The sequence below is a fragment of the Mercurialis annua genome, linkage group LG8 (genome assembly GCF_937616625.2).
Source record: "Mercurialis annua linkage group LG8, ddMerAnnu1.2, whole genome shotgun sequence".
Classification (NCBI taxonomy): Eukaryota; Viridiplantae; Streptophyta; class Magnoliopsida; order Malpighiales; family Euphorbiaceae; genus Mercurialis; species Mercurialis annua.
In genome coordinates, this window is record NC_065577.1 from 5,696,217 (window position 1) to 5,984,574 (window position 288,358).

Sequence of the window (288,358 nt, forward strand, 5' to 3'; positions counted from 1 at the left end):
TACATCAATCAGTTCAGTTTAGTTCGGTTTAAGATCAATCAGAATCGATCAAATGAAGTTTTTTGTTTAAATAAACCAAATCAGACTATAAGGAGAAAATTTACATATTTTTCTATAAGAATATTTGTAATTTTTACGGAAAACTTAAAAAAAATACATCACGTTTTTTTTTATATTTATATTTTTACTCTCCGTGCTTCAAAGTTAATGATTTACGCAGTTATCATAACATTATCGTAATCTTATGATAATATTATCATAGTGTTATTATGCAACATTATTTTACGTACTTTATCAATAATTTTATCAGTATTATATCTTATCATAATTTTATCAATATTATATTTTATCATAATTTTATCATACGATTGTCATTAACCTTATCATAATTTTTACATAATTTATTTTACATAATTTATGCACAACTAGGTAAACATTTTCATATCAATATCATAATTTTATCATAATCTTACTATACAAAGTTGTTTTATACGTACTTTATCATAATATTATCATATAACCGTATAATGTAAAATTATTTTACATACATTATCGTAACTTTATCATAACTAATGGAATGCTATAAAATTCCACATCGGCAAGAAACGTAAGGACTCACGTAATTGCCTATAAAAGCATAACAATTGCCACTCAAAAGGGTATGTATAATTTTCACCTAATTTATCTTTGAATTACCTATTATACTCTTACTAATTTTACCATCAGAGTGGACTTGGGGCCAGAGGCCCAAGATCCATCTCCTCTATCGCATTTTAGGTACTTCCATACATATGGATACATCCAGATCTACAACCTACATCCTCAGATCCATCATTTGTCACTGTCTATGGGAACTGAGTTTCTAAAATAACAAAATGCTATTGATCGAACCGAAGGATGACCGACAAACCCGAAAGTCAAAACCCCACATGTCAAAAAGTCAGTACCATTGACTGCTAAAAAGAAGAAAGAGATGGAAGCACTGTCACAACCGCCGATCATATAAACAAGGAGAACCCAAGACAAAAGACCCTGAGAAGAAAGTGACGTAACAATAACAAAACGGTATAAATGAAGCCAATAAACCACTCTGGTAACCGTGTACTGTATAGACACAAAACATGAAACGACAGCTAGAGAGGATGCGTTAGTGATCGAGGCGGAAGTACATTGATAACGAGTATAAAGAATATCCACAAACTAGGGAAGCGCGGTGAACGTAGTTACGTGGTCCGCGTACCAAAGCATATAAGGAAGCCATGGAAGCAAAACTACATTCAATGGGAACTACCAACATCCAGTTTCAGCTAGGAAATACAGAAGGGGAAAATAAGGCAACCATGAACTCCTTTCACATGGTCGATAGCAAACTCCCTTACAACATGATACTCGGGTGTGTGTTCTTGATGGATCCGAAAAGACGATAGGGTCGGTCTACTGCTGGGTATGGATGACCTGCACAAGGTAAATATAAGAAAGGGGAACTTGGGCTTTGGGCCCCAACTTCGATGCTTAAATTTCTAAGGGTATTAGTTATATGTAATAAATGAGTGTAAGAAAAAAAAGGAAAGGAATAAACTATTATCCTTTTAATAGACTTCTCAACATTATTTTTCTTTTCTTGGCGATGTGAAACTTTATTGTGTTCCATCATTAATCCCTCCAAAGAGTTTGTATCAGCTAGATATTTGTGTTTAAATTTCCACTTGATACAGTCTGGTTTGAGAAATTGTAGCGTATCTGATTAGGGTTTTGTAAGTTTTCCAAATTTTGGATAACCTGTGGGAGGAGCCTATGCTTTCTTCGTTCTTCGCTACTCCCGCTCTCTCGAGCCTCAAAGAGCAACAAAACCACATTGAATCAATAACAAACATATAGTCCACTCTGGTGATCCTAAACATCGATAATCAAAAGAATGCAATTATTCTATCAATTCTGGGGTCAGCTATTCTCTAATCCGCTCTCGTGGCGCCAAATACTAGGCTCCTAATCTCGTAGATCCATTCAATTAGCCATCTCTCAATGTACTGATTAGACTATAATCAAACCTAGGGTAGCTAATCCTGAACATAATTAAGTACCAAGATTAGCACAAATTAAACTACCCAAAACATGCATATCATATTAACACAATATTTAATCTTTCATTCCAACCCCCAAACTAGGGGGCTTAGCCAATCATGGCTAAGTTCACAACACAACTAATTAAGAGATAGCTAAACATTAAAGAATAGAAACTAGTTATCTTTGTAGAAAATCCAAGAGTATGCATTCAATGTAAGAATAACATCAACAATAAATGAAACTCAATCTTCAAATAAAACTTAAAAACATTCAACAATGGAGGAATTAATAGCTTGAAGATGATGGCACAAAACCCTATGAAAATTCTCTACACAAGGAATATTTATCTAGCTAAAATGCCGTGTCTAAAATTATTACAGCATAACCCTAAAAAGAGATAAAATGCCTTATATAGGCTAGACAAAAAGGAAACAAAACACCTAGTACAAGAGTTATGTTGGGCTAAATTCGGAAGTGGGCCTTGAGCTTATCTTGTCTTGAATTCAAATTTCTGAGCCTTTTCGTTCTGTGGCTCGATCGAGCTCCCCACTTAAAAGGGAGGGCTCGATCGAGCCCTTGCTCCCAAGGAGCTGCTGGATTCATTTCTTCACGAGCTCCTCTTCATAAGTGGAGGGCTCAATTGAGCCCTTCCTTCTTTTACTCATTCTTTGCTCGTTTCTTCGCTTTAAGACTCCGCTTCTTTCCAGATACTTGAATCTTTCCTTCTTTATGCCCAAAACACTTTGTATTGCTCAGTTCTTCTTGAAATGCTAACACACACAAATAAGCACAGAAACACACACACACACACACATACATACACATATAAATATATAGCATATCAAAACGCAAAAAAAAAAAAGCATACGAAAATGACTGTAAAACATAGGTGTATTTTGTACCTATCAATTCTCAACAAAGCATATGAACAAATAGGATTGCAAATACAATGAAGAATTGGCCTTAAGCTACCTAGTTCATCATATATCATTTTCAAATGAGTAAAATACCCTGTTACAGATAGATTGTTCTGCTTAAAAGAATATATTTCTTCTTGCAAGTTTGAGATTCCCACAAAATATATTTGAGGAAACCTTTCTCTCAAATCTTCTCAAACATCAATTGCATAATCAATACATAATATACTTTCAGATATGAAATTACTTACAGCTTTTGTAATCCATGAACACACTATCATATTGCATCTCTCCCATGCTGGAAATGAGGGATCATTCCTGTAAGGAATTGCTATACTTCCATCTATAAACTTCAGTTTGTTCTTGGAAATTAAAGCCTTTATCATAGCTCGACACCATGAGTGATAATTGCTCTCTATGAGCAAGTTTGTGACTAAAAGAAGTGATGGATTCTCACTGGATGAACATAATAAGAATTTGAAGGAACATCTTCTAGTCTTGTGAAATTATCTGCCATTACTAACAAATTAATGAAGAGCAAATGATGTTTGTTCCTGAGAAAATATCTGTTTGGCAAATGAGAAAATGAAAAAAATCAGAGAGTAAAATGCTCTGATACCATATTAGAATTTGGAGGGAAAATATATTTTTCTCATTAATTGGAAAAAGATTAGTTGGATAAGACGCATGCGTATTGGTGAACAATTGAATCTGCATCACCTTCATATTTAGTTGTCTTCGACATGTTTGCAACTGTGGCATCCTAATACCTCCTTTTAATTAATGGTCAATGAAGCTTTCTCTGCTGCTTCAATGGCGAAGCTTCTACATCCGATTTCCAGCAGCACAAGACCGATTCTGCAGCAGCTCATTTGGCTCATATGGAATATAATAATTTTTCCACGAGTCTGGTTTGTAATTTGTAGCATTTTGAGGCTTTTTATCATCCACTAATATGTAGTTGTGCTTAATCTAACATTTATAAAATGAAATATAGTTTACTAGTAATAAAAGTTAACTAGACATTCATTCACATTAGATTATACCAATTGTTTTTTATAGTGAGTTGGTATATAAATGTAGAAATTTATTAAAATTATTTATTTCTATATAATAAATAATAAATTAATAAAATTTAAATTCACTAATCATATAATATTACAAGCAATACACACATACTTTCACAAAAAAAAGAAAAACAACAATCCAACTATTATTGTTATCCACCAACTTATTTACGCTAATAAACGATCCATAAACATGCAACAACATCAACTCAGCGGAGGACTATCCGATGAGCGGCATCTCCATCAGAAGTGCACAATCATAAACTTACCGTCCTCCAGAAGTCCGGCGACTTCCGTACACTTCTCCTCCATGTTTTTGCTAAGCAGCAATTTTTCCTTTGTTTTGTTCCTTTGGCTAACGCCTTCATATTGGTCGAGCAAGTCTCTGAGCTCTGCCTGAATCTCCTCCGCCCGAGTTTTCCAGATCTTGAAACTGCTACTCTTCTTACTCTCCGTCTTTATCACAAGTACCATATCACTGGCCAGTCCCCTGAGTTTCTGCAAATTCATGTCTAACATTTTAAAGTTCTTCTCCAGATTGTTTATGCACTCTTTTTTCATTTGACGTTTATCATGTATATCTTTTCCGATTTGGTAGCCCAGTGCAGCAACCAAAGCGCCGGCGAGAGTAACGGAAAGTGGATCAGCCATGATCAGAGCAGGAAAGTTTGACAAGTCGAAGATAATTAAATTTGTGTAAAATGTTTGAGAATTTATAGAGCTGGTTTTTTGTTGTTTTTTCTATGCATGCATGGAAAAAATTTCATTTCGTTGGTTTCATACTTCTTGAATTGCCTCGAAGCTCATACTACAAGTCTCTCTTCATCTTGACTTTTTAGATGCATCAAAAAAACTTTCATTGTTGAGTTCTCAACTGAGTCTAATTCGAATTAATTGTAGTTTTTGATGTTCTTTTAATTGTCATTTTCTTTTAAATTGTACTTATTTTATTTCAATTAAATTTAGAAGTTTCACTTCATTTACGTAAAAACTAAGAATTAATTTTTTATTATTATCAATACCCTTATTAATGGTTTATGAGTTTCCCATACAATATTTTACAAGACGATTAGAATTAAAAAGGGTGAAAAGCATGGTTGTCAAACCCGAACCGGACCGGCCGGTTCGACCGGAAAACCCTCGAACCGGTCATATCAACATCCCAAAAAATAAAAATAAGATTTATTAAAATAAGACGAAGTAAATACTAATTATAAAAATCATTAAACAAAAGTGGTTTTATATATAAATATTAATTTTTTTTATGAATTAAAAATATATTAAACGTTAATATGTGAGTAACTATACTCTTCTACTCCATCAATTGAAATAAAAAGATAACGATATAACATATATTAGAATTTATTATAAAAATTTAAAATGAATAATTATTTTACAATAAATAAAATTAAAAAAAAATAAAAGAAATGTGAAGACTAAATGGATAGAGGGTAGTTAAATAAAAAATGTATTCTTCGGTTAGTATAATTTATAAATCTTCAAACAATAGAGGCTATTCAAAAGTATTTTTCTTATTAAATTGTATTTAAAAAAGTTAAATTTGTTAGAAATTTGAAAAAAAATTGAAAATCAAATTCGAGAATCTAATATGGAACATATATATTGTACAAACAAGTAATGTAGTCATCGAGCAATCTTTTTAATCACTTAATGAATTTTTGATATCAGAAACTACAGTCATGACATTCAATTCAATCACCATCCGACAAACCCTTCCTAAAAAAGAAAATACAAATTTTTCACAAAAAAAAACACAATAAAACTCTCAAAAAATAAAGAGAAAAAAATATAATATTATGAAAATAATATGCTAATTTTTTTATTTTTATTGTTGAGAGGTCTTAAATCTATCTCTGATTCTTGATTTGTTTAAGGGATAGAGAATTTAATACAAAAAATTTAGAGTGGTTCGCATTACAAATCGATCCTACTCCACTATTCAAACAAAACTTGAGATTTAGAATCCACTAAAATGAGATTCACAACGAGTTTTTTAAGCTAACTTCAAAATTGTTGCTTTATATAGCTAAACACCAATTATGAGATTTTTCAAAGTTAATTTCTAACTTATAAGGGTTGAATTTTCTTAAAACTAAACTCTAACTTTCAATCATTAGGAGTTTATAAGTTTACTCCAAAACTACAAAAAAACTAATATAATTTAAAGTTGTGTGTTTGTTGTTTCAAAATTTGTAAATTATTAATCTTAAAACATTACAAATAGGTTTATATTTATACCCAAAGCAATTCAAAGCAATCCGTCCTTTTATCTTTATTATTATTATATATATATATATATATATATATATATATATATATATATATATATATATATAGTTATACTATGCACATCCAAAGAAAAGGACGGAAAATGGCAATAAAAAATCCAAAAGCTCCATAAAAAAAAAAATCCAACGGCTTACAAAGAAATCAACATTACAAATAGGTTTATATTTATACCCAAAGCAATTCAAAGCAATCCGTCCTTTTATCTTTATTATTATATATATATATATATATATATATATATATATATATATATATATATATATATATATATATATATATATATATATATATATAGTTATACTATGCACATCCAAAGAAAAGGACGGAAAATGGCAATAAAAAATCCAAAAGCTCCATAAAAAAAAAAATCCAACGGCTTACAAAGAAATCAACATTACAAATGTCTAAAACTAATTCAAAATTTCCATAGACGTCAATTCAGATGTAGGAGAGCCTTGGATTATGAACTATGAAGAATAGAACTGCCCTATTAAGGGCATCTCCAATAGTGGGAGTCAAAATAATGTAAACTTTACACTAAAATTTCACTGCTACAATATTTCATCTCTAATAGTCGACTCTATTTTTTACACTAAAAGAATATTTTCAATATATTCCTATCTCTATTATAATGTACCTCATTTTTTATTCTATTTTCATTTCCAATAATGCTCTATTTTAACGCACACTATTATAGAGTGACTCTATATATAGAGTAAAAAAAATAAAGGACACTATAATAGAGTTGAATATAGAGTACTATTGGAGAGAATTTTTACTCTATAGTGGTAATATAGTGGACTATTGAAGATGGCCTAATGCATTAATATCTGTATTTTCATAAGAAAAAAAAATTAGCTAAACTTAATCCTCCACATAGAATTATAAACTATTTATAAATAATATATCACGAAGCGTAAGTACAACAAATAATTCAATCATTCATTAACATATCATTGTAATTAATGAATATTTAAATTTAATTTTAAATGCAATAAATAGTATATTAATAGATGATTAGATTATTTATTACTATACTTATACCACATGACACGTGAATTATAGATGGTTCATAGTTTTATACGATGAATTAGATTTATCTAAGAATTTTTCGTACTTTTATGGAAAATTTGTTGTTGTTACTTGCTATCAAAATTTCTCAAACACCAAAATACCAAATTGTTAGGTATAGTTATTATAATGTCTTAATATAAATATAATTTTATTAAACAGGAATTAAGATAACCTAAGTATTATTTAGTCTATTTTTATTTGATAAACAAATAATTCATAACATTGAAAGTGAAACAGCCACTTTTAACTTGTTTGGGAAAAAATGGAAAAAAAAAGCATACACACACTTTACAAATTCAAACTCAGATCTAAAGGATCTGACTGACTTTGACCACACAAGAGCAAGAAGACACAGTGGCGGAAGAAGCAGAAGCGGTGACAATTACCGGAAAACTGTCCTCCGATGAGCGGAGTCTCCATCAAAAGTGCGCAATCATAAATTTCCCGTCCTCCAAAAATCCGGCGACCTCCATACATTTCTCCTCCATATTTTTACTGAGCAAGAATTTTGTCTTCTTCTTCCTACATTGGCTAACGCCTTCATATTGGTCGAGCAAATCTTTAAGCTCAACCTGAATTTCCGCCGCCCGAGTTTTCCAAATCTTGAAAGTGTTACTATTCTTACTCTCCGCTTTCATCACCACCGCCTTTTCCATATCATTCGCCAGTCCGGCGAGTTTCTGTAAACTCATGTCTACCATTTTATAGTACTTCTCCAGATTTTCTATGTATTCTTTTTTCTTTTGACGTTTAGCACGGATATCTTTTCCGATTTGGTAGCCCAAATTTGCCGTCGCGATTGTTCCGGCGACAGCTGCAGCGGTTAATGTACAAGTGCCGGCTACTACGGCACCGACTAGAGAAGCTGTAATTGGATCAGCCATGATATGAAACCACAAATTAACAAAGAGAAGCAAAGATAATTGAGTGGCTGGTTTGTGTGTTTAATGATGGGAGAGTGAAGTAAAATGTTGAGAGAATTTATAGAGCTAGTTCTATGCATGCATGGAACTATTATGTGCACGTACGAACCACGCGTACAAAAGTGTTTGACTAGGCAATTGATAATTATGTAATTTATTTTTATAAAAATAATTTAAAATTAATATTTTTATGCTATTCATTTACTTGTGGTTGTGCTTATAGTGACGGAGCCAGAATTTCAACATAAAAAGGGCCAAATTATAATATGTAATATATAAAATAGACAATCTTAAAAATTAGGGGGGGCTAAATTGTCAAAAATAAAAAAATTGGTGCTAATTTTAATAATTTTAAAATTTTAGAGGGGGTTATGACACTCTTATTGCTTGCATACCATTATTTATTCAAAATAAAAAAAATTTAAAATTTATATGAATAGTAGTTTTAAATAGATAAATTTATGAGTAACTAATCTCCTGGATATCCAAATCATTATCTTTTTCATTTTGATGATCAAATTTAACTTTTTACCCTTTAATTAGCAAATCAAAATTTTATTTCAAATAATTTTTTTGATTAAAACACATATGTAGCATCCGGATTTTGACAATCAATTTTACTTATTTTATTTTGAAAAACTTATTATATATATATATATATATATATAATTTTATTTTAAAAAGGATTTTTTTAGTTCAAATTATACATATGACAAATATCTAATAAAAAACTAAAACACGGCTGGCACATAAATATTTTTGCCAGAAAACCTTCTATGATAATAAAATTAAAATTTAATAATTTGGATGAAAAATTTAAAATTTGGCCATAAAAAAAAATTATTCACATCCGTTGCGGCATGTCATTCATGCAACAAAACAATTGTGCGTTAGTTATATGAAATTTTTAATGATTAAAAATATAGATAATAATTAAAAAAATTCCTTTCGTACAATACTAATTGGCTTGTTGTAATATGACATGACACAATCAATTCATGGGATAAACAATTAAAATAATAAAAAAATAGTTTGGATATTTACAAAATCAAATTACTTATAAATTTATCTTATTTTGTTATTTTAAAAACAATATCACTACAATCTTTGGCAGCATTAAATGTCTTATGACTTGATCTTTTAATGGTTGCCACAAGTGGAGCTTCTTCCAGCTATGCATAAATTTTCTTCTTCTTTCTCTGATGCTAATCAATATTTTTTGCATTTATTTTTTATCTACCTTTTGTTCTTATCATGCACATGCAAGCTATTCATAACGATTGATTGCTCCTCTTCTAAATACGAATATGAGAATGCTATTGAAAAACTTCCCATTAAGTTTATGATTATTCATCTTCAAACTCAAATTTAGTTGAAAAGGATTAATTGCAGGTTATATATATATGAAATATTCTTACATACACCCCCAGTTCATATGATTAATTGCAGGTTATATATTTTAAAATAAATATTTAAACATTTAAAGATTTATTCAATTAAAATAAAATTCAAACAAACACCTTAAAAAAAATTATTGAAAAAAAAAAATAGATATGCGATTAATAATATTATGGGCGGAGAGAAGATGATTTTCCAGTTAACAAGAAAAATCATCTTCTCCCACCCTTAAAAAGATTAAAAAGAAAAAAGCTTTTTAATTTTTTAAAAAAGGAAGAGCACTAGTTTTTAGAGAGGTACGAAACATTCTCAAATTGTTCTTGCTCGTAACTTTTGACGCTACAAATGATAGCTTTGAATAGATAAATTTATGAGTAACTGATATCATGGATATCCAAACTATTGTTTGGTCATTTTGATGATCAAATTTTAATGTTTTTTCTTTTAATGTCTAAATTTTAACTATATTTTTGTTCGCAGGAAAAACTTCCAAACTCAAATCTTTGAATTTGATAATGGGAACTGTTTCGGTTTGATGCTTTAATCGGAAACTCGAATTTCAATCAAGTCACATAAAAGAACAATAGTAACCAATTAAACTAAATTTACTAGTATCGCTCCGGAGGTTCAGAAAGTTAAGCGGGATTGATTTCCAACTACTCCTAAGTTAAGGGTTTAATCCGGAGATTAAGATAGAAAAGCCTGAGCTTTGATTTGTGTTTTTTGATGAAATTGTGTAGTGCCTTTATTAATCTGAAAAAATAACTATTTATAGGGACAAATCCCCTAATAATAGGAAAAAGAAAACAACTAAGACTCAATGACTTAACTTAATTCTAACCTGATAAGACTAAAAGTCTTTGACTCGGCTAAATAAAAAAAACAATAATAAAAATGGCTATTATGGGCCCAATCCCAATTCAGCCCGCTATGCTCCATTCTAACTGGCAGCCCATCGTCTTAAAGTCTATTTTTGGGCTGGTGTAAACAATTTTAAATGAGATTTTCCGGCCAAAATATGTACGTGACGATTGAATTTTGACATGTGACAATCGAATTTTAATCTACCTTCAAGAACGTGTCATAAAAACATAATTTCATTTTAATAGGTCCAATTATGAACAAAGGATCACTTTACCCCTTGAACTTGGCGCAAAGTATCAAAAACGTTAAAATTAACAAAATGGGGTCACTTTTACCCTGAACTTGTCAAATTTGGTACAAAACCCCCCCTTCCCACTCTCACTTAAGAGAGTGAGATACACTCTCCGTTTTCAAAGTAGTTTTCGGTTTCTTAAGGTGGTTTTTGATATAAAAAGGTTTAAAATGGTCCTAATTCTTTTTAAACCATTTTAAATTAATACCTAATAATTAAAAAAAACAATTTAGTCCCTCTAATCAAGAACTTAAAATAACAAATTAACCCTTTAAATTATACATATATAATAAATTAACCCCTAACTTTTTATAATTTAATTAAAAAAAAAATTAAAGAACAGACCCACGGGTCTGTTCTTGACGACCCGTGGATCTGTTCATCACTTCCATTAAGGAAGTGAAGGATTTCTTCACTTCCTTAATGGAAGTGAAGAAGAGACCGATGGGTCTCTTCATCACTTCCTAATGGAAGTGGAATTCACTTCCATTAGGAAGTGACGAAGAGAACCAGATCTGGTTCTCTTCATCACTTCCTAATGGAAGTGTCCACTTCCATTAGGAAGTGATAAAGAGACCCATCTGGGTCTCTTCGTCACTTTGACGAAAGAGACCCAGATGGGTCTCTTCCTCTTCACTTCCATTAGGAAGTGAAGAAAATTAAATTTTCTTCACTTCCTAATGGAAGTTATGAACAGACCCATCTGGGTCTGTTCATCTTTTTCGTTGAAGAAGATGAACAGACCCAGATGGGTCATATCCGCTCCTCGAGGAGCAAAGCAAATTTCTGAGGAGCTGTTGCTCCTCTGAGAAGAGGAGCAGCAGCTCCTGTTTTCCGGCGAGGAGGCTCGCCGGAATTAAAAAAATTAAAAAAAGAAGTTGAAAAAAGTTAAAAAAGGCCCTTAAATTAATTAGAATTTAATTGTTATTAATTAGTGTTTAAAAGTGATTAATTAGAGTGAATTAGGTTTAATTAGTAACCCACTCTCCAATTAAGTGCCACGTCAGCATAAGGGGTGTTTTTGTACCGGTTTTGACAAGTTCAAGGTAAAAGTGATCCGGTTTTCTCAATTTGGACGTTTTTGATACTTTGTGCCAAGATGAGGGGGTAAAGTGATCCTTTGTTCGTCCAATTATACATACGTGTCAAATTTTCAATTAAAAAAAATAAAATCTGGCTACCACATTAACATTTTTGTCAGAAAATTTTTCGTTTAAATAAAATTAAAATTTAGTAATTAAGATGAAAAAAATTAAATTTTGTTCATAAAAAAACGAGAGTTCGGGTATTCACAAGATCAGGAGAAATTCTTACATAGACCGAGTCTAGCATGTTATCCGTAAATTAAGCCATTCATAATACAACACCTCATTAAAATGATGGCAATATTGTAATATTGTGCAATAAATGCATTCAAATTTTAATAGTGATATTACGATATTATCATTATTTTAATGAGGTGTTGTATTATGAATGGCTTAATTTACGGATAACATGCTAGACTCGGTCTACCTAACCAAAATTAGTTACCTATAAATTTATCTTATCTTATTATTTTAAAAAGGCTTAATCACAAAAAAAAAACCCAACCTTTTAGCACCTTTTCAATTGCACTCTGACGTTGCAATTTTGTCAGCTGCACCCTAATTCGCACTTTTGGGTTTCAATTCCACCTTTAAAATCAAATTAGACTCTTTTTCACTTGGGAGAAATTCATAAAACCCTTATAAAGTACTCGTTTGAACTCTTTTCCACATAAAAAGTTTAAAATGGATAATTTATTTTAACTTTTTTCAAATGGGAAAGAGATCAATTTCGTACTTGAAAGTGGAATTGAAAACCAAAGGTGCGAATTAGGGTGCAACTAACAAAATTGCAACGTCCGGGTGCGTTTGAAAAAGGGCTAAAAGGTGGGTTTTTTTTTTTTTTATAATTAAGCCTTTTAAAAACAATATCACTGCAATCTTTGACAGCATTAAATGTCTCATGACTTGATCTTCTAAATATGGTTGCCACAAGTTGAGCTTCTTCCAGCTAAGATAATCTGCATAAAATTGCTTCTTTCTCTGATGCTAATGAAATTATGAATACTTCCATATATGTTTAATATTTGCATTTATTATTCATCTATTTTTTGTTCTTATCATCAACATGGCAAGACCTAATCATAATATTTGATTACTCTTCTCTTCTAAATCCGAAAATGAGAATGCCATCGAAGAACATCTCATTAATTAATTAAGTTTATAATTATTCATCTTCAAAACCAAATTTAGATGAAAAAAGAAATATATATAAAGTCGGGTTTTAAAAGTATCTCGAGCTCGAACACTAAGATTTTCACTTAGGTTTCTCGTACACTAAGTGACGGCTATAATTCACGTGGTGAACATGAAGATTTGCATGATAATAATTCACATGGTGGACATTATGAAAATGAGGATTTGCATGATAATAATTCAAGCAAGAGCAGACCTAAGAAGAGTTCATGGTGGAGTTGGACAATTGACCATCTTATTATTTTAAATTTTTTTAAAAAAATATGAATATTCTGTTTAATAGAATAGTTTATCAGCTTTAAAATTTATACCATTATCCACCTTAATTAAAATTTATATTTTATTATTTTTGATCATCTTATAAATTTACAGTATAATTTTATCCACCTTAATAAAATTTTCTAGGTGCGCCACTAAATTCAAGTGAACCTGGTAATAAAAATTTGATTGGTCAATATTGAAGCAATTAGGGTGGGAGATTTGGGTGATCAGAGTTATATGTTAATGGGTTTGAGTATTTTTCTGTTCAACCGTATTTGGAGTTCTCTGAAATTTTTTGGTGACTCGTTATCATCTATGACGAGTATTTTTTGTGCTCTCTATGTGAGATGGTTGAAAGGCAAGACCATATTATTTTACAGTGCCATTTCACTAAAAGTATTTGGTATGATATTCTCTAGAGACTTGATGTTACTTGGACTTTTTCTAACTATTTTGTGAATTTTATGTTACAATAGTAGGAAATTATTTCTAAAGGTTTTTATTCGAAGCTGTGGGAGGTATTTTTTTTTTTCCTGCTAGTGTGGGATATTTGAAAATGCAAGTATAGAAGTTTTCAGAATAAAGTTCCAAGTAAAGGCGCGGTAATCTTCAATTGCTTTCGAAAGTTGTTTTTTTTTTTAAATTTGTAATAGAGATTTTTTTTATTCGGGTTTAGATTTTTTTAGAAATCCTTGTTGTATCCTGTTTTCAGGACTATAATTTTATTCTTTTAATTGTTTTTCTAAATCGTAGCCTCTGCTATGTCACCTTAAGTGTTCATTTATTTTTGAAAAAGTCATTTTGTCACTCTTTGTTACTTTTTATATTACATATTATTTATCCAAAATATATATATAACATTCTTACATACACTCCTAGTTCATACTACATACGATTATTTATGAACTCAACCAATTAAGTGTTAAGATAATCTTACAAATTTTTCTTTTGTTTTAATTTTTTAAATTTTCATCCAGTTTTTAAAAATTAAAATTGTTATTTTTACAAAATTTATCTTCATATTCTATTAGATCCATATTAGTTACTTTGATTAATTCACTTCTTAAGATAATAACAATAAATCACGTATTTATTATCAAAAAAATAAAAAAATAAATCACGTATTTAAAATAAAATAATATAAAAAAATTAATTTGAAAGATCGTAAATTTATTAAAAGTGTGCAAATATTTGAAAAAATTGAATAATTATAATGTAACGGATGGAGTATGTACTGATACAAATGGCACAAAAAATTTGAAACATGCACTCATGGTCCATATAATTATTGACAATTTAATCCCCCCAATTTTACAGTTTTTGAAAATTGTTGCCAACCTTCAATTTCAAATCTTCTCTCAGAATTTAATTTTATACTGTTTGATAATTTTGTTTTTTTTTGTTTTTTGATAATTTAATTTAGTGTTTGATTTCATAAACAATTATTTTACATAAATAATCTTTCATTACAAGTCGTAAAGGATTATAAGTCACCGTTGAAATTGAAAAAAACTTGTGTCCAAAATTAGATTCAAACTGAGGGTTAGACATAATTATTGCAAAATATAAAATTGAACAAATTATTTTTAAGGATATTTTTATTTATTTTAATATAAAAATATAGATATTTTTCCTTTTGTACTTTCAAACCGATTGCAAACTAAATTTACCAATTTGATTTTTAACACCACTAGCAGAGCATCTCCAATGAACTCTATAAAATTGACAAACTCTTTAATTTAAAGAATTTGTCAATAAATTAGAAGTCCAATAGACTCTCTAAAATTTGAATTTGGAATAGAGAGTGAAAATGGCTCTTTACATGTGAAAAACCATTTTAATTCTCTAGGTCATTTTCAAAAAGATAAAAGTTCAAATTTTAAAATAAGTTAGTTATTTTTTATTTCAAAATGTATTATTTTATATTTTTGAATTTAAAAACTGAATTAATAAATTAATATTATTAATATTTTTTATTTTTTAGTATTACTTGTAAAAATAAAATAAAGAGTTGGTATGTAATTGGTATTTACGATTTCGATTTGATTAATCAGTTTGAGATTTTTGCCCAGAGTGGATGGAAAAAATTATTTTACCATCAATAAAATATTGAACACATAGTCAGCCCTATGCGGCTGACTACTCTTTTAACAAGCGTCAGGTCTGTATACGCATGCGTTAGTCACAAAACTGATGCATGCGTCATTTATAATATATAAAATTAATTTTTTAAAATAATTAAATATTAAATTATATCAACAGTTTATTTGTTATATATAAATTTTAAAATTTTAATATTAACTTTAATTACAATTTATAAATATAAATATATTTTCGTTATTAAATTTAAAAAATATAAAATACACAAATGACACGACTTTAAAAAATATAATTTAATAAATTACTTATCGCATGCGTTATTAATACATATTGAACATGCGTGTGATGCATAAATGATATATTTATTATATATAAATGATATATTAAAAATGTATTTGATAAGTATATTTAAAAAACATAATTTTCTTTAAAATGTATATTAACATATTATATTTTAGATCACTTGAAAATTACGATTATTTTTTTAGATAATTGATTGTTAGCATCCACTAATTTGGAACTTAATTTGAAAGTCATATTTCGATCTGGACATTTTTAGGATGCCCCTAATAGTAATAACCATTGGCGGACCCAGAAATTGTTTATAAGATGGACAAACTTGTACTGAAAGTTTGTAAAATGGATAAAATTGACGAAACATAAATTTTAAGGTGGGCAATGCTTATGATTTTACTGCAGAAAAACTGTAGTATTAGAATATATATTCATATTTTTTCAAAGAATCAAAATATTAAGATGGTCAATTGTCCACCATACGCTCTTTCTAAGTCTACCCCTGCTAATAACCAACTATCATAAAATAAGAAAGGCAAAAAAAAAAATTCATTAAGCCAATGTGATTAAACAAAACAATCTGAACATTTAAAGATGTCATTCCCAAAAAATGGAAACGAGGAAGAAAAATAATACTTCCTCCATCCCAATAAAATTGTCCATTTTGTCTTTATCACACAGTTTAAAAACAGTAATCATTGTTATGAGTTTTGTAAAAAAAAATTTACTTTTGTTGTCACAATCCTTACTTAATATAAGCTCCACTTGTAATTTACTTTTAATTTACTCATTAGTGGACTTTAAATATAGGGTAATATAAAAAAATTTAGTATAAAAATTGTTACATTTTGAAAGTAGACAAAAGTTTTGGGACAAAAAAATTTCTAAAGTGGACAATTTTATTGGGACTGAGGGAGTACATTGTAACTTGGCAAATGATCACAAACAGAGTATTTAAGCCAATGTGATTTAACGAAATAATGTGAACATCTAAAAAATCATTCCCAAAAAACGGAAACTACAAAAAAAATACATTGTAACTCGACAAATACTCAAATAGACTAAATACTCTATATATTTTTATGAATGACCGAATAATCTATTTAAGTTAATACAGTTATGAAGATTATTTTATTTATCGCTTTTCACAATTATCAAATACTAAAAAATTAAAGAGTTAATGTAAAAAAAATCATGAATTTTACACGATCTGCATGATATAGTTCCTAATCGACTATTTGCGGAAGACAAGGATTGGTTGGAGATATTCATTGTCGCTAGGCAAACAATATTGAATCAATTATACAGGCTAAGAGATTTTTATATGAACATAATATTGAGGTGGAAAAGATTTCTTTGATGAGAGGTAACTTATTACTTGTCATCTTTTTTTTTTTTTTTGGTTACAAAGAGAGGCCAAGGCCAAGCAAGAAACTATAAGCTTCTGCACATACGGGGAATAGAGACTCCCACAATATCGTCGGTGATGAAGCTTTGGATGCCGTTTGGAGTGTAGTCATATTGAAGCAGCCCCACATTGTGGGAGAAACCGAGATTAGCCATACGATCCGCACAACGGTTACCTTCCCTGTGAATGTGACGAATAATAACACACCAATCTCTATTGATCATTTGCTTTATAGTACCTCGGATGTTTGAGTCGGCGTTAACTCTGATGTCAGCACTGTTCAAGCTATCCACTCCGAGTTTGCTATCCATTTCCAAGATAACATGTCTGTAGCCGCGATTCCAGGCAGCTTCAAGACCGTCAAGCGCGCCCCAAAGTTCAGAATGAAGGACTGAGCAGACTCCTATATTACGGCTGAAACCAAAAAGCCAGTCACCATTACTTGATCGAATCAAACCTCCTGCTGCCGCCTTGCTATCCGGGTTGCGGACAGCTCCATCGGTGTTTATTTTAATCCATCCTTCAGGCGGGGGGTCCCAACCAATTAGGTGCTCCCTTTTAGCATTGAGCCCAGGGCTGGACAAGTTGATGAATTTCTTGGCAGATAGTGTATAGTGGACCATCTGGAGGATTTTTTGAACAAGCATTTCAGAACTGCATCTTTCGTTTTTAAAAATGAAGTTGTTCCGGTGATTCCATAAGGACCAACAAGCGAGGCCAAACGTAGTAAGCCATTCCTCGCCTTCATCTCTATTTTTTACCTGCAAATTTTCAAAGAACCAAGAATCAAAAGCTGAACTCACACTTGTCATCTTTAATTATGTTGTTGTTGCTGATAATTTCATAACGCACATAGAGCTAACTCTTTCAAAAAAAAAATACAATCCTTTGCATGGGCAAAAAATAATGATAGAGCATTTACTCGTTCAGTCTGGATTCGGGTCTCGGGGTTTTCCCTTTCCCTTTGGTCATCAGATGTTTTAAAAGAAATTGACAATGGCCTCGCTTGGTTCGTTTTATAGCAATTCCTGGTAAGTAACTTTCCGAAAAGTGTAGTTCCCGGAAAGTTTGTTAAATGTTACTTGTTTCAATTTTTACTTCCCGGGAAGTACAAAATTAATTTTAATATAATATACTATATTTTTAACTAAAAGACATAAATGTCCTTTGATAATTTTTATATTGTTAAACAAATAATTTTAATTTAAAAACCGAGCAAGAAATAATTTAATTTTTGCTTATTATCTCTTATTTTATGATTCACGTACTATTTAGGAGAGTTTTTAAATATTAAAATTTAAAATTATATTTTTTTATTTGAATTTTACATAATATAAAATATCTAATAAAAATATTTACTTATTATAAATAACAATTATAAAATAATATAAGTATATTTTTGAAATAAATAAAAATATTTTATATGAATTTTAAAAGAAAAAAAGAAAAGAATTAAGGTTAATTTAGGAAAAACCAACAAAAGTGTTAGGAAAGTTCTACTTCCTTGAATTTTGTTAGGGAAGTTACTTCCCTAGTTAAAGGGAAGTCAAACATCCAACTTTCCGGGAAGTAAAATATAAAAATTGAACCAAGTAAAAAAAATTTACTACTTCCTGAAAAGTACAACTTTCCTAGTCTATTTACCCCCAACCAAGCAAGGCCTGGTAAAACTGTTATGGTGCACCCGAATGTGGATTTGAGAAATCACATTGAATTGGGTTTTGTTCTTATTTCAAGAACTTGACCTTTTATAAATCATTCGGTGGAGGTTAATTTTGGTGATTAGACATGCTCAATATTTGTAGTGGGATCGTACAAACCGGTCATTCTCTATGAATATTATGGGGAGGATGCTTCTTTAGGATTCATGGCTGAAAACAAGATTGGCGATTTTACAGTCGAGTCTCCAAACAAATCTTTCTTGTCGGTAGGTGGAGTAAATTTACTTAACTCCTTTGACACTGTGGTTTCAAACTCTTTGATAGAGCAGTAAAAATGAATTTGATGAGCAGTCTTTGAGAGGGGCTATAATTAATCGACCCCCTTGTTGAGTAATGCTGATGGTGGTCTGATTGGTATTTTAAAAGGCAGCTCATTGTCTTAAATTGGAAAGGATTTATGAGACAGCAGGAGTGGAGGATAGAGTCATTTTTGGTATTTCTTCAAATTCTGCGTATGATAGTAAGGAGTTGAAAATGGTTCACTAAGTCAGGGAATGTCCGCAGGAGGTCCAAGTAAAGGGGTGTCGCTTTATCCCTGCCCGATAATGAACGCGAGAGTACCCAATGAATATTTAGTTTTGTGAACGGTATAGGAGTTAAATCCTTTCCAATTTACCATACGCTCATGTGCCGTCCATCGGTTGGTCGGCTAGTCTGCTCTAGTTTGGTTTGGTCGGTTAAACACTTATTTCTACTGTTTTAATTTTTTAAAACGTTAATTTCTTTTTGTAACGTTGTTAGTCAAAGTAATTAACCCTTTTAACATTAATATTTTTATTATTTACCTCTTTCATTTTTATTCCTGTAAATATCTTGCCTCGTTTGCTGGCGAATCAAAAGAACAATATAGAGGGTCCTTAGAATTACCAGTCTGAGTCCTTGGCTCGTTTGCTGGCAAAGTGGATGCAGAATCAAGTTTCGAATCCGTGCGGATGTTGCGTTCTTGGAGAATTAACACATGTTTTAGTGGTGTAATTTTCGGGTTTGCTATTTTAGGGGGCGAATTCTATCGTCTATTTTCTTGGGTTTGTGTGCCACCTTTAGCCAGACTGGCTTAAGGCTGAATTTATAAGGGGATGGGTGATCTAGGGTTAGATTAGAGTCTTTTAGGATTTAAACTGTTAAGTGATATGTCACGAAGTATTAGAATTAGTTTTAAATTTTATTTATTTAATTTTTCTTTTAATTTTCGGATTTATTGGACTTGTTAGCTAATTAAAAAGGTGCTAAAAATCTGTTTTAGTGCCTAAAAGTGTCAAAAAAGACTACTAAAATCTTATGAATTTGGTTATTGTTAATTCAGTCCGTAAAACTTGCAAATTCGCCTATAAACTTTTAAGCCATTGCAATTAGTCTAATTTCTGTACTTAGAGTAGATTCTCTTTGGATTTTTATGGGCTATGACGCCTAATTGCGTTTTAATCCTCAAAATTTGCAGCTGTGCACAGATTAATAGATTTTGTGCAGAAAAGAAAAATTCTCATTAATTAAAATCAGAAAGTTACAACCTATATATATAGCCTATGTATAACGGCTATTTCATATTCTGTTACTGCTAACAATTCAGTAACAGAACTTATAACTAACTAACTATAAAACTAACTGTCTAACAATATCTAATTGATTAACTTAATTATAACTTCTGAATCATACTAATCAACTTCTGATCATCAGTAGCTTCACTTCAACACTTTCAGTTATATAGTTTAATATCCCCCCTCAAGCTGGAAGATACACATTGTGAATTCCAAGCTTGTTGATGAATTCTGAGAACACAGAAGCTGTTAGTGGCTTTGTAAAAAAATCTGCCAACTGCTGAGCTGAAGTTACAGGAAGTAGATGTATAAGCTTTTCTTGAATTTTCTGTCTAACAATGTGACAGTCAATCTCAATGTGCTTTGTTCTTTCATGGAACACAGGGTTGTGTGCTAAGTAACAAGCTGATTGATTGTCACAATATACCATAGCTGGAAAGGAAGCAGTTATGTGTAAGTCTTGAAGAAGATACTTCAGCCATTGAACTTCACAAGTAACATTGGCTAAAGCTCTATATTCAGCTTCAGAGCTTGACTTAGAAACAGTTGCTTGTTTCTTTGTCTTCCAAGATATTAAAGAATTCCCAATGAACACACAAAAACCTGATATTGACCTTCTTGAATCAGGGCAGGTAGCCCAATCTGAGTCTGAAAAAGCTCTTATATTGTTATTATTAACAACTGAAAAGAATAGACCTTGTCCTGGAGAACCTTTTAAATATCTTAGAATTCTGGAAGTTGCTGCATAGTGTTTCTCAGTTGGTGAATCTAGGAACTGAGATAACTGTTGAACTGCAAATGTTATGTCTGGCCTTGTGCTGCAAAGATAAATTAATTTCCCAACCAATCTTCTATATGAAGTTATATCTTGATATGGAGGACTATCTTGTTTAGTCAACTGTGTATTGGCTGCCATAGGTGTAGATGCTGGCTTGGACTCCAGAAACCCAGTTTCTTTTAATAAATCCATCACATACTTCCTTTGACATAAATTAATTCCTGTTTTTGACCTTGCCACTTCAAAACCTAAGAAAAACTTTAACTCTCCAAGATCTTTAATCTTGAATGCCTCATCAAGATACCTCTTTACTGACTTAATTTCATTTAAATCATTGCCTGCTAATATTATGTCATCAACATAAACTAAAAGAGCTGTGAAAGATTCATTATTTCTTTTAGTAAACAATGAAAAATCTGAAGTTGCCTGAATAAAATCTTGAGAAATCAAAGCATTGGTTAGTTTCACATTCCACTGTCTGCTAGCTTGCTTTAATCCATATAGGGATTTTGTAAGCTTGCAGACCATGTTAGATGCACAATCAAGACCAGGTGGAGTCTGCATATAGACTTCCTCATGCAATTCACCATGTAAAAAAGCATTATTTACATCTAATTGATGCAAAAACCAATTATTTGATGCAGCTAATGACAACAGAACCCTTATAGTAGTTACTTTAGCTACTGGTGAAAAGGTTTCTAAGTAATCTATTCCATTTTGTTTTGTATAACCTTTAGCTACTAATCTAGCCTTATACCTCTCTATAGAACCATTACTGTGATACTTTATTTTAAAAACCCACTTACAACCTATTGGACTTTTGCCAGAAGGTAATTCTGTCAACAACCAAGTATTATTCTGCTCTAATGCATTAAGTTCTTTTTGCATAGCTTCTCTCCAACATGAATATTGTATGGCTTCATTATAATTTTTAGGTTCTGTATTGCTTTGAATTTCAACAGCAAAAGCTCTATGTGACATACTAAGATGATCATATGAGAAAACTTTATTCATTGTATGAGATGAAGTTAAAGTTTTATTATCATTAACAGAATTATGTTTTGAAATCTGACAAACATAATCCTTGAGAAAAGATGGTGGATGAACAGACCTAGATGACTTCCTTGTAGGAACCTGTGAGATAACCTCAGAACTAGGCATATTAATACTAGGAACTATATTAGATGCATCATTTATATCTGTTATTTCAGTATGCATATAATTGAAAGTATCTAAATCAGTAGGTATAGAACTAACAATATTAGGTAAAACATAGTTTGTGACAGGATGTGATGATTCAAATTTTAAATCCTGATATGGAAACAGATGTTCATAAAACCTTACATTCCTAGATATAAACACATTTTTAGATTCAATATCAAACAACCTATACCCTTTAGTGTTAGCAGGATAACCAAGAAAAATGCATTGTGTAGCTCTAGGTGTAAACTTATGTCTGTTATGTGAAATAGTAGATGCATATGCCAAACATCCAAACACTTTTAAATCATCAAACACAGGATTCTTTTCATAAAGAATCTCATATGGTGTTTTGTTATCAATAATTGGAGATGGAATACGATTGATCAAATAAACTGCATGAGATACACAATCTGACCAAAAACTAAGAGGAACAGAAGACTGAAATTTTAATGCTCTAGCCACATTTAATATGTGTTGATGCTTCCTCTCTACTACTGAATTTTGTTCAGGAGTGTAAACACAAGTGGTTTGATGTATTATACCTTTTGAATCAAAGAAAGAAGGCATATGAAATTCCAACCCATTATCAGACCTTATACATTTAACTTTGGTCTCAAATTGTGTTTCAACATACAAACAGAAATTTTGAACTATAGCCCTTGCATCTGACTTAGCCTTTAACAAAAATAACCAAGTAAATCTACTTTTGTCATCAACTATAGTTAAAAAATACCTATGTGCATAGATAGATTGAGTTCTAGCTGGACCCCAAATGTCAATATGTAAAAGATCAAAAACTTTAGAAACAGTTGTTTTACTTAATGAAAAAGAGTTCTTCTTTTGTTTTGCTAAGTGACATATTTTACAATGATTATCATCAGGAACTTGAATAGAAGAATCAAAAGATTGCAAACATTTCAATCTATTATTGGCCAAATGTCCTAATCTATAATGCCATAAGGATTTCTTATCAACAGAATTAACCAAAACATTATTAACAAAACATGTAACAGGAAACTGAGTTCTATCAAGTTGATAAAGCCCTTGCACTTGTCTAGCTAATCCAATCATCCTCCATTTGATAAGATCCTGTATAATGCATACATTTTTATGAAGTATTAAACAATAATTATAGTTATTTGTTAATTTTGTTGTTGAAATTAGATTAAAAGAAAACTTAGGAACAAATAAAACATCTTGAAGTATTAAATCATCACTTAACTTAACTATTCCTACATGTGTTACTTCAATTTTTGAGTTATTAGGTAAAGTAACATATACATTGCATACTGTTTTATAAGAAGTGAAAGCACTCAAAGAACACACTATGTGATCAGTAGCACCAGAATCCACAATCCAAATAGAACAATCAACAAATTTTTCAGAATAAGAACATGCAACAAAATTCTTAAAATAAGATTGAGTTAAGAATTGTGTACCTGCATCTGCTGTATCAGCAACAAATTTAGTTGAGACTGTATTAACCTTTGGTGCAGCAGCATTTGCAAGATTACCATTATGTAATAAAGCCATCAGTTGTCCATACTGTTCTTGAGTAATAACAGAGTTTGCAGCAGTAGAACTTGAAGCAGGACAAGCAACATTATCTTGATATCCAGTTGAGTTGTTTTGACAATTATTGTCAAATTGATAAGAACCTTCAGATTGAGAATTACTTCCAGTAAACTGATTACTAACAAACTGATTATCCATATAAGAACCATTAGAAGAATAACCTTGTTCTTGATTCTGCACATAATTTCCTTGATCATCAAAGACCATTAACTCTCCTACTTGATTCACATATGATTGAGGTCTAAACTTTGCCTTATACCCTGGTGGATAACCGTGTTTCTTATAACAAATATCTACTGAGTGTCCTGACATACCACAATGACTACAGATAGGTTTACCATTATTAGGAGCAGAATAGAATCTTTTCTGTCCCCCCTGAGGACGAAAGTTACCAGAAGGATTAAAACCATTTGTTGATGGTCTAAAAACAGGATTCATTGGTCTAGGTACATAAGACATTCTACCTTGAAAAGAAGAATTATTAACAGCCTGTGTTGCAAAGACAGAAGGCTCCACAATATTTTGTACATTTCCAATATTCAAACCAGCAGTTTGTCTTTCATGTTGCAAAGCAAGAGAAAAAGCTCTATTGATCTTAGGCAAAGGGTCCATCATTAAAATTTGAGTTCTTGTAACAGAATATCCTTCATTCAAACCCTTCAAAAACCTAATGACATAATCCTCTTCTTGAAAAACTTTCACTTTCTTTAAACAATCACAACTACACTGTGGATTACAAGTACAATTTGGCACCATCCTCAAATTAACATATTCATCCCACATGATTTTTAATTGTGTAAAGTAATCAGTTACAAAAAGATTATGCTGCTTATATGCATAAATTTCTTCTTGCAAATCTGATATTCTTAAAGCATTTCCTTGAGAAAATCTATCTGATAAGTCTTTCCAAACATCTAAAGCATTATCTAACCATAAAATAGACTGAGCTATAGAAGGAGATAAAGAATGTAGTAACCAAGAGAGTACCATTGTATTGCAGCGTTCCCATATAGGGTAAATCTGATCTTCTTTTGATGGAACTGCGATGCTACCATCTACAAACTTCAGTTTATTTTTCGATAATAAACTCATTCGCATTGAACGATACCAAGAGTGAAAGTTTTGTCCATTCAATGGAGGAGAAACAAGAACTAAAGATGGGTTTTCATTTGGGTGCAAATAAAAAGGACTGGATGGATTTTCAAAACTTAAAGATGGATTAGACATTTTCAAGAAAAGAAATTGAAAGAACAGAAATTAGGGTTTCTTGATTTTAAGAACAGAAATTGAAACAAAATAAGATGAATTGATTATAAAGAATCAAACAGAGTTGGTTTAATTACCAAATTTGTGAAGAATATAGAAGAAATTGATCAATCTTGATCTGAAGCAGAACTTTGGAATTTTCTTGATAAATCGAAGAAATAAAGATGAACACTTGAATTTGATTACTTGTTTGTGATGTTTATTGCTCTGATACCATAATAGATTTTGTGCAGAAAAGAAAAATTCTCATTAATTAAAATCAGAAAGTTATAACCTATATATATAGCCTATGTATAACGGCTATTTCATATTCTGTTACTGCTAACAATTCAGTAACAGAACTTATAACTAACTAACTATAAAACTAACTGTCTAACAATATCTAATTAATTAACTTAATTATAACTTCTGAATCATACTAATCAACTTCTGATCATCAGTAGCTTCACTTCAACACTTTCAGTTATATAGTTTAATACAGATTACGCCTGCTTAAATTGCAACAGACAATCGAAAGCTCGTCACTCGGACGAATTTCTTTGGAAATCATTATTGTACGCTTCAGTTCTTTATTATATTTTCCATGTCCGAAAAATAGGCGTCTATGGCGACTCAGCCAGATTTACTATTGGTAATTTGTTCCAATTTTCTATAAATTGTTTGGACAAATTATCTAATTATTTTATTTGCTTGAAAAATTCCAACAACTATCATCTCATCTCGAGGAAGTTTCAAACAACTTGATGAGCAAGGACACAACCTTGACTCATTTACAACCTTTAAAGAACATTATAATATCTCAATCAACTATTAAAGACATATTTTTTTTTGAAAAAGCTACTCAAATTAATAGAAACAAAATTATGCTAATGAGTTTTGCTTGTTCTGTTTGTTTAGAGGAGGAAACTGGAGCTCATATTATTCTTCATTGCAGCGATACATGGTAGTCTTATCTATCCTAATTAGTTTGAGTAATCTTTCTTGGGTGATTCTATTCTGTGGAGAACTTCTTAGAGATTTCTTACGGATAGTGGTATAGAGTGATTTATGAAAGTTTATTCATTTCTTTTTTGTATTTGGAATATTTGAAAAGCAAGAAATAGATTGGTGAAAATTGATAGTATCGTATATATATATAACTTAGTTTACAAGGCGGTAACTTCCTATAAATCCTACCATCCGGACTTTGTATATTGTGAAAATGACGTTTATCATAGTTTCAACTTTTATATAATTCTTCCTAGTTTTTTTATCTTTTGAGACACTCTTTTTTAAAATTTACTTTTTTTTATGAATGGTTTAAATTTACCGATAATTTATAAAAAAATTAAAAATTTATTTGTACTTTTTACTAATACATAATTATAAACATATGCAATTTCTTTAATTATATAAAAACTGAAAATACTAAAACCCTTGAGTCTAAATTTTATGGTTGATTGAAATAATTTATAGATTTTGACGACAAGTGGATGCGATACAAAGAAATACCTAAAAGGTCTTATAATAGTTTACAAGAAAAATTATTATATAAATTTAGTTTATTGTGTTATTTGTGAACTGGACCAATTGTATTATAACACGTTATTAAAATATTGGCATTAGTGTAATTTTATTTGTTATTTTTATACTTTTAAGTAATATTATAATAATATCATTATTTTAATGATATATTATAATATGATTGATTCAGTTCACGAATGATGCGATAGAACGAGCCTATTTAAAAAAAATATATGGAACCCATATAAAGAGCATTATCAAACTTGGGGGCTAAGAGTTGTTTGTGTGTCGGTGGATACACAATTGGATTTGTTTTACAAATATTAGGAAAAGAATGATGCCACAAATGATAAACACATAGAAGAAGAGGTACAAATAAATTTATATTCTTTTTCCAGGATAGATTTATCACATATATTAGTTTTTAGTAAGTATTAGCAAAAATTGATTACTATTAGGTTTAATTGCAAAACAATTATCAAATTTTATGTATTTTTTGTATGTAATATAATATTTTTTGATATATTTAACATTAACTTTCATTTTTTTGGCATATTTGTCCACGAGGCCATTTTGGATGAAAAACGACGCCGTTTTGCATTTAAAACAGTGCACTTGTTTTCAAAAAATGCAACCGTGGACAAATATGTCAAATAATGAAAGATAATGTTAAATATGCCAAAATAATTATATTAAAGTTGGTGATTTATGGTGTATTATTATTTTACATTTTTTAGATAGACAAACTACTACATGAAAAAATCGGAATTAAACTCCCGACTTCATGCACAGAAGGACTTGCCTATTAGGCCAAGCGTTCAAATACATACCTTAACTATGACATTAATAAATTTAAAGAGTAAAAGTGACCATTAATGTCTCTAAAATATTGTTAAGCTAAAACATTTTTATTTAACGAATATCAAAAAATCCATCAAATGAGCTGCTTTGTATTATAAGATAATTATTAATGATATTTTTTACCTATTCCTTAAAAATTAAAATAAATAATTGTTTTGGTGTCCATAAAAAAAATGATAATGTTAGTTAAGGTTAAAGTATCATTTTATCCTTATAGTCTTATCATGTGAATATTAAATATAGCAATTTTACAATAATTTATATATAAAAATACAAGAATATTATACAAATATTATAATACATTAACTATAATTGATTAATTAATTAATTTTTTAATTCTTATAAAAGTGATTTATTTACAATTTTTATTGGAAGTATTTATCAGACGGCTTTTTCCTTTTTATTTATCAAATGTTTTTTTGATGCGAGGCATTTGATGATGGTGATGGTTGAAGAGAAAATGAATATGGAGATCAATATACAAAAGCAACATCGTTGTTAGAATACTATTGAGGAAAAAAAGTAATAAATTTAATTTAAATAATTAAATAATTATATTTAAATACTTTTCATTATTAAAAATATCACTTAATTAAAATAATAAAATACTAAAATTTAGCTAAATGATTATTAATTAGTTGATTATAAAATTTAAACATATTTGCATTAAAATTAACAAAAAGTAAACGTTTCATCTATCTTAAAAATTTATTTACTAATATATTTTAAATTTTCAAAAACTACGCGTCCTGCTTATCACTTAAACCCTTTTTATTTTCAATTTACAAATTTATTAAAAATGAAAGAGTAGCGATTCTAGTGCAGCAAATGTTGTTCTGAAGTTGGTTGCCAGAGTTCAACCTAATTCGGCTTGCCGGCAATACTCAATAACGTGATCAAATAGTCAATAGTCTAAAAAATCACGATAGATTCCCATGTCGCATAAACACAAAATTATACAAATTAAAAAAGGAAAATAAAAAGTATTCTTTTGTTACGAAAAATAAAATTTTTCATGAAGAAAGACAATAAAAAACAATAACTATGAAAAACTAAATGTATTTTTGTTTAAAATTCTCCATATGTTGTTGAACTGTCTAATATTGAGCTTTGTATTCAAAAAAATAAAAAAATTGATATTTTTTTATAAACCAGAAAAGATTAAATTAAAAACCAGTTACTCTTATCTAGGATGAAAATAATTAAAAAAATCATAAATATAAAATTGGTAAGTGTTTTAAACATTAAGGATGATTTTAAACTTTTTCCTCTGTACCATGTCATCATTGGACGGAAGAAAACTAACGGTGGCAGCACTCGGTGTTTTGTGAACCATTTTAAATAATCTCAGGGTGATAATTGAGCCAATCTCAATTTCAAGGTCTTATCTAATATTTTGTTATGATTTTAGAGGTTAAAGTGGGCCTTTTGCCATATTTTAAGTTTTTGACTATGATTAAAAAGAAAATAATAAAAAACTATATACCACTAGAATATAAAAGTATAGAACTTTTGTCTATGTGCAAGTGGGGTGTATAGAACTTTTGTCTATGTGCAAGTGGGGTGTGTGGCGGTCGATTCCGTTATCAAACCAACCCAAACATTATTAACGGATCCGTTCTTCAAAATCCCGATCACCGTACCAAATCTGATCAAACCAAAAAAAAACGGTTAAACTTTAAAAATCAACGGGTTAAAACAAACCGATGATAAAACCGTTACTCTTACTCATGATATAAAATGCCGGCGTTAACTCCAAAACTATCATTTTGAATACGACGGCACTCAGAAGCGACATCGGTATCAGTGTAGTGGAATCGTTAAGAGCGCTTCTGCTGCGAAGATGTCTTCCATGGCGGCGGAAATGTCGTCACCTGCGGACTGCGGCAGATTGCTGGAGAGCTCAGCTTGGAGGAGAGCGCTGGATTGGTGTTGTATTATGAATGGCTTAATTTACGGATAACATGCTAGACTCGGTCTACCTAACCAAAATTAGTTACCTATAAATTTATCTTATCTTATTATTTTAAAAAGGCTTAATCACAAAAAAAAAAACCCAACCTTTTAGCACCTTTTCAATTGCACTCTGACGTTGCAATTTTGTCAGCTGCACCCTAATTCGCACTTTTGGGTTTCAATTCCACCTTCAAAATCAAATTAGACTTTTTTTTACTTGGGAGAAATTCATAAAACCCTTATAAAGTACTCGTTTGAACTCTTTTCCACATAAAAAGTTTAAAATGGATAATTTATTTTAACTTTTTTCAAATGGGGAAGAGATCAATTTCGTACTTGAAAGTGGAATTGAAAACCAAAGGTGCGAATTAGGGTGCAACTAACAAAATTGCAACGTCCGGGTGCATTTGAAAAAGGGTTAAAAGGTGGTTTTTTTTTTATAATTAAGCCTTTTAAAAACAATATCACTGCAATCTTTGACAGCATTAAATGTCTCATGACTTGATCTTCTAAATATGGTTGCCACAAGTTGAGCTTCTTCCAGCTAAGATAATCTGCATAAAATTGCTTCTTTCTCTGATGCTAATGAAATTATGAATACTTCCATATATGTTTAATATTTGCATTTATTATTCATCTATTTTTTGTTCTTATCATCAACATGGCAAGACCTAATCATAATATTTGATTACTCTTCTCTTCTAAATCCGAAAATGAGAATGCCATCGAAGAACATCTCATTAATTAATTAAGTTTATAATTATTCATCTTCAAAACCAAATTTAGATGAAAAAAGAAATATATATAAAGTCGGGTTTTAAAAGTATCTCGAGCTCGAACACTAAGATTTTCACTTAGGTTTCTCGTACACTAAGTGACGGCTATAATTCACGTGGTGAACATGAAGATTTGCATGATAATAATTCACATGGTGGACATTATGAAAATGAGGATTTGCATGATAATAATTCAAGCAAGAGCAGACCTAAGAAGAGTTCATGGTGGAGTTGGACAATTGACCATCTTATTATTTTAAATTTTTTTAAAAAAATATGAATATTCTGTTTAATAGAATAGTTTATCAGCTTTAAAATTTATACCATTATCCACCTTAATTAAAATTTATATTTTATTATTTTTGATCATCTTATAAATTTACAGTATAATTTTATCCACCTTAATAAAATTTTCTAGGTGCGCCACTAAATTCAAGTGAACCTGGTAATAAAAATTTGATTGGTCAATATTGAAGCAATTAGGGTGGGAGATTTGGGTGATCAGAGTTATATGTTAATGGGTTTGAGTATTTTTCTGTTCAACCGTATTTGGAGTTCTCTGAAATTTTTTGGTGACTCGTTATCATCTATGACGAGTATTTTTTGTGCTCTCTATGTGAGATGGTTGAAAGGCAAGACCATATTATTTTATAGTGTCATTTCACTAAAAGTATTTGGTATGATATTCTCTAGAGACTTGATGTTACTTGGACATTTTCTAACTATTTTGTGAATTTTATGTTACAATGGTAGGAAATTATTTCTAAAGGTTTTTATTCGAAGTTGTGGGAGGTATTTTTTTTTTCTGCTAGTGTGGGATATTTGAAAATGCAAGTATAGAAGTTTTCAGAATAAAGTTCCAAGTAAAGGCGCGGTGATCTTCAATTGCTTTCGAAAGTTGTTTTTTTTTTTTAATTTGTAATAGAGATTTTTTTTATTCGGGTTTAGATTTTTTTAAAAATCCTTGTTGTATCCTGTTTTCAGGACTATAATTTTATTCCTTTAACTGTTTTTCTAAATCGTAGCCTCTGGTATGTCACCTTAAGTGTTCATTTATTTTTGAAAAAGTCATTTTGTCACTCTTTGTTACTTTTTATATTACATATTATTTATCCAAAATATATATATAACATTCTTACATACACTCCTAGTTCATACTGCATACGATTATTTATGAACTCAACCAATTAAGTGTTAAGATAATCTTACAAATTTTTCTTTTGTTTTAATTTTTTAAATTTTCATCCAGTTTTTAAAAAATAAAATTGTTATTTTTACAAAATTTATCTTCATATTCTATTAGATCCATATTAGTTACTTTGATTAATTCACTTCTTAAGATAATAACAATAAATCACGTATTTATTATCAAAAAAATAAAAAAATAAATCACGTATTTAAAATAAAATAATATAAAAAAATTAATTTGAAAGATCGTAAATTTATTAAAAGTGTGCAAATATTTGAAAAAATTGAATAATTATAATGTAACGGATGGAGTATGTACTGATACAAATGGCACAAAAAAGGCTAAACCCATCTATAGGCCCTTATACTATATCATTTTTATTCAAAAAGTCCTTGTACTATTTTTTTGTTCTTCAGGTCCCTGTACTTGGCAAAATTCCGATTTTTAGGTCTTTTTGAGGGACTGGAGGAACAAAAAAAATGTAAGTAAAGGAGTTAAATCCACAAAAAATTCGAAACATGCACTCATGGTCCATATAATTATTGACAATTTAATCCCCCCAATTTTACAGTTTTTGAAAATTGTTGCCAACCTTCAATTTCAAATCTTCTCTCAGAATTTAATTTTATACTGTTTGATAATTTTGTTTTTTTTTGTTTTTTGATAATTTAATTTAGTGTTTGATTTCATAAACAATTATTTTACATAATTAATCTTTCATTACAAGTCGTAAAGGATTATAAGTCACCGTTGAAATTGAAAAAAACTTGTGTCCAAAATTAGATTCAAACTGAGGGTTAGACATAATTATTGCAAAATATAAAATTGAACAAATTATTTTTAAGGATATTTTTATTTATTTTAATATAAAAATATAGATATTTTTCCTTTTGTACTTTCAAACCGATTGCAAACTAAATTTACCAATTTGATTTTTAACACCACTAGCAGAGCATCTCCAATGAACTCTTTAAAATTGGCAAACTCTTTAATTTAAAGAGTTTGTCAATAAATTAGAAGTCCAATAGACTCTCTAAAATTTGAATTTGAAATAAAGAGTGAAAATGGCTATTTACATGTGAAAAACCATTTTAATTCTCTAGGTCATTTTCAAAAAGATAAAAGTTCAAATTTTAAAATAAGTTAGTTATTTTTGATTTTAAATGTATTATTTTATATTTTTGAATTTAAAAACTGAATTAATAAATTAATATTATTAATATTTTTTATTTTTTAGTATTACTTGTAAAAATAAAATAAAGAGTTGGTATGTAATTGGTATTTACGATTTCGGTTTGATTAATCAGTTTGAGATTTTTTCCCAGAGTGGATGGAAAAAATTATTTTACCATCAATAAAATATTGAACACATAGTCAGCCCTATGCGGCTGACTACTCTTTTAACAAGCGTCAGGTCTGTATACGCATGCGTTAGTCACAAAACTGATGCATGCGTCATTTATAATATATAAAATTAATTTTTTAAAATAATTAAATATTAAATTATATCAACAGTTTATTTGTTATATATAAATTTTAAAATATTAATATTAACTTTAATTACAATTTATAAATATAAATATATTTTCGTTATTAAATTTAAAAAATATAAAATACACAAATGACACGACTTTAAAAAATATAATTTCATAAATTACTTATCGCATGCGTTATTAATACATATTGAACATGCGTGTGATGCATAAATGATATATTTATTATATATAAATGATATATTAAAAATGTATTTGATAAGTATATTTAAAAAACATAATTTTCTTTAAAATGTATATTAACATATTATATTTTAGATCACTTGAAAGTTACGATTATTTTTTTAGATAATTGATTGTTAGCATCCACTAATTTGGAACTTAATTTGAAAGTCATATTTCGATCTGGACATTTTTAGGATGCCCCTAATAGTAATAACCATTGGCGGACCCAGAAATTGTTTATAAGATGGACAAACTTGTACTGAAAGTTTGTAAAATGGATAAAATTGACGAAACATAAATTTTAAGGTGGGCAATGCTTATGATTTTACTGCAGAAAAACTGTAGTATTAAAATATATATTCATATTTTTTCAAAGAATCAAAATATTAAGATGGTCAATTGTCCACCATACGCTCTTTCTAAGTCTACCCCTGCTAATAACCAACTATCATAAAATAAGAAAGGCAAAAAAAAAAAATTCATTAAGCCAATGTGATTAAACAAAACAATCTGAACATTTAAAGATGTCATTCCCAAAAAATGGAAACGAGGAAGAAAAATAATACTTCCTCCGTCCCAATAAAATTGTCCATTTTGTCTTTATCACACAGTTTAAAAACAGTAATCATTGTTATGAGTTTTGTAAAAAACAATTTACTTTTGTTGTCACAATCCTTACTTAATATAAGCTCCACTTGTAATTTACTTTTAATTTACTCATTAGTGGACTTTAAATATAGGGTAATATAAAAAAATTTAGTATAAAAATTGTTACATTTTGAAAGTAGACAAAAGTTTTGGGACAAAAAAATTTCTAAAGTGGACAATTTTATTGGGACTGAGGGAGTACATTGTAACTTGGCAAATGATCACAAACAGAGTATTTAAGCCAATGTGATTTAACGAAATAATGTGAACATCTAAAAAATCATTCCCAAAAAACGGAAACTACAAAAAAAATACATTGTAACTCGACAAATACTCAAATAGACTAAATACTCTATATATTTTTATGAATGACCGAATAATCTATTTAAGTTAATACAGTTATGAAGATTATTTTATTTATCGCTTTTCACAATTATCAAATACTAAAAAATTAAAGAGTTAATGTAAAAAAAATCATGAATTTTACACGATCTGCATGATATAGTTCCTAATCGACTATTTGCGGAAGACAAGGATTGGTTGGAGATATTCATTGTCGCTAGGCAAACAATATTGAATCAATTATACAGGCTAAGAGATTTTTATATGAACATAATATTGAGGTGGAAAAGATTTCTTTGATGAGAGGTAACTTATTACTTGTCATCTTTAATTATGTTGTTGTTGCTGATAATTTCATAACGCACATAGAGCTAACTCTTTCAAAAAAAAAAATACAATCCTTTGCATGGGCAAAAAATAATGATAGAGCATTTACTCGTTCAGTCTGGATTCGGGTCTCGGGGTTTTCCCTTTCCCTTTGGTCATCAGATGTTTTAAAAGAAATTGACAATGGCCTCGCTTGGTTCGTTTTATAGCAATTCCTGGTAAGTAACTTTCCGAAAAGTGTAGTTCCCGGAAAGTTTGTTAAATGTTACTTGTTTCAATTTTTACTTCCCGGGAAGTACAAAATTAATTTTAATATAATATACTATATTTTTAACTAAAAGACATAAATGTCCTTTGATAATTTTTATATTGTTAAACAAATAATTTTAATTTAAAAACCGAGCAAGAAATAATTTAATTTTTGCTTATTATCTCTTATTTTATGATTCACGTACTATTTAGGAGAGTTTTTAAATATTAAAATTTAAAATTATATTTTTTTATTTGAATTTTACATAATATAAAATATCTAATAAAAATATTTACTTATTATAAATAACAATTATAAAATAATATAAGTATATTTTTGAAATAAATAAAAATATTTTATATGAATTTTAAAAGAAAAAAAGAAAAGAATTAAGGTTAATTTAGGAAAAACCAACAAAAGTGTTAGGAAAGTTCTACTTCCTTGAATTTTGTTAGGGAAGTTACTTCCCTAGTTAAAGGGAAGTCAAACATCCAACTTTCCGGGAAGTAAAATATAAAAATTGAACCAAGTAAAAAAAATTTACTACTTCCTGAAAAGTACAACTTTCCTAGTCTATTTACCCCCAACCAAGCAAGGCCTGGTAAAACTGTTATGGTGCACCCGAATGTGGATTTGAGAAATCACATTGAATTGGGTTTTGTTCTTATTTCAAGAACTTGACCTTTTATAAATCATTCGGTGGAGGTTAATTTTGGTGATTAGACATGCTCAATATTTGTAGTGGGATCGTACAAACCGGTCATTCTCTATGAATATTATGGGGAGGATGCTTCTTTAGGATTCATGGCTGAAAACAAGATTGGCGATTTTACAGTCGAGTCTCCAAACAAATCTTTCTTGTCGGTAGGTGGAGTAAATTTACTTAACTCCTTTGACACTGTGGTTTCAAACTCTTTGATAGAGCAGTAAAAATGAATTTGATGAGCAGTCTTTGAGAGGGGCTATAATTAATCGACCCCCTTGTTGAGTAATGCTGATGGTGGTCTGATTGGTATTTTAAAAGGCAGCTCATTGTCTTGAATTGGAAAGGATTTATGAGACAGCATAACGTTGTTAGTCAAAGTAATTAACCCTTTTAACGTTAATATTTTTATTATTTACCTCTTTCATTTTTATTCCTGTAAATATCTTAGCTCGTTTGCTGGCGAATCAAAAGAACAATATAGAGGGTCCTTAGAATTACCAGTCTGAGTCCTTGGCTCGTTTGCTGGCAAAGTGGATGCAGAATCAAGTTTCGAATGCGTGCGGATGTTGCGTTCTTGGAGAATTAACACATGTTTTAGTGGTGTAATTTTCGGGTTTGCTATTTTAGGGGGCGAATTCTATCGTCTATTTTCTTGGGTTTGTGTGCCACCTTTAGCCAGACTGGCTTAAGGCTGAATTTATAGGGGGATGGTGATCTAGGGTTAGATTAGAGTCTTTTAGGATTTAAACTGTTAAGTGATATGTCACGAAGTATTAGAATTAGTTTTAAATTTTATTTATTTAATTTTCCTTTTAATTTTCGGATTTATTGGACTTGTTAGCTAATTAAAAAGGTGCTAAAAATCTGTTTTAGTGCCTAAAAGTGTCAAAAAAGACTAGTAAAGTCCTATGAATTTGGTTATTGTTAATTCAGTCCGTAAAACTTGCAAATTGGCCTATAAACTTCTAAGCCATTGTCTAATTTCTGGACTTAGAGTAGATTCTCTTTGGATTTTTATGGGCTATGACGCCTAATTGCGTTTTAATCCTCAAAATTTGCAGCTGTGCACAGATTACGCCTGCTTAAATTGCAACAAGCAATCGAAAGCTCGTCACTCGGACGGATTTTTTTGGAAATCATTATTGGACGCTTCAGTTCTTTATTATATTTTCTCTTTCCGAAAAATAGGTGTCTATGGCGACTCAGCCAAATTTACCATTGGTAATTTATTCCGATCTTTTATAAATTGTTTGGACAAATTATCTAATTATTTTATTTGCTTGAAAATTTTCAACAACTATCATCTCATCTCGAGGAAGTTTCAAACAACTTGATGAGCAAGGACACAACCTTGACCCATTTACAACCTTTAAAAAACATTATAATATCTCAATCAACTATTGAAGACATTTTTTTTTTGAAAAAACTACTCAAATTAACAGAAACAAAATTGTGCTAATGAGTTTTGCTTGTTCTGTTTGTTTAGAGGAGGAAACTGGAGCTCATATTATTCTTCGTTGCAGCGATACATGGTAATCTTGTCTCTCCTAATTAGTTTGAGTAATCTTTCTTGGGTGATTCTATTCTATGAAGAACTTCTTAGAGATTTCTTGCGGATAGGTGGTATAGAGAGATTTATGAAAGTTTATTCGTTTCTTTTTTGTATTTGGAATATTTGAAAAGCAAGAAATAGATCGGTGAAAATTGATAGTATCATATATATATAACTTAGTTTACAAGGCGGTAACTTCCTATAAATCCTACCATCCGGACTTTGTATATTGTGAAAATGACGTTTATCATAGTTTGAATTTTTTTATAATTCTTCCTAGTTTTTATATCTTTTGAGACTCTTTTTTAAAATTTACTTTTTTTATGAATGTGTTAATTTACCTATAATTTATAAAAAACATTAAAGATTTATTTGTATTTTTTACCAAGAATAAAGGGTCAACGCGCCTTCTTAATTTGTGATACGAGGTTATCTAATCCAATTTATACTTCTTTGAGCAACTAACCTCAAAACTCTTCATTTTTAGGTCAAATAACCTCATAAATATATTTTTAAAATGCATAAAATACAAATCGGAGTTAAGAGATGCAAAAAAAAAAAAAATATTAGATACTTTTGTAATTGTTACGATATAATTATTCTAAATTTATTTTTTGAAATCAAAATATAAATTATGAGATTATTTGACCCAAAAATGAAGAGTTTCGGGATTAGTTGCTCAAACAAGTATAAACTGAGTTAGATGACACTGTGTTACAAGTTTAGAGGCGCGTTGACCCTTAATTTTTTTACCAATACAGAATTATAAACATAGGCGATTTCTTTAATTATATAAAAACTGACAATACTAAAACCGTGAGTCTAAATTTTATGGTTGATTGAAATAATTTATAGATTTTGACGACAAGTGGATGCAATACAAAGAAATACCTAAAAGGTCTTATAATAGTTTACAAGAAAAATTATTATATAAATTTAGTTTATTGTGTTATTTATGAACTGAGCTAATTATATTATAATACGTCATTAAAATATTAGTATTATTGTAATTTTATTTGTTATTTTTTATACTTTTAATAGTAATATTAAAATAATATTATTATTTTAATAACGTATTATGATATGATTGATTCAGTTTACGGATGATGTGATAGACCGAACCTACCTAAGAATCACTCCAGTTTACAATATGTATTGTGGAACCCATATAAAGAGCATTATCAAACTTGGGGGCTAAGAGTTGTTTGTGTGTCGGTGGATACACAATCGGATTTGTTTCAGAAATATTAGGAAAAGAATGATGCCAGATGGTCTTTCACAAATGATAAACACATAGAAGTGGTACGAATAAATTTATATTCTTTTTTAAGGATAGATTTATCACATATATTAGTTTTTAGTAAGTATTAGCAAAAATTGATTACTATTAGGTTTAATTACAAAAAAATTATCAATGTTTGCGTATTTTTGGTATGTAACATAATATTTTTTGATATATATAACATTAACTTTCATTTTTTAGCATATTTGTCCACGAGACCATTTTGGATGAAAAACGACGCCGTTTTGCATTCAAAACGGTGCAATTTTTTTTTCAAATGCAACCGAGGACAAATATATCAAATAATGAAAGATAATGTTAAATATGTCAAGACAATTATATTAAATACCAAAAACACACAGAAGTTGGTGATTTATAGTGTATTATTATTTGACATTTTTTAGATAGACAAACTACTACCTGAAAAAATCAGAATTAAACTCCCGACTTCATGCACAGAAGGACTTGCCTATTAGGCCAAGCGTTCAAGTACATACCTTAACTATGACATTAATAAATTTAAAGAGTAAAAGTAACCATTAATGTCTCTAAAATATTGTTAAGGTAAAACATTTGTATTTAACGAATATCAAAAAATCCATCAAATGAGCTGCTTTGTATTATAAGATAATTATTAAAAATATTTTTTTCCCTATTCCTTAAAAATTAAAATAAATAATTGTTTTGGTGTCCATAAAAAAATGATAATGTTATAGTCTTATCATGTGAATATTAAATACAGCAATTTTACAATAACTTATTTATAAAAATACAAGAATATTATACAAATATTATAATACATTAACTATAATTGATTAATTAATTAATTTTTTAATTCTTATAAAAGTGATTTATTTATAATTTTTATTGGAGGTATTTATCAGATGGCTTTTTCCTTTTTGTTTATCAAAGTTTTTTTTTGATGCGAGACATTTGATGATGGTGATGGTCGAGGAGAAAATGAACATGGAGATCAATATACAAAAGCAACATCGTTGTTAGAATACTATTGAGAAAAAAAAGTAATAAATTTAATTTAAATAATTAAATAATTATATTTAAATATTTAAATATTTTTTCATTATTAAAAATATCATTTTATTAAAATAATAAAATATTAAAATTTAGCTAAATGATTATTAATTAATTGATTATAAAATTTAAATATATTTTCATTAAAATTAACGAAAAGTAAACGTTTCATCTATCTTAAAAAATTATTTACTAATATATTTTAAATTTTCAAAAACTACGCGTCCTGCTTATCACTTAAACCTTTTTTTATTTTCAATTTACAAATTTATTAAAAATGAAAGAGTAGAGGTTATAGTGCAGCAAATGTTGGTCTGAAGTTGGTCGCCAGAGTCCAACCTAATTAGGCTCGCCGGCAATAGTCAGTGACGTGATCAAATAGTCAATAGTCTAAAAAATCACAATAGATTCGCATGTCGCATCAACACAAAGTTATACAAAATAAAAAAGGAAAATAAAAAATATTCTTTTGTTATGGAAAATAAACTTTTTCATAAAAAAAGACAACAAAAAATAATAACTATGAAAAACTAAATGTATTTTTGTTCAACATTCTCCATATGTTGTTGAACTGTCTAATATTGAACTTTGTATTCAAAAAAATAAAGAAAATTTGATATTTTTTTATAAACCAAAAAAGATTAAATTTAAAACCAGTTACCATTATCTAGGATGAAAATAGTTAAAAAGATCATAAATATAAATTTAGTAAGTATTTTAAACATTAAGAATGATTTAAATTTTTTCCTATGTACCACGTCATTATTGGACGGAAGAAAACTAACGGTGGCAACACTCGGTGTTATGTGAACCATTTTAGATAATCTCAGGGTGATAATTCAGCCAACCTTAATCTCAAGGTCTTATCTATTATTTTGTTCTGATTTTAGAGGTTAAAATGGACCTTTTGCCATATTTTAAGTTTTTAACTATGATTATCAAGAAATTAATAAAAAAACTATATACCACCAGAATATAAAAGTATAGAACTTTTGTCTATGTGCAAGTGGGGTGTGTGGCGTTCGGTTCCGTTATCAAACCAACCCAAACATTATTAACGGATCCATTCTTCAAAATTTCGGTCGTCAAACCGAATATGATCAAACCAAAAAAAAGCCGGTTAAACTTTAAAAATCGATGGGTTATAATAAACCGATGACAAAACCGTTACTCTTACTCGTGATATAAAACCCCGACGTTAACTCCAAAACTATCTGTTAAATACGACGGCACGTAGAAGCGACATCGGTGTCAGTGAAGTGGAATCGTTAAGAACGCTTCTGCTGCGACGATGTCTTCCACGGCGGCGGAAATGTCGCAACCTGCGGCGGATTGCTGGAGAGCTCAGCTTGGAGGAGAGCGCTGGATTGGCGTAATGTGTAAATGGAAACGACGTAGTTCTATGGGTTTATATGGGATTGATTTAAAGCAATTGGCAGCTTTCTCAAATTTATTCGTAAGGTTTCTTTGTCTCGTCCTGTCCTGCTTTTTTCTTTTGTCTTGGGCCAGTTGTGATTGTGGTGTAAATTGTAATTGAGTTGAGCCAACTGGCTCAACTTGCAAGCTATTTGATATTAATTTAAAAAATATTTAAAATTATCTTGATTCGATTACAATAATCGAGTTAAAGTCTTAAATATTTTAACTATTTTGAGTTCAAGTGTTAAATATTTTAACTACTTCGAGTTTGAACTTTTAAATAAAATCGGATCAAATTCGAGTCAAGTTTTAAACTTTAAATTTTAAAGTTTAGTCAAGCTCAAACTTGACAGTGTTTCAATTCGACTCGATCTAATTACGCTTTTAAGTTGCCAGCCGTGCTATAGGTGTAAATCGAATAGAGGCAACACACGAGTTATTAGATGTTGACTGAAAAGTTTTTAAACTTAACTTGATTAACAATGAAGGGAGTTCAAATATCTAATATTCTAATGAGTTCGTACTCGAACTCTTTAAATGCAACTCTATCAAAAAAAAATTATTCATAAATAGAGAGAAAATACAAATCTATGTTGATCCTAACACAATTTTAGTGAAAACGCATCAAGATAGAAAGATCGATTTTGTTTGTTGAGCCCAATTGTGCGCCTCCTCATTCAAGTTTCGAAAAGTGTATCGAAATTCTGCTGAATTAAAGGCTCGACGAAGCTAAATATCGGCACTAATATCTTGCCATAATATATTGGTACATATCCCTGAAATAATTGTTGCAAAAACTTGGATGGCATCAACTCTATCGAATTCAAATCAAGTTTCAGACACGCAATTTATGGCATATACGGTTCGATTTTCTATAATGAAACTTAATCAAGCTCGAATGAGATTTCAAGTTTCAGATTTTCAATTCAAGTCTAGCTCAAACTTAACAGTATTTCAACTCGACTCGGCTATTCACCCAAGTCGCCACACATGCTGTTCCAAATGTATAGCTTATAGATTAAAAAACAAGTTAATCAATCTATCAGTATCAACCGGTTGGTCAGTACCAACCGGTTGGTAAGATAAAACCACACCTAATCATTGACAAGCTGATGTACACTCATTATCCCATTAAAGTTGCTCAAGTCCCACATGTAATGTTTACACTTCACTATTGACTCCATTTCAGATCACCGACACTCTCCCTCTCTTTATCTCCCACCATTCATCAACATTCTAACTCCTCCAACACCACCACTCAACCACCGCCATGTACGGCAGAGATCCATGGGGCGGCCCACTGGAGATCAACACGGCGGACTCCGCCACAGACGACGACCGGAGCAGAAACTTAAACGAACTCGACAGAGCTGCTCTGTCCAGACCATTAGATGAAACTCAGCAAAGCTGGCTGTTAGGACCAGCTGAGCAGAAGAAAAAGAAGAAATATGTGGATCTTGGGTGCATCATTGTCAGCCGTAAGATCTTTATTTGGACGGTTGGGACTCTCCTAGTCTCCGGTTTATTAGCCGGGTTGATCACCCTCATCGTTAAAACGGTTCCCCGTCACCACCACTCTAAACCGCCGCCGGATAATTATACACTCGCCCTCCATAAAGCTCTCAACTTCTTCAATGCCCAGAAATGTAAGTAATTGGCTAAACCCAAAAACTATAAGATTTATAATTGTCTGATCCTTTATTTTCAATTTTGCCTTTTTTGGTCCCTTATTTAGTTAATTTGTATGTTATTGACAATTGGATCCTTAAATGGCTCTCCGTCCTTAAATGGAGAACGACCAATTGCTGAAAAAGGTAAGAATTTAAAGACGCAATTGCTGAAAATGGTAGAAATTTAAGGACCCAATTGTTAAAAATAGAAGTTTAAGGATTCAATTGCTAAAACAAAGTTTAGGGTCTAAAAAAGAGTTTGTCTTAATGAATAGTTTAATGAAACCATGTTGAAATTTGTTGGTGAAGTTTAATTCTTTTGTTGAATTGATCAGCTGGGAAACTTCCGAAGCATAATAATGTGTCGTGGCGAGGGAATTCTTGTACTAATGATGGTAAATCTGCGACCGGGACGATTTTTAAGGATCTGGCCGGGGGATATTATGATGCTGGTGATGCTATTAAGTTTCATTTTCCCAAGTCTTTTGCTTTGACTATGTTGAGTTGGAGTGTGATTGAATATAGCGGTAAATATGAAGCTGCTGGTGAGCTTAATCATGTTAAGGATATTATTAAATGGGGTACTGATTATCTTCTTAAGACGTTTAATCATACTGCCGATACCATCAACACCATTGCTGCTCAGGTATATTTTTGCAGTTTCGAGATTCAATTCCGTAATTCCGGTTTGATTTGCATTGAATTCTGTGATCTACATGTTAGATATACCATTTATATGTTCTGATTCTGATGATGATCTACAGGTCGGTTCTGGGGATACGTCAGGAGGGAGTACGAATCCAAATGATCATTATTGCTGGATGCGTCCGGAGGATATTGATTATCCGAGACCTGTGACCGAATGTCATAGTTGCTCAGATCTTGCTGCTGAAATGGCTGCGGCCCTTGCTTCTGCTTCCATTGTTTTTAAGGATAATAAGGCTTACTCGCAGAAACTTGTCCATGGTGCTAAAACGCTATTTAAATTTTCTAGGGACCAGCGAGGTCGATATAGTGCTGGTAGTGCTGAGGCTTCGATTTTCTATAATTCTACGAGTTATTGGGATGAGTTTATTTGGGGTGGAGCTTGGCTATATTATGCTACTGGAAATGATACTTATCTTCAGCTCGCTACCACTACTGGTTTAGCCAAGCATGCTGGTGCCTTTTGGGGCGGCCCTTTTTATGGTGTTCTTAGCTGGGATAACAAGCTTGCCGGTGCTCAGGTATTGTTCGTGGAGATTTCAAACTAAGTACCTTTTTTGTTCATGTATTTTCAAACTCTGCTATTTTTCGTTAGCATCTTTTTCCCATATGCGATCTTTCTGTTTTCATAAGATTGTTCATCTTGTTCTAGTGTACACTAACATCTTAATTGGTGAACTAATAAATTATATGCCAATTTCATTTCTGCTTTCCTAATTTTATCATTTCTTAATTGTGCAAATAGGTGCTTCTTAGTCGTTTGAGGTTGTTCTTGAGTCCGGGGTATCCATATGAAGAAATATTAAGGACTTTTCACAATCAGACCAGTATCATCATGTGCTCTTACCTACCGATTTTCACAAGCTTTAATCGAACCAAAGGTAAACCACCTCTTACTTGTCTAGCCTGGCAACATTTGACTTATTAATTAATTTGAGTTTGGGATCTCACTGTAGTTCTTAAATAATGTGTTACAGGAGGATTGATTCAGTTAAACCATGGAGCTCCTCAGCCACTTCAGTATGTTGTCAATGCGGCTTTTCTAGCCACACTGTATAGTGATTATCTCGAAGCTGCTGATACTCCTGGATGGTATTGCGGGCCAGATTTCTACTCAACTAATGTCTTGCGTGAATTTGCCAAGACCCAGGTATGTCATCTTTTGTTAATGTCAACAAGGGCATGAATGCATGATATGATTGTCGTGTAATAAGTTTCTGTTCTGTTGTTTTGGCAGATTGATTACATTTTAGGGAAAAATCCTCGGAAAATGAGCTATCTCGTGGGCTTTGGTAATCATTATCCAAAACACGTCCACCACAGAGGTGCATCAATCCCGAAGAACAAGATCAAGTATAACTGTAAAGGAGGATGGAAGTGGAGGGACAGCGGAAAGCCAAACCCGAACACAATTGTTGGAGCCATGGTCGCTGGCCCTGATAAGCACGATGGTTTCCATGATGTCCGTACCAACTACAATTACACGGAGCCTACTCTTGCTGGCAATGCAGGTTTAGTTGCAGCACTTGTGGCTTTGTCTGGTGAAAGAGGCGCTGGGATCGACAAGAACACGATATTCTCAGCAGTTCCTCCGATGTTTCCCACTCCACCACCACCTCCAGCACCATGGAAACCATGAGCTACCGCTGGTATATTCAAGTTAAGGCCGTCTGTTCTGACTTAAGGTTATATGATCCCGCGGGAATTGATGATGGTGCAAATTGAGGAAGATGGGTATAAGAAGAAAACGTGAAGACAAGCCCTGGTGTTGATAATTTGTATCCCAAATGTGATTTTGTTTGATTTTTGTGAGATATATATAGTATAATGTGTATCATATCAATCTTGTATTCTTTGAAACACACTGAAACTAAACAGCTGAAAAATTGATTAACAATAAGCTTCTTTCAATTGGTCATGTCTGATTTACAATTTTATCTTCTGTTGCTTATATTCCTTTCCTTTACTCGTGAGCTACATTCACTCTTGACTTTTCATTATATTCTTGAGCAAATTACAGTTCTTACACTTCAAAAATAAAAATCCAATAATATGCTTTTTTTTTTGCCTAATTACTTAAAAACCACACACGTTGAAACATTTTGCATTTATATTCTGACTTAGAAAAAAGTTCATTTGTACCCTATATTGAATTTTTATTAGCAACACAATTTTTTTTTTAAATAAAAAATATTTTTTATTTAATCGTAATAGTTATTCATTTTAATTATTATTTAACACCTATCATTTTTTAGATTTGCGCAAACTTTTTAGTAGGTCACCCATCCTAAATTGCTCCCACTCAAGGCTCATTTAACTGTAAAGTTCTCTCACACTAAACTCCATCTTAACCAACTAATATTGTTACATATTTATGTATATTATATTAATTAATTTTTAAATAATTTGTGATGGATTTTACGGCCCGCCGCTATTTTCAACCGAAATATTTGGCGAAAAACTTTTTGCCAAAATAACAATGGATCCGTCGCTAAAATCCGGCGATAAATTTTGGCGCCTTGCTTCCAGCCAAAACCGTTGCTAAATTTAAGCGCCTCATTTCCTGCCAAAATAGCAACAGATCTGTCGCTAAAATCCGTTAGTAATTCTTGACGGGAATTTTCCCACCAAATTAGTGACGAATTCTGTCGCTAATCCGTCGGGAAATTAGCAATGGATTCCGTAGGGAAACTATCGAAAGACGCAACCGTTTTACAGATTTGGCAACGGTTTTTCGGTCTGTTGCTAAAATCCGTTGATAATTCGTTGTTTTCTAGTAGTGTTAGCTCAGCTGTACATAGCAATTTTTTTTTCAGTTGCTTGTATGTAAACTCTTGCCGAGTTTGTTCAGCTGATAGTAAGAATATTAGATTTTCTCCTTTTGAATCTCATAGTCTTCAAATTTTATCTAGAATAGGTCAAAAATTTGCAACAGAACATTATTCTCACTACTTTCTTTAAACTCAGTGAAACATTTGTGAAATTTTAGTGAAACTAAATATCTTCTTCCAATACGTCAGCGGAACCTTGGCGAAAATTTAAGTGAAACTAATCTGATTTTTTCGACATTTTTCAGCATATAAATTTACAACTAGGAATAAGCAATTTTGGCGTTTTGAAAAAGTTCAACTCCCAAACTCTATCCCCTCAAGTTCGTGTACTGATTTGTCAACGAAATGAATTTATGTGTTAGTTGCCCATTGCTTACAAGTTAAGGAGGCAAATTGCTACTTAATTCGTTTTATAATTATGACTACTCATCTAAAAGTTGACAATACATATAATATTATTTTAACCATTAAAATTCTAATATATTTTTCATTATTTAAATTACAACTTAATGTTCCAGCATGCCATAAGATTCTTGCTTGATTTAAACAGACACAACTTGAATTCTTTTTTTTTTTTAGGAAAACACACTTGAATTGGACAACAAATAAAGGATCATCAATAAAAAAAACGAAGAACGGTAGCCACGACCAAACTTACATAAAACAATAGTAGACTTTTCAAATAATACTATTAATTGTGAATTTGATAGTACAAGTTGTCCATCTTAATTTTTTTACCTCATCAACTTTTATAAAATTGTAATAATTTGTATGTTATTTTATATAGATACAATATTCATATCTATCCACAACTTTAACTTGTTTGTCAAATATGCTATATTTTTTAAAATTTATGTATCATCTTTTCGATGTTTGCTATATACACTCACAACATAATATTTTATGTTTATGTATAGAGGACTAATCTTACGTGGTGTATATAACACCACGATGCATTAGTTCTAGATCGATTGAGTATATTTAATAAAAATTAAAAATATGATGGTATACATAATTTTAAAAATATAATTATATTTAACAAAATGACAAAAGCGGTAGATAGATATGAACATTTTATCTTTTATATTTTATTTCTAGTTCCGCCATTGAAGACACCGTAGAAGGAGCAACACGGTGGTAACAACACGAGCAACGACATAAACCGGCCGAGAATACATTTATTTCTTATACATATGGTGCCAATATTAGAAATGCAAAATCATAAATTGAGCCTCCTCCACAAGTTTGGTGATTTCCGCACACTTTTCCTCCATCTTTAGGCTGAAAAAATATTTGATTTTCTTCTTCCTGCATTTGCTAACGCCTTCATATTCGGCAAACAAACCTTTCGCTTCCACCCGAATCTCCTCCGCGCGGGTTTTCCAAATCTTGAAACTGCTCGTATCCTTACTCCCCGCTTTCATAACGACTGCCTTCTCCATATCAATGGCCAGTCCTGCGAGTTTTTGTAAGTTCATGTCGAGCAGCTTGTAGTTTTTCTCCAGATTCTTTCTGCACTCTCTTTTCCTCGTACTTTTGCTGTGTCTATCTTTCCAAATTTGGTATCCCAAGCCTGCCGTTGCGACTGATCCGGCAACTGCTGCGGCGGTTAAAGTAAAAACACCGGCTACTACAGAACCGACAACAGCAGCAGTAATTGGATCAGCCATAAGCAAGAAAGTTTGAGATTGTATATGAAATTACCTGCAATGATTTAAAGAATGCAAATATGTCAACTAATAGTTCATAAGTTGAATATCATAAACGAAGAGAAACAAAGATAATCAAAATTACCGTAAAAAATGTTTGCTTGTGTGATTAACGATGAAACATGTTAAGAGAATTTATAGAACCAGTTTTTTGTACAAAAATGATGGACTGTGCAATTTGTTTCTATTATAATGAGTATATATTTGGTGGACGCGGTAAGTAATTATGAAATTGGTTATACTAAACATACAATGATATTGTCAACGACGGGGAGAGAGTCGCATTCAGCAACTATGACACTGTTATTAATTAAAAAATGAGACTACACTATATTAGGATTATCCGACCGATAAAATAGGGATAGGAATATGTTTTTCTAAACTCGAGAGGTGGCCGGATTCTATCATGCAATACTAATAACCACGCCAACCAGAGATTTAAGTCCGGATAGTTAAGTCCGGATAATTTTTGTGTAAATTTTTATATTTTACTATTGTCACAATATATCATATTTATTCGCTTAATTGTATTTAATAAAAAAGCGGTAAATAATGTTATACATACAATTGCAAAACAATATAATATCCCTAATCATATATCAGTCGTATTGCCTAAGGTTGATTTAATAAAAGTTATTGTTATTTTTTAATGGCCAAATGTTGTAAAAAGGCCAAATTTTTTATAAAAGTTTCACACAAGTCCTGACCTTTTAATTTTGTCGATTTTGGCTAAAAACAGATTATTTGGTTTCAATTGTGGCCAACTCTCAATTTGATTTCAATTTGCCTATGTGGCTCCTACGTGGCATGCGCATATATTAAAAAGTCAGGACTTTTGTGAAACCAAAAAATCCATTTTTGGCCAAAATCGACAAAATTGAAAGGTCAGAACTTTTGTGAAACTAAATAATCAGTTTTTGGCCAAAATCGACAAAATTGAAAGTCAAGAATTTTGTGAAATTTTTGTGAAAGGTTTGACCTTTTCAGTGTAGTTTATGTGAGAGTCAACTTTAGATTTACCATCTTAAATGACTTATATAACCTCTAATTACATGTAAATTAGTCCTAATTGACATTTAGATTAATCAACCGAATGAGACTAACCATTTACTAATCCTAAAATTAATTATGTACATGTACATGAGCGATAAAATAATAAAAATATACAACATATAAAAGATAAAAATAAATTTAAGGCCAAATCCATTTTCAGATTCCTTTACTCTTAACTTTTTCTTAATAGATCTCTCTACTTCAATTTGATATTTACGGGTCTTTTAAACTTTAATTTTGTTGTTATTATCCTTTTAGAAATGGAATTTGGAGAGTATGTCACACTCTCCGTTATTGAGAATATTGATAAATATATATGATATATTAACTTTAAAATAAAGTAATATAGTAAAATTCTTATATTTAATTTATACTATATTTAAACCCTTGTATTTAATTTACAAATAAAAATCAAATCCAATATTATAAATTTATATATTTACAAATTATTTTTTTAATTTACTAATTATAATTAATTTAATAATTATCATTAATCTCGAGTTATAATTAGTTTACTTTATTTTAATTTATTTCAAGACATAATTTTTATTCCAAAATAAAATTCAATCCGTAATTTTAGATCCGTCGTCGGAATAAAAATGGTTCCATTGCTATAAAACTTGATATGTCTAAGGCTTATGACAGGGTGAAATTCTGCTTTACAGAAGTTATGTTACGCAAACTAGGCTTTAGATGTGATTGGGTCAAGGAGATGATGAATTGTGTTAACTCTGTCCAATTTTCTTTATTAATTAATTGGAAATATTAGGGGAAATGATATCCCCTAAAGAGGATTCTATGCTTGGTTTTTGCTTAAGGCCTTTCTAGCCTGATAAACAATGCAGTTGAGGCTGGTTTGGAGATGAGTTCTCTATTTCACATTTATTTTTCATGGATGATAGTCTTTTATTTGCTAGGGCTGATATTGGAGAGCGCGAAGTTAGAGATATCCTGAATATGTATTGTAGAGCCTCAGGCCCGGCCATTAACCTAAACAAATCTGCTGTTATATTTGGGAAGGGTGTTAGGCTGGATTAGAGTTAGAATCCCACCAAATTCTATCTAGTTGTCCTACATGTTGAATGAGCAAGTTAAACAATGATAATAAATCATTATGTAAAATAACTTCGGCCCCTCTCAAACATCGTCGCCATCGCCAACCACTCTCCCAAACAATACAAATGTGTGTGAGCATGTATTTATTGATTTTGCTAGTGCCAGTATTGCATTATGTATGTAAAAAGAAAATGACACAACACTTGGATGCCACGTAGAAATTTTGATTTGAACTGAAAAATATAATGTGTGTTTTTTTGTTTGAACTGAAAAACATAACATTAGTAATTATACACAACAATGACCAAACTATGATAAGTAGATAATTAAGTGACTTGAAAAGTTTAACCTAATAGTTCTATGCTCGGAAAGTTGCATGTCACTACTAAAAACAAATGTTTTTGTGATTAAAAATCCGTCACAAATCTGAGATTTCAGACGGATTAAATTTCGAGATCGTAAACGATCTGTGACAGAAAAAAGTCTGTCAAAAATTTGTGACGAATTGGTGACGGAAACTACCATCACAAACATTATTGGTAATGATAAATTGTGAAAAATCTGTCAAAAATTTGTAATGGATTTTTCCGTCACTAATCCGTCATATAACGGATTTGTGGGGATTTTAAGTTGGCCGTCGCAAATTTGTGACGAAGGTAATCCGTCATAAATTTATGATGGATTTGTGACGAAATTCATTTTGTGATGAACAAATCCGTCACAAACTTTCACAACTTTTTGACAAATTTGTGACGGATTTGCGTTTGCGACAAAGATAATTCGTCACAGATTTGTGACACAATTTATGATAGAATTACATTCTTGTATCTAATTTATTGAAATTATTACTGTAATAATGAATATCAAAAGAAAAGCATATAAATTTAAGAGCAAATTATTATGAGGCTCCTTACATTTGTCATAATTCATACTTTAGTACCTTTTGTTTGAAGATCAAACGAAATGGTCCCTCACATTTATTTTGACAATGATTTAGTCTTTCCGTCCATTTTTAGTGTTTGTCAACCGAGTCAACAAAACTATATGATCCCCGACTTTTGTTTCTATCACGATTTCATCCTTCACTTCTGTGTCAACGATTTCGTCCCTCATGTTTAAAAATTAATTTATCCCTAAACCCTTTGACTCCGTTGACTAACACCAAAAATGGACGAAGGGACTAAACTGTTGACAAAAATAAAAGTGAGGAAACATATTATTTGATTTTCAAATAAAAGGGACTAAAATATGAATTATGAAAAATATGGGAAGTCTCATAGTAATTTGTTCTGAATTTAATACTAGTTATCCATTAATTTGTAAATATAGTTGTATATAATAGTGCTTATAATGTCTAAAATAGTTTAAGTACGAAAGTTGTAGAATACAAAGATAAAAAAAAAGGTAATCCGACAGAGTCGTATTCTAAACCCACAAACACTAGTCTTGTTAATATGTTGTAATAATTTCATCATTTCAATCATAACTTGTTCCTTTTCAAAAAAAAAAGTTCCATTTTATTGTCATAGCTCTCAGACAAAGACGTGTTGTTTCTTTAAAGATTTAATCTTTTCCATCATAGCTCGTTTCTTCTATGATAAGGACTCCATATCATTTTTTCACATGATCTACAGTCAAAAGATTGGACGGAGTAGACGTAAATGGCAAATGTCAAAGATAAAAAATAGACTTAATAATAAAAAAACTTCAAATTTTTACGACTTTTTACAATTTAAATTAAACTTTTAAATTTTTATAATAATAACTAAATTGTATTTTTTGTTGTAATATATAATAGTCAAATTAGTGGCCAAACTTGTTGTTTTTAATTAAAATATTAGACTATTATTATTTTTCGATATATAATAATATACTAAAAATTAGAAAAAGTGATAAAAAAAACTCAAAAAAATTTCATATAAAAAGTGCAATTTAGTTATTATTATAATAAAAAAATACAATTTAACTATTATTGTAAAAATTAAAAAATTTTGTTTAAACTACAATAAATTATAAAGATTTGAATTTTTTTATCATTAAATTTAAAAGATTAATGCCTGAGAGCCTTGTCTGTATGCACGCCCCTTCTTTTCATTACCAACAACATCATAATATATTGGGTTGATGTCAACTTTAGGTATATGACTCCTTCCTCTGACGATTGTCTGGCAATGCAAAATGCGGCTTCTAAATTGAACCAATAAATTAAATACATAATATAAACTTTTTTAATTCATAATTAAATTAAAAATAAATTATGTTTTGAGTTTTCTGAAATATACCATAATTAATAATTCGATATTTTTTATTTCAAAAATCTACTTAATAGTTTTTCAAATTTAATTTTATTAACTGAGAGACCCTTTTATTAATTTGTGGGATCAAATTATTAAACAGAATTGAAACAGAGATACCAAATCGTTTAAAAGTGAGGTAACAAATCGTTTAGAAAAATTAAAACGAGGGACCAAATTTTTCACGAAATTAATAGTGGAGTTCTAAATTGTTTGGAAGTAAGTGTCAAAATTAACCGGGAGGGCCTAATAATTAACGGAATTGAAAGTGAGAGACCATTAAATAGGATTTTAAAACAAGAGATATCAAACTGTTAATTATGGTTTACATCAAAAATTTCAGTGTAATTTTCTCTTAAATTAATTAGATCAAAGAACTTAACAAATTATCCGTCTTTTTTTTAAAATGTAACTTTTAAAAAACTCTCCATGAAGACACATCATCTTCCATTACCAAAAAATTATAAATAAAATGCATATCAAAATTACACAACTATATAAATAATTGACGCCTATTGGTAATAAGAAGTCAAATCTTTTTGAATTTTTGGAAATATATTCAAATTTTTCAAAAAGTGTAAATCTATCACAATTTAACTAGTTCGTTGGACATTTATCTAACTTTTTAAAATCGGTTTGATATTTTTCAAAATTGATTTATCTGAATGATGTGCCATCCCAATTGAATATTATTTTTCAGTTCAATTTTGAAAAAACTTCACATGTTTAATTGTTATTGTAGATGAAATTAAATCAATTTTGTCAGATGGATAGATTTACAACGAATTTATTAAATTTGGATAGATTTACAACTTTTGAAAATTTTGGATATATTTCTAAAAATTTGAAAATGTTTAGTTTTTTTGGCACCATTAGGCCAATGATTTAAAATAAAGGATTAGTTGTAAATTAAATCACGAACTTTAGCGTAATTTTCAATTACAATATAAACTTTAAAACTTGGCAATAGTAATATTTTATGTTTTGGCAAATCAGAACACCGACCAATCATGCAACAAAAAATATGCTGACGAGACTGTATATTATAATGTCCACATTAGCTTATCTTGGTGTTCTGATTTACCAAAACATGTGAAAATTGGTAATTGATATTGTCAAGTTTCCAAGTTCGTGTTGTAGTTGTAATTGCAAATCACACTAAAAATTTATGGGTTAATTTGCAATTAACTCTAAAATAACACAATACAGAAGAAGATTTTATAGAGGAAAAAAAAACGAAGGAAAAGAAGAAAGTCTAACTAATCAGTAATGTTTTGTGTTTGGTAGTAAGAAAAGGAGGAAATAAAACGAAGGAAAAAGAACATAGTCTAATTTTTAAAATTTACTACCGAATTTTTTTTATGCAGGTGATATGTTTATTAACTTGAATGATCAAGTTTAATAATGAAAGTTATTATTCATAATAAACTAAATAACAGATGAACTAACATGGTCTTTTAATCAGTATTAAAGAGTTAATTAATTAAATAATAAGATGGGCAGCAAGATTTTTTTTTAAAATAATGCATATACATGGACTTGGACTAGGTAGTAACCAACTTTAATTTTATAGTTAAGACTAGTTGCCAAGTAGCTATTGATGTGGAAAGATCTATATAACTAACTATATCTTTACATATGTTAAAGCAATTTGCCAATTTGGAACGGAACAAAATATGTTAAAAAATGATAGACTTAATAAAAAAAAGTATAGTGAAACATTTTAAAAATAAAATAAAATGCCAAGTAGGAAAACAGCCCCGAAAAGCATTTCGCATCTCATAGCACAATCGGCTTTCCATGCATCGACCTTAATAGCCAAATCGACATATTAGGAACACATACACCATTATAACGTTCACCTCACCTCATGAACGAGGCATGGATTAATTCTCAGATTGTTCCTTATAATCAGAGTATTTTTCATTTTGTGTTGTATTTTTCGTTAATTCCCACTTAGTTTCGTATTTATACCTGCTCGCCAAATCAGGTACAAAATTTATTGCTGCTCGCCAAATGACTTGGTGAGCAGCTCTTAATCACCATGCATGTGGTAATTAAGAAAGGTTTAAGGCTACTAGTCAAATCATTTGGCTAGCAACCTTAAATAAAAAAAGAAATTGGTTGGTTTTCCAATCATTAACTAATAATTTTAGAATAAATCATTAGTTAATGATTGGAAAACCAATCATTAATATTTAATTATTATATTATATATTTTAATTCTTAAAACTTTAACCCCTAGTTCTAACTCCTAAAATTTTAACCCCTAATTCTAATCACTAAATTCTAACACTTAAAAATTTAACCATATTAGATAAATTTTATATATAAATTGCAAAAGTTGTTAGGAGGCGGTTATTTTTTTTCTAACCCCTAAAACTTTAACCCCTAATTCTAACCACTAAATTCTAACACTTAAAAATTTAACTTTAAAATTTAACCATATAAGATAAATTTTATATAAAAGTTGCAAAAGTTGTTAGAAGGCCGTTGTTAGAGTTTGTTATCGAGGAAATTACGCCCTATATCTCATTTTTCCTAAAACTATACATTAGTGACTCAAGAAAAAATTATGTGCAAAAATCTCTCAATTGGTTTTCTAACTTTTCACTTATACCTCAATATATTTTTAATTCTTTTTTACCCCTGCTACACTAAAAGTCAAGCCAAAACCAACGTTCAAGTTTTATCACTGTTGCCGCCCACGTCCTCTGCTCCGACAACCTCTCACAACTTTTGTTTATACTCCACCGACCACTGACGAACTGTTACTCCATGAACGGTGCGGTCTGTCAATAGAAACAGAAATACGAAGGCGCCAATTTTATTTCCGGCTGAAGATCAGGTGGTGGTTGAATATCAAGAGTTAGAAGAAAGGCGGTGGTAAGGGAGCCAATTAGGTGGCAGAGGCTTGACGGTGGGAGTGGAACATCAGGCGGAGGAGGCGGTGGAACTGAAGGTTGCATCATGATTTTAGATATGATGAAGTCACAGATCTGGTATTGCAGGTTGAAGAAGAACAAAGAATGAGTCCGTTAAAAAGGAATGTGTCAGGTCAAATATGGTTTAGATGTAGTGGCTGTATAAGTTTGAAGAAGAACAAAAAATGGATCCGTAAAACGTTCAGGTTATATATAGTTGGGTAGATTCACTGATTGTACTGTATTGAAGTTGGGTATCATGCTATGGTGGAAAGCAACTTATTTTTATGAATTTGTTGGAATTTCTTTGGTTGTGATTGTTATATCAAAATCCCAAGCAATTATCTTCACCTATTGTTGGCGAAACCGCAAGTGTACGGTGTCGCAACTAGTAATACTCGGTAAGACCGAGGTCGAATCCCACAAGGACAATGGATTTGATGAGAATGAATCGATTATAAGTCTCAATTCGGTTAGCACACAACAATAATTGATTTGGAATTCGAACAATTAAAACATTAACTAAAGCAAACACAATTACTAAATAATTTAACTAGCAAAAAGCAATAAGCAAGTGATTGAATGATTAAGATAAACTATGGATAACGAGCTTGAGGGTTGATTCTACGATGAACCAATTACTATCAAGGGGTCGGACTATGGCTTCTAAACGCGAACCGAGCTTTTTCTAAATCGCAACTCCCGCTCTCTCGAGCCTCAAAGAGTTACAAAACCACAACTAATTAAGCTTAACCTACTCTCGTAGCACTAATCAAAATTAGAGGCAATTAGCAATTAAGCACAACTCATAGGCCACCTAATTACTAACCCACTCTCATGGTGTTACTAATTAAGCATCTAATTAATTAATTCCAATTAATAAACCCTCTCTCAAGGTGGAAATTAATCTAGCAACAAATACTAGGTGATCAATCTAGAATAGGCATTAAGCAATTAATTAGAACACACAAGCCAAACCCTAACCCAATCTAGCAATTATTCAACCATCATATCAACCCCCAAACATGGGGGTTTAGCCAATCATGTCAAACATCACATTAACTATTAAATAAAGAGAAATAAAAGATAAGAAATACTTACTTAGAAGAATAAGATTGGAATTAAGCACTTGCATTCAAAGATAAATCTTGTTCTTACAATAAGTAAAGCTCCAACACCACAACAATGGTGGAAAAGATGGAGGCACAAAGCCCTAAAATTAATCTACTCCTAACTAAGAAAGGAAACTAAAAAGTAGGTGAAATGTTCTATAAAAATCTATACCTAATTTGGAGATAAGGTGCCTTATATAGGCAATACAAAGGAGGAAATAAAGACAACCATGTATAAGTTGTGTCTAGCCAAAAGAGGAAGTGGTCCCAAGTCTTGTTTCTTTTCAATTTCAGCTCCCAGCCACATTTTTCACTAAGGCTCGATCGAGCCCTTCACTTATGAGGAAGGGCTCGATCGAGCCCTTTATTCTTCACAAGTTCCCTGCTCGTTTTTTGCCTAAGGGCTCGATCGAGCCCTCCCCATAAGTGGGGAGCTCGATCGAGCTCTGCTGATTTTCTGCTGCACAATTGCTGACTTCGAACCTTCATAACTTGGTGTATAAACGTCCAAATGAGTTGGTTCTTGAACCCCTGGAAAGCTTAGGATGTCTACTTCATTTCTTGTGAAGAACACAAACTCTTTAGAAGCCTCGAACTAATCCAAAATCTTCAATTAGTGCAGAGAGGTCAGATTCTCAAATGTGCTTTCGGCATCTTTTTGTTCAAAGACTTCGCCCTTTCTTAGATTCGTTGATTCTTCCATCTTTTAGGCCAAAAGGACTCCGTTTTGCTCCATTTTCCCTATAACACACACACGCGCAATAAGGTATACAAAACAACCAAAAAGCACGGTGAAACATAGCAATATCATGCGGAAAACAACTCAATACATATGAGTATTTTACTCCTATCAAACCTCCTCACACTAAATCCTTGCTTGTCCCCAAGCAAGAAATGAATCTTACTAATGCTACAAAATTAGCGACCTTAACGACTTGAACAAATGTCACAACCATACTCCCGACCGATGAAAACGTGAAAGCAAAACATCCAATGCAACAACTAAAAGGCATGCAAACAAATGATGTATTCAATTATAGCGACGTGTTCCTATGATATTGAGGCTACAACCGTGTCAATAAAGCGCTACTCAAAACAATCAAACATTGCAATCATAGGCGGGACATGCAAACATTTGGTTAACTCAAAACACGGCAAGCATGGCATATCATTCATAGGCATTAGACAACCATTTTCTCACAAGGTTTCACTCTAACGCTCAAGTGTTTCGGGTATGAAAATTAAGCACAAAAACATACGGGAATTCACCATAGCCTTGCTCTTAGTCCGGTCTCCACTACTTAGTTCGGTAATTGACTACTCATCATATGGACTTTTGAAGGGTTGTAACTTGGTCAAGGGTTTGGGTAGGTAATTTAGATACTTTGCTAAGATTCAACTTGAACAACAAAAATGCTTCAATCACTAACAATGATCTACACTCGGAACTTTTTATAAGTGAACCACTTCCTTTTTCCATATGCCTTTATCTTCCTTTTTTTTTTCTTTTCATTTTCTTTTTTTATTTTTCAACTTTCTTTATTCTTTCTTTCTTTTGTTTTTCTTTCTTTTTCTTCAAGGCATTAACTTATATTTTGAGCACTTGTTCACTTTTCTTTCTAATACATCGAGCTAGTATCATATTTTTCTTAATCCTAAGTTATTCAAGTTAAATCCGGGTGTTTAGAGAGGTAAATTGTTGAAAGGTTAAATGTGTAGTTGTGTGGTTAGTCAAGAAGAGGTTTAGGCTCAAAATTGTGCTAGCTAATGGAAAAGGGGTAGGCTTTTAAGTTGTCTTTTGAATTGTGTGATCCTAATGCCATAGTCATCTAAGTTGTCAACACTCAACCATATAATCTCAAACGGACACCGAGCAAGTTCTAGGAATTCCGACACTTATACACAAAAACAATAGGCTCAAATATATCAATCAAAGAAGTGTCATGCATATAGTTATTTAGTTCCTATGAAAAACATGCCAATTATGTCCACAAATTTTTGAAATTAACACAAATTTGACAATTTGAAACACATATCATGCATCCGCCTCATGTTCTATAATCGTGCTAGAGTTGGTCAAAATTTAACAAATGGTAACACCCTAATATCATCAAAACAAGTTACACAAATTGACTTTCATTAGGCAAGCATACACTTTTAATTGTTGATAAAAGATGCAAACATTCAACATTTTCATTAACCGGGGAGTACATTTAATGACAAAATTTCAAAAATGCTAAAATCACTAATCAAGCTTATCACACTACAAGCCAAAGATTTAGTGATCAAAGAGAGACAACAAAAACTACCTAACAAGGCATCCTACTCTAATAAAAAACCATTGAACCAAAATTCGTACAAAAGCATTCAACAAGTTTGGAGCTCGAATTTTTGGTTTGAGGCGACACAACACAACATAAAAAAACGACATAAAAGCATAAACACGTAAAAACAACCTACAACAATCTAAACACAAACAACACAAACATAAAATAAAGCGACAAAAACATAAAGGCAAAGCGAGATACAATTTCACAACCCTCCTCACACTATTTCTAGCTTAGTCTCTAAGCAAGAAATAAAATAAAACATGAAATTGTATGAGATAGAGTTAGAAAATGCAAATCTCGCTAGTCAAATGCCGGGGGTTCCGGAGATGGTGTAGGGTGGTGGCCGGAATTTGACTTGAAGAAGAAGAAGTGTAGAGATGATGCCACTTCACCAATTTATGTGCTCCCCCTTTGAAACAATTAAAACAATTCAAACTCTCCCTTGTAAGCATGGCTCGATCGAGCCCCTCTTTGAAAAAAATTTCTGTTTCAATTTGTTCATGGGGCTCGATCGAGCCCCTCATAAGTGAGGGAGGGCTCGATCGAGCCCTCAGGCTTAATTGAAGCAGAAAATTTTTCCGTTCACCGAAATTCCTACACACCACAAACAAAACATACCCGACATTAACTTGAACATAAAAAAAACAAACTAAAATACTCAAACATAAAATCAAAATCTATAAATCAAAAAGTAAAGAAGCAAAAGTAAGAAATTGAACCTCTCGGGATTGCCTCCCGAGCGCGCTTTAGTTGGAGTCCAAAGCTAGACTCTTCGCGTAAGGTTGTTAAAAATACAACCTAACATGCGGGAGCCGTCTTGGTAGCATCTTCTCCCTCCTTTTCCTTGTTGGCTCATTCAAATAAAGCTCATGTGATATGAAGTATGCTTTTACTCTAAAATAATGAACATGAGGAGTATTAAGCATCTTCATATACTTGGTATTATTTCCGTCATACTCGGAATCAAACCCCTCTAAGAATGGATCTTTATAATCAAAGGATTTGTTGAATTCCTCGTAGAGTACCGTAATACCAAATTTCTCCTCACTTTCATCATTTACGCTCTTGGGACAAGTAAGTGGCTTGGAAATTGGAGCTTCAAGTTCAACATCCTCACACTTTTCTCTTTCGATCTCTATGTGAACCATTGTGTGAGGATGTTTTACTAAAGCACCATCATCTTTCAACTCTATGGCCATAGCATGTTGTGTTGGAGTAGCTTTAATAGCGGCTAGTAATCCTTCTTGGTTTGTCCCTTGCAAATCACTAGCTAACCGAGCAACTTGTATCTCTAGGTTATGAAGATGTGTAGATTGAATTTCATGATGTACCTCCATTCTATCTAACAACTCCATGATCTTGTCGATTTTGCTAGATTCATCAAACATTTCATCTTGTTGAAAACCATGTGATTGTTGTGGTTCATTGCCAAAATTGGAATTGACGTCCCATTGGTTTTGATATGGGTGATAACTTGATTTGAAGTTCAAGTTTTCATTGAGGTTCTGTAATACCCCAAAATATTTTAAGGTAATTAAGTCGTGCCACGTGTCGGGATTTCCGATAAATTAAATTAAGGAGAATTTAATTTAATTATATCGGGAATTTAGAATAATTTTTATTAAGTGGATTTACGTGATTTAAGGATATAACTTCGAAAATTAATATAAAATAAATTATAAATCCCGTAATGGATTTTATTTCGCCAAAGTCCGCGAAATAGTTTATAGTATTTGTGGTAAAAGTTTCGAGTCGATCGGAGATCGTTTAAAATTTGGACGCGGATAGGTTATGGACTAAATTGAAACTTTTGAAAAGTTTCAAGGACCAAAGTGTATTTTAGCCAGGTTATATATAAGATAACCTTCAGAAGGAAGGATACAGATCCTTCATTTCATCTTCTTTTTCTTTCTTTCATTCTCTCGATCGTTCTATACGGTTCCGACGCTCGATTCCGTTTTTCGTCCGTTTCCGACGTTCTATAACTCCAAACGATCGTATTTCGACGGGTAATCACGGTAAGCTTGACGTTTTACCGTTTCGTTGATTATATTTTGAGTTATATCGATTTAAAGTTTTAGGCCACAAAACGAATATATCGTTTTAATCGATATTAGGATTGAATTATAGTGTTTTGGAGTTAGATTAAGCGTTTGGGGTGTGTTTGAGCGTTTTTGGATCGAAAGCACGTCGGAAAAGCCGAAAAATTGGTTTCCGGGGCGAGGTGTGCGGCGCGCCCGCATAGGCGGGCGATGCGCCCGCATAGGCGGGCGATGCGCCCGCATAGGCGGGCGATGCGCCCGCATAGGCGGGCGATGCGCCCGCATAGGCGGGCGATGCGCCCGCATAGGCGGGCGATGCGCCCGCATATGCTGGGCGATGCGCCCGCATATGCTGGGCGATGCGCCCGCATACTATGCGGGCGATGCGCCCGCATAGACGGGCGACGCGCCCGCATACGCGAGGCGTGCGTCCGCATAGGCGGGCGACGCGCCCGCATATACGGGGCGTGCGTCCGCAGCCCGCATGAGTCGGCGACTCGCCCGCACCGTAAACTCGCCGATCGACCTAGTTTCGAGAAATTTGATGTACGCGCATATCGAGACTTGAGATTTATTAATATTCGATTAATTATCGATTAATTTGAGACGTTAACCTAACGAGGTTAAACGAGAATTGAACTAGAAGTGATATTTTATCCATAAACGAGTTTGATACCGTTTATTGGGATAATCACGTGAGAAGCACGACGGTTAATGAAAGTTAAGTGTGTCGAGTATCGAGTCTAGAGTCAATCTTAGAATAGGATTCTAATACAAGTCAAATATTTTAAAATCTGTTTTAGATCCGGCGAGGCAAGAAGCAGCTGGACCAGTAGTTCGGGAAGCTTGACGTTCTAAAGCCCCGACGTATTTTTGGATAAGCGTTTTCTGTGAGTTTATATGATTTGCTTTTAAAGTATTTATTTAAGCAATTATTTTATATTGCTTACTAATTGAATCGCATGTTTTATATGTGAAACTTTTATACGAATTGCATATGCTGGATTTGAAACCAGTATTGATCCGATGGAACGTGCTACCTATTGGGCGACAATAGGACTGTGTGATCACCAGTTTTGATATGCCTCAGCTGGGAGCTGATGATGAATATGAAATATACGATTGGGTATATGATTTAGATACGCAGAGTGAACTCGGCTACGGTGTAGCCTGGAAGTCCCCGTATCTAGTGGCTGGGCCACCAGCGAGTTGGACTCGCGATTGATATTTATGATTGGGTTGAACGATTGATTATTAGTATGTTTGAGGATTAAGGTTTCAATCGGATCCTGTACTTGGCTGCATATGATTGATTACGATTTTATATTTTATTTGAATACTTATTAGTAAATGTATGAACTCACTCAGTATATCCCAATATACTGACCCCTCACAGATTTCCTTTCAGGATAAAGACGCTTTGAAGCAACAGACTTCTATCCTACTCCCAGAAGTCTGTATTTTTGAGTATGTAAAGAAACAGTACTTTACTCTTAGAGCTGCAGTAGATAAGTATTTTGCCAGTCAGCGTGTATGTATAGTCTTCTGTAAATATTACTTTAACGTTTTAAAGTATATATATATATTACGCCTGCTGCGTTGTGATATTTGTGATTGCCAGAGGATATGTGTGCCTGGCATGTGTGTTTCTGCATGACACGTGTTTATGTATGTCATGCATGACGTTTACATTTCGCGAAAAATTATTTTACGTTTTTAGGCTTGCTACGGGTTTCGGAGCAACCACTCCCATTCCCTAGCGCCGGTCTCGGCCCTGAGATTGGGTCGTGACAAAGTTGGTATCAGAGCATGGTCCAGTTACCATTGCTTGTGTCAGAAGAGTGATTGATTTTCATAGGATTCTACTGCAGCACATAGGACTCGAGTCTTGTCTTTGTTACGTATTCATTTGATTTTCAAACTTTCAGCTTTCCCTCTAGGATGTGAGTCTGTCTTACGTGTGTGTTCGCTTGTGATGAGATGCGCGTTTATACGGCATGTGTTTGCGATAATATGTGATTGTGTGGCTAAGTAATGCTGTTTGTCTTGGTCAGGATGTCTGACCAAAGACAAGAAGTAGAGCGAGCTGCCGCTGCAGCACGAAATGTTATAGAAGGGGCGCATGACGTCCATCCAGAAGCTCAAGATGAGTCTTCTGTTCAGGGTGGGCTTAACTTACCACCTGAAGCGGCTGGTGATGGTAGAGGCCATGAGGCCCAGGCGCAGACACCTGGAGTGCAAGCGCAAGCCCAGCAACCTAATGTTGTGGGTTTTGATCTGAACCAATTTCTTACTGGAATTGCGGCTATGCAAGCTAATCAGGCTGAGGTGCAGAATATGCATCGTGAGCAACTACAGCAGCAACAGTTACGTAATGTGGCTTTCACTGACCGAGATATCGTCTTGGCTTATATGCGTCTTAAGCCAACTAAGTTTGACAGTACAGGCGATGCTCTCGATTTCCTTGAAGAAGTAGAACGTAATGCTCGACGCCTGCAAGCTAATGAGAGACAGACCATCATTATGGTGGAAATGTCATTGAAAGGACCTGCGAAAGATTGGTTTCAGCAGCATATTCAGCCAACCATGGACACTATGACCTGGGCTGAATTTGCAAACCACTTTAGGGAATACTTTTTACCCTATGCAGTGACGGAGAGCTATCGTAGTCAGTGGTTGACCCTGAGTAGAGGCAATCGGTCGGTGCAAGAGTATGTAACGGAGTTTACCAGAGTGAGTAGGTTTGCACCAGACCTGACTACAGACCCTGTTAGAGTGAACTCGAGATTTGTAGAGGGTCTAGGAGCTGAATTTGTGAGTCTGACGTCTGATATCGGAAGAACCCTAGTGCAACTGATTGATAGTGCTAGGCAAATGGAAGTTTCTCTGATCCGTTTTGGAAGAATTCCTGACCCTTCCAATGTTGCACCTGTGAGAGATAATACGTTTCGCAGCGTACAGAGCGCACCTACCCAATCATATGCTAGGAGTTATTCTCGACCCCCATCACGTCAACAGAAAAATAAGAGAGCTCGGTATGGAACTAGAGTCAGTACTTCAGGCACCGGATTTAGTGCCAGATCGATGAGTGACATGGGAGGCGGAGTTCCTTTATGTCTGAACTGTAATAGGAGGCATTATGGCGCGTGTTACACTGCTAATGGAGCATGTTTTAACTGTGGTCAACGGGGCCATTTTGCTAGAGATTGTCCGAGGCAGATGCCTCAGGGTTCGATGACTACAGTAGTACAACCTTCGTATCAGCAGCAGAGGACTGCACATCAGGCAGCGTCAGGATATGATCAGACAGGGAGTACCTTCACTGGCCAGAGAGGCCGTGGTTACGCAAATCGAGGAGGCAGAAATGGCGGAGGACGCGGTACTGGTCAGACTTCGCAGGCTGGCGGAAGTCAAGCCAGGGTCTTTGCACTGAATCCTCAGGAGGCTCAGGCTTCCAATGCAGTGGTGCAAGGTACCTTTCCTATCGCTTCTCAAGACGCATTAATTTTATTTGATCCGGGCGCTACGCATTCGTTTGTTTCGCCTAGTTTTGCTAGTAAGTTAGGAGTGCAACCAGCGTACCTTAGGAACCCTTTATCCGTAGCTACCCCAGTTGGCGAAAGTGTGGAAGTTAGTATCGTTTATCCGTCCTGTCCTGTGAAAGTTCAAGGACGAGATTTGTTAGTTGACTTGATTTTACTTGAGGTTTTAGCTTTTGACGTCATACTAGGAATGGATTGGCTAGCTCAGCACTACGCTAATGTGGATTGCCGGAAGAAGAAGGTAACGTTTAACACGCCTGGAATTGAAGCGGTTTCAATTCAGGGCGATAAGACGGAATCTCCTACGAGTATTATCTCAGCTGTTAAAGCTTGTCGTATGTTGAAGAAAGGATGTCAAGGATTCTTAGCGATAGTACGAGACGTGGAGAAGAATAGTGTAAATTTAAGTGACGTGCCAGTTGTGTCGGAATATCCAGACGTTTTTCCAGAGGAATTACCTGGATTACCCCCAGATCGCGAAATTGAATTTTCTATCGAATTGGCTCCCGGCACGAAGCCGATATCGATACCACCTTATCGAATGGCGCCAGCAGAGCTCAAAGAACTTAAGGATCAGCTGGAAGAGTTATTTGATCGTTGTTTTATTAGACCAAGTGTATCCCCGTGGGGTGCACCAGTGCTATTCGTGAAAAAGAAGGATGGATCGCTTCGATTATGTATCGATTATCGACAGCTGAACAAGGTGACGATCAAGAATAAGTATCCGTTACCTAGAATCGATGATTTGTTCGACCAATTACAAGGAGCGAAGTTTTTCTCCAAGATTGATCTGAGATCAGGCTATCATCAATTGAGGATTCGTAACGACGACATTCAAAAGACCGCTTTTCGAACTCGATATGGACATTATGAGTTTCTCGTTATGTCATTTGGATTGACGAACGCCTCAGCAGCCTTCATGGATTTGATGAATAGAATATTCAAACCGTACTTGGATCAGTTCGTGATCGTGTTTATCGACGACATTTTAATTTATTCACGTTCAGAAGAAGAGCACGCTCAACATCTGCGGATAGTACTACAGACGCTAAGAGAGCATCAGCTTTACGCCAAATTCTCTAAATGTGAATTTTGGCTAACGGAAGTGGCTTTCCTAGGTCATGTGGTTTCACAAAGCGGTATTAAGGTTGACCCAAAGAAGATCGAAGCTGTGATAGAATGGAAGCGGCCTGAATCAGTTACGGAAGTTCGAAGTTTCCTTGGTTTAGCGGGATACTATAGACGATTTGTACAAGATTTTTCAAAGATCGCCGTACCTTTGACAAAGTTAACTCAGAAGAACGCGAAGTTCAACTGGACGGACCAGTGTGAACTCAGTTTTCTGAAACTGAAAGAGTGTCTGACGACGGCACCAGTCTTAGCACTACCAGAAGGGACAGAAGAATTCACAGTTTACTGTGATGCCTCAAGAGTTGGACTGGGATGCGTCCTTATGCAACACGGTAAAGTGATTGCATACGCTTCGCGACAGCTTAAGAAGCATGAGACGAATTATCCGACGCATGATCTAGAATTAGCAGCAATAATATTTGCGCTAAAGATTTGGAGACATTATTTATACGGCGCTACGTGCGAGATCTTTACAGATCATAAAAGCTTGAAATACATTTTTGATCAACGAGAGTTGAATCTCAGACAACGAAGGTGGATGGAGTTATTAAAGGATTACGATTGCACGATACAATACCATCCAGGCAAGGCCAACGTAGTGGCAGATGCGTTAAGCAGGAAGTCGGCAGGAAGTCTCGCTCACGTTACAACAACATGGCGGAGACCATTGATCAACGAGATTCATACGATGTTTAGCCAAGGAGTGGAGTTCGAGATTTCATCTCTCGGAAACCTAATGGCTCAGTTAACGATACGATCGACGTTGATAGATCAGATTAAAGAGTTGCAAGCGGACGATCCTCAATTAAAGCATCTAATTGAGGAAGTTCAACAAGGAAAGAGTCAAGATTTCAGTATTGTCAACGGAATACTGAAGTACGGCAATCGAATGTGCGTTCCAGACGTGGAAGGCTTGAGACAGAAGATCATGGAAGAGACTCATGGAACGATCTATGGCGTTCATCCTGGTTCCACGAAGATGTACCATGACATCAAATCAACGTATTGGTGGAGCGGAATGAAGAAAGATATCGCAGAGTTCGTGGCGAAATGCCCGACTTGTCAGCAAGTCAAATTGGAGCATCAACGACCATACGGTTTTCTTCAGCCCTTACCCATTCCAGAGTGGAAGTGGGAGCAAATTACGATGGATTTCGTAGTCGGACTACCTAAGACGCAGAAAGGATTTGACTCTATTTGGGTAATCGTGGATCGTTTGACGAAGTCAGCGCACTTCATTCCGATCAAGACGACGTATTCTGCAGCAAAGTTGGCAGAGATTTACATCGATAAGATCGTGAGCCTACACGGAGTTCCCGTGTCAATCGTTTCCGACAGAGGTTCCGTATTTACCTCTCATTTCTGGAAGAGCTTACAAGACGCGTTAGGAACACGATTGAATTTCAGCACTGCGTTTCATCCTCAGACAGACGGTCAGTCTGAGCGGACGATTCAAACGTTAGAAGATATGCTTCGACTTTGCGTATTAGACTTCGGAGGTAGTTGGGACATGTACCTACCTTTAGTCGAGTTTGCCTACAACAACAGCTATCATTCGAGCATCGAGATGGCTCCATACGAAGCGTTATACGGTCGCAAATGTCGTTCTCCTATCTGTTGGGACGAAGTCGGTGAACGAAAGCTCACTGGAGCAGAGATCATCCAGATTACGTCAGAAAAAGTACCATTGATAAAGCAGCGTTTGAATACTGCTTCCAGTCGACAGAAGAGTTATGCGGACCCCAAGAGGAAGGATATCGAATTTCGGATTGGAGATTACGTGTTTCTCAAAGTTTCACCGATGAAAGGAGTTATTCGTTTTGGAAAGAAGGGCAAGTTGGCTCCGAGATATGTCGGACCATACCAGATCATAGAGCGTATAGGCTCAGTTGCCTACAAGCTGGATTTACCACCAGAGATGTCACAAGTTCATCCTGTCTTCCATATTTCCATGCTCCGGAAATATGTACCAGACCCTTCTCGAATAATTCAACCACAAGTGGTGGATGTCAGCGAGGAACTGACATACGAAGAACGGCCAGTGCAGATTGTCGACACGCAGATACGACAATTGCGAACGAAGAGAATTCCAATGGTGAAAGTTCTTTGGAGAAGTCAATCTGTAGAGGAGTGCACGTGGGAAACAGAAGAGGATATGAGGCAGAAATATCCGTATCTGTTTACTCAAGGTACGTGGCTAAAGTTTAAATTCGAGGACGAATTTATTTTAAGGGGGGGTGAATGTAATACCCCAAAATATTTTAAGGTAATTAAGTCGTGCCACGTGTCGGGATTTCCGATAAATTAAATTAAGGAGAATTTAATTTAATTATATCGGGAATTTAGAATAATTTTTATTAAGTTGATTTACGTGATTTAAGGATATAACTTCGAAAATTAATATAAAATAAATTATAAATCCCGTAATGGATTTTATTTCGCCAAAGTCCGCGAAATAGTTTATAGTATTTGTGGTAAAAGTTTCGAGTCGATCGGAGATCGTTTAAAATTTGGACGCGGATAGGTTATGGACTAAATTGAAACTTTTGAAAAGTTTCAAGGACCAAAGTGTATTTTAGCCAGGTTATATATAAGATAACCTTCAGAAGGAAGGATACAGATCCTTCATTTCATCTTCTTTTTCTTTCTTTCATTCTCTCGATCGTTCTATACGGTTCCGACGCTCGATTCCGTTTTTCGTCCGTTTCCGACGTTCTATAACTCCAAACGATCGTATTTCGACGGGTAATCACGGTAAGCTTGACGTTTTACCGTTTCGTTGATTATATTTTGAGTTATATCGATTTAAAGTTTTAGGCCACAAAACGAATATATCGTTTTAATCGATATTAGGATTGAATTATAGTGTTTTGGAGTTAGATTAAGCGTTTGGGGTGTGTTTGAGCGTTTTTGGATCGAAAGCACGTCGGAAAAGCCGAAAAATTGGTTTCCGGGGCGAGGTGTGCGGCGCGCCCGCATAGGCGGGCGATGCGCCCGCATATGCTGGGCGATGCGCCCGCATATGCTGGGCGTGCGCCCGCATACTATGCGGGCGATGCGCCCGCATAGACGGGCGACGCGCCCGCATACGCGAGGCGTGCGTCCGCATAGGCGGGCGACGCGCCCGCATATACGGGGCGTGCGTCCGCAGCCCGCATGAGTCGGCGACTCGCCCGCACCGTAAACTCGCCGATCGACCTAGTTTCGAGAAATTTGATGTACGCGCATATCGAGACTTGAGATTTATTAATATTCGATTAATTATCGATTAATTTGAGACGTTAACCTAACGAGGTTAAACGAGAATTGAACTAGAAGTGATATTTTATCCATAAACGAGTTTGATACCGTTTATTGGGATAATCACGTGAGAAGCACGACGGTTAATGAAAGTTAAGTGTGTCGAGTATCGAGTCTAGAGTCAATCTTAGAATAGGATTCTAATACAAGTCAAATATTTTAAAATCTGTTTTAGATCCGGCGAGGCAAGAAGCAGCTGGACCAGTAGTTCGGGAAGCTTGACGTTCTAAAGCCCCGACGTATTTTTGGATAAGCGTTTTCTGTGAGTTTATATGATTTGCTTTTAAAGTATTTATTTAAGCAATTATTTTATATTGCTTACTAATTGAATCGCATGTTTTATATGTGAAACTTTTATACGAATTGCATATGCTGGATTTGAAACCAGTATTGATCCGATGGAACGTGCTACCTATTGGGCGACAATAGGACTGTGTGATCACCAGTTTTGATATGCCTCAGCTGGGAGCTGATGATGAATATGAAATATACGATTGGGTATATGATTTAGATACGCAGAGTGAACTCGGCTACGGTGTAGCCTGGAAGTCCCCGTATCTAGTGGCTGGGCCACCAGCGAGTTGGACTCGCGATTGATATTTATGATTGGGTTGAACGATTGATTATTAGTATGTTTGAGGATTAAGGTTTCAATCGGATCCTGTACTTGGCTGCATATGATTGATTACGATTTTATATTTTATTTGAATACTTATTAGTAAATGTATGAACTCACTCAGTATATCCCAATATACTGACCCCTCACAGATTTCCTTTCAGGATAAAGACGCTTTGAAGCAACAGACTTCTATCCTACTCCCAGAAGTCTGTATTTTTGAGTATGTGTATGTATAGTCTTCTGTAAATATTACTTTAACGTTTTAAAGTATATATATATATTACGCCTGCTGCGTTGTGATATTTGTGATTGCCAGAGGATATGTGTGCCTGGCATGTGTGTTTCTGCATGACACGTGTTTATGTATGTCATGCATGACGTTTACATTTCGCGAAAAATTATTTTACGTTTTTAGGCTTGCTACGGGTTTCGGAGCAACCACTCCCATTCCCTAGCGCCGGTCTCGGCCCTGAGATTGGGTCGTGACAGGTTCTCCCAATTGTTGTCCCAACCATAGTTTGGAGGGTTGTACCACCCCGGATCATACATGTCGGAATAAGTGTCATTATCTTGCCATTGATCACCCATATAATTGACATGGTCATTCCAATAATAGAGTTTTGGACACTCGGCTCCGGTATGACTAAAATCCCCACAAATCTCACAATTTGGATTCCATGCCATCACTTTCGCCCAAATAGATTTACCATAAAACTAATATTTGAAGATAAACCAACAAACACACAAATTTCCTGCACAATCACAAACAAGAACACCAAGCGTAAACCACGAAAACAAACGGTAGAAGCAATAAACACAAAAACAAAAAAATAAAACTAACTCGACCAAGACTTAGAATACTCTCAATCAATCAAATACGCACTATCCCCGGCAACGGCGCCAAAAACTTGTTGGCGAAACCGCAAGTGTACGGTGTCGCAACTAGTAATACTCGGTAAGACCGAGGTCGAATCCCACAAGGACAATGGATTTGATGAGAATGAATCGATTATAAGTCTCAATTCGGTTAGCACACAACAATAATTGATTTGGAATTCGAACAATTAAAACATTAACTAAAGCAAACACAATTACTAAATAATTTAACTAGCAAAAAGCAATAAGCAAGTGATTGAATGATTAAGATAAACTATGGATAACGAGCTTGAGGGTTGATTCTACGATGAACCAATTACTATCAAGGGGTCGGACTATGGCTTCTAAACGCGAACCGAGCTTTTTCTAAATCGCAACTCCCGCTCTCTCGAGCCTCAAAGAGTTACAAAACCACAACTAATTAAGCTTAACCTACTCTCGTAGCACTAATCAAAATTAGAGGCAATTAGCAATTAAGCACAACTCATAGGCCACCTAATTACTAACCCACTCTCATGGTGTTACTAATTAAGCATCTAATTAATTAATTCCAATTAATAAACCCTCTCTCAAGGTGGAAATTAATCTAGCAACAAATACTAGGTGATCAATCTAGAATAGGCATTAAGCAATTAATTAGAACACACAAGCCAAACCCTAACCCAATCTAGCAATTATTCAACCATCATATCAACCCCCAAACATGGGGGTTTAGCCAATCATGTCAAACATCACATTAACTATTAAATAAAGAGAAATAAAAGATAAGAAATACTTACTTAGAAGAATAAGATTGGAATTAAGCACTTGCATTCAAAGATAAATCTTGTTCTTACAATAAGTAAAGCTCCAACACCACAACAATGGTGGAAAAGATGGAGGCACAAAGCCCTAAAATTAATCTACTCCTAACTAAGAAAGGAAACTAAAAAGTAGGTGAAATGTTCTATAAAAATCTATACCTAATTTGGAGATAAGGTGCCTTATATAGGCAATACAAAGGAGGAAATAAAGACAACCATGTATAAGTTGTGTCTAGCCAAAAGAGGAAGTGGTCCCAAGTCTTGTTTCTTTTCAATTTCAGCTCCCAGCCACATTTTTCACTAAGGCTCGATCGAGCCCTTCACTTATGAGGAAGGGCTCGATCGAGCCCTTTATTCTTCACAAGTTCCCTGCTCGTTTTTTGCCTAAGGGCTCGATCGAGCCCTCCCCATAAGTGGGGAGCTCGATCGAGCTCTGCTGATTTTCTGCTGCACAATTGCTGACTTCGAACCTTCATAACTTGGTGTATAAACGTCCAAATGAGTTGGTTCTTGAACCCCTGGAAAGCTTAGGATGTCTACTTCATTTCTTGTGAAGAACACAAACTCTTTAGAAGCCTCGAACTAATCCAAAATCTTCAATTAGTGCATAGGGGTCAGATTCTCAAATGTGCTTTCGGCATCTTTTTGTTCAAAGACTTCGCCCTTTCTTAGATTCGTTGATTCTTCCATCTTTTAGGCCAAAAGGACTCCGTTTTGCTCCATTTTCCCTATAACACACACACGCGCAATAAGGTATACAAAACAACCAAAAAGCACGGTGAAACATAGCAATATCATGCGGAAAACAACTCAATACATAGGAGTATTTTACTCCTATCACCTATAACATATAAAGATAAGGAATATGCATGTTACATTACAAAATATTTCTGTTGGAAATCTATAATTTATTATCAATCTTAAATAAACTTTAAAATAAACTACTAATTATTAACATTTATAACTTATTAAAAAATATGTATTTGAAATTTTAATTTTATTTTATTATAATTTAAGTGAAAATATAGTAATTAATTGTAAAATTGACTTGAAATTATATTGTGGTCTTTTTATCAATATATCATGTGTTTAAGCAACCATAAATCAACTAACTGTCAACTTTATATTTATTAGTTTATCATGTGTTTATATAACCATAAATCAACTTGTTGTTAACTTTATATTTTAATTATACATTTATTAATTTATTATGAGTTTATTTAACTATAATCGATTCGTTAACTTTAAATTTTAAATAAATATTTATAATTTATCATCTGTGTTATATAATTTTGAATCAATTTATAATCAACTTTTAATTTTAAATATATATGGAGGCTCCTTCAATATATGCAACAGACTATAAAATATTTTTCCTTTTTTTGAAATTAGTTGCTCGAATAAATGTGCACCAAATAAAAATGAAAAAAAGTAAACTCTCCCGAATGAAATTGCATAGATTGATGCTAATTGTGTTGCACGATAACTTCTAGAGATTTATATTTTTGGCATGTTTTTTTAAATTAGGAAAAAATTTATATTTATAACTTAGACTTATTTTTAATAGAAGTTTTAGATCAACCAAATATCAACCTAAAATCAACCAGAAATCAACTTAAAATCAACCATATTAACTAAATATCAACGTAAGATCAACCAAAAATTAATGTATTTTTATTTTGTCTCAATTTCATTTTAATTTTTTTTGTTTATTTCACGTACAACCAAACATCAACCTACAATCAACAAGAAATCAACTTAAAATAAACCATATATTAACTAAATACCAACGTAAAATCAACCAAAAATTAATGTATCTTTATTTTGTCTCAATTTCATTTTAATTTTGTTTGTTTTATTTCACGTACAACCAAACATCAACCAGAAATCAACCATATATTAACTAAATATCAATGTAAGATCAACCAAAGATTAATGTATCTTTTTTTGTCTCAGTTTCATTTTAATTTTTTTAATTTTATTTTACGTACAATATCGTTTTCGCCATTGCAAAAAAATCAAATATCAATTGAAGCAGGTTGCCAATGTGGGCCTAGTTTAAATGGTTAAGGCGTCTGTAAGTGCATCGAGAGGTTGTGGGTTCGAACCACGCCTCGGTAACTAACAACTAACATGAGACTCTAAAGAGTTGATTTCCACCTTTGATAAAAAAAAATTGAAACAGGTTAATCATGTGTTTTTGTAATCATGGAACAAGTCATTTCCAACTATATAATAGACATTGTTTATATTATCATAAATCAACTTTATATTTTAAATATATATTTAATCAATTTATATTAATGTTTTATAACCATGAATCAACTTATTGTCAACTCTATATTTTATTACCTCATAAACCTTCAGTATAATTTTTTGAATTAAATAATTAGAAGAAAATATGTATGGTTCATTTTTCATATTAATTATTTCTATAATCCATGTTAAAATTTATTTATTTAATTTCGTTGTTTACATATTAGTTGTTATAATTTGTTTTCATATAAATTTAAAATCAACTTTATATTTAATTTTTCCATATCAATTTCAATTTATATTAGGTTGATTATTAGTTTACATCAAGTTGATTATCTGTTTACATCAACTGTACTTTGATTTTATTTTTAATTTTTATATATTAAAATATTCTTACTATAATATGTTAAATCTATAGTTAAAAATAGAAACATAAAAATATATGCTCTTTAAATTTAAAAATTATTTTATTTTTTAGACAGTTAACATCAAGTTGATTCCAGATTCATTTCAGGTTCATTTTCCGGACTAAAAAGTGCTTTAAAAACACAACAATTTTATAAACACAAAAAGATCCAAATCAATTGCATTGGTATCAACCTAACAATGATCAAACACATTGCATCTTGTAACAACCCTACACAAACCTGTGTTAAACTTGTGACGACGCCTAACAAAGAGGGTTTAGAAATAAAATTTTGTTCATTCAATAATTTACAAATCTCTGGACACAATTTCTGAATTGCCCCAATTGGTAAACTACGGCCACCATTATTATTCTCTCTAGACAAGCAATCTACCATTTTCGCCAAAAACTAATGCCTAACAAACAACTCCACCATAATTAATTGGAATCATCACCTTTCTTTCCCGTCACCGTTAGAGTCGCCGTTATTTTTACCGGAACTATTATTTTGACTTTGAACAAAGGAAACCATTTTTATTTCTCCGGTTTCAGCTGTCAGTGAAGCTTGATCTGCTTGTTTTCTATGCAATTGAACAGAATCTAAGCATATTAGATTGATTATCTTAAATGACAGCGGTGGAAATGAAAGCGAATTCGGCAACATTCAACGTCGACAGTAACAAGGACAAGAGCGTCGTATCCTTCAATTGTATGTGCAATTTCCTGTTAAAAAACCCAAATCAGAAAAAAAGAATACATATATATTAAGGATTATATCACCTTTTTAAGAAAATTAGTCGGAGGTGGCTAGAGGTCAATCGGAGGTGATCGGCGGTTTTGGCGGTGAACTTATCTCTCTCTAAAATAACGAATTTGTCAAAATTAACCATATATAAAATTATGATAGATGAAGGGTAATGTTGATTGTTGCAGAATTTTGGAGCTCCGTTTATCCTCTAATGGCGGAAGTTAGAAGTTTGAAGAAGAGTTTAATTGTTATTTGGAAAAGAATTCTTTATTCATTCATAATTGACTACTAAAGGAAGGGGGTAGTATTGTCCTAATTCAAATGAAAGTTCCGTGTTTTATACTTTGATGTATTTGTGAAAACAATTATTTTTTTGTGAGAGATTTTTGAATTTATCTATGAGCTGATGTATTTATAAAAAGAAAGGGGCTATTTAGGTGTTTTATGTACTTAGCCCTTTGTTATCAAAGTTGTTAGGCCATCTACAACCCACTCTATAATTGGAATTCTATTTTTTAGAGATAGAGTAAATTTTCCTCCAACCACAAACTCTATCTCTATTTTTAAATAAGTTTTACTCCAACCACAAACTCTATCTTTAACTCTAAAACAATATTTTAAAATTATATTATTTTATTATTTTAACAACTTATCTCAAATTGAATTTTTTTTTTACATATTCATCCTAAAAATAAAAAAATATATATTTGTATCAATAGTAAAATAAAAAAATTTAAATAAATATTTTTATCATATAATAATATATATTTTACTAAATAAAATTGAATAAAATATTAATATTTTTAATATGTAAATTAAAAATTATATCTAAATACAACACACATATTAAACATTACATAAAAATAAAAAATAAAAAGATACAATAATAATACGAACATAAGAAAATACAATATTATTATTATTATTATTGTTGTTGTTGTTATTTTTATAATTTTTTATATTATTTATTAAAATATATTATTTATAAATTTTATATATTATTAATTTATAATATATGCGATTTTTAACTATATATAATTTTATTAGAAGTCATAAAAATATATAAAAATAAAGATATAAATTTTTAATATTTGAATTAATTGTATAAATTAAAGTTAATGGGTTAAACTAGTAATTAATAAACATAAAAAAGTACAAAATAGTCCTTATAGAGATATGAATAGTGAAACTCTACATGTAGAGTTTATTATTCAAAAACTTTTTAAAAAAAATGAGTTTATAGAGTTGGGTTGGAGTTATCCAACTCTTTTTTAGAGTTAGGTTAGAATTGCCCTTAGAAGGCAGTTATTTTTTTCTTTTTTGTTAAGCGACTCAGTAAGTATATAAGCTGAGCTTGTTGTTTGTATCAAACACTTTTTGGAAATAATAAAAAGTAATTGTTTTGCTCTCTATTTTAATATGTTATTTATCGTTTCAAATAGGGATTAGTTTTGTGGAAGGGTTGCTTGATTTTCTCTACTAGGAACTTAGAGCTCATCAGGTCTGTCTTATTCAATATTTATGTTTATTATCTGTCTATTATAAAATACTTGTTCTGATTCAAAAACAATTTGAGACATACATGAAACGGTTTCTTACAAAAAGAAATACCTTTAGAGGGGCTTTGTGCAAGATTTTTTGAGATGTGATTTGAAATAATTTTGGCGATGAAGGATTAGGTATTTTCAAATTTTACGATGAAACCAAAGTTTTTTATTTAAATGAATTTGGAAATCGAGATACAATATTTCTAAATTCCTTGTGGTTTGAAGTTGTATTTTCAAGCTCTTCTTTGTATGGTTTGAATATATTATTGTTTAGAGATGTTAAAATTTATTCATAGTGATTTTGCTAGATCAATGTGTGGTATAGAGAGCTTCAGAAATTTATTTTATTTTGGATTTTGCCTTACTCATTTGAGGACATTTTTGTTCAATGATAAAATATTATTCTGAAATGTGCTTATGCAAAACTCTGCGAAAATCTTTTTTTTATTATTGTTATTATTTGTGGAGAAGGAAAAGCAGAAACATAAGGGTGTTCCATCAAAAAAAGGGTGAATTCTATATAAAATCACCACCTTTACATGTTTTTGCAAATCTATCACAAATGTGAAAATTCGGTGTATCTTTATTTACTCGACAACCGGAATCAACAAGAAAAGAGTAATTAGAGGAATGTATTTTGTGTGTTAATAGAGCATTAGTCAGATTAAAACATTAATTTGGGAGGAAAAAGACATCAAATTTTACTCATCGATGATAGATTTACAAAAAAAGGAAAGGTGGTGATTTTATTTGACACTTTTTAAAGGACGTGATTAAAATGAAAAAACGTGTAAAGATGATGATTTTATATGCAATTAACTCTCAAAAGAATTTGATCACCGAAGAGGTTACTTTTAGTTGTTTTACAAAGGCGGTGTTCCATTTTAAGAGTTTTAATTAGGCTTAATTACTTAAAAAAAACTCATCTTTAATCTTTATTTCGTTTATACCCTGATCTAGGAAAACTGTCACATATACCCTTGACGTTGTTATTATGTTTCGCCTCTACCCTCGAGATATTAAATTGACCTCTTTTAATTTGAAAAAGATTTTAAAATAATCCTTCATTTTTAGCATATATTCTAATTACACGTCAATGTTATTAATTATAAAAAACACCTTCTTCTTTAAAAAAATTCAACTAATAATAATAACTTAATTTATATTAATTATCAATAATTTTTTAAAAATAAAAAATCATAAAAAATTTACATAAAACAAATAAAATATTCAGACTAATTAAATTCAATCTAATACCGTACTTTAATTTTAAAATCCATTTTCAATTTTTTTTTTTGAAAAAATAGCTTCTCCTCCATGGGAGGAGGAGCTTTTCTTCCTTCCATGGAAGGAAGGAGCAGCTGCTCCTTCCTCCAAGCAGCTCCTTCCTCCATGGATGGAGGAGTCTATGGAGGAAGGAGCTTATTTCCGTAAATATAAAAAAAATTAAAAAAAATAATATTAGCGGTTTTTTAAATAGGAGTACGGTTATAAGTAGGATTTAATAAAAATATTTTATTTATTTATTTTATTAAAATTAAAAAAATTAATTAGTTTTAGGACTTATTTGAACGTTTTTAAAGATGAAGTATTTGTTTATACATTTTTTAATAGAAAAAAGTATATAATAACCCTTAAATTTAGTTGTTTTCAATATTTTTTTTTTTTTTAAATTTGGGGTAGAGGTGAAACATAAAGACAACGTCAATGGTATATGTGATATTTTTCCTAGGTCAGGGTATAAACGAAATAAAGATTAAAGGTGAAGGTTTTTTAAGTAATTAAGCCTTTTAATTATTCTCTTTCTTGTTTGGATTTGGATTTCTTGCTAAAATTTAACTGTATTTTATTTTTTTTATTTTATATTTATTTTCCTTTCTTATAGTCGTAACTTTAAATTTGAAATAGAAATTTTGCCACTTTTTATGATTTTCTAATATAAATTTATTCATAAAAAAAAAGCTTAATTGCACCAAAAATCACAAACTTTCGCTAACATAATTTTTTTTCCTTGACATAAAAAATCATCAACTTTCATTTTTTGGCATATTCGTCCACATAATCATTTTCTTTGAAACCGTTTTACATTCCGTGGACAAATATGCCAAAAATGAAAGTTGCTGATTTTTTATGTCAAGAAAAAAAAATTATGTTAAATACCAAAAACACACAAAAGTTAGGTGATTTTTTATGCAATTAAACCAAAGAAAACAATCAAATCACAACTTAAATAACAACATAAAAACAAACTTTGCAATTTCTCATTTTTAAGCTCTAGTAACTTGAGTTTATAACTAGAGTTTTAATCTAACCAATACAACATTACTTTGCTACTAATTAGCTTATAAGTGAACATAAACCATCTTTAAACAAACTTAAAGCACCAACTGAACATTTAAACACAAACAAATACCAAAGTTTGCACACCAAAGTAATTTATAAATTCTCCACTCCTTTATCTTTCTAACTATATCTTATTTAGTCCTGCTATTTCCTGTAGTTAATTTTCCTAATTCTTTCCCATCATTAATTAGATCATTAATTTTTTCCAATAACTTAACCATTTTTCTACTAAGTTTTGCTCTAGGCAAAACCCAAGATTTCTTTGCATCCTTATACTTATTAAACAAAATTCTTGCTTCACCGTCAACTTTCCATACCCTATGATTCCAATTCTTGCAAATCGGGGGCGGATTTAATCCCCGTTTCTGGATGTACCGATTGATATCGATCCGCTGACGAAGAAGGTAGTCTAATCCCCAATATAATGCCTCATAATTCGTATCCAATTGCCTTGAATGTTGAAATTTCTTCTCAAGATATGCATATGCATCTTTGGATACATTATAACATATTGACACAAGACTAATTGATGCTGATACAATTGCAGTTATGACTGCGCTCATAGTGAAATTCTGTAATCTACCAAAGAAAAATCAATAATAAATCAATCAAAGTTAATGAAATTTTACAAACACCTTGACTAATACAAAAGAGCTTAATTATAATTAAAGAGTACTAATTGATAAAAAAAATAAAGAGTACTTGAGTTTCAATTCGTACCTTATAACACAAACATATACACATTCAATATACCTAGACCATATATATATAGAAATGTTAGAAGCTAGGGGGTAATGACAAGAATATAAAAATAATGCATATATATGGACTTGGACTAGGTAATAACCAACTTTAATTTTATAGTTAAGATTAGTTGCCAAATAGCTATTGATGTGGAAAGATCTATATAACTAACTATATGTATACATATACTAAAGCAATTTGCCAATTTGGAACGGAACATGAAAATGTCGAAAAATGATATATCAGAAGAAAAAAAGCCGGTGACTGAATATTTCGCATCTCATAGCACAACCGGCTTTCCGTGCAAGGACCTTAATAGCCAAATTGACATATTAAGAACACATACGCCATTACAATGTTCACCTCACCTCATGAACGAGGCATACTGATACTAGACAAAATATATTGTTGGGGCATGTGAGTTGTTATACATTATGGGATTCGACTTTTATGACCACCGTCTTGTCTCAATCGACCAACACCTTTTGTGATAGCTAAGGTGGTTCCGATGCTGAGGCGGATAAGATGTTTTATGCTTTGTGAATGCCAACAAGACGGTCAAGGAGGTGACTGTTCACGCTATTTCATTAGTATTTATCATATAAGGGAAAAAGGTCATTTAAGCCCCTATGGGTTGACTTCAGGATCAAGTAAGCGTCAACTTTCAGAAAGGTTCAAATATGCCCCTAACCTCTTAAAATGTTGACAGCTAGTCTCCTACTTTTGATGCATAAATAAGACGTTAGGGGCCTGATTGTCCAAATCGAGGGCTTGGTTGACCATTTTTTAAGACGTTAGGGGGTATATTTGAACCTTTTTAAACGTTGAGCGCTTATTTGATCCTAAAGTCAAACCTTAAAGGTATAAATGACCCTTTTCCCATCATATAATTATATATTACGTTTGACTATATAGATTAGTGGGATTGTACTATGAAACAATTTAATTAAATAGCATCAATATCTAAGTGATGAGTGATTAAAATACTTAATAGAAGTGATAGTCTAATTAAATAAGGAAATTTCTTCGTAATATAGCTTTAGTGATTTATTGATTTCGATGATAAAGAATTCGTAGAGCAGTTGGAGTGATTATATCATACAAGAAATTACATTGCATATGCATGCACACGTTTATGCCCTGATGTATTAACTTAAAAATTCCAAAAGTAAAAAGTCTTTCATATATACGTGTGTGTTTGATTCAATAAATTAATAAAAAATGAGGGTAACAATTATAATCTGTATGCTATTTTCTTTAAGAAATTAATGCGAAAATTAGAATGAAAATCAAATCAAATTTCATTTTTATCATTAGAACTTTAACCATTCGTGTAATTTCTGGCAAAAAGTTCATGTGTAACTCAATTTAATTAGATATCTAATTTGGACTATTTATAATTTCATAGATTTTTATAAAAGAAAATAAATTTGGCGATACAAATTAAATTTAATTATAACAATCTTCTCGCTTCGCTAAAGTGATTTATTTAGTAAAAGCAACTAATACAATAAAGAGGCCTATAAATTAATGTCTCGGCAAAGATTTTGTTAGATGGAGCAATTCTTGAAAAATGTGTTTATATTTATAATATTAATTTAGATATTAGTTTTAGGTTTTCGTAATCAACCATGAATTAGACATAGTTTTGATTTTCGTATGGCTCAATAAATAAATTTTTGCAGGACACTAATTTATAATGTACGCTAATATACGAAACCAAACTTAATTATATGTCTTTTATTTTTTCTAGTATTTCATGGTTCTTTTCTATAAGAGGGGCCATATAAGTGGCCCCTCTTACTTCCGCTCTACAGGGACATTTGGTGGACCGCCTCTAGTATCAGGTAAGTTTAAATTTACTAAATATAATCTTGAATCAAATATTCAGGTACTCTTTTCTGGTGATTATCGATTTGGATGATCTCGACATTTCATTTTTTCCTTATCTGCAAATTCAAGGTAATACTTATATCACAGTAGCTGTTACCAACGGTAAGTAATGTCTTCAATTTGTCTGTTATTATTTTTGATTGTCGTTTAATATTGCTACCGTTCGTTTAGCAAATTACCCACCGGTATTTAATTTGTTAAACGAATGTGTAATTGGATGGCTCAATTAGTAGCCGCGAAGTCCACTGTTAGCTCTTTTATTTCAAGAAGGCTCATCATCTTCATGAGATGGCCTTTCTTCTAATTTATATATTGTTATCTTTGGCAAAAAAAAAAAAAACTAATACAATTAAGAGTTATCGTTATAAAATATCCCCATATTTGAAGTCTATTTATTCAAGCACAATCTACCAAATGTCTCACCTTGCATCTCAGTCTTTTTAATCTTTCAATGCTATAGTCTATTGCCGTTTTATGCGTTATTTTAATAATGTCGATTTGGCTGTTTTAAATGACCAGAACGACATCATACGTATAAGACATTTAAATAATAAATGCCCCAAAATGAATAGTTAGACTTGTTTGAGCTTAAAAATTTATGACGTACAATGTTACTTTTGGCAAAATATGATTAAATCGGAAAAAAACGCATAAGGCGAGAATATTTTATAACAATAATCCTACAATTTACTAAGTGAGATATAATAGTGAATTTGATCAAATATGAGAGAAAAAATTTAATTTTTAAACGTGAGGAAGATCTTGTTAATTTGGTCTAATCTCATATGATTTTTCAATAAGTAACCTTTATCATATAACATTGATTGTACTATATAAAAATTATAATTTGCATCATAATTTACAATTAGAAAAATGTCTCTATTTATTCCACAAAAAATGCTTATCATTCTTATTACATTTGCTATACATTAAAAACAATTTCTCTACACATAATCTTCAAACTGATCTAACAGTAATCCACTCTTCTGATGAACAAAAATCAGACTCAGCAAAATAATGCCTCGATGAAAAGGGATTTCTACCCCGGAAATCATCCCGAAAGGGACTTTCTAGTTCATCAGAATCGTAACCAATCTCCGATATTCCAATGTCGAAAACACTAGATGGTGACGTGGCAATTTTCTTGTGCAATTTCTGACAAACAAATGGATGATCAAGCAATTCTACTGCTGTCCACCTCCTGTCAGGATTCCTATCCAAGCATTTATCCAAAAAATCCAAACCCTCTTCTGAAAAATCCGTCGGAAACTCCGGTTTCTCGTCACTACACGCAATCTTTAAAACCGTAGCCATTGGATCAGAAACCTGACCAGACCATGGATTCTTCCCGGTAGCCATTTCAATAACCGTACATCCTAGTGACCATATATCCGAAGCAAAATATAGTCCTTCTTTTCTCAGAACTTCCGGAGCCATCCACAATGGTGTTCCTCCGATATCCTGGCAGGAATTCGCCAATTTTTCGTTATTTTCCGTATTTTTTATCCTTTTTGCACATCCGAAATCCGCCAATTTTACGTTTCCTGATGAGCCCAAAAGCAAATTCTTACATTTAATATCACAATGCACAATTCCTTGCTCATGAATATACTTCAAACCACATAGAATCTCTTTAGTATACAAACGAATAACTTGTTCATCAAGTTTTCCGCCGAATTTTTGCAAAATATCAGATAAACTTCCTCCGGAAACATACTCCATAAAAATACTCGACGTATTTACCCGGTTTAATGATCCATTTCTTCCAAGATATCGAACCACATGAGGCGAATCGACACTCTCAAGAAAATTAGCCTCGTCGTGTAGAGAACGATTTGCCTCTTTAAATTGTGAATATTTAACGGTAAATAGTTCTCCAGTAGACTTTTCCATTGCTAAATGAACATTGCCGTGTGATCCTGATCCAATAACTTTGCCTTTCACCCATTCACCGGGGCGAATTCCAGCCATTTCCGTCTCTTTTTCCGATTACCGGAACTATACGAACAATAACAACAATCTAGATTTGGAATCTTGAATTGGACACACTGACCCAATTCAAAATATGAAATTGATAATCTTTTTTTATGCATACACCTATCAAAATTCTCCAGTTTGACAATTTTTGGACTAATTGCTACAAAAATAGTATATGAAATGAAATGATCAAATCAAAACTACTCAGAAATATATGAAATTTAATCGATTAATCAACCAATTAGAAAATCAAATGATCAAGAAAATTGGTAGAACTAATTAGTATTATTCAATGCAAAGAGCGGTTTCATGAGAAACCGCCCTTGCAAAGAATTAAATGGTTGCTAATCCAACCTTAACGATAATCTTGGAAATGGATTCTCTAGCAAATTATTTTGTTGGAGAAGAAAATAGAGAGTAAACTTTAAGTTTTATAAAATTTTGGAATATATAAAGAATTGTTTTTTTTCCTATGTTAAGGGGATATTTGAATTTTGAAATGATTGGCAATCCAAGAGTTGTGGAACTATGTTGTGACTTTGATTTTTGAATCAAAATCCCAAGACCAAAAAAAGAGGAGAGAGCCTTCAATTTTTTGAGAAATTCTTAGGTAGACTCGGTCCACCACGTCATCTATAGATTAAACCTATCATATTATGACACGTCATTAAAATAATGGCATTATCGTAATATTACTATTCAAAGTGTAAATAAGTAATAAATAAAATTACGATAGTGCATCTATTTTAATGACATGTCATAATATGATTGGTTAGTTCACGGATGACGTGGTATACCGAATCTACCTAAGAATCTCTTCAATTTTTTATGTTTAGGATTACATGATATTTTGATCCTTTGGATATTAGCTTAATCTTACAGTATGAATTTTAGAACTTTAATGGGTTTTTTTAGATAAATATCAAAAAAAGATAAAATATTCTCAAGAATACTAGCTCAAAATATTTTTTTTAAAAATACAATCTGAACTTTTTTTTTGCAAAAACGACTTTTGTTATTCTTAAAAATATTTTTTCTAATCTCAGAAATACGATTTTGGTTACCCAACGGTATACTAACACTGTTGGTTAACCAACAAACAAAACTATTACAAATTCAAATTTCCATTTTCATTAAACTAGTTGAAAATCCTATTACAAATCCATCCATCTTCATCACAGCCACATCAACCGTCAAATAAAATCTAAATCGTCTTTTTTAAAATTTAAAATTATTAATTAACCATTTGTTAACCAACATTGTACTAAAAACAAGATCATTGATGTACTTTTAGTACACCTTTAGTTAAATAGCAACAAAATAAAATTCAACAACAGTTAACTAACGTTTTTATTAATAATATATTCAAAATAACATTGATTACATGTTACTCAACGGTGTACCTAATGTTAACCATTGGTAACTTAACACCCAAAAATATTACAATTCTCATAAGCATTTTTTCAAATAGTTAAAGTGCAGACAGTGCAACACCAAAAATCAAACCACTACCACATCATCACAATCGTTCATAAAAGAAAAATTAGTTAACTAACGATTGGTAAAATAGCAACAAAATAAATTTTATCACAACAGATCCGCCATCTCCGGCGACGACAACCAGTTACCTAACGATTTTATGAATAATATATTCAAAATAAAATTTATTACAAAGTTACCTTACCCAATAGTAACCATTAGTTACCCAACACCTAAAAACATTACAATTCTCATAAGCATTTCTTCAAACACCGAGAGTGCAGGCTGATCATCAATTTCGCTTCTCACAGTCTCGCATAACTATGAATAATATATTCAAAATAAAATTTATTACAAATTACCCAACGATTTACCTAATGTTAACCATTGGTTACCCAACACCCAAAAACATTACAATTCTCATAACTCAAACAACAAAAAAATGAGCAAATCCATAAACATTTTACGTTGTCGCAGCACCGCTATCCCCTTCTCCAAGCGGATCTCCTTGGCTAATTCACTGATTGACATCAGCCTCATCTTCTCTACAAGTTACCCAACGGTTTACCTAATGTTAGCCATTGGTTAGCCAAACACTCAAAAACATTACAATTCTCATAAGCATTTCCTCAAACACTTAGAGTGCAGGTTGTGCAACACCAAAAATCAAAAATTGTTGTAGCTTCTTGATCGACATCAAAGACTAGCAAAACACTCAAACAACAAAAAAATAGCAGATACATAAACATCCACGACAATCTACCACCAACCTCCATAATGAACCCAACAAAACTCAAGAAGTAGAGTTGAAATTAACCATTACTTTAAAAATAATAGAAAAAAATGGAGTAGAGCTTCTTCATCATGGAGAATTATCCCATTCTTGTTGTGGGGTGTTAAAAGAAAGAGATTTGTCTATGAAAACCTTTCTCACCGCCACGCTTCTTCGTCTCCGCTCCGTCGTCACCGCTGCCGCTTGCCGCTTCAGTCAGAAATTTAAATTCTGTTGACAAACCTAGTAATGAAAGGAGAAGGCGACCTCTGCTTCAGTGATGGCGGAGGAATTGTGTCGAAGGTTGTCGCTTTTTTGGTTATGTTAGGGTTTGAACTGAATTTTTAATTGAAGAACAAAAAAACAAGATCGTATTTGTCAAAACCAGAAAGCATAGAAATCAAAAAAAAGAAAAGAAGGTCTAAATCTCTAAAATGAAACTTAGGACCGTATTTAGCTAATTAATTTGGCTGATTCCCGTTTTTCCTCTAATTAACTCAACTTTAATTGACAAGATGTTTTGTCTAGAAATTCTTGGCAAAATGTGGATTTAGGTCCCTGTAATATCATTTTTTTAACTCAGTGCCTCTACTCCAATTTGTATATATTGACTCCTCAGGGCTTTTCCAATAGTTGGAGTAAAAATAGTGTGAATTTCGCATTAAAACTGCAGAGCTATAGTGTTTAATCTCCAATAGTTGACTCTATTTCTCACACTAAAAGAATATTCACAGCATATTCTTATCCAATAAATTATTTGAACATTTTACACTTACACCCATGAATTATTCAATAATTACAAAATATATTCGTATTTAATAATATATATTATTGATTTTAATAATAATTTTTCTAAATGTGTTCATATATCTTTAAATATATAAAATTTACTATATTTATTAAAAAAATGAAAAAACAATATTTATTACATAAAAAAACATTAAATATACTCTATTTATAAAATATTGGAGTTAATTAATGCACGTCTATTTTTTTAATGTTATATATTTAAATTTCCAACTAAATTGAACATGCTAATTTGGACTAGATTGTAATAAAAACTAACAAATGTTTAATAATAAAATTTATAAAAAATCAAAAAAACCAAAAGTAAAATAGAGTTACTCTATTTTCATCTCCAATAGTACTCTATTGTAAGGTACACTATAATAGATATTTATATTTTATTCAATTTTATTTAGTAAAATATATATTATTATATGATAAAAATATTTATTTAAATTTTATTATTTTACTATTGATAAAAAAAATATTTTTATTTTTAGAATGAATATGTAAAAAAGTTTCAATTTTGTTAAGTTGTTAAAATAATAAAATAGTGTAGTTTTAAAATATTTTTTTAGAGTTAGAGATAGAGTTTGTGAATGGAGAAAAATTTATTTTATCTCTAAAAAATAAAGTTAGAATTATAGAGTGGGTTGAAAATGGCTTAAAAAAATGAGTTTTTAAAGTTAGGTTGGAGTTGCTTAACTTTAAATCGTGGAACCCGACTCATTTTTAGAGTTGGGTTGGAGATGCCCTCGGAGAGCACTCCAAAACTGGAAACTTGCGACAAAAGTACCTGTGGTTCATATTATATGCAAATATTAATTTTAACAATGATATACAGCGATCATATATAACCCAATTTCTTACAGGTATAGTCAAACAAAGATTGGAGAAGACCGAGAGACTCTTCCCCTTCCGGCAGCCTTAGGAAACGAGCGACTTTACTGAATCCGGCATGGTGTTGAAGCAGATCATCTTCATTTACTTCCATTTTCATTTCCTGTTTTTCAAGTTTTGGTCTTGACAGAGACCACTGCATTGCCCAAATGGCCAAAGGACGCATATAACAGAGTGATCGATACTCGTCAAGATTGTTCCAAGCTTCCGGGGTTTGGAAAGCGTATCTATGAAGAGAACAGCCGCTTGTTAGTAAGCTATAATGTTGGCACTGTGGTTGGATCGCCCATAACAGGTTGACCCAAACACATAGCAAATTGGAGGCAAAACAGTAGTTTTAAAAATTTCACTTTTCGTTCCCCGAAAAGAGAAATATCTGAAATGCTTCTGATATGAGAAAACGTTGATTAAATGAAGTTTTCACATTATATGTTCTTATTGGGAAAAATGAAATTTCTGAAATGTTACCAAACTGAAAACGTGGATTAAATGAAGTTTTTCGCGTGATATGTGATTATGTTCTTATTACTTAATTAACTAAGGAAATTAAATTATTGAAAAAGAAAAAAAAGAAGTGAAAAGTTATTTACCCTAGTCCCCTTTCAGACCAAGCAGTTTCATAGATACCACTTGCAGTGTTAAAGGCCATGTCCACCATATCTTCCTGAATCATTGTCGCAGCAACAGCATATGTGACGCCTGACCATATCTCTCTAGACTGCATCGACGATAGGTCAAGTCTCCCGTCGGGTAGCATTCCGTTTATAGCCCCTCGTTTTCCTTCCTTCACCTTCATGACATTGTAATTATAAACCTTCTCTAGCGCACTTTTTGCTTTGTCTTCGTCAACAATTGGAAAAAGTCCGCATGCTCGTGCATACCTACAGCATTATCACAATTATCAAGCTCATCAAATCGATTGCCACTTTGGAAAGATGAAACCATCATGAAATGGAAAATATTCAAAATAATCGAAAATCAAGAATGAGAAAGTCGCATAATGTGAAACAGACCATTGCCCGGCCAGTTGATCAGCCTGAATAGACGAGCTATTTTTACTACCGCTATTGTCATAATCAAAGTAAGAACCATTCCACAATTTATCATACACAACTTTTGCTTTCAGAAATCTAGCCCAAAAGTAATCCTCAGAACCTTTGTCACCAACTTCTAGTGCCAACGCTGATGCAGCCTGCAAAGCTGCCACCCAGAGCCCACCACTATATGCACTCACGCCAGATACGGACCATATATCGTATGTCTGATCAGGGAAGCCGTCATTCTCGATCATACCATCACCGTCCCTGTCAAACTGGTCCATAAACGCCATCGCGACATAAACTGAAGGCCAAACTGCTTTTGCAAACTTCATATCACCTGTGGCAACCACATCTCTGTAAACTTGGAGGACAAATTTTGGATTCAAGTCTTTCCATCGATCCGTGTTATAAATGCAATAGGCATTCACTTCAAACCACGGATCTTGCATTCCAATATCATGAGGAACAGCTCCAAGAACTTTCCTCCTGGCCCATTGTCCATCGTGTAAAAGTTGCATCTTACTCGGATCATGCATCATCACTGCTGCCGCAAAGTCTCTTTGAACACTGAGTTCAAGTTTCGGAAATAGCATAACCAATGCAAAAGATGAATAGAAATGAACATCGTAAGTGTTCCACATGTGGTATTCAACTCCTTCGAGATAAAGAAATTGACCAATATTTTCTTCTCCGTCTTGAAGCAAATTAGTTCCAAAAGCTGAGTTCGACGCCACAGGAGCATGAATCTGATCGAGTGCGGAAGTCATCCTTCCAAGAATATCAACAGCAGTACGATTTTCATGGGTTACATCACCAACGCTCTTCAGACCTGCTCCTAAAGTATCAAGGGAAAACTTGCTTCCCCTAATGCTTACTAAATTATGATACGGAGGCGATCCATCTGCCAGATAAAAAAAATGTAACTAATTGATGAAATAATGGATTAAAATCTCACTCGAACCAATTGAGATACTATAATTGATATAAAAAAATTAGTTAAATTGAGATAATCTGCCTAAGAATAGGTAAGAACTCCATATACCTGTCCAGATAGTCCCCCCTGAATTAAGATAATATAGCTCATTAAAGAGAGTAATGGGATACCTGCAAAGCAACTTCAATTAACTTGAAAACCTGACTATAAAAGCAATAAGAAAATTATTCATCAAAGCTCACCATTCAGGAAGCCTCTTGTCTTCGAGAATTGGTCTTTGCCAGGCTACTATCTGCGACTCCCAACGGCCATGCTCTACGTCCCAAGAAAACATGAAAAGTAGGAATTTATAATAGATTCATGATCTTTTTAAGATATAAAAGAAGCTTCTAAACACAAAATCCATGACATTAATTTTTACATAAAACCTCACTTCACTATTTTAGAACCATTTATAATGGAGAGCAAGAGAGAGACAGTAGTTCAGCTACCTAGAATGGCGTCATGTGCAATTCTTGCAGCAGCATCACCATGTGTACCATAAAATTTTGTATAACGTCTGTAAAAAAGAAACTCTCACCATATAGATAATTTTCAGCTTGTAATATGTTCGCAAAAGTCGCTAAGGAATCTACCTGTGATAAGTCCTGCCCACAATGAAGTTTACTTCAGGGCAGTCCCATGATAATGAAAATGTAACACTTTGTACTGAATCTGGTGGAATAGTCACAGAGGCTGCAATGGCTGCCCCAATAGATGATCCCGGTTCTGAAGGCACTGATGTTCCAGAGGACTTAAGGTTGTCAAAGGATCCATGCTATTTAAACAGGTACATGTTATAAGTTTCGTTATCCGTATGGATTGATGCAAAAGAAAAATGCACGCAAAACAAGGGACCATTACAAAAGCATATCTAGAGATGAAAAATGAATACCGACCTCCTTTATTTCATCCCACATGTCTTTTGCTGTTATGCCTTGGGAGTTCCCAGATATAACAAAGCGCGGGCATTTGGAGACATGAACACCATCGGTCCCCTGTGCAGCAATAGCAAAAGTCACAGGAGGAAACCCATCTGCTGTCCTGTATAGTAAATAAAAGAGTTCAAATCTAAGATATTATCACAAATGAATTCCGGGGTTTATTCTTTTATTATATTCTAGGAAATGAGCTTACTTGTGATGTAGAAGAACACCATGCACATCATCCTCCATCCTAGTAGGATTAATTATCATGTTGGTTAGTGTAAGACCAATTGTATGTGCGGATACATTATTCGCAAACACGTATGAAAATAACAAGGACAATAAAACGAAATACAAGATCAAAGTTCTCTTACATTGTTGTAGAATTGAAGTGCTGACCAGAAAATCCAGAATTCCCTCCAACGGAATTCTAATTTGGCATAGACAATATATATTCACGTTAGTTTTGGTGGCTGCTGATGTAGAAATCTATGCAGAAGTAATTTTTTCACAGAAATGCATGGTTGAGGTAGACCATGATACAAGCATTACCAGCTATGATGCAACATATAAACAAAGATTGAAAAAAGAAAACGGTTCAAGGTTGAACTTGACTTACCGCCCATGTAAAAAGCAAGGAGACATTTGCAGTAGTCTTAGCATTATTATAGAGCTGGATAAAAGAACTGTCACTTAGTGCAACATACACAGTATATTACTATTTTAAACACTCAGACATCAGAGAGAGTTTTACCGTGTAAGTGAAAACGGAGACAGGGTAGCTGCTTTCTTTATAGTTATGCGGAATAATAGGTGAAATTTGACGACAAACTATTTTAAGGTCTGGATCAGGTTCACCTGCATTTAAAGAGTGATGACCGGAAATGAGAAAAATTTATCCAGAATGATGGTTACTATAATTTGACTTGCATGCCACTTAAAATTGCAATAAATACCCTCATATACGGTCCATGCCCTTGGGTACAAAGCATGATATGTAGTATTATCTCCCTTAAGATTCCAGTCCCAAGATCCAATTCCAGAATCTGCAGGTTCCCTAATTTGCACATGAAAATCAGAAGATATCAACTTTAACTGATTTCTTTCTTCACTAATTTTCCTCTCAATTTAAATAGTTTGACTTAACTGAAGCTCGGTAAAAGTACGAGCAGTATCAATGAAAAATAATCATTTATTTTATCGCTTACTTAAGCACTTCAGGGTTCCCTGGGCACAGTACACTAGAGTACTTCTCGCCACTTGAGCGTGAAACAAAGACCTGCATAAAGTGTTGGCATTCAAATTAAGAAACTGCATAGCATTTAATAGCAAACAATCAAAAGCTCTTATTATTATAATCATTTGGGAGATCAATAATAAAGAATGGAGAATCAAAATGGGACAAGGTAGTAATAGTAATTATCAGTAAAACAATAACGAATGGAAGAAAGCTTAAGACATAATAGAACATTGAAGTGAAAGATGATGATAAGATAATCTAGGGAATAGTTGATGCTCAAGAAAATTTAGCTGGAACATATTTCAAACTTACAGAAAATTGATTTGCTAAAACAGGTTTTTCTTCACATATTCTAGGGAATAGTTGCAACCGCTGGAATTCACCTTTGTAACTTCTTCCAATGCTTCCAGAGCTGTAAGATATTATATGCCAAGAAAATAACGGCATTAGAGCCAAAACACATAAATTAATAAAAGCAGATTAACACAAATGAAACACCAATGTATGCAACTGAAACACCCAGCCCATCAATATGCCAACACAATTTTATTTAGAAAGAAAAGTCACAATCTACGATACACGACGTATCATGCAAAAGAAAGGCGATAAGTACAAAATGTAGGTAATAGACCAATACTTACCCAATACCACCTAGTGGAACGCCATGAGAAGATGTTATAAAGCGCTTAGCAAATGGATTGATAATGCCTGTCTACAATTTCCAAAACAGAAACACAATGATAATATATATATATATATATATATATATATATATATATATATATATATATATATATATATATATATATATATTGGTATTAATGATACAAATAGTATATTAACATATGTTTTGCATTTTAGATAAGTCATAAAACACTAACCTTTCCCTTGGCAGATTCTTCTCGGATAAGACGCAACAGCCGTATACCTAGAGGAGCCTGCAAAGTTTAAAAACCATCCTGGTAATGTCAAAACCTATGTCTTAAGTGTTTATCTATGCTCAAGTTCACAATGGAAATGAATTTTTTTAACATCCATAATATGTGCATGTATATATCCGTACACAATACCAAGTTGCAAATTGCAGCATATGATAAACAATAGAATATAATATTTTCGTATAACAGCATTCAGCAATTCAAATCAACTAAATAATTTAACGAAATACTTAAATCACCAAATTAATTTTTCAACAATTAAAGCAAACTAATACGAGGTAGCAATATTAAGAAATTCTGAATATGTAATCATGTTGATGGTAGCATTTAAGTGACCTAAATAAAATTGGGCCATACCATTTGAAACTTCTCCTGAAAACTTAAACTGAATTGTTTAAGTTCAATATCCTCGTTATGTAGCTTTCGCTGCCAGGTTAGTGAAGCAGGAGTTGCAGGATCAACCTTTACATCAGACATACAAGAGAAATTAGAAACAAGATAGAATTTGAAGCATTGAATTTTAAAGAAAGTAAACAAAGCATGTACTACGAAACATAAAAGGCAAGAAAAAAATGTGAATTGAAGTCCTTCAACTATAAAATCTAACTACACCTGTAACACGAAACCGATGGGATAAATATTGTCATTTTAATTGTCATTGGTACATAAGGATCCAATCATAAGAGTCAAAACTATGAGAAATAAAAGAAAAGGGAAAAAAGGACACGATATGCATTTTTTTTAGTAATTTCTACAATTTTCTACTATAATTTCCTCTTAACACTCGGAAAATTAAGACTTAAATACAAATAAAATCATGAATTATATCGTCTTTTCCAATTTCATCACATATTTGTAACTCGAAACACAAACTTTAATTTTATCGCAATTCGAACCACCAATTATAAACTTATCAATCAGTACTGATAAGGAACGCCTGAACTCGAAATTGAAACCGAAACACTTTTGATATATCTAAGCAAAGACCTTAGAATCCTCAACTAAACTAAATTTCAATTTCTTCTCCATAGAAAGTAAAATCTTCAATAACAAACAAACACAGCAATAGTGTACCTTTTCCAGCAATAAATCAGAATTTTCATTGTTTTCTCGATCGAAACCGTTCACCGGTATCTCTCCCTCAGACATTTTTCCTGCATTAACAAACAATAAACAAATCAATCCACCTCCATTAATACAATTCAATTTTTAAATGCCTTCAAAACAGTAAACAGCAATCAATCTCCACTAAATCAATTTAAAATAATCCAGCCATGAATCTAGTTCCTCACTGTTCACGTAACACTAACAACACTACAGTAAACCCCACCAAAATTAATAACTAATACAATAAAATTATCCTCAGCTTTATAATACCGTTGACTGATTCAAATCAAATTCAGGATCAAATTGATCAAAAACACAAATCTTAAGTAAAAAAGTTTCCAATTAATCATAAATACATGCATAATCACTAGCATGATAATCAATAAGAAACATAGAAACAAAAATGAAGAACAGAAATGCATTTGATCAATAAAAATCAATAAGATAATTAACCTGAAACAGATGATCGTGTTGGCAACTGGGAATGGATTTTCAGCAGAGAAAATGATTGATTAATTACTTAATAAAGCTATAAATTGTGGAGCAATAATTTTGATTTGAAATAGACCAATCAATTGGTTGTATTTTGTTGGACTCGCATGTAAATATTCAACAGTTTGAAAAAAATCTATTGAACTTTTCCTATTTGTCTTGCACTCAACAAAGAACTGGTGGTGTCTCTTGTTATGTTCTCCTTTGTTACTTTCTAAATGTCCTTTTGGCAAAAAAAAAAATGTCCTTTTTAAGAAAACACATGTATTAAAAAATTATTATAAATTTTTAATTAATTTTTTAATACATGTGTTTTCTTAAAAATGACATTTAAAAGTAACAAAGGAAAATATAATATAAAAGAAAAATTGTCTGATAATTAATTGGTGAGAGAAGAGTGGGAGTGCTTGTAGAAGGATATGAATTCAGTATCAAACAGTTTACTATCCAGCGCTTATATCATTTGAGTTATAACTCATTGGTTCAACAATAATAATTATCTTACATTTAATAAAAATGACTTTATAATAAATACTAAAAGTAATTTTAGATGATTATTTTAGTACAAAAAAGTAAACATACTTATCGAAAATGTAGATAAAACTGGTGACGGAATGATGTCGCTAACGGATCAATTATTTAAAAAAGTATTGTACGACCATGACTATAATTATTTTATGTTTAGACATAAAACCTATTTGCAGATCGTCTTATAAAATAAAAATAAATAACATAATTGTTCTACTATATATAATAAGAATTTAATTTTTTTTTAACTCACCAACTCTTCATAAAAATAGCACAAACAAACCTTTAATGTGCCTCGGCGATAAATTTACCAACAAAAACAAAAAAATAAAAAGGAGTCGGCTATATACATATATATACACACACACACACACACACATATATATATATATATATATATATATATACACATACATATATATATATATATATATATAATTAAAATTGATGTGGTTCGGCGATAAATTTACTAATAAAAATAAAAAAGATAAAAAGAAGCCGGCTATTTATTTTATTCTATATAAATAAAGCAATAAAAATATGGCTACCACAAACGGTAAGAATACACCATTGACGAAACTGAAACAAAAAAATAAAAAGAAAACACTTGACGGCTAACAATCTTCCCCCAAATAAGAATTGAACTCTGCACTATGGAATATTAATTTTGATAAGCGATAGTGTCATTTTTAAAGTAAGAGAAATAAAGTAATTTTTTTGACAAAATTAACCTTATCTCGATCTGAGACTATTTTTCCGTTACAATAAAAAAAAATTGTCAAAATAATTTTTTTTCTACTACTAGAAATTCTTGTTTTGGAAATAGAATCACCCCAAAAATATTGTGTTATATTCAACTCTATCATATCACTAAAATTTTGAAAGAAAATTTTCAGAATACTTCTTTTTGAAATATAATTACCTCAACGCTTTTTTTAAAGAAAATTATTTGCATGTCATTTTTTTTTAACCGAGGTACCTGTTTTAGAGTTTTATTTTTAAAAATATCTTTTTATTTTTAACTGGTGATGTTTTTCATAATTGTTTTATGGTATTTTTTTCTATAGTGTTTTTTATAGTGTTTTTATGGTGTTCTTATGGTGTATTTGTATGATTTTTTAGTGTAAATACACCATAGAATATCATAAAAATATAAATCAATTCGTTGTACGAAATCAGTAGCAAAAACACCATAAAAACACCACAAATACACCAGAAAAACATCGTAAATACACCAGGAAAATAACAAAACTACACTAAAACATAGAACCATAAAAATAATGCAAATACACCATAAATCAATTCATTGTTTACAGAATCAGTAACATTAAAAAAAACAAATCTATTAACTAGAAAAAGGCAAAATAATTATAAGAATAATTTAAGAATTTTATAAAAAAATAGATCTACAATAATCTATTTACAAAAAAAAATTATCACAAAAAATCTAAAAATGACGTCGTGGAATCCATAGAAAGAAACGCGATGACAAAAAAATCAGCGGAAAAAACTCGACGACGATGAAACCACTGAAAAACGAAGTTGACGATGAAGCGACAATGAAACAACCGGAAAAAAGACGGCGACAACGACTTTGTAGTCGTAGATCTAGAAAAAGATCGCAGATCTGAAAAGTAGAGAAAAAAAAGAAAAGAGTGAGATTTTTATGTTAGAGAAAAATAAGAGAGAATGAGCATTAAGAAAAGAAAATCTACTTAATAGAAATTGTTTTTGAAATTAAGTTTCTAATTTAAATAGAGAAAACAATTGTTAAAACATGGCTTAAAAAGGTGAAACTAAGTTTGAAAAATAGGATATTATGGAAATAACCCCTAAAATTTAATGGTAATAATAGTATATTTCTTTTAATTTAAATCTCTTATTTTACATCATTTATTATCAAAACAATGTCAAAAATAATGTACACATATTTTATTACGATGAACTAATATTTGATTGTTGTTTTAATATTTTAAAATTAATTAAAATAATAAATTTAAATTTAAATAATTTAAGGTATATTTAATATTCTATTTTAAAGATTACTTTATTCAGTAATCCTATATTTATTTATGAATGAATAAATATAAATGGTGTTTTATAGAAATTCTACTTTATTTTTCTTTTGAATTTCATCTACAATATTAGTACTTTTTCATATGGAAACATTATTTTTGTTGATATAGATAGCATTAAAATTTAAAAATCTCGTTTGTTAGAAATTAGTTACGAAGGTGGGTTTGAATCCACGACTTTCGAATACATTTATATACATCTTAATCAACTAGATTAGACTCACACTGACAATATTAGTTATTTACATGTAGTTGTACTATTTCATTTTCTACAATTGTTATAAAAGAAAATAATATTGATTGTTTCTAACTAAAAGTATCATTTCCTAGAGAAAGAAACAAATATCTAAAACAAATCATAATAGTATTTAAAAAAAATACAATCTTGTCCAACTATTCATAGAAAAAAGGTTGGAAGCTATGATTAAAATATCAAACTCATGATTTAGTTTGAGTAACGATTTTAAACTCTATATGATCCCCTATGCTTAGTTGGCTACATTTTGTTTCCTAGAGAAAGTAACGTCATTTAGGTCTTTTACTTTTTTTTTTTTTGATAATTAGGGAGGTGGGAGCGCTTGTGGGAGGATTTGAACCCACGACCTTGGCATTTGCTGCCCAGCGCTTATACCATTTGAGCTACAGCTTATTGGTACTTTTATTTTTTACTATTGATATTTTTTCGATATTATTAAAACTTTCATATTATCAAATTCCAAAATCAGCAAAGTCTTCTGACATTAATCAACCCAAAATGCAGACTTATAAATTTTGTGGTGACTAATTTTAAGTCTCTCTATAAAAAATTGCTCCCCTTCCTTATAGAAAAACTTTCTTCATCTTCATTTTCATCTTGTTCTAACATTAATACCGATTATTAAATCTTTGATACCAATTGTCATGATCGGTTTGTGACCGGATTGGTATTGCGCAGCGGAATCGAAATCATTCGGTATGTGTTTAATTATGGATTTGATCAACAAACAATAATATAGCAAAATAATAAATAACATAAGAAATTTACGTGGTTCGGCGTTAAAGCGTACATCCACAGGCGAAACAATCGAGTTATTCACTAATCATCAAAAGGAGTATAAAACTGGTGGAGAATCACCAAATAGAGAACATCTCTAATAAATATGCCCTTAAAAGAAAAATCCACAAAAAGTTTAACTCTCTACAAGAGGTAACCTGAAAGGATTTAGAATTAACTTTTATTCCTCACACCACACACACCCCTTTTTTTTCTTTATTCACATCAACGTGTACATTGTGTTTAACTCTCTACAGGTCCCGCTTCTTCTGGTGCTCCTTCAGTCGTGCATCCCAATCTTCCTCGCTTTTCTTGGGCTTGCCTGTGCCTTTTTTCTCAACCTTTGGTTACTCCTGACGCTAGCATGGCTTGCCTGACCGACGATTTTGGTTTTTAAACACCCTGAATAGCGGGTAGTTTTTGTAGTCATTTGTTGTTTTTATTTTTGACTGGCTTTAATGCCTCAGCAGATACATTCATTTTACTTTGTCGTTGACTGCTTCGAAATATATGCTGCTTCTTTTGCTATGTCGTAGATGTGGCTTTCTTAATCTTGCTTCTTTTTTATTTTATATTTTTCTTCTTGTTGCTGTAGTTTTTTGCTATTTTGGTCATTACCTTATAATAAATGTTTTTCAAAGAGTTTGGTTGTTTGTCTTATAAAAAATATTTCTCAAATGATTTTATTTGTTGCCTTATGAGAAATGTTTCCCACATAATTTAGCTTTTACCTACTAAAGAAATGTTTCTCAAGTAATTTGTTAGTTTGTTTTGTCGCTTTTTTCTTGATGCTATATTCTATAGAGAATGTTGTTTTATTTCTGCTTCTTTTATTCATGATTGTAAAACTCATTTATAATACGTTTTTATGTGCTTTACATTCCAAATTCTTGGCACTTATTCTTCTTCTCTGGTTTTCAATTGATACACCCATCTTCTTGTGGACTTTTTTTATACGATATGACCCTTCCCAATTACTTCCTAATATTCTCGCGCCTGCGTTGCCTTTGAATATTTTCACATCCCTCAGGACCAGGTCCCTCACTTAAAATTCACGAGGTTGTACCCTTCTGTTGTGGTACCTTACTACCTGATTATGGTAGGCCTTTGCTCTTACTCCTCCCTGACTTCTTCTTTCTTCTTATTGGTCCATGGATAAGTGGTTTTCTTCTTCGTTTGTTTCTTTATTGAAGTGCTTCCTTCTCAGTGTTGACATTCCTATTTCTACAAGATAATAGTTTCTGTTTCGTATGTTAGCTTGAAGGGGGTTTCTCATGTTCCTTTTCTTGGTGTCGTCTGATAAGCCCATATAACATTATGGAGTTCCTTTGCCTAGTTTTCTTTTACTTCATCCTGTCTTTTCTTCATTCCTATACATATCATTCGATCTATGACTCGTGTCATCCCGTTTTTCTGTGGATGTGCACGATCCCCAAGTTTTCGCAGAATGCTTTAAACGTGACGCTATCAAATTGTATACCATTATTCGTTATTAGCATTTTTGATATGCCAAACCGGCAAACCACTTCCCTCCAAAAGAACTCTTCCGCCCTAAACATTGTTATGGTAGATACTACCACTACCTTTGTTTATTTTGTGAAATGATCAACCGCCACAAAATAAATTTCTTCTGGTTTTTGGACACTGGGAACGGTCCTAGGATGTCTATTTTCCATAGTCACACTAGTTTGAATTAGTTATATTCATATTTGTTACTATACATATTGTGACGGTACACTATTACTCATATATTTGTAATATGGTATCTATTCGCAACTGTATTCGTAAATTGACAAAATATTAACAGTTAAGTTTATATACCAAAGCGACATTTTCCTATTTAGTGTTGTGACAATATGTTGTGAATATAAACTGAGTGTAGCAATGGAAAAATTAAATTTGCTTGCACAAGCATATGATATTGATCAGTATTATTATCATGTTAAAGGTATGCTGAGACATATCTATATTTTTGTGTATATATATCGAGTATCGATGATATTAACAATATATTTTATTCTATTAAGAAATTACGGTGAGATAAATAAAATTAATAAAAAAAAACATCTCGCCCGAAGCAACAGGAAGATTTTGTACTAGTAAGCAATAAAACAAAACAGTAGTTTAAGAATATGAAAAATATAAAATTGAGAGGCCTAAAGACTAATACATCCAGATATAGTACAAGAGAATAAAAACATAAAAATGTGTTAGGAATATATCAATCCATCAATAAAATTTGGGTAATCTACATAAATCCCCTAATAGTGCTATAGTATTATGTTTACCTAAGCATTTTGATTTTGGCAGAAATCTCCTAAAAATAGAAAAGTTTGCAAAAATCTCTCATAACCCAAAGTGGACTAGATATAGTGAATAATTTGAACATTATGACCCTGGTGAGTGTTTAACAAAATAGGAAACACTAAACAAACACAATATGCGTGATTTTCGCACAAGATTCTATCATCTTCAACCTCCAAACAGTTTAGCAATTTAACAGTAAAATTCTTCTAATTAAAACATGCATTACACTGATTATAAACTCCAGAAAAACAATTAGATTCAACATCAAAACTTCTCTACCATTGCTGAAGTTGAAGCTACTGTAACATTGAGGTTCATATTCATACAACACCAAAAGATCAATCAGATTCAATAAAAGAATATTTGCCATTGTTGTAACTGAAGAAAAACAAGAGAGCAAACAGGTAAATAAGTTAAGTTTAACAGTTATGATGAATCAATTAATGTTCTATTGATTTTAAAAAAAATAAATTCTGAAATTAGTCAAATTTGAGATTAAAATAAGGTCGATTTCAGATTGTACATGTTTTATTGTTTATTTCAGATTCAAATAGCTTTTAATGAGTAGAATAATAATTAATTTCAAATCATTTAGATTAGTGAGTAATTTTCAAAAATTCGAGTTCATTTGATGTTATAGGGAATTGGAATCATCAAAATGTTAGATTGATTTAAATTTAATGGAACAAATATGAACTTCAAAGAATCGAGATTCAAAAGTTCGATTATATATAAAAAGCATAAAAATCAAAATAAGGACATGCTATAGTTGCTATAAATGGGCTAATAATCACCCATGGCCCCTCAACTTTAGGGGTACGGGCGCTAAACCCCCTGATGTTTAAAAACGGGCGCTAAACCCCCTGATCTTTGTGGCGGCGCTCACTAAACCCCTTTTGGACGAAATATGACCAAAATACCCCTGGCGCCGTTTTTTCTGGTCAACTAACATTCTTAAAAAAATCTGACACTGTCACATCATCTGCCATGTCAGCAAAATACCATAAAAATTTTAAACACCCAAAATACCCCTAATTTAATTTAGAAAAAGACAAAAAAGATAAATCAACTCAATCTAGTCCAATAAATTAACTGAACAACTAACCCAACCATTATCCCACCCAACCACCGCCGCACCCGACCACCCCGGAAAATTTTCCGGTCATCTTCTCCGATTCGAAGATGACCGAAAAAATTTTGCGGTCATCACCGGATCTATTCCTTAGTGAGGAACAGATCGTCGGATCTGTTACTGTTTGTAATACCCCGTAGAATTATTAGTGTTTATTTTCGTGTGTGTCCGATTTTAATTGATTAGGACCTCGAAAATAGTGAATAAATTCACGTAATGAATTTATAAGGGTAAAAATGTGATTTGCTATGTGTTTGCCTTAAATGTGATTTTTGGCAATTTTACGTGTTAAAAGTGAATTTTGTGATTTCTCACTAAAAACCGTAAAAATAATTATTTTAAATATTTTTAAAGGCCCAAAAATATTTTAACTCAGCCCATATGATATGATTTAATGTTTTTGAATATTTGGTAAAGTTGAGTTTATTTTGCCCCTAGAGTTCGAATTATTTACAAGAATGCCATAATGGCAAACTTGTAAATAATTGAACAGCCAAATAATATCTAGATATTTTCTTAAGACAACTTGGTGTCCAAGTCTTCATTTGTCTTCTTCATTTTTGTGGGTGCCGAATCCTCCATAACTCACAACACCAAGCTTAATTCTTTCATATTCTCTCAAAACTTTCTTCACAAAAATCGTCGGAAATATTGCGTAGATCGTGTGTGTGTGTTTGCATGTTCGTTTGAGGTATAATTTCAAGCTCAAAATCTTACTTTTACTTGCTGATGTTGGTTAAGTGTTAGAAACATGCATAGGATGGTTTATATTTGATGTTTGATGGATAATTAGTTGGTTTTGGTTGTTATTTATGTGGGTTTCGGTTTTAAATAATTTTTCCGTGAAAATTAAATTATTTATTTTAATTTCTGGGCTGATCTATATGTTGAGATTTATATATGCTTTAAAGTGAAATTTTTGTGGATTAAAAATGTTAATTAATTCGGGTGTTAATTTAATTAGTTGGGTTTCGATTTTTAATTGTTTTAAAGCTTAAAAATAGCTTAAAAAGAGTAAATAAATTGATTTTTAATTTCTGGAAATAAATTGGTTCATGTATGAGTTATATTTGAGGTTGATGTTAATTAAATGTATAATGGTGAATTTTTAGCGGTTTAATAATCGGGTTTAATTTTAATAACTCTATTCGGCTAAAATTTGATGAAAAAGGGTAAAACTGTCATTTTAATTTCTGGACAGAAATAATTCATGAAAAATTTATGAAATATGTTTGATAATTATTTGTGGAGTTCAAGTGATTTTTATGTAGTGTTTTGACGGATTAATAATCGGTTTTGATTATTAATTGATATTTCGGTTTTAATGGCTAAAATAATAAAAAATATTATTTTAAAATTTTGGGCTGCTGTTTTTACAAGATAAAAATTTAAAATGTATTTGAAAATGATTTTGATGAATTTCGGTATAAAAATGGCTTAAAATGAATTTTTAAGCGTTTTTAGCGTTTTTGAGTTTTCCGGCCAAAACCACCGGAATACGGTGACCGGAGTTTGAGTAGAAGGGATAGAGCATGTTGGCTCAGTCCTAAACTTATTTGGCAGCAGTTAGTGCCGAAATATTTTTGGTAGAAAATAAGGGGGGGCCGAGCCCCGGGTCAAAAATATTTTACGGAAAAATATTTTTGGTTATTTTTGAATTGTGATATGATTGTTGATATTTTCTAAAAGTGTATTTTTAGAAAATTATGTGAATTGAATGTGTGTTAGAATTATATGGAATTATAATTCTATGTTTATTTATTGAAATAAATAAACTATGTGGTGTATCGTATAGAAATACGACGACGCGGAAATAGATAGTCGGAATCAAATTTGGTTTGTGATTATGTGGTTTATATGGTTGAGTCGGTCTAGAGTTTATCCTAGAATTTAGAGTTATTACATTTATTAATGTTTAATCTCTAAATTAGATCCAGCGAGTTTTGTCGCGGAAACCGGCGAGCAAAGGTTTTGAATATTCGACGGGTGGTATTTTTATATTTGGAATAAGCGAGTACTGTGAGTGTGTTTACAACTTATACTGCTAAATATTAGTATTAAAAATATTGCGAACTGCTTTACATGATTTGCAAATGCTTTATTTTATTTTGAATTTAAATCGCATGAACTATATACATAGTTTTGAAACCGATTTAGATTCATTGAAACATGCTTACTATTGGGCGGCAATAGTGCTGTGTGATCACTGGTATTGCATTTAGAATGGGTTGCATGTGAATGTGCTGTGTGAATCCTGGCGACGGCCTGGAAAGTCAGGCGACGGCCTAGACTCTGTGTGAACAGATCTTCAGAGGCAACGGAATATAGACGACCAAAGGCAGTCAGCAAACTGCCGAGATCTGAGAGGTTGAACCTTTTATTAAAAAAAGTGAAATTGGCGACAGTATTTATGTACTGCCGAAATCCGTTGTATTGTAAGAAGAGTCTGGGACTTTCAAATACGTAAAATAAGAATAATCGGATTTGACTGGCTAAAAGTACAAAAAGAGAAAATAAATACGGCCAAAGAAAAATAAAAGGTTAACCCGAATATGATGAAATGATGTGGAATATTTATGTTTCCTGTTTTGAAAGCATATAGGAACATGAATCATGGTTTAGGGTTTCATATGAATCGGTAATCTGGAATGCATTGCTTTCATATTAATGTTTATTAGTACATGTTGTACGCATTCACCAGTTTTTATAACTGACCCCGTTGAATTTAATATTTTTACAGGCGAGTAGTTTGACGTGTGGATTTCCAATTTCTTGTTCCGGAAATCCCTGGCTTGTATAAGTGAGAATGACTTTCCTTTATGTGTCTAGAGTTGCAGTAGCTAGAATAATGAACGGTGATACCTTTATAGTCGTTGGACTTATTTATGCTTTATATTTTATAACGCTTAAACTCTGATAATATGTAATATGTGAATGCTGTGCGAAAGTCCGAGCGACTGCACTTGAATAAAATGCGGCGAACGCATCTGCATGGTGAAATGCAGTTAAGACCATTAGAGAAATGGCCTGCATAGTGAAATGCAGTAATTACCATAGTAAGATGGTATGCATAATGAGATGCATGATAAACCATAGAGAAATGGTTTTGAAACTAAAATGCAATAATTAAAGAGAAAATTATGTGCATGTTTTAAATGGTAAATTTTAATCAGAACGTTTTAAACTGCGATTTTAAAATGTTCGAAAATGATTCGAATTCCGCGAAAAATTTTAAGTGATTTTAATGTATTTTTAAGGCTTGCTACGGGTTTCGGAGCAACCACTCCCATTCCCTAGCGCCGGTCTCGATGCCGAGAATCGGGTCGTGACAAAGGTGGTATCAGAGCAATGGTCGAAAAACGGGCCATTGTCGAGTTTGATATCAAAGTGATGGTTTATAATCTTAAACCATTACTAATATGTGAAAGGTGATATAAGTTGTTGATTCCTAGGTACCTTGGCAGTAGGTTGACCTAAGAATTGAGAAATTAATATATAGAGTCTACTGCAACATATAAGTTTCTGTCATGTCATTTGTTAAGTCATCATTTGTTTTTGAATATTCCCAGCTGTGCTCTAGGATCGAGTCTGTATGCTTGTTAGGAGTAAGTAGAGCCTGATAGTATACGATTAGAACGTTTAGATAAATTTTTAATAGACGACGTGCTTTGATCAGAATGGCTGATCAGCATGAGGAAAACATTCAAGAGGAGAATGTTCATGATGAGGAGTCCGTTCATAACGATGCGATACCCGCAGCAGGCGAAGGTCGTGGTCGTGGACGTGGACGTGGTCGAGGTCGTGGTAGAGGCCGTGGGCCTAATTTTAATATTCCGGGCTTTGATTTTGAACAATTTTTAGCTGGCATAGCAGCCATACAAACGAATCAAGTGGAAGTGAAGAATATGCATAGAGAGCAGTTGGATTACCAACAGCAGAGAGTTGGTGCTAATGTTGATCGTGATCTCGTTATGGCTTACATGAGGCTCAAGCCCATGAAGTTTGATGGATCAAACGATGCATTAGATTTCTTAGATGAAGTAGAGATGAATGCTAGACGTCTTAATGCTAGTGAAAGACAGTCTATATTGATGGTGGAGATGTCAGTAAAAGGATCTGCGAAGGATTGGTTTCAAAGGCATATTCAACCAAGTATGGGAGAGATGACTTGGAATGAATTTGTCACTCGATTTAAGGAATTCTTTCTGCCGTTATCAGTAACGGAGAATCATCGAGAGAAGTTGTTGAATTTGAATAAGATAGGAAAGACGGTGCAGGAGTATGTGACCGAGTTCACAAGATTGAGTCGATTCACACCTGATCTGATGTTGGATAGAGATAGGGTGAATTCAAGGTTTATTAAGGGGCTAGGACCCGAATATATTGGATTGCTATCTGATGTTAGGAAGGATTTGGTGCAAATCATCGATAGTGCACGTCAGATGGAAAGTACTTTGATCCAATTTGGAAAGATCAATGTTACTGGTGAGCTCGTAAGAGAAGGAACTGCTAGTTCGAATACGAACAGGTTCACTGGACCATATCGTAAAGGATTTAAGAAGGGAAAGAAAGATAGGAGGTTCAGTACCTCTGGATCAAGTTCTAGTGGACGAAGTTCAGGAGGAACGGTACCACTATGTCCAACTTGTGGGAAAAAGCATTTTGGAGCATGCTATTGGGCAACTAGAGGATGTTACATGTGTGGACAACAAGGTCATTTCTCTAGAGAATGTCCTATGTCTGGACCACAAGGTTCAAGTGCTAGTGTTGTTCAACCAGTGTTTCAACAACCTAGACCTGTATATCCTGCAGTGTCTGGGCAGGCACAGAACCAGAATGTGTTTAATGGACAACGTGGAAGAGGATATGGTTTTGGTAATCGTGGTGGAGGAAGGACCACAGGCGGACGAGGATCTGGAGCAACTGCTAGCGGAGGTCAGGCTAGAGTTTTTGCGATCAATCGTCAAGAGGCGAATGCGTCGAATGCGGTAGTGCAAGGTATATTTTTAATATCTTCGCATGATGCATCAATTTTATTTGATCCCGGTGCTACGCATTCATTTGTATCGTCGAGTTTTGCATTAAAATTAGGAATTCAACCTGTGATTTTGCAAAACCCATTGTTAGTAGCTACACCTGTAGGCGAAAGCATAGACGTTACTGTAGTGTATCCGTCGTGTCCTGTGTTAATTGGAGAGCGAGAATTGCTTGCGGATTTGTTGTTGCTTAATGTCTTAGAATTCGACGTCATCCTAGGAATGGATTGGTTGTCGCAACATTATGCAAATGTGGATTGTAGAGAAAAGATAGTGACGTTCCATGCACCTGGAACTGAACTTATCTCTATACGGGGAGAGAAGTTGGAAACCCCAAAGAGTTTAGTCTCGGCTTTGAAAGCGAGAAAGATGTTAAGTAAAGGATGTCAAGGATTTTTAGCTCTGGTACGAGATATTCAGAAGGAAGTTGGAAGTGTGAGTGATGTACCAGTAGTTTCGGAGTATTCTGATGTGTTTCCAGAAGAGTTACCTGGATTACCACCAGATCGAGAGATTGAATTCTGTATTGATCTAGTTCCTGGTACAAGTCCAATATCGATACCTCCGTATCGTATGGCACCAGCAGAACTAAAGGAGTTGAAGGATCAATTAGAAGAATTGATTGATCGTGGATTTATACGACCAAGTGTCTCACCTTGGGGAGCACCTGTGTTGTTTGTTAAGAAGAAGGATGGGTCTATGAGACTCTGTATAGATTACAGACAACTCAATAAGGTCACAATCAAGAATAAGTATCCTTTACCCAGAATTGACGATTTATTCGATCAATTGCAAGGAGCGAGGTACTTTTCGAAGATTGATCTGAGGTCTGGTTATCATCAGTTGAAGATCAGAAATGATGATATTCCAAAGACTGCATTCAGAACAAGATACGGTCATTATGAATTTTTGGTGATGTCATTTGGATTGACAAATGCACCAGCGACTTTCATGGATTTGATGAATCGGATTTTTAAACCGTTTCTAGATCAATTCGTGATAGTGTTCATAGATGATATCTTGATTTATTCGCGCACAGAGGAGGAGCATGCGCAACACTTAAGGATTGTGTTACAAACTTTGAGAGATCATCAGCTTTATGCCAAATTCTCGAAGTGTGAGTTTTGGTTAGAAGAGGTAGCATTTTTGGGACATGTAGTATCTCAAAGTGGGATTAAGGTGGATCCTAAAAAGATTGAAGCTGTGATGGATTGGAAAAGGCCAAGTTCAGTGACAGAAATTCGTAGTTTCTTGGGTTTAAATGGTTATTATAGACGGTTTGTGCAAGACTTTTCTAAGTTGTCTGCACCATTAACTAAGCTGACTCAGAAGAACGCGAAGTTCATTTGGACTGATCAATGTGAAGTGAGTTTCCAGAAGCTGAAGGAGTGTTTGACAACAGCTCCAGTTCTGACATTACCAGAAGGTAGTGATGGACTTACAGTCTATTGTGATGCTTCTAGGATCGGGTTAGGATGTGTACTGATGCAACATGGACGAGTTATAGCTTATGCTTCTCGCCAGTTGAAAAAGCATGAAGTTAATTATCCAACCCATGATCTAGAATTAGCAGCAGTGATATTCGCATTAAAGATTTGGAGACATTACCTATATGGAGCAAAATGCGAAAGATTCACTGATCACAAGAGTCTGAAATACATATTTGATCAGAGAGAGTTGAATCTCAGACAGAGGAGGTGGATGGAGTTGCTAAAGGATTATGACTGTACGATACAGTATCATCCTGGCAAAGCTAACGTAGTGGCTGATGCGTTGAGTAGAAAATCAGCAGGAAGTTTAGCTCATGTTACTTTAGTTGAGAAGAGACCAATGATTAGAGAAGTGCATTCGTTGTTTGATCAAGGAGTTCAATTAGAGGTTTCGTATTTGGGGAGTTTGTTAGCTCAAATGACGATTAAACCTACATTGAATGATCAGATTAAGGAACTTCAGACAACGGATCCTCAACTAAAGCATGTTATTGCAGAAGTTCAAAAGGGAATGAACTCTGAGTATAATTTGAAAGGTGGTATTCTGAAATTTGGTACAAGGGTGTGCGTACCAAATGTAGAGGAATTGAAACAGAGAATTATGATGGAGGCACATGGATCTAAGTATAGTGTTCATCCTGGTTCTACCAAGATGTATCACGGTGTTAAGGAGATGTATTGGTGGAATGGTATGAAAAGAGATATAGCAGAATTTGTTGCTAAGTGTCCGATATGCCAACAAGTGAAGTTGGAACATCAGAGACCATTTGGATTTTTGCAACAATTGCCAATACCAGAATGGAAATGGGAAAGAATAACCATGGATTTTGTCGTTGGATTGCCTAAGTCGCAACATGGTTTTGATTCGATATGGGTTATCGTTGATCGAATGACAAAGTCGGCTCATTTCATTCCGATCAAGGTTACCTATACAGCAGCGAAATTGGCACAGATTTATATTGACAAAGTGGTCAGTTTACATGGAGTTCCTGTGTCAATTGTGTCAGATCGAGGATCAGTTTTTACATCCCGATTTTGGCAAAGTCTGCAAGAGGCTTTAGGAACGCGCTTAGATTTTAGTACAGCGTTTCATCCCCAAACAGATGGACAGTCTGAAAGGACTATCCAGACTTTGGAGGATATGTTAAGAATGTGTGTTTTAGATTTTGGAGGCCATTGGGATGAGTATCTACCGTTAGTAGAGTTCTCATATAACAATAGTTATCATTCCAGTATCGAAATGGCACCGTATGAGGCGTTGTATGGACGTAAGTGTAGATCTCCAATTTGTTGGGAAGAAGTTGGAGAAAGAAAGTTGACAGGAGCTGAAATAGTTCAGATTACGTCTGAGAAAGTTCCGTTGATTAAGCAACGTTTAGAAACTGCATTTAGTCGGCAAAAGAGCTATGCTGATGTGAGGAGAAAGGATATAGAATTTCAAGTCGGAGATTTTGTGTTTCTTAAAATATCACCTATGAAAGGTGTAATCCGATTTGGAAAGAAAGGAAAGCTAGCGCCGAGGTATGCAGGACCTTATGAGGTTATTGAGCGAATAGGAGCGGTAGCTTATAAGTTAGCATTACCGTCTGAGATGTCGCAAGTACATCCAGTGTTTCACGTGTCGATGCTTAGGAAGTATATACCTGACCCTCATAGACTTATTCAACCTCAGGAGGTTGAGATAGACGAGGAGTTATCTTATGAGGAGGAACCTGTAGAAATTATGGATACCCAGATTAGGAAACTCCGTAGTAAGGAGATAACTATGGTAAAAGTGCTCTGGAGGAGCCGTACAATTGAGGAATGTACGTGGGAAACAGAGGCGGATATGCGGAAACGATATCCCCACTTGTTTGCTCAAGGTAATAGTTTATTTTGAAATTCGAGGACGAATTTCTTATAAGGAGGGGTGAATGTAATACCCCGTAGAATTATTAGTGTTTATTTTCGTGTGTGTCCGATTTTAATTGATTAGGACCTCGAAAATAGTGAATAAATTCACGTAATGAATTTATAAGGGTAAAAATGTGATTTGCTATGTGTTTGCCTTAAATGTGATTTTTGGCAATTTTACGTGTTAAAAGTGAATTTTGTGATTTCTCACTAAAAACCGTAAAAATAATTATTTTAAATATTTTTAAAGGCCCAAAAATATTTTAACTCAGCCCATATGATATGATTTAATGTTTTTGAATATTTGGTAAAGTTGAGTTTATTTTGCCCCTAGAGTTCGAATTATTTACAAGAATGCCATAATGGCAAACTTGTAAATAATTGAACAACCAAATAATATCTAGATATTTTCTTAAGACAACTTGGTGCCCAAGTCTTCATTTGTCTTCTTCATTTTTGTGGGTGCCGAATCCTCCATAACTCACAACACCAAGCTTAATTCTTTCATTTTCTCTCAAAACTTTCTTCACAAAAATCGTCGGAAATATTGCGTAGATCGTGTGTGTGTGTGTTTGCATGTTCGTTTGAGGTATAATTTCAAGCTCAAAACCTTACTTTTACTTGCTGATGTTGGTTAAGTGTTAGAAACATGCATAGGATGGTTTATATTTGATGTTTGATGGATAATTAGTTGGTTTTGGTTGTTATTTATGTGGGTTTCGGTTTTAAATAATTTTTCCGTGAAAATTAAATTATTTATTTTAATTTCTGGGCTGATCTATATGTTGAGATTTATATATGCTTTAAAGTGAAATTTTTGTGGATTAAAAATGTTAATTAATTCGGGTGTTAATTTAATTAGTTGGGTTTCGATTTTTAATTGTTTTAAAGCTTAAAAATAGCTTAAAAAGAGTAAATAAATTGATTTTTAATTTCTGGAAATAAATTGGTTCATGTATGAGTTATATTTGAGGTTGATGTTAATTAAATGTATAATGGTGAATTTTTAGCGGTTTAATAATCGGGTTTAATTTTAATAACTCTATTCGGCTAAAATTTGATGAAAAGGGTAAAACTGTCATTTTAATTTCTGGACAGAAATAATTCATGAAAAATTTATGAAATATGTTTGATAATTATTTGTGGAGTTCAAGTGATTTTTATGTAGTGTTTTGACGGATTAATAATCGGTTTTGATTATTAATTGATATTTCGGTTTTAATGGCTAAAATAATAAAAAATATTATTTTAAAATTTTGGGCTGCTGTTTTTACAAGATAAAAATTAAAAATGTATTTGAAAATGATTTTGATGAATTTCGGTATAAAAATGGCTTAAAATGAATTTTTAAGCGTTTTTAGCGTTTTTGAGTTTTCCGGCCAAAACCACCGGAATACGGTGACCGGAGTTTGAGTAGAAGGGATAGAGCATGTTGACTCAGTCATAAACTCATTTGGCAGCAGTTAGTGCCGAAATATTTTTGGCAGAAAATAAGGGGGGGCCGAGCCCCGGGTCAAAAATATTTTACGGAAAAATATTTTTGGTTATTTTTGAATTGTGATATGATTGTTGATATTTTCTAAAAGTGTATTTTTAGAAAATTATGTGAATTGAATGTGTGTTAGAATTATATGGAATTATAATTCTATGTTTATTTATTGAAATAAATAAACTATGTGGTGTATCGTATAGAAATACGACGACGCGGAAATAGATAGTCGGAATCAAATTTGGTTTGTGATTATGTGGTTTATATGGTTGAGTCGGTCTAGAGTTTATCCTAGAATTTAGAGTTATTACATTTATTAATGTTTAATCTCTAAATTAGATCCAGCGAGTTTTGTCGCGGAAACCGGCGAGCAAAGGTTTTGAATATTCGACGGGTGGTATTTTTATATTTGGAATAAGCGAGTACTGTGAGTGTGTTTACAACTTATACTGCTAAATATTAGTATTAAAAATATTGCGAACTGCTTTACATGATTTGCAAATGCTTTATTTTATTTTGAATTTAAATCGCATGAACTATATACATAGTTTTGAAACCGATTTAGATTCATTGAAACATGCTTACTATTGGGCGGCAATAGTGCTGTGTGATCACTGGTATTGCATTTAGAATGGGTTGCATGTGAATGTGCTGTGTGAATCCTGGCGACGGCCTGGAAAGTCAGGCGACGGCCTAGACTCTGTGTGAACAGATCTTCAGAGGCAACGGAATATAGACGACCAAAGGCAGTCAGCAAACTGCCGAGATCTGAGAGGTTGAACCTTTTATTAAAAAAAGTGAAATTGGCGACAGTATTTATGTACTGCCGAAATCCGTTGTATTGTAAGAAGAGTCTGGGACTTTCAAATACGTAAAATAAGAATAATCGGATTTGACTGGCTAAAAGTACAAAAAGAGAAAATAAATACGGCCAAAGAAAAATAAAAGGTTAACCCGAATATGATGAAATGATGTGGAATATTTATGTTTCCTGTTTTGAAAGCATATAGGAACATGAATCATGGTTTAGGGTTTCATATGAATCGGTAATCTGGAATGCATTGCTTTCATATTAATGTTTATTAGTACATGTTGTACGCATTCACCAGTTTTTATAACTGACCCCGTTGAATTTAATATTTTTACAGGCGAGTAGTTTGACGTGTGGATTTCCAATTTCTTGTTCCGGAAATCCCTGGCTTGTATAAGTGAGAATGACTTTCCTTTATGTGTCTAGAGTTGCAGTAGCTAGAATAATGAACGGTGATACCTTTATAGTCGTTGGACTTATTTATGCTTTATATTTTATAACGCTTAAACTCTGATAATATGTAATATGTGAATGCTGTGCGAAAGTCCGAGCGACTGCACTTGAATAAAATGCGGCGAACGCATCTGCATGGTGAAATGCAGTTAAGACCATTAGAGAAATGGCCTGCATAGTGAAATGCAGTAATTACCATAGTAAGATGGTATGCATAATGAGATGCATGATAAACCATAGAGAAATGGTTTTGAAACTAAAATGCAATAATTAAAGAGAAAATTATGTGCATGTTTTAAATGGTAAATTTTAATCAGAACGTTTTAAACTGCGATTTTAAAATGTTCGAAAATGATTCGAATTCCGCGAAAAATTTTAAGTGATTTTAATGTATTTTTAAGGCTTGCTACGGGTTTCGGAGCAACCACTCCCATTCCCTAGCGCCGGTCTCGATGCCGAGAATCGGGTCGTGACACTGTTCCTCACTGAGGAACAGATCCGTCGGTCTGTTCCTCACTGAGGAACAGACGACGTTCCTCATGTGAGGAAGACGACCCAGCTGGGTCGTCTTCCTCACCTCAGGGGAGAAAGACGACCCAGCTGGGTCGTCTCTTGTTCTTTGAAGATCGGAGTTGTTCTTCGAAGAACAGCTATGTTCTTCGAAGATCAGAGCTGTTCTTCGAAGAACAGCTCTTGTTCTTCGAAGAATAGATCGAAGAACAGAATTTCTGTTCTTCGAAGAACAGAATCTCTGTTCTCGAAGAGGACGACCGGAGACAGCGGGGTCGGCGGCGGCGTGAGTGTTTGGGTTGTTGGTGGATGGATTGGCCGAATGGTTTAGGTTAGATTGAGTTGGGTTGGATTGAGCTGGGTTGAATTGAGTTGGTTGGATTTAGTTGGGGTATTTTGGGTATTTTATTTTATTTTTATTTTTTGATGACGTGTCAGATGATATGGCGCCGTCAGATTTTTTTTTTTAAGAATGTCAGTTGACCAGAAAAGACGGCGCCAGGAGTATTTTTGTCCTCAGGGGGTTTAGTGAGCGCCGACACAAAGATCAGGGGGTTTAGCGCCCGTACCCCTTAAAGTCAGGGGCCATGGGTGATTATTTGCCCTATAAATGAGAATTGTTTCATTTGTATCTTAAATAAATGCAAACATGGAGAATATATTTATTTTTATTCATTACAATGGACAATGGAATCAAAGCATGAAGTACATTAATTTTGAAGCAATGAGAGTGTTGGTAGGAAAGGATAGTGATTATAAAGAATTTCTGCAAATACTATCACAACAACTTAATGTGAACCATATATCAACTTGCCTGGAGATCAAATATCAGGTGAAAATAAATTATCCATCAATGAAGATAACTAACAATGAGAACTTGTAATTCTACTTGGAACTAAAAAAGTATACAACAGATTGTATGATGTGTAAATGCGTTTCATTCGTGTCATCCGGAAAGGAATTAGCATTCTTTGAGTCGATTTTTAATATGTCAAATGCGGATATCCACTCGGCACAACAATCGGCAAATGAAACAAATCAGCACAGAAGGTTGAATCAAATTAACAGTTCATGTAGAGGTTTAAATGCATATCTACAAGATGTCGGATGCAGTAAGTGGGCAAGAGCACATTGTGAAAATAACCGTCACAAATTTATGACAATAAACATAGTGGAATCAATGAATTCCAAAATTAAAACAAGTAAGGATCTCTCCATCACTACGTTACTTGAGTACTTACGAACCTTGGTACAAGAATGGAGCTATGCAAATAGAACCTTGGCAAGAGCAACTTTCACAAGCCTATCAAAAAGAGTAGAAGATATCTTGAATGAAAATTATATTCTCTCTCTGAAATTGGTGATAAGATTTAATTATGTCATATTAAATAAATAAAGTTCATATATAATTGATGTATAGTTTATTTATGATTTATATGTATAACTGCAAATGCAGGTTTCAAACTCAGATGACGCTGTGAAGTCAATCTTTGAGCATACAACAAAGTTCATTATAGATCTTAAAGAAAGAAGATACACATGCAGGGGGTTCCAAATTGATGAAATTCCTTGCCCACATGCAATGGCAACACTCAAAAATTTGAATTAAGATTGTAAAGAGCAACAAGATAAATTTTATTTAAAATTGAATTAAAGTGGTTCAGTTGATATAGGTTCACATCAGGTTGGTTTTCAGTTTTATAATCTGTCAAATATATTTTATATAAAATAGAGATTCAATTTGTGTATTATACTAAATCTCAAAATCCCTCTATATAAAATGTCACTTAAGATTGTAAAGAGCAGTAAGACAAATTTTATTAAAAATTGAATTAACGTAGTTCAGTTGATATAGGTTCACATTAGGTTCACATCAGGTTAATTTTTTGTTTTATAGACTATGAAATACATTTCAATTAAAATAGTTACTCAATTCTATAATAAAAATAAAGCATCCATAAAATTCAGCTGGAATAAAAGCTAAAAAATAAAATTAAAAACCATCAAATTCGTAAAACCATACAACAAGATAAAAAATAATTCCATTATTTGTCAGCACTTCTTTCCTTTGGTGTGAGATTTGATCGGTTGACGGAATCCGCAACACCATTAATTGCAGTGTTCTCAATATTGGCAGTTGCAATGTTATCAACTTCACGATCAGCCTTCTCCGAAATCGTGGCCTCCGATGAAGAACCATAACCATCACCATCAATATCCCTTCATTAACAGCCTTCCCATCAGCTGCATCTTCATTTGCATCTTTTTCACTCAATGGTTTATCATCGGAGCACGTATCCTCAATGTTTGCATTTATGGACGCAAACTTGTCAGCACTTTCTTTCTCCAGTGTAAGATTTTATCGGTTGACAGAATCCTCAACGCCTTACTCAACTCCAATAAAGCTAGCATTAAAGCTATCATTTTTGAAATTATCCTTAACAGCAAACTCTATTTTTTCTTCTTTTACCACACTAGATGTCTGCATGCTCGAAGATCGTTGCTTATTTTTGTTGACAACCTGCTCAACAAAAAAATAGTTCATATTCAGTTCATATATAGTTAACTTTCGGTTCCAAAAACATAAACTGAAATAACGATAACTTAAATATTATTAAACATTTATAATCGGCTCAGATTCATCATAAGAAGACTTAGCTAAGTTGGTAGGATCTTCGTAGACATATGTTTTACCATCGACGTATGTCTCATCGCTATCATTACCGTTATCGTCACGAGAGGAGGTAGCATCTTTCTTCGAAGTAGACAAGCCATCAACTTAGAGATAAATAAGAATAATAAAACAATGAATAATGATCAGTAAAAATATTTCTAATCAACTGATACTTTTCTATATTCTCATAAGAATTTCAAGCTGTGGATCGAACTTTAGTATTATTAGTCTATTAGCATCATACTCTGATACAAACTCAGCAAGATTCAATATGCCAATTCTAGAATTTCATCATCATCTGAACCAAACAATCTAATTGTCCTCAAACAAGGCACTACCCACCTCCTCGTGTGCAAGACTTTCTCTTATCAACATCTCATAATCTTCTAGTGAAACTTCCCATCTTTTAATCTATAGCACCACAAAATTCTATAAATTAAAATCAATTGGAATTTATTGTCACCTTAAAATTGAGAACGAATTAACTAGTTTCTTATTAGACAATCAAGCAATGATACTAACCAAAAAAAGCGCGACCGCTGCCGGAAGCATCGTCGCCGTTGATATCGACATCCACAATTTGTTGATCTACTTTATGTTCATCTTCCATCTAATTTGGGTTTTTTTAATGTTCTCTCCAATTTTTCTGTCCGACCACCGCAGCCGTTGGTATTGACTGCCACCATCGATCGGGCCATCGTCAGCTGGAACATCATCGGCTGAACCATCACCTTTCAAAATCTAATTCATATATGTTAACTTTAAGTGAAGGGTAAAATAGACTTAAAATTATATTGAGGTACACTATCTAAATAGATTTGAAAAAAATGAGAGATTGTTGCAATAAAAAAAATCTTGAGTCACTAACATAAATTTTTCAATTTTTGAGTGATTTGGTGTAATTTTCTCATAAAATTTTGGAGTGCAACTATAAAACTTCAAGAGCAAATTATTATGAAACTCCCTACATATATTGTAATTAACAGTTTAATACCTTTTATTTGAAAATCTTATTTAATGGTCTCTCATTTTTAATTTATTAACTATTAGACCCTTATATCAATTTGGGATATACTAAATCGTTAACAAAATTGAAAGTGAGGAAAAATCGTTAAAAGTGAGGTACCAAATTGTTAATAAAATTAAGGTTTAATGCCTTAAAAACCCCGACCTTTCATCCCCTTTTCAATCCTATCCTGACGTTGAAAAATTGTCAATTTTACCTCAGTTTGCATTTTTTTATTTCAATTATACCCTGAAGCATAAAATTGACCTTTATTTATGTGACAAAAATTCAATAAATTTTCTTAAAAATGGTCAATTTAATATAAAAAGTTAATCTTATGCAAAAAGGGTCAATTTAGAGAATTTTTGCCAAATAAAAAAAGGTCAATTTTATGCTTTAGGGTACAATTGAAATGAAAAAATGCAAAATAGGATAAAATTGACAGATTTACAACGTCGGAGTAGGATTGAAAAGGGATGAAAGGTCAGATTTTTAAGAACTAAGCCTAAAATTAATAGTGAAGAACCAATCTTTAACAAAATTAAAAATGGGTACACATTATTTACAAATAAATGATGAAATTTATGAAAGGGTCTAATAGTTAACGGAACTGAAAGTAAAACCATTAAATAAAATTTTAAAAATAAAAAATATCAAACTATTAATTATAATATAGCTGGAGGGTCTTAGAGTAATTTACTTGAACTTTAAAGTGCCACAATTCCCTTCCTAAGAGAAGGAAAGGCTTTGACATATTTCGATAATTCTATAAGCTATAGAGTTAATCTATTCAAAAGTAAAAATAATTAAAATTATACATATTAAAAACCTAACAGTCCAAATTTCTACATTTCAAAATTTTCATAGTCTTCTACTCATTTGGATTGAGCTTGAATTAGAATGATTAATATTTTTTACTTGAAAATGAAATACTATTTTTTAAAAAAAGTTAAGACTTTCATTGATAATAATAAAAATTATAAATATGAACAGTTTCTCAACAAATTGAGTAAACTATTCCCAAAAAAATGACAAGAGCGGTAAAAACCGTCATCGAATAGGACTATTAACCACCATCACCCATACAATTACAAATAGTATAAAAACTATAAATCTAAAAACTAACAACATAAAAAGCATAGATTTATAATAACCTAAAACCTATAATAAATTACAAATATTTAAATCTATAAAAATATTCGTCGAACACGCTAGAATAATGAAGATGCCGAGGAAATCGCTGAAGACACTGGAAAAAAACCGAAAAAGACGCCATCAAAAAACCCAAATGACAAGAAATTAGGACCCATATAAAGAAAAAAGAGAACCTATTTTAGAGTAGAAAAAATAAAATGAAAACTAAAAAAATCCAATAAAAACTATAACTTATGGAAAGGATGCCATTTATTTGATTCAGGGAGGTGAATCTATACAAAAAGAATGACCAAAGCTATCTCCCTTAAAAAAGTGTGGCACTGTTTGCAAGAAAGAAATTAGGATTTCACTTGAGAAAAGGCAGCATAGTTATAACTGGCAATGGATTAAGCACTTGCAAAATGAGATACTCTTTTAATATAACACATAATGTATCTAATAGTAAAACCTCTCCTAATCTTGAAAGAACATTCTGATTAATTTTTGTAATATTAGTTTTCTCCAATATCCCAATTAAAATCTAAAATAGCAATTTATTGTTTGATTGAAATTGAAATGTTATCAGCTTAGAGAATATTAATATATATTATTTATACACACCTTTGTCATGGTGAATGAATATATATCATGCAAATGATAGTCATCTATATCATCATGAAAAATTTGTAGATTTATTCACAAAAAAATAAAGTATGAACCAATTAAGTATAGCTCAAATGATATCAGTATTGTACTACAGACTATTATATCGTGGCTTTAAATTTTTTCACTAGTACATTTTCTTTTTAATCTATACTTCTATACTATATATAAAAGTACGGATGGGGGACACATTTACGTTAATGTCCTTTTCACTTATAAAATTTAATTATTGATTTAAAACTATTAAGATAATTATTAAAATTAGAGTACTAACTAAAATAAACTACTATATTAAGATAAGTTAGAGTACTAACTAAAATAAAATACTATGTTGAGATAATTGTATAAAGTACTAATTAAAATAGACTATTTTAACTATTTAATAATTACTATTTTAATTATTTTTTAATTATATAAAATTCTAAATAAGATAAACTATTTCAATGAACTTCTATTTTAAGTTTTACTTTATATTTTCTATTAAAATTATCTATAATTTTAAAATTTGAGTACTAATTAATTATTTTTTAAATAATTAAAATAGTCATCTAAAATATTTAATAAGATAAACTATTACAAATCAACCATTATTTTAAATGTTATTTGATAATTTGACGAGTCACACTACGAGTCACGTGTGAAATACAAAAAACGACACTAGTTATTAAAAAGTATGAAAACTGAGAAGCTAATTAAGAAAGAGCATGTAATTTTACATGCTAAATATATAATTTAATTTAATTTTTAAATTTTATCTATTTCACTTGTGACACCTCTTAACTTTTATTTTAACATCGAAATTTTAAGTTTTACCTATTTCATACCTCAAGTTTGCTATTCTATGTTAAGTGAAATCGCGGTTTACCAGCATAGATTTGCACGAATTTTCAAACGCAGACCAAGCAATATGTTGACGTGGCTAAATACTAAAGATAGACAAATGTTTTTTAGAGATAAAAAAATAAGCATACGTTGATATTGTATATTCATAATATGTCTTTAACCTTTTAAATTGTGAAAACAAAATAAAAATAATTCTGATGATGAAGAAATTTCAACTATTTTTCACTTTATTACATATCCAAAAAAAATTAAAATCCATAAATATATGACATTATATTGCAATTTTATTCAACTTTTTCAATAAATTTGATTGTATCAATATTTCACCTTGTTACAATATCTATTTATTTTATTTACTTTTTTTGTTCATTTGTAGCTTCAAATTTGCTTTTTTTTTGCTTCAACCACAAAATAACTAGAAAATTTAGAATTAAATTGACGTTATTTTTGATTTCTTTGAGATAAGAGTTAAATTCTGCAATTTTAAAAAAATAGTTTTGCTAACTAATATAGTATAGAAATAAACTTTAATTGAGATAATTAAATTAAGTTAAAAAAAATTATATAGAACTGCAGTGAATTATTATCAAATTAGAATAGATTTATAAACTTCAAAAGTGTTGACGTATTGGATATATATATATATACACACACACACACACATGAGAAAGTTGCTTAAGTTTAGGCTAAAATATATAAAATTTAAAGTTTGTTTTCTCCAATATATATGGAGCTGTAACTTCTACAATTCAGAAATCTAGGTAGCACGGACACGGACACGTATACGGAAAAATGGAACACTCGAGCATGGCGAAACGGTGTTATTTTAAGATTTTTTATGTAAAAAAACGAAGTTTCGTGTCCGAAAAGTCAAGTGTCTGAAACGTTTTTAAAACGGGATATATTTATTGAATGAAGTGTCCGTGCTACCTAACTTTAAAGTAGCGTATCATCCATTCGAATGGGGTCGCAAATGTTGCTCGCGACAATTTTGGTGAAGGATCTAGATCTTTTACTGGTCAGCACCATGTCTGTGCATGGACAAACCAGCAATAGTAAACAAATTGGAGCAGCTATCGATATACAGAGCAAAAGAAATAGGTATTGGTTTAGCTAGAACCAAATACTTCAGCAGATGGTAGTTGTAAGAGAATTGTTTTTAGTCATAATGTTTGTCTTTTTGAATACAAAAGAGTATTTATTACTGTTTTCTTAAATTTAAATCTCTATTAAAAAGACTATGAAGAATAATCAAATGAAAGCTAGTAATCAAATGAATAACCATTGAGTTATAGCTCAAACGGTATAAGCGTCAGGCAGCAATCTGCTAGGTCGTGGATCGATTCCTCCCACAAGCACTCCCCTGTCCCCTAATTATCAAAAAAAAGTGTATATAAACTAAAACATGTTTATTAGTCAATATGAAATAACCTAAAACGACAAATATACTCAAGTTAAAAAAATTCTACAAAGAAATATTTTTAAAGAACCAAAAATGCATCAAGGCATGTGGATTTAAAAAATCTCAAGATGAAAAAAACATAAAAATAGTTTAGTCGGCATAGTCTTCTCTCTAGGTTTAGAGAGAGAAAATTTTATTGAGAGTAAAAGTTTGGTTTTTCTTCGATTTTGAGTGTAGAAGACGGTGATCTTCAGTTTTTAGCCGGAAATCGTCATCTCTTATCTCGTTTTTTTGCTATGTTTGCGTTATTTTTCAAAAAAATTGCTCCGTTTCTTAAAGATTTGTGTGTATCAATAATATTATCTAAATATCTGAATCAAATTTCTTTTAAATTTAACTTTTTACAAAAATTTCCAAAATAGTAGAGCATATGATAAATTTTAATGACAAAACTTTTGGCTGTCCTGTAAGGTTTATATATATATATATATTACTATATATATATTACTATATAAGGTTTTTTTGTCATTTATATAAAATTTTAATAATTTTTTTAATACGTGCGTTTTATTGAAATGGACATTCTAAATGGGCCTCTTTAAATAAGTATCTATAAATAGCTAAAATATTATCAAAAAAACAACGTCAAAGTTTGTTTTTGAAATATACAATTTGTATTCTTTTTTTTGCAAAAATAACTTTCATTATTCTCAAAACTATTTTTTTTAATCTCAAAAGTACGATTTTGGTTAACCAGCGGTATACTAACAGATAACTAATGATATACTAAAATATTTATGTTTAAATACATAATTTAAGTTTACTAAAAAATTATTAATGATATATTAACAATTAATTAGCTATAAATTTATCAGCGGTTTACACACGATTCACTAACAGTATCCTAAAAATAAAATAATTAATTTTTAAAAAAAATACAATTTGTTTAAAATACACAATTTAAGTTTGTCAACGGTTTACTAACGATAAATCCAAAATAAAATTTATTATAAGTTTACCAACGGTTAACCCAACGTTTGCTAACCGTGTACTAAAAATAAAATTATTGGTATACCATCAGAAAACCACTGGTTAACTAACAAACTATCATAGATACACAAGTGAAAAAAATTACATTAGCAAATTGAGAGTATCATTACAGGACAGCCAATGGTTTACACAAAGTTAACCACTGGTTAACCAACACCCGAAACATTAAAAAGATAAACAAGTGAAAAAAAATAACAAATCTGATACCATACAATAAAAAAAAACTCAAATCAATCTCAATAAAGCTCAAGAGAACACTACCAAATAAACAAAAAATAAAATCCAACCCGACACCATTGAAATAACAAAGACCCGAAACAGCAAATATGTAAAGGATTAAACAGCAACAAGGCAAGGGAATTTGCAGCAGAGTCGTCGTAACAGCAACACATCAATGGTGGTACTTCATTCAGCGGATCAACAATGGTGGGTCTTCATTCATCGGAGCAGTTTGTCGTTCGTTAACCTGAAAGAAGCAATTATTTGTTTGGTTCTTTAATGGTGTGCAGCGAGCTGTTGGTAATGGTGGAGATCGGAAAGGAGAAAGAAATTGGAGTGGATGGTTAGTCGTTGTGGAGGCAAAATGTATTTAAAGAAACAAAGAACAGATCCTATCTTTACTTACCTTAACTGATTACTACTCCCTTTTTTGTAAAGGGAAAAGTTTAAAAAAAAAATTCACTTCGTATTTGTCAAAAACATAACCTTGCAAGCGCTCTTTTAGTTTAAGTGAAGTCGCGGGTTCGAACCATACTCATGTATGCAGCCCTTTAAAATTTGGGGCCAGAGTTTGCCTCCTGCAAGAAACCTACACGACTCGAATGGGGATTTGTCTGAATGTGAAAAACTTAAAGGTGTCGTCTCATAGTTGACACTCGTTTAAAAAATCTCATGTGTACCCAAAAAAAAGCATAACCTTGCACCGTTATTTTTAAATTAAAAATGCTTATCCCAGTATTCTGTGTAATTAACTATCCTAAATATTCAATATTGGGAGCACAGGAAAGAAAGAGCTCCTTCTGGAAAGAAAGGGATGCAGCTGTGTAATAGCGTGGAATCAGGTTAAGGCGTCGGATAGTAATGTTCACAAGCCACCTAATTAATTCTTCATTTATTTTGTTAATTCTAGAACATTCCTGCTACTTCATTTTGATTGTCACTGCGTTATTCTATGCGTTTTCGCATGACGTTTCCTCTATGCGTTTCCGGCACGGCACTTCTTCCTTGTCCGAGTTCAATGCAACGGCTCTTATTTTTTTATCATTTCCGCTCTTCTATTTTTCCTACCCCTATTACTGAAGACATTATCTTTTCAGTCCCTACACTTATCCCACTTTTGGTATCCAGTCCACACAAAAACAGGCAAACGAGACGAGAAAGATAAATTTCTCAAAATGTGAACTTCCTGGACAAAAAATAAACTTTAATAGATCTGCAAAATAATGCCTCCTTCCTGTATCATTTTAGAAGTCTTGCTTCATTCTCAATTTATAAAGACTAAGAAGATATTTCCGCTCCATAAATATTAAAATAGTCGAACAGAGTGAGAAAGTAGCACTGGCCATAAAAATTAAACAGACTCCCTTTGTGAAGAAAACCATCATCTTCCTATCCAATCCAAACCCCATCTGAATATACATTTATGCTTGTAAAGGTCCTGTTAAAACTTGAAGGCCGACCTACACGTATCTAGTATTACCATAGTCTAAGACTTTCACTTTATCCTATTACCTGTGTTATGTATCTAAATATGCATGTTCAAGCACCCTACCCACATACTTCACCCCAACAGCCTTCCGACACAATCCCAAAGAATTCAGGGCCAGCAACTTATAACAGTAAATAATGTTTCAGCAGATCTAACAGAGATGGAACTGATCTGGTTTGTAATCCAGAATTTCATCAACTTTCAGAATCCATAAAGATCTAGAGAGTCATCCTAGTAAGAAGCTAAACTGAAAATATATAGTTCACAAACTAAAATAAAGCTGAGAAGCACATGAAAGAAGTATTAGCAGATGGAACACATTAAGCTTATTATATCTTCGAGATGGAAAAACATCATTTACCATCGCACGTCATAGGAGCAAATCCAACATTAAAATACCTCATAGATAGGCTACTGCATACAAAAAGAACCAACACCATCACATGAAACCACATAGCACCAAGATCCATTGTATTCACCCCTGAGGACATAATATTAATTCAAACCCACAACACTTTGCAATTAAATGCAATGAAAAAGACAAGAAGATCCTTTGACAACTTGTAGAGAAATGCAACCGAGTAGTATGAAGCTAATAACATGTTCATTCAAGAAAACCAAAGTATTTAACTTCAATTTATAATAGACATCAGCAGCCAGTATGAGCTACACAAGTTTAATGAAATTCATAAAATGCCTCATGAAAAGGGTCTTGGCAGAGTTTTCCCTCATCTTAACTCTCAAAACAAAGAGCTTTTTTAAAGCCTAAAATATGTGTTATTTCAACAAGTGGATAGTTTTCTAATCCTTTGAATAAAAAATAATTGTTTTGGGGTAACCATTAATGTTTCGAAACATTTGCTAAAATAGCCATACTAATCAAGAAGATCAAGCAGTAGCTTCCTTGAGATAGGCAATGAGATCTGCACGATCCTGTGGTTTCTTCAATCCAGGGAAGACCATCTTAGTTCCGGGGATGTACTGCACATAAATAATGAAATAAATATGTAGATACAATTAATAATTAAAACATGCTCACATATTATAAGAGAGACAACAGAGAGCCTTCTAAATGTGCATCCGAAATGTATCATTAGCAGACCACAGTAGAACAAGATCATTTTTGGTTATGAGATATAAAGCTAATTGACATATATCATTAGCAAACCATTTGAGCTCATCCAAATTTAGCAATTATAACCTAAGAAACAAAACAACTACTAATTGCACCAATATTAAGCAAGTAATTCAAACAAATTGTATACAATAGGATCCTATAAAGTCCAAACAATAAGTATCCAATTTGAATACTAGATTTCCGATTGATTTCGATAATCAATTCTATCACCAAATCTAATCAAATAAATAAAACTCAACAATCTAGCATGTTGCAAAACAAACTAATTCCCCAAAATAATAAAATTATGCAACTACTTATAAAATGATTTAATGCATAATTGCATGACTTAAAAAATAAAGTTCAATCAACTATGACCTAATAAAAACATCATGCTACGTATTTATCAATCAACTATTTCATGATCTAACAAAACAACCATCAAAATTAATCAAGAAATCTAAAATCATTGCAGAAACCCTAATTTAATAATTTAAAATCAATTCAATACACAGATACCTTCTTAGGGTTAAGCAAGTAATCATAAAGAGTATCCTCTCCCCATGCAACAGCCCTATTCTTGTTCGCCGACGAGTAAGAATATCCAGCAGTTGTTCCCGATTGTCTCCCAAACAGACCGTTCAAGTTCGGACCTAAAAACAACAATTAATCAAAATTAATATCCTCAAATCAGATCCACAAATAAATCAAACAAAAATCAAAATATAAACCTTGTTTGTGACCGGCGCCTTTCTCGACGGTGTGACATTGAGCGCACTTAGTCCGGAAGATCTTTTCTCCGGCTTTGCCGTCGCCCGGTGGTGCTTGCTCGAACGATGCCATTTCTGTGTACAGTAGATCGGAGAATTGGTTTGATTGTTGCCGCTAGGGTTTCGATTTGTTTGTTGAAAGCTTGAGAGAAAAGCAGAGATTGATTTGCAATTAGTTTAATTTAAATAATTATGACGACGTCAGCGCTGTATCGGTGGTTGCACGCGACATTTTTTAATTGACGGGATTGCCCCTTGTGTTTTGTTTTAATTACTACTATTATTGAAAAATGTAGATTCTTGGTCACGTAACCACGAGATGATTAAAATAAATTATTTTTTACAACCTTGATTTTTATATATTTCATGAATTAGCCATTTTGGATGCAAATCTCTTTATAAAAAAATTTATAATTTTTGAAAGATATTTTATGTAGTAATTTACACAAGTTGTTTACAAACTATCCTCTTTCTCCAAACTATTTTCTAATTTTTTTTTTTTTTGGTACAGGGTACATGAGGTGTCCTGAACGGGTCTCAACTATGAGACGGCACCTTTAAGCCTTACTATTTTCTAAATTTTAATTCATATTCTAAGTATTTGAAAAAATTATTTAACAATTCGATGGTTTATGTCGGTCATTTTTTTTTAGTTTTAACGATGAGGCGTGTTGAGTGTTGTTCTTTCATAAACATTTAAAATTCTAACTTTATAATGTGGCGCTCTATGAAAAAAATTAAACGCCTATAGAGATTTTCAATTTGTACGTTGTGTCGATAAAATTGATAAAACGGTGCAAAAGTAATATTAGAAACATCAATTTATGAAATACAAAGTTAAAAATAATCAGAAAGTCAATTAAAATTTAAAGACAGCTCGAAGCGACCAATAGCAATCCAACACAATTGTTGTAGATTACTCATTTTCTCTTTAAAAGACTATGTTTTAAAAAGATATAGTTGATGTCTGAATCTTTTTAAATTTTTTTAGTACTCGGACTTTAATTCTTTTAAAGTTAGTATTTTAATTTTTAAAAATTATGCAAAATTAGCGCTTTTGATAGTTTTACAATGATCAATGTACTAAAAAGATAAAAAGAAGTTCTATTTCACTTAAAATTTCACTATCATATTAGTAAAAGAATAGTAATATTTTATACAAATAATACATTTTCTATTTGACATTAAAAGTTAAAAATAAAATTATTAAATTTAAAATTTATTTTTAGTTTTATAAGTAGTTTGATGATCAAAGATGGCTAAAAATACTCATTTGATATGTATTTTAAAAGTTGAGATATTAATATGAAATGAATAAAAGTTCAGTCATTCAAATAAAATACTTTAAAAAGTTTACACACCTCCAATACAATGTTTCCTTAAAACGTGTAAATATATTAAAATGCTGATCCTATAATGGCATGATGGTCATTTAGCTAAATATCTTTGTGCTCTTAGAATAGTCTAGAAAGGTTGAATGAGAAATGATTTTTGAACTTTTTTACTCCCTTTCCTGTTGAAAGCACTGGTTAAGGCTGAACACACGTGGCAAAATGTGAGCTGGAAAAGTAGAAAATGAGTTGTTCTTTCCATTTTTTATTCACATAACTCTGCCTTATGTTGACTCATGCTACACATCATTTATGATTCAGTCATTTAAATTAAATTTATCATTATAGAATCAATTTTCCATATGGCTAACGCACAATTGGTTTGTTGCACGAATGACGTGGCGCAACGGTTGTGTGCAATAATTTTTCTTGAAATAAATAAATAAATTAAACCTGAATTTAGTAAACGCCGTTAAGGATGATAAGTGAATTAACTGAAGTCATTTGAACGTTTACATTCATTTACAAACAGCTACAAAAAATTACTAAAGACTATGTATGCAGTGGTGGAGTCACCCAAAATAAAAAGGGCATGTGCGCTGTTTATGTAAAAATAGTTCATATGCACATGTCATTTGAAAATATGTTATTTGTTCACCCTTTTAATTTCAATGAATTTTAATTATTATTTAAAAAATATTTTATTGTTCTACTTATTTTCTAGCGATAATGAATAATTTTATAAATCTAAAGTTTCACATAATAACATTCAATAAAATTTAATAATAATAATTTTACCGACCTTTATAAATTTCTAATAAAATATTTATTACTATTTTATATTTGTATACACCTTTTAATAAGTTTATAAATAAGCCAGTCTATCTATAGTCCTTTCCCACCAATTATAATAGCAAGCTATATGCTCGATTGCTACCCCGGAGTACAAAAATTTGTATACTACAACAGCAGCAAGGCATAATCTCCTAAAAATTGAAGCAAATTCACCACATAAATTCTCTCAATGCTCCACCTAATCATTAAGGCTTAAGCATATGAATTCAACAAAAAAATAATACAAGTGACAAAATTATGAACCAGACAAAAGGTCACAAAAAATTAGGAAAAGATCAACGGAATAAAATTTATCATTAATCAAGACCACCATAACACCATATCTAAAATTAGAAAACAAACCAAGAATAAAAATTCTTATTCAAACTAACCCTTTACAATCAGTTTTCCTTTACCACAAAATTGATATTCACCAAGATCCTTGCCCTCTTCTAGTACCCCTGTGCTTGCCTGGGAGGATGCATTAACCAACCCATAAGCGGAGGTGACCCCGGTACAGATACATCTCTACTCGGAGAAAATAGGCTCAGCTCCACAAACGGCCCGGTCGATGTCCCATCCCTCTCGTAAGTTCGAAACGATATTGATCCACGCTTGGTTGAGGCATCGGAATTTCTCGCGGGGCTTATTCGACGACTGCTTTCTTCAAGATGGCTTTGATTAGCTATGAGAGAGACAGTGTCGTTGTGGTCATCTGTGATTCTTCTCCGAGCCTCAATGTCCTGAAGATTCCCCAAGGCTAAAGAATCCGCAATCGGACAGTACACAAGCATACAAATACACACACCAGCACAGCATAGAAGAGCAAGAAAAGCTGAGAAAGCAAGCGCTTCAAACAGCAAATCTTCTGGTTTAGATAAAACAGAAAGTCCAAGTAAAAGAACCCGTAACGGTAGAAAACTCGAAACTGAGACTATTAATGTGTAGACTCTCTTCTGCAAACCCTTATTGATGACCAATTTCAAAATCCGCCTTCCGAGCCAAAACAGATAGAGAGTTAGTACGGTGGCAAAAAGCCCTAGGAGGATGGTATTTAGTAAAGGGTAAGTGCAGAGAGCAATAACATCAACAGCATCTTCTATCGTTGTAGGAGTAGTAGCCGTGCTTGTAAAATAATGGGGCAATTTATGCAAGGAACCTTTATTCTTGCGCAACTGAGGACCAATTAGAATAATTAAGAGCTGAAGAACAAACACCGGAAGACAGTACAGAAGAACATATGCCGTAGTTTTCGCATTCCATTTCCGACTTAGAATTCCGGATTCCATTCTCTGTAAGGGTGCTCGCAGAAGAAAAACAAGGGTGAGGAATAAACACGGTTCTGCAAAACCCAGATTTGAGACAAGGTAACCTTTGCAGACAGTTTCCTGCCATGACAAGTCTAGTGCATTCAACACTTTTCCCTTTCGCCTTAGAAGACTTAGGCGTATGATCTCACCAAAGCCCCACCAGATTACAAACAAAATGAATGTGATCCGGATAATCCAAGGGCCGCTGAAGTAAGTAAGCTGAACAAAGCCTTGATTACGAACGCGAGAGCGGAAGTACAGTGAGTAAGCAATGCAAAGCAGACCTAGAAGAATTAGAAGAGCGACTAGGCAAATTGTCACCACACCGAATGCATCGGCAACTGTACTCGTCAGGGGCATTACCCGAAGCACAAAATCCACGCATGCTCTCTGCCAGCATGGATGCAGGGAATCCTCCTCTAGTGTGTACGCTTCCTTCCCAGTATTAATTTTGAGTAGCAACAATTTCCAAAATAATACTGAAATTTAGCTTTGTCCAGGCTCGACTAAACTCACACCTTCCCCTCTGAGCCAGTTTTGATGGCAAAGCCACAGAAGATGCAACAAAAGAATGGTCCACAGACAACTCTACCAATTGGGTAAGTAATCCACGCCTACAACCTATTACATCAGGAAAAAAAAATTCAACACACAGCTCATAATTACAGATAGCAACCAATTAAATAATATGTTGTGCATGTGTACCATCAAAATAGAACAATGATGACAGTCTGCACAAGGCTTCACTTGAGCATATACAGTCAACAGTCAGAAAGTTTTCCAAAAAATGACGAATTTTCCAAATTTATGAGCAAAGATTTAACTATATGTAGCATCACAACAAAGAAAGTCTGGTATTTTTTTTACATAATCATCCAATTTCAATTGAATACATCATTCTAGAACCAGGCTGCTATTTCAAAACCAGCCAAATTCCATAAACCAAACTTCATTGGAACCAAAGAAAGAGAGTTACATGATATGAACTGCATAAGGCAGTTCCTTTTTTATCAATTTTAATTTACAAAATGACAAACCACAATCTACCCTATAGTAAAAGAAATAAGAAACTAATACATGTATATATATATACCGAAATTCCATGTCTAGGGATAAGAAATTCCTAAGCCGCTAGCTTAGTGGCAATTTATTAAAGGATAGAAAAAATCCAAGAAACAGAAGAGGTTAAAAATTAATTTCTTTACATAAAAGGATAAACTATAGTTTTGGAAGAAAAAAAATAAATGAAAACCGCTTTGTACATATCAATAAAGAAAAAGGAAAATATAGCATCATTTCTATAAGCATGGAAGTAAATGAGCAGATCGCCAAAAGATAAGGCTTACTAGGCAAACGAGGCATGTGCCTTCAAATACGTGTGCATTCAGCAGCATATGTAATGATGTCATGAAAATAATATTAGCCCTAAACCCACTAATATGAGCATAGATATAGTCTAGCCAAAAAAGTGTGAGAGCCACAATAACTTACAAGGAATATAAGGAATTCAAACAAAAAAACATAAAAAAAAAATCGCACATAATACTTTCCATGACATGCAGAAACCATAGCAGTAAATTAACAATTGTAAGGTTTCAGCACATAATCGATTACCCAAATTATAAATTAACAAAACAAACTCCAACCAAAATCATACGCAAAAAATCAATAACCAGCAGACGACGAAGCAACAATTACTTCCTAATGAAAAACAATGCAGGTATAGAATATCAAACATCAAACTGATATTACATCCTTCTAATTCATAACTTAACTACTAGACAAATGTATTAATGATAGCATAGACACATGATGACAATAATAAAAAATATTTCCATTGGTTCAACCATATTACTATGAAAATCTGAACTGAAAAGTTGCTCTAGCAACAACATGATTAGAAATATATAATCATTAGTCCATTAATGATTATTCCTTTCAGTATAAATTAATTTATTCAACAATGTAGATTTCATAAGCTCTCCATGAAAAAATAGACTGAAAGCAATTTTTTAACTAAGAATACTAAAACAAATCATTTTAATTCCCTCAGTTTCATAGCAAACAAACACACAAAAACAGCTGAGAGTAACCAAAAATGCAGACAAAATTAATTGCCTCTAATTAAACCAGCATTTTAAATCTAAGCATTCTGAGTACGCACATTTTATATTATTAAACATAAAAACCTAAACACTGAGTAAACATAAAATTAAATTAAACAAATAAATAACACTCTAAAAAAAATTAAAAAAAAAAACTAAATCGGCAATTATACATAAAAATGCACTAAATACAAGAACAAAAAATTAAAAATAATAATAAAAAAGAACATGCAGAATACATAATCGCATAAAATCTCATACGAAAAGTAAAAACATAACAAGAATGAGTGAAGAGCAGATCGGAAAAGAGCTTACAAAGAGACGAATATTGATCCGGTGACCGTCGACGGAAAATAGAATAATCGGAGAAGGAGATCGGAAAACCCTAACTTCCTTCGACACAGAGAGAGATGAAAACTGAAACAAAAAAAGAGAGAAGAAAACAGAGAGAGAACGTAGTTAGGGAAATAGGTGAGTGGGACTTTGTTGGTGACAGCCTGTCTCCAGCTGTGTCTCCTCTCCGAACCTAACAGCTTCGTTTTTCTTTTTCTTTTTCTTTTTTATTTTCTTCACTCCAAGCCTACGTGGCTTTCACCTGGCGGCGTTTACGGCCTGTTTTTATTTTTATTTTTTGTTGTTTTGATTTTTTTTTTCTAAATGTCTAAATTAGTGCTCTATAATAAGAAGCAGAGTGAAGTAAATCCTGAGACTTAATTAACTAGTAAATTACTACTCAAAAAACTAATTAATGTGGTAAGTTATTATCCAAACAAGAAAAAATCGAATTTCTTTCTTAATAAAAACGACTAAAAATAGATCGAAGATTTAATTTTATGTGTGACGAGATAACTAATTACTTGTAATTTTTTATGAGTTTGTTGCTAGTTTAGGGAGATGAAAAAATTATGGGATTTGTTGTTATTGTTGTTGAATGTTGGGTATGATAAAGGTTGATTGATTGATGATATATTTATAATTGGAGTATATATTATTTCTATAAATATTATAGTGGAAAAGTTTTTGGTAAGTTTATATAGTGAGATATGGTGATAATAATTTTACAATAATTGGTAAATTTTGTAGGTCATTTTATAGATATTTTGGCCCAAAAATGGAAATGTGAACTTAGAAATAATTGGACAACAATTCAGTTGTTTTTTCATTCAAAATCTATGTGCTACATTGACCAAAAATAGCCAACATAAAGGGCCCTCAATTTTTTTTGAAATCTATGTAAGTAAAAAAAATTGAAATCTATGTGCCATATGATAAAACAAGTACCTCTTGCTTATATAATTTTGGTTTTCTTTATTGTCAAATGAAGTATAATTTTTGTGTAAAATTGTGTTTTTTATTTGTTACATTGGATGCTCAAATTGGTCACTACCCTGTACCAAAATATTATAAATTTATATTTATTATAAATGTATAAAAAGTATACTTTAGATAGACATATTTCTAGTAGCATAGTCAAAAAAGTCAGTTGAGGGGGCAAATCGTAAAAATATATACATATACATATATATATATAATATATATATATATATATGTAATATCCCGGAAAATTTTCAAATCTTTCTATGTGTTTTCGGAAATTAATAGTCTTTTCCGGTTTGACGGTTCAATTCGTAAATTAATTTTTGTGGTTCGATTAAAGGTTCGGTTCCTTTTGGGTTTGATTTTCTCGGTTTCTTTGTGTCTTGGTTCAACCAAATGGTTGAACCAAGGAGAAAAACCCAGGTCTCATGAGAGACCTGAGTTTTTCCCGCACAGTCTCGTTCGAGACTGTGCCTGTCTCGAACGAGACAGTGCAAAATTTGCACTGGTCTCGAACGAGACCAGCCTGTCTCGTTCGAGAACCAGGCATATTTTGTTGGTCTCGTTCGAGACCAGCATGCCCAGCCCACAGGGGCAGTTTGGGCATTGTTCTACCCTACGTACGGATCATATAAACCTAATTTTCTCAACCCTAATTCATCACCACACTTCAAACTAACCCTAGCCGTCTTATTTCAATCGATTCTCTAGAGATTAACGCTGCAAATCATCCTCAAAACCTTGGTGTTCATCGTGAGTTCTTCATTGTTTGTTTTCTGTTTTGGGTTTAAAACGTTACTTCAGTTTTCTGATTCATTCTCACTCGTTCCAGAATCAAATTCATTCCCGTTTGATCCCTGAGATTGTAGACTCAATCATCTACGATCCGACATCTTATTTTCGAAGAACGGTATGTAAACGAATCCATATCAATCGCCGCCGTTGTATCGTTTAAGTTATTTTCAGTTTTGAGTTTTAAACGATACTTTCGTATTTTAATTTGTTCGACAGCCGTTTGGAGGTCGAAATCAATTCCGTTTGTTTCCCGTGAAAGTAGACTCACGCATCTACGTTTCTACACTTCTCGTTTGTCAAACGGTACGTAAACGAACTCGTACTAATCGCCGCCGTCTCACCGTATTGTTTTGATATTATTTGGCGATTGCTCCTTAATGTTACTGCCAACTTCTTTTTCTTTATGGATTATGATTTCGTGTTTGGATATCTGTTATTTCTTGTTTAGTTAGGTTATAACTGAATCTACAAGGTTCATATAAAAAAATTATTTCGTCGTTCTTGTTTTCCTTAGCTTCGGTTCTTTGGTTTTGCTGCAAATCGTGTTCTTGTGTGATTGTTGTATTCATGATTGTAGCGAAATCATTCTTGAGTTGGTAGGTGGTGATCAGAGTAAGGCGTATACAAATTTGGGTTAAGAATTGCTTGGGTTTGCCGTAGGGTGTTCGTTGCTTATGGTTTTGACAATCTGTGCGTTTTGGTTCTGTGTTCTATTTGTTTATACATGAAGAAGATGATTGTGTGTTAAGTTGCTATTGGTTGGTTATAATTTCTTTTGGTTAAATGGTGGTTTCAATCACTAAATTTTTGTGTCTAAAATATAATGGTTCCTAAACTTATCTTTTAACTATTTGATATTGATTTTTGATTTCAAATTACGAAATTGGTTTTGACTTATTAATTAACGTTTTAAATAACATTATTATTTATAATTTGAAATTTACTTCGGGCATTAATATTTTAAGTTTAAATTAAATATTAATTTTATAATAGTTTATACTTAAATATTATATATTGACTATACTAAATAAGTTTTGGGGATTTTATTTAACTTGAAAGTTTGTCAAATTGATTATATTATTTTAGGCATAAAAATAATATTTGAATATTTAAAAATTAATCAATAATTATTATTAATTATTAATTAATCGATAATTTAAGATTTTGATTTAGAATGCCTTTGAGATTAAAGTCATATTTTTACTTTATTTTGTCATTTAGTTATTTGAGATATTTGCCGGTAATAATTAGTTACTTGGGTTTCAAGCTATTGAGTTCTATGTTAATGTCGATTAATATTTTATTAAATATTAAATTATAAACTGTGGTTTATAACTCTGGTTTTAAGGTTGGGTCGGGTTAGACTTGGGTCGCCCGACATGTGGGATTAGCTTGGTAGTTTTAAGAAACTCGGCTACCCACTATTTCAGGAAAGGATTTTATTTATTAATTAAATATTATTTAATTAATATTTTCGAGTGATTTTTAAATATGAACTCAATAGGCTTGATTTATTTACGGCATTATGATTTAAGTGAGATTGTTCTTCTCTGTGTTTCTATCTGGATTATTATTTGTGCTAGTCCTACGTGGTGTCTAGTATTCTTAGAGTTAGGGGTTGGAGCGATTTTAACGTATGACTTATTTTTAGACTCTTCGACTACTCGCGCTCCGGAGTCGAACAAGGGTTAGCTGTTTGCCAAGATCACGTGGATAAGCAAGCAGTGAGTTTGTAGTGCTATTTACCGCTTTATTAAGTACCACAATTTATTTTAGTATTATAAATGATTTTGAACTGTTTTAAGCGATTATGGATCCGGATTGAAACGAGCTACTCGATAGGCTTGTATCGAGACTGTGTGCACCGGTATATACTCTGGGATCGGCAGACTATGGTCTTGCTTACGCTGGTAATTTGACGAGGATTTGTTCCCGTCCACTCTGGGTTTATTTTTCAGTATGCTATGTCATACTTACGCTGGGATCTTTTCAATACTGTTTTCCATAATCATATTATATTAGTATAAAAATGTTTTGATTTAAGGGTTTTAAACTTAATAGATGTAAATAGTATTGCGAACTAATCTCAGTATATCTGACCCCGTTGTTTTCCCAAATTTTCCAGGTTTGTGATTTGAAAGCTGGTCCACTCCGATTCTTTTGATTCCTCGGAGGTTTTTATGTTATTTAACTAGTTTTTGTTTTCAAACTCTTAGACCGCAGTAGAACTAGTTTATATATTACATTTGTTATTGCATTGGGATTGTCGATTAGACCGACTATTTTTTTATTGGCATAATTACACTGGAATATTTTATTATTTTTATTATAATTAAGGCATGCCGTTGAGTCTCGGGTTTTAGCCGAGCATTTTATTTATATAATTAAGTTATTATAACTAATTTGTATGTTTAACTATTATCCGCAAGGCTTGCTACGGGTTTTGGTACGACCATACCCATACCCTAGCGCCGGTCACGATTCATGAAATTGGGTCGTGACAAAAGTTGGTATCAGAGCTTTGGTTTCAAACCAAGGCCTTATGCATGTTAATTGTTATGTGATTTTGGCATGATAAGTTGATGTCGTGTCTTAGGAACTACTGCGCAATTAGGATTCGTGTCTTGTCTTTTAAAACGTCATCATTTGTTTTCAAACCTTCAGCCTACATCCTATAGGTGATGTCTGTCAGTCCTTATTTGATATTGATGTTTTGATTGACAATTTATTTCACTTGGATGTTAATTGCTGTGTTTTATCATGTTGAGATTATTTCACTTGGGTGATTATAATTGCTTACGATTTCTCGGGAAATCATAGGTTGGATAATTTTTCTAAACTCATACTTGGGTATGGTGTTGTGTGATATATTTGGCGACTATGCCTGATACAATTTAGAATATATGGAATGGTTACGGTTATTTTAGATGATGTGATGAACTGCTTTTGCCTTGTTAATAAAGTACATCTTGGCTTTGGCCTCGATTGTTGATTTTAAATGTGATCGTATGTTGGGCGTTAGCCTTATTTTTTCAATTAAAGAGATTTTGGGTTAGATTATAAAACGTGTTTTGATGGTCATGCACTCTTTGACCACATGTCATTTTAAAATTTTCATTGGGAATAATTGTTTATATGATTTGTGTGTAGACACAGAATCATAAGAGAAGTTTGGTTTTAGAAAATTTAAAAAGTTGATTTTTGGTTAAGTTACCAGTAAATAGAAATTCTGGTATTTTGAAATATTATATTAGGCTTGGTGTTAAAAGCGATGATTTCAAAATGATATTTTTATGTGATGATTCATTGTTTTCAGAATTTTAACGTTGAATATATTTTACCATGTTGTGGTATATCAACATTTTAGATTTTGGGAATTTACGAAAAGTAGGTGTGAGATCTTAGATTTCTCATTTGAGATTTGAGATTGCCGTTTAGTAGTTGGGTTATGTTGAGCTCTCAATTTTAAAAGGATAGAAATTTGATTAAAAATATTTTTCCAGTTTTATAAATATTTTGGATACGTTTTATAAACGATCGTTTTGGGTTCGACTTGGGTCATCCAAATTTAGGAGTTGAGTTTGGTAGTTGTAATGACTCGACTACCTCGATGATTTTATGATTTCAGATACTTGGGTATCCGTTTTAAAGCGACTGACTAATAAGAAGAGATTTTTACAAATTGTGATTTTGTTTTAACCGTGGGGCTCAAAACAAAAAAATCAAAAAAAAAATTGGAAGTTTTCGTATTCGACTTTAAATTTTAAACGAATTTTGAAGCATAATTTTTAAGGATGATATAATTACATGGTAATTTTGTAGTGAAATTTCAAAATGTTGTGGCATGTCCTGTTTTGTCATTTAAGTATACTTGGGTAAATTTTTGCTTAATGGCAACACTTATGTGGTTTATAATTTGTAGCAATCATAATATTTTTGGTTCTGATTTGTGTGGTATAATTCGCTTACATGTCGGATTAAGTTAATTGTTTGTTTCATCTTTTTGTGCAAAGTAGCACGTGGGGGATGATTTATTTCATACGGTTATGGTAAATACCTGATTTTTGGTTTGATTGTGAGTCGATTTTTGTTCAGACCCTGTTTTGATATAATATCAACTGGGGATAAACTGAGTTTTCTATATTGCGGGTTAGATCGAAATCTTTGGATTTCGATATCAAGGTAGAGGAGGGAAATATTCCCTTGGATTGGCTAATGGTTTCTAGTTATCCTAGAATGGATAGTGAAAATTCTGAACCAAGAAGATAGATCGGTGAAATGATACACTGGTGTTTTCATCAAGTCTAATGATTCGATGCGAGAGCAGGCGATAAAGTTTATAGGAACGTATTGATGTGTTATTTCTTTGGGAATAAGTTTCAACTAGAGTTAAGGGTAGTTTGATATTTATGCGGAAGAGTTGTAACGAAATTTTAGGATGAGTTTTATAGCATCGAATGTTGCTAGGTTACAAGTAAGGAATTTTGAGAAATATTTTGAGGATATCGAGTGCACATCTCACAGAGTGTAACGTCTAGCAAATATTTTATTGAGAAATGGATTTCAAAGATTGATATGTTAAATTATTTGAAAATATTTTTAACACATAATTGTGCCCAGACATACCATGAACATGCATTTTAAATGTCACGAATAGGATTGCATTGAGCATTGAGAATATTCACTAAATAAAAAAAAATAAGTAATTGATACATGCATAATAGTACATGCATCATGTGCATAGAAATTATTAGGGTTGGATGCAACTCTTTGGGGATGAGAGATGTCATCACCCTGGCGCACAATTATGTAAAACGGATTTTATCGATAAATTGTTTTGAGGAAGATGTTTTGAAACGAACTCGCGAGTCATATTGTGATATATTTATTTATAAAGTTGTTGGATTTCAATGATTGTAAACTGTTACCGAAAGGTAGCTAGACAAATACTCTGTGATGATGGTGATGGATAATGGACGTTATGTTGTGAGATTTTGGTCTGTAGAATTAGAATCTTGTAGTTATGATTAAGAATGATTTTGAGATTGCGCTCGAGGTATAGTTGTGCTAAGTGCGGTATAGTGTATTTTAGAATAGAAAGCTTCATGATTAATTAAGGATTTATGGATTAAGAATGTTGGTTATGCTCCATGTGTGTATATACACTATATTTTCGGTTTAAACGAAACTTTATCTCTCCAGATTTGAAATTGTCCAAAGTATTTTGGTGAATTGATATAAGGAATGTTTATAACCAATGAATTTATATTGCTGATTTTACTTTTCCGAGGAAAGGGAGAAATTTTGTCAAAATTATTTTAAAAAGGAATAATAAATTTTCCGCTTAAGCGATTTCTTCAAATTGTGTTTTTGTTTGAGAAAATTTAGAAGCGATTTAAAATTTTGGGATGTTTGAAACATCAATGTGTATTTTAAATACGGAGGATTTTGCCACTTTTGGCCTTCAAAGTATAAACTATTTAAAAAGTTTTTTTTACAAGTTTGAATTAAAGAGAACATAAATTTTGTCAATTGAACTGTTTTATAGAATTGCAAATGTATTGGAGAGTAAGAGGAAATTTCGGATTTAAATGTGGAGGTTTTAGAAATTTTTCAAGGGTTTGCAAAACCGATGGTTTTTCAACGACAAATGTACTTCGACTTTGAATAAAAAAAAAAGAAGGGGAGGTGTAAGACGTAGAGTTTTTTTAACAGGGTGGAAAATTCTGTGTATAAAATATTTTGTATTAAAAGATTTTATACCCATAGAGGTTGATTTTGAGCATAATTAACAATCCGGTCGTAGTAAACTAGTAGTGGTGATCTCTCGTTGTATACGAGGTTATAGTCAAACGATTGAATAATTTGAGGATTTGAGATCGATTTGGTTATATGAGATAAGTTGATTTAACAAGTTTCGACAACCATGATTGGTTGATCGATTTTATTATAGATGGCATTATCGTAATGATGGATATCGTTGGGGCAGTTGTTAAAACCTTGGTGTGGGCGACAAAATTTTATGTTGTCAGACGCAGTCAATGTTCAGTGTAGTCGTGGCGTTATGTTTCTGAGTGATTGGAAGAATCATTTTGATGGATATTTTCTTTATCATTGAGATAGAAATTTATTTCGTTATCATGACAGGGATTCGTTTATCTTGAATTGCGATATGAGTTTTGTGTTGTTGATTCACAAGTTAATAGTATTATCAAGTTGGTTCTAATCGTTAGGATTAGATGACTATCGTAATGTATGTTTGTGAACCGAAATGTTATATGAAGTTATTGGGTTTTGTTATCAATCATGGTGATGCAGAGATGCTATAAGTAAATGAAAGTAACTGTTTGAGAACGATAGATTTTATCAGCTAAGTTTGCAGTGTTATTGTTTTGTTTGAGGCAAAAGAGTTTGGAATTGTAGAACTATTGTTGAGCTTAGCGCTTAATCTTGTAATTGATATTGAGTATTTTATAATAGTTAAGTTTCGAAGTGGTTTCCCACTCCGGTATAGAGAAATTGTGATTCTCGGATGAATGGTCGTGTAATAGAGTTAGTTGATCTTAGTTGATCTCGCTTAGAGTTGCGTTTTCGTTTACGTCTAGTGGAAGATGTGTCGGTAATTTGGCGACCTTTGAGTGTGTTCGGTTTTGCAACTGAAGGTTTTGAGTTGTTCTGAAGGACAACCTGCTGAGTTTTTTTCATACGCGTGTGCGTATGTCGTTGAGCATGGTATACCTTTGAGTACCGTGGGGTTGGTTTCTTGGTTGAGAACTATTCCTTAGTGACAAAGGTCATTTGCAGTTTGGTTATTTTATTGTCCTGGTTTACGATAGGTATCTTGTGGGTGCGTTTTCTTATCGGCTTGGTACATTTGTTCAGCTGCTCGCGTAATTTATGATATATGACACATCAATAGTTTTGTTTTAAATTCGAGGACGAATTTTTAATTAGTTGGGGAGAATGTAATATCCCGGAAAATTTTCAAATCTTTCTATGTGTTTTTGGAAATTAATAGAGTCTTTTTCGGTTTGACGGTTCAATTCGTAAATTAATTTTTGTGGTTCGATTAAAGGTTCGGTTCCTTTTGGGTTTGATTTTCTCGGTTTCTTTGTGTCTTGGTTCAACCAAATGGTTGAACCAAGGAGAAAAACCCAGGTCTCATGAGAGACCTGAGTTTTTCCCGCACAGTCTCGTTCGAGACTGTGCCTGTCTCGAACGAGACAGTGCAAAATTTGCACTGGTCTCGAACGAGACCAGCCTGTCTCGTTCGAGAACCAGGCATATTTTGTTGGTCTCGTTCGAGACCAGCATGCCCAGCCCACAGGGGCAGTTTGGGCATTGTTCTACCCTACGTACGGATCATATAAACCTAATTTTCTCAACCCTAATCCATCACCACACTTCAAACTAACCCTAGCCGTCTTATTTCAATCGATTCTCTAGAGATTAACGCTGCAAATCATCCTCAAAACCTTGGTGTTCATCGTGAGTTCTTCATTGTTTGTTTTCTGTTTTGGGTTTAAAACGTTACTTCAGTTTTCTGATTCATTCTCACTCGTTCCAGAATCAAATTCATTCCCGTTTGATCCCTGAGATTGTAGACTCAATCATCTACGATCCGACATCTTATTTTCGAAGAACGGTATGTAAACGAATCCATATCAATCGCCGCCGTTGTATCGTTTAAGTTATTTTCAGTTTTGAGTTTTAAACGATACTTTCGTATTTTAATTTGTTCGACAGCCGTTTGGAGGTCGAAATCAATTCCGTTTGTTTCCCGTGAAAGTAGACTCACGCATCTACGTTTCTACACTTCTCGTTTGTCAAACGGTACGTAAACGAACTCGTACTAATCGCCGCCGTCTCACCGTATTGTTTTGATATTATTTGGCGATTGCTCCTTAATGTTACTGCCAACTTCTTTTTCTTTATGGATTATGATTTCGTGTTTGGATATCTGTTATTTCTTGTTTAGTTAGGTTATAACTGAATCTACAAGGTTCATATAAAAAAATTATTTCGTCGTTCTTGTTTTCCTTAGCTTCGGTTCTTTGGTTTTGCTGCAAATCGTGTTCTTGTGTGATTGTTGTATTCATGATTGTAGCGAAATCATTCTTGAGTTGGTAGGTGGTGATCAGAGTAAGGCGTATACAAATTTGGGTTAAGAATTGCTTGGGTTTGCCGTAGGGTGTTCGTTGCTTATGGTTTTGACAATCTGTGCGTTTTGGTTCTGTGTTCTATTTGTTTATACATGAAGAAGATGATTGTGTGTTAAGTTGCTATTGGTTGGTTATAATTTCTTTTGGTTAAATGGTGGTTTCAATCACTAAATTTTTGTGTCTAAAATATAATGGTTCCTAAACTTATCTTTTAACTATTTGATATTGATTTTTGATTTCAAATTACGAAATTGGTTTTGACTTATTAATTAACGTTTTAAATAACATTATTATTTATAATTTGAAATTTACTTCGGGCATTAATATTTTAAGTTTAAATTAAATATTAATTTTATAATAGTTTATACTTAAATATTATATATTGACTATACTAAATAAGTTTTGGGGATTTTATTTAACTTGAAAGTTTGTCAAATTGATTATATTATTTTAGGCATAAAAATAATATTTGAATATTTAAAAATTAATCAATAATTATTATTAATTATTAATTAATCGATAATTTAAGATTTTGATTTAGAATGCCTTTGAGATTAAAGTCATATTTTTACTTTATTTTGTCATTTAGTTATTTGAGATATTTGCCGGTAATAATTAGTTACTTGGGTTTCAAGCTATTGAGTTCTATGTTAATGTCGATTAATATTTTATTAAATATTAAATTATAAACTGTGGTTTATAACTCTGGTTTTAAGGTTGGGTCGGGTTAGACTTGGGTCGCCCGACATGTGGGATTAGCTTGGTAGTTTTAAGAAACTCGGCTACCCACTATTTCAGGAAAGGATTTTATTTATTAATTAAATATTATTTAATTAATATTTTCGAGTGATTTTTAAATATGAACTCAATAGGCTTGATTTATTTACGGCATTATGATTTAAGTGAGATTGTGCTTCTCTGTGTTTCTATCTGGATTATTATTTGTGCTAGTCCTACGTGGTGTCTAGTATTCTTAGAGTTAGGGGTTGGAGCGATTTTAACGTATGATTTATTTTTAGACTCTTCGACTACTCGCGCTCCGGAGTCGAACAAGGGTTAGCTGTTTGCCAAGATCACGTGGATAAGCAAGCAGTGAGTTTGTAGTGCTATTTACCGCTTTATTAAGTACCGCAATTTATTTTAGTATTATAAATGATTTTGAACTGTTTTAAGCGATTATGGATCTGGATTGAAACGAGCTACTCGATAGGCTTGTATCGAGACTGTGTGCACCGGTATATACTTTGGGATCGGCAGACTATGGTCTTGCTTACGCTGGTAATTTGACGAGGATTTGTTCCCGTCCACTCTGGGTTTATTTTTCAGTATGCTATGTCATACTTACGCTGGGATCTTTTCAATACTGTTTTCCATAATCATATTATATTAGTATAAAAATGTTTTGATTTAAGGGTTTTAAACTTAATAAATGTAAATAGTATTGCGAACTAATCTCAGTATATCTGACCCCGTTGTTTTCCCAAATTTTCCAGGTTTGTGATTTGAAAGCTGGTCCACTCCGATTCTTTTGATTCCTCGGAGGTTTTTATGTTATTTAACTAGTTTTTGTTTTCAAACTCTTAGACCGCAGTAGAACTAGTTTATATATTACATTTGTTATTGCATTGGGATTGTCGATTAGACCGACTATTTTTTTATTGGCATAATTACACTGGAATATTTTATTATTTTTATTATAATTAAGACATGCCGTTGAGTCTCGGGTTTTAGCCGAGCATTTTATTTATATAATTAAGTTATTATAACTAATTTGTATGTTTAACTATTATCCGCAAGGCTTGCTACGGGTTTTGGTACGACCATACCCATACCCTAGCGCCGGTCACGATTCATGAAATTGGGTCGTGACAATATATATATATAATGGACGTTTTTTTATGCCAACCATAACAAATATCAAAATCATAATATTTGCAAGACAAACATTGTATCTCTAACCAATTCCGGTTAGAAAGGATGCGCGAGCGAGTTCACCTGTGAATAACTATATCATAAGTCGTATGAGTATTTAAATGTAAAATCTTCATAAATTTTTATAAAATAGAAATATCAAGTGATGCTTCTCTAACTATAAGAGTTGTGTTTATACTTTTGTTATTGTTTTGTTTAAGAGATAGTGTTCCCAATTATATGCATTATTATCATTATACACCATTGAAAAGAATAATAACTAAAAAATACAGATAATTTCTTAGTTGTTCTCCATTTGTCGCAGGCAACATGGTATGCTAATGTTCATTAATAAACATTAATCTTAGATTCTTGATTCTTGTTTGATAATCTGGAAATGTTAACCTTTTTTTAATCATCAACATAGTAGTAAAATTCATAATTTTTTAAGGTGCACAATCCTCAAAATGGTATTAATATTTTAATTCGATCTAAAAGAATCCACTTGGATTCTGACTTTCTATTATGATAGAAAACACTGAATAATAATAATAATAATAATAATAATAATAATAATAATAATATATCTCTCATAAAAAAATTATCAAAAAATAAATCTTAAAATTATCAATAAAAGGAAATATGATTAATTATAATATAAATCATGAAATAATAATAATAATATATATATCTCTTATAAAAAGATATCAAAAAAATATATCTTAAAATGATAAATAAAAGGAAATATGATTAATTATAATATAAATTATGAATTTCAACATGGAGTGCAAATTTAACTCGAACTTTCCACTTTGCCAATTTAAAATTTACGATCTATTTTTAACAATATAGAATATTGGATAATTATTAGACAAAAAATATTGACGTATTCACTAGAATATATACTATTATGCAATTATTTTGGCTACTATATTAATATTTATTTATTAAAATATTATCGTTGCTTCGAATTTTGTATATAATTGTGTTAAAATTGTAAAACATTACAGTTTAATCTTGTTGCAAAAATCAAAAAAAAAATAACAATATCTTTAATTGCTCAAGTTGAGAAGTTTAATGGTTTTAATTTCAGTAGTATATTTAAGTTGCTCAAATAATTGCACACATTGTTTAGATCAAAAAGATCAGTGGAAATTGTTCTGAAATTCAAATTCATATAAATTTACACTCATAAAAATCATATATAGATTGAATTAAGATTAAAAAGAAAAGATAATAAGTAGCATTTTGTCTCATTTTAAAAAGAATGTGTAGAGTTAGCAAGAGAATTTAAAAAATTTCATAACATTTTAATATGAGGATCCATAAAAGATGATGTATTTAGAAAATAATATCAGAAATGACAATACTATAAAGAGGGGATCCAATTGACGAATTTTTATACTGCTCAGGGCGAAGCTCATATTACAGTTTTTTTGGAGAAAAGTACGTCTTGGATTAATTCCGACCAGAGCGGACACACGAGTCAACCTGTAAGTGGCTCAGCCGCCGTCGAAAGGGGAATATTTTCTCAAAGTTTAACTTATATTCGGCTATGTTTGCCTATCATATGGCCAGTGAAGAGAGCACAAGGAAAACGTACAAATTACGATTTCTTTCTCAGACTAAGCTATGTATATAAAATAATTGCAGAAGGAAAACGTACAGCTGTATTGAGTTTCGTGTTCAGCAATTTGTTTTGCTAATAGTCATTTATGTTTTGGTGAATCAGACATACCATATAGTAGAGTGATAGAGTTTGATTCGTATATCCTTTATAAATTCTAAGTTGCCAATTTGAAGGACATGGTGAGGAAAAAGAATCACATTGTTTGATCAAGGAAACCAATTTTGGGCTACATAAAAATAAAACATGACACTGAAAAAGTGTAGACACCTATTTTTCAGACAGGTAAAAAGTGATAAAAGATTGAAGCGTCCTGTGATGATTTTTTGAGAAAATCGTCCGGGTGACGAGCTATCGATTTGTTTGCTGCAATCTAAGCATGCGTAATCAGTGCATAGTTACAGATTTGGAGGATTAAACCGTAATTAGTCGTGAATAGCCTATAAAAATCCAAAGAGATTGTAGTCTAAGTCCAGAAATTGGACTAATCGCAATGTCTTAGAAGTTTATGGGTCAATTTGCAAGTTTGACAAATTGAAATTGACCATACCTAAACTCACAGGACCCTAGGAGATTTCTTAAGCACTTTCAGACACTAAAACATACTTTTTGATGCACTTTGCTTAGCCTTAAAGAATAAGTTAAATTTTAATTAATCCAAAAGAGGTTTTCACTAACCCAAACATTAAAAGGAGCTATCACTTCACACACTTGGATACTGCTGATCAAACTCAACCTTTAGCTAACCCTAGATCTACTTCACCTCTTTAAATACCACCCTTAGACAGTCTAGCCAGAGATCGGCAATTTCAAATCATCAAAGCACGTACCAAACCCTAAAATTAGAGTTAAGCCGAACCCTACACCTTGCACACACACCAGTCGATCAAATTAAGTTAAAATGCTTCAATTACTCAAAAACGCAATCTTGCATAGAATTCGAAGCATGATTTCACATCCACCTTGCTAGTAAACAAGGCAAGGACTCATGACGGTACTTTTGAGAATCCTATGCATGTCTCTTATCATCTTTTCATCATAATTGTCATTATTGTTGTCTTTAGGATACTTCTTAGCTTAATTTCTTGTTTTGCCATTAACTGTCGTGTTTTTGCCATAACTGCTGTCTTAATGTCCTTTTCTATAAATTTCCATGAAACTGGAGTAGAAAGCATATTTTAGGTCCTTCCTATTGTTTTTATTCAATTAATCTCAAATCCGTTGATTTTCTGTACTTAGGGAGCATGTTAGAAACAACTGCCTTTTTATTTGTGTTCTTGGCATGCCTGTCGTCATATTATCAAATTAGCATAAAAATTGTAGTTTAAGGTGTTTTAATGCTTACTCAGTCACCATAATTTATTTTCAGATTGTTCATACTGTTTTCTTACGCGTTTAATGTATGTTTGAGCGTGTCTGCATGAAAAACGGTCGAGAAAACAATCAAAAAACGAAGCTACTTCATCTGACAGAACCGACATCGCAGCTAATACATTGGCGCCGCCGCCAGCGTGGACTTAAGCCATTGCCAAAGAGAACTGGACAATATTTACAATTTGATGAATGATGAACGTGATGATATTGTATGAGATCCCTTTTACATGTTTCACATCTTGAATGATAATTATTTAATTTTCTGTTTTCACATTCTTTTCGAAGTCTAGCTCTCGGATTAATATAGATGATGGTAGTATTATTGATCTTGTAAGTTTGAATTTTTGATACATCGTATGATTTTATCAGTGTTGTAGGAGGAACACTAATGTGGTATGAAGCTTTATAAACCTACAAAAAAATATAAAAAAAATTACAAAGTGAAAAAGTAATTAACTAATTATACTAAATTAAGATGTATGACAAATAAAAACTTAGGTGTAAGATCATGTAGTAAATTTAATGTAACAGTTACTACAACTACTTACAAGTTACAACAACCACAACGAATAGTCGAATTTGATACTTTACAAGAGATAAATAACACAACATATTGCACTTAGAAAAAAAAATTAGAGTCATGTCACAGATAATAGTGTAATATCCCGTACTTTTCCGTCATAGTTTCGTTGTGTTTCCGACTTAGTTTCGGATTATTAATGGTGGACTTAGCAAGTGTGAAACTTTAATTGGGGTTGGAGTTGTATATTGTATGTGTCGCATGTGTCGCATGTGTCGTGTGAGTTTTCGATGGCGATTTAATCTGTACCCGGATTATAATCGATGTTGTGTTCGTGTGCCTTCTAAATCTGACATGTTTTGATAAAACATTCATATCTCCCAATTGAACCGTTGGATCGGGCTCATTTTTCGATATGCTGTGAACGACAAAATGTTGATCGTTGGATCAAAATTTGAGGCGATTTGGAGACGATATAGAATGCACGATCGTGTACTCAAGTGCACGAACGTGCACTGTGCTGTTACGAGATTTCAGGTATTTAAATAGACCTCTTATATTTTTAAAATCCTATTTTTCATAATCTATTGTTTTCTATCAACCCTAGCCGACTCCCTCACCCTCAAACACTCTGAAATATTCTACCATCATCCCTTATCATTAGCTTTCGCATTCGGTAAGTAAATCACGTTCGTTCCATTCAATTATTCTATTCATTATCGTCAAATACGTTCTAAGTTAATATCCCTCATGTTGTAGCAAATTTCTGAGATTATTGCTACCTTACATCAGTAGGTTATATCCTTCTTAATCTCTACGCTTTGAAATCAATTAAGGTATGTATAGATTCTTCCGTTCGTTGCCGTTTCGGTTTTGCCGTGTTCATGAACTCTTTGTTGTTGTTTGCTTTCTTGTGTTCACTGTCATGTCTTTGGTATATGATTCTTGTTGCTATAATAATATTAGTCTTGAATTGATCTCTATTACCTTTGATCTTTAATGATTCCTTGATGTTAGTTAATGTGGTTTGGAGAATACTGTAAATAAATTTTTGTCAATATCGAAATTGATGAAGATGGCGGTGGACAACAATTTGTTCTTTCAAATTGTTGAGCTTTCCTTTATTATGGTGTTGGGTTTGTTAGAATCTTGTGAGTTTGATTTGTATTGGAATATTGTTAGTTGTTTGCTTAAGGTTGGGTTCTTTAATTGTTTCTGTAATTCGGCTAGAGGAAGATGAGGTTGGGGCATGAGATTTTGGCTTCAATTATGTTGGGCTTTTGTTATGAAATATTTATGGGTCATGAAATTTGTTTAGTTTTATTTAATGGATCCTTGTTGTTTTGTAACCAAATTACTCCTTTAAGTTTATTTTCTAGCTTTTATAATTTATCTAACAATAATTATTTTAGATTTTAATCTAAGAATTTAGTTTTGATTTTTAAATTGGCAATTTGATAAATTATATTTTTGTTATTTAATTAATTGGATAATATTATTATTTATTATTTATACTAAATTGATAATATTATTATTTATAAATGAGTAAATCACAAAAATACCATAAAATTGACATGCATTTACACACATTACCACTTATATCACCTATTTTTCATTCTTACCAATAAACACAAATAGTTTTCATTAGCACCATTCTATTAGAATAGAGACACATGTACTAGTGGAGATTTCCTCCTTTTTTTCTACAATTAATAAATAGCCTACCCATTAATGACACGTATATATTTAATTTTTTATAAAAAATATTATTTTTATAAACTGACGCGCGTCAGGTCTGATGTGTGACTGACCTAACGCGCGTCAGACCATGCAGGGCTGACGCATGGGTCAGCCCTGCTTACTCATGCATTTGAATTAGTAACTGATGCATGATTTCTTGATTGATGCATGATTCTTTACTTCAAAAAGTATTCTTCTTATTCTAATAAATATTTATTTGAATATTAAAACTTTGTATTAAATTATACTAAAATTTATTTATTATATATAAATATTAATACTAATTTTAATATTAAAAATGTAAATATATTTAAATATATATATAAATATATTTAAAAATATATTTAAATATATTTAAAAAATTAACTTATTTATAAAAATATAAAAATATAATATAATATAATTAAAAATTTGTTAACAATGTATCTATTTAATATATTTTAAAAATACATTTATCATGTATAAAATATGTATCAGCGATATATCTATTAAGTACATTTAAAAAATATTGTGTATAAATTTAGTAAAAATATATCTATCATGTATCTATTTAAATACATTAAAAAATATATCTATCGTGTATAAATTATGTATCAACGATGTATCTATTAAGTACATTAAAAAATGTATCTATCAAGTTTAATATCTTTTTTTTATAAATATCACGTATAATTTATGTATCGAAAATGTATCACACATGTATCCGAGATGCATCAAATATATATAAGAGATGTATCAAATATTTATCGAATATTTTGCACTTCTACTTGGTCAAATCATGAAAACAAACCGACCAAATATATATAAACAATAAATATAATAATACTAATTAAAATGAACTAATTGGTTCATTTTAATTAGTATTATTACATATATGTTTATAAGTTTTTTTAAATATAAAAACGAACCAATCGATTAGTCAGTTAATTCAATTAATGTATCAAATATGTATCTATCATGTATAAATTGTGTATCAGATATGTATTAAAAATATATTTGAATTATAATTAAATAAAGTCGATTAGAATTCAATAAACACTAAAAAAATTCATTTTAATTAGTGTTATTATATATGTTTATAAGCTTTTACCAATATAAAAACGAACCAATCGAATTTATCAGTTAATATAATTAATGTATCAAATATGTATTTATCATTTATAAATTGTGTATCAGAGATATATTAAAAATATATTCGAATTACCATTGAATATAGCCGGTTAGAATTCAATAAGCACTATAAAATAACATTACCAACAATAACATATCCGAAAATGCACTATCTAAACATTAAAAGATAAAAAAAAATTGAACTCAATTTATTAAAAATTTAAATTCATATTAACTAGCAAATCAAAGGTTATTTCCAACAAAAATACTAATTTTTAACTAAATTTTACCATCTTTAAATGTTATGAATATGAACCAAACAACAAATATGTATCGGAGGTGTATCAAATATATATATATATATATATGAATTATGTAATAAAAGTAAAAAAATTGTAAGTATGAAAAAAATGTTTTGAACAATCGATTATCTATCAAATATGTATCGAGATGTATCAAATTATATGTTTGATTATTTTTAAATTTTTTTTGCATCGATGTTTTTTCATAAATCGAACTTCTCTGTTAACAAAAATGAAAAATAAAAAGTGAAAACTGATAAATTAGCAAAAAGATAAAATGCCAAATTATCAAAAAATGGAGAAATATGGTAGATAACAAAAATTGCAGAGATAAGTTATAGAGAGAATAACAAAATAGCAAAAGGACAAAATAGCACAACAATATCATATTAAATCCTTTTAAAAGAAACCAACACTTTGAAAAGGTGTAGCTTAATTAATATGATTGTTCGCACTGGATTTTGCTCCCTTCTCCCTCAATATGTCACGTGTAGTCTTTAAGTAAGACATGGTGCTGATGAAAAGTAATAAGAAAGTTGGTAGGAATGTAAGAAACATGGTAACAAATGTAAACAAAATAGTTTAATTTGTATTTAACGAAAAAAGGTATGAAATTGTTGGTTTTCTTGTTATTTTCTCTTTATAAATTACTTTGACAACAGCATTTTAAATCTAGAAATAATATTACTCCTATTATAAATTAAATGACTTTAATTTAAATTATTTATTTTATTTATTATAAAGAGGAATTTGATATTTTTATCTAATGTATAATTTTAGAGAATTTGGCTTAGCATGACAATTTGGCTAAATTTATAATTTAGTCTTTTATTTATTGATTTATTTAATGAGATATTTTGCCGGTAATTTTTAATTACTTGGGTTTCAAGCTATTGAGTTCCACTTTGATATTAATTAATAATTTATTTAATTATAATTTATAAACTGTGGTTTATAACTCTGGATTTATGGTTGGGTCGGGTTAGACTTGGGTCGCCCGACATGTGAGTTTAGCTTGGTAGTTTTAGAAACTCGTCTAACCCACTATTTGAGAAATTTAATTTAAGTTATCATTTAAATATTATTTTAAATAATATTTTCGGATTGAATTTTAAGTGTGAACTCAATAGTCTTGAATTATTTGCGGCATTATAATTTATTTGAAAATTGTGTTTCTCTGTGATTTTATCTGGCTTATTAATTGTGCTAGTCCTACGTGGTGTCTAGTATTCTTAGAGTTAGGGGTTGGAGTGATTTTAACTTATGATTTATTTTTAGACTTTTTGACTACTCGCGCTCAGGAGTCGAACCAGGGTTAGCTGTTTGCCAAGATTCACGTGGATAAGCAAGCAGTGAGTTTGTAGTGCTATTTACCGCTTTATTAAGTACCGCAATTTATTTTAGTATTATAAATGCTTTTGAACTGTTTTAAGCGATTATGGATCTGGATTGAAACGAGTTACTCGATAGGCTTGTATCGAGACTGTGTGCACCGGTAAGTACTCTGGGAATCGGCAGACTAAGGTCTTGCTTACGCTGGTATATATATGACGAGGATTTGTTCCCGCCCACTCTGGGTTTATCAGTATGTTATGTCATACTTACGCTGGGATCATTTCAATGCTGTTTTCCATAATCATATTATATTATGTTTTGATTTAAGGATTTTAAACTTAATAAATGTAAATAGTATTGCGAACTCATCTCAGTATATCTGACCCCGTTGTTTTCCCAAATTTTTCAAGTTTATGATTTGAAATCTGGTCCACTCCGATTCTTTTGATTCCTCAGAGGTCTTTATGTTATTTAAACTAGTTACTGTTTTCGAACTCTTAGACCGCAGTAGAATTAGTTTATATATTACATTTGGTATTACACTTTGGGATTGTCGATTTGATCGACTATTTATTATTGGCATGTTTACTCTGAAATATTTTATTATTATATTTAAGGCATGCTGTTTAGCATTTTAGATAATTAAGTTATTTATATTAGAACTGTAATATAAATTGCTAGACTTAGGTTGGAGTCTCGGTTGCCCCCGAGCAGTTTTCTGCAGGTTTAAATGTTTATTTAATTTTCGAGAGGCTTACTACGGGTTTTGGTACAACCATACCTATACCCTAGCGCCGGTCACGATTCATGAAATTGGGTCGTGACAAATAGCAACAGACTATAAACACATGATTCAAAGATTTAATCAACCACAAAACTTGGGTTTTGAGCCATAATTCGTTTTTTTAATTAATTAACAAAATATTAAAGAGAAAGTAATAAGGATAAAAAACAAGTAGATGCATAATATAACCTAATAAAATTTAATTTTGACTAATTTTAAAATTTACTTGAACAATATTGTCATCTTCGTGATCTTTTCAATTTCTTTCGCAAATTTCACATAATGTGAAATTTGATGTAGATTTTATGCAATCCAAGCAGAAGAAATTGTAATGTTTTGAATCATGAACTTTACATGGCTTATAAAACTTAGTTTGTAATAGTGTTTGTAACCATGAAAAAGACTCCATAACTTTTTTTAATGAACTAAATTTTTGTGGCAGTTTGATTCGTATAATTTACATATATATATTAACTGATGTTGAATCCTAGTTCTATAGAGATTCCTTCCTATTTATTTATTTTTTGGTGACAACATTCCTTTCCCATTTAGGAATGTATTAAAAATAAAATAAATTAGGAATTAATAATATTCCTTTATTATTCATCAAAAAAAAATATTTCTTTATTTCGGCAACCATAAATTTATTAACACATCTTTCAATTTCAATTAAGCTAACAACTCTGCATTTGATGATCTCATGATCATTCATTAGTTTTTTAATATTCTTCACATCTTTCCCTTTTCCAGATTTAGAAAACAAATTTGAAAAAAGAACATAAACACCTGAACTATATGGCTCAAGTTTTAATATTTGTTTAAGGATTTGTTTTCTATCTCGACGTTTTGGTAGATCCTACAAGCGCCGAGTAAAGCACCCCATATTACAATATCAGGCTTCATTGACATTCCTCTTATTAGATTGACGGCTTCATCTAAGAAACCGTCTTTCCTAAGAAGATCAACGATGCCTATGTAATGCTCAATTTTGGGTTTAGTTTCATAAACATAGCTCATTCTGTCAAAATAATATAATCCATCATCGATAAACCCACTGTGGCTGCAAGCCGAAAGCAATCTTGTGAAGGTTATTTCGTCAAGCCAAATGCCTTCAACTTGCATCCTTTCGGAAAGATGAACAGCTTCAAATCCACAGCCGTGTAATGCTAGAGCACTAATGATTGCATTCAGATACATCTCAAAACCAACATAAATTTTTCTGTAATGTATCTTTTAAACAGGTATCTTTTATGTATTTTTTATGTATCAAAACAAATTTGCAACTCAATTCCAGCTTTTATGATTATATTTGGTTAATTAATCAACCAATTTCGCTAATTACGCAATTGTAATGAATTTTTATTACTTGATGAATCTATTCCAAGTCTTCAAGAACCTAAATACTTGGATTTGTTGTCACGATCCATTTTCATGAATCGCGACCGGCGCTAGGGTATGGGTAATGTAGTACTGAAACCCGTAGCTAGCCTTTCATTTAACACATAAACACATAAACTTGCAGAAAACCAATGCTCGGGGGCAACCGAGACTTCAGCCTAAAACTAGCAGTTATAATATTCAATAGTTAATATAACATGCTTATTCAATTCCGAGTCTAAAATAGATTCATCATAAACCAAAGTAAATAATATAGCATGCCAAAGCAATATAACCAGTCGAACCAATCCGACAAAATATATAATATTAATAAAGACGTCTAGTTACTACTGCGGTTTAAGAATAAAACAGTTTCACAGTTCTACTAAAATAAATGGAACCTCCGAGGAAAAGTAAATGCGGAGATCACCAGACTCTCTCAGATCATAACCCTGGGGAAAATTTGGAAAACAACGGGGTCAGATATACTGAGATGAGTTCATACCACTATTTACATTTATTAAGTGGAAAACCTTTAAAACGTTTAAAACATTTAATAACGATATTACGGATAATAGTTGGAACCCTAATCCACAATTCTAAATAAATATCACAATCCAATAGGTCTGGTCCCGAGAGCTGAGCTACACCGAGTTACCACTGACCACACTTATACCAGAGTCCCGAGAGCTGAGCTACACCGAGTTACTCTACCTGGTCCCGAGAGCTATGCTCACACCGAGTTACCACATTTCCATATATACCTTACCCAGATCAATACCGGTGCGCACGCAATCCTAATGATGCCCATTAGGTAGCATGTTCCAACTAAGAGCCATAATATAAAAACAGTTCGAAATATACGTACAGTATATATATTTAATATTAAAATAACAATTTACTTAATAAAGCGGTAAATAGTAAATACAAACTCACTGCTTGCTAATCCACGTGAAATACCGGCAAGCAACTAATCCTGGTTCGCCTCTGAAGCACGAACAGTAGACGGGTCTAGACAAATAAAATAATTATTAAAAACAGACCCTAACTCTAGAGAGTACTAGACACCACATAGGACTATCACAATTAACACGCCGAAAATAAACAAGCCACAACACCCAAAAATACCCATTAGGGAAATAAGCCCAAACAAGATAAGTTCATTGAGTCCTCGCTTTAAAATCCAGCTTATAGATATTATTAAATAACATTAAATAATAATAAATTTTTAATTAGTGTGTTAGCCGAGTTACCAATAACTACCAAGCTAACCACACTTGTCGGGTGACCCAAGTCTAACCCAACTCAAAACGTTTATCAAATATAAACCCGAGTTTATATTTATAAAATAATTCCATAAAATAATAAACCATTTTAAAAGCGGAACTCAATAACTCCAAATTCAAGTAACCCAAGTTACAACCCAAAAATTTAATTAAATAAGTCATAACAAGTTTAGGGACTAAATTGTACTTTAGCCAATTAGGGACTAAACTGCACTTTTGCCAAAAAGATATCCAAAATCAATTTAATCGCTTTTGTTTATAATTAAAACCAAATACAAAGTTAATAATCAAAAATCCACTTAATCAAGTTATAAATTAAGTTTAGGGGCTAATTTGTAATTTAGCCAAATTATACCAATTCGAAATTCAAGGTTAAATATAATTACCCGAGTAATTATATTAGCTAAAAATAATAAATAACTATCGTTCTAATTATTTAATTTACAAAACCAAATGAAACCAATTTATTAGATAAGGTGTACCTTCAAGCACCTATTTGATTTGAGTAAAACATTTTGGTGGTTAAAGTGGCAAACTTGCCATCTCCTACAATACAAACAGGTTACAATTCCCGCCACACCTATTCTTCAACCATAACTCCATTAACAAGTTTCTGGACATGATTCTTAAGCCTCAATTCTTTAAGATTCATGATTCAAAACCATCCTAATCTTAAATACTAAAATCATGAACTACCCCATTCCTATTTAGTTAGAAATTAAAATTAAGAACCACGGCGAAATTTAGTAGTGTGGGTTCGACAATTTGAAACGGCATCCAACAAATTGATATAACACATCACTTATTAATTTATTATGAAACACAACATTCTTAGAGTTCTAAACAACATGAAAACCAAGCCAACACAAAGAAATAAATCGGCAGAATCCTTTCAAAGCATGAACAGAAAACATAGCAAACAGAAACGATGAAACGGGATTGATTAGAACGAGATCGACGGCGTACCGTTCAGCGAAACTGAGATAGGGAAACGTAGATACGTGAGTCTAGATTCTCAGAGATCAAACGGAATTGATTTCGATCTAGAAACGAACACACACGGATCAAAACATTAAAACTTGTTTTAAAACTAAAAACTGAAATCAAACGCGACGATATGACGGCGGTGGCTCAAACGAAGGAAATAACGTACCGTTAAACGAACACGAAAAGAGAAACGTAGAGAATCGAGTCCACAACGTCTGAGATCAAGCGGAATCAATTTCGATCTAAAACGAGCAAGAACGATCAACAATACGGAATATCGTTCAAAGGTAAAATCTGGAAATTATAGGAAACCAGAAAACTTACCGAACAGCGATCTTTGGAAGATGATAACTGCTTCGATACTCAGCGAAAGAACGAAAGAAAAGCGGCTAGGGTTTGTTTGCAGCGTGATCTAGGTTTTTCGTTTAGAAAGCGTTTATAAATAACGAGAGGAACTAGGTCGAAACTGAGTTGGAAGTTGGCGGCTCAACAAACTCCCTTAGGAGTTGGAGTCACGTACGTGACTTTCGGGGGATTCTCAGGTCTCTTATGAGACCTGGTTTCCTCCTTGGTTCAACCATTTGGTTGAACCAAGACTCAAGGGAACCGAGAACCAAACTCAAAAACTGAACCGAACCATGAACCGAACCTTAAATCGAACCACAAAAACTGAAAACGCTCCAAATTATTTCCGAACTTATAAAATTAAATATTGAAATTTCATGGGGTATTACATTTGTTGAGGATATGATTTTGTCATAATGGGTTCTTTAAATAGGAATATTTTGAATTACTTTTGTTCATTGAACATAATGTATTTATATCTATAATGTATCAGTCTCTTTAAAATTTATTCATTGAAAAGAATTATTATGAGTTGGAGACTGATTCTAGAAGTTATAATAAATGATGTATCAACGACGTATCACTTTTGTATATATAATGTATCGTTGACGAATCTAATATATATACATAATAACATATACATAAAAATTGAATCAACTTAAGTTTTAGTTAGAAATAGCTAAAAGTTTAAATAAATCAGGCAATATGTTGTTAATAAGAGCATATGGTTTTAAAAATTAAATTCTATGGTGTATCTACAAAATTTATTTCGTTAAAATAATAAAAAAAGGATAAAAATATGTATCTACGATGCATCTGTTGTGTATCTATAATGTATCAGCGATTTATCTGTATGTACGATTTATCATTGATGTGTCCAATATTTATATACATAATAAACTGAACAAATAACAATATAATGCCTTCATTAAATTTATCATCAGTTGAAGTTAATATTACATATACGAGTTTATATCAAAAATATAAATATTTACAGTTTTGATTTACATAACAAATTAAATCTCAGAAATAATTCAGATACATCTCAGAAACAAATCATGTACATTTTAAAAATATTTCAAATAATATATCTAAAAAACAGCACATATACGTCTTATAACTAGCTCAACTATATTGTTCAAAATAAAGGAAGTAAACTAAACTTCTTGCAAAAAATATTGATGAAACCATCAAACTACAAAATAGAAGAGAAAAATCAGTAAATAAAAACCAATTAATAAATATCACACAATACATACTAACATTTAAAAATAATACATTTTAGATACATCTATTAAACATATAAAATACATCTAAAAAACAGTGTAGACGCGACTCAAAATTTCTATAAAAACATAACATTCTATAACTCCACTTAGATAATCACATGTCACAAACGATATTTATATATTTTATTGAATAAAATATGTTAGCATTGACAATTTCAGATTTTAATATTATTAAAAACATATTCATAATAAAAAAATCCACCAAGTGACTCGGTAAACACAAATTTTTGTTACGTGGGAAAAAATATTCTCATTATGGCTTTTTCTTACTAAACTTCACCCACATTTCCAATTTCAATTGTCATATGAAGAAGGACATGATGTTTAAAACTCAATTATAACAAGATCATCTCACTTATAATAGAGTGGGGTTGCGTCTGTAAATATGCAACAAGTTCATCTCGTCTTGAAATGAGTTCAAGTACATGAAAGGCATCTTCCACATCCATGACTTGAAAGCCATTAGAATAGCCGAGTAGAGGAACATGTTTAAAGAAAGATAGACCAAACTCTAGTCTGCCAAAGGACGCCCAAAGTACTTGTTCAGCCAAAAAAAGAGTCAAACTCCGAGACACATCATAATTATCGGTGCATATCTTAAACAAAAAGGTTATGGGATACTAAATTGGAACTGTGGGTGAAGTTTAGTATGATTAGGGGAAGATTACTAACCATAATTAATACAGAGATATGTGAAAGATTACTAAACAAAAAAAGAGACAAGATTACTAACCATAATTATCGAGACATATCATAATTATGTAGTTTTTTAGATCTTAAACTGAAAAAAATTCAAGAATAATTTTTTTAAATATGAGAGTTAAAATAAATTGTAATAATCACCACGAGTTAAGAAAAAATCGCTAAAATATGGAAGAATGGCAAATCGACGGTGGAATAAAAACGAAGCGAATGCGGGGCGAAGACAGAGTAATGGCAGATCGTTGAAGGAACGGTGGCAGGGTGATAAGAAGAAAAAAATAAATGGAAAAAAGAAGAAAATAAAGAAAAAAAAATGGAGAAGAAGAAGAAAGAGAAAAAGAGAAAAGAAAATATGAAAAAAAAGAGAGATACACATGTTAAAATAAAAATAAAATGTTTAGAGTAAAAAATAATAAAAAATAAATATTATTATAATAAAGAAAGATTTTATTGTAAAAAAATAAAATCCTAAAAAGATGAGGTATTTTTTTTATTTTTTTTGTTAAGTATAATTTATTATTATTTTAACAAATAAATTATTTTTCTAGTTTTCTAAAAAATTCACACTTTTAGCAGATAGCACATTATTGGGTCCATGGGTTTTCCTTCTCTAGTTCTTAGCTACAAAATGCACACAAAAACCCATGAGGAGAGCCCATAATGATCACCAGCTCAGGCCCATATTTTCGTGTTTTAAACTGCTGTATTAATCAATTTAAAATATATTTAAAATTATCAAGTTGAGCTCGAATTTAAACTACTAGAATCAATATTAAATCGAATTCAAATAACAAGATGCTCGAATTGATAACTTTCAAATTAAAATTAAATTAATTTATTTTTAGTATCTCTTATAAGCATATTTATTTATAATAATATTTGTATATTCTATTAATACATAACTTTTAAATATAAATACATATAATTAAAATAATTGAAAAAATAAACAATTTTTTTGAATCTTTAGTTATTTTAACGAGTTCAATCTTAAAACAATTAATTAACATTCAATAAAATTTAAATTTAGTCATAATTAGAATTGTACATCATTCGATATGGTTCGAAATCGATCAATCAAAATTTTGCAAAACTTACAAACCCAACCAAACAAAATCGAATTACATCAAACTGAACCAAAAAGTTTATTTTGGTTTAAATCGTATTGAAACATTTATTTATTTTTGTTTAAACATTAAACAATTAGTATCTAATAAAATTTTATAAATACTTATCTTCATTTCTATATGTTGTATGGATTTTTTTTATTCTTTTTTGGTTTTTAAAATGTTTAAACCGAACATTAAACTTTTATCTAATTACAAACCGAACTAAACCATATTCCGCATCATAATTACAATTTTAATCCAGTTCGGTTCAATTCGGTTTTTACGGTTTATTTCCATTTTTGCACACCCATGGTCACAATCAAGCAGAATCTTCCATGGGACCAAACATGTCCCCATTCTTGCCACATGTCACACCTTCCACTCTCATCAACTCCTACAAAGAATTTCTCAAGTCTTGATTCCCGCTTATGCTTACTTACAACTTACTACAAATGAGGATTACATTTCATTTCAGAGAAACAATAATAACAGAGCTGTACTTAGTTTAATCAGACCAACTAACCTCTGTCTTAAAACAGAGCCCACTTAATAAAAATCAGAATTTCTCTGGTTAATCATAATTTTAGGAACTACCCAGATTCGAATTTCTCTCTTTTTCGTTGTTGGATTTTTGTTTGAGTGTCATACCACTACAAAAAAAGAGATGTAAGAGGACGATAAAAATGGTCTCCTATTCATAAGAAAATGGTCCTCTAATCTTTCGAGGACAACTAAACTGGTCCCCATGCTTTCTCCCTATTGCCTCCATCCCCAATTTTTTAGGGGACGATAAAAGAAATGTTGTCCCCGTTTTGGGGACAGTTGTTGTCCCTAACTATAGGGACGACATCCGTCCCCTTACATAGGAACAACTACCGTCCCCATTTCATAGGCACCATTTCCGTCCCCATTTAATAAGGACCAATTTCGTCTCCTAAAAAAAGGTAAATTAGTAAACTCATAAACAGAAAACCTTTGGCAGCAAAATATTTGATTGAAGGAATGTGAAATGGTCCTACAATGTAATGTTGATTCAAGTATTTGCGTGGCCACAAATCAACCCATCATTTAGTAAAAGTAAAAAGAAGCAATTTTATATAACACAAGTTTAAAGCTTCCACAGTTGCCTATTTGGTTTTTAGGACTCCCATGAAAAATTGCAAACAAAATGAGGAAGTTCCAGAGGCACATATACACGCATTATCACACCTCTCCGATCTATGTGACATCAGATGGCCAACCTAAATTTTTTGGTTTGATAAGCGGTTCTCATTCTCAAACACTAAGTCATTATCATATCTACTTTATATATATTCCAACAAATTTGTTGCATTTTAAAAAATACGTACCGCCAACTGAGCGTCTCTCATTAGGAAGATATTCATCTGAATCATATGTATCGTTTATCCCTTGATTAGTTGGATGCTTTTTTAAGTGTCAGTGGCAATTTTCTGCTTACATTTTTAGGTGTGCCCGCCATTTCTGAAAGGAAAAAAAAGACAACATATTACAAGCAATCTCTATTTGCATCAATGTTGTTGTTTACTTAAATTGCAAGCTTAAGGCTTCAAAATGTAAAAATTCTTTACTTCTGTTTCTCACATGGACTAAAGCATGCATATCTTTATTCATTATTATTGCTTTCACAAATACAAATTATCAATATTTCTGAAATATGATCAAATTGGTTCAACTGTTGTAGGGATGCCTAAAAATATGATCAAATTGATTTACCTGTAAAAATAAGGATTTTTGCTGCAGAAATAGTCTTTTTTCTGCTGCAGAATTAGATTTCTAAATTCTGCTGCAGACAGCAAAAATTGGTTTCTGATTGCTGCAGCAGAATTAGACAGCAATTAAAAATCGATTTCTATTTACAGAATAATTTGATAAGCATTATCAACAAATAATTTTTTTTATTAACCTACCAATTTAACTATCATATAAATAAGTCCGAACTCAGTTTCAGATGCAATCAACACAAAATACAATGAGTAGACATATAATATAACACACAACATAAACCAATTCACGAAAATTTAGAATAATAAAAAAAAACTTAGTTCAAGCATGATCAATTGTGATTGAAGAAACCAAAACCCAAAAAGAAAAGGACAACAAAAATCAATTAGGGCAAAAATAATCTTACGAAGACAATGACCCACAATGTTCTTGGAAAGAAATAGATTCTCCAAATCCGATTGTGCTCACTAAATAAATCTGATTCCCCAAATGAAACCCTTAATCTAATTTTGTATTCTAAAAAAAAACATCGAGATTTTGAGTTTTAAAGAGAAATTCTTTATATAGGAGCATGACTAATAAAATTGTAAGAACAAACTTACCATGAATTTTGATGAGAAAATTCTAAACATTGTGTTCAACAATGGGAGTATGCCCTAGAGTATCACTTGTTTGTATACACAAAAGAAGTAAGATTTTTACATCAAAAGAAATACCGCCACTTTGCTTTATTTTTAATTGCTTTTTTCTAACCTAATTCGACAGTTTAGCAATTTGGTCCCCTATTTTATTTAGGTTTTCATTCCATACTAAATAGGAAATTTCGTCCCCAATAATGTTGTAATAGAAGAATTGGGGACAATTTTTTAAAGGGTCCCCATTTTTATTGAATTCTAATTTTTAGGGACAGTTAAAATATTTTGGTCCTCTAATTTTGTTCCCTTACATTCCTTTTTTTGTAGTATACAACTCACATTCCTTTTATTCCAATTCCAAAAAGGTATCATTTTTAAGCATTTTTTGTTTCTGTTTTTGGTTTGTTTCATAACTTACTCAGTTGATGACAAATTTTCTAATTATAGAAATAATTTGTTAGCTTTCAGAAAAAACAGCAATACCCTTATGCATAATGTGAGCTAATTCTTGTCTCTCATTTTAGAATTCTTGGTTTAAGTTATTATAGCCACATTTTGCTTGTATTACTCAATTTTTATTGTTTTTTAGAGTTTTTTTTATTGATTTGAGGATCTGGGTTCTTGTAAATTGTCAAAATAAGATTTGGGTATCAATTAGAATTTGTAATATCATTGAATTGATGATCTGGGTCCTTTGTATCCTAGTTTTTACATCAAAAAGTTCAAGAATTTGAACTTTTTCAAGTATTGTATTGTGGAATTGGAGACAAATTTGGAAATTCTGGAGTTTGGTATAGGCATGTTTTGATTGATGATTTTGAAGCTGATAAAACCACTCTCAGTGTTGAGAATCAAGAGACACTGGATTGAAATTATGGGGTGCATTTGCTCGAAAGGAACTCGAGCAAATGAAAGTGTAGAGAATGATTGTGTGAGCAAAGAAATAACTAAATATGGGAAGCATTCGGTCTCTTGTTCTAAAAGAGATGAAGCTGTAGCACAAACTGATAGTGGTAATGATGTTACAACAAGTTTGATATCGAATCAACCGAAAAATAGTAACGGTGGATCCACTTCTATGTCATCTGATGACGAGGATAAGAAAAAACCTTCGACGGGCAATGATCATAAGGTGTCTAGGATATTAACTTTGTCTCATGGTGAAAAAGGAGCACAGGTTGTTGCTGGTTGGCCTTCTTGGCTGAGTGCTGTGGCTGGAGAAGCCATCAATGGATGGGTGCCACGGAAGGCGGAATCATTTGAGAAGTTGGGTAAGGTCAGTTTTCTCTATGTATGTTTAGGTAGCACATGTGTATGGTTTTGTCTAATGCCGATGATAGTGAATTGCATAAAGTTGGTCTATGTTGTAGGAAACGCTAAACCGGAAACAACAGAATGATTCATTTTATAATAATAGGTTATAGTATGCACATAAAGTTTTGGAGTTCTGAAAGCGTTTCTAGAAACAGAAACGAAACTTTAAAACTCGAGAAAATTTCGTACAACATAGAAGTTGGCCAATGCCTATACTCACAGTTTCAGTTGTTGGAACTTTTTTCTTGGTCATAATAATAGATTGCGTACAAGATATCTTTAATTTTGCTAAAATGATATATGCCTCGTTTTGGTGAATTTGTTTATTCGAGAACATATTTTGAGGTCCACAAAAAAGAATAAAATTTTCCTACAACCAAACTCCTACAACCATTGACATGACATTATTTGATTGGCTTTTTTCAACACATTTAATATATCTACAAAGTTATAATTTTAGTTTCTATTTAATTAGTTAACTAAAAATATTTTTTATAAGTTTACCTACTAAAATTTTTTATTAATAATTTATTAAAATAATACATTATTTTAGATAAATATATTTCATCCATTTTTATTTTTTAAAATTATGGTAAGTTACACTGTAAATGATTTTAGATAATTATTACAATAGTAAAGTACAATTAAGACTACATTATTATTAATATATGAGCTAATATTCATAAATTTAATTTTTCATTCATGATAAAATGTTAATAAGAATTATAGTCTTGGAGTATAATTTGGAAGAAGAAAAAAAATTACTCTAAATAATTAAAATATAACTTTCAATAAAATATAGGAACTAAAGTTAAATTTTGTAGATATATTAAATGTGTTGAAAAAGGCCAATCAAATAGTGTCATGTCAATGGTTGTAGGAAAATTTTATTCCACAAAGAAAATCTATCACATATGCAATCAAGTAGTTATGAGTCTTATGACAATGAATTCCTTTTGAGCAGTTGACCTTTGGTGCATTGAGAATGAAGTGAATCTGAATTTTAAAAATGCATTAATTATTCAAATATTGGTTGGAATTGGAAAGGTGTTATGTAGATTTAGGAAGTTTCATGTCTTCTGCAAATTTGAATGTCTCTTACCATTCAGCACTTCAATAAGATTATTTGCTATTTTTTTAAGTTCTTGAACGGAAACATTTATTTATGTCTATTGGGAAAAAGTTTCATCTCACGAGAAGTATATTAGAAACTTTGTACTTTTGTTAAAAAACTGAAATATAAAGTTTTAGAAAATACTGCGAACTTTTGATTTTCTGGGTGGTTGTGGAAATATTGAGTCTTTTTTCATTGAAGTATTGTTTTCATCCACACAGTTCGTGTGTATGAGGTATTGTTGCGTGTGCATTCTTATATCTCTTTTAGTATAAACTTTTTACAATTGCAGGTTGGACAAGGAACTTACAGCAGTGTATATAACGCCCGTGACCTTGAAACAAACAAAATAGTTGCTCTGAAGAAGGTTCGATTTGCTAATATGGATCCTGAAAGCGTTCGTTTCATGGCAAGAGAAATAATTATTTTACGCAGGCTTGATCACCCAAATGTGATGAAGCTTGAAGGAATAATTACTTCAAAAATGTCCGGTAGTTTATACCTTATATTTGAATACATGGAGCATGATCTTGCAGGACTTTTAGCAACACCAGGAATTAAGTTCACCGAAGCACAGGTTCTTGCTCTTTCCCAATTGATTTACGTGCGAGACTTTTAGATGAGAATGTAGAAAGTTTATACTGAAAACAATCGATATGAGAGTGATTGTTGCTAACCGGATACTTTTGTTTAAAAATATTAAATTTGTTTGATTCTTTTATTTTGCAGATCAAGTGTTACATGAAACAACTACTTCATGGACTTGAGTACTGCCACAGTCGCGGAGTTTTGCACCGTGACATTAAGGGTTCAAATCTTTTGATCGACCATAACGGCGTCCTTAAGATTGGTGATTTTGGGCTGGCAACTTTTTATAACCACCCTCAGAAGCAGCCTCTAACAAGTCGTGTGGTAACATTATGGTACAGACCCCCTGAACTATTGCTTGGTGCCACAAATTATGGAGTTTCTGTAGATCTTTGGAGCACTGGTTGTATTCTTGCTGAATTGTTTGCTGGGAAGCCTATCATGCCTGGAAGAACAGAGGTAACCATTATCAATTCTAATTGAATATTTTTATATACATTGTTGAGGTAGCCCATAGGTAGCATCATTGCAGATATTTAGCTAAATTCATTTGTGTGGTTGTTTTAAGCTATATTACTTTGATTGGATTTCAAGATCTTACTAAGTACCTACCATTTGTAGGTGGAGCAACTTCATAAAATATTCAAACTTTGTGGATCACCATCTGAAGAGTATTGGAAGAAGTCAAAGCTACCACATGCAACAATATTTAAACCTCAACAACCCTATAAACGTAAAGTTTCCGAGACATTCAAGGACTTCCCTTCGTCTACATTGGCCCTTTTAGATGTCCTCCTTGCAGTAGAACCTGAGGGCCGTGGAACAGCTCATTCAGCACTTAGTAGTGAGGTAAATTTTGTTTCCATTTGCTATACAGTTTTACCATATGGAGTTGCATTTTTTTTCAAACTCGTTGAAGTGTGACCTTGAAAAGCCACCGCCTTTTTCTTTTCCCGCTTCAGTTCCTTACTACACAGCCTTTTCCTAGTGAACCGTCAAGTTTGCCCAAGTACCCACCAAGTAAGGAGTTTGATGTGAAGCTTCGAAATGACGATGCTAAAAGGTTAGGAATATTTCTTCCTTACCTTTCTTCTTGATAATGTCTGAAAAATGGATTTGTCAATAAGTAAAAAAGAAAAGCAGTTTAAGCCGCTTCTTTTTTATCCTTTTGTCTTTTATACTTGGGGAAAGGGGAGCGCTCGTAGGAGAAAATGAATCCACGACTTTGCAAAATGTCGCCCGGTGCTTCTTTTCTTTGTCTTATTGAAAGTGGAATGATTTCTTACCTGTAAAAAGACATTTCATTATTGATTTCCGATGCCTATGCTCATTTAGTTCATATTTAGAAAGGAAAGAAGCAAATTAGTTGATAGAAGCCTCAAATTCATAGTGAAATAGGTAAAGAGGTACTAGGAAAATGCAATAGGGGAGAATCTTCGACTACTAATTTCCATCATGAAATGAAATTTCATTCTTCCCCACATTTTATTTATAATTTTCATTTTAACTTACCTGAAAACAGGCGGAAAGGACATGGAAGTAAAGGACGTACACAAGAATCAACTAGAAAGAATTCCAAAGGATCTAAAGCGGCGCCAGCACCAGATGCCATTTCAGATTTGTCAGCATCCACTCAGGTAACTGAGACATTTCACATTCATGATTATTTCATGCACTCTTAATGCTTATAGACCCATTGGTTGAAGTCATGACTTGTCTTTGTTTTTGTGCTTAATGCAGAAGCGACAATCACAGTCTAATGCTAAAAGCGTTGGTGGAAAATTAAATTTGGAAGAAGAAGGTAGTTCTTCTAGCTTCCCCATTGATCCTCCAGATGGAGCAGCAAAGAACGTCCACCCTCATTCAGGGCGGTCAATGCATCCGACGATCCTTGGAACTTCATCACGTGGTATAAATGCTCACGGGAATGAGGCTCACGGGGCTTCCACCCAAGAATTTTCTTCTCCTAAGAAGAGTCAAGAATTGAAAAATCAAAGATCTTTTATTCAACGGGGCTCATCCCAGTTGTCGAGATTTTCAAATTCTGTTGCACTTAGAGGCAGTTCAAAGTTGGATAGTGGCAGTGCAACAACTAATGCAAGTCCACACTGGCAAGAGGATCGTTATAATCCTCGATATAACCATCTAGATGATTCCTCCTCCCACCATTTATTAAATAGACCAAAGTTCTCGAGTAAGGAGGGTCGGCCGTCTGGCTTGGAATCTACGACGGTAAATAAATTTTTGGAACAAAATCTTATCACTTAAATTTTAATCTTGATGTTTTGGTGTTGTGTGTTGAATGTTTACATTTGCTTGTGACCTTAGGGTTCCTACCAAAAGAGAGGCCGAATGCACTATTCTGGACCGTTGATGACAGGAGCAGGAAACATTGAAGAGATGCTTAAAGAGCATGAAAAACTAATCCAGGAAGCTGTTCGTAAAGCACGTTCAGACAAGGTTAATAAAGGATACAATGGAATTGAACAAACAGAATTATTATTACACCACGGGAGGACTCGAAGGTGAAACTGGAGAAGAAACTGATGATTTTCCTTTATTGATCAACGGGAGCATTTGCAACAAGACGTAATTGTCAGGTATTGCTTTTGAAGTGTTATGAATCTCAACTCGAGAGTAGACTCGAGGTTTGAGGGTATCATGCGCCAGGTAAGTTCATCTCGGAAAAGTAAAAGAGATTCAACCCGTGAAATCCCTGTAGATATTTCAGAAATGTGATTACTTCGAAAAGCCATTTGAATCCAAAACCATACATAGTGTAGGGCGAGAGTGGTTTCTTTCGATGCATCGGCCATTGATTTGATCCTGAAAGAGACAGAATCTCTCTTTGCTTCTGGAATTAATTATTCCTTTGTACAGCTGCAATGAATGAATTCATTCATTGTCTTGAATATTGCATCTCATTGCCTTTAAATTATAATAATATAAACCAAAGTGCTTAAAACACCATTTCAGTAGTATAAGGTTTTATATCTAAATTCTCAAAATGCTGGTCTTGTGTTACTTCTGTTAAAGCATGTTAGTAGTATTGTGGTTCTAGCAACTTAACATAGTTCAATATAGATTTGTTACTCTTTAGATTTTACTTTTGGTTAATTGAATGTTGTCATAAGGCTCCAAATGCTATGAATATATGATTGATGAACAATTACTTGAAAGGTTTTAAGAATTCTAAAGTTGTGTTGTGACATTGTTTCTTTATTTGGATCTTAGACAGATTTCAACTTCCCTTTGCGCCAAACCTTTGATGAGTGCTATATAATGTTTTATAGTTTTACAAAAGAAGACAATAATACCTACTCATCCATTATAACCTTTACTACTAGGTCAGTACAAAAATTGAATCAAAACTGAATAATTGAACCAATAATTTCGGTTATGTTTTGTTTGAATTTGTTTTAAAAATATTTTTAGATTTGTTTGATTCAATTTAAACCAAATGCATACTTTTAATAAGGCAAAAGGGCTCAAAAACTACCGAGCTTTCAAAATTTTTTCAATAGCACTCTCACCTTGTAATTTTGTCAATAGCACCCTATTTCGTATTTTTCGATTTCAATAGCACCTTAAATTTTAAAAAAAAGACGATTTTGTTATTATAAGCATTAAACTTATTCAAACAATTAAATTTAAGGGTCATTTTATACTTTTTTCTACTTGGACAAATTCAAATAAGTCCTTTAACTTAAAAATCTTTCAAATAAATCCAAAAAAAATAAACAAATATATATTAATAATTTAATTAAAAATTAAAAAAAAAAACAAACCCATTCCGTTGGAAGCCGAGCAGCTCGTCTTCCTCGAAAATACCAGATCTGCTGGTCTTCCTCCATGGAAGACCATAGCTGGTCTTCCATGAGGGAAGACCAGCAGCTCGCTGGTCTTCTATGGCCATGGAAGACCAGAGCTGGTCTTCCCAGCTCGCTGGTCTTCCTCCATGGAAGACCAGCAAATCTGGTCTTCCGCCATGGAAGACCAGAGCTGGTCTTCCTCCATAGACGAGGAGCTCGTCTTCGGATTTCATCACGGGTCTAATTTAATCAAATATTTTTTTTATTTTGTGAAAAAGAGGGCGTTTATATATAATTTAAAACATTGTAGAATATTTAGAACTTATGATATATATGAAGGATTTTTTTTGAATATTAACCAAATGAAAAAAGTTCAAATTGATGTTTTAGGGTGCTATTGAAACTGAAAAATACGAAATAGGGTGCTATTGAAAAAATTACAAGGTCAGGGTGCTATTGAAAAAAAATGAAAGGTGGGTAGTTTTTGAGCCCTTTTGCCGTTTAATAACTACTTGCTATTAGTTCGGTTATTACAATATGAAAGGGGAATCGAAAATATCAAATCTATATATCTATATCTATATCTATAACTATATCTATTATAATCTTGAACTCCAAAAGAGCTTTCACACAATTTCGCCAAGTGTCTTCCTATATTTCATCCACGTGTACAACTATATTTAAATTTATTTTAATTTTTATTTATATAATTTAATTAACTATTTCTTCAACACACAATAAATTTATAGTTATGAAATTCAAAGAGTTAATATAAGTTATAAAATTTGAAGAGTTTGTTTAATTATTTATTTTTTTGAATTATGACATAAAATATATTTTAAAAAAGAAATTTGATTAAAAATGTAATTTTAAATTTTAAAAAATGAAGGTTTAAATCCATTGTATTTTTTAAAAAAATACAATTATGAAATTAAAATTTAAAGAAAAAAATTTATTCAAAAGATAATTTTAAATTAAAAAAATGAAGGTTTAAATCCATTGTGATATAAAAAAAATTAAATTTAAAGAGTATTTTTATACATCATTAATGTTACAAACTATGAAATCAATTATTATTTATAATTAGTTATAAATTTAATTAATTGTAAGTTTTTAAAGTCATTTATTATGAAATCTTAAAATTCTTTTATCTTATTAATATTTATAATTTATGAATATGAAAAGACTATTTTTCTATATATAAATGAGAAACATCAACCAAATTTCATATACATAATTTCTTATTTTATATACATGTATGCACTTGGATATTAAAAAGAAAGGTATGTATTTTTCATCTTTTCAAATGACAAAATATATTTATATTTCACAAAAAAATAATATTACTTATACTTAATTTTTTTCATTATTTATACTCAATTGATGTGTTTTTATTGTAAGAGAAAAAAAGCACGCATATTGTTAATTTATAGTTAGAAAGCATATCCGAATGATATTATTTTTCTTTATTTGCTTGGTGGTGATGTGCATGAATCAGATTTTAGATGTGTTCTTAGCTATACAACTATATATGATCATGTAATGAAAGAATTATTTAATTTTTTTATTATTCAAATTTTTCATGTATCAAATAAGATATTATAAAAAAAATTATTTGATATAAACTTTATTATAAAATCCGTGCAACGCGCGGGCATCGACCTAGTTGAATTATAATGTTCTATCACAGGATACACCTACTGTCCGCAGAGACTAACCAATTAATGAAATTATTCAATGCAACTGATGTATCACGTCATTTTATAATATAATTTTTACATGTATAAAAATAAGGGTCCTACTGGTTATTTAAATAAATAAAAAGGTAAAATTCGTCACAACGTATAAAATGTATGGTAAAATAAAATGGCTCATTGATTGCATGAGATAATTTCCAAATTATAATTTCATGATACATGGATGAAAACAAAAAGCTATTTAGACATCCTTTTCAAAGAGCTTAACCAGAAACAAAAGCAAAGTTAGCAAAATGGACACTTTACATAGGTCTAATGTCTTAAAAAACCCCGACCTTTTAGTCCCTTTTCTATCATACCCTGACGTTGAAAATTTGTCAATTTTACCCTATTTTGCATTTTTGTATTTCAATTGTACCCTGAAAAATTAAATTAACGTCTTTTGCGTTTGGAAATTTGTTTAAAACATTCTCCATGTCTCGCATTTATTAATTGTATATTTTTAAAATTTATTTAAATTTAGTTAAATTAATTAAGAATTTAAATTAGTGTTAATTTGATTATGGTTTTTAGTTAGTTTTTAAAAATAAAGGACTTATTTGTATTTTTTTGAATAAAAAAGAATTTAATTTCATGTTTAGACTTAATTAATCGAATGATTTTATCATTTAAGTAAAAAAATTAACAAAATTAAAATATTGGGGTACAATTGAAAACGGAAAATTCAAAAGTGGGTAAAATTGACAAATTTTCAACGTCGGGGTAGAATTGAAAAAAAGTTTAAAGGTGAGGGGTTTTTGAGTGATTAGGCCCTTTACATATTATATGATAGACATTTTAACTTCCATGCAACAAGTTTTAAAACTGATTTAAAACAAACAAAACTACCAAACATGTAGATCTACCAAACCTTATGGTTTTTGCTTCCTCCAAAAACTTGACAGAAGCTATTCAGTCTTCATCATCTACCCAATCTTTTTTTCTTACCTTCTTATCTAAGCATCAACTCTCCAATCACCATTATTCTTATTTTTTTCACATCTCAACTCGTTTCGTGTAGGGTGTGCATTTGGTTCAAACCGAACCAAACTGATTTTTTCGGCAAAATGGTTTTATACATCCATAATTTTAACCATTTTAACATATATAGTTATTTAAAAATTGGCTTAATTACTTAAAAACCACCTACCTTGAACTTTTTTTTCGTTTATACCCTGACCTAGGAAAAAATTCATTTATACCCTGACGTATGTATTTATGTTTCATCTCTACCCCGAGGAACTAAATTAACCTCTTTTCATTAAGAAAAAAGTTTAAAATAGTTCTTCATTTCTAACCTAAACTAATTAGAGATTAATTAGAAATGGATTTTTCTCCAAATGAAGGACTATTTTAAACTTTTTTTTAAATAAAAAGAGGTTAATTTAGTGCCTCGGGGTAGAGGTGAAACATAAACACATACGTCAGGGTATAAATGAACTTTTTTCTAGGTCAGGGTATAAACGAAAAAAAAGTTCAAGGTGGGTGGTTTTTAAGTAATTAAGCCTTAAAAATTTGATAGTTTAGTCCGTTAATTTTGTAAATGGAAATAATTATATCCAAAATATGTTTGGTCGAACGTGAGTTGCTTATATTAATTCACTTGATTAGTCCAGTTATATGGATGTATACAAATTATTTTATACTCCCTCCGTCCCACTTTAAAAGTCCCATTTGACTTTACACACAGATTAAGAAAATATTAATTATTCTTGTCTTTTCATGTTTTTTCATGTTTTGCCCCTAGTGGAATTTTCCATAGAACTCTTTTAAGAGAACTAAAATAAGGGTAAAATAGGGTATTCAATGGAAAAATATTCTAAAAATCCCAAAATGGAATATGAGACTTTTTAAACGGGACGGAGGGAGTATTTTTTAAAGTCAAACCGAACTAAAATTTAAAGAAACTATACATTTTTAAACTAAGTTGAATCAAACTAATCGGTTTGCTCGATTTTATTGGTTTAGTTCGGTTATTTCAATTCGACTTACACTAAAACTTATCGATTTGGTTTCATTTTTGTACACCCCTACTTTCATGAACCCACAACTTCAATCTTCACCATTCCCTCCATATTAAACCCTAGAAGAGCAATATATATAATAATCTCTTCAATTCAAATATATCTCCTACACTAAATTTTTTTTCTCAACAAGACATGAGGCCAAAAACCCAACAAATCCCCAAACTCAAATTGCTCATATTTGGTGTTTTCTTTGCTTTCTTCATCCTCTTTTTGCTAAGATCAAACTTATCATCATCATCATCATCTCCCAAACAAAACTCATCATCTTCATCTCTTGTCACCACTTTTCAATCAAAACCCTCAAATCTTGATGATGATGATGACTCATCAAATTCAAGAAACTGTTCTTCATCACCAAATTTCACCAAGATCCCAAAATCCCTATCTCAAGCTCTAATCCACTACACAACTTCAACAATAACACCACAACAAACCCTCAAAGAAATATCAATATCAGCAAAAATACTAGAGAAAAAATCCCCATGCAACTTCTTGGTTTTTGGCCTAGGCCATGATAGTCTTATGTGGAACACACTAAACTATGGTGGAAGAACAATATTTCTTGAAGAAGATGAAGCATGGATTTCACAAATCAAAAGAAGATTCCCAATTCTTGAATCATACCATGTAAGGTATGACAGTAAAGTGAATCAAGCTGATAATCTAATGGAAGTTGGTAAAGGAATTGAATGTACTTCATTGATGGATCCAAGATTTTCAATGTGTCAACTTGCATTAAAAGGTTTACCAAATGAAGTTTATGAGATAAAATGGGATTTGATTATGGTCGATGCACCGACCGGATATTATGAAGATGCACCGGGGAGAATGAGTGCAATTTATAGTGTTGGAATGATGGCTAGGAATAGAGAAGATGGTGAAACTGAAGTTTTTGTGCATGATGTTAATAGAGAAGTTGAGGATAAATTTTCTAAGGCTTTTTTATGTGAAGGGTATATGAAGAAACAAGAAGGGAGATTAAGGCATTTTACTATTCCTAGTTATAGAGATGGATTGGATAGACCATTTTGTCCTTAGTTGGTTAAATTTGATCTGTTTTTTTATAAGTGTTTTTGTTCTTTTTCATTTTTATGATGTTGCTTTTTTTGCAAGTTTTGTTCATTTTTAGAGTATTTTGGTACAAACTTGTGGGTTTTGGGTGTTGTTTGATGGGTTTATAGGAATGAGTTACTTTCTACTATTTTTTTTTTATTTTTAGCTTAATCACTTAAAATTGTAGCCAAAAAAATTAAAATCATCAATTTTATCTTAATTACCATATTTGACTATCAATTCATTTATTCAATTTAATGACATATTCATCTAAGAATGTCAAATATTTTTTTAAAATTTAACCAATTTTTTTTTCAATTGAAATGTATTTATTAAGATTAGAATACCATTGTTATATTACAAAATTTAGTTAGAAATGAAAAAAGTCAAAAATAAATAAGGGTTTTAAAAGATGAATAGCCCATTAACTTATTTAGTTGACTAGAATTGAAATTTATTTATCAGAAATAAATTAAAGTTGATGATTTTTTCTGTTAAAATTAAAATAATACATGAATTTTGATTTGTTTGGTAATTGGACTTTATTTCTGAGTGGGACTCAAGTTAACACCTTCTTTTTGTTAGAACTTATAACAATTGAGTGGGACTTATGCTTTTCTTTTAACGATGGAAAATGTTTCACTCTCTAATTAATACCTAAAAATATTGTAAAAAATGAATAATTAGGCAACATTTTGATATAACAGTTTATTTATTATTCTATCCGACTCATTTGAAAAGTCAATTTTTATGTGGCAAACTAGTTTTTTAATATATTATATGTTATTATCTTATCAAATATATTTATAAAATATAATTTAGACATTGTAATTTCTCAAATTTATAAATTGAAACATGTACTAATACACAAATTATATTTATTTTTAAGAATATTATTGTATTTATACAACTTACCTAAATTTTATTAAAAAAGTTACTTATCTAATTAAGAGAAAATTTAACTGACAATTTTTCAAGAAGTAACACATAAAATGAACCAAACAATTATTTTTTCACTTTCTGTGAAGTTTTACCTCCCTTGTCAACCAAGCAAGTCCTATGATAGCATTTTATATGAATAACCTTTGAAATTCTCCAAATTCGGCTGATTAATAATTGAATTGTAAACATTACTCACTTGATTCAATAGTATATAATTTTCGAAAATATGTTTTTTAGAAAATTAATTACTGAAAAAGTTAGTGTGGAGGAAATTAATATTTTTATTATTTGGTTAACTTAATAACTTATCTGATAGTTACAATTTATTTTTAATTAATTAAAATTTAAAGATTATATTATCTTTAATAATTAAATTGGCTAATTAAATATAAGGATATAATTATATTTTAATTAATCTAATTAGAAAAGTAAACCTAACTTTTATTAAGGAAGTCATTTCTCCGGTTAAAAGAAAGTCAATCCCTCAGCTTTTCAAAAAATAGATTGACAAAAATGAATCAAATAAGAAAAAATATAATTTTCGAAAAATTAAACTTTCTTAGTAAATTTACCTTAAATCAAAGTAAAGTATTAAAATGAGGCAATAAGGTTACATTTGAAAGTAACACTTTCACCATTTAGACTATGGAGATTCTTCACTCTTTAACTAATATAGTAATAAACATAAATTCTAAAACTGGATAGTAATATTGTAGCGGACGCTCTTCTCTTCTTTGATATGATGATAAATGCCAATAACAACATGTTTGCAATTAAGAATTTATTGAAAAGAGGTTGGAACGTTTGTGTTCAGCATATTCATATGGAAAAAAACCGTTGCACGGATCAGATGGCTAGCCATGATTTTTCCCGACCTTAGGGAATGCTTGTCCATGATAGAATGCTGGCAAGTGTCTTTAAGGTCGTTATTGATGATATTGCGGGTGTTTTATTTTCATATTTAGAACTATATAATTTTTTTTCTAACCTTGGCGTTTCCTTTATATATATATATATATATATATATATATATATATATATATATATATATATATATATAATTCTCTGATATGATGATAAATGCCAATACCAACATGTTTGCAATTAAGAATTTATTGAAAAGAGGTTGGAACGTTTGTGTTCAGCATATTCATATGGAAAAAAACCGTTGCACGGATCAGATGGCTAGCCATGATTTTTCCCGACCTTAGGGAATGCTTGTTCATGATAGAATGCTGGCAAGTGTCTTTAAGGTCGTTATTGATGATATTGCGGGTGTTTTATTTTCATATATTTAGAACTATATAATTTTTTTTCTAACCTTGGCGTTTCCTTTATATATATATATATATATATATATATATATATATATATATATATATATATATATATATATATATATAATTCTCTGATATGATGATAAATGCCAATACCAACATGTTTGCAATTAAGAATTTATTGAAAAGAGGTTGGAACGTTTGTGTTCAGCATATTCATATGGAAAAAAACCGTTGCACGGATCAGATGGCTAGCCATGATTTTTCCCGACCTTAGGGAATGCTTGTCCATGATAGAATGCTGGCAAGTGTCTCTAAGGTCTTTATTGATGATATTGCGGGTGTTTTACTTTCATATATTTAGAACTATATAATTTTTTTCTAATCTTGGCGTTTCTTTTATATTTAATGCTATAAATCTACATTTTGATGAAAGTATTATTTGAACATATTATCTTTATACATACAAAATTCAAATCTTTCTGTCTCAATAGAAAGATTCGCTTTTTTTGTCATATAATTTTAAAAAATATAATTAATATTATAACTTTTTATAATAATAATAACTTATTTTAAAATAATTCAATTACACTATTTATAATTTTTATTAAAAATTTATATATCTTCTTTATATATTAAATAATCTAAATATACTATTTTACTTGTATTTTTAAATATTATTACTAGAAAATACATAAATATACACGTAATGTTTATCTGATGAATAAATTTATTCCTCCAGACAAATTTAGTTAAAATACATCCTCAATTTTTTAAAATAACTAAGTTATGCCCTTCTTGGGAGACGGACCACTCGAAAGAAGGGCATAAATGAATCATTTTTAAAACTTTAAAGGTACATTTTAACCAAATTTATCATGAGGGGTTTATTTGTATTGCTTCATAACAATAGGGGGCAAAATTAAACCTTTCCCCTTTCTTCTTTGAGACACGACCTCACCTTACCTTACTATTTCTACATTTCTCTGTCAATTTGTTTTCTCTTTATCTGGAAAGCAAAATTAATTAGCAAAATCATTATTATTTCTACTTCAATCCATTTCAATTATCAATCATGGGCACCGAATAGTAACCATTTCTTAATCATTTCATTTCCCCTTCTTTAGTTTTTGTTGGGTTCACTTACATTATTGGCTTCTTTGTTTTCACAGTGATTATCTCTTCAAGCTTTTGCTCATCGGAGACTCCTCCGTCGGAAAATCCTGTCTTCTTCTCCGATTCGCCGTCAGCTTTCTTTTCATTTTATACCCTTTTTCTCCTTTTGTTATTGTTGATGATTATAAATTTATAATTGTGTAATTTATTTATTATATGGGTGCATAAAGTTTTAATCTTTTTGATGGTATTTTTGCAGGATGATTCTTATGTGGACAGCTATATCAGTACCATTGGTGTTGATTTTGTGAGTTTACTCTGTTTTATGTAACTTAATTTTTATATGGAAGAAGTTTCAAGAGGCTTACGTTTGGTATTCTTTTATAGAAAATCAGAACTGTGGAGCTGGATGGCAAGACAATTAAGCTGCAGATTGTGAGTATCTGTGTGTTCGTTCGAATGTGTGTTTGTTTGAATGCTTTGTTTAGGAATTAAGTGCCTTTTCGTTGGTTCTATTACGATAATTGGGATTTTGAAGTGGTTGATGGTTATCTTTTACGCAGTAGATTTATAAACAACCAATGTTGTTGGAGCTAATGGCTGATTAGCTAGGTGGTAGAGTTGAAAAATTTGTACTTCTGTACACTTTTTTAAATGGGTTGCCTGATATCTAAAATTGTATAGAATCAGAGCTTATGGGATGTCCTTAAAGAGTATGTAATGTCAAAGGGCTAATGCGCTGTTGTTCATGCTGCATTGGATGAAATGACAAGCTCTTAGTTCATCTAACATTCATTTTGAAATCCTTTTGGAGAGATGAGTATGCTGTAACCGGGGTTTTACTGGCCATCCAACATCATAATGGATAATTTTATGGTGAAATATTTGTATTCAACTAAGCATGCGATTTTGGAATGTATTTTAGCTTAATTAATGATTTTTTTCTCTTTTTTCTAATATTGTGCACGAGTCAACTCAGCACAAATGATGTGGTCTGTGGAAAAATGTCTTTATCTATTCATAATATATAAATAAATAGTTGGATGTTGGATAATGGAGCCTTAAAGGATAGTAGAAGGGATTTTATTAGCAAATTCTCGATGTCAAGTATCATTAGCTTGTGACCCCATTAGTATATCTTGTCTCAGCTTATAGTATAGTTCCATTTCAAGGTGATGTTTTAGAACAGTCAACCACGTCTAACATTAGACTTTTTAGGAGCAACGTTATCAGACTCGGGGCAGTTTTCCTGTTATGTTTCACTTTTTTCCTTTCATGACCTATCCCTTTTTTTATTTAACGTCTAGTTGCACATTTTCTTTTATTTATAAAATTGCCACGCTAAAAGATGTGCACTTTATTGTTTTAGGAAATATGTTTTGTCTTGATCTTGCTTCAGTTTTGATGTTCACGCTTCTTTTGTTTGTTTAGTGGGATACTGCTGGACAGGAGCGTTTCCGGACTATAACAAGCAGTTATTACCGAGGAGCACATGGGATAATAGTAAGGAAGTTTTGATTTTTATTTTGTAAGATCGGAAATTTTTATGTTCTCATAGATATTTCAGCCCATGCTTATAGCATTAGCTTGTTGCATTCTGAAAGATTCTAGTTCCATTGTAAATTACAAGATAAATACACTGTTGTGCTTGATGTGAATAGTACTTATGTTAGGTAATCTCGGTTACTTATTTAAATAATATATTGGCACATGCACTCGAGTTAGATAATCAGTCTTGTCTTTCTTTGCTATACGTAAACTTCTAGTCAATACTATAGTTTCTCACAGCTCTTTCTTGTATTTTTACTTTTCAGTAGGTAATTATGCTGTCTACTTCGTAGACTACCAGTATAAATTGTTGCATCCCAGCTTCTCTGCTATTTTCTTTTGTTTCTTCCCTCCATTACCACTAGCTAGTATTACACCAAAATCTTCTGACTGTTGCATGTTTACTACTTTACTTTGTTGCTGTTTCTTTCTTAACCTCCTGCATAACGTAATTTGCACGGGTCTGAGATTTGTAATTTACATGGGAGTGTTAACAGATTGTTTATGATGTCACCGAAATGGAGAGCTTCAACAATGTCAAGCAGTGGCTGAATGAAATTGATAGATATGCCAATGACAGTGTGTGCAAGCTCTTAGTTGGAAACAAATGTGATCTGGTTGAGAACAAAGTTGTGGACACACAAACAGCAAAGGTGAGCACCAGTTGGTTATGTTATCATCTTAAATGCATTCTTTTATTCAGAGTATCTTCTTACCAAGTGTGCCTCAACAACGGAAAACATTTTTGAGTATGTTTCAAGTTTCAACATCCAACAAAGCAGTACTGTTTAGGTCGATTAATGACTAGTCAGACTTAACGCTGTGGTGATTACGGATAAAAAAAAATACGTGGATAGCTATTAATTTGATTGCATGCAAAAAGAAAAATATTTTTATAATCAGAATGTCTGGTCTGGTCTACTATATTGAGTTGATACTAGTATCCTGTACCCAAATGCAATGCAGGCGTTTGCAGATGAGCTTGGCATTCCTTTTCTAGAGACAAGTGCTAAAGATTCAATCAATGTGGAGCAGGCTTTCCTAACCATGGCTGCCGAAATTAAGAAAAAGTAAGATACTGGACTTCTTCTGCAAGTTTTGTTCCTTATGCACGCTTTATGCTAGTTCTGAAAGGCTATGTTGTATGAAAACTTATCGACTTCTGCATTTCAGTATTTTTTTTTTATTCCCGGAAAGACTTGAAACTTCAAAACTTTAACGTTTTAGCTTTTCCGTTTGTCTATTACATAGCTGAAAGGCAATCAATTGCTGCTCAACTACTTATGTGTTATCATTAGTATCTGCTTTAGATTGATCAATTTTATCTGTTCATCAGAAATATCATACGTTTCCTGAACCAAAACCATCATTTAGTGGACCAATAACTTCATAAGAAATCGACATTTCAAAACTGATTGACATCATGTTGAAAATTAAATTTACTGATTGTCTCTTATCAAAATGGTGTGTTTTCATACTGATTGTTGCAGCTTCAATTCCGTTGTTCTAACGCGCATGTTATGATTTGAAAAACTAATGCAGGATGGGTAACCTGCCAACTGCAAACAAATCAACAGGAACAGTTGAGATGAAGGGGCAACCGATTCAGCAGAATAACAATTGTTGTGGTTAGCCATTCATATGTAAATTTAATCCGCCATCGCAAGACTGTTTAACAATTCTGTGCTTGACGTTGCCTGTGAAATTGGAAGTCTTAACGTAGATTCTGTTAAATATTTTGTGCTTTAAGTTGTCTGTGAAAATGGAAGTCTTAACTTCTAAAGAACGGTCCTTGTCACTTCTCTCTTGTAAAGTAAGGCATCTTTGACTAATTCCAATTCAGAACTTCCATGGATTGTTTAAAGGCTAAACCCATCTCAAGGTCCTTGTATATATCACTTTTGTTCAGGAGGTCCTTAATCTTTTTGCTCTCTCTACTACCATTTTTTCGATTTTAATGTCCTTGCTTAGATGAAATTTGGCAAATGTGTTCTCTCGCCATTAAATACTAACAATGCGAGATTTACGCATATGAATTTATAGATAAAATTCATCTAGGGTTCTTGTACTATACCATTTTGTTTAAAAGGTCTTTGAGGATATCAATTAATATCCGAATCTTTTCATTTTAGACTCTCGTTGACGACAACTAAGATGCATTAAGGACTTCCTAAATAAAAGTGATAGAGCACATATGATTTAGATGGGTTTTGCCTAAATTGTAGGATGGTGAAGCATGTATATAGCTTAAAGGAAACCAGAATATTACCTAAATATTCATATAGATCTTATTCTAGACTCTCAAAACTTTATTTATGAAATTAGGGAGCATTTTGTCAAGCAATCCAGGTTACAAAAGTAGTTTAGTAGTGTATCAGTTCCTTGAGCGTTTAGCAATTGGATTTTGCTTATTCTTGTGTAAAATAATTGGCGTATGCATGATTACGTTTGAGCAAAAAGTTTTTAGGCCAACATTTGCATACATGGTAAGTTTTTAGAAAAATTGAGTAAAAATCAATTCTCATATCTTCATTTTGATCAGAAAATGTCTCGCTGAAATAGAACTGAAGTTGATCGAAGACTAGATGGCTTAAAAAATTACTAACTTTAACATGTTTTGCAAATTTAGCATGAACTTTAAATTTTGGCAATTTAATATATGATTTTTTTTTTGTAGTTTTAGGCACCAAGCAATTTTTCGTCAAAAATGTTGATGTGTACACCGAAATAAACAAATGTTTCGGCGTCCACATCAGTCTTTTTTTAACGTAAAATTGCTCAATGTCTAAAATTGTAAAAAATTAAAATTTAGTGTTTAAATTTGCCAAAATTGAAACTCCGTATTAAATTTGCAAAACACGATAAAATTTCATAATTTTATGATAACAAAAGACCCGTGCACGTTGCACCAGGAGATTGGAGGAGAGCGCAAACATTAATGATTAAACCGTACACAAATGGCTAACTGCGTAATAGTTACAGAGGACTAATGCACAAGTTTTTACAACACAAAAGCAATTCTTTTCACAGAGGAAAAAAGTGATAGACCCTTAAAAATGACTTATGATGGCCGTCAAGATGAGATAAACCATAGGGGAGGGAAATGTGAGAAAGACAACCTATCTATAAGTATGGTTGAAGTGTCACTAGAATGGTTTAAAGGGCACATGCCATATTTAATGAACCAGTTAGGTAATTACAACAAAAGAAAATATTAGTCCGAGTACATGTAATCGAAAGCTAGCATTTCAATATGTCGGACTTTAAAGTTCGAGGGCCGGGTGACCCTTTGTTCTTTAGTTTAATTCGGTTTCTGCAACACCCCTACTTATGCACTTGGACTAATAGTTTAACTTCACTCGGCCTCAAGGGCAGCTATCTCATACTTAACTTCTTCTATATATTCATTTATGGATGTCACAGCATCCTGAACACCTCTGATGGCTTCCTTGAGAGCATTACCATACTCAGCAATTGCTTCTGCCTCTTCAGTTCCAGCGGCTTCAGTTATTTCACTTACGTGCACACACTCGTGCTCCATTGGTTTTGTAAATCTGCAATTCTCGTGGCTTACTAGACGTTCTGATGGGCAACCAGCCTTCTTCAATAGCTGAATTGTTGCAGTCTTTTTGACAGGAAATATGCAGTTGTGTCACAGAAAAGAAACGTTGAAGCGAGAAATGGAAGAATACCAATAGATAAGCTTATACACACAAGACAAGCATGGTCGAAGGAAAAGCAAAATAAATATTAACAATTATGTTTGCATAAAACACTTTTCAATTCACAACTTAACCTAAATCAGATTTTATACAAAATTGGTAGTACAGATCTTAAATGTAAATAATCTTCTACTTAATCCCAACATTGTAAAATAACTGCAATTATGCAGAGTTACAGATCAACTGAACCAGCCATTTCCATTTCAGTCTCGTTTTCTCGTTTTCATTTGGTGATTCCATAAAAGATTACTATCATATAATTGATCGTCACATCGTCACAGAAAATAAAATGATCATGCAATTCGACATTCTTGCTTCTAAATCAAATTAATCCTCTACACAAAGGCAAAAGGACAAATGATTGGATCAACAGTGTCGAAGTTACTTTTTTAAACTAAAAACACAAACTACGCACAGGGTAAAGTACTTATAAATCCACATAACAAACTGAAGCATACACAACATCGCTGAAAGTTTGTAGGACACAGGAACTCGTATTATTTTCAATTTCTACGAAAATTATTTAGAATAAAGTTTTCATATGATCATTGACCATGTCTATTCTAATATGATAAGTAGGTCCTCATTCGTCTAACGTTCTCAATATGACAAGATATTAACCTATTTCACAACATATGGTTACCGATTCTTCCCCGCCTCTTTTTTAGATACTACATCAAAAAATTATAGCAATGAGCCCAAGTGCAGTAACTTTTATGTTCATGATGACATGAGAATTTTGGTTAAGACTCAATCATCTATAAGATTTACACTCACACTCAAAAAGATCATTTTTTTATTTCTAAGAAAATTAAATAAATAAAAAAATTAGCATATTACATCCAGGCGTATAATGTTTGTAGCTATCTAATCCTAAGGTTTAAAACATTACATATCAAATCCTAACATTTTGTAGCCCAAATGCCCTTTTCGTCAATTTTTCTCATAGTGGCAAACCAAATCCTAACTTTTCGCGTTTTTTCATTTTCTAGCCCAAATGAAATTCCGGTAATTTTTCTCATACGTGGCATACGATAGACGGCTGTATGATCAAATGGCTATACGCCACGAATGGGAAAAGTGCCCGAAAAGTCATTTGAGCTGCAAAATGCAGAAATGCTAAAAGTTAGCATTTGATTACGTTTTAAACGTTAGGATTAAATTGCTGCAAACATCATAAGTTAGAACTTAATACGCCAATACCCCAATAAGAAACCATAGTCGGCCTAACAACAAGCTGAAATTGCAATAAGAAGAAAGTAATGGGTACCAGATGTAATTTATGTTTTTCTTGGGTTTGAACAGCTCTGAGCAGCTGAGCTAGATCAGGCCGGTCAATGTCTTGGAAACGGGATTCAATTTCAAGAACCTACAAAACTTAAAAAATTAGAAAACCCTAATCAATCAACACAATTCAATCCGATTCAAAAAAAAAAAAAGACCTGTTTAGAGCAGTCAGTGAATTCTGAAGTAATGCGAGTGCAAAGTTGGTGGTAAGCTAATTCAGCTCCGGAGACCATATATTCTTCAAATCCGCTGAAAAATACAACATAGTAAATGTCATATATATTGCTACCGGAAGAACAATTAATGATGATTATTATTATTATTACCGTTTGAGATCGGCATAAGCTAGGGCTCTACGCTGTTGAATTTGAAGGAATCGACCCAGTAAAATAACTGTGTCATTACTTTCCTTTGCATCGGTTAGTCTCACTTTTTTCTCGAAATCTTCCATTATCATCTTCTTCTCCAATTCTATCATCCAAATCTTTTTTTCACTTTTTGTTTTAACTATTTATAATTTTTAGGGAAACATTCCATTTTGCCCCTAATATTTCTGCTGGTTGAAACCCAGTTACTGAACTAAATCGAAATTTTAATTTAGTTTAGTTTTAGGTTAATTCAGTTTGGTTTTGGTTTTTAAATTTTAAAAGTTTAGTTAATTTGGTTCGGTTCGGTTTTGATATGAAATTTTTGGATTACCAAAATAACCAAATTATATCTATACATAATGTTTTTTTTTTGTATTTTTTAAATTAAGGTATTTTTTTTATCTTTTTTATGATTTAAATACTAATTACCCCTGAAATTGTATATTAATTACGATTAATACTAAAAATATACTATTTTATTTTACTTTTAATAATTAATTTTTATAAAGTTCGGTTATTTTGGTAAACCGAAATAACCGACCGAACTCAAAATTATTTTGGTTCGAGTTCAATCAAAAAACTAGCTTTCACTTAGTTAGGTTTTTATTTTTTATAATTTCTATTTTGTTCCATGCACTTATTTAAAGCTGATGATGGAGGAACAATACTTCTTTTAATTGTTATTTTTTTTTTGGTATTAATTAAAATATATCGGACATGAAATACATAATAATCCTATTACAATAAAAACAAATTCGGTTTTAGTTCGATTATAGAAAATTAAAGCATTTTAGTTTTGATAACCGTTGATAAATGGCCATTGCAAACGTTTAGAAGCAATTTGAATAGCAAGGTACAATTAAAAGAGGAGTATAAAAAGCTATAGGATATATCTCATGCAAAACAGTAAACAATCAATCCCACAACAGAATTTAAACACAAAAGAATTGTTTAAAGGGCTTAGAGACAATAAACCCACATGGCAAAATAGGTGTAAAAAATTAACATAAAATACAAATTCTTAAGATGAAGAGCAGCAAGGCTTCTTAGTATTTGCCTCAGATGCTCCGACCACAATCGTCTTGCCTTCTTTAATGTTGGCCGGTGCTGGTTCTTCTGACGAAAGCGACTTCTTACTAATTATCCGGTATATCTCCGAGAGGATGGTCTGGAAAGCCTTCTCGACATTAGAAGCTTCGAGAGCTGATGTTTCGATGAACGAAAGTCCTTCTTTCTCAGCGTAACTTTGAGAATCCTCTGTGGCTACTGCTCTTAGATGTTTCAGATCAGTCTTGTTCCCGATTAGCATTATCACAATATTTGAGTCTGCGTGATCCCTCAGCTCCTTCAGCCAGCGGCTGACGTTTTCAAATGTTGTCGGTTTTGTAACATCGTACACTAGAAGAGCTCCGAGAGCACCTCTATAGTAGGCGCTGGTTATTGCTCTGTATCGCTCCTGCCCAGCTGTGTCCCATATTTGAGCTTTGACGGTCCTTCCCTCCACCTGAGCAGAATAATTTCACTTTAGAAATCCAAGAAAAAGATACTTGTATAAACAGTTACTTTTACGAGCAAATTTTTCTAGTATTGTGGGGTAGTTCTTGGTAAGTTGGTAACACACCAAACGAAAAAACCAGTCTTCTTGACAGGAAAACATTAACAAAAAAGATTCAGATATACGATAACAAAAGGCACATGCACCAGGACATCAGAGAAGTATAAAATAATTAGGAGGGCAAAACATTAAACCATTGACAATCGAGTTCCATCTGGAAAAGTTTGATGTAGACAAGTTCACAGATAAAAGCTCATTAAAGTTCCATGTCGAAAAGACTTGGGCAACCCTTTTTGGTTGAAATAACATCTACTAAACAAATCAAATGTGGCCAGCTATTTGATATTAAAAACAAGATGTGAAGTAGTTTTTTCTCTTCTTCTTTGAAAATAAGATGTGAAATTGTTAATTCTTGAATAGTTGGAGAGGAGTAATGCACAATTTTTTTACGACACAAAAGCGATGATTTTCACATAGGAAAAAAATGATAGTAAGAAGCCGAGTTCAAACGACAAGTCCGTCCTTTTCAAACATGGAAGAAGGACATCTAACATTCTAGAACCTTAGCTTACTTCTGATGGCCATCAAGATGAGATAACCATAGGGGAGGAAAACATGGGAAAGATAACCTACTTACCTTAATGACAAGGTTGAACTGTCACTAGAATGGTTAAAAGGACACATGTCACACTTTAATGAACCAGATAGACAATTACAAGAAAATATATAAAGTTGAGTACATATAATCAAAAGCTAGCATTAATATGTCGAACTTACATGGCATCTCTAATGTTTTTTTAAAAAAGGAAAAATTTCATTTGATTTCATCACCATGGTAAGAATTTGACGGCAAGTTTAATGGAGAGGACTGAAGGGAGGTGTCACAATGCTCTCAAATGAAGTCAAGTCCATAATGCGTAAAACCATTTCCAGAATTGGCGTGCGTTATATGCGACAGTAAAGCAACTTAAGAATGAGATACAAAATTGGCAGGACTATTCACAATTTAAAATGATCATTAACTTAATGATGTACCTTCTATCAGTACAAACTCTTCTGCAATGAAAACTAACCACAAATTTCTCACTGAAATTAAATTCTACTTTATAACTAGCTACTCTCACCCCAACAGTTTCCACAGCATTCATAATCAACTTATTTGATAATGTAACCGCCATGCCTCTCACACTAGATCCACAAATTAAGAGAATTAAAAAGGCCATAAAGCTCACAGCTGCAATGGTGAAAGTGACTGCATATTTGCAATCACTGCCTTTTATTTTAGCCACACCTAACAGTCCTCGCACTATTCATTAGTTCTAAACTTATCCCTTTTATTCATCAAGCAATTTTCACTTGAATGACACACAGTAAAATATGAATCTTCACATCAAACACTTCCCCTTCCACTTCAGTTCAAAGTTTTGCCTACTGTCATCGGTCGTCTTATCTTATTCTTAGTCAATAACCACTCACAAATTCAAATCAATAGCTAAAATTAAAGTCGAATGTCTTCCAGGTATCGTAATTCAATTTACATTCTTAATTTTATATCCTATCTATAAGTGCTCACCAATTTATCAACTAAATTGTATGTTTACAAGTTCTTTCTTGAATGAATTTCTTTAAATCGAAATTCTCTCTTGCTAAATTCGTAATTTAGTTAATACAAATCCGAATCAAGATAACAAAATTGACATAATATGTTTGTTTATTTTTAGCATTGCATAATGTGAATATGTGATCCAAATAAAACTATATTCTACTACGAAAATTAAACAAATCTAATACTCGAAAAGGCGAATAAATAAACAATTAGATCTAACTACACATAATCATAACGTAATAAAAAATGAAAAATAATACAAGATTAAAAAATTTCAAAAACTTAAACATTCAGTAAGAACAAGAAAAACAGTAGTTATAGAGAGAGAAAGAGTAGTTACTTGAAGAGTACGAGTAGCGAATTCGACGCCAATAGTAGATTTAGACTCTAAACAGAACTCGTTGCGAGTAAATCGGGAAAGAAGATTCGATTTTCCTACGCCGGAATCGCCGATTAATACTACTTTGAATAAGTAATCGTATTCCTCGTCCGGTCTCCTCGCCATTTCTCCTTCTTTTTTTCTGTTTTGAAGAAAAGAAGCGGAAGAAGAACAAGAAAGAACAACGACGACGACGGAATTCGATTTGAATTAATTGTTTTTAATTATTAATTTGAAATGTAATAAAAAATCTCAAATACCGAAAACGCCACTTTTTTATGACAGCAGAGCAAAATCATGTCACGTTTGGGCCTCCACTTCATTTCATCATTAAGGAAAGGGAAAAGGGTCATTTATGCCCCTATGGTTTATCTCTTGGATCAATTAAGCCCTCAACGTCCGGAAAGGTTCAAATATGCCCCTAACGTCTTAAAATGTTGACAACCAGGACCCTAAATTTGCCGCATAAATGAAACGTTAGGGGCCTGTTTGTCCAAATCGGGGGCCTGATTGTTTATTTTCTAAGACGTTAAGGGCATATTTGAACCTTTTTGTACGTTGAGGGCTTATTTGATCCTAAAGCCAAACTTTAAGGGCATAAATGACCCTTTTCCCTTAAGGAAAAAATTAGGGATTTTAAAAAACTAAAATAACGAAAAATCATTTTATATTTTTCGTTGGAACTTTGGGCAATTCCTAAAATGATTAAAACACTTTCAAAATTTAACTAAAATTTTTTATTCTAGCGTGTTTCATATTTTATTTTTTATTTTTGCGTTTTAATTTTCTTCTCCAACTCTATTGATGGATCCAGCTTCCAAAGTACCGACAGATAGACGACAAACAACTGTTAGACACCCCGGATCTTCAAAGGTATGATAACTTTTCATGTATATCAATTGTAAATATGTATATTTATAATGTTTATCGCTTTCTAAAACATGTTCCATCATTTAACAGGCTAAATATAAATCTTAAAATTGATATGAAAATATAATTATTAATTATATAGGCATTAAAGATGACTAATAAAATTAACATCAAATATATATCCGGTTTAGATTTTATGTATGAAAAATGAATAAAATCTACCTCTGATTGTTATATAATAAAAAACCCCAAAATTAGATGTAGTGACGAAGGTAGACCGTAATAAGAGGTAGGGCACAATTTAACTAAAAGAATTTTTTTAAAAATATGCTATGACAATAAATAGACCTTTTTTATGGTAGGGTTTTTTTATGAAAAATAAATAAATGTAACTATATTAAAGATAATTTTTTAAAAGAAAAAAATCTAAGATAGGGCCAAGGTAAAGCCTGATCCTATCCTAACTCCGCTTCTGATTAGATGTTTGTTTAAAAGTATTTGCTACATGCTCACATGCCACTGCATATTGAATTATATGCCCATCTCACATGCTTTCTAGCTTTTCTATTTTCATTTTTTCAGATCTGTTTACTTTCCAGCAACATTATCTTATGAACTGTTTGTATGATTGAGATGAGATATTCCGGATATATCCAGTAAATAAATTTAATCGGTAATTTAAGTAAAAGAGTTTTGATAGTGTCTATCGATCCCGATGTTTTGGTTCGATACGCGATGATCCCATCCATAAGTGTGTGCGGTTGTCTAGTCGGTTTAAAAAATAGAGCAAATTACTTTAAAGCCCCTCACATTTGTCATAATCCACAGTTTGATACCCTTTATTTGAAAATCAAACGATTTGGTACCTCAGTTTTGAATTTGTATACTATAAGGTCATTCTGTTAGTTCCATTAATAATTTGAAATTTACTTTCAAATGATTTGGTACCTCATTTTAAATTATATAAACAATTTGGTACCTCAGTTTCAATTATGTAAACGATTTAGTACTTCAGTTTCAAATGATTTGGTACCTCACATTTCATTCTATTACGATTTAGTACCTATATTTAACAGGAGGGTTTTGTAGTTTACAAAATAAAAACTGAGGTACTAAATCGTTTTATTTCAAATAAGAGGTATCAAACGGTGAATTATAATAAACATGAAGGGTCTTAGAGTAATTTGCTTTAAAAAATATTTTTCAGCTAAATTATGTGCTGACTTCATTTTTAACTAATTAATTAAATAAAGAATATTAAAATGCTTAGATATAAAGAAAAATAAAAAGTTAAACTACCAAATTTATGATATTTTTCTCATATAATAAAAGTAAATAAAAAATTAAAAGTCTCTCTCTTTTGAATTTTTTGTTCGTATCTTTGAAAACATAAAACCAAAATTATAATTTTGAGGAGGTACATTTTTATTTTTAGCTGAAAACTACATCGTGGTCATTCATCATTTGACTATTTTTTTTGTTATTTCATATGTCTTATTTAGTTCGCTTGGTCAGATTAAGATTCTCACTTAAAATGTTCAAGATTTTATAAACTGGATTGCTATTCGCCGCCCCCTTTTGCTTAGCACCGCACAGGCAAAGGACAATTTTACCCTTTTCACATTTTCAATAGATAACCAATTCATAAAAAAAAAACTAAATCCTCTCAACTCATTCAACTTTTCACAAATTCATATTTTACGAAAATGTCGGATTTGGAACGAGATAGAAATCGACAACCTCCGGTAAGTATTTTTTTTTATTAATTTCGGTTTTTTTTTTTAAAAAAATAATTTTAAAAATAGAAAACGGGATTTCACGTCCCCTCCGGAGGAGGGGACGCCGGAAACCGGCGTCCCCTCTTCCGGAGGGGACGTGAAATCCGCCGTTCCCTCCGGAAGAGGGAACGTGGATTTCCCACGTTCCCTCTTCCGGAGGGAACGTGCGGCGTCCCCTCCGGAAGGGGGGACGCCGAAAACGGCGTCCCCCCTTCCGGAGGGGACGCCATTCGTCCCCTCCGGAAGGGGGGACGCCGGAAACGGCGTCCCCCCTTCCGGAGGGGACAGGGGACGCTGGCGTCCCCTCCGGAAGGGAGGACGCCGTTTTCGGCGTCCCCCCTTCCGGAGGGGACGAACGGCGTCCCCTCCGGAAGAGGGGACGCCGGGCGTCCGGCGTCCCCCCTTCCGGAGGAGACGCCGGGCGTCCGGCGTCCCCTCTTCCGGAGGGGACGCCGGACGCCCGTTCCGTAATTTAATATAATTTTTTTTTAAAAAAAAAAAATTAAATTTAAAAATATATTATATAATTTTACAAATTTATTTAATTTAATATATATTATTTCTATAATTTAAATTATTATAATTGCAGGGCAGAAAGCGTATGGGGAAGACGTTTTTGGCCCCAGAATTAGGGGGATCGGGAGCCCGTCACGTTACGACGCGTAAAGTTTCTGCCTCGGCTCGACGGAAGAAACAAGCGCATACTTCTCCCGATGAGGTCCGCATTTCTGTTGAGGATCTTAGAGAGTCTGATGATTTTGTGAGCTCAGAGGACGAGCCAGAGGACGAGCCAGAGGACGAGCCAAGTGAAAAAATTTACATTTCTAAACGGAAAAAGGGTGCAGGTGGTCGGTTCGTTGGCGACTCGTCATCAGGTAAATATAATTAAATGATTATAATTAATTCAATAATATTGTTAAAAAATTAAATGTAATTTAATTATATTTACTGTTACTTTCAGGGTCGAACAGACGACCTGAAGAGGTTGACGTGTGGACCGTTACTGGTCCAGTACCTGGTGGACCCGAGGATGACACTGTTATTCCTAGTTTTCTCGGGCATGTCGCTTCTCGGCTATGGGATGGGGCGGACAGAGGCGTGCTGAAGTGTCAGACTAGACATGGAGCTCTGAAGAAGCTGAGGCAGTGGTATGAGACGGCCTCAGAGGAGGTTAAGGTGCTGATAGACGGGACTGAGATATCACATCTCCCGTTTATCATGTTTGATCATCTGGATATCCCGCTCCTTTCTGCATTTGTGGAGCGATGGCAGCCAGATACAAACTCTTTTCACATGCCATTCGGGGAGATGACCATCACATTACATGACGTGTGGCATATTCTTCGGATTCCAGTTGCTGGGGCTATGGTTTCAGGTGCGATATTCTGTTATATTTTTTACATTTAATGTTATTAAGAATAAGTTAATTGTTTTAGGTTATTTAATAAAATATTTAGACAAATTAGTTGTTTAATGTGGATTGTGTTTTGGTTTGCCAATTGTAATTTCTTTGCAGGACTTCCCTGAAAAATGGGTGATGCTCATTTTTAGGGGAAGTGCTGCCCAATTTTTTCTAGAAATTTACTGTACTTATTGCGTGATATTAATTTAAATTGCGAAATTATGTTTTCAGGTCAGCCGAACAAGGCTCAGCTGATGGCTTACTGCGTACAGATTTTAGGTATTTCACCAGAGGATCTTGTGAGTAAGACGAGCAAGCATTTTGCCCAGGGAGGTGTGCTGATTGAGTCGATCATCAGCTTATGTAGGCGTGACCGTACTGCAGAGGTGGAGGCAATAGCCTGGATCTGGTTGACGTTAGGTTGCACTCTATTCACTGACAAGAGTGGCCATCGGATTAGACCTGCAACCATATGGGAGGTGCGGGAAGGAGTCACAGATACGAGTACAGTTTCCTGGGGATCAGCTACACTAGCTTATCTCTATCGGCAGCTTGGAATCTCATCGAGAGGAGACTGCTCCGGTTTGACTGGCTGTCTGACACTGCTGCAGACATGGATTTATGAGTACTTTCCATGCTTCCGGCCCCAGCGAGAGCGGTTGTTGATCGAGTCTCATCTTCCTCGATGTTCTAGCTGGAGTGCTATTGCGTCTGATTGCTCAGCCACCCGACTTCGGTCCTTGCGAGCTCGTTTGGACACGCTGACTGCTGAGGAGGTATGTAAATTTGTTAATCTATTAGTTAAATTTTATTTTATTACGATCGCTATATTTTAATTTTTGTTTTGTAATTTTTTAACAGATCACATGGCTCCCTTTTGGCGGCGAGCCTGCTGCCACCGTAGAGCACACTGCATATTATGGCTGGATAGCGTACCGGGACATTGTCGAGCCGTACATGCCGTCTAGGGTGCTGCGACAGCTGGGTTATGTGCAGACTGTACCTGTGCCAATTTGTCGGCCAATAGGGGCTGTTAGGTCCTGGAAGTCAATCAAGTACTCTGTGGACATGAGTGTGACAATTGCGGTTGACATGTGGAACGCTTTTCCGGTCATGTACAAGCTGCCGTTAATGGGATTTGAGGAAGCCCACGTTATTGCTGGAGGATGCCATCCAGCTTACCTGGACTGGTTCGAGCGCCATTCGCACCCCCGTGTCCTTCCTGGCAGAGATGTTCCACGACAACATCCTCCCCGCAGCAACAACGATTATGTAAGTTTTCATTTTATAATTTAGTGAATATTACATATATTTAACATATTGAATTTACTTGTCTATTTGTGGTATTACAGTGGATGACACTGGTGACCACGAGGTACGAGCATTTCATCCAAAAAGTCAGCACGATTACCGGCCAACATAGACAGCACTGCGACTTTGACGGCATTCCGGAGTTGGAGACTGAGACGGAGGAGGCCAGCACGGACTTGGAGAGAATCATTGCCGCTTGGCGCATTGCTGACTGAGTGTTGTCAGTATATGTTGTATGTTTATAATATTAGTACTTTTTTTTGATTATGGACTTGTTTTCTTTAGATGTTAGTTTCTAGAGAATTTTTTTATATTATGTACGTGTTTGTTTTTATGCAATTTCATGAACATTTTTAAATATTACGTACTGTGGAGTTCAAAAATATTACACGTATAATAATAAAACACACAATCAGCATAATTACCGAATAAACATTTTACAATCAACTCAATCTGCCATACCTATCAAACTATCCCATTGCTCTCTCCTATTAGCATATAAAGTATGCCAAGACTGAACAGTATGGTCCCTGTGCTGGAACCACAGGGTGGGAATTGGTGGGACAGGAAAATTATCCTGCAAATTCAACCTAACAAAATGTGCGCGTCCACTAATATACAATATCACTATCTCCTTCGATGGTCGTGAGTGAACCTCAGAGGAATGCAAAGGCAGAACAGTAAACGAAGAGAACCGCGTCTGTTGTAGCGTCCCGCCTTGTATGTAAATAACAGCTGCATTGAAGATAGTGGCAATAGGGAACAAGTCATCCAATACCTGCATCCATTTAATAAGTCAGAATATAAATATCATTTCTTAAAAAAAATATAATAACTTTGTGATAAATTTATATAATTCAATTAAATACCTGCATCCAGTAGCTAGGGCCACACTCGCCGCCTTCCCAGCTAATACGTGTAATGGCCGCTTGCAACCCATCAATGAAAATACCTTCGTATCGATAAGGGTGGGCGGAGATTTCGTTTGCAATGTTCATTCTAGTCATTCCCCACATCTTCTCGTCACCATATATGTGGTCTGCCACCACGCGAAATCCACAGTTGCCGTCTCCACGCACGTCCACAAGCTCGTCAACGAATGGTAAAAGGAATCCTGGAATAACCTCCGCATTTTGCAAACCAGCTGCGGGAAATAAAAAAAATATTATTATAAATAACAAGGATACTACTACAGTAGACGTACATAACGAATATTAGTGGATGATAATTACCTGACGCGGATGTACGATTTTTCTGAGCGTTGGAAGATTTAGGACGACCAGGTACACGGTCCTTGTACTCATGACGACTCGGATCCCGCTTCGTTGATTTGCTCCCCTTTGGTCGACCTCTGACATTTGTTTTAACTTCTGGTTCCATGTAGCCTAAGTCTTCGGGGTGAAGTCGCTCTCGAACAATACGAGAAATATCACGCAACACTGAAGGATCCTTAGTCATGACCTCGTCGACGACCTCGTGAAAATACTGATGTTCCTCAGTCTGAAAACCAGCAAAATCGGGTTGCGCAGATGTGTCCAACCCATCGCCGAGAATAACAAGTTTCGTCCAAAACGGGTGTATACTGTCAAGGCTGATCGGGTTACCTACAAATAACACATATTAGCTTTCAATAACAATATTAATATTTTTAATATTAGTATTCAATGAAAGTGGTGCGTGATACCTGAATCGACCACCGCTCGCAGCTCACATGCACAGGGGATCTGATGTGTTGATCTAACCACACAACCACAGCGATCGTAGACATCGGTACTCAATTCTCGCATACGCCTTAGTTCTTTCGATATTAAATCCAGACAGTAATGCGACACTCTGCATGAGAGCTTGTCAAATGGAAAACCGCGTCGATGTACGCCAATAGTCCGTCTGGAGTCCTCAAGTGTTTTGCTGCAGTAATTTTAAAACATTTATGTTAATAACAATGTCCACATAGTTTGTATAAGTACTAATATTACTCGAGAAGAATGTTACCGGATATCTATCAGCTGCGACTGTATAACTTTGTCGACCTTCGTCCAGACTGTGTCCAGAGCACCGGTGCTAGAGTTGAGCCACTGCTTAAGCTGAGCATGTGCGCTCTCGACTCTACATGTGGTGGTGTTTCCAAAATGTAGGACTAAGTCCGTCCAGCAAGATACGAACTTCTCTCTGTGTCCCAGCCAAGTCCCCTCAATGTACTGTATCAACCCTGGAAAACCTTTAAACCGATCTCTGAAGTGCTCCACAGCTATGTTATATTGATCAAAACTTGGCGCTCTGATAATTTTCTTCCATGTACTATTCTTGAAAATTTCAGCAAACTCTTGGTTTTTCCCACTAATTCTGTACACTCTATCTTCTACGTCCTTATTTATGTGCCACGTACATAGTAGATGAGAAGAACGTGGGAAAACCTCTGACACTGGTCTCATAAGCCCCAATTCTCGATCAGTAAGAATAGCGCTCGGATGAATATGTTCCCCAATCAAGCACCTGCATTATTGCCCGATGATTTAATAAGTAATTTGAATTTGAATATCATTAAAATATCAAATAACATAATTATAATTAAATACCTCAGTCTCTCCAATACCCATCTGTAGCTCCCTTCAGTCTCATCCTTCATAATTGCATATGCAATTATGAAGTTCTTGTTGCAAGGAGTCATTCCAATAATCTCAAAAAAAGGCAGCTTGTACTTGTTCGTCTTGTACGTGGAGTCCATGCCGATGATCCAGTAGTACGTACGAAGTAGTCTCACTGAATCAGGATGAGCCATGAAAATATGGGTCAACACACCTGTATCCTCCTCAGCAAGAGTCCAGTGTACATAATCATTTTGCTGAGCCATGTGATAAAATTGCCCAACCACATCTCTACCCTCAAAGCTAGACTTTCTCAAAGTCTCTCTATAGTTGTACACTTGCTTTATTCTAGGGTTGTCAGATGGTACTTTTTCTTTTAAAGCTGCCATGATAGAACACGGCTTCGCTTGTGCCGCAGTCATATCTCGCACAATTTCTTTCGCCTCGCCACTCAGCCCACTCATCTGACGGTATCCTTCAGGATACACAGCTAGAGCATGGTTGTGTGTACTCGAAATACCAGGATCTGTAAGTATAAACCATGCAGTCTTTCCTAATTTGACAATAATTTTAAATTTGCACTTACACGCTTTTGTCTTCGTATTTTTCCGTACGAAGGAATCAGAATCTGTGAATGAACCTCTGTAACGCTCACCCCGAGCACATCGTAGAAGCTTCTTTTTCCCCTCGTTCTTATGTGACGAAATGACTAATTCAAATCCAATCTTTATAGCAGTACTCTTAGCCCAAGTAATTGCTTCAACATCACTATCAAACCCATGATCTAGCTTAAACCAATCGCTGTAATCAATTCCATCACCGCCATAATCTTCTAAATCAACCTGCAAAACATAAATACTTACGTTTAACAAATCGAAATAATATGTAATAAAAAGTCGTAATAATATTGAATAAAAAATTACTGTAATTATTAAATTTTTTAGCATTAATTAATTTCCGGCCGCGACGTTTCGGTCGCGGCCGGAAAAGGGGACGCCGGCGTCCTCTCCAGAGGAGAGGACGCCGGCGTTGGGCGTCCCCTCTAGAGGAGGGGACGCCCAGCTTTACATTTAAATCTACATTTAAATTTTTTTCAATTAAATTATTTTTTTATTTATTTTTTTAACTTCATATTTGCATTAATTGTTTGGTAAATTATTGATGGAGTCTGTTCTTTTAACAGTGATTGACCTGCAAAATAAAGTAGATGGCTGACCAGACGGTGGTTGTCCGATGAGCAGCACTCCAATGTTTAAGTCAGTACTGAGTTTAAAGGAGTATTATTGCATAATATAATTTGCATGCCTAAACATACCTCAAGTCCTTTTTATATTTAGCATAAAGAAATAACGAGTAATGCTATATAACCCTCCTTTTTAACCCACCTTCTTTAACCCACCTTATGTTAAAAGAGTGGAGAATTAAAAGTTGGAATTTAAGATATACACTTTTGGAGGTGGATTTGACAAATTAAATGATGCCACGTAAGGAGGGATATGAAATTGGTATAAAATGGAGGGTTAAATAGCATTTTTTTAGAAATAACTTATAGAGCTGAAATAGAAAAAAAAACATTTCTATTCAATGTTTGATTTTAAGTGGGTAAGAGTTTTCTATTTAGGAAGAGTTCTATTTAAAAATGACTCATAAATAATTGGACTCCTAAAAATGAATATGACTTCAAATAGGAAATTATTTTTGAGATCCGTGACTTCTAGAAGTTTTATGGTAATTGAATCGTATACGTAATCAAAAAAATTGGCAATTCGTATTAAATCTGATTATTGAGATCTGATGAATCCTATTTAATTCAGTCATTCTTGAGATTGGACAAATTTTCTTGGATTGCCTTTGTCAAGCCTTGGTTATAATTTGTTTGGACGAGTCTCTGAGTTTCCTCTAATATGCATATCACATACGACTCGATTTATTTTATTATTTTGAATCCGATTTCTATCAATTTTGAAAGTACATATAGCTTATTGTTTATGATTTTTATGATTGAAATTCATCTCTTTTGTGAATATGTTTTTATAAAAAAATATAACAAAGTAAATAAAAAATACACGACAATTGTAAAATAACATATAATCATAAAAATTGTTTTTCTGTAGCTATTTTTTTCATAAACTTTAAAATGTTTTTTTAATATTTTTTCTTTATTCAAATAGAATTTCAATGGTTTAATATGTATAAAAGCTAGTATATTTTGAAAAATCTAGTATAGTTAAAGGAAATAGCTACATAAAAACTTTGAACAAAGGGTCAACGCGCCCCCTGAATTTGTGACACGGGGTCATCTAACTCAATTTATACTTTTTTGAGCAACTAACCCAAAAACTCTTCATTTTAGGGTCAAATAGCCCCATAATTTATATTTTTATTTTAAAAAATAGATTTAGAATAATTATATCGCAACAATTAGGAAAATATCTAATTACCTTTTTGCATCCATCGCCTCCAATTTATATTTTACACATTTTAAAAATATATAATTATGGTTATTTGACAAAAATTGAAGAGTTTTGGAGTTAGTTGCTCAAAAAAGTATAAATTGGGTTAGATGACCCCGTGTTACAAGTTTAGGGGGCGCGTTGACCTTTTGTTCTAAAAACTTTCATACTTGAAAAAAACAATAGAAACCCTTTCAAAAAAAAACATATTAAACTTTAAATTATTTTCTCAAAAAATTAAATTCACACTTTAGTAAAGATAGTATATATTAGTAAAAATTTAATAGAATCTCATAAATTTGGCAATTCGTGTTAAATCTGGTTATTGAGATCTGCCGAATCCTATTTAATTCAATCATTTTTTAGATTGGACAAATCTTTTTGGATTGCCCTTATCAGGCCTTGGTTATGACTTGTTTGGACGAGTCTCTGGATTTCCTCTAATGTGCAGATCCTGTACAACTCGATTTATTATATTATTTTGGAATCCGATTTCCATCAATTATAATTCGAAAGTACATATAGCTTATTGTTTATGATTTTTGTGATTGAAATTCATCTCTTTTATGAATATGTTTTTATAAAAAATATAATAGTAAATAAAAATACACGACAACTATAAAATAACACGTAATCATAAAAGTTGTTTTTTATAGCTATTTTTTCATAAACTTTAAAATGTTTTTTATTATTTTTTCTTTATTCAAATAGAATTTCAATGATTTAATATGTATAAAAGCTATATTTTTAAAAAGCTAGTATAGTTAAAGGAAATAGCTACATAAAAACTTTCATACTATAAAAAAACAATAGAAACCCTTTTAAAAAAATAAACATATTAAACTTTAAATTATTTTTTCGGAAAATTAAATTCACACTTTAGTAAAGATAGTATATATTAGTAAAAATTTAATAGAATCTCATAAATTTTAATTATAAATAAATATTACCAAATAAATAAATATTTTGTATAGGGTGATGTTCGTATCAAATTAAAAAGTATGATGATCATTTTGTATCTTTTGCCGAGAAACAAAAAGTTTATTTCACCAAACGTCCAGCTGAGTGTAAAATTACCCAAATTTCACAAGAAAACCGACGGAGAGAGAGAGAGGGATGAGTGGGATCTACAGAAGCAGATCGTTGCATCAGCTTTACATTCTCTGGTTCTTCGTTTCAATTTCTCTTCAATTTATTTCAGGTTTGATTTCAATGCAATTCTTATTATAGTTCGTTAACAATTTGATCCATTGTAATCTGAATATTTTGTTCTATCAACTGTTTTATTAATGAAATGAAAGTTTTTGGTTTTTGCTGAATTGGGTGGGGAATTGAAAAAGGAGAGTTGGGTTTTTTGATTTGATTAGAACTAAGAGATACCCAATTTTTTGAATTTAACGGTTTGATCTGTTTATGTTTCAAGTTCTTACCTTTCTTTGGAATCTGGAACTTGGAATGACATGGTAGTGAAAAACAATTAAATGGGTTCTTGTTATTAGATAGAACCTAGGTAGAACGGACATGGGGACACGAGACACTTGGACACGGCCATGGCGAAATGGTGTTATTTTAAGGTTTCCTATACAAAAGTGAAGTTTCGTGTTTGAAACATCGCATGTCCGAAATGTTTCTGCAACGGGACACGTTGATTGAATGAAGTAGATAGAACCATGGGATGATCTTTTATTAGATGTTCTTAGATTTAATTACTAGTTTGAAACATAAAATCTATGATATTTGAAGTGTTATATATAGAAGGAAGGATTAATTTGTTCCAGCTTATTACTTGAACATATTTTGTTGATTTTTGGGGGTTAATTCGCGGGTTATCTTTTGTTTTTCTTTGTTTTTTAGTTTACTTCATCATGGTATGCTTGCTTTGAACATTAGGATGCTTAATTCGCTAGTATTTTCTGTAAATGATGTACAATTTGTGGTGTTAAGTCGTTTATTACCCCAATTTGAGCTGTTTCATATCCCCTTCCGTGATCTTTTTTGTGTTTCTAATAGTTGATTTGATTTCTAAATTTTGTGTTCTTCAGGCATTTATGGTGATGAATCCGGTTCGAAAAATGACAAGAAGGCTGATGCCCATACTTCTTCTCATAGCAGTACTAGCACCAAGGTTCTCATTGTATTAATTGTGATTGTGGCTTTAGGGTTGTTTTCATTTTTCCTTTTCAAATTTTGGCAAAAGAAAAAAAGAGAAGAGCAGTATGCCCGCCTTTTGAAATTGTTTGAAGAGGATGATGAGCTTGAGGTTGAACTTGGCCTTCGAGATTGATGCTTTAACCTATTGAAGTTGAGTTCTTTATATTGAGGTGCGGCTATCATTGATATGCTTTTGTTCTTCGTTTTATTACTTTGATTCAGTTATACGTTTATACTTTTATCTTTATATAATATTCTCCTTTTATTCTCTCAAAATCTTACACAGTATTGCATAGTGTTTATAGTCATTTAGTAAAATGACCTCTCAGTTTGTTCTCTATAGAAAACCTTGTTCAATGAGGCTGACCTTACAATTTATGGGACTCTTTGGTGTATTGCCTCTCTTAATGGTTTTTTGTGAAATTTTATCAATTATTCCCATTTGAATTCTTCATAAGTGAGGCTTCTTTTTCCATCTCTCGGGTATCTACTTTTTACATTGGTAAGCTGGATTTTGAGTTGAGCATAGATCTTTATCCTTCTTTGTGGTGGGAAAAGTGTGTAGAGAATCAATCAGGCGTACTTGCATTGATGACCTCTAGAGGTGCAATTGTGGTTTAGATTGTTCATCCGCTTCTCCTTTTGTTGAATGTTTTTGTGGTAAATTATTTAGATTAAAATGTACTTTTGTTGGTTGAGAACTTCTCGCTTGATTTCACATATGGAAGATCTCAAACTCTTACTGGCTGTGCTCAATAGAATAACATTTCTGAGTTATGATTGAAATTCTGAAATTGTTTAAGCATGTTCTTACTTTGGATAGGGGATTCATGTGGGAAGCTATTGAAAATCATATAGTGTTGAAAGGCAGCTTCAATTCAAAAGGAAAGCAAGCTGGCTTTCACTGGTTGACGAAATTGGCGTGTTCTTAGTCTTTCAATAGAATTGAGTACCTAGGTTTTCCTTTTAATCTTGATTCCCCTGATGTCCAGCCTTTGATCCCTTGTCTTTACATGCGGGGTCTGGAACTAGTCATCTCTCCCCTTATTTCCTTCTAATTCTTCACAATTCTCAGAATGCATTTGTTTTTTCACTTCTTCGCTTCATTTGCATTGCCAAACTTTGACGAAAGAACAAATTCAAATGAGATTTATCATTCTTAATTACATGTCGGCAAGTTTCTTCTAATTACAAGCTTTAATAATTAATGTCGTTGTTGAAATTTATAAGACTTATCTTTTTATTCTAGCTTCTTTGTTTTCCATTCTAGTATATAACTTTTGTTTACTCAAAGCAATGAGATCTATCTTGACTGAGATTGACATAATTCTCAGTTCACATTGTGATTTGCAGGCTTATACCGGATTTATTACGAGGAAGATTTTTTTTCTCTCCAAAAGCTGTGACTAGCGTGCTTAGATGGCCTGCATTAAGGTTAGGTGTTTATCAAATACAGTGTAATATTTGTAACGAATTGTCCAAATTAAATTTTTTTCATGAAAATGAATTCTAGTATTTAGAGAAGAGGAGGATACTATTTTGTATAAGATAAATCAAGGATATCATTTCCAGGCTGTAAAGATGAATTCTCCATTGTGGTATAATTTGAAAGTGTGTATGAATTGAGTTTTGTAGCACATGCTTCTTATTAGTGGAAATTATATCATGTTATTATTGATATTATTTATTGATGTGTTTTAATTTCATTGGCTTTATACACGAATGAGGAAATAGATAGACTCTGAGAATTTCGCAAAGATTAGAAATAGATCCTTCTGGTAGAAGTATGAATAACGTGTTTATGAATCGGATTTGCATTTCATTTTAGCATTCTATCAAGATATCTAATTTGATATATATTTGTTTAGAACTGATGAAGGAAAGGATCAAAGCATTTTCCTTGAGAGAAGGGAAATAATTGACTGATTAAAGCAATTTGATTTTAAGTGCCTAGATTATTCTTTTATTCTCTTTATTTTGAAGGTGAATTGTTCTTCATGTCTTATATCTTTTTCGATTCATGCACTCGTTTCTGGGTTGCTAAGTTATGTTATCCCGGTGGTGCATTTTTTAGCTTTTTAATGAATTAAGGCGTGCAAGTTTGGTTCCTCGTATATTTATTTTGAGTTTTTTTTAAGGGTGTCGGTCTTCGAGAAAGACTGAGGTTTTTTTTTGTTAATTGTCAAAAAAAAAAATTGCCTTTTGTTTTTTTTAGAAGGAAATCTCGACGGGCCAAACCTCTCCTTTTGCGTAGTGTCTGGCCACCTGATTAAACCCTCGGGAAGGAGGGCTTTCCGCTTTAAACCGGACTTTTAACAACTCGTCCAAATATTTCTTGTGAAAAATGGGATTCAAACCGGTGATATGGCTTTTGTCCCTTGCTTATCGTACACACTTTTAAGTCCAACTGAGTCAACCCATAACAGGTCATTTATAGTTATATTTCCATCTATTTTGTATTTTTTTTAAGAGAGAATTAGCAAAATACCTAAAAAATAAAAATATTAGTATTTTTTAATTTAGATTCTTCATCTTTATTTGTCTACACCAGAGTGTTTTATGTTTACTTTTTCACTCTTTTCTTTTCTTTTTATACTCCATATTTACTCTACATTCACAGCTTCTTCTTTTCCTTCATCGTCTTCTTCTTCTTCTTCTTCATATTTTTCAGTTTATTCTCAAAATAAATTAACAAATCAACAAACTAATTCTAATTTTCAACTCATAACATTTCAAGAAATTAATTCCTGCGAATTTATTATTATTTCTTAAAATTTTATTGCTAGTTTCAAATCTAGTTTCGAATCCGCTCAAATTTTTAATTCGTAATCAAATCGCATCAAATTTCACTTGGAATTCAAATTCAACGATCATAACTTTCTCTAAAAATAAAGAAAACTGTAAATTTTTAATTTATTTGTTCTCAATAAAAATCTATTAAAAACGGTTTCAAACAGTTTCAAAAACAGTTTCAAATGCAGTTTCAAACGGTTTCAAACAATTTTTAAAAGACATGTTTATTATCATTTAAAAGAAATTATACAATGGTTTCAAACAGTTTACAAAGATTTCAAACAGTTTACAAAGATTTCAAACAGTTTACAAAATTTCCAAACAATTTATAAAGGTTTCACACAATTTCATAAAACACAAGTTGCAACCTTTATCTAAAAACAGTTTCAAACAGTTTACAAAGGTTTCAAACAGTTTTAAATAGTTTCTAAAAACACTTTCAAACAGTTTTAAAAATAACAATCTCAAACCGTTTACAAAGGTTTCGAACAGTATATAACAGTTTCTAAAAAACACTTTCAAACAGTCTAAAAAATAATAGTTTCAAACCGTTTACAAGGGGTTCGAACAGTATATAACAGTTTAAAAAAAAACAGTTTCAAACGATTCCTAAAATTAATTAAAAACGATTGAAAACCAGGTCAAAACATCATTAATGAAGAAACTGACGATTTTTCAGAAAAAAGTTGAAAAAAAACTTCAGAAAACGACTCTATAATAATTTAAAACAACATAGAAAGAAAAAAGAAGAAGAAGAAGATGTTTCTCATCTATCATCCATCATATTATCTCTTAAACTCTTTCACAGTTACAAACTTTCTCATCTAAGTGAAATTTATTGATTTTGTATTCAAATTTCTTTGTCTTAGAGTTTATTATATAATGTAGAAAAGAGAGAAAGAAGAAGAAAAAGAAAAACGTTACGGAGAAAAAGGAAGAAGAAGAAGAACAAGAAGAAGAAGAAGGAGGAGGAAAGAGAAAAAGATGAGAGAAAAAACGGAGAGAGAAAGTTGCATAGAAATAAAAAAAGAAGAAGAAGAAGAAGAGAGAGATTAGGAAGAAAGAGAAAAAGATAAAAAAATAAGAGTGTACATGTGTCTTACATGAGTGGAGTAAAAATGCTAATAAATTAAAATTCTAATTAAGGTAGAGATAGAAACATTACAAAAAGAGAGTAAAAATATAAATTTTCAAAATTGAAGTATTTAAAACAAATAAATCTAAAAACAGAATATTTTGTGCAGATTCCTCTTTTTTTAAAAGGCAGAACAACCAAATTGGCGGAACAAAAGGAAGTAAAGAGGTTCCATCTCCGGTTGAAAAGTTGAATGATAGATGCAACTTATTCTTAACACTCATTTGAAAAAGAGGTTAATGGGCTGAAAAGAACCCTAACTTTTGTTTTGGTTTTCAATTACATCTCGACGTAGCAATTTTTCAATTTTACTCTATCTCGGATTTTTGGTTTTCAATTGCACCCTGAATTAGAAAAATTAAATGCTTTTATATTATAAGGATTCAAATATATAAAACAAATATATTTAAGGATCATTTTATACATTTTTCCATTTGGACAAATTTAAACAAATCCTTAAACTTAAAAAGTTTCAAATAAATCCTAAATAAAATATTAATTATAATTAATTATTAAATTTTAATACGTCTCATTCCGCTTTCATCGGACCATCGACTAAACTTCGCTCGTCACCCACCATCGTCCGAACCATCCACCGCCACATTGTGAAACCCCCAAACAATTTTTTTTTATTTTGACCGGAACTCCTCTCAACGATCTGCTCCTCCGGAAATTAAAAAAAATATTTTTATTTTTATTTATTTATGAATTAATTTAAATTTAATTGTTTTTGATTTTATAGAGAAGATGACTTTTTGGTATAATTTATAACATTAAAGAATTTTTAGATTTTTTAATAAATGTGAAGGACCTATTTTAAATATTATCCAAATGAAAAGAGTTCAATTTAATGCATCAGAGTGCAATTGAAAACTAAAAATCTGAAATAGGATAAAATTGAAAAAAATTCTATATCGGGATGGAATTGAAAACCAAAATAAAGATCAGGGTTTTTTCAGCCTATTAGCTAAAAAAAAAATTCTAACTTTGTTAATATCGAAATAGACATATCATAAAGAAAGAAAATCATATTAAAAAGAATAGATTTTTATTATTACTAGTTTTTTGGCCACGTGCTACGCACGTTGACGATATCTATATGACCCGTTATTTAATATTATAATTGTATATTTTTTAATAATATATTATTATTTAAATTTTATTAGTCTTGCATTTTTTATTTGTTTTGTTTAATTATTTTATAAAATTTTAATTTATTTTATTGGAAATGTTATAAAGTTAAAATTAAGCAATAGATTTAATTTTTGATATTGTTGTTATTCAAAAATGATAATATAATTAAAACAAATTTATATTATGTTTTATAGTAAATAACTAATAAATATAAAAAATATCAAAGCTTAAACACAAATATTATAATATAATTATTTAATATTAATGAAACTCATCATATTTTTTTATATATAATGATATATATGTGCAATTCCTATTAGGATTAGGAATTTAACACATAATGATAATTGTTGCACAATTCCTTTCAGGATTAGGAATTTAATACATAATGATAGCTACTGCGATAATTATTTTTAATATGTTTCCTTTATGAATTAGGAATGTCATCTTTCTATTTGTTAAGCACAAATATTTTTATATGTCACAATTAGAAATATCAACTTGGATAAAATATGTAGAGGGTATTTTTGTCCGTGAATGGAAGTGTTCCCCCCGCAAATACACTTTTATATTTGTTATAGATTGGGAAGGGGAAGTGCTTGTGGGAGGAATTGAAACCACGACCTAACAGTTTGCTGACTAGCGCTTAAATATAAGTTATACTTTATCAATCATCAGAAGGCAAAGTCAGTTAAGACACAAATTTAAAAATTGAATAGTCAGATAGTTAATAGTTAGACTTTGAAGAAGGAATTAGAGTTCTTTTGTAAGCTTCCGTTGCATTGCCGATGAATCCCAATTTATTTCTAAAATAAAATATATAGTACATAGACCTAGAAATGAATTTTGACTATAATATGGAGCAATTTTCTTTTATAACTATGAAATTTATAGAAACATTATATGAGTGACTCGGAGTCCATAGTTTTATTTCGCGGATATTTTCTTCCGATCTTTAATCACTTAAAATACAGTGAGTTTTGCTCGCTATTTTTTAAAAATAGATCATACAACTAATTAATTTGAATAATTTATATCAGTGGACTATCGTTTCTCTCCTCGAACCGTCTCTTACCATTATTTTTTAGCTGTTCCCGGATATTGTAATGACGTGACGTGCAAATGAAGTCCTAAATTGACACAAAATTTCAGATCAAACTGTTCCTCATTTGAGCTTCTGGCACGAAGGAAAATGTGTGATGAAACCGAAATAACAAAGCAAGAACATAACTTTAGGGCTCATAAGAATATTATTGTACTGCAGAATAATCCAATTGAAAGAATCTTCTAATACACTTTATGCTACAGCTTACAGCAGCTGGAAACATTCATAAATTACATTAAATTAACCTCATCTTTTCAGTCAAATTACTAACTTTATGTTTGCAGGAATGATACACCAAATGAATAAAATATTAAACATAAAATGCAAAACCATATATAGTCGACAAATCTCGCGAACCCCCACCACCGATTCCATGCAATTACGCCCCCGTCCCCCCAAGTCGAGAAGTTCCATTAGCCATTTCCGAACCGTCAGCTCCAAGGTGGTCGTCGTCCCAAGGTTGTGAGAATTAGAATACATAAGAAGCTATCAGTCTTCTATCCATCAGTTGCAGTCATCGGTCATCTGTCATCCAGCATATAACACAATATGTGTCAACATTAAATACGGTTCATCTTACGGTCTTGGCACGTTTCAGTCCGGCCGTGTTGAAGGGTGACATGCTAGGGCTCATGCTTGGACTCATACTAGGACTTTCATCCCTTAATGTTCCATTTAGCATGGCCAATTCTCTTAGCTGCTGCTTCTTATAGTGATCCAAAGATTCATCCTTCAAATGAAAGGCAGTGTAATTAGCAAGTGTGAGCCATGAAATCAAACATTACATGTAACTATGTTGTATGGGAACGGAAAACGCTGAATAGAAAACGGTGAAGCCACATTTTTTATAAGAATTGGTTATAAAAATAAAGTTTCAGAGTTCAAATATCCTTTCCAAAAATGGAAGCAAAAGTTCAAAACGTAAGACTTGACAATATTCCGTACAACATAGCATGTAACATCAGAAAATAGAAAACAGAAAATAAGTTCAATAAGTTCAATTCCCTACCACAGGCTTTAAGAGACTTTGTAGTATCGTTATAGCACGTTCCACTCGAGCATCTACAATATCTTCTGGAAATTCAGCCTCCACTAACACATGCAGTGGCTCATTGAGGTGCTCATAACCGGGTTTATCTTTTAGTTTCTCTTCCTGACAATGACATAGAGAGTTCGCGACGATATTCAGATAAATTATACAAATAAAAAGAAAATTCTTTCTGCAGAAACTGAATCATCAAAAGATCCATGCCATTACAAAAATCTTGTTATTCTAAGACATAAATTTGTATGAGGCAGATAGGCCTAAGAGCTCTAGGAGAATCACTTGCATGGTCAATTGAGCTCTTACGATGTTTAACAAACTATAAATTACATTGCTCATGCAAAAGAAAATTAATAAATTCAATTGGAGCCACGAGGAAAAAAGAATGCGGTCACAACTACATAAGGAGACATTACAGTAAACTTGATTGCTAAGCTTCAAAAATGAATCCGCGCAATTTTGACAGGTTTGTTCCACCCTCAGCAAAAGACAGGTCATTACATGATCATGTTGCTATATAAGTATATTACACTCAATAAATTCAAAATTAAAATCAAAATCCAAGGACAATGATGATATCCGAGGAGTGACAGGTAGCAATATCAATGTCCGACATCAAGTAGATGCAAGAATTTTTAATAATAACATTAAGTTAAATAGAATGTAAATGGACAATTCAGCAAATCAAAACTTCCATGGTTGCACAAATGACAGACTGGAAGTTTATAATGATAGACATGTAAAGAGAGATGCACATCACCATTAAATAAGGTTGATGAAGACCTATTTGTGGCAACACCTACAATTTAACATGTTTTACTTTAGAAGATTGAAATAGAAGTAAAACAAACAAAATAAGAAATTATCAGATAATTATTAAAAAAAATGTTACCCATTGAAAAGGATGCATCTTAAACAGTATATAAGGCAATTTTCAGAATGATTAAATGGATTGTAAAAAGAGATCAATGATTCACCTGAACCAGTAGAAGCTTAACAAGTACTTAAAGTGCTTCAATAGTTATGGTTATAAACAAAAAATGTATCATTACATATCATACCTTTACAGAATCCTTTACTGATCCCTTGCCTCTTATATAAACCCTGCATTCTGTCAGGGCTTCAACTCTTTTCAGCGAGTTCCCTCGTGGTCCCAATATTCGGCCAACAAAATTATACTGCCAACCTTACAAATTAGACAACAAAATTAATGATTCTCGGCATAGGAAATAACAGAAACAGGTTAACTTACACTTGGGTATTCGTCAACAGGAACATCAAGCCTAATTACTTTCTTCACGACAGGTGTGGTCGGGATTCCTTGGACACCGGGCCACCCGACGGAAGCAGCCTGAAATGAGGCCATTCTTTGAAAATGTCCATTTTCCTGGAGCAATAAAAACGACTCAGCTTTAATTCAGTTTATTTTGACAATAATTACAGACAAACTTTCTCAGTTCTCCTAAAACAAGATATTAAACTATACATTGACTTTTATCATTGAGGAAGAGGAAAATTATGTATAAAGTATCATAACACAAGATTATTATGCACCAGAAATCAGAAGGAAAGACGATACAATCAGATGCATATTTTTGCAAATGCTTGACTGCAGCAATAAGTTTACAAGTGAATAGCCTAATTTTGCCCTCATACCATATCCACTTTCATGCCTTCAAAATATATTTTCTTGCAAACAGACTACAAATTGAACAGACTTTCTACAGGAGGCATCCTCCCATTTTAACTTGAACAGCATCATTTCGAAGCAGGAAACAAATTTTGAATTTTGGCCAGCATCAACCACCGCCTAGGCTGCAAATGCACGACTGCAACAATAAGTTCACAAAGGGAATAGACCGACTTTCCCCTCATACCATATCTACTTTCATGCCTTCAAACCAAATTTTCTTGCAAACAGGCTAAAATTGAACTGACTTTCTCCAGGAGGCATCCTCCCATTTTTACTTGGACAGCATCATTTAAAAGCAGGAACCAAAATTTTGAAAGCCGCCACCTAGGAAAAAGATTTTCTAAATCAATATAAATGAAAAGTCGCCACAAATATTCTACAAACTCACTGAAAAGACCTCATGATTTCTGTCCAAGTTACCAAGGAAGAACAAGACAACATATGCCCCCTGCCCAATTAAGAGGTCTCATCTCTAAGGTTTTAGTCAGTCCGAATGTCCATCTTAGCTATCATAAGTAGTAGAAGCTGTAAAGAATAGTATGTATATAGAATATGGAAATGGTTTGTTTTTTGTTTTGTTTCTTTTTGCACGGCCATTGCTGGGAGTTCGAACAACTGATTGAATTGTTAATACAATTTGTTTTGGTGATTGATCCAAAAAATAAGTAGTAGAAGCTAATGAAATATGCAGTTTGATCAGAGGTCTCCTTATTCGAGTATAAGAAGTAAAAGATATCAATAAAGTCCAGTCCTGAAATGTTTTCTCTAGCTTATCTCTCCACTCATTAAAACAGTTGCATAGTGTCTGTCATTCAACCAGCCGAGCCTCACAAGAATTACTCAAGTATCTTAATAATGTTTTTTAAGTACTAGTTTATGTCCATTACCTGTTATCGACAATGCAAGAAAGACTATCCAAATGTTATCTACATAACCGGAACACCAATTACAAGACAGATGCATAGCAATTTAGCTTCTAAATTTTATTGGCTGTGTGAAGATTGCAGATAATTCCTAGAGCTTAAGACCCTCTAGTGGACCAAAACAACTCATGTAGTGGGGATGAAGGGCAGATCATCATCTGCAGATCTGAAACCGAGGAGACCAATTTTCCGAAAGACTCAGAAGTTCAAATTGGTTCTAGACAAATGCAAACCACATCCAAATTATTAGCCACAATGTCCTCTGATGTTGGTCAGTCTTTCTGGTAAGGCCATGTGACTACCCCTTCTTTATCATCAAATTGAAAACAAAGTTTAATCCTAGATTTGCACAATCTCTTCAAACCATCTTTTGGTTATATATTTCTTTCAGAATATGGTTTTTCAAATCCAGCTTTTGGGAGAAGCTAGATATCCTAGCTTCTTCCAAAAGTCATTTTTGGAAAAGCTAAATTCAGAAGGAAAAAGAATTATAATTCATATGTAGCGCCGAACTGTACCTTACAAGACAGTACCAATCAAATTGATTCCTAAACAGGTAAAAACCTTTCTGTTTAATAGTTGGTGACTACCCGTGAAACAACTTCATAGAACCTCTTGCAAGTTCACTTTAAGTTTCAGAATTCTAGAGGCTTCACATAAATATTACCAATAGATTTACTAGTTGACAAAGAAACGCAAGACAAAATAGATGAAATGGAAGAGATCCAAGTGAATGGAAAAAGAAATACAAAGGATGAATTCCATTTTCACTTTAAAGAGGTTTCAGTCAATTCAGAAAATGTAACAACTAACAAGTGTCAAATAAAACCTTGCTTATTATATTTCCCTCAGCCATAGAAAGGTTAAGAATCATTATCTTTTGTACCATTCTGATATTCATCGGGTGGCACTTTTAAATAAAGATTTCTTTAAATAAGAAGTCTAGCAACCAATCAAACTACAGAAATCCATAATCAGGATATAAATGATATCAACTCATTATGCAAGAAAGAAAAAAATTCCGAGTAAAAAAGTCCACATCAAACAATTTAATCAACTCTTGAAGGAAAGTCCGGTTCATTATACAGAAAATCCATGAGCATGAATTGATTGTAAGAAATGCATATATGACAAAGACATGCAAATACTTGCAGTTATTAGCAAACAGGGAACTCCTTGAGAAGTACAACTAAAAGAAATTATTCTGAAAGTGATTTGAGGAAGAACATGTCAATTCAAATGTCAAATTTCATAATTACATATTTAATAGCATAATATGAGGCATACTGGCAACTAGACTAACAACCTAAACCATACCAATAATATTCCAGTCATACAACATTAAAAGTCAGCGGAGTGCCAAGTAAACTGAAGCCCGTGTAAAATAAATATTGCATTACCTCTGTTGGCATACGAGGCCATGCTTCCAAATCCATCGGCCTTCCATTTGTATGTTGACCTAATGATCTATATGGACTATCATGCTCATATCTTTCATGATCTATATAACCCTGACTGTAACCTGATATACGTCTGATTTCTGGAGGTTAAAGAACAGTAAGAGATAGTAAGTATGAAACAGTCAGAAAATATTAACAGTTAGTCTCTAGCAAAGTATTGCAGCATATGAACTCCTAATGTTGTTTAGCTGCTAGATGAAAAATTCAGGACTGACTAACAAGTGGTCTCCCCCAAACTAATGCAGCATTTTAACTCTAGATTTCTCTAACTGCTAGAAGGCACCAGGTGGTTTACAATTTATGGGCCAAAGTTCAATGGAGATGATGCTTTTGGAAAACATATGCCTGCAAACATCAAGCTCCATGACATTGTTCATCTAAAAGCATGTTATAGTCAATGATGCTACCAACAAATATACTAGGATAAATAACATAGCTTCAAACCAAAAGTTATGATTTACTAACCTTGATTAAGAAGCCTACTACATTGTGGTAGAACTTGGACGAATGGAACCAACTTGTGTCTCTCCGCCAATAGTTCAGCCAAGTATCTGTTACCATCAGACAAGTCAAATTAAATATGACCACGGCAAAAATGGCATGGCAATTAAGCAATTAACAAAGTTCTACTTCATTTTCTTTTATTGTAAACTAGCATTTTGGAGGGTGAATAGATGGCAACAACAAATACTGAAAAATGTCAACATATATATGGCAACTCCAAAAATTTCAATACCATACATCTTTATTTCTATTTGATACGCATTATTCTAGTAATGATTACAGTCAATACAGGGGGAACCTCCCCTGCACTGTAGGAGATTCTTAACAAAACTAAAGACAAAAGCTAAAATATAACTCATAATCCATCTTACATGCCATACTACAAAATAGAAGGAAGCTGTATCCAACATCTCACAAACCAAAACAAGAAAATCTAAAAAGAACGTTTGACTCGAGTAATTCCTCATGATATTTCTACTATTCATGTCTGATAAATTACTATGTAACAAGTTGGTGTTTAAGGGTAGTCTGGTGACGTCGAAGGAACACCGAAGAATTTTCCAGCAATCTACTCTGACGGTCAAATTAGGTTTGTTAGAGAAAGATGAGAGAATAAAAATGAATAAAGAATGTTTAGAGTTTTTTCATAAGATTATTTATATATGAGGTTCTGGCCAATGAGATTTCTCCCATCAATTATTATGTTTAGGCGAATATGCCTGCTGCACGTAGGCTTGATTATAACTTACAAGTCAGTTTAAGCTCGAAATAGGCCCGGAACAAGTGGCTAAGGGGTTCCAATAAACTTGAAATGGTGAACCGGCGTTTCCAAACAGTACTTGTCGATTTCAATAAACTTGGAATCGTAAACCGGAACCGCCGCTTCACGAATTGGAGCCGCCGGTTTGCAAACCATATTCGGGGCTGTTTGTACGTGTGAGAACATGTGTCATTTTAGTATACTTATTGCTCCATAACTATTATTTAAGTACTTGTAACTCGGTCCAAAATTCAAATTGATCGGGTCTTGATGTCCGTTACTCGGATTAAGGTACCTAAATTATAGTTAGATTGACCTTGTGGACTTTACGAGATATTGTCACATTCCCTGAAATGTGTTATTTTCATACAAGTCCCCTGAAACATTGCAGATAATTATGTTTATATCAATTTATTTGGACGGTATATACTGACCACTAACTCATTATCTTTTGTTTGGTATGTACTGAGCACCATGACTATTAATTCCTTGTATTTGTAGGGTTGACGCGAATAAAGACTTCTGAACTTTGTCTTTTTTGGTGGAGATGAGTGACAGCAATGGCAGAGCCCATGTTATGTCACGTTTTGTGTTGCAAGATTGTGCAGCAAGTCATCATCATCCTAAAGAGTGGAGAGAAATATGACTCACTACACAACCCCTGCAACACGCCACCTGAAACAACACGCACTATGACAGTTGTCACTAACTATCGCCACAAAAGAAGGAAAAATTCAGAACTGACAGACAACAAAACAGTAACCATTGTGTTAGGAAAATACTGAACAGAAACTAATGAATTAACCTCTGTATATACCAACTAAGTAACTTGACACGAACAAATATATCCACAATATATTTGCAGAAACTTGTATGAATTATGATAATAACACCTAACATAAACAAAGGCAAAATCAAGTGAAGTCCACAAGGTCAAGCATAATTGTAGTTAAGGACTTTCAAACCAAACAAGGGACACCAAGACCATAGCAAGGAACAATAAAACTCGAGCAAGGGACACTAAAATCCACGCAGTGCAGATCTTAACCCAAGCTATAGGTACTTAAATCTGAATAATTGAATCTGAGCAATAAATATTTATGCAAAGGACATGCGTCCTAACACATATACAGGTAGGCAATGGCATATACTTCATGGCCTAAAGTACACCTTAATAGCATCCGAATTGGTGAGAATAGTCTCATCGATCACATGACCTCATATATAGGTATTCTCTTTTCATTATCATATTCTCATATTCCTATTCTCTTTGATGTCCATCTTTATCAATCGAATCAAACTTGACCGTCATCATGAACTGCCGAAAAATCCTTCCATGGATTTTCTTTTTGGCAGAACTATGCTGCGCACTCCCCTTAAACACCAACCTGTTACTCACTGGTTTATCAATATCTAACCAATGAAAACAACAACTCCACCAAAATTGGAGATGGCAACAACAAACAACCGACAACAAAAACAACTCTTACACACTACACCACAACACACCAATCAAATCACAAACACATCAACCACAGAAAAATCAAACATACAGTAATCCACAACAAAAGACTTCAAAAAACCAACCTTTCACGATCTGAAGGGATAGAATTAGACCTATGAGGAGAAGCCTGGTGAGCCGCCCCAGATGGAGGGTACTGAAAGAAACTCCTCTCCCCCATCATACACACCCAACAACCAAAAAGATTACTCCTTTAACACCTGCAAAAACATCAAAACACCATCAAAAAACATCAAAACACAGGAAATTAAACAATACCCAGTAACTAAAACAGTCATAAAAAGATAAAAACTGACTGGATATGGATGCAAGTGGCGAAAAAGATTGAAACTTGGTGAAGAACAGTGGAAAAAGAGTTGGCCTTGGGAGAGTGTTAAACACTAATAAGCCCTACTGAAATAGGAGTCTGTTTGCTTCGCTGTATATATAGCTCTTAAGTTGGATCTTTCCTGTTCTTTTTTCCTTTTTTATAAATGAAATTTGTGAAATGTGAATTATTTTTATTATTTTTTTGGTTGTCGTTGTCATGTTGGTGGCAAAATTCTGTTGTGGACTTCGTTGCTTGAGAGGTTCGGCTGATTGGAAATGGTGGCTGGTTGGTTGTTGATGAGACTGTTGGGTGTTTTATGTGTTGGCCCATGTTTAATGATTGGCCTTGGGTTGTGTTCATTCTGAGCTACATTTTTGGGCTACATACTCATCAAAGCTTCCAACTTTTTTTTTAAATTTTCAAAAAATATTAATATATATATTAAGGTTAATGTCATAAAAATTCACAAATTTTATATGTTTTCTCATTTTAATCATGCTGTTTAAATTTTCTCATTTTCATGCACGAACTACCACTTTTTCTCAAATTCATACACGGTACTAAAGTGTCACGGCTCCATTGGTGTAATTCGCTCAGGGGAGGTCAATTTACACCAGTAAATGAGTGTCACCTCAGCACCGTGCATGAATTTGAAAAAAAGTGATAGTTTGTGCATGAAAATGAGAAATTTTAAACAGCGTGATTAAAATTAGAAAATGTGTAAAGTTTATGATTTTTTTTTACATTAACTCATATATTTATACACAATAAAAATTTAAGATTACACTTTTGATTTTGAAATTTGTTTTTAAATTATGGGCTAGTTCTAAAATACCACCTGGGCTTAGATACCACTCATGTCATTGGCCCATTATAACCAGCTGTAGCAATAAATTTTATCCTTTTTTCATTTAACTATTTTATTAAACGTCTTTTTATTCTTTATTTCTTAATTTTGTTTCCTAAACTGAACCTCACTAAAGGCATATTAATTTTTCTTACTTTGATTCATTCGGATTTTAAGATTTAGGAATTTCGTAAAGTAAATAGTTAGAATTCTGGATTAGACGACGAAGACAACGAGTTACAACTATCAAATGCTGATTGCGAACCAGAGGACGAAGAGGAGAAGGAAGGGATTTCAAAGATTGTTCATTCATCTTGGTTTAACCATAATTTAATCAAAGTAGAAGATTTTCCTTGCTGCAGGATCTGATACCGGAGGAAGTGTAAGAGTACCGGCATCATGTTGCGGTATTTTGGGGTTTCGTCCTTCGCATGGTGCCATTTCAATTTCAAGAGCTATTCTTATGGCACAAAGCTTTGATATTGTGGGTAAGCAACTAACATTAAGCTTAGTTTTTTGGACTAATGGAATCAAATGTTCCGCTTTTTTTCTTTATAGTTGCATTTTTATTTCATAAATGTCTGTGTGATTTTTTTTTGTTACCATTAAATCTTCATTCATGATGGTTTGCTAGAGATCCAGTGATGTTAAATTGAGTTGGATGAATTCTACTTCAATTGACTGAGTTGGATCAGACCAAACTCAGTCAGATAATTATTGCAGAAGATTATTTCCAGCTTTTGAGCTTTCCAACATATCGGGTTAGTCAAGTTCTTGTTAAATCAGTGGAGAAGCTATTTGGTGGCGGGTTTGCTGTTATGTTTCGAGTTATAAGGCATAATTTTGGAAATTTTAGTGTGGATTCCATAGCATGAGAGATCATTCTTACTCTTCACCAGGGATTAATTGCGCTAGTCATATCAAATTATTATATTTGTTAATGCAGGTGATATTGTGAAGAATGTGATTCTGGAAGACTATGTGCAGGACTTTGGTATACTTGCCATTCCTACGATATGTACGATTTTGCAGTGATTTTAAGGTCTTGATTGACCTCTACTCTTTCACTTGCTTAGGGTACGAGGATCGCTGAGGCTCATAAGACTGTTTTGGAGTTTTGGAAGATTTGTTACCTGTAAGTATGCGTTGGTTTTTTAGGATTTGTTTGGTTTTGTAGAAAGTCGAGTATATGATGAGAAAGTGATATTTTTTGTGTTTATATTTGATTGCATCTTTTAATTGTTTTAGATTATGTAATTTTGCATTTCCTATAGTTACCCTTTTGTTTGATTACAGATGAGAAAATAATGATAATTGATGGGCTACAGTTTTGTGTTTTATGTTATTTTGGTTTTATGTGCATTTTTTTTGTTTCTAAAATTACCCTTTGGAGAAAATTACTTAATCATATGTTATAATTTACTTCTATGAATCAACATTTTGTTGTTTTCTAGGGTTTATTTGGTTTTGTAGAAAGTTTTTACAGCATAACACTTTCCTATATTTGCATGTACTATAGCCCATTAGGGTTTAACAATGCTGATATTGCTCCAGTTAAGGGAGGATGCATTTTCAACATGGATAGTGCTAGTTCTGGAGGATCTAGCACCCCTCTTACAACTGTGTAAGTTATTATTGCTTAGCAAACTAGCAACCATATCCTCGTAGGCAGGAGCTATAAGTTTTCAATTCGAATTCTATAATGTTTCTTGATACTTTTATTTGTTATGCTCAAAACGTCCTGATTTTTGTTTATGATTCTTATTGTGTTCGATTTTCTCAAACTCATAGTTATGGGTCAACAAAATGTGATCTAAGACAACTTTAAGCATCAGTTTTAAAGGAGTGTAAGCGATCCAAAGTTAGAATGCATACAACATCTCCATGCATGGTCCTCACTGGTCTACTGTTAAGGTGAATGATTGCCTCCTTATTTATCATACGCAATTAAATTGCCATCTTAGGAAGACATGATGTTAGAAGGTTGTAATGGCCTTTATTATTGGATAGTGGCATGATTTACTCGAGAATTATCAGGGACGATTCTATGATTGGCTCTTTCTTCCAAACAATCTGCAAATTTCTAAAGCTCACAGTAAATAAAATTCTAGAGCTCACGATTCTATGGTTGATTAGTCACATTTCAATGGTGTCTCTATTTTGCAGTGGCTCAACACTAAAAAATAAGAAAATGTTCAACATCATTTGTGAGCTTCTAGAGACGATTGCTAGAACTTTAGTTCCACAGATGCAGGTTGTGAAGGGTTCTGGCAAAGCCATCAATTACTTACCCCTCCTAGGATACTACTCACTTTGATCATTGCATGGATGCGGCGAGGTCGCTGGTTTGATGACAAGGTAATCCTGATCTTTTAAGAGAATTTGTTTTGGATAACTCAACTGCAGATGTTGTTATTTGGAATCCCAGTCATTAAAATTAGACTCAACCGCTTTAAAATTAAAAAATTTAGCGCAAATTTGTAATTTTAACACAAAATCAATATTAACAATTTAAGACATGAACTATCCTCTTGTTGATGAGTTTGTGTAACAGGCTGTCAAATGAACTGGGAATATTTATTTATGGTAAGTCTAAATTTGCCCTTCTTTTAATCATAGGATGTTGGAGAAATCGATGTGCGGGCTTGCTACACAACCATTTCAGTAAAGTCAATTCTCTGAATTTCATAAATATATAAAGTAATATAAACATCTAAAACATAAATAATTTTATTCAGCTAAATTTAAAATATTTAAATTGTCGGCCATTAAATCAATCATACATGAGATCGCATAGGTCGTATTCAATTCCACACGAAATAAAATCAGCCAAATCAGTGAGAAAATATAATTCCGAATTGTTTTGAATAGTACTCCCTCCGTCCTAAATTGATAGGCAGTTTAGGACAAACACGGGTATTAAGAAATTTATGATCCCTAGATAAAATGAGTTAATATATGAAAAAATATCATACTTGCCCTCATTTAATATAGTGGTAATTTTTGTCTTTTTGTGATTTTTGTTGTGTTTCCAAGATATTCCCTATAATTAATGAGGGTATACTTGACAATTACTTATTTAAGTAAATATCTAGTGCCTATAATTTGGGACAAATAAATTTGAAATAGTTCCTATCAATTTGGAACGGAGGGAGTATTTGTTTAGTGAGAAGAATTTTGACAAAATGATCTTATTGGATTCATAAGAAAGTTAAATACTTTAAATCTAGAATTCATAGTAACATTTCTCAACATCATATTTGAGAAATAAGGAGCTCTATTGCTATTATTTCTCCACACTCTCTTCTTCTTGTTTGTTTAGTGAAATAAAGGCAACACCTATAGCATACATATTCGAAGTGAATCCTCCATCAAATGACTTTTTCAATTAAGTCAGGTCATGGTCTTCTTTGTTGAAAAATTTTCTACATCCATTAAAATATAATACCATAGGATTGTTAGTATTACCACACATGACGGACAACTTCTCAATTTTCCCTTCGTCTTTGTAGAAGTAATAGTTCTTCTTGAGTAAATTCAATAGATTTAGATTTTGTAAAATGTGTTTCTCGGATGCTATTTGATTGAATAAGCGACATGTTGACTTGAATCGAATCCAATCCAATCCAACAATGACGAGGTTGTGATGATTTCAGCAATAATTTGTAATTTTAACACAAAATCAATATTGACAATTTAAGACATGAACTATTCTCTTGTTGATGAGTTGGTGTAACAGGCTGTCAATTGAACTGGGAATATTTATTTATGATAAGTCTAAATTTGCCCTTCTTTTAATCATAGGATGTCAGAGAAATCGATGTGCGGGCTTGCTACACAACCATTTCAGTAAGTCAATTCTCTGAATTTCATAAATATATAAAGTAATATAAACATCTAAACCATAAATAATTTTATTCAGCTAAATTTAAAATATTCAAACTGTCGGCCATTAAATCAATCATACATGAGATCGCATAGATCGTATTCAATTCCACACGAAATAAAATCAACCAAATCAATGAGAAAATATAATTCCAAATTGTTTTGTATAGTATTTGTTTAGTGAGAAGAATTTTGACAAAATGCTCTTATTGGATTCATAGGAAAGTTAAATACTTTAAATCTAGAATTCATAGTAACATCTCTCAACATCATATTTGAGAAATAAGGAGCTATATTGTTAGTATTTCTTCACACTCTCTTCTTCTTGTTTGTTTAATGAAATCTAGGCAACACCTATAGCATACATACTCGAAGCGAATCCTCCATCAACTGACTTTTTCAATTAAGTCAGGTTATGGTCTTCTTTGTTGAAAAATTTTCTACATCCATTAAAATATAATACCATAGGATTGTTAGCATTACCACACATGACGAACAACTTCTCAATTTCCCCTTCGTGTCTGTAGAAGTAACAGTTCTTCTTGAGTAAATTCAGTAGATTTAGATTTAGTAAAATGTGTTTCTCGGATGCTATTTGATTGAATAGGCGACATGTTGACTTGAATCAAATCCAATCCGACAATGACGAGGTTGCGATGATTTCAGCAATAATTTGTAATTTTAACACAAAATCAATATTGACAATTTAAGACATGAACTATTCTCTTGTTGATGAGTTTGTGTAACAGGCTGTCAAATGAACTGGAAATATTTATTTATGGTAAGTCTAAATTTGCCCTTCTTTTAATCATAGGATGTTGGAGAAATAGATGTGCGGGCTTGCTACACAACCATTTCACTAAGTCAATTCTCTGAATTTCATAAATATATAAAGTAATATAAACATCTAAAACATAGATAATTTTATTCAGCTAAATTTAAAATATTCAAACTGTCGGCCATTAAATCAATCATACATGAGATCGCATAGGTCGTATTCAATTCCACACGAAATACAATCAACCAAATCAGTGAGAAAATTTAATTCCAAATTGTTTTGAATAGTATTTGTTTAGTGAGAAGAATTTTGACAAAACGCTCTTATCGGATTCATAGGAAAGTTAAATACTTTAAATCTATAATTCACAGTAACATCTCTGAAAATCATATTTGAGAAATAAGGAGCTCTATTATTATTATTTCTCCACACTCTCTTCTTTTTGTTTGTTTAGTGAAATCAAAAAACACGTATAGCATACATACTCAAAGCGAATCCTCCTTCAACTGACTTTTTTAATAAAGCGAGGTCATGGTCTTTTTGTTGAAAAATTTTCTACATCCATTAAAATATAATACCATAGGATTGTTAGCATTACTACACATGACCAACAACTTCTCAATTTCCCCTTCGTCTTTGTAGAAGTAATAGTTCTTTTTGAGTAAACTCGGTAGATTTAGATTTTGTAAAATATGTTTCTCATATGCTATTTGATTGAATAGGCGACATGTTGACTTGAATCGAATCCAATCAGACAATGATGAGGTTGCAATGATTTCAGCAATAATTGCTAGTATGGAATAGGGTAGAGATAGTATATTGATTGAGCGTGCTATGTTTTTTTCATTTTATTCAATCTGACAATATTTTTTATTTAGCTGGCAACGAATAATTATTTACTATTAAACTTGGATGACATTTATATAGATGAACACCGTTATATTAAAAATAGTGGTTAATGATGATAATTTGATGAGATTATTATTTATTGTTATATTAAAAGAATTTTAGATAGTATTATACTCTAATTTAAATCATAATACAAATAAAACTCTATTTTAAGTCTAAAAGAAAATAACTAAAGCAAATAATTACAGTAAATAATTAAATCAATCCGGTCTTAACCAAATCGACCGTTTGCTAACTCTTGGCCGTAGTGTGACTAAACAACTTCAAATTTCTTTTCATATATTGATTAGATTGTGAATGGATTCATGGCTACTTTTGGTATGTGATGAAATTTTAAATGATCATTCTTCCGCGTTGCATGATGCACATCATAATTCTTTTGAAATGTGATTGTGGCTATGTGGAATCAAAGTTTATCTAAAACCATATTGGTGTGGTTATGTGCAGGCAATGTTATTTACACCACAAAAATTTAAGGCGCTTGCAGATCATTATGCTTGAAAATAATCACATCATTTACTTTATTGCTTACATATTTGATGGCCAACCTCATTTGTAGGTCCTTGTATTTTAACTTATTATTTTACAAGTCCTTGTAAATGAATTTTTTGTATTATCATTTTTGTTAATAAATGATCTTTACTTGAGACATCGTTGGTTAGTTAGTTTTTTTCTATGCAGACGGTCCATTTGTACAATTATTTTTAATTTATTTTGGTGTAAGTTGTCATGTATGGTAAGCCACTTAAATGACACCGATGGGGAAAAACCCATGAAATGCGTGTTTCCGTTTTCATTGTCATCTTGATTAGCCGATGGGTTTCTTTCATTATCTAGCCTCCTATCTCTCAGTAACCATGATGTTAGAACCCGCTTTGCATCAACTGAGATCAGTAACAATAAAATTGAGATACAACTGAAAATATGCAGCAAACACCTTTCACTCGCATGCTTCATAGCCGTAACTGTCAGCTGACTCGCTCCGTATATTCCGCTGGTGAGCTGAGATAACTATCCAATTTATTAGATAAAACAGTTAAGTGAAGTTGATAGTTGATAGTTGATAGAAAACAACAGCCTTAAATGCAGACACAAGAAATAATGGCCATTAAATATATTATCAATTCCAAATAGCAAGCTGATAGTGGAAACTAGCAATCAGCATTTATGGAAGACAATAAACATTCTTAGAAAAGAAGATACATATAACTTCGTTTCGCTCTTTTTTTGCTCCCTCCATTTGCATAAAAAGTGCAGCACATACCATGTAAATTGCGAAGATATACTATTTGATGAAAGAAAGAGTCTCATAGTTACACATTTCTTTAAAATAACGGAAATAATTGACTTATTTCTTTTTTTTCTTTTACTTAGGCTGTTTAGATACAATTTGCTTACTTTTTTTTCATTTCCAATGTTACAAATCACTTAGAGAAGGAAATGATGTCAAAAGGGCACATATGTCTCAAACTAAGCTAGAGTTGATGAATGGAAGCTTTGGCACTACTGCGAGGGATACCCTAGGCAAAGCCAAGAGAGGGAGTCAGGATGAAGTTGCACAAAATGAAAGCCAAAACACCAACAGCACCAGAGAAAACAAGAACGAAAGATAGGAAGAAGTAAAAGCTACAGATCTAGACCATGAGACAGATACTGCCTCTAAAGACTTCTATAGGGAACGAGTTTCTGATTTGGAAGAGGATAAAGAAAGTACAAAAAAGTGATAGAATAACCTGAATTTTAGGCTATTAACTATTGTTATAAGATTTGAGCCATTGAATGAGACTACTGTTTTGAATTTATAACTTCTATGTGCTTTTGCTTTATGTAAAATGTGTGATATTTGCATGCCTATCATGTATGCTTTTATGTCCAAATATAAATAGAGATATGATGGATTACTATAAAAGACAGGACTTAAAACGTCTCTCTTGTTAGCTTTAAACTAGATACATGATAATTATGATGATTATAAGCATGGAACAACATTAAACTTTTATTTTTGGAAGACATTTTCTGCCGGTGAGATGTATACATTAGCTCTTTATAAACAGAACCTTATGACTAAGTAGCAAGTGTAAAGCTCACTCGACATTTTCAGCATTAGATATCAAGTATGAATTCTCGTCATATTTCATTATAGACGCTTTATAGTTTCAAGTTTTCTGCTACTTTTCGAGATGGCAAATATGAATCCTCGTCATATTTCATAATGGATGCTTTATAGTTTCAACTTTTTGATACTTTTTAAAATGGCAGGAAATGATAACATACAATTGTAACTAGTAAAGAAACTAAACTTTATATATGAAGTGGAATCATGCCAAAGCATAACTTCAAAGATTCTATCATTTTACATTAGATCTTTAAGATAATAGCAACTTCTTTTTCACACATAAAAAGATCGCAGATCAAATAATCAATAATATATAGAGAAAGAATAGAGAAATGAGAACTTTTTTCTTCCAAAATCAAATAATCATAATATCTGAAGTTTAATTATTCATAATTCTCCAATAAAAAAAGAAAGCATAATTTGGTTAGCAGAAGAATCTGCAAGCAATGACAATAAATTCCAAAAGCGAATCCAGCCACTCACATATTACCAGGAATGTTCAGGAATTCCTCAAAGCTCCAAACTTCAGTGTGCTGCTTATATTAGTTTCTGTAAATAGGTATTAAATTTTAAGAAAAATCAGTAATTTCATAGCAAAACAATAATAAAGAAGATTACAAATGTCAAATTTTCATATCCTTCCATCTTTTTCAAAATTCGTCCAACATTATGATAAGCAACTTAAGATAACCTTTATACCAGCAATTCATTAACACGGTCACTTATTATGCAATGAATCCTAATACACACTCAACAAGATAGAAGTGATTACAAACACTCATATAGCAAAAATAATTGAACAAACTAACAGTCATGGACAATCATATGATGCAGCGACTCTGTGGTTTTCCAAAGCATCAAGGGATATAAACAAGAATTTGACATTTAATGCTATTCATTTCAGTAAACAGGTACACTAAGAAGCAAGAATTATAACAAGATTACTAATCTTTTTTTAAAAAAAAATGTAGGTTACAATCAGGTATCATTACTTTAAATTATCAAAAAAGAAAGTTGTGCGCAAGATCCATACCTCGTCAGTATATTCATAAACTAATAAAATAATCATCATCAGTAAATGGCGATTGGCACGATTCAGTTTGGAAATGTTCTTCAATGTCTGATAATCCAAATTCTTCAATTATAGAATCCATTGAGTTGTTATCTTTCTGCATTTTTGCTCTTACATCTAACTTTTTACATGTGCTTCTTTTGTGCCATGGTTCTCTACATATACCACAAAGTCGCTGACCAAATTTTTCACCTTTTCCCTCAGTTTTTTTTTCCAAAGCTAAAAATTCATTAAAAAGACACAAGTACAAATTATGAAAGTCATATCACAACCCAAATTATGATCTTTCAATTTTGAACAACTAGAAGCTAAACAACAACCCCTAGATAAGCAAAAAAATAATCGAAGGGGAGAAAAATCCGTGTCATGGATCCCGCATAAACTTAACAACGATGAAACTATGTTTCTCGTAGACGGGGTACTTCGATAGTTCTTCCGATTTTGCTTTTGAAACCGCTCTATCCGGTTGAGTCTAGCATTCCGGTCTTCATCTTCAATGAATTCTTAGTAAGATAAACCAACAAACCACCCTATTTTTAGATCTTCAAAAATTTAAATCGATCTTCAAAACTCTCCGAATATAGATCTACAAGAATTTTGAAAGATCTAAAAAACCCTCAAATTTTTAGATCTTCAAGAACTTGTATAGATCTAATATATTGCAGACTGAAACTGAATCCACATCGGTTTCACCGTATAATCTTCAACATTCTCTACATATTTTTTAAATCTTAAAGACTCGAATCTAAAGTCTGAAAATCCATCAAATACCTTGTTAGATCTAACAACTATAAACCCAAAAGACCTAAAATTATTCAAACATAAAAAATTACAAATTGAAATCAAAAACTTCATAACAAAAGCCTTATTTAACCAACAAAAGTAGATCTATACTAACTAATTCTATGGGCAGAGAGAAGATGATTTTCCGGTTAACCGGAAAAATCATCTTCCCCCACCCTTAAGAAGAAGATGAAAAAAAAGACTTTTTTTAGAAAGAAGGGAGAGCACAATATTTTGAGAGAGAGAGAGAACTTGATTCACACACTCCTCAGGTTCAAATTCTTTTATGCGAACAATATTATGATTAATTATAATTGTTTTGTAAAGGCGATGGTTTTTGTTTAAAATGGGCTGCTCTTCCCACGTTGATGACTACATAATTCGGGTTGTAAAAATTGATACAACAGCCATAACTTGTTTATAAAGATCCTCTGACTTTGAAGCAACACTACACAATTGAAGACATTGTCCATGTAAAGTTCCAAACCCGATGTCCTTTATTTCTATCATGGATGTAGGCATGCTCAACTTCAATCTCTCCCCTTATGGTATAACATTTATGCACCATCGGTTTTATAACAATGTTGGAGGAATAGCACCGAAATCACACATTTTCATCACTGCAAACATATGTGTACATGGTCACACATTGGCTTCAAACAAGCCACATGTGCAGGAAAATGTTTGATCTTTCTCACAAAATGTAACCTTTATATTATTCAATCTTGTATTCATATATTTATTTAACATGAAACATCTGTAGCATAATTTGCACTTGTCCTCTGTTGGAGTAATCATTGTGTCTTTTGCAATTTTAGCATGAATCTGCATTAAATACTTTTAGATTATATATTTGCTCTCCACTATCATTTATAAAGTAAAAGGTATTAAATTTAAGTAAAACAATAAATAACAACAAAATATCATTTAAAAAATAATGAGTTGATACAAGTTCATGTAAATACCTCTATAAATATGACACGTGTGTAGAGTTTGAGAGCAGATATTTCAATTGACGTAAGGTGTGCCGCAACCGTTGATTCGACCGGTGGTTGTTGATTTCATGTTTAAGCTCAGTTTGTCTAGTAATTAATTAATAAATGATTTGATTTAGTTGGATTTGGTTTTACTTAGTTTACTATTTGATTTTGTTAAGTTGGTTTGGTGATTTGTGGTATGCCATGTCAGCTAATTTTGCTGAGTTGAAGGTGGAATAGATGACATGTGGGAAAAAAATCCGGTTCGATTCAAAAATGGTTGAAAAAGAAACAGATTATATAAGGTTTGGCTATAGCTGAAAATTTTAAAGGTTTGCCTATAACCGACACAAGATGTATAGGTTTGACATGTTTAATGATTAAGCCATTTAAATTATAATAAACTAAATAGAAAAATAACCAAGATAAAAAAAAACTAATCCAACATGTCATAACATATCTATAAATAATTATTTTAAAATAAAATCCATTAAAAAATAATTAAAAGCTACTTTTGATATGATTTAGTCATCTTAATACAAAAGGCAATACAAAACAAAAATATTAAATTTTAGACTGAACAACTAATAAATTAAATTGTAGTACGCAATTTAATTATTTATTTATTTTTATATTGAAATTAGAAAATTATAAATTTCAAAAGAAAATAACTAACTCAATGCACAGTTCAACGTTATTTAAAATTTCAATAAATATTGAATTCAAACTTTTCTTTTATCTCAAATTTCTTAGTTTTGTATACAAAATTATAAATTTCAAACAAGTTGCACACACAACCATTAGGTTAATTTACTTTACCACTCCTTTCTTTTTATAAGTCTCTCCCTTCTATGTTGTATTTGAAAATTTAATTGAGATGAATTAGTCATTCTAAATACATTTAAGTCATTGTGTATGATATTAACACAATTTATAATACTAATTTGCTTAGACTTTAATTCGATTAAAATCTCTATAAATACAATCTCATGTTAGAAATATTATATAAAGATAATTAGAATTCAATCATTCTCAAACTCCTCTTCATCAAAAGCTTTCACACACAATTTTAAAGAGATTGCTGGTGAGTTTAGCTTTGTCTATTTATTTAATTTTCTCACATTATATGATGTTATGGAAGAAGACAATCATGAACAGATAATTCCATGTTTTTTTATTCCGCTATGATTTTGCTATTTAATTTGGAGATGAATATAATATCAAGATGCAGCAAAACAAAGAAAGCACAATCAAATAAAAGAACATAATATGTTTAATCATCAAATCCGTAACAGAAATAATATTATTATTTTCTGATTAGAGGACTTAGTATGTGTTTCTTTGAGTATAAATGCACTTAGGATGTGTTTTTGATTATACGTAAATAATAATATTATTTTCTGATTAAAAGACTTAGAATGTGTTTCTTTGAGTATAAATGCACTACACTTGTAGACACAGTTGCCAATTATTATTTTCTGATTATGTGTAAAAAATCATGATGTCCAATCTTTTTTTTCTTTGGTCATTGATTGATTTTATTTGTTTCTTCTATTTGATTCATATTGAAAACTTATTACAACAGAAATGAACAATCAAAAAGGCATTGATGAGATATTTACCATGAATTCATATTTAAAAATTACGGAAGTTACCAATTTGAAGATGTGTGCACTTATATTCAGTTAGGTATTGCAAATTTCGTTATTTTTTTAATGTTTTACTAAATAAATTATTATATCAGGAGTAAACAATTTGTACGGAAAACGAATGAAAGATTCTTTGAGAACAGTAGAACAAACTCTAACACAAAATTAGGTAAAATGTATTTTTTTATTAATTCCTAATTCTAAATAAGGACCAGCTTTATAGACAATTATTTTAATGTTGTTATTTTTCTATGTACAAGTTGATGGTGAAATAAATGATTTAGGTATACAATGGACTTTCAAACAATGAAAATTATATTAATGGTAGAGACTGCAATTCATACATCAAGACATCGATTGAACGACTTAAGGAAAATGTAAAGATAAATCGTCAACTTAATGATATTATTAAGACAACTTTTGATGAAATGAAAATGATGAGATTATCAAATCAAATATTAAGCAATTCGGTCTCATCACATCGATGAGAAAAAAGATAGAAGGTAATGAGCAAAAAAGACTATAATGTTGCTAACAAAAAAAATATATGAAGAAAGTCATATGAAAGATAATTATATATAAGAAGATGACAATAACAAGAAAGAATTGTCTTTAAATTCTGATGATGGCATGAAGGTAATAGTTGTATTGAATATCGTCATATTTTTGTTTAATATTAAATTAAAAATTCTATTTAAAATATGATATTTTTTTCAATTTGTAGGTATATGAAAAACCAAAATCCGTAATTGTAGCCATTTATTATTTCAAGTATGAAGAGTCCTACGAAAAGTAAGATAAAAATAAAAGGTGATTCCGTAATTCATTTCCACTTGCAAGAACATTAAAGAGAAAACAACGGGATAAACTGATTATTTTAGCAGATTCATTATCATTTGGTGACATAATAATACAGGGAAATTTACGCATTTGACAAGAAGTGCATTAAGAATATTACTGATGAAAACTGAAATTGAAGACTCGGTATATTTTCTAAACTATTTTTGGTCATTTATAATAATCATTATTTTTTCATCTAATTATTATATATTTGTTACTTGAATTTTTTAGATTATAGATTGCGTTTCTGAGACAGTTAACTACAATAAATTGACATACAAATAAGTGAAGAATTGGTTTTTTCTGGTAATAAATTTGGTTTGCGTTTTTCTTAACTATTATTTTAAATAAATTGTCATTATAATTTTCTGAAAATGATCTATTTTTTTTATTAAGAGTGAAGGATTATAAAATAAAACGGGATAATTGGCTTATCTGCGAATGTTAAAGATAAAAAATGGATTCTTAATTGGAGAATTAAAAACTTGCGAAGAGGTACTATAAAACTAGATTTATGATTGAATTTTATTTCATAAAAAGTAGTTTATTCATTATAGGTCTTTTTTCATCTGTATTTGTATTATGTGCTCATTTTTTATTTTGATATTTGTTAAACTTTTGTTACATTAATCTTTAAATATATATTCCTTTGTACACATTTTATCGTTTATGCCCGTGGTAATAAATATTAAAAAAGAAGAAGTTGAATTGTGGAATTCAAATACAACAAAAATATTTGTACCTTGTCTTATTGGAAATGCGATTAATGTGTTAGTATGTACTATATACTTTCTTGTTAATTTTTAAATTATTTACTTTAATTTTATATTGTAATTTAATACCAAATAACTATATTAATATATGCCAACACGTCTGGAATGCAAATTTATGAAGTAGAAGCAAAAGAATGTCATTTTAAGTCATTTACAGATTCTCTCTAAAATTTGTTCTCTCCCTTCTCTTTAGAAAAACTCACATCTTCTCCACTTCTTTGAGGGTGGGAGAAGATGATTTTTCCGGCTAGCCGGAAAATCATATTTTCTCCGCCCATAATACTATTCACTATAGATCTACTATGTTCTTTTTTATTTGAATAAAGTCTTTATCTTTGAAGTTGTTTGAATTTTAATTTGTATTTTCATATTTGAATAAGTTAAAAGGTCTTTGATGTTTGTAGGTGCTAGATCTATCAAGGTTTTTGGTGGGTTTTCGAATTTGAAATCCGATTCTTTAAGATCTAAAATATATATGGGGTGTCTTTTAGATCTAAACAAGTTTTTGAAGATCTTAAAAAATGAGAATTTTTAGATATTAAAAAATGAGAATTTTTAGATTTTTTATAATTATTGTAGATCTATATTCGGAGAGTTTTGAAAACCCATTTAAACTTTTGTTGATCTAAAAATAGGGAGGTTTGTTGGGTTATCTTTGGTAAGAATTCATTGAAGATGAAGATTAGAATGTTAGGTTCAACCGGATAGAGCGGTTTCAAAAGAAAATCGGAAGAAGAACTATCCAAGTACTCCGTCTACGAGAAACATAGTTTCATCGTTGCTAAGTTTATGCGGGAACATAGTCACAAATTTTTTTCTCACTTCTGATTATTTTTTGCTTATCCGAAATTGTTATTTAGCTTGTAATTGTTCAAATTTGAAAGATCATAATAATGGTTGTGATATGACTTTCATATGTTGTACTTGTATCTTCTTAATGAATTTCTATCGTCTGGAAAAAAAAATACTACATGTCTAAAATAAAATAATAGGTATATTTTTATTTTTAAAGTATTCAAAATTAAAGGTACATTTATTGTTATGTACATTATGAAAGATATATTTATTGATATATTCATTATTAAAATTATAGGTATGATTGTGGATTTTATGTAATTCAAAATATGTGAGCTGCAAGAAATTTAGTTGTGTTATTTCTCCATTTTCGGTTCAGAATATACATACATTACAGATAATTTCTCTTATATTTTTTATGTAATTTATTTATGTGTGTTAAATTATCAATCAACTTTTTATTTTAGGCTGCAAGTCAAGAGTTCCAATTGCAATTTTATTTTATATTAATAATTAAATATACACAAACTAATGATTTAAAAGTACAACAAACTATATTTATAATATTATATTATTTTAAATTTATAAATCATACATATACATATCGATAACAATGAATATTTTGTTAATACAAAAATCAAAATACAAACTATATCCAAAATTATATTCTAAAAATATAAAATAAACTATTAATTGAATTATAAAAATATATATTTATATTTTTCAATCGCATTAATACAACTTTTTAAATGCGATATTCGACAACTCTGTCAACTCGTAATTTCATAACACAAATCCACTGTTTAATAGAATTTAAAATAAATTCTCTCGATAAAACACTAAAATTAAAATTTCTAGTAATTCTAATTTAGATTCCTGCTTTCACCAATGTGTCTATAAATTTTTTATATTTTCTGTAGAAGAAAACAATTTAATTTAAACATGCACAAATTTATCTATATCTATCTATAACTATACTATAAGAGCGAAGGGGGGGGGGGGGACATGCAAAATTACGATATTAGGTTTCATTAAGGGTATAAAAATAAAAAATAATTATAATCTATAACTATACTATAAGAGCGAAGGGGGAGGGGGGACAGGCAAAATTACGATATTAGGTTTCATTAAGGGTATAAAAATAAAAAATAATTATAATATTAAAATAAAAATAAAAATAAACCATAATTAACTGCAAACTCTCTAAAAATAAGATAATCGGATATAAGAGCGAAGGGGGGGGGGGACAGGCAAAATTACGATATTAGGTTTCATTAAGGGTATAAAAATAAAAAATAATTATAATATTAAAATAAAAATAAACCATAATTAACTGCAAACTCTCTAAAAATAAGATAATCGGATATAAGAGCGAAGGGGGGGGGGGGGACAGGCAAAATTACGATATTAGGTTTCATTAAGGGTATAAAAATAAAAAATAATTATAATATTAAAATAAAAATAAACCATAATTAACTGCAAACTCTCTAAAAATAAGATAATCGGATTACATGCAGATATGAGTTTCATTTTGGTTGAACTGTATAGAATATGGGCCATTTAATATGAGAAAAAGGCTGAAACTAAAGAAAGAATATGAATTTGATTTAAATAGAACAAGTTGAAATTAGGTAAAAGTCTAAAACAACTATGCCACTCCTTTAATGATAAAGCAGTAATTAAAATAGTTAAAAACAAACGTAATTCTTAAAGATTTAATTAGTTAATTACCAAAAAAACAATAATTGATATTAAAAAATATAAAGCGAATGGAGATGTAATTTAAATACAAAATAAAAATATTATCAATTAATTAAGAGTTTAAATTTAATTCAAAATAAACTATTACTAAAGCTGTGTTTGGTTTATGTAATAGGTCCGGAATAAAATTGCTATTCCGTATTGAATAGATATGCTTCACTTTTGTTAACTCCATGAAATTGTTGTTCCATGTTTTTATAGAATGACTATTTCTCTTAAAAAGTAAAGAATAACTATTTCATTCCACATGAAATAGCTATTCTATTCCCTACTATTCGATTCCATGAACCAAACATGACCTAAAAGAAAATCAATTATCATGTATTTTTACTTTGATGCCAATTCTTCTGCTATGTTGTACAAATTTTATTCAAATTAAACTACTATTAAAAAAAAATCAATTCTACTATATAAGAGAATAGTTGGGTTGTTGATGGAAGAGATTGAATTGGGCTTGTTGAACTGGTGGAGGCTATGCATGCAAAGCTATCAAATAATGATAATAAGAACAGTGATGGTGCAACGGGTCAAAATTAGATTTGTTAATGATATTGGACTTCGGAAACATACTTAAATTACGAGATATTCATAATTCATTATATTGTTAATTTAAATGTAATTTTTGTTTTGTCTTGGTCAAAAAGCAGATGATTCTCAGCTCTTAGAAGAACCAGAGATATGGCAAGCCAAGCAGCATAACGAGGAGAATGGTCAATTATCTGCAGCATAATAGTTGATTTACAAGTATATTTTGCTGTTCTTGTTTCTTTCTTTTTTTTCAATTAGATTTTTAAAATCTCAATTGTGGAGTGGCTTTCATATTCCAAATGTAGTAATTGCCGATAGGCTTCGTAACATGTCCAACTTATTTGTAATATTAGTAGATGATTAAGCTAACATTGTAGTTAATGCTGCTATTCATGAAATAGCTTTATAGTATAGTTGCCTGAATCCTGGTTGTCGGACTGCTAATTAACTAATAACATTATTAACACTACATTTGTCGTCTATGTGCGGCGCTATCACCACCGGACATTTTAAAAAGATGCGCATTCAATTTATAACTTATTTCTATTAAAACAATCAATTTCGATTATATTTTGAGCATTATGATATAAATTAATTAGCTCAATTGCATGTACTATATTGTTAATTGATCGTTGTATTGTAATTAATTGATATTTTTGGGTTATTTTATTTTTGTTTTTGGAGAATATATAATGTTCAATGCAAATTTCAAAATTGTTGTTGAAATCCCGTGTTATAATGTTAATTTAAAACAACGAGTCATATAATTATAATTTTATTATTTTAGCTAATATTTATTAATGCTATTAGCTAATGTTATTATTTCATCTTAGATAAAAAATTCTTAACTTAAAACTATATTTATCTAACTTTATTGAAAATAGTTTATAATAATGTATTTGAAATAAATTGTATATTTACTTTACTAATTTATATTAAATTTAAATAACGGGTCATATAAATATCGCTCACGTGCGTAGCACGTGGCGAAAAACTAGTACTATATATAAAAGCACGGATGGGGGGGGGGGGACATGCAAATTTACTGAATAATCCTTTTCAGTTTACTACTAAATAAAGGTTTTATAGTCATTAACTAATTAGTTATTTAATTAATCACTATTGTAATTAAAGTCCTAATTAGAATAGGTAGCTAAATTATCTCTAATTTAGTTTTTAGTATATAAAAAATAACTAAATTGTCTCCAAATTAGTAGGAATACCTATCTTTTAGTTTGATTGAACTACAAAATTAAAATACTGTATTTAATTAATATATTATTAATTAAATTTCTATTTTATTATTTTTAAAGATAGAAATTAATAAAATTAAGTTAATTATTTAATTATGGTTATTATAAAACCAAAAGAAGAATAAATTCAGTATGGAAAAAAATTAATAACCGAATATATTATATTTATTTTTACAAAAATTCTTAACTAATTTAATATTAATTACAAATAAAAAATTAATATAATTATACTAAATTTACTATTATGTTCATTGGCGAGTTACGTTACGAGCCACGTGCATAGCACGTAATGCGAAACTAGTCTTATTAAAAACATATATTTTCCAGAAAAGTAACTCAAGATTCTATGTTCAAATACGGACGTCATAATACAAAAGAGAAAATAAAGCCATCATACGCAAAAATACGTTTTTATTCTCACAACAAAAACAATTAATTATGTATTATTATTTCTTCTCTCTCAAAACTCAAAATCCCCTTTTCATTTCACTCTCGCTGTCTTTCAAACTCCATGCATGACACCATTAGGGCACTAATTTTTAATTACTACCCAAATTCACCCAAAATCGAAATCCCTTCACCAATAAGATGTAATTTCCCACTGATTTTAGGGTTTTATGTATTATTTTGAAGGAAAATTAAGGAAAAGCTAATTAGATAATTATAATTATAGTTTCGATTTTGGGATTAGTTTGTTTTGTTTTGATTTTTTAGGGTTTGTGTTTGTAATTTTTTTAGAAAGGGTGATGAAAGGAGGTCAATCTGACAAGACAAAAGTGGTTGTGCGTCACTTACCACCGACGATTTCTCAAGCTGCGTTTTTCGAGCAAATCGACGTCGTTTTTTCTGGCCGTTATAATTGGGTCTCGTTTCGTCCCGGCAAGAGCAGGTATTAATTGAGGTTTTTGTTTATGTACTTTAATTTGATTTTACAGGCATTTAGGGTTTAATTATGTAGTATTTTGGTCAATTTTCATATCGGTTAATAATATTCTTTTGTCAGATGTGGATTTGGCTTATTTTGTGTTGTATTGAAGTGTTAGATTCAAAATTAGTGCTTAATACAAACCCGAAGCAAGTGTCGGAGTTTGGAGTTGTGAATGTATTAGTGTAGGGATTGAAGTAATCAAGCAGACTGTAGAATTAATTACATTTCAGGGTTTATGACATACTTATGTTTGGGTTGTTCCCAGCCATGTTTTACTTAGGAAGGGCAAATGATAATATGGTAGGGGGAGATAGACAAAATAATGACCTGATGAAAAGAGGTACAAGAGGGATATTTGGATTTACATCTTTCTGAACAATGTAGCTTAAAATCGTGCAGAACAAAATTTGGAATTCTTATGGTCAATCTTCGTTAGCTTGGGACTATGACTTAATTGAGGTTATACTTAGATAGAACAAAGTATGTATAGAGAGAGAGAGAGTTAGAGAAGTTGTAGAATGAAGGGGATATTATTGTTTTATCTTGCAACGAATTCCTTTATATTTCTTTTATACTTTATACTTTATAGTGAATTTGGTAAAATTAGGATGTGGAGCTACTGGTAATTGTCTCTTCTGTCTTCACACTGATTGTTCTTGTCTATTTGCGATTCTCATGGTACATAAAAAAATGTTCATGCACAGTACCACTAATTACAGATGCCAAAACACCAACTCTCTAAAATCGTGTGCAAGACTTAATTAGCACGTTCTGGTTGTATTCATGCTCCTTCTATGTGAATGAGTACTCATTTACTATGAATCCTTTTTCTCCTTTGTGTTGTGTTGTTAAATCAACTTTGTGATTATGAAAATTTATATTTTTTTTTTCAAACTTCTGCAGCCAGAAGCATCAATCCTATTCAAGAGCCTACATTGACTTCAAAAGGCCAGAAGATGTTATCGAGTTTGCCGAGTTCTTTAACGGTCATCTCTTCGTTAATGAGAAGGGTAATTCTTGAGTATACCTTCAAAAGATTGATGAGGCACTGAAATCTTGTCGGAATAGTATGAATTTGTTTTTATCCAAACCACTGTTTTATTTTGGATAGGGTAAAGAAGTCGACAAACTAATTTTATCACTCTCGTGTTTACTTATGTTCTTTATTTTTATGTTCTTGCACGAGGAATTCTTTCTTCTTTGTAATGTAACATATGAGAATTTCAATTTGATCACTGTTTTCTTTCTCCAGGCACTCAGTTCAGGACAATTGTTGAGTATGCTCCTTCACAGCGGGTTCCAAAGCAGTGGTCAAAGAAGGATGGTCGCGAAGGCACCTTATTAAAAGGTTTTTATTTCTTCTTAAGAGAAGTTATCTTTTGGAGAATACTTATTGCTTGTGGATGTATGTCATTTCCTGTTCATAATTTTAAAAATCTCCTTGTAATTATAGATCCTGCATATTTGGAGTTTCTTGAATCAATATCCAAACCAGTTGAAAATCTCCCCAGTGCAGAGATACAATTGGAAAGACGAGAAGCTGAGCGAGCTGGTTAGTCATAATTTTCTTCTTATGCAACTCAATAAATAAATAGTCTAACTTGAGAAAAAAAAATCGAATGGTAGCTAAAACCAAATTAAAATCATGTATCATGTTTGTATATATGAATCATTATACATACAAATTCTATTTATATTCTTCTCTGCTATATCAGCAGGTGCTGCAAAAGATCCTCCTATTATAACTCCTTTAATGGACTTTGTTCGTCAAAAACGTGCTGCAAAGACTGGAACTAGGGTATTATTTTCTTTTCAATTTGGTGTTACTATCTTGCAAGATTCGACTTACTGCTTGAGTATCAATCTCTTTCAGGGCATCTTTAGATGATTTAGCTATTGGTGTAATGCACAGGGGTTCATTTAACAATTATTTGTTGGTGGTTTTTAATATTTTTCTGGATATGGAGAAAGAAGAAATAGCACATATGTATCGTATATATTTTTAAGAAATTAGGCAAGCATGCCAACTTTCTTTAACAAAGCCTCAATTCTAAGTTCGTGCATTAGGATCTCTCTTTCAAAATTTGCTATACTTCTAGCAATATATAGTGTTAGTTTTATTTAGATGATAAAAGTCCTACTTAGTTCTTCAGTACACTATCCCAGTGGTAACTGTGCATTCTATTAATCAATAAGCATTGCTTGTTTGTGCTCTATATTTATTCCTTGAGTTTCATAAGTATTATCTAGAACATCTATGGTTAAGTCTAGAATCTGCATTCCAATATCATATCTCGATATTGCTGTGACTGTTATTACTTCTTTGGTGTAGTCAGTATACTGTTCACTTCTGAGTAATTTTTGTAAATTCTTTTTTATTTATTTGGTATCTGTTACAAGTTATATTGTATCATGTTTGGTTGCAGAGAATACTGTCTAATGGAAAAATCAGCAGAAGGGCTGGTGCAAGTGGAAGTCCTAGCTCATCCTCATCCAAACGAAGTTCTGACAAGAAGAGGGGTTCGACCACAATGGTATGACAAGTTTTTTGTGTTCATAAGGGCACACCTGGGATTCATCTTTCTAGTGATACTTCATTAGTTTATCTGTGCTGTTTATAATATAAATATATCTGGTGTTTGAAGCTTGAGTTGTGGTTAGTTGTGAGCCTCTGTCAGTGTACTTGTGTTATCTGAGATGGGAAGTAGTATCTTAGTATTTTATAGCAGTTACAATATTTTATTGTCAAATTATATTGATAATATAAATATATGTAATCATTTTGGCTGCACTTTAGAAGTTCAAGCTGTCCCTGGTTGATGTTAAATTCACCCAGTTTGTTTTTGCTTGCACACAAATGCACTTGCTACTGAAGCAAGTAGTTGAGTTGGAAGGTATGGCAATGCAATAAATAGTCAGGAGGTGGAAGCTATTGAGAGTTTGAATTTAGGGATCAAGAGTTGGAGTTAAGAAGAGTGAAATATGAAAGCAGGTTCACATCAATGATTCAAATATAATTTGGGTGACCTTAAGCTTTAACTTACAGAGTCTTGGTGATCTGAGAACAGTATCTATTATGATTAACCATCTATTTGATTCATGAATCTTGATTCTTCTACGAATGAAACTGGTATTTCATGTAAAGAATTTAGGGATCGAGAGTTGGAATAAGAAGAGTGAAATATGAAAGCAGGTTCGCATCAATGAATTTTATAATTTGGGTGATTTTAAGCTTTAGTTTACGGATACTTGTTGATCTGAGAACAGCATTGAATATGATAACTATCCTGTTGATTCATGAATCTTGATTCTTCTTGGAATGAATTTAGTATTTCATGGAAGTATTCGTAGTGCTCTGTGAAAACTTAGATGTACATTTCCTTATTCTAATTTTGTCTGTTTTCTGTAGTCTAGGCGCCATAAGAGTTCCTGGGTAATTTTTTTTGTACCCTGAGATCATTGACTTTTTTTCTTTTCTGATGGGCAGTATGTTTTAAGGGACTCCGCTAATAGTTCAAGCAGAAAGGACAAATCAACTTACTTATTGGTCCCTAAGCGAGATGACCAACAACATTCTGATAAAGCAAGTACTTTGGCTTCTGTATCTGGAACTGAGGTGTTGGAAGATGAATCTGGTATGAGTAAGAAATAGAATATCTTTGTTTCTTTATCAGGGAAGCATTTTTCAATAGGTTGGACAACTGATTTGTAACCATGAATGCAATATTTTGAATGTATGTTAGCATGTTACATAAACAAATCAATGAAAGATGACAACGGTATGTGTGTTCAGTGTTTCACTGATGGTGCGGCATTTTATGTATAGGTTAAATGGCAGAATGAAGAACCCTGTACTTGCTTTATCTTGTATTTTATTTCTACGACATTGTATGAATTTTGTTTGGGTCTATATAGCTATATATGCTGTCTTCTGTGGACTGTTCATCTTACGAGCCTTCAAAGTTATTTACATGTCGACAGTTGACCCTTTCTACTCCTAAATTGTTTTGTTGTACGTACACGTTTTGACTTGGAACAATTTTTTTTTTTTTTTAAAATATGCAAGTTTCATTCTTTTAGGCTCTACTCTATTGCTGGGTTGGTAATTGCTTTGTGTTTCTTAAAATCTTTTCATTGGTGCTGTCTCAGAATCTTTTTGGCGGAATGTTGGACAAGCTATACACAATTATCTTGACACCATCCCTTGCATTTTATTGCATATTTCATCTTCTCCTTTTTTTTACATGTTCATTTTTCTTTTTTTTCATTTAATGGTTTTTTAAGTCTTATTAGATGATTATGCACCTTTCCCTAATAAGAAATATTATTTTTTCCTTGAATCATGTGCCTTTGTATATACGAGTTCAAACACTTTGCATTATCTCAAAGTTTGGTTTTGGTGCTCATGACCTTGTTAACTTCCAAAATAAAGATTTATACTTTTTTGAGCTGTCCTTGTCATCATTTCTCATACCATCTTGTTTGTATCTCCTATCTTTCTACAACTCTTGTACGCATTTGTATTTTGCAGTGGTGGGTCGGTGGCATGCTGTAATTGTAGCTGATATATATTTCTTATAGCATAATTGCTAGTGGCTTATTTATTAAGTATTTGAATAAAGGCCAATTTTTTCCTGTGGAGTGGTAGAGAGTGTAAACTTCAGCAATTCAAATGATAACAAGTATTGGTGATCTGCTTTTCAACAATTAATAAATCCACTGCAATTTTAATGATATAACGTTTGTTAATGCTGTTCTACGTTTGTATGAGATTGTTTATTGCAATTTCTCATTATGGACCTCGAATACATCATCTCGCAATCACTGAACACTATCAGAAAACATATGTGGATATACATGTTTCTTTCTTCATGGAGCTTTAGAATGCATGTTTTTATGAATTTATTATTTCATAGGCTAAAACGAAGATTAGTTTCAAACTTATTGTGATTTCTATGTGAATAGTTCTTCTCCTTCATGATTTATTTAGATTGGATTCATTAGTCCCCTTGTGATGTTTTACCATGTTTGTATTTGTCTTTCTCTGCTTCTATACACTGATCCTGTCTGCATTGGCTTGACTAGTATGATTAGGTCCTAATGGTTTGAACTTTTTCGCTTATGATATTTTTAGTGTTTTTTTTTCCTGTGCCACCTTTTCCCTATATATTTTTTTTCTCTCTATTGACACGAGCTGCTCTTTTATTATTTTAGTAATAGCATTTTATATCCATCTTGTTTCAGGAATTTCTGGAATCACTGATGCTGGGAAAAAGAAAATCCTGCTTTTGAAAGGGAAAGGGAAAGAAATTTCAACTGTAAGCTTTGTGTATTTTCTCTTTTGCAGTTTTTAGTGGCTATTAATTGGTTAGGCTCCCTGGAATTTCGTGTATTATGGGAAGTTGCATTAGATATATGACTTAATCTCCGTGTAAACTCCGTGGTGAATTAAGTGAAATTTGCAGAACTAGAGAAGTCGTGGAACTGAGATATATATGTACTCTTATTGCTTGAATTACTTCTGTTACATCTCATGCACCATGTACTTGCTTAATATTTGTTAGACAGGACAGTCTAGACCACCTGATAAAGCACTAGACATCAATAAATTTCCCACTTTGATAAGTGGCTTGGAAATTTCAATGTAATGTCTTGCTGAAATGTTTTCAGTTATGAATTTTGATTCCAGCGACTTGTATCACATTAAACTGGTACCAGAATAAGATTCTATTCCTTACTATCCATTTAACTACCAATGCATCATATGTTCATATTTGTTTTCTTTGTTAAGAAAGATGAGTTTAACAGCATTTGTTGTATGAGGTATCATCACATTAGTCTTATCTAGTGCATTCAGTTTTGTTAACATCAACATATCAATCTTGGTCATATGTTTTTATTGAGTTGTGTATACTTTACTCCTTGTTTGAAGATAATCTCTAGAACCTGCAGTCAAGGTCAAAATGCAATATGAACCCATTTCACTTTTAGAATTAAATTACATGCTTTTATTAACTGTTCAGTTGTCTGGTGGCATGTCAAAGCAGAATGTAGCGCAGCTTGATAAAAGTGTGACCCGTTCTGCTTTCAAACAGAGTCAGCGACGGGAGACCAGTGGACGGATAATCAGAAGCATTCTTTTAAACAAAGATTCACGCCAAAATCAATCTTCTGGGGTCCAATTTGAGCAGCAAATTCAATCCTCCAGCATAGAAAAGGAGAAGCGTCCACCTCGACATCCACAAGTGCAACTGGTTTTGAAGGATGTGAATGGAGGAGCTTCAGATGACAAGGGTGCTGTCAATGACACACATGGTTTTTCTGGTGAGAAGCAGGAAAAGCGCACAAGAAATAGGGATAGGCCTGATCGTGGTGTATGGACTCCTCTTCGGCGCTCAGATGGATCTTATGCAAGTGATGAGTCTTTATCGTCATCTGCATCTCAATCTACACAATCTTTAGACACTTCCCAAGGTGCATATTACTTAACAGGAATGTTTAATATGATAATGATTGCTAATTTAATATGTGGTTTATATTTAGTGGTTTGAGACATCAGCCTTTCAAATTGCATTGGCTAATTGAAATTAGAACCATATGATACATCAATACATGATAACATTCTTTTACACGCAACAATATCGAGTCTCTTAGGAAGAACATGTTGTAAATTGTGGTATACTATATGTTATATTTAAGCAGTTTGGTTTGATTGTTCTTCTGCTTTTAATTATTAGGAAATCATGGAGATATGAAAGTTGAGTCATTGAATTCAAGGAGTGGAAGAAGCAGCCACTCTTCCTTAGATAATGGTCTGTTTGGCTGGTTTCAGATGCCACATCTACATCTTTTTTGCTATCCTGATGCATAAATTATCCATTTTTCTCAGGTCACAACTTGAGTGCTTCATCTTGTGCAGGATCACATAAACATTTTGGTCGTCGGGGACCATCACATACTGTGAGGGATGCTGATGGCTCGCCTGTTGAGGGGAAGCTTTCAAAGAGAGGTGGCGGTGCTTCTGGTTATGGTTCTCATGAGGTGCTTGCACTTAAAATTTGTATTCATAAGTTTCATCATTATATCTTTGCTCTGTTCCCTTGTTTACTAATTTTGTTGAAGGTTTAATGTGTTAGCAGAAGCAAGTGTGGGTTCAAAAGTCGGGATCTGGTTCTTAGGGTTTTTGAGAAGGTAAGCTTTTTTAATTTATATTTCATTTAGTTATTTTCTTTTGCTCTGTTGTTTTTGGATTAAGTTAAATCTTCCATTGTGATTCATAATTACTAGGCATATTGACCTTTGCTTCTGATTTTTCTCTCTGGGGCGCCATAGTTTTTAACTTTTACATTTTTTTTGAATGTGCCGAGAGGCTTCCCCTACGACGCTTGGGCGTTTTTATGATGTTGCTCTGTGGTCATTGTTTCAGTGCAATAGCTGCTAGTCCCATTAAATTTTGGAGCATGCATTTGCTGTATGCGGGTCAGGTGTGGAACAATGGCCGACAGTCAGTTCTGGAAAAATATTTCAGCAGTGGTGGTGGTTTTCTTAGGGAAACCTAGAAGAAAAGTGAAAGTTGACGTGCAGATATTTCGTGTAATTACATATTCAGTGGGCTTGAAGAAATCCCGATGTTAGTCGAAAATGGCTCGGAATAGGAAGACAGAAAGGAAAGAAATACACAGTTATAATGACATATAGGACCACAGATTTTGCCAGAGGTGTCCCTTTGTGGGGCTCTTCTACTCACCGGATGAGCCATTGGAGTCCGCATTCTTGGTTGGACGGACTGCATATCGGGAGTATTCTAGTTCTATACCCTTTGGTTAAAACTGTATATAATTATGGGAAGGAAAGGCGCGAGATTGATTAGCTATGGTTGTTTCTTTATAAATATGGGTTGTTAAAGGCAGTCTTAGTTATACGTGATTGGTGAGAGTTTGTTAATAGCCCTTGGTTATTTTGGAGGGCTAATATCTATAATTTGGTTGACGAGAGCAAAAAAGCCAAAGATAATGGAGTTGATAAATGAATGTTATAGCGATGATGGGTAGGAACTAATTGAGTCTTTGTTATGGCTTGTGCTGTGCTGTTGCTGTGCTTGTGTTAATGGATAATTGTTCTCCCGCAATGTGATCCCCCCTCTTTAATTTGCTTCTGTTTTCTATCTAGCTCTAATTTTTTTGGTTGACTGGAAATGTGTTTTTTTTTATAAACCAAAATATCATGAAAATGACCGAGATCGGGCTGGAAGTTAATCTGGCTAATTGTGTTAGTTGATTTAATGAAAATATCAAATTGTTAAAAATAAAGTTTATTTTTATTTTTATTCTTTTTCTTGTGAAAAATAAAGTTCATCAAATATTTGTAAGATTTGGAGTTGTTTTTTTCTAAATTATATTGACATGAATTACTTACTTAATTTTTTGATTCCGAGATGCTGAGATTGGGCTGGAATTTGGGGATAAGTTTGATTAGTTAAGTAGAATTTTTCGGGAGGTGAAAAAAAGATTGTTTTTTTAGAGCAAATTATTTTAAGATTTTTCATGTTGGTCATAATTTATAGTTTGATATTTTTTATTTTAAAATTAGACGATTTGATATTTCAGTTTTGATTTTATAAACTATAAGACTATTCTGTTAAATATAGGTATTAAATCGTTAATGGAATGAAATGTGAGGTACCACATCGTAGATACCGAATTGTATGGGGTATCAAATCGTTTAATTTTCAAATAAAGAGTATCAAAGTGTGAATTATGACAAACATGAGAGATGTTAGAGTAATTTGTTTTTCTTTTTATGTGTCTTACTTTATGGATGTTTACGGTCAAACTTCTTTCTATCTAGAAAAGTAATTTTTTTACCTAAAATTTAGGTAAGTTATATAAAATACAACAATATATCTAAATTTAATTGTTTTAATTATTTATTAAATTTTTTATTGTTTGTCATTTAATTGAGAAGAACTAAAAAAATAAACTAAATAAAATTAATACTATTTTTCTAGGAATTGAATTCCTAAATAATCAACTTGTACTCAATGGCGGAGCCACGTTGTGGATAAGAGGGGCATTTGCCCCTCTTATTTTTCCAAAATTACAAATTTCTCAAGTAATTTTTTTAAAATTTAACATGTTATTTAGATAATTAATACATATTGACCACCTTAATTATATACAAAAATTAGATTATATATATCATATGAAATTCTTTTCTATTTTGCCCCTCTTAGTTTCGATTTCTGGCTACGCCACTGCTTGTACTTCCTGAAAAGTGTATAGTTATAAACCAGTAATAAAATAAAATAAAATAGCTCCAAAAAGGAAGAGTGTAGTAAGAAAAAAAAAGGCTTAATTCCTTAAAAAAACCCCACCTTACATTTTTTCTTCGTTTATACCCTGACCTTGTAAAAACACCATTTGTACCCAATTTTGGGTTTTTATGTTTCATCCCTACCCAAAAGTATTAAATTGTACTCTTTTCATTTGGAAAAGAGTTCAAAACATACTTTTTTCTATTTTAAAAAACACAAATAAATCCTTAAACTTAAAAAATTATCAAATACATCCAAATAATTAATTAATTTTTTAATTTTATAAAACAATACAAAAATAAATAAAAAAATTATTTTTAATTTTTTTCGGAAATTTTTTAAAAAAAATTGAAAAAATTCGAAAATATTTTTGAAAAAAATTAAAAAAAAATTATTATTATTTTTAATTTTTTTTTTAAAAAAAAATGATATTTTTGTACTATTAATAATATTAATATCTAATTAGTATATAAATTAAAAATGAAGGATTGTTTTAAACTCTTTTTCAAATGAAAAGAGTACAATTTAATGCTTTTGGGTAGAGATGAAACATAAAAACTCAAAATTGGGTATAAATGGTGTTTTTACAAGGTCAGGGTATAAACGAAAAAAAAGTGCAAGGTGGGGTTTTTTTAAGGAATTAACCCAAAAAAACATAGGAGCAACTGAATAAATTACCAACAAATTCCATTGATAACTTTCTGGTGGACAAAACATAACGAGAACCGTTACTAACGTGGGCAGCTCTAAAACTACAAAAAAACTCTTCAACCACCATTTCTTCTTCGATGCCCGAGTTTGTTTACGCTACTCAAACCCACATCCATCTCATCAATTCCTGACAATGGCGTTGTCCACGTCCCCTAGTTTCATCCACCTGTACCCTAACCGTTACAGAAACTCAGTTGTAGCGCGAAATTCCAACGGTAACGTCAGTGTCAAGACATCTTCTCCAGGTACTAAACTTCAGTTACTGTAACAAATGCTTTGTCTTTTTTCCGACAATGGGCTGGTAATGTTTTGATGGAATTGATGAAGTACAGGGAAGACAGAAGAAGCAGATATTGTAGTGATTGGGAGTGGAATTGGTGGACTGTGCTGTGGTGGGCTTTTGGCTAGATACCAACAGGACGTTGTCGTTTTAGAAAGTCACGATCTTCCCGGTGGAGCTGCTCATTCTTTTGAGATTAATGGTTATAAATTTGATTCGGGTCCGTCTTTGTTTTCTGGGTTTCAATCTCGAGGTCTTCAGGCTAATCCTCTTGCTCAGGTTCTTTTTTTTCTTTTTCTTTTATTCATTTTATTTTGCATTTCTTGTTTTTACTATTCATCTTTTGATTACTAATTTGAAGTGGTAACTACTAACTACTAGCTAGCATTTATGGATACAGCTTGGTTGTATACGGTTTGGTTTAGTTTGATTCAGTAAAATGATACCACACTTGTCCTATTTTGAGAACCCTTACGTTTTCTGGCACTAAACTTCATTTTTTATATCGAAAACCTTAAAATAACACCGTTTCAGAGTCTATGTGTCCGAGTATTCCGTTTCTCTGTTTCCGTGTCTATGCTATCTTAAGATCCAAAACCAAACTCTTAAGGATAAAATAAAATAAAAATCAAATCACACCAAAAGCTTATATAAAATTTCTTGTTGATTAACTGAAATTAATATATAGGGAAAAGGTGTAAAAATGACCCTAATGTATAGCTTGCATTTCTTGTAACCACTTCATTTTAATTCTATAGGTCATTTTAATTCTATTTTTTTTCAGGTTTTGGATGCACTAGGTGAGTCTCTTCCATGTGTGAACTATGACTCTTGGATGGTCTATGTACCTGAAGGTGAATTCTTGTCAAGGATTGGTCCCACAGAATTTTACAAGGTTGTTCTTCTTCATCAGTTTCCACATTTCTGCCATTTATTTGCATTATGTATATTATCATGAGTTTTATTCCCTTCTGGCACTTCATGATCTATTACATTTCTATAAAAGGAATTTAGATTATTTTGTGGTTTCATGCAGCTTGTAGTATTAACACTCATGAAATTAGGAGTATGCAAATCAACCCGAATAGTCAAGCGAAACTAACAAATTTGATTCGGTTCAGTTTGAAATTAGGAAAAAATTTGATTATTCGGTTTGGTTCGATTTTCGATGTAAAAATACTCCGGTTCAGTTTTGGAAAGAAAAATAGTAAAATTTCAGTTTGGTTCGGTTCGAATCAAATGCACACTCCTAACTCATGAAGCATTTTCCTTTGTTTTTCAGGATCTTGAGAAGTATGCAGGGCCTAATGCAGTACAAGAGTGGAAAAAACTTCTTGTAAGCATCATCAAATTCCTAACCAGTTTTATTATAGTTTATGTTCTATAATGTTAAATTGTGATTCCACCACAGGATACAATACTTCCACTGTCTTCAGCTGCAATGGCTCTACCACCTTTATCGATCCGAGGTGATCTCGGTGTCATCTCTACTGCTGCTGCTAGATATGCTCCTTCCTTGCTAAAATCTTTTCTTCAGATGGGACCTCAAGGAGCCTTAGGAGCTACAAAGCTTCTTAGGCCTTTCTCAGAAATCGTTGATTCGCTAGAGCTAAAAGACCCTTTCATACGCAACTGGATCGATCTTTTGGCGTTCCTTCTTGCAGGAGTGAAATCTAATGGTATACTCTCAGCAGAGATGGTAACTATATTCATTTAAGCTCTACACGATATTCTGCTTCCGCAATATCGAATGTTATACAGTATTTGGGTTTACATTTCTGTATATATTCTTGTTTCTTGCAGATTTACATGTTTGCAGAATGGTATAAGCCAGGCTGCTCTCTTGATTACCCTTTACATGGAAGTGGTGCTATTGTTGATGCTCTTGTCCGAGGATTACAAAAGTTCGGCGGACGCATTTCTTTAAGAAGTCACGTCGAAAAGATTGCTGTCGAAAACAATAAAGCAATTGGTGTTGAGTTGAGAAATGGTAAAGTAAGTTGAAATGACTCTTGAGGATTCTTCTATGTAGGAGTATTGCATTTGGTTCAAACCGACCAACTGAATTAGTCGGTTCGTTTTGTTTCTAGGGTCAGTTCTATTTATGGTTCGGTTTTCACAAAAAGTGAAATGGGAATATTTTTACTCCCAAAACCATATTGAACCAAGAAAACTGAATTTATTTGTAGTAATTCAAACCAAAATGAGCAGTTTTTTTTTCAGTTTGATTTGGTTTTTGCATGCCCCTACTTCTAAGTAAAGTACATTGTTACACTCTGCAGTTTATACGTGCTAGAAAGGCTGTGATCAGCAATGCATCTATGTGGGATACTTTGAATCTGTTACCTAAGGAAGTTCTTCCAAAATCATATGTAGACAGAGTCAACACAACGCCACAATGTGAATCTTTTATGCATCTCCATTTGGGCTTCGATGCAGAGGTAATAACATTCACTTTATCTCTAGACTTTTCCTGTGGCAAATATCTGCACGATTGCTTCTGAATGTTATGTTGCACGAAAAACTTCTCGAGTCCTATGTTTCAGCATTTCACTTTCGTTTTCCACAAATATGAAACTCCAGAACTCTATAATAACTTGTTCTTCTAGAAATTATTTTCTTGTCACTTTTCGTTTCGTATTCATTTTAACATTTCCATTTCTGTGCTACATTGTCCGAATGTAATAAATCCTCCACATTCCTGCAATACAAAGCCTCAAATATTGGGCGAAGATGAAAAATTGAATACATTCTGTCCTTTCACTTCCATCCCAATGTATAATCGATGTTGCATGGAAACTTACTCGTATATTTTACAATTTGTTTCCATTTTAAGAACACTCATGAAACTCCAAAACTTCATATACTTATAATCCATTATTAAAAACAATATAGTTATGCCGTTTTCCGTTTCAGTGTATGAACTCGTAGTTTCTTATTCATTGCACTAACCAGGGCATACGCGAGGACTTAGGGATCCATCACATAGTTGTGAATGACTGGAACAGAGGAGTTGATGCAGATCAGAATGTTGTTTTAATATCTATTCCTAGTGTACTCAGTCCAGATTTGGCACCCTCTGGAAAACATGTTTTACATGCTTATACACCAGGGACTGAGCCTTTTGAGCTGTGGGAAGGACTCGATCGGAAAAGTTCCGAATACAAACAGCTCAAAGCTGAACGATCCGAGGTATGCACAAGTTTGATCTTGTTAAAGCAGAATGACCGACTTAAATATCAATTTGCCCCCTGAATTTATATGCAATGAACTTGTGAATTTTGAGCAATTATCCCAAATTTTTGGTCACTTAGTCCTCTATAGTTAATTTTGATGTTAATTGCCCATCGCGTCCAAGTTCTGGAGGCAAGTGAATTATTTCTTATGGAATTTCTGTAAGACAGGTAATGTGGAAGGCAGTCGAGCGTGCAATTGGTCCAGGATTCAGTCGAGAGAAGTGTGAGGTGAAGTTGGTCGGAACTCCGTTGACACATCGGAGATTTCTTCGGAGAAATAGAGGAACTTACGGAGCAGCTATAGAAGCCGGAAAGAATAGTTTTCCTGGACATTCAAGTCCTATATCACAGCTTTATTGCTGTGGTGATTCAACTTTTCCGGGCATTGGGGTCCCTGCTGTTGCTGCTAGTGGGGCTATTGTTGCTAACTCACTAGTTTCTGTCTCTCAACATTCTCAGCTTCTTGATGCTATTGGCATTTAAACTCATTGGTGAGTTTTATCACTTTTTTATTTCTTGAAATTTTCTTGATGAATTGCTTGTATACCCTTTTTGTTAGCTTCAAAGCAAATAAATTATGAAGCGTTTTTTGCAATTTGTATATGAACTTTTTCAGCTTTATTACAATTTGATTTTTCAGCTTTACTACAACTTATTAAAGCAATCAAACACATCTTTAACAAAATCACATAAACATATTCAAATTTCCACATATTACATGAAAAAAAGTAGATGTAATATTTAGAAATTCACTACTATTCATCTGAAACACAATTTTACCATTTCTTCTAAAGCTTAGTACCGGAACTAGCCCTCCATAATCTTAACACTACAACGTTTACTTTCAAACTTTCAATCATACTCTTTCAACACCCAAATGCAACAATTCTCATAATACCATAGAGTCCATGAAAAAAATACCACAACCTAGATATCACAAACACGGATATGGAGAAAATATACACTTGGACACGGCGAAAAGGCAAAGTTTTGATGATTTAGTTGATGGACTGAAAGTTTACAATAATTCTAATTATATCAAGAGGGTCAAAATGAAATTTAGGACTAGAATATAATGCATAACCTGAAGTCAGGATGAAGAAAATTGTAGGACAATCATTTGTCATGATCTTGCATACCAAAACTACGTCGCTTACTCCAACAGCGACACCCAAATGCAACAATTCTCATAATACCAAAGACTTCATGAAAAATCATAACACATAAATCACTATAAACAACCAAAATAGCCGAAACAGAGAATAAAATTCATGGTTTGTTATGCTCCTGAAGCCAATGGACAACACACACAAGCACCAAAGCATTTCTGAATCATAAAAAGGACTAATAACTTTGCACTCATTTCTCTCATTAGCTATACGTGATACACACTCACAGACCAAATCATAACACGAACACATAACCCTAAAATTTGAGTTACATAAATATCATAGAATTCGTCAAAAAGACGGTTAAGTTAGCCGTTCATGCATGTTTTCAGTTTCATGATCAATGACAGCAACAACAAAATATAGAGTGCAACCTGATGGTTTGCTTAGAATTCAATCTTACTCTTCTATGCTTGTTTTAACCATGCTGTTGTTCCTCTTTCCCCCGAGTAAAACAAGGCTCTCCATGTAAGAATGCACTTCGAAGAAATCTTCACAGACTCCAATAGGGGTGACCCTTTGTGTCCGAGGGTCATAAGAAGCTATCTGATTGCGAGACACTTTAATAAGAATTCGGCCATTCTCTTGAAAACTTAGCACCGACCCAATACCTCCATGATTTTGTAAATCTATGGTAAATTGTTTAGTCCAAGATTCTGCTGCACCATACTCTTTCATCACCCAAATTGAACATCTTAAATAGGCAAATTGCTCCGTACTGAATCCACGATAGTCTATTGCAGCTAATGACTCGTTGTACACAGTTAAACAACAACCTCTGTTACTTGATTCAGCTAAGGCATGAGGGAGCATCAACTCTTGAATTGCTTCGTTGCTCAAATTCAATGATGCAATCGTTTTTTTCGTGCCATTGCGCATTCTTGCAAACCAATGAAAAACGCCATTCAACTCAACACAAGATCCGATACTATTAACATCATAATCTAGATTCTTAAGGGTAACAGTACTCTTCCAAGAATTCGAGCTAAGTTGAAAAATCTCAGCAAATGATGGAAAAGATGCATCTAACAAAGCATAAACAATTCTCACCACTTTGTAGTCATTGTTCTTTCTATCAAACCCAAAACCAAAAACGGAATAAGTCTCTTTGCAAATTTCACATAAAGAAGTTGTAATGAACGCTCCAATTGCCGGATTCCATACAATCAGTCCCTTTTTTGGAGCTAAAAAACAGATCAGCCCATTAGACGAACCAACAAAGTTGACATACGTAAAGAACCCGACGTAGGAAGAATCGAGCTGTTTATACTCACTAAACGAGACATCATCATTGTGCAACACGAACTGTGGTTTTTTAGGATTTATAGAAACAGGAATACAGTCTTTAATGACAAGTGAGTAGGGTTTGTTAGCTTCAGTGGTGTGAGCTAAGTGAAGAGAAACGAAACTCGGGTTTGTGATTAGAGCATACCATGATTTGCAGACACTCCTGCATTGCAGTAGAGATTTGACAGGAAGCCTCTTCAAGATCTCAGCCACAAGTTCTTCATGCAGATCATCAGACATTGTTCTTCTCAGTTTTGTTCTACGAACAACATTGTTGGAATGTCTGTTGTTATAGAGAGACTTTATTTTTTGGAAAAACATACTCACAAGCCAGTCTAGTCTTCCACGAATATGTTTTAATATTTGAGATTGTTCTTCTTGCAGTTCTTCATCGACACAGTCTGACATTGTTCTTCTGTGTTTTCTTCCTTAACACAATTAGATTTTGTTGATCTTATAAAAGACATGGTGGTAGTTGAATGGATTAAATTGTGAACCAATGACCACACTAGTACTTGAGTCATAAATTCAATTTTTAAGGTCAAATGGATTTGTCCAAGGCCATCATATATATATTCATTTCTCGGATAATAAATACTTCATCCGTCTCAAACTCTCAATTCCTATTTTCTTGATCAATAGTAAAAAAAAAAAAAAAAAAAACTCTCAAGTATTTTTAAGACAACATGAATTAATATGCTTAGAATTTGATCTATTTGTCACACGAAGGTATGATTTTTAAATTTTACTAATTTGATCATTATTTTGATATTTGTTACTCAATATATCTATTTTTAGTTTAGAGATGAAGTGACTAATTAGAATAAATTTTATATACATAGTGTGGTATAGTGATTATATCACGTCATTTAATGATATTCTCTCCGTCCTATAAAAATAAAAAAAATAGGCACTTTTTTGGTCTCATAAAGATAAAAAAAAGCAACTATATTTATTGATAATTTAAAATAAAATTATCAAACTACTTTTAAATTTTTATTGCATAAGCATTAAATGCAGTAACTTCATGATGCTTCACTTTAAAAAAAAAATTAAAGAACAGTGTAGAAATATTTAAATATATTGACCATAACTAGTGATTTTTTTAATTCTTATAAAACCACTACTATTTCTATTTTTATGGGACGGAGGGAGTAATAAATTAAATTGATAAAATTTTAAAATTCTAATACATATAACAATATGAGAAATTCATTTTTAATTCCCATTCACTGTGATATAAGTTTGAATTGTGGATAGAAGTCGTGAGCGTGCGATTTAATCATCTTTAAGTGATTAATAATTTTTACGTTAAAAAGAAAAAAAAATGCCCGTATATTTTCAAATATGTATTTATTTGATCATTTTCAAATTTTTATTTATATTTCTTTGTTTCTTTTAAAATTTGATATGGCATATTTTGCCAACATGTCAAGTTAGTTGGACATTTAAATTGGTCTAACACGTGTTTCATGTCTAGTGTAATGAACGCGACATTTATATCCAAAATAAATTAAATAAAAAACTAGATAAAGACAAAATTATAAAAATAAGAATTTTTTTTAGAGTTCAACAACAAATTATCAAGAAAACGACATTATCTTAATTTTTATAAAGTATTTAAGGAAAGAAAAGAGTGAATATTTATTAAACGAGATGTTTAATTGTAATTGTAACTTAAAGAAGAGATTATGGATCGACTAAAAGATTTTAGGAAAGTTTACCGTATTTACCATAAAAATAAAAATATCTGTATTTTTTACATCAACACGTAAAAATTACAGAAAATACTTCACGATTTTTTCAGATTTATGTTTTTACTCTGTGTATTTAAAATAATTATAATTTTACTACGTTATCATCTGGTTATCATAACATTATCATACTGGTATCATGAATTCTTATGTAATTTAATTTTTTACATACGTCATCATACAATTATCAATAACCTTATCATACTTCATTATCATCTAGTTAGCATACTGCAATGTTATGATAACGACATGATCAGACACTATATTATCATAAAATTATCATAGATATTATCATAATGTTATCATAATGTTATGATAACTTTATCATCTGGTTATCATAACATTATCATACTGGTTTAATGAATTCTTTTATATTTTGATCTTATTAAAGCGGAATGACTTAAATATCAATTTGCCCTCTGAATTCATATGCGATGAACTTGTAAATTTTGAGTAATTAACCCAAATCTTTGGTCACTTAGTCCTCTATAGTTAATTTTGGTGTTCATCGTCCAACGCGTCCAAGTTCTAGAGGCAAGTGAATTACTTACGGAATTTCTGTAAGACATGTAATGTGAAAGGCAGTTGAGCGTGCAATTCGTTCAGGATTCAGTTGCGAGAAGTGTGAGGTGAAGTTGGTCAGAACTCCGTTGACACACCGGAGATTTCTTCGGAGGAATAGAGGTACTTATGGAGAAGCTATAGAAGCCAGAAAGAATAGTTTTCCTGGACATTCAAGTCCTATATCACATCTTTATTGCTATGGTGATTCAACTTTTCCTAGTATTGGGGTCCCTGCTGTTGCTGCTATTGTTGCCAACTCACTAATTTCTGTCTCTCAACATTCTGAGCTTCTTAATGCTATTGGCATTTAAACTCATTTTTGATGAGTTTTATCAGTTTTTCATTTCTTGAAATTTTTTCTTGATGAATTGCTCGTATACTCTTTTTGTTAGCTTCAAAGCAAATAAATCATGAAGTGTTTTTGCAATTTGTATACGAACTTTTAATTTTTACAATTCGAAACATGAGCTTTTATTTGTTTGCAATTCAAACACTGTGTGAATATAGATCGATACTAATATAAAATCCCGAAAACTCAAAAACAAAAGATAATAGTAAGATGGGCTCTAATATTCATATTAGGTCCGACTGAAAACTGGTTGATACGATTTTTTTTATCGGTATTTAAATTGCGTAAAAAGTAAAATTTATTTTTCAAACTACAAAAATTTAAAAATTTGCATTGAATTTGCAAAACTAGTCATAGCTTGATTAGTATCAACTTGCCTAGCTTGTCACATACATATGATTGCGCCTATATTTCTGCTGGAGACTGACTTTGCCCTAAGCATGTTCAAATGGTCCAAACAAGTGTCATCATTCTCATTTCCAAATTTGGTCTAGAATTTCACTGTGTCAACAATCATTGTGCAAAACCGAACTGAAATAATTTACCGAGATTTCGATAATTTCGGTTCGATTTAGTTTGAACTTTTTTCCATATTGGTTTGATTTTAATAGTAAAAGCTTTTGGTAAAACCAAACCGAATTAAAAAGTCAATTATATCGACTGATTCAATTCAATTTAAAACGTTTAGATTCTTATAAAAACAGCGGGAATTTTTGTTTAAAGGAATAGGTCTATGATGCAAGCTGGGAGAAGAATTTAGGGGGTGAGTACTGAACAAAACGAAAATTGTCGATTCATTTTGTGTATTAAAAATATTTATTTAGTTCGGTTTTTAATTTTAATCCTAGTTAATTGAACTATATACATACAATATAATTTTCTTAATAGTAATATTATTTTTTTATGTCTTTAAATGCTATATATAATGTAGTATATTTTGATTTAGATATGATTTCTAAATTCAGTAACTTTTAACTTTTTTGTTTAATTTTATTGTTTAAAAGTATTATTGTTCTTCGGTAAATTGAAACCAATTAACTCAACAAAATAAACCAAACTTTTATTCTTTCAATTTTTTCAGTTTGTATCTTCTTAAAAATACCGTCAAATTTCGCCAATTAACACCTAACCGAATTACTGATTACTCATCGTAATGAAAAAAGAGGATTAGACAGCTGTTGGTCTAGTTGGCCGAGAAGTCCAGCCACATCAGGAGAATCAATCAAAATAAACAAAACTTTTATTCTTTCAATTTTTTCAGTTTGTATCTTCTTAAAAATACCGTCAAATTTCGCCAATTAACACCTAACCGAATTACTGATTACTCATCGTAATGAAAAAAGAGGATTAGACAGTTGTTGGTCTAGTTGGCCGAGAAGTCCAGCCACATCAGGAGAATCAAGTTAGAGTTTGACAAATAAAAGCTCGACTGGTTGGAGAAAACAAAAAAACCCATAAAATCACTCGGTCTCTTATTCCGATACAATTGATTTTCGGCTTGATTTAAAGATATAAAAATTGGTTAGTTTCAACTTTGGACCAATTACACATCCTAATTATTAGTCTAGACAAGCCTGAAAGATAGGTGCAATTGGAAGTATGTTAAAGAACCAATGGGAGTTGGTCCAAGTGGTAAGCGGCTTGGTATCGCTTAAGCAAGGTCTCGGGTTCGAGTCCTTGTGAATGCAGAAAATTCTCACTGGAAGATTCACCCACCATGCCAGGTGCGCGATACGGGTCGGATCCGGATTAGTCAAGGCGAAACCTTGAAAACCGGATGGGCTTAAAAAAAAAAAAAAAGAAGTTGGTATTGACCAACTGATATCACATTTGCTAAAAACGGTGCCATTATTTGTGCGAAAGTTAGAGGCTATTTTTGCAACTGTTATCATAGGTTTCTGTCTATATGAAAGTAAAATTTGGAATACATTTCAATAACAATGATAAGATAGAACATAAAATCAAAATATGTGGGACATGAACAAGAAGATGAAGAACAAACAAAAATGAAAATTGAAATCATCATTTTAGAACTACATGGATAGAATCTCAACTAGAAAGAAACTAGATATTAGAAATCATAAAACTAATAATTTCTTTATTATAAACCAATTGATTAGCTCAATTGAAATGAAATTATAAGATCTTGATTTTTAAAAAGTAAAATACTAGTAATTTTAGTTTGGGTTATTTGTTAAAAAATTATAAACTTTAATGTGCTTTGCAAATTGGCGAAATCCGTCACCTACTTTAATCTTTGATATATGAAAACACCAATCTATTTTTTGTCCAAAAAACACTGATGTGGTGCCAAAATAATATATATTTCGGTGTTCTCATTAACGAGTGAATATAGCTCAGATAATTTATTAAGGTTGTGAGTTTTTTTTTCTTTCACAAGCGCTTTTTTCTTTTCAATTTTTTTTAGAATGAAATATTCATTTTATGCACGACATATTAGTTTATAATTTATTTATAATGATGATAATAAAAAAATTATATAATAAATTTTAAAATGTAGTAAAATATATAATATATACTATTAATAACTAAATACTCATCAAAATTTACTTTAATTAAGTAGACAATTGAAAATCAAAAATATAATTAAATGAATATGCATTTCCATAGCTATATCCGTATCTATTAATAAGTGTTATAATTTAATCTAAAAAAACTAGATTCAATTCTCTCTTCTCCATTATAATGAGAATAAAAAAATATTTAAAAATAATTAAATACATATATACTCTTTCTGTTTTGTAATGATAGAAAAAATTACACTATAGTTATTCTCAAAAAAAGAAGGTAGTTACTAATTATACTTAGTTTGTAATAAAATTTCTAAATTAATCTTTTTAAACAAAACAATTATATCAATTAATAATTTTAAAAAACTAAAACCACTAAACAAATGTCTAATAAAATCTCATATATGTAAAAGTAATATATTGAAACAATAATCAGTTACCAATTAGCTATATTTCAAATAATGTAAGCAGTGAGTAATATTCAGTGAAGATAAATTATTACTCTATTAATTTTGATATGTTAAACTCTAAAATTATTTTAATACTTTTATATAAAATTGGTATTTCTTTTATTTTTATGGAATGAAAAAAGTTAATTTTTCTATCTTTTTGAATGACGCAGAGGGTATTTTTGTTATAATTGATAAATACATAATATCATCCTTATTTTTAGATTTAATATAAATAAATAAGTTTAGGGTAAAGAAAGTGAGTGGGTCAAAGAATTAAAATGGTTATAGGATCATATGCATGCGCAAGAGTGAATACACAAAAATATCACCATGCGCATGCAAACGTCAGAATGAAACATTTTAAAAAGCTACCAAGTTGCTCTTTCAACACCTTCACATTGTATTTGTTTTTCTTATATAAAAGTATTTGATTTAATGTTTTTATTTTTTTACTCTGACATAAAATTGAAAGACTCTTTCCAGCCAACGAGGTTGGTCTAAGTGGTAAGCGGCTTGATATCGCTTAAATAAGATTTCAGATTCACTTGTAAATGCAGAAACTCTCCACTAACAGACTCATTCACCATACCAAGTGCGTGATGCGGATCGGATCCGGATTAGTCAGAACGAAATTCTGAAAATCAGATAGACAAAAAAAACTCTTTGCAACTCCAAAGTGACAGACTTTTGTAAATCAGGCAAGCAAAGAAAAAAAATGTTTTTTCTTTTATATAGATGTGATGGGTTTCAAAAGTAGATTAATATTGCTCAACCTTGTATAATGTGGTTTTAAATTATCATTCAAAAAGAAAAAATGATGATTTTTCTAATACGGTTTAAAGTTAATTTTGTAAGCAAAATTTATAATAGAGGCCCTAAACTTTTATCATTTTTATAACTGAGTTATATAATTTTTACTATTAAATCTTTCAAATACAATTTTGTTTTAGTGGTATCCTCAATTTTTCATTTTTGCTACATTTAACTTTCCAATAAGTAAATATTTTTTAAAACAGAACAATGGATTATCATTGATGATAAGGAATCGACTACATGAATTTCGAATCTAGCCACACAGGATGTGCTAGAATGTTACAACAGAATTTATAATCTTAAAGGGCTATCTTGGCTAAACTATGAGCCTCCCAGTTACAAGTTCTTTTTACAAATGGAAACGAACGAGTCATAATGTTTCTGGCTAGTATTTTGCAATCCTGAACTATCACGTCGCTATTATAATCCACACTGAAGCCTCTAGACACTGCCTCAATAATATTCTTTGCATCCCCTTCAAAAAACGACCGTTGGAAGTTGAAGGCGAACTGCCAATTTAATGGCGTCTTGTGATCTCAATAAAAAAATAACCCTTTTTCTATACTTTATGTTTTCTTTGAATTTTACAAGAAACTAAAGAAGATTTTTTATGAGATTAGGGAAGAAACTTAACTAATCATGCTACTTAAGAGTTAAACATGCTTCCATCTATACCCGATAAGTCCGCACTTCGTTTTCCGCACACAAACTAAAGCCCAACTCATATCTAATTGATCACACGGACTTAACAAAGTTCATAAATCAAATACATATAAATCATAGAATTGTCATGAAAATGTAATAGATGTGTTTTTATACATTAACGATGGTAATAATAAAATTAATTTCTTATATACATCCCGTTTAAACTTTATGTATATAAATTGAATAGAGTCTAGGTTATTTATTATTGTCTCCAAGATAAGATGATGGCTTATGATAATGTTTTTCTTGGTTGCCATGATCAGCCAATGTAAACATTAAGTAAAAATCAAAATTCATGCATTAAATCCATTCTCATATGCAAAACATACATAATCAATTGGAATGTCGATTCACAGAATCAATCTCTTAACCATTTACTATTCACAGTCATTCTTGAGTCGTGGTTCCAAGAGTTGAGCATCACGAAGTTGACCAACGACTAATGTTTGCTATATGAGTAGAATCAAATTTAATTAATTCAATTAGGCAATACTATAATTAAAATAGTATTTTTGAAATCAAGTTTCATAAATTTAAGAATTTGATTATAATTGACAAAAATGGTAAATTTTTAAATTTTTAGAGTCATTATGTCTATTATTAGCAATTATACAATTATATTTAGTTATATTTATATAGAAGTAATTTCTTTATTATAGCTATTATATTACAATTTTAAATTTAAATTATATATTGCAGCTTAACATAAGATAGTATACTAATTACAATAATTTTTTTTATGACAAAAATTATCAAACATGTTATAAATTAGCATTTAAAACTTTTATTTATCGTTTAAAGTTTAGGGTAAATTGCATATAAAATCATGACCTTTGCACCAAATTTCAAAAAATAACATTACTTTTAATACGTGTCAATTATAGACACCACCTTTCATTTTTTTCCAATTTCATCATGGGCATATTTTTTGGTGAAATTTTGCTGACTTGGACAACCAATGGGCTGCCACGTCAACAAAAATGCCACTAAAAATCGCCGATGTTATTTTTGAAAAAAATGAAAGGTGGTGTCTATAATTGACATGTTTCAAAGGTTATGTTATTTTTGAAACTTAGCGCAAAGGTCATGATTTTATATGAAATTAATCCTAAAGTTTAATATTTATCTTTTAATAATTAATTTTTAATTTTATCGCAAGTTATCTTAGTTAATAGATTAATTATTAAAATTTTAAAAAATTAAATAATTTTTTAAAGTTTGCCAAATTGTAAGATTTAATCAACCAAGATTTATTTACCTCTTTAATCTAACACTATACCCAATAAAAATCAAGGTTGTGGTTTTAGAAAGCAAAGCACCGTATGTTTAGTATTTTGGTTTGTTTTAATCCTTCAATTTTAAATTCTCTAACAATATTTTACTACTTGAGCTCCAATTTAGAAATAACTTGCAATTACTTTCTGACACTTTTAATAGAGTTTTTGGGTAATAGACACTGCAGGTACTCAAACTATCGATATATTTCATTTTATTTATCGAATTTTAATTTATTTTTTTCATTTTGGTAAGTAAATTTTAAAATTATTTCAACTAAGATTTTTAGGCCAAAAAAGATGACGTAACAACTGATTTCTGTAACCAAATTGAAAAAAAAATGATAGAAAAATTGAAAAAAATCAAAGTTTGGTAACAAAATTGAAGTATTAGATAACCAAATTGAGAGAAATTAAAGTTCAGTAACAAAATAAAAGAAATCAAAGTTCAGTGACAAAAATGAAATATAGCAAAAGTTTGGACATCTCCATTGTTTATTACCCGTTTTTTTTAAAAGCCACAATTTAATTTGGGAACAAAGTATCAGTTCTCCTCCTCAACTTGGCATAAAATATCAAATCAGTCAGTCTCGCTGCTTTTGGTACAAACTAACCCACAACTTGCATTTTCATAATAAAAAACTCGCAACTTGGATTTTCATATTAAAAAGGCCCCTCTAATACAAATAAGAGAATGAGATTTACTAATTATAATTTTGAAATCTAATTAATCCTACTTTAATACTAATTAAACACAATTGAACCCTATTTAACACTAGCTGAACTTAATTAAAACTAATTAAACCTAATTCTAACCCATTGTAAACCGCCGCCACCGCCACCAAAATCCATATACCTGTTCATCCCAAAAGTCTGTTTTGAATGAACAACCCATTCATCCCTAAGGATGAGCAATCTGTTTTAGGTCGGTAGTTGGGGTAGATGTGAGAAAGGAGGCGTACGGCTATTGGAAGAAAACGGATGGTGGCCGGAGAAGAAGAAGAAGAAGAAGAAGAAGAAGAGAGAAATAAAAAGCCCTAAATTTTTATTAAAAATTAAATAATTTTTAATTTTTAAATTTTAAATTTTTAAATAATAAAGATATAATTGAAAATTGAAAATTAATAATTATTGAGAATTAATTTAAGAGATAATAAAATATTGAGGTTCTTTTTAATTTTTTTCATCATCACAGAGAGTGTAGTTAACATGTTTGGGTGAAAGTAAGGAAGAGATTTTTTAATATGAAAAGGCAAAATTTTGAGTCTGTTTGTACCAAAAGCGACGAGATTGACTTATTTATTGTGCAAAATTAAAGGGGTGATTTGATCTTTGTTCTTTAATTTTGTGTTAAAGAGAAAAAAGGAACCTTAATTTGAAGCTTAAACACCCGTCTTATTCACAAAGCAATGACATTTGGACGCGTGGCGAAGTATAAAAGGACCACATATACTGTGACACATCAAATTGGGTCCCATATCCTCCATTATTTGGATAATCTTCAAATATCTTTTTGTTGACTTCTTTGTCGTTTAGTACCATTTCCCTTTCTTTGCTTAAAATTTATAGCCTAGAGAATTTGTTTTATGTATTTATCTTATAAAATTAGAATAAGTTAATTATGATGTTTAAATACTAGATAATTAAAATTGTTTCAATCAAAAAAATTTAAACTCTAAATTAATAATCAAATTTTAAAATAATTCTTACCTAATCTCATAAGTGATAACAATCATTATTAAAATATATTTATGTTCTAATTGAAAATGAAAAAAAAAATTATAATGAAAATTCATGAGATTCATTTTGTTTTCAAATATAATATTAAATTTTTTAACATTACCCAAACTTTTATTAATTTAGTATATATTTTTTTGAAAATAAATTTTTTTAGGCCATTAATTTATTTATTGTTATGCCACATTTTTTTTATTAGATGCTCTATCTAAAAAGTCAAACCATTAAAATTTAAATTAAATTTGATCTATAAATTTTTATTATTTTCAACAAAGGCGATATATACTTTTCTAATATAAAATGTCGATGACATTTTGAGAATTATTTAAATTATTATTAATAATAAATATAATATTTATAATAAATATTTGTTCAAGTTAAAAATAATAAACTTAATAAAATTATACATTAATATAGAATTCTATAATTATTTATAAGAAATAATTATTAAAAAATAATTATTACTAGCTCTAGTAACTAAAATAAAGTTGGTTGGCTAAATTTATGATATAATTATGCAAATTTATCAAACATCATAACCTATATATACCGAGTCCTATCATAACTATAGTGGAGTCGAGTTGTAGGTGATCCACCCTCCAAAAGAATATCAACTCTCGTCCAAAGAGCAAGAGCCAAACAACATCGGCAACCGAATCCGTACGATAAACCGAAGGAATCATCAAAATCCCGAAGAGAATTCCTGAAAACTCGGATAAAGCGCTTCGCATGAGGGACTCGCCCTAGAACCAAATCTACAGGATATATTTTCTATTTGAACACAAACTCCAACTTAAGAAGATAAGTTTATTCAGAAAAATATTGCTAAATAAGACTTTTATTTGAATAAGGGATGTCTTTCCTATTCAACCTCAAACGCTACTAAATAAGAATCACTTTCCTATTCAAGGTCTACTAGGTATTCACTCAACTATTATATAAAGAGTTTGAAGTATGCCTGAAAACACAATTACATTCATATACTCAAAACGCTGCTCAAGCCTAAACTGACTTAAGCATTGGAGAGTTAATTGGACCACAACCGTCCGGTTAACTTCTACCCTATTTTGTAGGTTGTTTACCGATCAAAAGGCAAACTCCATCAATTGCGTCGTTTGTGGGAAAATCCTGACAACTTCAATTTGAAGGAGCTTTTTTTAACTCAAAAATAAATTATATTGAAAGGATGATTTCTGATTGGTCAAAGCGCAAAAACGAGCTGATGAGTATGCAGTGCTACCCACTGGAGAAAAAACAAAAGATGCAGGAACTCAGAATATTGCCAGTAGTAACTTCTGACGACGAACATTTTGGAAGAATCAATCATTCCCATAATGAGGCTTTGGTCGTAGCTATGATAATCCAACACCGGAATGTGAAGAGGATACTAATTGATAAAGGGAGCGCGATTAACCTAATCATAAAAAAGCATACGAAAGTTTTGGAAGAGTTCCTGCAGAACTGAAAAGAAACGTCATCCCACGAGTTGAATGTGGCCGAAGGGGCGAACCCCGTAAAATAAAGAAGAAGAAATTATCTGAAGAAAAGAAAACGATAATAGTTGACAAAGTCGAGGAACACAAAAAAGCCGTATTCATCAGAGAGGTATATTACCCCGAATGGGTTGCCAACGTGGTGATAGTGAAGAAAGCAAACGGGAAAAATAGGATGTGCGTGGATTACACTGACTTGAATAAGGCTTGCCCTAAAGATAGTTACCCCTGTCCGATATAGACCAATTGGTCGATTCGATCGCAGGACATGCAATGTACAGCCTGGCGAACGCCGCCCAAGGCTATCACCAAATACATATGAATCAAGAAGATCAAGAAAAAACACCATTCATCACAAAGGGCGAAACCTACTGCTACACAGTAATGCTTTTTGGGTTGAAGAACGCGGGAGAAACTTATCAAAGACTGATGAACTTCATTTTCAAAGATGAGATCGGAAAGCGAGTCCAAATATATGTGGATGATCTAATCATCAAGAGCGAAAACGTAGAAAATCATGTAAGAGACTTGGAGAAAACGTTCAAAATTCTGAATAAATTTGGAATGAAGCTGAACCCAGACAAGTGCGCATTCGGAGTGCGAAGAGGACAATTCTTAGGATTTATGATATCCCAAAAAGGAATAAAGGTGAATCCCGAGAAGATCAGAGAAATAATGGACATGAAACAGCCCAAGAACTAGGGGTGACCAGAAACCGAACCAGACCGAAAAACCAAACCGAACCGAACCGAAATTTGTTGTTTGGTTCGGTTTTTGGTTAAAACAGTTTGGTTCGGTGTTAGATAAATAGAAGTTTGGAGTTTGGTGTTCGGTTCGGTTTGAGATTGTCAAAAACCGAAATAACCGAAAAACCGATAACACTGAACCAGTTAAAATAGTGTCATTTTGAGGTATAAGGCCACATGTATAATGGGTTTGATTTGGTTTATTTCTATCACAAAAATACCCCTAAACTTGACATATATAATACTCCTTATAACTTTGAAACCCTAATTCTCTCATTTTTCACTCTACTGCGCCGTTCTCTCCTCTATTCTTAATTTCTTATTCTTCTTGTTTTACTTTCTCATCAAATTAAACCCTATTTTCTAATTGATTTTATCAATTTCTTTTGCTATTGTCTTTCAAAATAACACCTAATCACACAATTTCCTTAACGAATGAGCACTTTAATTTGCTGGAAGGTCATATTTGTTGCTTCTGAAATTTATTAATATGCCTTCGAAATCGAAATTTGCTTGAAGTCCAGGTAAACGTTTAATCTTTTTCTTTAATATTTTTGTGTTATGGGTATGAAATTAAAACTGTTTATGTTTTATTTTTTTGGTTTAATTTATTATTGGTATACCTTCTTATTAATTCATTCTTTATTTTTGTATTTGACAGATCTGATCCTAAAGAAGATGAAGTTGCTGGAAATCCTCCTATTTATTATTGCTTTATTTGAATGAGATTTACTGATTTTTTGTATACATTTATTTTTTTTAATTCTTTTGCTGATATTGTTAGCTGTAATATTTTTGATTCAAAGTTGTAATTTTATTTCATGTGGCTATATTTTAATTGTAAAGATCTTCATCTCTTTAAATATGAATTTGTTCTTTCTGTTTCATGAGTGTATAAGATTTTGTGTTCATCTTGTATTTAATTTCAGAATAAAAGTGTTGGGCCATATAAAAAAGCCCAAACCGAATTAAAAAACCGAAACCGAACCGAACCGACCGAAAATTTCGGTCAAAAAAATTTCGGTTTTTGGTGAAAAATATTGCGGTTCGGTTCACAAGACAATTTCGGCATGGTCGGTTTTGGTCAATTCGGGACCGAACCGAACCGAACCGACCGATGCTCACCCCTACCAAGAACATAAACGAAGTTCAAAAACTCAATGGGCGAATCACCGCCCTCGAAAGATTCATGTCTTGCTCGGCTAAAAGATGTCTACCGTTCTTCAAAACTCTTAAAGGCACACAAAAATTTAACTGGAATGAAGAATGCCAACAAGCGTTCGAAGATTAAAGATTTTTTTAACTTCGCCACCACTCTTACGTCTACCGGTGAAAGGAGAAACGCTCTACTTGTACATTTGCACAAGAAAAGAAACAATAGGAACAGTGCTGGTAGGGGAAAAAGAGGCAGAGCTGAAGCCAATCTACCACATCAGCCGAGTGCTGAAAGGAGATGTAATCAGATATCTTAAGATAGAAAAAATGGAGTTGGCCGTTGTAAAACAACGAAAAAACTGAAATACCACTTTTAAAGCCACAACGTGATAGTAAAAACTAACCAACCCCTGCGGAAGGCGATATAGAGACCCAAAACCTTTGGATGACTCGCCCATTGGTCCATCCAACTAAGTTAGCATGACATCCGATATGAATCCCTCCAAATGCTCAAAGCACAGGCACTGGCAGGCTTCGTAGCAGAAATCACCCCCAGCGAACAAGAAGAAACTATCCCGGTTTTCATATGGGAATTACACGTGGACAGAGCCTCGAACGAAAAAGGAGCTGGAGCTGGAGCCATCTTGAAGGGACCGAGAAAAGTCAGAATTGAGTACGGAGTAAAAAATGGATTTGATGCTAGCAACAACGTCGCCAAATACGAAGCCCTAATCGCTAGACTTAGCCTAGCACTAGAGGTGAAGACAGAAATCCTGAAAATCTATAGCGATTCATAGCTAGTAGTAAATCAAGTCAAAGGCGAATATCAGGCTAAAGAAGCAAGAATGATTGAATACCTAGCGAAAGCCATGAAAATGCTTCGAAGATTGGAAGCACATGGAGGACAATGAGAAATTATTCATATCCCATGAGAGCAAAACACCGAGGCCGACGCCATAGCTAAGTCTTCCTCCGAACTCGGAGATCTTTTCAGCAAAATGCAGCTAAAAGAAACCCCGGAGCAGCTAAGCATCAAAAAAGCAGAAATAATGACAATTGATGAGGCTCACTCTTGGACGACTTCAATAATTAAATATTTAAATCGAGGGGAGCTGCCACTAGACAGCACTGAAGCCGTCTGAATCATTCGAAAGTCAGCCAACTACTCATACTACAACAAGGTTCTTTACCGAACCTCTTTGACTCACCCTTGGGCAAGATGCACTTCACCTGGAAACGGGAACTTAATCTTGAGAGAAATTCACGAAGGAATATGTGGGGCTCATGAGGGTGCAGGCACAATAGCAAGAAAGACAATGCTTCAAGGATACTACTAGCCAACCATCAAGGAAGATGCCAAAGCGCTCGTGAAGAAATGCGACAAATGTCAAAGGCACGACAATGTTAATCATAAACCAGCAGTACCGCAAGGATCATTAGAAAGTCCTTGGCCTTTCGCCATGTGGGGAATAGAAATAGTCGTACCTTTCCCAACCGGGAGAAACTAAATGAAGTTCCTAATCCTAGCCATCGTACATTTCACAAAGTGGGTCAAGGTAGAACCAGCATCAACTGTAGCAGCAATAAGAGTAGAAGAATTCTTCAAAAACAAAGTCATATTCTGATTCGGCAGTACCACACACTGTGGTCGCAAATAACGGAAAACAATTTGACTGCAAATGATTCGGTCAAGCGTCACAAACAAAATTATTAAGATATGCTAGGGCTATGACCCTCGAGCATGTCAAGGCCTGGTCCTCGACAACAACAATAAAAAAAATACAACAAATGAGATATATTTCTCATAAGAAAACGACAAAAAATAAATGAGAAGCATTTCTTATAAGGTAATGGCTAAAAATAAATGAGGAACATTCCTCATAAGGTAATAGCTAAAAATGAATGAGAAACATTTCTCATAAGACAATAGCCAAAATATATGATATCAATTTCTCATAAGGCAACAACAAAAATAAACAAAATTCACGTTTTGCAAGGCAATAACTGGAGCAACCAGAAAGAGCATAAAACTTACTCCCTAAAGCAAGCAAAAGACATGGCAAGACCACACATGCGAAGGAATCCTAAAAAGAGAGAACAAGAAGAAAAATAAAAGCTACATGAAGCATAAAGACTTACTCCAAAAACAAGCAAAAGGCACGCCAAGACAACAAAAACAAAGGAAGCAAGAAAAATGGCATTCACTATAAATGAAAAATGTGTGTGACACATACAAAGGGGTCACATTCCTTTAAAGAATTAAGAAGAAAAGAGAAATAACAAAACGGAATAAAATAAAATAATATACAAAAAGCTACTTGGAAGAAGCTTGGGAAGAAACGGGAATGAAAGAGGAAGGAGCAGAAGCTAGTCCCTTTAATGTTTCGCCAACTGGAAGACAAGCAGAGGTTGGCACCAGAAGAGTACTGGGAGTATCACAACCAGAAGCGGCGGTCCCTAAAGAAATAAAAGGCATAACGGAAGAAGACCATCACGCCTCTGTTCCTCTAGAGCGGTCAAACAGTGACCCTGAAACCTGCCCAAGTCAACCTGCAAAAAGGACATGTCTGTTCCAGAATGAGCATTGAGAATCGCTGCACAAACGTGACGACGATACAATTGAAATATAAGAGGCACCGCCTCAGTATATTCCTTAAGGTTCTCCTCAACACTTTGACAAGCTAACTGAAACGCTCCCTGTCAGCAACGGCCTCGCCCCTGTCGAACACCATATTATTATAAGCCTTCTCTAGATCCACCAAACGGTCATCACGGACCCAAGCAGACTTCTGAAGATCCTCAACCTGTTTGATACGAAGGTCAAGCTGTTTCACCAAAGAGGAAGCAAGAATAGTCTTATCATAAAGGCTAGCCTTCAGGAAATCATTATCTGCCTTGAGAGAAGCAATGCCATCTCCCCGCTCATGAGAAGACTCTTAGATCCTCTTTGCAACCCTAGGAATTTGCTTAAGCTCATCATTAAGATCCGAATGCAGATCAACCCAGGCAGAAAAGCAAACCCGCTCACTCTCCAAGCGTCACACACCATCTAGAACCTGAAGAGCATCAGTAAAAAAGGGTGAGAGTCATCTCACAGCTAGTTAAGACATCGTTAGGAGAAACAAACCTTTGCCCATGGAGGAATATAGTCAACGACTAACGAACATAGCCAACAGCGGAGCATCTTTGGAAGAATGAACGTAGTTGCGGTTCACAACACTCCCCTTAGTAAAGAAAATTGATCGATGAACGTCCGTCTTTAATGTTGCTTAAGAGGGGAAGAGGATTCTGGAATCGAAATAGTAGGATGCTTCTTATTTTCCTTTTCCAACGTGGAAACTATCGATGGCAGGATTGGAAGTGAAGAAGAAACGAGAACAGTGAAAACTGCTACTGAATCAGTAGCTACATATGAAATTGTGCCAACATTAGTGCTAATAGGCAAGATAGCAGGGTGTGAGGAAAGAGAAGCGTAAACAGTAGAAAAAGGAAGCCTAGTGAGACCCAAAGAACATGACTCCTCATTATCTGACAAAAGAGACATAAAGGGGTCGAGGGACAATCCAACAGAAGCAAAGACATGACAACAACGTTATTGTCACTCACCAAGCTAACATCCATAGTATCAAAAATATTTTTTGCCACTTTGGTAAAAGAAGGTTTCGAAGAAAGAAAGAGCAAAAATAAACAAGAAGAAGATTAAGGGTAGATCTTTGGTGAAGAGAAGACCTACTTATAAGAAAAAAGGGAGGAGAGAGAGCAGCGAAGAAAGCCAGAGGACAGAGCCACCCAGAATTTGATAAATTTTGAATTTAAAATAATAATAAAAATGACAACAAATTTTTTTTTTACAATTTATTGCAGCACATTATAAAAAGAATCCCATAAGACAAGGCGACATGGGCAATTAAGCGTAAAAAAAACAAAAAAATATTAGCACATTATAAAAAGAATTCCATAAGACAAGGCGACATGGGTAATTAACCGTAAAAAATAAGGGAACATTAATGACTATCACACAACACCCGAAGAGCATTGAAAAAAGTAAATATGAAAACAGTTGTACGACACTGCAACGAGGGTATAAATATCACCACAAGAAAAAACAAATAACTAGAAAAGGTGAAAAAAAAAAGAGGACAAGCCACCGGATTATCCCCTTTAATCTAAGAGGTAATTTCAGAGTTTGAGTAACGCCCAGACCCCGAGCTACCTCTAAGATAAAAGAGGATAATCTAGCAACATGCGTTACACAGGCGAAAAAGTGACATAATCCTTCTGAACTTTGGAGATGATTTCCAGATTTAGAAATTCATCAAAACCCGAAAATACTTCCGAAGTTTGAAAACTCTATAAGGACACGTGTGGGAATAGAACTTCCGGCGCAAACTCCTTAGAATCTTAGATGTCCCAACAACCTATCAGATTGTATTGAGCCAAACCTAGTGATGGGACATATGATAAAATCCCACATCGCCAGAAAAAGGAAGATCACGTCAAATAGCCTATTTTTCAAATAGCCTATAAAAAAATAACAGTTTTATTTCCTTATTTTTTTTACGTTTATTTATCACAAGAATTCAATACCAAAAACTCCCTATTAAATTAAGCATCAGAATCCATAAAAAAAAAAAAATTAAGCATCAGAATGTATTTGGAGCCAATTATGATCATCTTTCAGATGATGCCGGTGAGTATTTTTTAATATATCTCTTCTGATAATTATTTAATGATGTTCATAAATTATTAAGAGTGACTATGGCTTAATTATCTTAATGGAATAGTATGAATTCTAGAAGTATCATATCAGTGGGAGGAGAACACTTTAAAATGTGCATAGAAAAAAAATCAAATATTTAGTTTTTCATATTTTTACTATATAGATATAAATAAAATAAGGACAAAGGGTCAATGCATCTCCTGAATTTGTGATACGGGATCACCTAACCAAATTTATACTTTTTTAAGCAATTAACCGCAAAATTCTTCATTTTTGGGTCAAACAACCCAATAATTTATATTTTTATTTAAAAAAATAAATTTAGGACAATTATATCGCAACAATTAGGAAAATATTTAATTACATTTTTGCATCTCTCACATCCGATTTGTATTTTACGCATTTTAAAAATACAATTATGGGGTTATTTGGCCCAAAAATGAAAAGTTTTAAGGTTAGTTGCTCAATAAAATATAAATTAGATTAGATGACCCCGTATCACAAATTCAGGAGGCGCGTTTGATCCTTTGTTCAATAAAATAAGATGAAAACTTATATATATACAACGAATAGTTTTTTGAACAGTTAATGTCAATAGAAAAAACACAACGGGTCAATGAGGTTGTAAAAGATTGTTGTTGATAGTCGAATAATAATTAAAGAACCACTAGCATAGTAAGATATCTGTGTTGAAATTTATCATCTATCATTTTTATATACCATTGAAATCAATTTTTTATTTTATTAACATGCGGGATTGAAAAAAGACAATAATGTGCAATATTTCTTTATAATTTTTTAAAATGATTACATATGATCTATAAAAATACATTAGAATAATATATGTATATGCTTCAATTATATATATTTGTAATTTTAAGAGTAAATATTTTTTCTTAATTTTGAGGTTTTATTACCTTTTGGATTTGGAATAACTATTATATAAGTTATAAATAATGCAAATTGTAATACAACAAAAGCTCTTATGCATACCTCTAGAAAAAGAGCTTTTTTGCATATAATTCTTGAATTTCATTTTTATTTTTATATTTTAATTAATTTAAGGGCGTTATTTGAATTGAATCTATAATTCAAGGGCCATTGAAATTATTTAATGCCCCCAAGACAAGACAAAATGAATGCTATTGATAATTAATTCCGTATGTCATGTATAAGAATCCAGTTCTATTATTTAATATCATTCAAATAATGAAAACAACTATTCAAATAATAAATTTATCATTTATTCTGATTGATCTATCAACATAGTAATATAACTAATAAATAATTTTAGAGCAAATCGCTATGTACATATATTACAATTTACAGTTTAATATCGCTTATTTAAAAATCAAACGTTTTGATATCTTACTTTCAATACCGTTAACAATTAGGGGTTTTTGTTAGTTCCATTAACAATTTGATATTCATTTTCAAACGATTTGGTACTTCACTTTTAATTATGTGAACGATTTGGTACCTCATTTTCAAATAATTTAATACCTCACATTTAATTCTATTAACAATTTGATATCTAAATTCAACAAAAGGTTGTAATTGTTCATAAAATTAAAAGTAAGGTACCAAATCGTTTGATTTTCAAACAAAAAATATCAAACTGTAAATTATAATATAGGTGGAGACCTCACAGTAATTTGTTCATAATTTTATAATCAGTCTATCAGTTTATCTCTATCATATGACTAAAATGATTAACAATCGAATAACCTTTTATTTGACTAAATTATTTGATTGAGTGATTCAATTTGTTTTTCAATTGATTAAATAAAATTTGCGCATAAGTAAAGTAATTAACTAGTTTAACTTTTTGGCAAAAAAAAAACTAGTTTAACTTAAAATCCGGCTCAACTTCTTTCTTTTTATTATGAGGCCTAGTTTGGTTGGAGGTTAATTCATTAAAAAATTAAAACTGTGAGAATTTCAATAGCTGTTAATTTTTCACGATTTACAAGTTATTCACAAGCAGTATGTTCTTTTTTTCCGCGATGATCAGTCTGCCTTACCAATTTCAGTGGCTGTTATATTAGTTTCTGGACGGTTTAATTACAAGCCTAATCACTCAAAAATTCTTTATCTTTAATTTTTTTTCAATTGCACTCTGATGTTTGAAAACTCTCTCAAAATCCTCCCACTTTTAAATTTCATTCCAATTGCACACTGACGTAGGAAAGTCCTCTCAAAATCCCCTACCTTTTGATTTTTTTCCAATTGTATCCTAAATTGGAATTTTTATGGTTTTAATTTAAAAAAATTAGTGGATATAATTTTAGAAAGAATAATTTTTTACATTATTAATAATACTAGTATTTAATTAGAATATATATTAAAAATGAAAGATTATTTTAAAAAATTTTAATGTGAAAAGAGGTCAATTTAATATTTTAGGATACAATTGAAAAAGAATTTAAAAATGAGAGGGTTCTGAGAGGATTTTTCTATGTTAGGGTGCAATTGCAAAAAAATTTAAAAATAAGGGATTTTTGAATTACTAAGCCTAATTAGAACAACAAATTTATGATGTTGAATTGTAAGAGCGATAACATGGCTGATTGACAATTATTATTTTTGTAATTGATATTATTGTAGCTAGATTAATATAAATAGCTACATCTGTTTTTTTTTTTTTTTTGATAATTGGAGAGTGAAAGAGTTTGTGAGAAAATTTGAACTCACGACCTAACAATTTACTGACTAATGTTTATACCATTTGAGTAGTAATTTATTGATATTTTTTTATTCTTAATATGTCTTTTTGGATAAACTATATTATTGTGTAATTTTTTTTCAGTCTCTTTAAATTCATTTATTTTCTCATGGAGTCTATATTAAACTTTTATTTGATATATATTTTTATAATTAGAAAGGAGAAAACGCTTGTGGGAAGAATTAAACCCATGACAACAAATTATTGTTAAGCGCTTATACTGTTTCACTCACAACTCATTAGTATTTTATATATTATTTTAAAAGGTCCATTTTTTTACGAAAACAATTTATAAAGACGTGATAATTTTTTTATTAGTCGACTTTATATTATTTTTATGTGTTTCTTAAATTAAATATATTAATTTAAATAGTAATTTTATAAATTCTCTTTGTTATAGTATTAGAAAGTGTATAAATATCTCCAATTTACTTTTATCAGGGCGGAACTAGAAATTTTAGAATTAGACGGTTGGCTGGTACAAAAAAATTTTGTGGAGAAAAATTATAAAAAAATTAAAGTATAATAATCATATCTTCTAAAAATATTTAAAAATCAAAAGACTAAATTTTCATTTTCAAAAAGTTTGAGGTTGCAATCTCAACCTACAAAACTGGATACGCTCTTGACTTTTATAAAACAAATAATATTATAAATATAAAAATAAAATTTAAAGTTGAATTGAAGGATTTTTTTTAGTTAAAATTTTTTATTTTCTATAAAATTAAATAAAGTTAATATATTTTTTCTTTCAAAATTCATTTTTTAATTTCTTAATTACAAAACTTAGGTTCTAAAATTAAACAATTAATTATTTTAAAACAGTAATATCATTAATAAAATATAAACTAGAAAATAAAGTCTTCATCTCCATGTAAACTTATTTTTTAATATTTTTCAAATAAAACGGTTGGACTCATTTAAAGAATAAATTAGAGATGTTTTTTTGAATTTGTTTAGACATAAATATAATCTAACTACATTAGTAATTAAATTTTCATTTTTTAATTCGACTTTAAACCACTGACCTTAATGAAATTTGAAAGCGAAACTTTAAGAATGCACTGGAGTTTTTTTGCCACTTGAGTTATGGGAGATTTTTAAAAGTATCCTACTTTTGAAAAATAATTACACGTATATATGACATGATTTCCTAATTACACTCGGTATCTCATTTTAAAAAATAATTTTTTAAAAATAGAGATTTAAGAGAAAGGGAGAAAAAGAGATTTGAGAGAGATATAAGACAGTGCTATTATTTGTGAATGAAGTCCTAATTGAAAAAAATATTTCATGGCGTCTATGAGCACAAAAAACCGACACTGATCGCATCAGAGAACGAAAATAAAATTTCATTGTCGTCGTCTTACTTCCGGTTGTGTTTTATTCAAGAAAATGTCATTGTTGTTGTTATCGTCTTTTTTCCGGTGGCGTTATCACGAGTCTACACCTTTTACTCCGTTATTTTTGCGACTGTTTAATTTTTTTACACATGTTACTTTAGATATCATCTTAATATGTTTAGTTGTTGTTTATATAAATTTATCACTAAAAGAAAAAACAAATACTATTTTATATATTAATTTGTTTTGATGCTACTGATCTTATACACAACGAATCGATTTATATTTTTTCTAGGAAACATTTATCACAAATATACAAAGTGCTTGTGTATTTACATTAAAAACCAATAAAACAACCATAAAAACAAGGTCTAATTACTTAAAAAAACCCCACCTTGTAATATTTTTTCGTTTATACCATGACCTAGGAAAAAGTTCATTTGTACCTTTTTTTTGATTTTTCGTTTTCAACTCTACCCTAAAGCACTAAATTGAACTTTTTTATTTAGAAAAAAGCTTAAAATAATCCTTCATTTTTTAACTTATTTGTATTTTTTCAAATGGAAAAAAGATGATATAACCCTTCTATTTAATTATTTTTAATGTTTTCATCTTTTAATTAATTAAATTGTCAAAAAATAAAATTTTGGGGTATAGTTGAAAACGAAAAATCAAAAAAAGGGTACAAATGAACTTTTTCCTAGGTCAGGGTATAAACGAAAAAATATTTCAAGGTGAGGTTTTTTTAAATAATTAAGCCTAAAAACAACATAAAACACACTATAAAAATATCATAAAAACACATCATAAAAAAATATAAAAACACCACCAAAAATACAAATAAAAAAATAAAGGCTAAATCCATTTTAGGATTTCTAAACTATACGATTTTGATTTATCAGATCTCCCATCTTTTATTTAGTTTTTTCAGATTCTTAAACTTTCATTTTTTTTCATTGGATTTTTAAATAGAGATCTAATTAAGGACTCAATGAACCAAAAAGTAAAAATTTAAGGATCCAATGAATCAAATGAAATACACTTAAGGACTCAATAAACTAAAAAGTAAAAATTTAAGACCTGAGAAAGCCAAATAAAGATAAACCAAAATCGTATAATTTAGAGACTCAAACTAGGTTTAGCAAAAATAAATCGATAAAGAAAAGACGCTAAATATGAAAATTAAAAAATAAATTTTTGTAATTAAAAAATTAAGAAAGATCGTTTCGATAAATAAAAAGAATATGAGATGTAAACGTGTTAAAAGTAAAGTGCCACAATAATTAAATTGCAAAATGGCTATCCTCGAAAATTTCCTCTATTTTTTTTAGTTTGAATAGGTAATTTTTATATTTAAAATGTAGTATTAGTATTATATAATTTAGTTGAAATGCATTATTATAATTGTTTTTATATTTATTGTTTGAATTATTGAGTTGCAAATAATATGATTAATTTTTATCAACAAAAGCAACTGAATAAAAAAATAATAAAAATAAAAATAGAGTGATTGATGTCAGAAAGAAGAGGTGATTGAAGATTGTCAGGTTACTGTCACTCCTTCCACTCTTCACTTCCTTCTTCTTCTTCTCAATTCTCATCCCAAAAACCAGAAATCAACAACCCCCCATTTTTCTATTTTTTCCCCATTTTTTTAAATTATTTTCATTTCTACTTTTTTTTTTTTCATTTCTTCTTTCAAAATTGGAAGCAAACTATCAAATGCTTCAAATGTGTTCCAGCTTTTTCTTTAAGCAATTTCAGGTTTTTTTCCTTGATTTTTTTAGTTTCTATTTTATTTGGTTTTAATTTCTTCTTTTCATCTTGTTTTTTCGATTAATAAAATCAATTTGTTTAATCTACGATTAGATCCGATCAGCATATTCTTCAAGTTAATTTTATAATTTTTTTTTATCATAGTAGCAAAAGCAGTTATTTTTAGTGCAAATTAGTAAAATTGTGGTAAACCACTTAATTTAATTATTGATTTTTATTACTTATTCAATTACTGGTAGTAACTGACTTTATCTAAAGTTTGAAGATTGAAAAAAAATTATTGTTTTTTTAATGGTAATATTATATGGTCTAAAGTCTACCTGATCAGTGAAATTCAAATACTTTTTTTTAATATATAATTTTATTCTGATGATGAAGATGTTTTTTTTATTCCTATTGCGTGTTTTATTATGTTGAATTTTGTGTTTCTGACTTGTATTTTTTGTTTGATTGTAATAGGGAGATGGGTGCTTTGGTGGGATGGAAGGTAGTGGTGTGAAGAGTGGTGAAAATTAGTGATTTTAGTGATTGTTATTAGTATGGCATCTGCCAGTGCCAGCCTTGGAAATGGGGGTGTTGGAAGTTCTAGGTCTGTTAATGGCTTCAAAAGTTCTTCAAGTTCAGTTGATTGGCTTGGGAGAGAAATGCTTGAGATGAAGTTGAGGGATAAGGTGGATCATGATGAGGACAGAGTAAGTTTGTTCATTGTAATTGAATTATGTATCCTTTGAGTATGAATATTCTTGAAATTATAAACAATTTGTCGAATCGGTTCAGAACTAATATTGTTTTTGAGCATTTGAAGCACGGATACTTCATTGAATCAACGTGTCCCCGTTTTAGACATGAAACTTCATTTTTTACGTAGAAAACCTTAATATTACACCATTTAGCCATGTCCGTGTATAAGGGTCCTGTGTCCTCCGTGGCCGTGCTACCTAGGATGAGAATAGGGCCAACTTTGATTGAACTTGTGATTCACTATGATGGTATTTTCTTTTTCTTTGTTGCAGGATAGTGAACCAGATGTAATTGATGGTGTGGGTGCTGAAGCAGGACATATTATTCGAACAACTATAGGTGGTCGGAATGGCCAGTCGAGACAGGTTGGAAACGTTATTTAGAACCGGGAGTATTTTTGTTTTGTGTAATATGTATTGCACTCGACGGATGTTTTGTATTTTCTATAATTTAATTTTTACTTTGTTTTGGTTGACAGACGATCAGTTATATAGCAGAGCATGTGGTTGGAACTGGCTCATTTGGCGTCGTCTTCCAAGTAAGTAGAGCTGTTCTGCTGTTTCTGTTTAATTCATTATTCATACTTTGCCTCTTTAGCTCTATTACTCTATGTTCCATAAAATGTTTTTTACTTTCTGCTTTGCAGGCGAAATGTAGGGAAACTGGAGAAATTGTTGCTATTAAGAAAGTTCTTCAAGACAAGCGATACAAAAATAGAGAACTACAGATTATGCAGATGTTGGATCATCCAAATATCGTTTCCCTTAAGCATTGTTTCTTTTCAACGACGGACAAGGAAGAGCTCTACTTAAATCTGGTACTCGAATATGTTCCTGAAACTGTCAATCGTGTTGCGAGGAACTACAGCAGAATGAACCAAAGAATGCCTCTAATATATGTGAAACTCTATACATATCAGGTAAGCATTAATTTATATGATTTGTTCATCACTTCATATCAGATAGGATGTTGCTACCATGAGTGAGACTGAGGAACATAAGACTATGGTCATGTTTTTGGCATCCGACAAATAGAATCCTAAAGAACAAAGACCTAGCTATCAGCAACTTCACCAGTAGTTTTTAGATAATTATTGGGAGCATCTAAATTCTTCTATTAGTCTTCCCGCATGTATGTCCTAGTTGTAGAGACATTATGTTTAAATTTGGGAGTCCAGGTTTGAAGCTCTCTCCCTCCTTATAACATAAAAAGGAAAAGCATGTCCTACTAGTATGTACTATGTGAACTAAGAGAGTTGTATTAATGTCTCCATGTGTAGCCCTGCTGCTTGCTTTTCCAAAAGCCCCCCTGATAAGCTGCAGTAAAGGATGCTATTGAATCTCTCTATAATTTGTGCTTTTGAAATAAAGGCACAATTAGGAGAAGAAGAGGGAAATTAAGAAGACCAATTAAATTCTTCACTTAAGCTTAGCTGTCGTAGGCTGTTTTGAAGGCAACCTTTTTCGTGCATACATCCTATGCTCAAACTTAGTACATACTGAAACCACTTGTTGAATGAGCTAACGGAAACTCACTGCTTACATAATGTGTCGTCGAAAGGTGTGCTTTTATTAGATTGAAGAGAGTGAGGAAGGACTTTTATGAGGGAGTAAGAATTCTAGGAACATAAGTATTGGGGCAAGCTTCATAATGGCTAACTTATTGTGTAAAAAGGAAATATGGTTCTTCACTTGGATGTTTCATGCTCTTTCAACAATAGGACTTTAATTTAAAGAAACAAGTATAGTAGAGAAAAGGAAACTTCTTCTACTTCCTACTTTCTTTCTCTGCTGTGGAAAATATGGGAGAGTGGCCTCTGAAAGGCAGATCAGGGAGCGACTCCACCTGTACTTTCTTCCTTGATTAAGTGCAGAGATTCAAATTTGTTTTTACTGCAAGGGATGTAATGTCGTGATACCATGCTTGACTTTGTTATTTTGGAGATGTCAGATTTGCAATATTAATGTGTCTTGAGACTGCTTCAAATTCAAAAACTAAGACTCTGTTTGCATCACTCAATGTTATTTCATCTAATTTTACACAAATCAGTATGAGAGCAGCTAGTACTTCAGTTAGTATTTTAGCTCTAGAGTTTTTTCTTTTTGTCTGGTGGGTTTATGGCTGGGGCTAGGAATGGTTGGGGTATGGTGCTTTAAGAGCAAGAAGAGCATAAACTAAACATTAGGCCAAGAAATTGGGCTATATATACAATCATGGATAAAAATGGGTCTACGATCTTGTAGGTATTCCACGTGTCCTTTTCTAATCAATTGAATTCATTTGACAAAAAAAGCAGACAATTATAGTTTAGGTTATCAATACTGACCAACTATTCTTTTTATTGGTGTTGGATTAGTTCATACCAGAACTGAGTCACTGACAATCCTAGTCTCTTTTCTTTCCCCTCAAATAGTTCATTTATATGTTTATTTATTTACTTATGTTTTGTTTTGTTATTTTGGATGCAGATCTGCAGAGCACTTGCCTATATACACAATTGCATTGGGATATGTCATCGTGACATTAAGCCTCAGAACTTGCTGGTAAGACTATTTTCAAGTCGAAGAAGGGTTTCTTTTAACATTGAATCTCTTAGCGTATAGCATATGCTTGCTTGTATAGCATTTCTATGGAATTAAACTGATATCTGCATTTAATTTTTGGTTTGAGAAGCATTGTACTAGTTATTAATTTCCTAACTTGCTATTCTCTTTGAAATTTAAGCTCAAGAAAACATTCAATTTTTGTTTTGGGAGTAAACGTTCTTTCTACCATCTTTTTCCTTCTCTTGGTTACACAAGTCTGTAACTTGATGGTGATGATCTATGTTCTATAATTGCCAGGCTCATAATTTGTATTACTTATTAGGATCCTGTAATTTTTCTCCCATTGCGCCTGGCTTCTCTTTCACTGTTTTAACATATAGATTCTTTAAACTCTGTTTTCTACGTTATTGAATTGTGGAGCTATTGGTGTATTGTCAATAGCTTCTCTAGTCATTCTGTGGAGGACTGGTTAGTTTACCTCACAACCTATATTACAAGTAGAAAAGCAAGATTACACTATCTGGGACTTCAAGCTGAAAATGTATTTTTCTATGTTTTGCATTCTTTATTTGATTGACACCGTCTGTTTTGGTAGCTTCTTGTTGTTTGGCTTTGTTTGAAAAGGATTATGTGCATTCATATCCATCCAGTAAATTGCAATTTTGGCTTATTTAAAACAGTTTTGATGTTACGGTGTAATCTCAATAATAATGCTGGTGTACATAAATTTCCATACCATGCCTTCGAATTCGATAGCTTATTGTATCTGTTCTTCATTGTTTAGGTGAATCCACATACGCATCAACTGAAACTCTGTGATTTTGGCAGTGCAAAAGTATTGGTAAGTTATTATGATACAGTCTTTAATGCTTGTGCCCTGTGTCTTTATTGAATAGTTCTCTTTGTTGTTTTTAAGGTTAAAGGAGAACCCAATGTCTCTTACATCTGCTCGCGATACTATCGTGCTCCAGAATTGATATTTGGTGCTACGGAATACACAACTGCTATTGATATTTGGTCTACAGGCTGTGTTATGGCTGAGTTATTACTTGGACAGGTAGGTTGATAATTAGCATCTAATAGTTATTACCATTGGGCTATCACTTCTTTTATCCTGTCCAGTGTCCAACGCAGTTTTAGTTGGATAAGCACTTCTTACTTCTAACTGTGGACCGTTTCCCTTTGACTAACTTATTTTGCAGCCATTATTTCCTGGTGAGAGTGGAGTTGATCAACTAGTTGAAATCATTAAGGTACTTTTGCTTCTTGATTCTAGTGCACTTTCGGAAACTTTAGAGCATGAGATCTCAGAGTTTAATTTTGACCCCCTGGAATAGGAGATGGAATTTCCGAGCTTTGGATGTATGAAAGGCTTTATATTAAATATCTTTGATAAATTAGTCAATTTTTTTTTTATGATTAGCAGCTAAATGTTCAAAATTTGCAATTTAATAATGGGCTATTGGCTTATGTTATTTCCTGACAATTTTCGCCCGAGACAAACTTAAAAGATATTGCCTGGCGACATCACCCCAAATTGAACTGGATGTTTATTGTGCCATCAAGTGAGAGTTAAAAATAATTTCTTTATTTTTGGTTTTAAGGTATTGGGAACACCAACCAGGGAGGAGATTAAGTGCATGAATCCCAACTATACTGAATTTAAGTTTCCACAGATAAAGCCTCATCCGTGGCACAAGGTAAATTATCTTCCACCTTTCTCTTTAATCCTTACTTAGCTATGCTGTATTTCTGGTGTCTGTTGGAAACAAACAGGCCATAATGAATGCATTCCTATGATTGAAATTGGGAATGCATGTTTTACGGCCTAATGTCTTCTGAAGAGAGGACAAAGAAAAATCAAAAAATACATATCTAAGCGTAAATCACTGACTATAGTTTCATAAAGACAAAATAACTTGTGCCTATGTATGATTTTTCTAGCCTCTGTATTCAAAGTCCCTTGCTATAGTTTAGTTTCCTGAGATTTGCTTAAGCCAACGTGTTTTTCTACTAGATTCTTGTACTAGTATTTTATCATTCCCATCTGTTTAGCAATCGGCATTTGTTGCTATTAGAATTTCATGTGCTGCTGAGATTCAATTTGACATAATGATAATTATTATCCACCAGGTTTTCCAAAAGCGTTTGCCTCCAGAAGCTGTTGACCTTGTTTGTAGGTTCTTCCAGTACTCTCCCAATCTGAGATGCACTGCCGTAAGTATACTTAGTAGTTTTTTTGTTCCTCCTGCTGATTATTAAAGTTCGTCTGTCAATCAATTTCATTTGCTTTGTCGCAACTTCAGTTGGAAGCTTGCATACACCCTTTCTTTGATGAATTAAGGGATCCAACCACTCGCCTTCCCAATGGCCGCCCTCTTCCTCCACTGTTCAATTTTAAATCTCAAGGTAAGTTGTAATCTTTATGGGAACATAATGAGAGAAAGATCATTCTGGTTTACAAACTTGTATTGTCTAATCAAATAGATTCAATATAATCAAGTGAGGATCAAGTAGACCAAAAACTTTCTAAAATTAGGCTAAATAGATATACTGATATACATTAAGATGGAATATTATAAAAAATTGGATCCATTTGATCAAAAATTATAAACATTCTTAATGGATGAAATTGGATCGAATTGATCCTGTCACACCATTATGACTGAAATGATCATTGTGTCGGAACATAATAGCATTTGTCCCGTTCATGACTTATAGTGCATTTGGTGTGACATGCCAGCCTGGTGGAATTCTATTGAACTCAAAATTGCTATTGAATCCGTCGAAAATTGATGTGATTTTTTTTAAAATTTTGAGATTTGAATAGGTCCAATTGAAAATTTGAATTCTTTTATGAATTTAATACGGTTCAACCTAGCTCACATGTCACCAAATCGACTTTCAAGTTAGGTGACATGGAAGAGTTGGAAAAAATCACGATAGACAATCAAGTTATTCAATAAAAGTGTAGGGATTATTGTGTTATGAATTAAAGTCTAGGGACTGCTCGCGGAGAGAACATAGTTCAAGGACCATTAGTGAAATTTTTTACCTTTTGTTGTGGTACTGCATCATTTGGTTGGTCTCGCATAGAGTTTTGTTTCTTGACAATGTATCCTTCTACTTGGCAGAGCTGTCGGGCATACCACAAGACATTGTCAATCGACTTATTCCGGAGCATGCACGGAAGCAGAACTCATTCATGGCATTGAACACTTAGCAGCTGTTGTAAAATCTTTGCGTGTAATTGTAATCCTCCACGTCACCGTCTTACATCGACATTTGTATAAAAAGAAAAGGATGTATTGTCTACTCTTTGTTGTATTGTGCTTCTATTTGTGAGTGTTCAAAGAGGAGTTCTGTAGGACAATCTTGGAACCTGAGGCTTTGAGTTTGCTGTAATAGTAAAAGTGTTTTTGTGATTTTATTGTCTGAGACAACATTAGCTTATGTTGTATATTTATTCTAAATGGCCCTCTATCACAGGGATTTTACTCATCTGAAAGTTTGTAATTCATGCAATATGTTGATGGGCCGGATTTGGACGGGTTTTGGCTGACCTGGTTTAAGAGTAAGTCTGGTTCATTTAATATCCGAATTTCACGGGTTAGGCTAGTTTTTGCAGGTTTATTTTTTTTTTAAATTAATAATTCTAAGTTTATAAGAAAAATTGGGTTAACCACGAAATTATTTGAAAAAATAACTTAATTTATAATAATATTCAAAGCTTAATTTTTTTTATTTTTTATGTTTGTTTTTTTACTTATAAAAAAAATACACTGACATATATTTAATTTTTTTTTTATATTAATGCTCATTTTTACCCTTTTAGGTGAGGTAACACAAAATGATTGGAGCAATTGGAATTGAAGTGATACTAGGTTATTGGACCATTTAGTGTTGAAACTTGAAAGGATAAAATGAGACAAAATATTTATATTAAATGTGTTTTACTTCAAAATTATAAAATTGATCTTTCATTCATTTTCACAAGAAAAAAAATGAAGTTTAAATTAATAGAATTCCAAACTCCCTGCCATTGATTTAGAGGACCAAAACATATGTTTTTTTTAGCTAAATGTTCTATTAGACGATTTAGTTTAGTTTTATTATTACGCTTAATAGCGTAAAAAATTATGAATTTTAGCGTGTTTTGTAAATTTAACACGAACTTTTAATTTTGACAAATTAATACATACATCAATATTTTTATGACGGAAAATTGCTCAGTGTTTAAAATTACAAAAAACTGATAGTTCAAGTTTGAAACTAAAAGTTCGTGCTAAATTTGCAAAACGTGCTAAAATTCGTGATTTTTTAATGCTATTAAGCCTTGTTATTATTGCCATTATTATTTTTATTTAATTGATCTGAATCGTAAATCAAAATGGAATAACATCTCCTGATAAATAGGACCGCAAATGAATTGACTCCATAAGAGCTCGAGTAGTCAAGTGAATCGAGTTCAAATTTTATTTTATGTTTATTTTTTTTAAATAAATAAAATTTTAGCTTAATAATATTCAATTCATTTACATTTATAAACAATCCGTATATAAACTCTTCAGTCTTCACGAATAGTTCACATACTGGCTTATTAGTTGTAACTAAATTATTTATAAATTAATATGAACTAATTATGAAATTACTTTTGATTTATATATATTAGATAATTTATATTTATTTAATTAAAAAAGTACTATATTTTTTTAAATTTAAATAATTTAATATAAATATTTAAATTTAACATAAAATCTTACAATTATTACTATATTATAGACTTTTATTTAACTGTGTAGTTTTGGTTAAAACTACGCAGTTTTAAGCAACTAAGTTTATTTTGATAAAGAAAGAAAAGACACGAAACCCTAAACCCTAAATCTTTCTTCTTCCTATCATTACTAACAAAAGCAACTTTACTCTTCCACTGCTATTTCCGGCCGTCGTCGCTGTGGCCGCCGCTTCTTACTCCACTTCCGACAGTACATTTTATCCGCTGCAATCGTTACTTTGAGGTTCGTTCTCTTTTCTCCGTCCACTAATATTTAGCTTTTTTTATTTTATTTTCTGTTCTGTCTATTGCTTCACTAATTACTTGCCGAATTTTTATAATTTGGATATTCAGGTGATTGTTATTTTAATAATATTGCTTATAATTACCGAATCCATGAAAATCAGTTTGATTTATGCTCTGTTGTTCATTTTAGGATTTTATTTTCCTTTGCCCTTTCTGATTGTATTTTAATTTAATTGCTTTTTTTTGCATGTAGTATGTTTTTGTGTATTGTAAGTTCGGAATTTACAGTATGAGCGACTCGATTATGGAATCTTTGACATGCTCTGTTATTAGTATATTGCAGACTGTGATATGCCTTGTAGATAAATTGGGATTTTTTTGTCCATACCTGTTCATGGCAAGTGAACTCCCACTACTCGGGGTTCTTGTGAGTGAGTCGGGATCAAAAAAATTTCCAAACTAATTTGTATGTAAAGTAGAAGCTTGAACGTTTGTGGCTTCTAGCCTTTTCTAAGTTTTTTTTTGAGAGATTATCTCTTAATTTTAACTTGTTGAAGGTTTTCGTTTTGATTGTTGATACATTCCTTTGTTTTATGAAGAATTTTGTTATTTGAGAAGTGATTAATTACAAAAGTGAAGTCTCATCTTAAATGCGCTGCTTTGTAACTTTCTCTTTCCTACTTTGTTATTTTGGAAAAAGAAACAAATCTAATAGTTGCATTTGTTTTTGGTATTTTTCAAGCTTTTGGGTGTGTTTATCATGATAATATAGAATTTCTGTCCTTGCTTGAGACTTAATGAGACTGCGTTTTCCTTATTGTGATAGGTTTTTTTAAATGGGGGCAAGAGCTAAAAGTGTGACCCGCAATGATGAGGATTCAATGGAAGATGAAGAAATAGATAACGTGAATGAAAAAGAATCTGATTCTGAGTCCGAATTGGAGTCTGAATCAGAGGAGGAAGATGTGAAGCAGTCCGAACCTTCTAAGAATGCCATATTCAATAGAGACGGACTTCTTGATAAACTTCAAGATATTAGTTGGCCTGAGAATGTGAGTTGGATACACAAGCTTTCGATCGACATTGAGCAAGAGCAAGTGGTGGATGTGAATGATGACCTTGCACGAGAGCTGGCTTTCTACACGCAGGCTTTGGAGGGTACACGAAAGGCCTTTGAGAAGATTGAGGCAACGGGTCTTCCGTTTCTTAGGCCTTCTGATTATTATGCTGAGATGGTGAAAACCGATGTCCACATGGGGAAAGTCAAGGGTCGGCTTCTGGCCGAGAAGAAGAACATGGAAGAGGCTGAGGAAAGAAAGAAGGCTAGAGAATCCAAGAAACTCTCTAAAGAGGTTCAGGCACAAAAGCAGAAAGAACGAGCTGCACAGAAAAAAGGGGAGATAGAGAGTGTTAAGAAGTGGAGGAAGCAGAGGCAGCAAAGCGGTTTTCCTGGTGGTGACAAAGGCGGGGATATGAAATTGCCCTTTGATGACGGAGAGGCATTCGGAAGGCCAAACAAGAAAAGGCCGGGGGTATCTCCAGGTGACCGCTCCGGAGGGAAAGGGAAAAAAGACTGGAATAAGAAACAAAACAAACGGGACGGAAGGGATTCGAAATTCGGATTCGGTGGGCGGAAAGGTTTGAAGAAGCAGAATGCAGCTGATACTACTAACAATTTTAAAGGCTTTAACAAAGATAGCGGTGCAGCAGGAAACAAGAAAAGGAAAAGGTAATTGGTTCTCAATTTCGGTTTATTCAAGGTGTAGTATTGGTCTATTTATGTTATGTTAGAATCAAATTTTGGAGTTCTACAGATGTAATAGTATTGAGCTTATAGTTTCCTGTAGTACCTACAAACTTACTGCTCTCTATCTTGCAGCAGAGAATGTTAATTTCATTTTTGGTTTCTCTATAATATGCTGCTGTGCTTAATGATTTTGCCAGCATTGTTTATTTTGGGTAGTGATTTTGCGTAGATGTGATTTCTGCAGTATTATGTTTTTAGTGAGAGAAGTTATGGCTCCCAAACTAGGTGAATGGGATGTCAGACAATTTCTTTTTTAGGTATGGCTGGTCATCGTTCCGGAATAACTTCGGAACCGCCAGTTCCTGTTCGGAACCAGCAGTTTGCGATTCCAAAACAATTGGAACCGGCTGTTTGCGATTCCGAAATAAATGGAACTAGCCAATTTTGGTTCAAGATTTTGGTTTTTGTCGGTTTTAAAGAAGCCAAAGATTGAAAGTTTAAGAACGACTGGTTGCTAAAACATCAAAGGCCAAATGTCGTAAAAAGGCTAAACCTTTCATAAAAGTTTCACAAAAGTCCTGACCTTTCTTTTTTGTCGATTTTGGCCAAAAACAAATTATTTGGTTTCAATTGTAGCCAACTCTCAATTTGATTTCAATTTGCCTATGTGACGCCTATATGACGCCTATGTGGCATGCCAGATATTGAAAGGTCAAGACTTTTGTGAAACTAAATAATTCATTTTTGGCCAAAATCGACAAAATTGAAAGGTCAGGACTTTCGTGAAACCAAATAATCAGTTTTTGGCTAAAATCGACAAAATTGAAAGGTCAGGACTTTTGTGAAAGGTTTGGCCTTTTTTACAACATTTGGCCAACATCAAATGGATTAACGATACAAGTTCAGTGACCATAAATGAAAAATTGAAAACATGATAAGCAACTCCACCCAGCTTTTCGTCTAAAACAACTTCAAATAATAGTCATAAAGAAGGAATTCGATAGAAAAGATGGAGTTTTCCTTTTTCTTTTGCAAAGGGCAAGAGAAGAGAGGAAGGCAGTCCTTTTTAAATGGTTTGGGATCGGAATCACCGGTTCGTAACCGGAACATATGGTTCCGTTTCCAGGATGTTTACAAAAATATGTAATAAATAAAAATATTTACAAAATTTAATGATAACTTAAAAGTCGTATTCCAACACGGGTCATATTTTTGTAAATCTTTAAGAAGGGGGAGCGCTTATGGAGAAATTGAATCCACAAATACTATTAAGCGTATATCCCATTTGAATTATAATTTATTGGTAAAATTTATTTTTTTACTCTGCAATTTGATTTTCTACTCCAAATCTCTATATGTTATGTCTTTTTCAAATCGTTTCAAACGGGGTCTAAAAACATTGTTTGCAACTGTTTTTATGAATTGCTTCTAAAACAGCTTTTAAAAGAGTTACAAATAATTTCAGACAGTTTCTAAAATTATAGTTTGCAATCATTTATAGAACAATTTTTAAAAAGAGTTTTTTAAAGTTTCAAATGGTTTTCAAAAAATAAGTTAAACATTTTAAATTTAGAGAGTATGATTAAATTAAAACTATTAAAAAGAGTAATAAGAAAAACGTTAAAATCAGAATATTTTTATAAATTAAATCTAAAATGAAGTATTATTTACAAATTTCCTTCCACCAAAGGAGAACCAGCCCATAATTGGTTCACCCGCAGTTGCGGGTCTGTTTTGACGGTTTCGGTTCTAAACCCAAACCCGCACATGGCTAGGTCTATTTGCAATGATATATCAGTTACTGCATATTTTCTTATATAAATCCTATGGATTAAACAATAATTTAATCATTGACAAAGCACTATCATTAATTAATCCAAAATCCTATAAACAACCTTTATTAATTAGTGTTTTATTGGAACTTGGAAGACAATGAGCATACAAATCATGTACATGTCTCATTCTAGTCTTGCACACTAGTAATCCTTTTCGAACTAGTAATATATAATTAATTAAACCAGTCTACTAATACTAATAGGAAACGTATTATCATATTTTTCACCTATATATATATATATATATATATACAGCATGCATTATCAAAATATTATCTTTTAATCATAGGCTCATAGCGATACAAATATTCTGTAATAATGGTGCACACAAATTCGTTTGCACTCTTCGTTGATGACAATGGAGAGGATTTATCGAAACTCTTCGACAAACCTCTCGCGAATTCCGACGACAAGATGAAGATACAATCGAAGCCAAGAAGAAGAAAATCCTTGGAGAAACAAGAACAAATTCAGGAGGATCATAACAATAATTCCGAAACAATGAAGGCAAAACTTCTTGTGCTTCCTAATCATGTCCTGAAAAACCAAATTGTGTTTCGAAAAGGTGACCGAAGAAATAATTCATCGTCGAAGATAAGATATGGTGGAGACATAAGTGGTGCCATCGCGGAAGTAACAATGGACCGTAACGAAAATAAAGTTCTCAAACCGAAACAGATGATCATTGAGAAAGAAATCAAGAATGGTGATGATAGTGATGAGTGGTGTCATGTGATTAAAGGACCTAATGGTGCAAAAGAGTATAATAAATTGATGGTTAATAATGACAACAATAATAATAATCTTGAAAAGAATAATGTTACGGTTCTTGATGGAGGGAATTCGGAGGAATTAGAGGAAAAAACCATTGTTGTAAAGAAGAAGGCTAATAAGAAGAAGTCGAAGACGACGACCACGAAATTACTTGATCCGCAAGTTAAAGAAATTTGTGATACGCAAGTTAAAGAAAAAGGAGAGGAAGGCAGTTTAATGCAAGAAATTGGAGCAATAGCAGTTAGTATGGGACTGATGGCTGTAGGTTTAGCTATCTTCTTCTCCAAGCAAACTAATTTTGATAGGCTTTTGGATTTACAAATCTTGCTTTAATTAGCTAGTTATGTTTTAATTTCTATTTTGTTTTTCAATTTTCATTAGTATTAATATTATTGTTATTTTTATTATAAATTTATATCGATAATGTGTTTGTTTAAGTAAACTAGTTTCGCATTACGTGCTATGCACGTGGCTCGTAACGTAACTCGTCAATGAACATATTAGTAAATTTATTATAATTATATCAATTTCTTATTTATAATTAATATTAAATTAGTTATAAAAATTTGTAAAAGTAAATATAATATTTTCGGTTATTAAATTTTTTTTCCATACTGAATTTATTCGTCTTTTGGTTTTATAATAACCATAATTAAATAATCAACTCAATTTTATTAGTAATATCTTTAAAAATAATAAAATAAAAATGTAAATAATAATATTATTGACTAATTATAGTATTTTAATTTTGTAGTTTAATCAAACTAAAAGATAGATATTCCTACTAATTTGGAGACAATTTAGTTATTTTTTACATACTAAAAATTAAATTGGAGATAATTTAGCTACCTATTCTAATTAGAACTGTAATTATAATAGTGATTAATTAAATAATTAATTAGTTAATGACTATAAAACCTTTATTTAGTAGTAAACTGAAAATGATTATTCAGTAAATTTGCCTGTCCCCCATCCGTGTTTTTATATATAGTATAGATTATCAAAAAAAAAAGTTTGTTTAAGTAAAAAAAAACATTGTATTACGTCTTTGCTTTTTTCCTTTATTAATTCGATCACGTCATTGTCCATAGAATTGGTCAACTTAATTTTGTTGATAAAACCCTCTTTTTACTATACAAGATGGGTCCAAAGTATTGATTTTTTTGCTTCATACATCATCATCTTTTATCTTTTAATTATGATCAAATAAAAGTTGAAGTCTTTTATAAATTTAATTGAAATTTTAATTGTTATAATTTTAGTCTAATTTTAAAATTAAGTTGATAGCAATTCCAATCCAAATTTAAAAAATTATTTAACTGATTTGTCGTAGGTTACATTCAAAAAATTACTTGACAAAAATAAAATATTTTTTTCTAAAAACAAATATATAAGTTTCTTTAATTCATCATTAAAAAATTAAGAATAAATATTAAATTTAACAATTAATAAAACTAAACTAAAATTCTTTTTAATTTTTTAAAAGATTTATTTTTACACACTGCTCTTAATCTTTCTTATCTCTTCCACTAAAATATTTAAGTTTCAATTTACAATCTTAAACCCCATAGATCACAATTTTAATAACTAAAATGGACTATAATAATTTTTAGTTATCAAACTAAAATTTAAATAAATAAAACTTTGCTACTTTATTGGCAGAGAAAAAAATAAATAAATAAATAAGGATGTTGATAAATAAGTCATTTTATATAAAAAAAGATTAAAACTTTAAAAACTTATTTAATTTTTTGACCCTTTCCCCTTTAATTATGGTACTCATACTTGATGTGCAATTGAGAAAAACAACATTCAAATACGTGGTCAATTTTTAATCAATTTCTTTCAACATTATACAACTAATTGAATGAAAAAAAAGAGAGGAATAACTTAGTGGGTCAAGACTCTAAATTAACTTACATAATTATTCTTTTTTCAATTGGAAAAATATCTTTATGCACAAATCAAACTTATAATTGGTAAAGTCAATGCCTTATACACTAGTAAAATTTACCCATATATATAAATTATGGTAGCAAAGTCCACTCTATATCCCATATGGTAACAAATTTGACATATAATAAGCACCTTCCAAGAAGATAATGAACACATTACTTATAGAATTAACCTACCTTGACCTCCACTCTTTTTAAAGCACCTTAAATTAATTATTCAACAATCAAATTCATTATCATCATAACCATGCCAAAAATTAAAGATCAAGAAATATCTGAATCACCACCACCTCCACCACCACCACCACCACCACCACCAAATACACCACCTATTAGGGTTTCATACTCAGATTATCAAGTTGATTGGCTAGAAAAAACACGCGGCAATCTAATGATCGTCGCCACCGTTATTGCATCCATGGCGTTTCAAGCTGCGGTCAACCCTCCAAATGAACTTTGGAACGTTGATTCTCAAGAAAAGCAATGCGATCCGAGCGATATATTATCCGCAAACAGTATAAACGAAGCGAAAAATTCAGCAATAACATGTATAAACAAATATAATAGCCATGAATTTATTATTTGTAACTCGGTTTCATTCTCTGCGTCACTTAGTATAATCTTTTTACTCACGGTTCTTCCTCTTAGACATAAATTTTCTTTATGGATTATGCTTTTAGCCATTAGTGTTACGTTGTTTTTTACGTCGGCGACTTATATAGTTTCGATT

At 32.0% G+C, this 288,358-nt stretch overlaps 20 protein-coding genes and 4 long non-coding RNA genes across 37 annotated transcripts; 13 read left to right on the top strand and 11 right to left on the bottom strand.

Annotated features, from left to right (window-relative positions):
• Nucleotides 1-42,003: 42,003 nt before the first annotated feature.
• Nucleotides 42,004-45,176, top strand: LOC126660974 (endoglucanase 25-like). Its single transcript, XM_050354705.2, has 6 exons — nucleotides 42,004-42,536; nucleotides 42,896-43,206; nucleotides 43,325-43,786; nucleotides 44,011-44,146; nucleotides 44,243-44,415; nucleotides 44,503-45,176. Exons 1-6 carry the CDS (start codon nucleotides 42,161-42,163, stop codon nucleotides 44,902-44,904), a joined length of 1,860 nt encoding a protein of 619 aa, XP_050210662.1. The 5' UTR covers nucleotides 42,004-42,160; the 3' UTR covers nucleotides 44,905-45,176.
• A 1,980-nt stretch (nucleotides 45,177-47,156) lies between these two features.
• Nucleotides 47,157-47,992, bottom strand: LOC126660976 (uncharacterized). Its single transcript, XM_050354708.2, has 2 exons — nucleotides 47,891-47,992; nucleotides 47,157-47,800 (listed from the first exon to the last, which is right to left on the bottom strand). The coding sequence occupies exon 2, from the start codon at nucleotides 47,764-47,766 to the stop codon at nucleotides 47,302-47,304; it is 465 nt and encodes a 154-aa protein (XP_050210665.1). The 5' UTR covers nucleotides 47,767-47,800; nucleotides 47,891-47,992; the 3' UTR covers nucleotides 47,157-47,301.
• A 33,690-nt stretch (nucleotides 47,993-81,682) lies between these two features.
• LOC126660975 (mitogen-activated protein kinase kinase kinase 17-like) lies at nucleotides 81,683-83,234 on the bottom strand. The gene has a single exon (XM_050354707.2). It carries the CDS (start codon nucleotides 82,793-82,795, stop codon nucleotides 81,782-81,784), a length of 1,014 nt encoding a protein of 337 aa, XP_050210664.1. The 5' UTR covers nucleotides 82,796-83,234; the 3' UTR covers nucleotides 81,683-81,781.
• Nucleotides 83,235-86,619: 3,385 nt separating this feature from the next.
• Nucleotides 86,620-93,617, bottom strand: LOC126660973 (uncharacterized). Its single transcript, XM_050354704.2, has 20 exons — nucleotides 93,416-93,617; nucleotides 92,930-93,009; nucleotides 92,213-92,317; nucleotides 91,799-91,855; nucleotides 91,559-91,629; nucleotides 91,230-91,329; nucleotides 90,886-90,956; nucleotides 90,634-90,734; nucleotides 90,432-90,535; nucleotides 90,297-90,350; nucleotides 90,052-90,107; nucleotides 89,889-89,927; nucleotides 89,651-89,795; nucleotides 89,348-89,529; nucleotides 89,204-89,271; nucleotides 88,955-89,027; nucleotides 88,821-88,882; nucleotides 87,752-88,679; nucleotides 87,329-87,619; nucleotides 86,620-86,965 (listed from the first exon to the last, which is right to left on the bottom strand). Exons 2-20 carry the CDS (start codon nucleotides 93,002-93,004, stop codon nucleotides 86,686-86,688), a joined length of 2,862 nt encoding a protein of 953 aa, XP_050210661.1. The 5' UTR covers nucleotides 93,005-93,009; nucleotides 93,416-93,617; the 3' UTR covers nucleotides 86,620-86,685.
• Nucleotides 93,618-101,113: 7,496 nt separating this feature from the next.
• On the top strand, nucleotides 101,114-103,692 carry LOC126659646 (uncharacterized). Its single transcript, XR_007635039.2, has 2 exons — nucleotides 101,114-101,220; nucleotides 102,461-103,692. It is a non-coding gene; the product is annotated as an uncharacterized LOC126659646 (long non-coding RNA).
• A 5,731-nt stretch (nucleotides 103,693-109,423) lies between these two features.
• Nucleotides 109,424-112,008, top strand: LOC126659647 (uncharacterized). Its single transcript, XR_007635041.2, has 2 exons — nucleotides 109,424-109,537; nucleotides 110,777-112,008. It is a non-coding gene; the product is annotated as an uncharacterized LOC126659647 (long non-coding RNA).
• Nucleotides 112,009-113,405: 1,397 nt separating this feature from the next.
• LOC126660490 (ras-related protein RABD1) lies at nucleotides 113,406-178,964 on the top strand. Of its 2 annotated transcripts, XM_056103941.1 has the most exons (9): nucleotides 113,406-113,411; nucleotides 175,503-175,557; nucleotides 175,641-175,713; nucleotides 175,844-175,891; nucleotides 175,972-176,019; nucleotides 177,016-177,087; nucleotides 177,630-177,785; nucleotides 178,099-178,202; nucleotides 178,675-178,964. In XM_056103941.1, exons 2-9 carry the CDS (start codon nucleotides 175,544-175,546, stop codon nucleotides 178,763-178,765), a joined length of 606 nt encoding a protein of 201 aa, XP_055959916.1. In that variant the 5' UTR covers nucleotides 113,406-113,411; nucleotides 175,503-175,543; the 3' UTR covers nucleotides 178,766-178,964. The 2 variants fall into 2 exon arrangements, with proteins under 2 accessions (XP_055959916.1, XP_050209990.1); XM_050354033.2 differs by lacking the exon at nucleotides 113,406-113,411 and having other exon boundaries at nucleotides 175,438-175,557.
• Nucleotides 123,299-124,757, bottom strand: LOC126661319 (cytochrome c). Its single transcript, XM_050355139.2, has 3 exons — nucleotides 124,540-124,757; nucleotides 124,328-124,461; nucleotides 123,299-123,672 (listed from the first exon to the last, which is right to left on the bottom strand). Exons 1-3 carry the CDS (start codon nucleotides 124,649-124,651, stop codon nucleotides 123,580-123,582), a joined length of 339 nt encoding a protein of 112 aa, XP_050211096.1. The 5' UTR covers nucleotides 124,652-124,757; the 3' UTR covers nucleotides 123,299-123,579.
• Nucleotides 127,029-130,626, bottom strand: LOC126660715 (uncharacterized). The gene is made up of 2 exons (XM_050354363.2): nucleotides 130,474-130,626; nucleotides 127,029-128,674 (listed from the first exon to the last, which is right to left on the bottom strand). The coding sequence occupies exon 2, from the start codon at nucleotides 128,411-128,413 to the stop codon at nucleotides 127,196-127,198; it is 1,218 nt and encodes a 405-aa protein (XP_050210320.1). The 5' UTR covers nucleotides 128,414-128,674; nucleotides 130,474-130,626; the 3' UTR covers nucleotides 127,029-127,195.
• LOC126660491 (uncharacterized) lies at nucleotides 159,191-160,806 on the bottom strand. The gene is made up of 3 exons (XR_007635362.2): nucleotides 160,573-160,806; nucleotides 160,377-160,486; nucleotides 159,191-159,709 (listed from the first exon to the last, which is right to left on the bottom strand). It is a non-coding gene; the product is annotated as an uncharacterized LOC126660491 (long non-coding RNA).
• LOC126660487 (probable serine/threonine-protein kinase At1g09600) lies at nucleotides 160,840-166,591 on the top strand. 2 transcript variants are annotated; one of them, XM_050354030.2, is made up of 8 exons: nucleotides 160,840-161,881; nucleotides 163,326-163,610; nucleotides 163,763-164,080; nucleotides 164,243-164,470; nucleotides 164,584-164,684; nucleotides 165,144-165,258; nucleotides 165,362-165,853; nucleotides 165,950-166,591. In XM_050354030.2, exons 1-8 carry the CDS (start codon nucleotides 161,417-161,419, stop codon nucleotides 166,148-166,150), a joined length of 2,205 nt encoding a protein of 734 aa, XP_050209987.1. In that variant the 5' UTR covers nucleotides 160,840-161,416; the 3' UTR covers nucleotides 166,151-166,591. The 2 variants fall into 2 exon arrangements, with proteins under 2 accessions (XP_050209987.1, XP_050209988.1); XM_050354031.2 differs by having other exon boundaries at nucleotides 161,733-161,876.
• On the top strand, nucleotides 171,272-172,489 carry LOC126660488 (glucuronoxylan 4-O-methyltransferase 1). Its single transcript, XM_050354032.2, has one exon. It carries the CDS (start codon nucleotides 171,329-171,331, stop codon nucleotides 172,232-172,234), a length of 906 nt encoding a protein of 301 aa, XP_050209989.1. The 5' UTR covers nucleotides 171,272-171,328; the 3' UTR covers nucleotides 172,235-172,489.
• A 1,320-nt stretch (nucleotides 178,965-180,284) lies between the features above and the next one.
• LOC126659527 (uncharacterized) lies at nucleotides 180,285-182,659 on the bottom strand. The gene is made up of 4 exons (XM_050352820.1): nucleotides 182,468-182,659; nucleotides 182,297-182,390; nucleotides 182,125-182,223; nucleotides 180,285-180,757 (listed from the first exon to the last, which is right to left on the bottom strand). The coding sequence occupies exons 1-4, from the start codon at nucleotides 182,617-182,619 to the stop codon at nucleotides 180,488-180,490; spliced, it is 615 nt and encodes a 204-aa protein (XP_050208777.1). The 5' UTR covers nucleotides 182,620-182,659; the 3' UTR covers nucleotides 180,285-180,487.
• Nucleotides 182,660-183,380: 721 nt separating this feature from the next.
• On the bottom strand, nucleotides 183,381-186,261 carry LOC126660736 (ras-related protein RABA2a). The gene is made up of 2 exons (XM_050354390.2): nucleotides 186,011-186,261; nucleotides 183,381-184,013 (listed from the first exon to the last, which is right to left on the bottom strand). The coding sequence occupies exons 1-2, from the start codon at nucleotides 186,173-186,175 to the stop codon at nucleotides 183,531-183,533; spliced, it is 648 nt and encodes a 215-aa protein (XP_050210347.1). The 5' UTR covers nucleotides 186,176-186,261; the 3' UTR covers nucleotides 183,381-183,530.
• Nucleotides 186,262-188,531: 2,270 nt separating this feature from the next.
• LOC126661517 (protein MAINTENANCE OF MERISTEMS-like) lies at nucleotides 188,532-191,773 on the top strand. 2 transcript variants are annotated; one of them, XM_056103971.1, is made up of 6 exons: nucleotides 188,532-188,664; nucleotides 189,287-189,572; nucleotides 189,659-190,072; nucleotides 190,331-190,875; nucleotides 190,961-191,371; nucleotides 191,452-191,773. In XM_056103971.1, the coding sequence occupies exons 1-6, from the start codon at nucleotides 188,626-188,628 to the stop codon at nucleotides 191,623-191,625; spliced, it is 1,869 nt and encodes a 622-aa protein (XP_055959946.1). In that variant the 5' UTR covers nucleotides 188,532-188,625; the 3' UTR covers nucleotides 191,626-191,773. The 2 variants fall into 2 exon arrangements, with proteins under 2 accessions (XP_055959946.1, XP_055959947.1); XM_056103972.1 differs by having other exon boundaries at nucleotides 188,553-188,664; nucleotides 189,292-189,572.
• A 12-nt stretch (nucleotides 191,774-191,785) lies between these two features.
• LOC126660735 (uncharacterized) lies at nucleotides 191,786-194,887 on the bottom strand. Its single transcript, XM_050354389.2, has 6 exons — nucleotides 193,987-194,887; nucleotides 193,403-193,903; nucleotides 193,095-193,318; nucleotides 192,643-193,014; nucleotides 192,280-192,554; nucleotides 191,786-192,188 (listed from the first exon to the last, which is right to left on the bottom strand). Exons 1-6 carry the CDS (start codon nucleotides 194,457-194,459, stop codon nucleotides 191,859-191,861), a joined length of 2,175 nt encoding a protein of 724 aa, XP_050210346.1. The 5' UTR covers nucleotides 194,460-194,887; the 3' UTR covers nucleotides 191,786-191,858.
• Nucleotides 194,888-197,492: 2,605 nt separating this feature from the next.
• Nucleotides 197,493-200,230, top strand: LOC126659478 (uncharacterized). Its single transcript, XM_050352769.2, has 3 exons — nucleotides 197,493-197,649; nucleotides 198,491-198,769; nucleotides 199,953-200,230. Exons 1-2 carry the CDS (start codon nucleotides 197,565-197,567, stop codon nucleotides 198,730-198,732), a joined length of 327 nt encoding a protein of 108 aa, XP_050208726.1. The 5' UTR covers nucleotides 197,493-197,564; the 3' UTR covers nucleotides 198,733-198,769; nucleotides 199,953-200,230.
• Nucleotides 200,231-204,892: 4,662 nt separating this feature from the next.
• LOC126660782 (KH domain-containing protein At1g09660/At1g09670) lies at nucleotides 204,893-213,116 on the bottom strand. Of its 2 annotated transcripts, XM_050354455.2 has the most exons (9): nucleotides 212,970-213,116; nucleotides 212,739-212,873; nucleotides 210,353-210,438; nucleotides 209,828-209,967; nucleotides 207,064-207,198; nucleotides 206,873-206,989; nucleotides 206,572-206,610; nucleotides 205,776-205,919; nucleotides 204,893-205,496 (listed from the first exon to the last, which is right to left on the bottom strand). In XM_050354455.2, the coding sequence occupies exons 2-9, from the start codon at nucleotides 212,834-212,836 to the stop codon at nucleotides 205,338-205,340; spliced, it is 918 nt and encodes a 305-aa protein (XP_050210412.1). In that variant the 5' UTR covers nucleotides 212,837-212,873; nucleotides 212,970-213,116; the 3' UTR covers nucleotides 204,893-205,337. The 2 variants fall into 2 exon arrangements, with proteins under 2 accessions (XP_050210412.1, XP_050210413.1); XM_050354456.2 differs by lacking the exon at nucleotides 206,572-206,610 and having other exon boundaries at nucleotides 212,970-213,113.
• A 19,238-nt stretch (nucleotides 213,117-232,354) lies between these two features.
• LOC126660415 (regulator of nonsense transcripts UPF3) lies at nucleotides 232,355-241,005 on the top strand. Of its 9 annotated transcripts, XM_050353902.2 has the most exons (14): nucleotides 232,356-232,539; nucleotides 232,688-232,838; nucleotides 233,781-233,887; nucleotides 234,130-234,225; nucleotides 234,331-234,429; nucleotides 234,593-234,675; nucleotides 235,304-235,411; nucleotides 236,365-236,512; nucleotides 238,122-238,195; nucleotides 238,901-239,351; nucleotides 239,615-239,689; nucleotides 239,797-239,918; nucleotides 240,014-240,068; nucleotides 240,304-241,005. In XM_050353902.2, exons 2-13 carry the CDS (start codon nucleotides 232,696-232,698, stop codon nucleotides 240,053-240,055), a joined length of 1,548 nt encoding a protein of 515 aa, XP_050209859.1. In that variant the 5' UTR covers nucleotides 232,356-232,539; nucleotides 232,688-232,695; the 3' UTR covers nucleotides 240,056-240,068; nucleotides 240,304-241,005. The 9 variants fall into 9 exon arrangements, 8 of the variants coding, with proteins under 8 accessions (XP_050209864.1, XP_050209859.1, XP_050209861.1 ...); XR_007635345.2 differs by having other exon boundaries at nucleotides 232,356-232,838; nucleotides 240,000-240,068; XM_050353904.2 differs by having other exon boundaries at nucleotides 232,356-232,838; nucleotides 240,017-240,068.
• A 1,884-nt stretch (nucleotides 241,006-242,889) lies between these two features.
• LOC126659456 (prolycopene isomerase, chloroplastic) lies at nucleotides 242,890-247,012 on the top strand. Its single transcript, XM_050352747.2, has 9 exons — nucleotides 242,890-243,146; nucleotides 243,234-243,460; nucleotides 243,966-244,076; nucleotides 244,464-244,517; nucleotides 244,593-244,880; nucleotides 244,985-245,176; nucleotides 245,464-245,622; nucleotides 246,137-246,373; nucleotides 246,586-247,012. The coding sequence occupies exons 1-9, from the start codon at nucleotides 243,035-243,037 to the stop codon at nucleotides 246,898-246,900; spliced, it is 1,695 nt and encodes a 564-aa protein (XP_050208704.1). The 5' UTR covers nucleotides 242,890-243,034; the 3' UTR covers nucleotides 246,901-247,012.
• Nucleotides 247,013-247,837: 825 nt separating this feature from the next.
• LOC126661045 (F-box/kelch-repeat protein At3g06240-like) lies at nucleotides 247,838-249,283 on the bottom strand. Its single transcript, XM_050354796.2, has one exon. It carries the CDS (start codon nucleotides 249,279-249,281, stop codon nucleotides 247,986-247,988), a length of 1,296 nt encoding a protein of 431 aa, XP_050210753.1. The 5' UTR covers nucleotides 249,282-249,283; the 3' UTR covers nucleotides 247,838-247,985.
• Nucleotides 249,284-261,495: 12,212 nt separating this feature from the next.
• On the top strand, nucleotides 261,496-262,178 carry LOC126661129 (uncharacterized). The gene is made up of 2 exons (XR_007635518.2): nucleotides 261,496-261,815; nucleotides 261,953-262,178. It is a non-coding gene; the product is annotated as an uncharacterized LOC126661129 (long non-coding RNA).
• A 10,505-nt stretch (nucleotides 262,179-272,683) lies between these two features.
• LOC126660661 (shaggy-related protein kinase kappa) lies at nucleotides 272,684-279,798 on the top strand. Of its 2 annotated transcripts, none has more exons than XM_050354258.2 (13): nucleotides 272,684-272,781; nucleotides 273,470-273,702; nucleotides 274,024-274,116; nucleotides 274,230-274,289; nucleotides 274,398-274,670; nucleotides 276,220-276,294; nucleotides 277,082-277,138; nucleotides 277,214-277,354; nucleotides 277,500-277,550; nucleotides 277,902-277,997; nucleotides 278,431-278,514; nucleotides 278,604-278,706; nucleotides 279,432-279,798. In XM_050354258.2, exons 2-13 carry the CDS (start codon nucleotides 273,550-273,552, stop codon nucleotides 279,518-279,520), a joined length of 1,275 nt encoding a protein of 424 aa, XP_050210215.1. In that variant the 5' UTR covers nucleotides 272,684-272,781; nucleotides 273,470-273,549; the 3' UTR covers nucleotides 279,521-279,798. The 2 variants fall into 2 exon arrangements, with proteins under 2 accessions (XP_050210215.1, XP_050210214.1); XM_050354257.2 differs by lacking the exon at nucleotides 272,684-272,781 and adding an exon at nucleotides 272,798-272,998.
• Nucleotides 279,799-281,119: 1,321 nt separating this feature from the next.
• Nucleotides 281,120-283,321, top strand: LOC126662210 (probable rRNA-processing protein EBP2 homolog). The gene is made up of 2 exons (XM_050356115.2): nucleotides 281,120-281,315; nucleotides 282,144-283,321. Exon 2 carries the CDS (start codon nucleotides 282,154-282,156, stop codon nucleotides 283,048-283,050), a length of 897 nt encoding a protein of 298 aa, XP_050212072.1. The 5' UTR covers nucleotides 281,120-281,315; nucleotides 282,144-282,153; the 3' UTR covers nucleotides 283,051-283,321.
• The last annotated feature ends 5,037 nt before the right edge of the window (nucleotides 283,322-288,358 follow it).

Coding starts and splice junctions, on each gene's coding strand:
- LOC126660974 (XM_050354705.2), top strand. CDS start 42,161: ATGTACGGCAGAGATCCATGGGGCGGCCCACTGGAGATCAACACGGCG. Junction 43,207..43,324: donor TCAACACCATTGCTGCTCAG/GTATATTTTTGC, acceptor GATGATCTACAG/GTCGGTTCTGGGGATACGTC. Junction 44,147..44,242: donor AAGCTTTAATCGAACCAAAG/GTAAACCACCTC, acceptor AATGTGTTACAG/GAGGATTGATTCAGTTAAAC.
- LOC126660976 (XM_050354708.2), bottom strand. CDS start 47,766: ATGGCTGATCCAATTACTGCTGCTGTTGTCGGTTCTGTAGTAGCCGGT.
- LOC126660975 (XM_050354707.2), bottom strand. CDS start 82,795: ATGGCTGGAATTCGCCCCGGTGAATGGGTGAAAGGCAAAGTTATTGGA.
- LOC126660973 (XM_050354704.2), bottom strand. CDS start 93,004: ATGTCTGAGGGAGAGATACCGGTGAACGGTTTCGATCGAGAAAACAAT. Junction 90,351..90,431: donor TCTCCGTTTTCACTTACACG/GTAAAACTCTCT, acceptor TCTTTTATCCAG/CTCTATAATAATGCTAAGAC. Junction 87,620..87,751: donor GATCAACTGGCCGGGCAATG/GTCTGTTTCACA, acceptor ATAATGCTGTAG/GTATGCACGAGCATGCGGAC.
- LOC126661319 (XM_050355139.2), bottom strand. CDS start 124,651: ATGGCATCGTTCGAGCAAGCACCACCGGGCGACGGCAAAGCCGGAGAA. Junction 124,462..124,539: donor AGGCGCCGGTCACAAACAAG/GTTTATATTTTG, acceptor TGTTGTTTTTAG/GTCCGAACTTGAACGGTCTG. Junction 123,673..124,327: donor ACTTGCTTAACCCTAAGAAG/GTATCTGTGTAT, acceptor ATTTATGTGCAG/TACATCCCCGGAACTAAGAT.
- LOC126660715 (XM_050354363.2), bottom strand. CDS start 128,413: ATGCCCCTGACGAGTACAGTTGCCGATGCATTCGGTGTGGTGACAATT.
- LOC126660487 (XM_050354030.2), top strand. CDS start 161,417: ATGATTTTGAAGCTGATAAAACCACTCTCAGTGTTGAGAATCAAGAGA. Junction 161,882..163,325: donor CATTTGAGAAGTTGGGTAAG/GTCAGTTTTCTC, acceptor TTACAATTGCAG/GTTGGACAAGGAACTTACAG. Junction 163,611..163,762: donor TTAAGTTCACCGAAGCACAG/GTTCTTGCTCTT, acceptor TTTATTTTGCAG/ATCAAGTGTTACATGAAACA.
- LOC126660488 (XM_050354032.2), top strand. CDS start 171,329: ATGAGGCCAAAAACCCAACAAATCCCCAAACTCAAATTGCTCATATTT.
- LOC126660490 (XM_056103941.1), top strand. Junction 175,892..175,971: donor GTACCATTGGTGTTGATTTT/GTGAGTTTACTC, acceptor ATTCTTTTATAG/AAAATCAGAACTGTGGAGCT. Junction 178,203..178,674: donor GCTGCCGAAATTAAGAAAAA/GTAAGATACTGG, acceptor AAACTAATGCAG/GATGGGTAACCTGCCAACTG.
- LOC126659527 (XM_050352820.1), bottom strand. CDS start 182,619: ATGATAGAATTGGAGAAGAAGATGATAATGGAAGATTTCGAGAAAAAA. Junction 182,391..182,467: donor GCTTATGCCGATCTCAAACG/GTAATAATAATA, acceptor TGTATTTTTCAG/CGGATTTGAAGAATATATGG. Junction 182,224..182,296: donor TCACTGACTGCTCTAAACAG/GTCTTTTTTTTT, acceptor TAAGTTTTGTAG/GTTCTTGAAATTGAATCCCG.
- LOC126660736 (XM_050354390.2), bottom strand. CDS start 186,175: ATGGCGAGGAGACCGGACGAGGAATACGATTACTTATTCAAAGTAGTA. Junction 184,014..186,010: donor TCGCTACTCGTACTCTTCAA/GTAACTACTCTT, acceptor TATTCTGCTCAG/GTGGAGGGAAGGACCGTCAA.
- LOC126661517 (XM_056103971.1), top strand. CDS start 188,626: ATGTCGGATTTGGAACGAGATAGAAATCGACAACCTCCG. Junction 188,665..189,286: donor ATAGAAATCGACAACCTCCG/GTAAGTATTTTT, acceptor TTATAATTGCAG/GGCAGAAAGCGTATGGGGAA. Junction 189,573..189,658: donor CGTTGGCGACTCGTCATCAG/GTAAATATAATT, acceptor TGTTACTTTCAG/GGTCGAACAGACGACCTGAA.
- LOC126660735 (XM_050354389.2), bottom strand. CDS start 194,459: ATGAGTGGGCTGAGTGGCGAGGCGAAAGAAATTGTGCGAGATATGACT. Junction 193,904..193,986: donor TGGGTATTGGAGAGACTGAG/GTATTTAATTAT, acceptor GCAATAATGCAG/GTGCTTGATTGGGGAACATA. Junction 192,555..192,642: donor AAATCGTACATCCGCGTCAG/GTAATTATCATC, acceptor TATTTCCCGCAG/CTGGTTTGCAAAATGCGGAG.
- LOC126659478 (XM_050352769.2), top strand. CDS start 197,565: ATGAGTGGGATCTACAGAAGCAGATCGTTGCATCAGCTTTACATTCTC. Junction 197,650..198,490: donor TTCTCTTCAATTTATTTCAG/GTTTGATTTCAA, acceptor TGTGTTCTTCAG/GCATTTATGGTGATGAATCC.
- LOC126660782 (XM_050354455.2), bottom strand. CDS start 212,836: ATGATGGGGGAGAGGAGTTTCTTTCAGTACCCTCCATCTGGGGCGGCT. Junction 209,968..210,352: donor TAGTAGGCTTCTTAATCAAG/GTTAGTAAATCA, acceptor TTTAACCTCCAG/AAATCAGACGTATATCAGGT. Junction 206,990..207,063: donor CTGTTGACGAATACCCAAGT/GTAAGTTAACCT, acceptor TAAGGTTGGCAG/TATAATTTTGTTGGCCGAAT.
- LOC126660415 (XM_050353902.2), top strand. CDS start 232,696: ATGAAAGGAGGTCAATCTGACAAGACAAAAGTGGTTGTGCGTCACTTA. Junction 233,888..234,129: donor TCTCTTCGTTAATGAGAAGG/GTAATTCTTGAG, acceptor TTCTTTCTCCAG/GCACTCAGTTCAGGACAATT. Junction 235,412..236,364: donor AGAGGGGTTCGACCACAATG/GTATGACAAGTT, acceptor TCTGATGGGCAG/TATGTTTTAAGGGACTCCGC.
- LOC126659456 (XM_050352747.2), top strand. CDS start 243,035: ATGGCGTTGTCCACGTCCCCTAGTTTCATCCACCTGTACCCTAACCGT. Junction 244,881..244,984: donor GTATACTCTCAGCAGAGATG/GTAACTATATTC, acceptor TGTTTCTTGCAG/ATTTACATGTTTGCAGAATG. Junction 246,374..246,585: donor TCAAAGCTGAACGATCCGAG/GTATGCACAAGT, acceptor TCTGTAAGACAG/GTAATGTGGAAGGCAGTCGA.
- LOC126661045 (XM_050354796.2), bottom strand. CDS start 249,281: ATGTCAGACTGTGTCGATGAAGAACTGCAAGAAGAACAATCTCAAATA.
- LOC126660661 (XM_050354258.2), top strand. CDS start 273,550: ATGGCATCTGCCAGTGCCAGCCTTGGAAATGGGGGTGTTGGAAGTTCT. Junction 277,998..278,430: donor AGCCTCATCCGTGGCACAAG/GTAAATTATCTT, acceptor ATTATCCACCAG/GTTTTCCAAAAGCGTTTGCC. Junction 278,515..278,603: donor CCAATCTGAGATGCACTGCC/GTAAGTATACTT, acceptor TCGCAACTTCAG/TTGGAAGCTTGCATACACCC.
- LOC126662210 (XM_050356115.2), top strand. CDS start 282,154: ATGGGGGCAAGAGCTAAAAGTGTGACCCGCAATGATGAGGATTCAATG.